The sequence below is a fragment of the Oculina patagonica genome, chromosome 6 (genome assembly GCF_052425735.1).
Source record: "Oculina patagonica isolate OP01 chromosome 6, crgOcupat, whole genome shotgun sequence".
Taxonomy (NCBI): Eukaryota; Metazoa; Cnidaria; class Anthozoa; order Scleractinia; family Oculinidae; genus Oculina; species Oculina patagonica.
Genome location: NC_135763.1, coordinates 36,387,602 through 36,672,105, shown reverse-complemented (window position 1 = coordinate 36,672,105; position 284,504 = coordinate 36,387,602). Strand labels below are relative to the sequence as shown.

At 38.5% G+C, this 284,504-nt stretch overlaps 18 protein-coding genes, 3 long non-coding RNA genes, 5 other non-coding genes and 6 pseudogenes across 32 annotated transcripts; 18 read left to right on the top strand and 14 right to left on the bottom strand.

Moving 5' to 3' along the window:
• Positions 1–1,261: 1,261 nt before the first annotated feature.
• Positions 1,262–1,426, bottom strand: LOC144659040 (U1 spliceosomal RNA). Its single transcript, XR_013571850.1, has one exon. It is a non-coding gene; the product is annotated as a U1 spliceosomal RNA (small nuclear RNA).
• A 4,297-nt stretch (positions 1,427–5,723) lies between these two features.
• LOC144659044 (U1 spliceosomal RNA) lies at positions 5,724–5,888 on the top strand. Its single transcript, XR_013571854.1, has one exon. It is a non-coding gene; the product is annotated as a U1 spliceosomal RNA (small nuclear RNA).
• Positions 5,889–8,535: 2,647 nt separating this feature from the next.
• LOC144659042 (U1 spliceosomal RNA) lies at positions 8,536–8,701 on the top strand. The gene has a single exon (XR_013571852.1). It is a non-coding gene; the product is annotated as a U1 spliceosomal RNA (small nuclear RNA).
• Positions 8,702–11,035: 2,334 nt separating this feature from the next.
• LOC144659049 (U1 spliceosomal RNA) lies at positions 11,036–11,183 on the bottom strand (annotated as a pseudogene).
• A 6,846-nt stretch (positions 11,184–18,029) lies between these two features.
• LOC144659048 (U1 spliceosomal RNA) lies at positions 18,030–18,195 on the bottom strand. Its single transcript, XR_013571857.1, has one exon. It is a non-coding gene; the product is annotated as a U1 spliceosomal RNA (small nuclear RNA).
• A 4,154-nt stretch (positions 18,196–22,349) lies between these two features.
• Positions 22,350–22,518, top strand: LOC144659051 (U1 spliceosomal RNA). The gene has a single exon (XR_013571858.1). It is a non-coding gene; the product is annotated as a U1 spliceosomal RNA (small nuclear RNA).
• Positions 22,519–24,366: 1,848 nt separating this feature from the next.
• LOC144657429 (metabotropic glutamate receptor 3-like) lies at positions 24,367–34,164 on the bottom strand. The gene is made up of 4 exons (XM_078517774.1): positions 33,533–34,164; positions 28,214–29,299; positions 27,123–27,554; positions 24,367–26,445 (listed from the first exon to the last, which is right to left on the bottom strand). Exons 1-4 carry the CDS (start codon positions 34,044–34,046, stop codon positions 25,139–25,141), a joined length of 3,339 nt encoding a protein of 1,112 aa, XP_078373900.1. The 5' UTR covers positions 34,047–34,164; the 3' UTR covers positions 24,367–25,138.
• A 3,892-nt stretch (positions 34,165–38,056) lies between these two features.
• On the bottom strand, positions 38,057–39,265 carry LOC144656968 (uncharacterized). The gene is made up of 3 exons (XR_013571426.1): positions 38,998–39,265; positions 38,727–38,824; positions 38,057–38,379 (listed from the first exon to the last, which is right to left on the bottom strand). It is a non-coding gene; the product is annotated as an uncharacterized LOC144656968 (long non-coding RNA).
• A 73-nt stretch (positions 39,266–39,338) lies between these two features.
• Positions 39,339–44,067, bottom strand: LOC144657627 (uncharacterized). Its single transcript, XR_013571587.1, has 3 exons — positions 42,839–44,067; positions 39,874–39,975; positions 39,339–39,469 (listed from the first exon to the last, which is right to left on the bottom strand). It is a non-coding gene; the product is annotated as an uncharacterized LOC144657627 (long non-coding RNA).
• Positions 44,068–49,445: 5,378 nt separating this feature from the next.
• Positions 49,446–61,195, top strand: LOC144657612 (cation-dependent mannose-6-phosphate receptor-like). The gene is made up of 7 exons (XM_078517968.1): positions 49,446–49,696; positions 52,856–53,013; positions 55,007–55,116; positions 56,594–56,745; positions 57,925–58,051; positions 58,774–58,827; positions 59,320–61,195. Exons 1-7 carry the CDS (start codon positions 49,524–49,526, stop codon positions 59,374–59,376), a joined length of 831 nt encoding a protein of 276 aa, XP_078374094.1. The 5' UTR covers positions 49,446–49,523; the 3' UTR covers positions 59,377–61,195.
• A 32-nt stretch (positions 61,196–61,227) lies between these two features.
• Positions 61,228–80,702, top strand: LOC144657598 (uncharacterized). The gene is made up of 9 exons (XM_078517951.1): positions 61,228–61,544; positions 64,372–64,544; positions 66,625–66,734; positions 68,299–68,402; positions 73,967–74,007; positions 75,620–75,726; positions 78,467–78,592; positions 79,088–79,161; positions 80,529–80,702. The coding sequence occupies exons 1-9, from the start codon at positions 61,381–61,383 to the stop codon at positions 80,695–80,697; spliced, it is 1,068 nt and encodes a 355-aa protein (XP_078374077.1). The 5' UTR covers positions 61,228–61,380; the 3' UTR covers positions 80,698–80,702.
• Positions 70,499–73,659, top strand: LOC144657623 (uncharacterized). Its single transcript, XM_078517980.1, has one exon. The coding sequence runs from the start codon at positions 72,920–72,922 to the stop codon at positions 73,277–73,279; it is 360 nt and encodes a 119-aa protein (XP_078374106.1). The 5' UTR covers positions 70,499–72,919; the 3' UTR covers positions 73,280–73,659.
• Positions 80,703–83,366: 2,664 nt separating the features above from the next.
• LOC144657615 (cation-dependent mannose-6-phosphate receptor-like) lies at positions 83,367–91,168 on the top strand. Of its 2 annotated transcripts, XM_078517971.1 has the most exons (7): positions 83,369–83,635; positions 87,116–87,273; positions 87,777–87,886; positions 89,188–89,339; positions 89,681–89,765; positions 90,238–90,279; positions 90,509–91,168. In XM_078517971.1, the coding sequence occupies exons 1-7, from the start codon at positions 83,454–83,456 to the stop codon at positions 90,572–90,574; spliced, it is 795 nt and encodes a 264-aa protein (XP_078374097.1). In that variant the 5' UTR covers positions 83,369–83,453; the 3' UTR covers positions 90,575–91,168. The 2 variants fall into 2 exon arrangements, with proteins under 2 accessions (XP_078374098.1, XP_078374097.1); XM_078517972.1 differs by lacking the exon at positions 89,681–89,765 and having other exon boundaries at positions 83,367–83,635.
• An 803-nt stretch (positions 91,169–91,971) lies between these two features.
• Positions 91,972–97,140, bottom strand: LOC144657619 (uncharacterized). The gene is made up of 6 exons (XM_078517974.1): positions 96,939–97,140; positions 96,775–96,841; positions 95,735–95,813; positions 94,761–94,909; positions 92,866–92,960; positions 91,972–92,421 (listed from the first exon to the last, which is right to left on the bottom strand). The coding sequence occupies exons 1-6, from the start codon at positions 97,107–97,109 to the stop codon at positions 92,341–92,343; spliced, it is 642 nt and encodes a 213-aa protein (XP_078374100.1). The 5' UTR covers positions 97,110–97,140; the 3' UTR covers positions 91,972–92,340.
• Positions 97,141–97,387: 247 nt separating this feature from the next.
• Positions 97,388–101,385, top strand: LOC144657603 (protein-S-isoprenylcysteine O-methyltransferase-like). Its single transcript, XM_078517957.1, has 3 exons — positions 97,388–97,636; positions 98,393–98,836; positions 99,916–101,385. The coding sequence occupies exons 1-3, from the start codon at positions 97,429–97,431 to the stop codon at positions 100,125–100,127; spliced, it is 864 nt and encodes a 287-aa protein (XP_078374083.1). The 5' UTR covers positions 97,388–97,428; the 3' UTR covers positions 100,128–101,385.
• Positions 101,386–101,387: 2 nt separating this feature from the next.
• On the bottom strand, positions 101,388–103,152 carry LOC144657626 (uncharacterized). Its single transcript, XR_013571586.1, has 3 exons — positions 103,138–103,152; positions 102,767–102,934; positions 101,388–101,820 (listed from the first exon to the last, which is right to left on the bottom strand). It is a non-coding gene; the product is annotated as an uncharacterized LOC144657626 (long non-coding RNA).
• A 16,058-nt stretch (positions 103,153–119,210) lies between these two features.
• LOC144658836 (uncharacterized) lies at positions 119,211–120,274 on the bottom strand. Its single transcript, XM_078519318.1, has 2 exons — positions 119,811–120,274; positions 119,211–119,367 (listed from the first exon to the last, which is right to left on the bottom strand). The coding sequence occupies exons 1-2, from the start codon at positions 120,021–120,023 to the stop codon at positions 119,269–119,271; spliced, it is 312 nt and encodes a 103-aa protein (XP_078375444.1). The 5' UTR covers positions 120,024–120,274; the 3' UTR covers positions 119,211–119,268.
• A 2,572-nt stretch (positions 120,275–122,846) lies between these two features.
• LOC144657575 (uncharacterized) lies at positions 122,847–135,616 on the top strand. Of its 2 annotated transcripts, none has more exons than XM_078517923.1 (12): positions 122,847–123,377; positions 124,382–124,579; positions 125,044–125,184; positions 125,725–125,959; positions 128,365–128,523; positions 128,884–128,969; positions 129,874–129,925; positions 130,670–130,762; positions 130,914–131,049; positions 131,854–133,542; positions 134,081–134,140; positions 134,723–135,616. In XM_078517923.1, the coding sequence occupies exons 1-12, from the start codon at positions 123,043–123,045 to the stop codon at positions 134,917–134,919; spliced, it is 3,381 nt and encodes a 1,126-aa protein (XP_078374049.1). In that variant the 5' UTR covers positions 122,847–123,042; the 3' UTR covers positions 134,920–135,616. The 2 variants fall into 2 exon arrangements, with proteins under 2 accessions (XP_078374049.1, XP_078374048.1); XM_078517922.1 differs by having other exon boundaries at positions 128,875–128,969.
• A 915-nt stretch (positions 135,617–136,531) lies between these two features.
• On the bottom strand, positions 136,532–140,829 carry LOC144657618 (voltage-gated hydrogen channel 1-like). The gene is made up of 8 exons (XM_078517973.1): positions 140,625–140,829; positions 139,900–140,007; positions 139,215–139,342; positions 138,409–138,479; positions 138,256–138,312; positions 138,111–138,163; positions 137,765–137,847; positions 136,532–137,062 (listed from the first exon to the last, which is right to left on the bottom strand). Exons 1-8 carry the CDS (start codon positions 140,633–140,635, stop codon positions 136,917–136,919), a joined length of 657 nt encoding a protein of 218 aa, XP_078374099.1. The 5' UTR covers positions 140,636–140,829; the 3' UTR covers positions 136,532–136,916.
• A 156-nt stretch (positions 140,830–140,985) lies between these two features.
• On the top strand, positions 140,986–143,233 carry LOC144657590 (cyclic GMP-AMP synthase-like receptor 1; annotated as a pseudogene).
• A 367-nt stretch (positions 143,234–143,600) lies between these two features.
• LOC144657588 (steroid 17-alpha-hydroxylase/17,20 lyase pseudogene) lies at positions 143,601–146,768 on the bottom strand (annotated as a pseudogene). The gene is made up of 2 exons (XR_013571581.1): positions 146,666–146,768; positions 143,601–145,438 (listed from the first exon to the last, which is right to left on the bottom strand). The product of XR_013571581.1 is annotated as a steroid 17-alpha-hydroxylase/17,20 lyase pseudogene (transcript).
• A 111-nt stretch (positions 146,769–146,879) lies between these two features.
• Positions 146,880–149,616, top strand: LOC144656822 (steroid 17-alpha-hydroxylase/17,20 lyase pseudogene; annotated as a pseudogene). The gene is made up of 2 exons (XR_013571396.1): positions 146,880–146,941; positions 148,004–149,616. The product of XR_013571396.1 is annotated as a steroid 17-alpha-hydroxylase/17,20 lyase pseudogene (transcript).
• Positions 149,617–162,944: 13,328 nt separating this feature from the next.
• Positions 162,945–168,120, top strand: LOC144657419 (steroid 17-alpha-hydroxylase/17,20 lyase pseudogene; annotated as a pseudogene). Its single transcript, XR_013571522.1, has 2 exons — positions 162,945–163,141; positions 165,434–168,120. The product of XR_013571522.1 is annotated as a steroid 17-alpha-hydroxylase/17,20 lyase pseudogene (transcript).
• A 3,999-nt stretch (positions 168,121–172,119) lies between these two features.
• LOC144657570 (uncharacterized) lies at positions 172,120–208,825 on the top strand. 2 transcript variants are annotated; one of them, XM_078517915.1, is made up of 50 exons: positions 172,120–172,500; positions 176,644–176,683; positions 177,002–177,153; positions 178,072–178,159; positions 178,693–180,112; positions 180,606–180,726; positions 180,863–180,942; positions 181,490–181,709; positions 183,439–183,524; positions 184,152–184,265; positions 185,506–185,592; positions 186,688–186,777; positions 186,977–187,033; positions 187,152–187,286; positions 187,879–187,957; positions 188,228–188,379; positions 188,937–189,071; positions 189,608–189,705; positions 190,412–190,598; positions 191,264–191,368; positions 191,521–191,609; positions 191,819–191,955; positions 192,651–192,826; positions 193,156–193,459; positions 193,913–194,191; positions 195,265–195,546; positions 196,145–196,288; positions 196,377–196,434; positions 196,948–197,092; positions 197,599–197,689; positions 197,823–197,882; positions 198,193–198,250; positions 198,845–198,989; positions 199,614–199,704; positions 199,901–200,071; positions 201,040–201,081; positions 201,664–201,703; positions 201,818–201,962; positions 202,676–202,766; positions 203,517–203,699; positions 203,813–203,872; positions 204,227–204,284; positions 204,383–204,527; positions 204,875–204,965; positions 205,236–205,418; positions 206,329–206,388; positions 206,594–206,637; positions 206,921–207,056; positions 207,505–207,615; positions 207,986–208,825. In XM_078517915.1, the coding sequence occupies exons 1-50, from the start codon at positions 172,444–172,446 to the stop codon at positions 208,097–208,099; spliced, it is 7,236 nt and encodes a 2,411-aa protein (XP_078374041.1). In that variant the 5' UTR covers positions 172,120–172,443; the 3' UTR covers positions 208,100–208,825. The 2 variants fall into 2 exon arrangements, with proteins under 2 accessions (XP_078374041.1, XP_078374042.1); XM_078517916.1 differs by lacking the exon at positions 172,120–172,500 and adding an exon at positions 174,903–175,053.
• A 259-nt stretch (positions 208,826–209,084) lies between these two features.
• LOC144657592 (potassium voltage-gated channel subfamily A member 10-like) lies at positions 209,085–212,889 on the bottom strand. Its single transcript, XM_078517940.1, has 2 exons — positions 211,565–212,889; positions 209,085–210,076 (listed from the first exon to the last, which is right to left on the bottom strand). The coding sequence occupies exons 1-2, from the start codon at positions 212,790–212,792 to the stop codon at positions 209,925–209,927; spliced, it is 1,380 nt and encodes a 459-aa protein (XP_078374066.1). The 5' UTR covers positions 212,793–212,889; the 3' UTR covers positions 209,085–209,924.
• Positions 212,890–214,847: 1,958 nt separating this feature from the next.
• Positions 214,848–224,050, top strand: LOC144657586 (uncharacterized). The gene is made up of 9 exons (XM_078517938.1): positions 214,848–215,482; positions 216,616–216,763; positions 217,367–217,565; positions 218,859–218,937; positions 219,053–219,103; positions 220,111–220,271; positions 220,704–220,776; positions 222,169–222,316; positions 222,982–224,050. The coding sequence occupies exons 1-9, from the start codon at positions 214,868–214,870 to the stop codon at positions 223,095–223,097; spliced, it is 1,590 nt and encodes a 529-aa protein (XP_078374064.1). The 5' UTR covers positions 214,848–214,867; the 3' UTR covers positions 223,098–224,050.
• A 2,465-nt stretch (positions 224,051–226,515) lies between these two features.
• On the top strand, positions 226,516–228,724 carry LOC144658530 (uncharacterized). The gene is made up of 2 exons (XM_078518955.1): positions 226,516–226,914; positions 227,763–228,724. The coding sequence occupies exons 1-2, from the start codon at positions 226,830–226,832 to the stop codon at positions 228,539–228,541; spliced, it is 864 nt and encodes a 287-aa protein (XP_078375081.1). The 5' UTR covers positions 226,516–226,829; the 3' UTR covers positions 228,542–228,724.
• Positions 228,725–232,102: 3,378 nt separating this feature from the next.
• On the top strand, positions 232,103–243,984 carry LOC144657576 (uncharacterized). Its single transcript, XM_078517924.1, has 13 exons — positions 232,103–232,577; positions 234,005–234,241; positions 235,031–236,416; positions 237,188–237,309; positions 237,576–237,681; positions 238,647–238,768; positions 239,080–239,187; positions 239,669–239,785; positions 240,145–240,216; positions 240,605–240,690; positions 240,855–240,921; positions 241,861–241,995; positions 242,601–243,984. Exons 1-13 carry the CDS (start codon positions 232,244–232,246, stop codon positions 242,697–242,699), a joined length of 2,991 nt encoding a protein of 996 aa, XP_078374050.1. The 5' UTR covers positions 232,103–232,243; the 3' UTR covers positions 242,700–243,984.
• Positions 243,985–244,033: 49 nt separating this feature from the next.
• LOC144657601 (glyceraldehyde-3-phosphate dehydrogenase-like) lies at positions 244,034–265,881 on the top strand. Its single transcript, XM_078517955.1, has 7 exons — positions 244,034–244,157; positions 244,265–244,364; positions 245,926–246,239; positions 246,841–246,979; positions 247,491–247,664; positions 263,900–264,084; positions 265,463–265,881. Exons 1-7 carry the CDS (start codon positions 244,135–244,137, stop codon positions 265,530–265,532), a joined length of 1,005 nt encoding a protein of 334 aa, XP_078374081.1. The 5' UTR covers positions 244,034–244,134; the 3' UTR covers positions 265,533–265,881.
• Positions 265,882–270,531: 4,650 nt separating this feature from the next.
• LOC144658775 (putative G-protein coupled receptor 45) lies at positions 270,532–271,860 on the bottom strand (annotated as a pseudogene).
• A 3,023-nt stretch (positions 271,861–274,883) lies between these two features.
• Positions 274,884–276,410, bottom strand: LOC144658429 (adenosine receptor A3-like). The gene has a single exon (XM_078518828.1). It carries the CDS (start codon positions 276,084–276,086, stop codon positions 275,010–275,012), a length of 1,077 nt encoding a protein of 358 aa, XP_078374954.1. The 5' UTR covers positions 276,087–276,410; the 3' UTR covers positions 274,884–275,009.
• A 2,689-nt stretch (positions 276,411–279,099) lies between these two features.
• LOC144658430 (adenosine receptor A3-like) lies at positions 279,100–280,199 on the top strand. Its single transcript, XM_078518829.1, has one exon. It carries the CDS (start codon positions 279,100–279,102, stop codon positions 280,045–280,047), a length of 948 nt encoding a protein of 315 aa, XP_078374955.1. The 3' UTR covers positions 280,048–280,199.
• The last annotated feature ends 4,305 nt before the right edge of the window (positions 280,200–284,504 follow it).

Sequence of the window (284,504 nt, the reverse complement as noted above, 5' to 3'; positions counted from 1 at the left end):
GTATATTTGTTTTTGGCAGCTACACAAAACCCCGTTGAAAAGATAATTAAAATGTTTAATGCTGCACTGTCTATATTTCACCGTGTTTGATGGTTGGCTACACGACAGGACGAGCAAAACAAAACCGAGTTGAGAATGGAAAGAAAACATTATTTACTGAGATAAAAAGCTAAATAAAAGAGGAAACTAAATGGATTTAACTTGAAGAAATCCACGAACATTTTTTCTTAGAAAAAGATTTTCTTCAAACTTTTCTCTAAACAAGATGACGAATAAAGCTCTTAGGCAAAATAAATCGTGTTTTTTTCCCTCTTAATATTTGAATAAAGGATGATATAAGATCCCCAAGGGGGGACTCTTATTTTAACTTTTGGAGGGCTTTTTCAAGGTTTCCTCAGTACAGATCAGTTTGTAGTTTTCTCAAATACGCATTTCAGAAATAGTAAAAGAGTAATTCGAACAACAGGGCTTCTGGTTAGTTCTTTAAAATGACTGTGTTAACGTATTCGACACTATGTTGCAAACGTAATTTATGCATTTCGAAAATTGTCAACTGTATCACCGAAATGGGATTCAGCTACTTCTAAATATGTCAAACTCCGAGAAGTCGCCCTAATGCATTTAAACATTTTGATCTGGGGCTTTGTATGTAAACCAGTCCTCCGCTGTGACGATTTTGTTGCGAGTTTGTATTTGCCTTCGGCGTATGAAGTCGAGTGCAATAAATATAAACTGCAGATAATTTTCTTAACTTAAGTTCCAAATCAATTATTTTCGCAAACATTTCACTTAAACATGAAGTCTCCTCAAACGGTCACCTTAAATTTCAGATTTTATTGGATATATTTGATTGCACCCTGATCTGCTGAGAGATCAGCTACGGTGCACGACAACGAATCGAATTGGAAAAGCAATTCAAATTTTGCAGTTTTCTATCGTTCTAAGTCCATACGTTTTTAATGCACTCCAGGGAATACCTACAAGCATATTAGATTTATACGGCTTATGTAAATCTAAGAAAAAGTTTCTAAGATAAGGAATGTTAACAGGGTATTGATATTAATGAAGGTTAATTGGGCCGGTCAGAAGAGAGAAAATTTTGATCAAGATATCTTTGATAAAGACAAGGTTAATGAGTCCAAAAGAATAAAGTAACTGACATCACTAACCAGGTAAACAAGAATACAAGCAAGAAAGCTGAGAGAAGAGGGAGCAAGAAAATAACAAAGTAACAAAATAGAAAGTTTTAGCTTTGAATTGAAGGGCAAACGAGCGCGAACGCAGGTTCACCCACTAACAAAAATTATGCACCGTGTACCCTCATTGGGGCTCCACGCAGAGTAAGGCCCTCTCAAAGTGCAGAAAGAAGGCCCACCCTGGGAGGACTGCCTTCTTGATCACAGTTCCTCCAGTGCATTGTTAGTATGAAGGAACGCGCTACCTTCCCGCCTTTTATACGTAGCGAGCGCTGCCAGAGAAGGCGGGAAAATCGCATTATTGCGATGACATCAGCCAATCAAAGGCTCAATTCGCGCCATAGTGCTGCGAAGCTACGCGAGATTTTTGGCCAGCTGTTTGAAGTTTACAAAGCTTGAAGAAAAAAATAAAAGAACTCTTGCAGAGACCTTGTTAACTAGGTGAGTATTAATTTTGCTAGTTAACCCAAAGAGTGAACCCTAAAAAAATTGAGAATTTCAGAGTCAGTTTTTCCAATTGTTGATAGATATGTTCACTTCTTACACATAAAAAGTGCAAAAGCGAGCAAATTAAACAACGAATTTAAAATAATCGAAGTAACTTAAGTTTTTATCTCATGATTGTTTTCACTAAATAATTAACTTGCGTTTGAAAGAAAGAATGAATGAAACACAAGGAATAATAATAGAACACAATATTTTTGAAAGCTCAGTGGGGAATGTTTTCGTTTGACGCACGTTAAAACAATCACGGCTTTGATCAGTTAATTCTCTTATTCAGTTAGAAGTCAAGTTCATTTACGGTAAATGTAAACAGTTCAAGCTACAGAAGTTTACAAGCCGTGATGTAGCTTTGTTAAACCAAAAATAGAATAAAAGATGAATCGTTGTATAAATAGTTAAAGAGCTTGGTAAATAGAATGCAGAATTTTCGCGATTGGTGTGTTTTTGCGATAAGTTAAGAAAGTCATTACATTACAATTTTCCAATTGCTCACCAGTCGCACTTCGGCCGCCTCGAATGAAATTTACATCGCAAAATTTGCTGAAATTGCGTGATTGGAGACAGATGAAAAGCCTTAAACCCCAACCAAACGCACGCAACATTTCAATGCAACATATATTACAACATTGTTGGATCTTATTCAGTGATCTTGTTATGAGATGTTGTGAGGAAGCTGGCAAAACGCACCTAATAAATTATCGTATTTGAAGCGTTTGTTCGTTAACGTCTAAGTTTCGCACGCAAAGAAACTATTTTCGCCTTTGCATCGACCACGCTAATATCATGTGTGCTCTGTTTCTTCAAAACCTTTCTCCTGTGTTTCCCTTGAGCGATACGGTTTTTTTTAAAAGTGATCCACAAGCGGGGACGCACGTGTATACTATATCTATCAAAACCGTGGTCTTCCTCTCCGTTTACTTTCTCGGTGTTTTGCCCATGTTCTGGTGCAACAATGTTGCACGCACCTAGCCAAAGAAGTGCTGCATCATCAACATCCAAAAATGTTACGGGGAAAAGCTTGATCATTTTCATTTTCAATCCAGCATCATCCGACATCTTGTTACATAAATTATTGCAACAGGTTGACCAAACGGTTGCGCTCAAGCGAGATATGTTGCAATGTGTTGCGTAGGAAAGTTGAGTGTGTTTGGTCGGTCCTTTATGACATACTCCCAAATTCTCATAGCTAACATTAAAATAAATCTAAGGGAATCAATTAGGGGAATCAATAGGGGGGTTTAGAGCTTTTGCTGTTACAAGGTTGATACTCGGACTGAAGTTCATATTGGCGAACTGCGGTTTCAAGTCTTAACGTGGATTCCCACTGTCGCGTGTGCGTTTACGTGCTCGAAACAATTTAGAGACAATGTTACGACTTGCGTACACGCTTACGCACAAGTTGGGGGGGCCCGCCCTAAACGTTCATACATCGTCTCCAAAGTTTTTCACGCACGTAAAAAAATACGCGACAGTGGAAATCCACCTTTTTGTTTAGGCGCGACGATATAAGCACGTCAACTTTTGGTCAATTTTGCTGGTAGCCGAAGGTAAGCGATCTAGTAAGATAATAACTCTAATTTTGCTCTACTTATTTTAATTTTCTACTGCAAGTTTCGAAGAACTGGGATTCCTTGTCGTTTACAAATTTTCAGTTTATTCGCAAATTACAAAATTTTCTCAGCTGAGATCGGGAGGGAAACCTCTCTAATTATAAACCTCTGACAGGAGTGACTAGCCGTGATCCCCGTCACAAAAAGTCACCCACACCACGACAACGAGACTACCGCAAAATACAGTAGAACTGTTTTATGTCTATGTCTTTTAAAGTACAAGTTAATACAGCTTTATTCACATAAATGTAAAAAAGATAGTCGTTTCGTTAATATAGAATGTATAACTGAGACTAATTTACAACTTTAATATTTATTGATGCTTGACTGAGGACTGAGAACTAATGTTTTTGGATCTTGGTGCAACAAAGCGGATTACGGTAACAACCCGCGATCAGTAGATTCTGCTGGTGGCTGTCCTTCAAGTTCAGCTCTCTGCAGCCAGCTGATGGTACTGTTTCCTTTTGCTGAGCAATCTTTGTATATTAAAGCTTTTTTCAGATGAGAAACTGTTGAAAGGCAGAAAGCAGATTTGGTGATGGGACTGGTCAGCAGACAGAAAGTCGACGTATCGCATCCTGATAGCGGTGAAGAAGGAATATTTTTTTTCGTATTTTAAAAAAAAAAAAAAAAAAAAAAAAAAAAAAAAAAACACCATTAAAAAAAAAGGGGTTTTTTACGTCCCCCCGACCATAACACTGAAGATGCAGGAGACGATAGCGGTACATACTGCACTTAAGTGAAGTAACAAACATCAGAGTGCAGTTTATGCTACCCGATAGGACAGAAAAAGATGGTCCAAGCGGTTACGTGTTCGCAAAGTCTCTGAAAATGCTCCGTTTATTTCTATCAATACTGTTCAAACCAAACAGGGTACATGAAGATTACCCAACCAGCAAAGCAGGAAAATGTTGTGAGAAGCCTTGTGGTTCAGACTGATAAGTTAAACTTTTTGTCGAAATTGCTTATATGAAAAGGAAACTAAATCACTCGTTGCAAACTGATCATGACTCGTAGACAAAAAATGTATCGTAGCCTAAGAAGCGTAATCATGCTCTCTTTGCTCGCTCAATTCTTGTACCGCTCTGAGCTGGTTCGACCTGTAAAATTCGACGAATCTTTAGACCGAAAATCAGGCGTCTCTCATGAAAAAGAGAACGCAAGCTAAGCGCGAAGAGCGCGTTAGCTACTGAACGCGTATGAGATCCATTTACTCCTCGCGTCACGCGAACATTAACAACCTTCCGTTCCAGATAAAGCCGACGAGCTTCGTTTTTACAGATCATGCATTGCGCTTACTTAGAGACTCTATCATAAATTTAAAACAAACGATTTGGAGCAGGTCTATTCTCACTCTTTCAAGCACTGCAGGGTGCAGGGATAGCACGAGACGAGGGGTGTCTGTTTTCCTTATGCTAAGTGTCTTTAAGGATATATGTCAAATTTAACTATGAATTTTTTTTTAACAGGAACGATTATTTGTTGATGTCTGCAGTGTAACCAGGGAAGATGTCAACATTAAGAAGCTGGCTCAACACAAGCGAAGAACAGTATTCGAATACGACTAGTGAGGTCAAGAGAAGATTTGCACTGTATGACTTCCGTGTAGAGTTTAACATGTTCCCATTGTTAATATGAATTTTAACTGTTGAGTTGAAGTCTGCCTTCTGAAAAACCGTCGTAAGTGCGTGTTAGTATTGTTAACATAAGGTGCAATCAAAGTGGGTTTAAAATTGATGAAAAAAGAGGCATAAAGACAGTGACTGAATGTTTTTCTAAGCCTCACAATTTCTTTTTTGACTAGAAAGAAATTCAACCTACTTGCAGTGATTTTCAATTCAATCTTGTATTAAACAAATAACAAATAAAAGAATAAGTTATAAGAAGGATTTTGTCAGATTTAAGAATAATAAAAGATGCTCTGACAGAATCAAGCGTCTTTTTTTCCTACCAACAAAAAATTCTGAATTTACACTAGCTAGAGCGACGAATCCTAAATAGGTGAACAGACCCCTCTGCAAAATACACTGATATTTCTTTGAGTTTGAAACAAAAGCTACGTATGAGAACATCTTGTTAAACTGCCTATTTAAAAGTGGAAAGTAATCTTCACGTCCCCCATGGATTGTTCTTGAGCTGTTCAAAATGCACAGCCTGTGCATGAGACTGTTGACAAAAAAATCAATTTACGCAAGATTATCTTCCCAACAAAACAACGGGTTATTATCAACAGATGGTCCCAAACACGGCGCCAGCCCGCACGCACATTAATAACTCGGGCAACAATGGGACTGCCTCGGATTGGCTTTCTTGAATGCAAAATTAGCACAATCGTTGCGCAGTGAATAAATCCCATATTACCTGGAGAGGTGGCTGAAAGGTATATAAGCAGAAGTCTGACTTCTTACTTGTCATACTTACAATGCACTGGAGTTACTGTGATCATGAAGGCAGTGCTCCCGGGGCGAGGCTCTCATTGCACAAGGAGAGCTGAACCTCGCGTGTTTCCCACGTGAGTGGGTGCACGGTGTTCAATTTTTGTTAGTCGGGCTGACCTGCGTACGCGCTTGTTGCCCTTCAAAAATAAGAGAAAAATTACGACAGTAACACCAAGAAAACATTTAACCAAACAAAAACGACATATGACCTTGCACATTCTCCATACAAGGGACATGAATTGCTTTCATTGCGGCCTTGCAATTGGTGATATGTCGAACTGAAAAAAAGGAAGAGAGCTGTAAAATGGTTATTAAGGAAAGCGAGATGGGGTTAAAACTAAAACAAGTGTCTAAATTTGATTTCACTCTTTGTTTGAAAAAAAAAAAATGTTTCATTACCCGCTAAAATGTCGGTGGACAGATTTGTATCTTGAAACTGGGCTTAGACGCCACGGCTGTGTTTTTCTTTTTTGTTTGCTTTTTATTAGAATATCCGCAGTTTAAAGTTCACTATACTAAACAAAAATAATTTTCTACATGTAGCAAAATTAAGTAGCAACAAGAGACATTAACAGAACACAATAATTTAATATGCACTTATGTTAGTAAATGACAAATATTCAGCCGTGCGCGATATTGCGCCTCTCGAAAGTTATTTTTTTTTAAATGAAGAAAACGTTCAAAAACTGTAAAACAATATTTTCATGTCAAAACGCCTTTAAGATGAGTTATAGTGCCGCTTTTTTAATTTCAGCACAGCTACAAAGGCATCCACCAGGTCCGAAAATAATATTTCCCTCCAAACACTCATAACGACAGTAACACTAAGAAAACATATAGGCAAACAAAAACGACAAATGCTTTAATTTCGGCTACGCAATTAGGCCCCAAAATAATACAAGAGAAAATTCGCCTCGAAGATTAAAACGAAAACCGGTTTCAAAGCTTCATGTACTATTTTGCAAAAAGGTGCATGGTTTAAACTGGTCTGTATAAGACGGTCCTTTCATTCTTTCTAGCCCCTGCATATATCATTGAAAAGAGTAGGTTGTTTGTTCAGAGAACAGTTATAGCTTCACGCATTCAAACCGGTTTTTGTTAAGTTGTTCGGGAGGATATTATGTAAGAATAATCGATCAAAGACCCGTATGATCACGAGCGACCTCTGCATTTTCTTTTTTTCTCCGTGTACCGTCGTCTGACCGATCCAAATTTTGGGGTTTTCCAAAAAAAGGTTGTGACATCAGAAATATCAAAGTCTTGCTATTCCAGCGGTTGCTGGACACCCGTGAATGTTCGCAGATGTCGCAAAAGAGTGTTATTCGTTCATCTGTTTTCGCTTTTCTCGGCTGAGTTTAACCATTACACCGATCTTTCCTTTCTCCATTTCCGCTACGCTGATTTTGTGACCACGTTTCGTTATTTCCAAGCTCTTAGTTCCAGCTTGTTCTTGATTTTCTATTTTATTATGTTTTTTGATCCAACCGACCGACCCAAAATTAGGAATCGCATTCGACGGTAAACGGAGAAAAAAGGGGACGGGCCTAAAAGTCATTAAATTTGTCGTATACCCACTTGAAAGCGACCGCTTGTAAATAGCCAAGCCATGAGCCAAACGCTTTTAAATCGGTTTTAAGTCGGGTTTACAAATTTGCACACGATCGAGCAATCAAATGGTCAATCTTAGTTTGATCGAAACCATTTTACATTCTAGCGCCTTTTGTATTTTAAAACCATTTTTGTTGGTTAGTTGTGTTTTTTTAAGCTAAAAATGAAACACAAACTTTAAACAATCGTGAATATTTTAACTTGACCACTCAAGATCCAACGAGGATTTTGAACTTCACCGTAATATCATAAAACAAAGAGCAAAATGACCATTTCTTGACAAAAAGTGTGAACTGATATATTTATGCAAAGTTTTCACGAGCTCACAGCAAGAGTATTTTTTGGTGAGGATATAATCTGTTGACAAAATAACATCTGCCATCTGGTATCAAACTAAAAAGACTAAAGTAAACCTAAGTAGCATTTGTGTAAAACTTCCGAGCTTAATTTCAGAAAAAAGTTACAAATACAAGTTGACTGAGTGAATTAAACTTTCCCCTATGTCATGATCAGAACATGATATTCTTGGAGTACAGAGCTGAATAGCTTTGAATTAAACGGTCAATCATTTTAGTTGATCATTATGCAGTCGCTGAATAAATGTTCAGTTAATTTTTCTTGAATCTTATAGATGTACAGAGCTTGAAATCAAAGCGTGAGGAAAACTGAAGCAATATAGAATTATGACCTCGCTCAAAATCATGTTTCTTCGGGTATATGAAAGAAAAGTAGTGTGTTTGGTTCTGTTGTACACATGCAGATGTAAAATAAAACAACAGTTAAATCAAAGTTATGTAAAATGTTAAAAAGTTAGATCTGTGACTACTTTATGTAGAAAAACCAATGCTGGATGTCATAGAAGGCATGTTATAAAAGAAAGGGGTATTTAACACTGTAAAGTTTATTGTAGATAATTTTAATCAATGCGTCCCACAAGCTACAGACCAGTTGCACTTCACAAAGTAATCACGTGACCACATAATCCCGCAGCAAAAAAGAACAACCACTGCACATGCGTACCTCATTCGCCTGCGGTGTAAACGCTAAATGGCTGTGATTTCATTGGGCATTTTACAGCAAATTGAAGAGAGTTTATTACAGCATATGGTGTCAAGCGAGCTCCCACAACATTGTAGCGTTTGCCAGGGTATAAAAGCCCGCGCAGAGCGCAGCGTTTTCATACTTACAGGGCACTGGAGCTACTGTGATCACGAAGGCAGTGCTCCCCGGTTTCGGCCTCCATTGCACTTACGGAGGCTGAATCCTGCGTGTTCCCCAGAACTTGGGTGCACGGTGTGCAATTTTTGTTAGTTGGGCAGACCTGCGTACGCGCTCGTTGGCCCTCCAATACTAAAGAAAAAGTCTCTGAGAGGTTGCGGAGCTAAACCCTTGAGGGACACCTCTGCTAACACAAAATAGGGCGCGATAATGTGCTATAACGCTAGATATCGCGAGAAAATGAACATCTTTGTGAATAAAGGTTGCATTGCCCTTGTTCAAAACACTTTCCCGTACGGCTAAACAACGACAAATAACGCAGGAATACGCAATATTTCGCGAGATGATGCAAGTAAAGCATTTGACAACGAAATCAATTTTGCGCTAGTTTTCTAGCTTGGATATCTGTCTCCTCACATTTCTAATTGCTCTCAGTGAAAATTTATTGTCTACGAATATATATAACATTTTTAAAGTTACATGGCACTATATTGTATATAGCAACCGTTAGCAAGGAACTTCCGGTATCGCTACATTACTGCTATCCGTCGCCTTTTTATTCAATATCCTTGAAAAAACAGCAATCGCATATTGTAAAGATCTCTAGACCCTAACATCTTATAGTTTACGAAAACATTGCATGTAAACGCTTCCTAAAGAAAGAAGAAATTAAAAGGTCGGTGGCACTAGGTATTTTAAATTCCACACAATAGAAGTCACCATTTGTAAACAGCTATGGGAAATACAAAGAAGAACAATAGTAGTTTATGAAATTTTCACAAAAGGTTTTTAATGAGTATGTTATAATCTAGGACACTGAGCAATGAAGCAGTTTGAAATATTGAAGGGATCAAAGTTGTCAAATGGCACCGTTTTGCAAATAATGAAGTTCTTTAGGCTCGCTTGTTTAAAAAGGTTTCTTTTTTTATCAGGTGCATTTAATGGTAAAAGAAAAGCAACTGATATGGATAAAAAATTTATTCACTATCACAGAAAAAAAGGCCGTTTTGAGCAGTTAAAGTTTTTAATGAGTCCAAGGAGGCGCACTTTTCAGTAAGTCGGTGCACAGTAATCGGTATAAAATAACGGTGAAAGACATTTACGAAGATCACAAAAATATTCAGGAAATATTTTTAACCGAGTTGAAAAGAACAAAGCTGTTCTTGGGGTCTGGTTAAACAGCAGCTGTCATTTTGACTTGTGACATTTGCCTTTTCCCGTTAAAATTGGCTTCGGTAGTAATTTAAATATCATTTCAGACCGGATGAAGTGTATGTAATTTTCTAGTTATTATTTTTCGCCATGGCTGTGTCAGTTTGAAATGTCGGTAGTCGCTTCGTTCTAAGGTAACTTAGCCTTTTGTTCGACGGTTGGTTTAGACCGAGGCATCATGCTGTCTAAAGCTTGAGAAACAAATGTATGCTGAGCACAAATTCGCTTGCAAGAGTACGTCAATGATTGTTTTTTAAAAAAAAATAACGATTCTTCACGAGTTTTTAAAAATTTCACAAACCCAAAAACCACTCTCTATTACCTGATAGACTTCAGTTTTGTCATACTTTTTTGGTTTTTCTTTATGAAATCGCATAAATTCAATTTTCCTCAAATACGTTAAAACGACCATCTGGTTCACAAAGGAGGCAAAATATTGTAAATCTAATAAAACCACAAGCTCAAGCAAGTCGTAGAACAGTTTGCAGTCTCTATTGAAAGTATACCTGCACTTGATAATTAAACTGCCAGAAAATTGCTCCGATATGTCAAATGCAGCTAAGGAAATATGAATATGGATTCATGTAGTGTTTTGAATGAACTAACTCAGACAGTCTTCCAATTTTTTTCATTTTTTTTATAAATATCGCGATTACCTGACTTCTTGTTTGATTTGCGAGTTCTCCAATAAGAAGTCAGTTACACTGAGCGTCCCAGCTCTTTGTAAACTTGAATAGGGATGCATTTAAGATCATCGTATTTTTGCAATTTTTGTCACGATTGGATCCGGCCGTTATAATACAACTAAAACCGTGACTGAAAGCGGAAAATAAAAAGAAAAATAATATGGCAAAGTTGTTTAAACACGACTAAAGTTTAACCTTTTCAGCCAGAGTTCCTCTCCTTTCAGTCCGTTCTGAGAATCAACAATATCTTCCTAATGAGAAGTAGCTGATGATAGTTTTTATTCTCATTAACCTTTTTGCTTAACAACATCCCGACATTATAAGGAGAAGTTAAATTTAGATCACTCTGAGGGCATTAAATGCAAAATATGGTCTGCGAGAAAGCTTTAATAAACATCAGTCATAGTTAGTTGTCAAAACAATATCGATGACAGCAAATTTCAGTGTCGTATTTGCCAGTTAAATGAGTTAACTATACACACAAATGTTAAAAATTTTATGGCTTTACGTTATTTCATTTCAGTTTTTCCTCTTTCCTATGAGGGGTTAACAAGCGATTTCCGCATGTCAACCCGACATCAAACAAAAATTCTGCACCCGACTCACTCGGCCTGGAGCGAACGCAAGGGTCAGTGGCCCAGAGTGCTATGCGCCACCTCGCCTTGGGAGCCCCGCCTTCTTGATCACGGTGCTCCTGTGCACTGTAAGTTTGAAGAAAAGCGAAGAACGAGCTCGCCTTTTATATCCCCGGATCACTGTCAACCTTACGGTGTACGATTCATTCAAATCTGTACTAAGCCAATAAAATTGTTTGAACTCGAGTCTGCGTTTAGTAGTTAGCTATTTTTCGCAATTTAATTATCATTGACTTTTGTTGTTTAGGGTATACAGAGCTTACATCCAATTATCAGTCAGCAGGGGATGGAAATTGATTCCTTCAACTCGTTATGACTTTCTTCTTAACCTAAAGTGTTTTAATTTCCATTAGTTTTGTCTTTCGGTGTATTTAACCAATCAACTTTTGATAAATTTATCAAATTTTCATTTTCTCTTCTCGGAAGTGATCTTGGTGGTAGGGGGTACTGAAACTCAAAAGGTCGAATTTCCACAACAATTTCCTTATTTTTTCAGGTTAACTTCTGAGTTTGTTTCAGAAGACAAAAGCTTACCTATAATAATACATTTCAGTGTTGTCCAAACGGAAATTGGTAAATTAGATTTACAGATCCGACTATGGAACATTAAACTCTAATTTAAATTTCATGCACGATCAATTATTCAGTCATAAGCTCAATGATTTTATTTCATTTTCACGATCGATGTAAGGAAGCAAAAAATAAAACCATTTTAAAGTATCATAAGTGTTTGTCACTGTCTTTAAGGGAAGATAAAATCTGCATCAATTTTTTCCTTATTAAGAGCAGAGTCTGAACGGAGAAAAAAGTAAGAAAACAGTACTGCAAGTGAAGAGATCTAGGTATAGAAAGACACAACTATTAATTTACATTCGCTTGAATCACTATTAATTTGTAATATTTAAGACTTCGCGGTAATTTGCAAGATAAAGCTTTAAACCCATCAGATTCTTCTTCAATCATCAGCCAAAATTGAAGTTAATATTACTACTGATTTTGATGCAAAAGATCGAAATATGCAGATCATGAACAGAGTTAGATTTTTCACAAGCGACTCACACCCAACACCGGCAAACATATGCACAAGCACAAGATCTCATTTAAACACGTGGAAACGCAATCTTTTGCAAAAAAAGATTTAAGAAAATTTTATATCATTGTGCTTGAGATCGCGTTTCTCGGCATTTATATGTACTCTTATATTCGCGTTTCTGCTTGCGTCCTTTTTAAGAAACGTCAAGTAACACTTGAAGACATTGACTGTGAATTTTGTCAAAAAACGAAGATAAAACAATCTAGATATAGTTATTAAACTATTTGTTTATGCTTCCTATATGAATCCAGAATTACTTGTATACAAGTATATCTTAAGCCGAGGAGTGCGGCAAACCTGGTATACTGATTTTAAGGAAAATAGTATTATAATATTAACATGTTTGCTGGCGTTTATAACATCTCATGGAACAGTCAAAATAGCCAACGTAGCATAGCGCACTATTAAATAAAGCCTGCTTTTTCTTACAGATATAAAAAACATTTTGTCCCTTGAATTTTCGAAGATCCACCTTATAAAAATATAAAAAAAATAACAGTAAATTAAATGCAGTAATACTATTAAAACTTTTTAAATTGTTTGAGAGAATAATACGTGCTAAAATTCAGGTTGTCTTGCAGAAATATATTGTCAGTCATTAATTCAGAGATCAGTCGCAATCTTCAGCGAAAAACAAAAATAAGCCAAGCTCAAAATAATTCAGTTGAAGCCCAGATGTTTTCTTCTTAAATATCTTAACTCACATATTAGCTAGTTGACATATATTCATAATTAGAAGAAAAACGATCGATGGCCTTATAACTTGGCAAGATTTCAAATTAAATTTCAGAAAATTAAGGCACAATCTATCAGGAAGTCTGTCGTGATTCTGCTTACAGAAAAAGGGAAAACTTTTATTGAAGACGAATCCATCTAAAACTGTAGACGGCCAAATTCTATAATAACCTGCAACTGAGAAAACGAAAACGCAGTTTAAGTTATTATGCGGCGACGGGAATTACAACTCAGATTATTTTACAGCTTAATGGCTTCTGGTGCTTGTTCTGCAGTATTATTTAATATAGCTAAATATCTAAATTGTTAAGAACGTTGACACTAATACTAAGAATGCAGATAAAACATTTCGAGGACGAAATTGCGTTGTATATAGGCTTAAAAGAACGTGTCTTGAATTTTGAATTCTGCAGGTGCGTCTATTGTCTTTAAAAAAATTAAAGTTGAAATTCGATTATTGAATTTCAGTTAACTTTGAATAATTTACATTTTTTAAGCAAAAGAGACAAACGTTTTCCTCCTTAAAAGTTACATACATTTCCTTGCTAAGTTGGCTTTATATTGCTTTGGGAAACAAAAAAATTAGGTAAGAATAAATGAGGCCTTTTAAAGGGATTTAAGCGAGCAATTTTGTCGACTTATGCAGCACTGAAGACCACCTTTTTAACAGCAAATCATTAAAAATTAAAAGATGACGCTAACATCGTTTGCTGGAATAATTTCTTCTCAAAATCATCAATTTCATCTTTTATTATTTAGGATTTCATCTACTGAAAACTGAGGAGAATAAAATTAATCTGCTTCTCTCAAAACGCAGTTTCAAAGTTGAAGTTGAAGATTTTTTTACACACGCAGTGCGCCTCTTTTATCGTTCAGTTTCTCGACTGTATGTTTACAGTTAACAAAAGTTAAATTAGATAAGTTTTGCCGAACGTAACTCTTAAACACATACGAAAGCTTTATGAAAGTTCCCAAGAATGGAAAAGAGATATAACGTACAGAGGAAATTCAATTTCCTTTGACAAGGGCAAGGAATATAGTTAAATATACGGTTTGTCAGTTAATTGTGTGATGGCTTTCCTAGTAAGTGCAAGTATATATCAGTGTTCACACGAGTTCAGGTAGATAAGACTGTCATTCAAGCTTACAGGTAAATAACTGATCGTGATATTTCATGAAGGAACTTGAAAGAAATTGTGACAATTGCGACATCCGTAACATTGAGGGTATGCTGGTTTCAGTCTGTAACACCCGAGTTATAGCAATGTTGTGTTTAAATTGTCATAGAGACGGCGCGTGGTTATGACGTCAGTACGAATTTTAGCTAGCCAATCACAAACTTTTAAATATCTCCATGACGACAAAGTTAAATAACATCTCGGAAACTGAATCTTTAACTCGTAACTTCGAAATCACACCCAGTACACTGATGGATATCATAGCTTTTCATATTTCCCTCGTCGATTCCTGGCCTCATGAAAATGATATGAACACTTATTTACCTGTAAGCTAACGTATTTTGTAGTATGTGTTCGGATGCTACTGTTTTTATATAAATTACACTAGAAGAAAAATGGGGAACCATGAAAAGGTTGACAAATCTCAATCCTTTTTCTTCACTTTGCTTGTAGCACATTAATTGTCATTTCGTATTGGTATATCATTTCCCTGGTTATTATAACACATGTTAACAGTTTTAAGTTGAATTCCTCCTTTTATTTCGAAAAGATTATCGAGTGGGGACTCTATAAAGTTTATGAGTTTTATATGCCGAGTGATCCGAGAAACCAATATTCAACACTGAAAGGTTTACATTACAAATTTTGCCTTGGCATTAGCTGAATGTTAAGAAGAACATTTTTGAAAAGATGAGCCATATTCACTCAGAAAAACGTATGAAAATCATGAAACAACGGCGTTTTCTCCCAGAAAACTGTTTCGGCATATAATCTTGTTAACGCTTAAATTTTTAATGATTTCCACTCACTAAGTGCCCCACAAAACTTTGCATACTAATTTCTTGGAACTTATCTTTTTTTAATTTAATGAAATCGCGTATTGAGATGGCGTATTAGTATTAGGAGGACTCATATGTTTCGTTTGCTCTAAGAGAAAACAAATTTCAACATCAATCATTTCTGGCGTTAATTGAATTATATTATTTTTTAAATAATTCAATTTCACAGTTTAAATTGCGAAGTTTGGACAATTATAGCACCTGCTGTAATTCAAAGCAGGAGGTAAAGTGATCGCGGACGGTTTCTCTTACAGTTTTTTTCTCAAAGCTTTGTTTCTTCATCTTGCCGTTGAAAGGACCTCTTCTGTGCTAAATTTTCTTTTCAGCCCTTACCATTAAAAAGATCACTATCCAATTTCCCCTTAAATCCTCATCATAAAGTCACTAGTGTAGTAAGGAAAGTGGAAGATGTTTAATTAGTATTCTCCTGCTAATACTACAAGACCTGTATAGAGACCATTTAGGAGAATCTGTATGTTGACATCACAACTCAGACTTACGGAGTGAATTCACCGCATTTAATTACTTTTCAGGGGAAACTACATCTTCGTGGCTCTTCCAAAGGTTTTGTTTTCTTAAATTTTCTGTAAGCAGGCTTAAACTTTGGACTTTTTGCTCTGATAATCAATTATAGGTTTGCATCTGTTTGCCTCCTGACGCAAGTTGGAAAGACATGTCAACTCGGACGATTTTATTGCGGAAATTTTGTTTTGCGGAAACTGTGGCGAACGATTTGAACTATACTCGTTCTGACTGATAATGAAGAACAAAGGGAGAATGGGAGATATAAACGCGTGGTAGCTCGTTCAGTGTTCGTGTTATCTAATCTTCGAGCTTATATAGTAGGATGTCCATAGCAACAACTGTACGGAACACTGCATGTGTTGTGCGACAGAGTACGGCAGTCTTTATTGATGTCTTTGTTTATATCTCGAATTAAAAAATAACCTGCGGAATTTTGACTAGAAAGAGTATGCAAAATTTAGTTATAGTGCCAAATTTAAAGGCAAACGGTTTAAAATCTGCTTCAAACTGCAATGCATTCAATAGATACAACATATAGATATACATGTGTGCGGGTATAAACGGCTGAGTGTTAAGTTTTCACAGAGGCACATGAACGCCTCGAGAGTTTAATGCATGCTTTTCAACATGAAATAACTACTCGTTCGCTTTCAACATTTTCTGCAACTTTTTTTTTAGTTCCCAAATGGCACAGACGCTATTAATTTATCTCATCTACATGCTTGCCAGACTAACTAATATGTTTGATGAATTTAATATGCGAATGATAAGTTCAAAGACTGAACACCAACGAAAAAATAGGTCATCGCCTTCAGAATACGGTTAAGTTAACAGCATACCGCCTTAAAAATATCAAGCATGGTTATAAACCTAATAAAAAGCACTAAATTTTAGCTTTATTAGTTGACTTTAGACTTTAGAAATGAAGGCAGTATCGTATTAGAGTCATTTGTTTGATATTGACAAAAATCTTTAAAAGCTCACATCTTATTGGATAACGTTAATTAACACCAATAAGGGTTTACGCGCGAATAAAACATAGATTTGATTGGTCCGCTGCAAATGTCAACGACGTCCTGCGGAGTCATGACAACACTTTTGATATATCGAGCAACGGGAGAAAACACAAGAGGCAAAATCATTTTACTTTTGAAACAAAATCGATCCATTGTACAAGTGAAGCCGTATGATGTATTCCTGTAAGACTAAACTTTAAAAAGCTCTAAAACCTGTGTATATTAACAGTTATCATGTAGTTCGTGCCTGCGCGAACGGGAAGATTTTAAGTTCCTCTTACTTTAGGGCAAAACCATTCTGTTGATAAACACCCGGCATTCTTTCTACCGCTCGTCTTTTTATAGAGAAGATGAAATTTTAACATACATTTTTATATTTCGCATATCGTGAGATCCTCGACCTAGAAAACACGAAATCTTCTGTTCCCTATTCTTCTACTTTATTCATCGACAGCAGGACATCATTAAACAATCGAAAACGTAAGACAAAGGACTACTGGGAACACTGGGTGAAAACATCTTTTTTTTTTAGAAAAAAATTCTATTGAATTTTCTGTTTTCATTTGTGATCTTCTTATTAACTGCGAAGTTTGATTCAAATACTACAAAGTAGATATTTCAGTATTTCGCATGCTTTAATTATGTTTGAATTTGCTGATAAAACCAAGAACATCAGTATGGTTAATTATGTTTATGTTAGCTGACATTAATTTTACTGTTTGCCTAACAAATGTCCCCGCACCTGAACAAAATTACCGGAATGTTAAGGGGTTGCCTTATATCATCTAGCTAATGGTGGCCATGCTACACAAACCATATTTGTTAGATATAGCTTTCATTCCTAGATTGTGTTAGCTAACTATTGTTTTTAGTTTATTTTGAAAAACAAAAACGGAAGGACTCTTAACCGTTAGTATATAAATTCATATTAATGTTTAATGAAGAAGGCGCCACTTCATAGCTGTATTAACATCTTTTAGACAAATTGCGCAGCTTTTTACAGCAGATTGAAATTCAGCTCTAATAAACGCTGTGGACATTTTATAAAAGGTGGCCAAAAGATTAGTGTTCCCGGGCTGTTGAAAAAAAATTACATTTGACTCAAAATAACTCAGTTTCGTGATTCCAGACGGCCGATACGTTAACTGCAGACAGAAGTTTTGTTTTAAGTCCTATGCTGGCTTATTTACGTGTAAACAGAGGATTTTCACAATTACTCGAAATCTTGAGGAATAGAAACGAACAAATAATTTAGCCGATTGTATTGAAGACTTTGTAAACTTACAAACCAGCAAATGCAACCAGTTCCGTTAAGCTAAGCCAAATATTATTATCTATGTTTAAATTTAAATCTTTTTCTTAAGCCTTATACATCAATCATTTTTGCGCACGAGCCTTCGATATCTCACGTTAAATGCAGTTTCGCTATCGCGCGTTATCTTTTTTAGGCCTGCCAGTGCTATCTTATCGGAAGTGTCTTTAAAGAGTCTATTCTGTTCAACAGCTGTATCAAAACTCCGTTTTTCTTTAGTATTATAGGGCAACGAGCGCGTACGCAGGTCTGCCCGACTAACAAAAATTGCACACCGTGCACCCAAATTCTGGGGAACACGCAGGATTCAGCCTCCGTGAAGTGCAGTGGAGGCCGAAACCGGGGAGCACTGCCTTCGTGATCACAGTAGCTCCAGTGCCCTGTAAGTATGAAAACGCTGCGCTCTGCGCGGGCTTTTATACCTTCTCAAACGCTACAATGTTGTGGGAGCTCGTTTGACACCATATGCTTTTGTAAAGCCTGCAATTTGCTGCAAAACGACCAATAAACTTGGCCCTGGGGTTGTTACGCTGCGTAGTGGGGTACTGCGCATGTGTACCTTGTGCGCGGGTTGTTGGGTCACGTGTTCAGTCATCCCAACTGTGTTTTGTCCAGCTGCTTGAGCGTTTTAGTATTAATTTTCTGAAAGTTATTTTTAGAAAACTTGTGCCTTTTGTGTTGAGGCATAATTTGAGTTTTTTTCCTAAATAATAGGTTCATGTGTTAATGTAAAGCAAGCTTAGGCCATCGTTATATTTACCTCTAAAGTTCACTACTCTGCAAATGCATGAAACCATTCGAATTTAGTCTCTATCAATAATTTCGGTATTTCTGTCCCCTCGAGAAGAGTTATTAAAATCAAGATAATTAAGCAGCTAGCAGAAAATGCACACAAAGAGGAATAAACAATTAAACATGTAAAAATGAAATGTTATTTTGGCAGAGTTTGTCAGGCTAAATTATAATAAAAAATGTCGGTTAACATATATTTGAAAAAGAGTACAGGAAGTCTGACCAACACTGATCTGTGAATAAAAATTTAAAGGTGATTGTACACAAGACGATTTTTAAAGCCAGTTTTTAGCTACTTCACAATTAGTTTTATATTTTTTGGTTCCCTTTAAATCGTGTGTTATACGAAATCCATCCGGACGTTTGTGTTACGCAGTGGGGATTGGGCTGGTGAAACGTGTGCAATACGCTCTTATATATATTCGCCTTCAAAACCACTTAGTAACCTAGACAGCCTGCACTGTAGACAAGACAAGTCAAAATAAGAACAAGAATAATGCAAAACTACTAAAATATTCAAATGTTTTTTTTTATTAATTATCGCTTTGCTTATTAAAGTTTAGAGACCAACAAACATGGACCATTACAAACATGGAAAGAATGTATGTGAATCAGTAAGGAGAATATCTTTAACAATCATTCTCTGTATTTGTCGCATCTCTCCTTTCAGATGGATGTGACCACTGTACATGTCTTGTCGCTTTGTTTGCTACTAGAGGGCAAAGAAGGAGAACAAAGATCAGATATCGCCATCATTCTCCACTGCTGAACTTTCAATTCCTTTGGACAGCGGTACGGCGAACAACCTCGTTTTCGGTTTTTAAAAAAGAGTGCACTGGGTCCTAGAATTTTTATCATTATAAATAATAAATAATAAAAGATTTATATAGCGCCATATCCATGGCTCATGGCGCTTTACAGTAAAATATTATTAAAAAAATAAAAACTTACTTAAAAAATTTACATCAGTGATAAAAGGAAAATACTAACAAATAAAATAGCTGAGCTGTAAAATGGAAATAAAAACTAAGAATCATTAAAATCTTTGAATGAAAAACTAACTCATTAACTAACTTAACTAATTAACTAAGTGACTAACTAACTGTCTAACTGAACTATCTACTACTAATTATTATCATCACTTAATAAGTTGTACGCTTTTGCAATTGTAACAAATGTACAGTCATGCAAATAAAGCTTGTTGTTGTTTTTGTATCCATGCAATTAGCAGGAAATGCGTCTAGGGCGGCGCCTGCGAGGAAATGCTACCGTTTAACTGTTAAAAAATGAACTTAACTTACAGCTAGTATAGAGAGTCAACTGATTCTGAACTACCGTTTCGTGGCTGTTATCTTTAGAAACGAATAACCAAACAAAGACAAAAACAAACATCATGATTACTGCTAACTTCCGCCTGACCTAACGTTATGTTTTGTAACAGAAGAGGCATTTTTGTGCCACAATTTCCTTATCTGTGTGACAAACGCAAGCCTAAAGATGGATTTCCACTGTCGCGTAAATATTTACGTACGTAAAACGTGCGTAAAAAAAGATACGTAGGCAAATTTCCACTGTCGCGTAAAAAGTAATAGAAAGCGTTTCTTTTTTACGTGCGTTGAACGAACGTAAATGCCCGCATTCCTAAATTATCACGTTGGTGAATAGAGTGTGTTAATGGCGGCCATATTGGAGGAGTGAAACAATAAATTGTTTTTCCTTTGAGAAAAAATCATTAACATTTTTATGAAAATATCTTGTTGTTTGACTCTTCCAACATGGCTGCCATGAAAACACTTTGTACCAGAGGCTAGTTAAAGAAATGCGTGAATATGACCACGAGGCACTTTATAAATACTTCCGAAAGAAATCATCAATTAAAAAAAGATTTGAGGCGACCTTCCCGGATTACCGGTTCAAAGCCTACGTGACCTGACGCCATGTGTTTTCTTTCACTACTGCGTTCGTGTAATTTGGTTCTTTAGTCAATTCTATAGAGTTATTGCTGGAAATGTTCGGACTTTCTCGATCAAAAGTGCTTCTACATCTGAATGTCTTCCCATGTAAATCGACGGCGATTTAAAATAAAATCGTTTTCCCCTGGTAAGTGGTGTCATGTGACAAAATCCAAAAGTATGATTGGCTAAATCCCCTGCGTAACCGCAGACAGTCTCGAAAAAAGTTGAACTCGGTTCAACTTTTTTGAAAACACTCGCGATCGCTACGTGCGTATACGTGAGCGTAACGTACGTAAAAACAGAGAAAAGAACGTGGCATTGGAAATATGACAACGTAAATTCGACCCACGTAATCGCGCGCGAAAAATTTCATTTTTACGTACGTTTACAATTTTTTACGTACGTTAACGTGCGTCAACAAAAACGCGACAGTGGAAATCCACCTTAAGAGGCACAAACGCAGGATAAAACCTATTCACGCTCTCTAGCCTCTCCATTGGCAACGCCTTTGCTGAGGGAAGGCTAGGAACAAACGAAAGAAGGTGAGCGAGAAAGACTAGGGACAAAAGGGCGTGAAGGAGAAAGACTAGGAACCAAAGGCGCGCAACTCCCTTTCGTTCGTTCCTAGTCTTACATCAGCAGCGGAAACCCGGCCTGTGGAGGAGGCCATGCGCTCTCGTACCTTTATATAGCTCTACGTTTCTGTACTTGATTAAGTTTCCTAAGATGCGACAGGAAAGGCAGTCTTTGAATTGTGAGCTCTATGATGACCCAGAGCAAAACATACTTTAATAAATGGGTTATTCACAATGTACGTAAATGATCTTTCTTTCTGTCAGAACCAACAGTTCTAAATCGCAATTCGATCTTCAATTGTCAAATTAAAAGCTGAGCTTCTTTACCGATTATCATGTGCCATTATTAAAACGCACAAATACGTCTGTTCTGTTTAAACAAAACGCTTTAACATTAAAATAAAAATGGTAATCTGATAACTACCGCTTCTGTGTCACAAGCTTCATTGGACTTTAAATGATCGCATGCTTAGATCGTCTCTTCGGGCTACAAGTAGATTGTAAAGATCTGTTATGGCCTCGTAGCTCCAATCGAGTCGCTCGTTCAAAGACTTATTAAAGCAATCTGAATAATAAAAAATAAATAACACAGCACGATAATATTTAAACATCTAACGTCTTTATTTGTTTATCCTGTACGCTTAATTGAAAATTGCAGTATCTAGACAGGTCTGAATTAACTATGCATATCGGTATAAAATGTACTAATGTCCTTTGATTGTACCATTGTTGAACTTGAAAGGCACGTTCTCAATTGAACAAGTCCCTCAATTTCTGTGAAAGGCAGTTTTTTGACACTGCGTAAGTGGAGGTTGTAATCTGCAAGAAGATTGTCTTCTTCGTTTTCGTTTGAAACTTGCTTTCAGATTGTCATTCAAAGGGAAAGATATAAAATGTCAAGACAGCTCGGTAGAAAAGTGCGAGGAGGAAAAAATCTTAATGATTCCCTGAGTGAAAACCTCACCGCCACTAGACAATTCGTCCTGGGGAGAAAAAATTGAAAATTATTATTTTTTTTTAAAAAAAAAAAACGCCTTTTTGGCACCGCACGCAAATCTCCTTCGATCCGATTGGGCCTGCGCAATCGGGTCTCTCTCTCCAATTGGACGACAGTCTCTCTCTCCAATTGGACGACAGGAAGTCCTTATGACAACAAGCTCGTATCCCACAATAGCGTCTCTTGGACACGGCTATAAAAGCAGGACATTTGAGGAGTTTTGCCATACTTACAATGCACTGGAGAAACTGTGATCACGAAGGCAGTTCTCCCGGAGCGAGGCCAACTCACCACGCACAAACAGGCTGAGCTTCGCGTGTTTCCCACGCGAGTGGGTGGCGCGGTGTTCAATTTTTGTTAGTCGGGCTGACCTGCGTTCGCGCTTGTGGCCCGTGAGAAAACGCAAAAATAAGGAGACAACACGAGTGAAAATGATAAACAGAAAATGCCTTAATGACGGTTTGAAACGCTTGGCTAGTGTAGTGAACATGCAGTTCAAATTCTCCGTCATTTTCCAAGCATAAACGTCTTGTAGCGAGTTTCTCTGTGCTATCAAATCGCGTTTTCTAAGAATGTAACGCGCGAATAAGGCGGTACGACTTTTCCTACGATTATCGTATGTGCCAAGCTTACGCCATGACTACGACAAGAATCGCGCCGGCCGATTAAATCAACCTACCACATCCTTACGACAGACGCGCGCACGTGTAAATGGTCCTAGCTAAGTCATGTTGTAGGCCTGTCGTAAGCTTGTCGAATGGGAGAAAGTTGTACAGTGTGACCAGCCCTGATAGATTTTTGTGCGAATTTTCAGTGTTTGCAAGAAGAATCCTCGATTCATGAAAACGTCGAAAAGACGTTTACCTTCTAGTTGCGGCGATACAGATCAGTATAAACCAAACAATTCCATTTGCAAATGACCAGACTTTTTGAATAAAAGACAAGTTCTAGAACAAGCCCGTTTTATCCCTTATTATGTGTTGGGATTTATTTTATCTCTAACTTACTTTAACGACAATCTGAATTGCACCCAATAGTTAAAAACACCGTTTTGTGAGCGAACAATACCCTAAAATCACTGTCAATGTAAACTGAAGTTCATTTTAAATTATTCCATTTTCTGTTCTTCTTTTGTTTACTAAGCCCAAATAGAAAGCAATTTAGTTTTTAAACTTTAATAAAAGCAGTACTTTTCCTCTGCCGGATTATACTCTATCTTAAAAAAAGCCAGATTAACAGCCCAGTGGGTTTTATTGGGTACTTGGTAAAGAAACAAATTAACATCACGATTTGTCCCAAACAACATAATATTCCTAACTTTAAATCGACAATGCACATATACTTTTAAAAAGTAATCATTAAAATGGAGTAAAAAAAAAAGACAGAATATGCCTTTTTTACCCTGGTGTAGAGGTCTCCAATTTCCTTTCGAGATGTGGGCTAGGTTTCTTTTTTTAGAGCATAATTTTGGAAACACCTCACATAATTATTTTGTGTAGTGCATCAGGGCTTGGGGCAATATAAACACTTTCCAAAATACTACAATTTGTTGGCTTTATTTCATAAAAGAAACAGAAAACGGTCGCTTCTTGTTTACATAGCTTTATACAAACAAAGGAAAAAGTTTAGGAGAACTCGAGCCCCGGCCAGTTCTGACAAATTTAAAAGCGCCCTTAGACGATCCCCCCCCCCCCCACCACCCCCCTCTGTCACCACCGCTACCACAACTTTCGATTCTCCCAAAGTTTCTCCTGTGTTTGCATAAGAATTTGTTAACACGCGCGCATTTTTTCTTTTTCCTAGAGGAAATGTTAAATGCGTTCGTAAAGCTTCAGAGAAAGCGTTATACTTTCCGGTCCCAGGGCTTTCTTGCTCACGAGAAAGAGAACAAGCCTGGAGAAGAAGGAAGAAAAGAGGGTACTAGGAACAAGGTTGTCTGTGGGTGTTTCTGAGATTCAAGTCTGAGATACCAACATGAAATAGCGCCATTCTCCCAGCGACCAGTTTGATAATCGGTCCCAGTTGTGCAAAAAATGATCTTTTCAGGTGCAACATATCTGTGTCGATCTGTGAAATGCAGTGAGCTTGTTTAAGGCTGGTTCTCATATAATCGCCCCGATCGTTTCTATCGCATCGATCGTTTGCAAATACTGATCTGAGACGATCGTAGGCGATCGAAACTAGCGGAAGCGATTAAGGGTCCTCATATATGATCGTGCCGATCGCCTGGTATGAGCGAAGACCTACGAAAAACAATCATTTTAGCCCTAGTACCAACACAGTGGCAGCCTTCAATAAAAGAGCAAAACTCGTGGCCTCTTTGCTTCTCAGTTATTGCAGTTTTACGGCGAAGAAGGGAAAGAGATAGCCTGCGTAGCAGGCGTCTGTGCACGTTTTTTAGCGCGTTCCCGTACGCGTGCTCGAAACTACGGCGCCTGCTACGCAGGTTAGAAAAGAGAAGCTAGAAGGATAGTAGATCACGGACGATCCAAGCGATCGTGATCGCCGCAGACGTTAGCGGTCGTCTTTGTAATGTTGTCATATAATCGCCCGATCGCAAGAAAACTTTTTGAAGTGACAGAGGCAATAGAAACGATCGGGGCGATGATATGAGAGCCAGGCTTTAGAAGGTGGTCCGTATGGAAATCGAGCCTTTTTCTGTTGAATTCATTCATCAAAAGAAAGCGGAAAATAAACGACTTTGTTTTAGTTGGCGGCGGAAATTAACTCTCCATGTAAACAGACGGAATTAAATAAAGTTAAGATTATTTTGCCGACTACGGGATATCCGAATTTGACAATAATCGAGACAGCCGGAAAAGTCAAAACAAAATTTGTGAGACATTTTATAAAGAGAGTTTATTAAAACTGTGACAAGTCATCACGGTATACATGTATGAAAACTAAGCGGAAAAAGAAAATTTAACAAGCCGTAAATGCAGTTCTTCCTTTTAAATAACGGCTTAAGATTTGATCTTAGATAACTTCTATCTATCAGTCTCGATCTCATTCTGTTACTGAAACGAGAAAACGGAAATTTTTCTTTTCCTTCCCTGCTCCGTAACACTGTTTGCTTTGACTTTATCGGGAAGACTCGTAACACATGTGCAATACGCTTGTTTATCGTTACCAGTCTCCTCATCGCAGTTGGGAACTTGATTGGGTTCTTCTCTGCTGGCGGGAAGCACGACCCTGTAGCCGTCTGGGAAATTAGCTTCGTAGTTCTTCACCTCGTCTTGAAAACGAACGAGTGAGGTTTTTTTCTTCTTTGGCCCTAAGCCATTACTAAAGTTTTCAAGATTTTCTGAGGTGTAAGTTTTCCTTAATATACCACCCTGGGTGGAACTAGACTTTCTCCTGGGAATAATCTGTTTTTCTTTGGCTTCTGCATTTTCTGCGAAAACTTCGTCTTCAAAATGTACTACAGACGTTTTCTTTTGTTGCAACTTTTTAAAGTTCTCGTGTAGTTCTGGCGAATCATTAGTTCTTGTTTCCATTTCTACACTCTCTTTCTGTTCTTCCTCACGATATTCGTTGAAGTCGTCTACACACCGAGCTTCTGACATGTTTCGAGATTCATCTTGTTCATTGGATGCCTCGTTTTCATTCACATCTCGTACAGAGTCGAAATTCGTCCAGAGACCTTCCCAGGATTCATCTTCATTCGGAGTTAATGAGTTTTGCCGACTGCGCATGTTCTGATCACTAAGGTTGCTGAGCTGTGTGCCAGTGGGCGAGGGTGTGATGACCCCAAGCGTGATAGAACTAACAGAAGGCCGCATGGGAATGTTTTTGTGTGGACGAAAAAGAATTATATAAATCTTCGGTGCGAAGATACTTGCCCAAGTTAGAGTGCCGAGAAAAATGAACATGAAACTTGAAATAACTGTACGATACCAAGCAGAAGTGCCAAGATAAGATGGGATATAAACAAGAACGGTGATGCATATCGTGGTCATGTTAAACGCTATTAACCTCGACTCGTTGTAATTCTGGGGAACTTTCCGCACGAGGAAGGCTTGGTATGTGCACACAACGACCAGCCCTGCGTTGTAAATGAGCCACAATGAGAACCCGATTTGACTTCCGCCCAGATTGCAGACGAGCGACGCGTCTTTTGAAGATTGGGAATAAATGACTTCCGGAGACACTGGGGTCGATGAACCAAACACCCATACAAATGAGAGTGCGAGCTCAGTGGTCAGCAAACATCCTAGTATGAACAGCTGCCAGTGGTTGTCAAGGCAATTAATGGCGCCTGTTTGGAGAAGCTTTTCGTTGAAAATTCTGGACACTCTGTTTGTCCTGATAAGGATGGTACCTGAAAAAGTTCAAATCGTACGATTTAAGTAATGAATGAATGAATGAACTTATGTGTTTAAAGTATCTAGCAGAAGAAGAACACTTCACAAGAGGATTTGTATTTAGCTGTTTGAATTCAGTTCCAATTTTACTTCAGTGGTGCTAATGTTTTCACAGAAAATAGACTATCGGATTTGTTGTTCCAAATTGCATTTAATATATACCTGTCCTGAACGGGGGGCCCGCCCAAAAAAAAAAAAAAAAAAAAAAAAAAAAAAGACTTACAAACTACCTTTTGCGCCGGTTAGTTTCACCTATCGAAGTTTTATTCGCGATATATGGAAGGCCAACTTTAGAAAACGTATCCTATTATGCTCAGTTGTTCTTCTTTAGACGATGCTGCATAATCTCTAGTTTTTTTTTCTTTTACGAACCTCAAATTCTACAATAGTTAGACCAAGTGAACGTATTTGACAGGAAGTAAATCTTCTGACGCTTTAACTGCTCCTACTATTTGGCTTGGACATAAAAACTATCGATACACGAAAATTTGTTTACTAGGCTCTATCTTCGACGCTAGATATGCAATGCTCTTCAATCTTGGAATTCTACTAATGTCGTCGCTCCCCTCAGTTCCATTAGTGTTGATAGATTTTTGCCCAAGCCGAGTGTCACAACAAATACGTCACAACTTACCAACCACCAACACAAAGCACAGCCCAAACATAAACGGAAGAAGTTTACACGAGAAAGCAGAAGGCTTGGAAATGTATGGAAGAGGCGTGACATAGAACATCGCAATCCCCAAAAGAAGAAAGTAGCAGAGTTGTCTGCTGGCGGCTCGTACAACTGCTGTTCCGCGAAATTTTATGAAAACCACGCCTGTACAGAGCACGAGAGCAAAGCCAAACGATGAGAAGAACACAATCACAACAGCCCAGCTGTCGTTCCACCCGAGGTAACTAGCTTCTATGGGACTGCATCCTGAGTGATCAGCGGTAGGCCATGTTCCTTGTGGGCAGTCGGTACATTTGGTCACGTGGGATGTGTTGGTGAAGGATTTCCCGCCGCACCTTGCGCAATCCCAGCAGCATTCTGGGAACTGTGATTTCGGAATCTTGTACTCGCCTAAATTAAGAAGAGCGGGCTACGTTAATATGAAGCAAGGAACATGCGCGGCAAACAAGGTTTTACATCTTAAAAAAAATTAAAAAAAAAGGGGGGGGTGTGGTGATCGGTTTTAGATCTTTTATGACGGTTCCCTTGACTGGTCGTTTAATTGCGTCTTTTAATTAAAGAAATGTATGTGTTACGTTTTTAGTAAGGAGATAATGAAATAAAATAAATAAAATAAAACACATCAACGTCAGTCTAGCTTTTCCTAAAGCTCTTCCAATCAGTCTCTCACCAAAACAAGACCGTGGGAGAGTCCGTTGGAACATTGACAGAGAAGTGTTTTGGTACTTGAAAAGGCGACTGAACGCTCCCCAGTGCGGACACAAATTGAATTTGATCAGTGAAATATTTTGATGAAGAATCTGTAAATTTACAGTTTGGACATTTAATAAATCAATTTTTCGGGAAATTATTGACAGCGGATTCACGGAACCCAAGAGAGGACGATTTTAGTCAGTCATGCCATGTTTTTCATTCATTAAAATAAATTGGCAGGTAAAAAAAAATCCGCTTGTCTATTGACACATGGTATACAGACAGCTTATCAACCATTTAGCAAACAGAACGCGTTATAGGTTATAGGAATACGTTACTTTATAAGAAAACCATACCTTTCTTGCAATTGTTACTGCAAATCGAGACTGGAAGCTTTGATATCCCGGAGGATTCGAATTTGAGAGAAGATTCGCTCCACGAACCGACATCTGTATATTTCAAACTTCCATTGCCATGTTTGCGCAGAAGATAAATATCATATTGCCCTCTTGTGCTACCCTCTTTATCAAAGAAAATACGTTGTTGCGAATACCCTGGGAAAGACACATTTTCAATGAACTTTGAAAGATCCCGGATGTCGACGTCACTCAATTTCTTTGCGCATACGCTTGCATTGCAGTTGAGCATTGCATGGAGCGCATGCGCTACTGAAAATACCGCATCAATGACATACGGGACATAACCATCGTGGTGTACTCCTGAGTAACACTGACCGACGCTTGTTTTATTGCAAATCAAACTGCTTTTGCACTCTGATGTCCATGGATTTTTGCTTTTGTTTTTCAGGAGGCTTTCCATGAAGTAGGAATCAAAAGTCGGCATTTCAATGATTGGCGGTCTCAATCCAATGATTGAATGAAAAACGTCATCGGCGCCTTGAATGACCTCTGTAGATCCGATCCAACTGTCCGACGCAATAAACATGTAATTCTTCAACGACGCCATTTCAGCTTCTTTGAAAAAATACACGGCATCTGGAAATTCGGCGTACAGAATTATCACCCTCGCCAGTGAGAACTTTTTGATCTTCCGGAAGATATTCTCCATTTCCTTTTTGCTTCCTTTCCGCGAGAACAGTTCATCGACCACGATGCATATTTGTTGTGATGTATAATTTAGTATTGTCTGTTTTAAAGCCGTTATTCCTGATCTACCATATTCGTTATCCGAAGCCAGTACAATGACCATGTGCCACTTCAAGACATGAAGAAGCTCCGTGACTGCCTGAGCTTGCAGGTTGTCCGAGGGAACTGTGCGATAGAAGTACTGGAACCGAGACCTGTCGCTAAGGAGACGGCTGGTTGAAGCGTAACTAATCACAGGCACGTGAAAGAGGCCGGTTAGGCTTGCTGTTGCCATGGTAACGCCACTGAAAGCCGCTCCAACTATGGCTGCTGTACGAGACTTTCTTGAACAACAATCTAAAGAAAATAATGTCTTCAGTTAAGGACTGCGGTAATAAAACAACTGCATAGAGAAGACAGATCATTCCATATAAAATAGGTTTCTGATTCATATTATTAAAAGTTATCAAATTTGGGCAATTAAAACAAACGAAGAAACACAATAACCCTGTCTTGTCCCCAGGCGTCCTTGCGTTTCGTCGGATAAAGCGGGAAAACTGAGTGCGCTGGGCTTAATGGTTTTCAGTCCCACAAAGCCAAGCGCACCGTGCACAACCGCACACGAGCGATTGGGAGTGACGCCTGGGGTCTAGGCAGATAACCAATAAGATCTCAAAGCAAAAACATCGTGCAACCGCCAACTTGCGCCAAGCGCGGGAAACGAAATCGAAAGTCGACGAAAAAAGAAGACTGATGAGTTCGAGGTCAGTTTCGTGCGCGACTCCCGTGTGTTTTCTTCTAAATTGTTGTAAAGGTCGAAGAGAGTTTTGCACCGTTTGCCAATCAAATGATATCAAATGCCGCATCACTTGTGCTGTGCGCTTATAACATTTGATGTCAGTTTAAGAATCATCTCATTCAACTCTCATTATTCAGCCCTCATCGACTCGCGGATTGGTCGATAAAACGGGAAGTTTGCGGATAACAAGAGATTTTGGAAGCTAGTTAAGGTAATTCCCCAGTATTGCATTGCGCATCCTGCTGCGCATAATTTCACGTGTGATAAGCGCGCGCATTGAAAAATGGCGCCTTTTTCTTTACGGCTGGATCTCGCCAGAAACTTTTAAAATCCTCATTTGCGCAAAAATGAGTACGGTGACCTATCATTTTTTCTGTTGTTTTGAATTGAGAAGTAATGTAAATAATAAGTATAAGTAGTTTTTTAACCTTAATTGTATTTTTATTAATTTTACTGCGAATTTCAATTTTATATATTTTTAGTCGTATAGTTCTTAGCTTTTAGGGGTTTTTAATCAACTTTGTAATAATTTAATTCATTTTTTTTATGCCATTATTTTTTACTCAGGACCTCCCTGAAAACCACACTAGTGAGTGGAGCCTCCTGTTAAAAGATTATTATTATTATTATTATTATTATTATTATTATTATTATTATTATTATTATTATTATTATTATTATTATTATTATAGTAACTTTCTTCTTAAAAATATGGACCGATTTCAGTGGAAAAAGCAAAATCGTCGGAAACGTCAATTAGCAGCAATCGTGACTACAATCATGGTGATATTATAAGGATTAAGGTATAAACAAGGTACTGTTGCTCCTAAACGAGCATGGGCACCCACAATATTTATTTCAAAATTTAAGTCCCTAGTGACGTAAACAATCAGTAGGCTAAGTTGACAAGAATCTCAGTGCAGGTTCTATTTCAGTAGAATAACCTTAAGGGCTCAGCAAACGCGCGCAAACGCACAATAAGCAAACAAATAGTTACTTCCAACACGCAATGGAAAACCGCTCTATAAGTTGTCATTGCAAAGGAAGTACAGTTCTGAACCTCCCGCTAACTCGAACATTTTCCGATTCCCCTCTAGGTAATTTTCATACTAATTTTGTTCTCGATAACTCAAACTCCCGATGTCTCGAACCTTTTTCCTTTTCCCTTGAAGGTTCGAGTTATCGGGATAACTGATTCCCGCACTGATATATTTCCTTGTAGTGTTTTCAAAATAAAATCGTTATTTCTGTTGCTAAGGAACCTAAACACTGTCGGTTACTATGTAGAGTTGATTCCGGCTGAAAAACTATTATCGCTTCCCAGCTAACAAACGCCTGGAACATGCTACTATTGAGACAATGAATACTGAAATAACAATATATAAATTGATACTGAATGTTTTACGACACGTTCGCCTAAAATCAGAATACCCGAGCTCATTCAATATGACAATCATTATTCTTTAATTATTTTCTTGAGCGCCAATAACAACCGGATAAAGGACTTATTTATTATTATTGTTTCTTATTGAGTTCTGAAGAAAAAGCATCCGTTAAAGCTTGAATATTCGAGCAATAAATATAATTTTCTATTGCAAAAGACGAAGCAACTGCGGAAATTTCAATTCAAGTCATAAGATTAACCGCCTTGATTGTCAATAATATATTTTAGGTTTTCACAGTTAAGAAAAACATTAAAAATAATTTTTTTTAACAGAATACATTTAACATATGATATACACATTGCAGCGATTATTAATTCCAGGTTATTATCCATTAAATACGGTTTCAAGCTTTTTTAAAGCCGTCAGTTGTCTACGAATTGAAATTAGTCATTTTCCATTTCAAAACTGAAAACAATATCCTTTTTTGCGACGACTGCTAATGGATTAAGTAAAAAAGAAAGACCACATGTCTGCTAATCATCTAATTGATGCATCTTTTAAGTAAGATTTTAATATGTCTTTCGATCGACATAAACATACAAAATACTCACTGCCATCGAGATAAATGTACAATACTCAAACTAAGGATTTATTTTTATTCGAAATTAAGCTCGACTTAAAGAAATGTGTTTAAAGAAATGTATACAAATTATTTCAGTTTTACGCTTGCATTGAAGCTTGTTTATGTTGGCCTGAAATATACACGACTCGTTTATTGCAATTTTACGGGCACTCGCTCGATACTCGCGCTTTAGATTCAGCTCGAAAACAAAGTTCCGCCTAAGGAATTTAATTGCAAATCTTTTAAAGGATATTTCGGTTTCTTTACTTAGCTATGATGAAAAAGAACAAGATCTCTGTATATTGCATGCATGATTGCTAAAGTGTTTTCAAGACACCTTGACTCCCTGTCAGTGTTTACTCAGCTTGTTGTTAGCGAAAGACTCAAGAGGAAACATATGCTTGAAAGAGCAAAAATCTGAAGATCGCTTACAAAATATAAATCTGTAACATTCAAGAGACTGCTGTTAATTTATAAATAAAAATGACCTTTCTTTCTGAAAGAAAATTATTGGGTCTAAAACCAACAGTAGAGATTTAAACAGTCATTTATTTCGGCAGAAAAGTATATTTTACTGAATATGTCTTCAGCGACCGCAATTTATATTTCTGCATGTCAGTGAGAAAATTAAATGCGCGACGCAATCATAAAGAAAGACAATTTTCACCAGTTGAGACCAACACGTCGATATTGAATTGGCGACGGAAGTATAATTTTACTCCGGGAAAGGCTTCAATTAAATTTATTCAATGACAAACCATCCCACGAAATGACAAAGAAACTCGGACAGTTTGAAAGCATTGTCATTTTCCCAGTTATCATCTGATCATATCGTAGGTTGAGTTGGCGAAGATTATTAAGGAAGTTTTAACCTTACGCAAATTTATTTAATATCTGGTCTTGTGCAGAAAATGATAACCATATCTACCTGTTCCGCTATGATGTGCGTGCGATAGATTTGATATCGCCCGCCGCTAGAAAAATATCGACTTACAAGGCAATAATATTTCCGTTTAGTGCTAGCCGGATTGATTGAAAACTAGAAAGGTGTTTTCATTGCAAAAGGCTTCATAATGGATTGTATTCTTTAGACATAATTGCAATAATAAATAGAAATATGTAGTTTTTTTTAGTCAACAGCCAAAATATAATTCTAATTTTGTATCGCCGAAGAAAACCGGCTACTCGTTGTTGGCGCATTTTTGTTTAAATGTTCATTCCGATTTTTAGCGCGGAAGAATTGGCATTAACTGAATTTGGCAGATTGTACCGTGACATTTCTAGTTCGTGAACTAAGCCAAGTGGAAAACATGTTTTGTGTACACAGGTTTTGGAAACGTTTTCTTTTTTCTGCTCGAAAAACATGTAATGGCATAAACGGCGACCGGACACTTTTAGTCGGATATTTCCAAAAAGCTGTTCTTTAGTTTGTTGTAGTTAAAACAAGTTTAGGGATTAAATAGTGGCTGAAAATAGTGCAAGCGACAAAACCTGTCATTGACGTAAATGGAAAGCAAATAGAACGAATGTTTGACATAAGTACTGCCGTTTGCCACGCTTAAGGAAAACACTGAATTCTGAAATGCAATGAAAACTGATCACAAACCTGGCCGTAGAAATTAACTAACGCCGTGTGCGACCATAATGCTTATATGAATATGATACTGAATATTTCGCTCAGAATAACTGAGTCCCGATCGATTCTTATCACAAAATACGAGCTGGACGACCGAAATTAACTCAACTCAAGCGACTTTAAGCTAATATCAATAAAACATACTTACCTGACACATTGCTATCTTCTCCCCGCGTCGAAGATTGTGAGCTCAAAGTGGGCCCGTTCTTCGTTTGAGCTTTGCGTAAAATATTCTTATCCTTGGTTGAGGTTTCCTTGCTTTCACTGCACTCTATTGATTCGGATGCGACATATGCGCTCCTAATAAAGTCAAAGCTCAAACTCTCCATAATGGCATAGTCCACACTGCCGCATGTATCTTTTATATCAACCCCGAGCGTCACATTAGGTAGCAATGTGGTATCGTTGTTTATGAGTTCCACGGCATATAACATGGCCTCCACCCCCTTGTATCCACGTAAATGGAAGTCGCCGCGACATGACGAATTCCCAGGATGGGGCGCAAAATTGGGCGAGAAATGAACAGGAATTAGTCCACCAATTATTATATCGCCCGCAGTGATAATTCCTGTTCGATGCTTCGAGCGCCTGGTAGGAGAGACGGGAAGAAATAGCAACTCTACTGCAGCGACGAGAAAAGAATATACAATACACAGCTTCATCACTGATTAGCAAAACGCATTTGCCAGAGAAAAACGAATTTGTGCAGGTTTTCAGCCCAGCTTCAAGCGCGCGCCAGCCCTGGTTCAGTAAAACTTGGCGCGTTTCGGCTTTTACTGACCGCGCGTGCAACATATGAAATTCCTGTTTATTGGAAGAGTTTGGCTTGTCAAGAAATTGACAATTTATCAAGAAATTGATGGGAGTGTCTCCTGTCACCTCGAGTCTTTGTTTGCTTATGTCATGGCACAAGAAAACCAAAAAGCAATATTAACGCTGGTGTCAATTTTTCGATTTAATTAAACCACATCACCTGTCGTGCCAAACTTTTGCGCTTGCGCAGCGGGACTGGTATGAAAGCGCACTGACCAATTTCGTCCCCAGATTCCCTCGTCACTAATTTCCGCATCCGCTTAGAAAACGTTTAGATAGAACGTCAAGAATGGGTACTAACAAGTACTAAAAACTTGTCTTTTCACTAGCTGCAAGGAGATGTAAGCTTTTGGCAAATGCTGCAAAGTTTGTTCTGTAAGAAGTGGGACTTAAGCTGAAAACGTGACATGCCACTGCTAAACAAACATAAAATTGAAAGGCGGAGCTAACATGAAAGTCTGTAAACATTATCATCTTATACCAAAAATCGACATACGATATTCGAACTCAATTAAGGAAATTTTTTACTTCCTTGTCACAGACACGGAAAGATAAAACAAGCTTGCTCCCAGTTCATTTATTCGTCTGCGCTATTAAAATCCAACCGATAAACCTGCTGAAAGTTGGGATATTTCATGGAGTTGCAATAGATGTTTGAGTGATTTCTTACATTGGCCCTGAATTGCCCCATTGAGGAGTGGCAAATACAGCAATTCCGATGTATTTGTTTAAAATTCTTACTTGGCTCCGAAGCTTGGGAAATAAAACAAAAGAAATGATTTATTCATCCCTAAAACTTCGATGTGATATCTTTGTTTTATTCTCTCAGTCTCGACCCAAGTTAGAATTTTAATATATCGGAAATGGCCTTTTAAAATATTAATATATATTTTTAATTTTACAATAATTAAAGATAGAAACTTCACGTACAGTTACTAGAGTTTCACGCACGACGCGATCATCAGGCTGTGCCGTTAGATGCGGTGAAGTACAATTTAAACTACGTTCATGGAGGACGGCTCTGCATGTATTTGCATCGAGCACTTCTACGATGTGTGAAACCTTTTACATTTTTCTTTGTTTATTTTTAATTTTAATGCATAGGACCATCTTTTTTTATTGAGGAAAAGAAAGACTTAAAATTATTGAAGAAAAGACGCACACACAAAAATAAACTTTCAATATATATTGATAATACAGAGAATAAATTATGCTTCTTCACTACATACAAGTACAAAGTTTGAAGATAATATTTTTAACAATGACACGAGCATGGGACAAAGACGACGGGAATCAAGTTCATGGTCTCCCAGATACTGGTTGGGCGCTCTAACCAACTGACCTACGAGACTAATGGTGAGTTGGGCCTTTTAGTAAATTGATGCGACACTCGTCCTGCATACTGCTACTAGGAAGGGGGGTTCCCTAAAATTTAAAAAAAAAAAAATAAAAAAAAAAAATTCCTTTTTAATATTTTTTCCCCCCCCCCAATTTTTCCCTATTTTCACCCCCCCCACCAATTTTTCCCTTTTCACCCCCCCAAAAACCCCTCCCCCCTCCTTCTACGGATCAGAATCAGTGTGCAGTTAATAATAAAGATGGTAGATTTTAAGCTCGGTGATAATATATAATGAAGACGAAATGTTCACACGAGCATAGGACCAAGAAAAATTCTGAGTCCCCGACGGGATCGAACCCGAAAGGTACAAAGTTTTTTAACAATAAATTTGTTTAAATTACAGCTTTTAACGGGAGAAAAGAAAGAGGGGAGAAAAAGGAAAAGCAGACACAGGGAAAAGGTTGGTGGCACATTGTACATGTAAACAGTTTGAGGGACTAAAGCGCAAAATATTGGCCATTCTGATATAAATTTGGAAAACGTGTAATTTTCAAAAGCGATCCTTCTTTCACAAAGGATCTCGTCTTTAAGAACAAGAAGAAAATTTCAAAGCTTCGGAGAGCTATTATCCAATCAACCAAAGGACCACCTGTTGGTTTTATGGGTATGTGCCGTGGAATAGGGTATGGTTGTCTTTTTGTTTCTTAGTATTCTTTTATCCCCTCGGCGTAATCCCTGATATAGGGTCCCTTTCGATGGTTTTATCTGAAAATTTTAGTGCGTTTAAAATGTTCAACGAATTTTATGAAAAATTGTTAGTTATTATGCTTTGTCTCTTTTTGTTTTCGTCTTTGGCCTTACGTTTTTCCAATTTCGATTTTCTGTCCAAGAATTTAAGAACTCTCTTTTTAAATTGTTGGGATTGCCCCTCCACTCCAGATTGTATGTTGCTTGGCTAGCGTGATTCAGAAACTCAAATTGCAAAATTCGATTTTCTGAGACCAACTTAACTTCTTGCAAGCACGAGATTCCAAGACACTATTTTGTGATGCCAAATTTCAAGATTCCACTTGAATTTGCCGAGACTCATTATATTTCAAGGACACTTTATTCGATCTTCTCACTTTCATTTAAAGTTTGTATCAGTCCTTTCTAACTTTCCAGGAGTATTTTGCTTCATGTTTTTCGCAGTTCTTTGTTAGAATTTATTTCTTGTTTACGTAATATTTCTATTGATGAGTGGATTGTGCGCAACAGAAAAACAGACCCAGCCGACCCCCTCTTATCGTCCCTTAAAGTATAATCCACACAAATACAAGACAGCTTTATTGCGCCTTTCAAAAACACAGGAACTCTAAAGTTAAAACCCAGCTAATGACTGAGTTTTTGCTGCTGTCAATCATAACAGCCAATGAACCTTGAAAAACAGAAACAAACAAAATGGATTCAAAAATACCAATCAAATCTCACAGACATGTCTTCAGACCTGGTTGAAGTGAACTTCGGTTTCGTGACTCGTGAGAGGTCCACTAAGATAATTAACTGACAGCAGCAAAAAGCACAAACCGTTGGTTAAGGTTTAGATTTCAGAGTTCGCATGTTTTTGAAAACCACAATAACAGTACAAATTGCGTTTATTTCGATTTGATCAATAAATTACTTTTATGTTACAGTTTCTGAGTTTTCTGAATCACAGACTAATTGGTTATAAAAACATCTTGGTACAAATCTGATTTATAAATTCCTCGATCTGAAAAAGACTGTACTTGAATTTAATATCACCACACATTCACATGATAAATACAACTGCAAGCAAGTTAAGTCTGTGACCTCTCCAATTGGTTGCCATGCAAAAGTTACATCTATGTTGACATCATGTAACCACATTTGAAAAATATACCAGATATTAAGTTCCAAACTATTTTTTTATTTATTACCGGTATTTTTTATTTATTGAGTATTTCATTTTTATTTTATTTAAAGCTTATGAAGTTATTACTTTTACCAACTTAAGAATTCAGTAAATACATTAAGGTTAAGATGAGCGACATAAGTAAATAAGGTTTCAATGAGCGATAAACCCTCAGGCACATTTACATTTGTAAAATTTTCAAATGTAAATGTATGGCATGCCATCATTGAATTGTTATGTAATTTTATTGCTCATCTTTCACTTAAAGTATTTAACACTATGTTATTACAGTTAAAAATGTTTCTATTGGTTATTATTAACAATATTGTCATTTGGAACCTGGTAAAAGTTTTACTTTCCATGCATGGTTACATCTGATGCAGAACTCCCAAATTAAAATTTAATATTGGCAACCAACTAAAGAGGTCATAGACAAAACTAGTTTCGTATAGCCACATACATTGCCTAAATGTGTGTTGAAAATTAATGCAAACAAGGACTTTCCTTATCAAGATGCTGTTTAGTTATGCTTTCTTTCGAATAAATATCAATTCTCCTTACTATTTCACATACATTTCTTTAAATGTTAGTTCCGTGTTACATCTCTAGTTGATGATTGTCTATGTTCTCATCACTTGACTGATGGTCAGTGGATTAATAATGTAAAGATAAACTAGCTGTTGATCACTTGATCTTCTTAGTCATGCTTGTCAATAACGACAGGAATCTAGGCTGGACTGAGACACAGCTATACATGCATGTTCTTTCAGTCCTCGATCTCCACTGCAAGCTTTTGATTTGCAATGTCACTGAATGTAATAGTATTTGCTGCATTAATTGCTGGCGAGTTTAGGAAACAAGTCAGCAAAGGCTCTGACTTCTTCTAAGAACTGTTTTGGACTGGCATGGGAAAATTCCTGTGAAACAGAGCCTGCAAAGACAAAAAGAAAAAAAATAACTGAAGATTTGTGAGTAAGAGATGGCTAGATGAATCTTCTAGGTGGAAATGGAGTCATTTACAGAAAAGTACAGCTACTTGAATGGGGCCACTTGGAAAAGCATTAAATAAGTGTTAAAATAATGAAAAGAGACTATCTAGCTGGGCACAGCATTCCAAAAGGCCTGCACACCCCCCCCTCCCCCAGTATCTTACGTACTTCAGTCCATATTTGGTGATAAAAAACGTTGCTATCCATTTTTCTCAGCTACATGTTGTTTTAATATGTTTCTACAGCATGTCCTCTTACGTGTAAAGATGTATATTTTAATACTAAATACCATTTTTCTAAGGTCCTCTTTCTTTGAAACAAAGCATCATCTCTGCTTCTTAACAACAGCAAGTCATTTGATTTGTGTCTGTCTTAACTGGAATCCAACTAAAAAAAAAAGTTAAATAATCAGTTAATATTAACCATTAAAAAATGTAAACTCAGGATAAATATGAGCAAGCTCTGAAATCAACATAATAAATTATGAAGACAAAAACACTGCAAAGATCATGTTACTATCCATAATTTATTTTATTTTATTTCACTATAACTTTACTAACCTACAAGAGTACTGGTGAAATATGTCCTTTCCCATACTTGGCCAACATTAGCCAACATCAGCCAACATCCATTATCCCCAGCCTGAAAGATCAAAGGAAACAACCTCGCAGTGTAACAATTTTATAAGTGTATCCAAGTTGTTTTGCTGTAACAATTATATTCTTGAGAACACTTAACCTCGAATTAAATTTTTTTTTGAAAAATTATATTTTAGGCTTATTTTTTCCTTCTTGACATAATTATTCTGTGGGGTATTTATTGTGCGCCTCCCCCTTTCTGCCCCCCCCCCCCCCCCAACCGTGACCCCGTTCTGTTCCCCAGCTCCGCTTCCTATAGCTTACCATTTTTCCCCTAGTAGCAAATTGCAAGTCCATGAAATCTTTCTATCATTAGCACTTTAACCAACTTTTCCTTTGCCAAACAGGATAAGGGTCATGTGGTAGGAAGGCTTTAACACTTCTCCGATAAACCTGAAAAGTAAATCAAATATATGAACACATTGTACATGTCATTGCTAACTCTTTGAGAATTAGCAATATCTGCCATTCCTGAACGCATTTGCTTAAGCTGGATTAGACTGCATTTATTTCTAGTCAAAATTTGTACGAATTAGCACAAGCCTTTAGTTTTTAGGCCAGGGAATAAAACACAACATGCAGACTACTAGCCTAACTGGAGCCTAGAAGCGCAGGTTTTTGGGCACATTATACCAGCCGGATACCAAAGAGGAAACTAAACATGTGTGTTTGAAAAAATTCACTGAAAGGATAAATATTCTGCCTGGTGTTTTTTTTTTTTTTTTCAAAAAAAAAAAGTGGGTTAACAAACTGTGTATGTTGATGTATAAGAAGAACATTGGAGCTCCTAACTTATCCGTCCGCCATCTTGGATATGACAGAAAAACTGCTGAATAGCTATTTTTACTGTCGGCTCAAGAGACTCTATTTCGTCCCCAGGGGTTTCTCTTCTTGGGAGTCCTGCAAGCAGACAAAAAAATAGGGCCCCAATGGGTCCATGTGTTTTGCTGCTAGAGCAAAGTCTTAGGGAACATGTTGATGAAAGACAAGTGAGTCGAGATTGAAATCCAACGTCTTTTATTGTCTGTCACTTGTGTGCAGGTTAATAATTGCACTATATTGTAGTCACTTTGTGTTAATTCAATCCTGATAATTTTACTGATCAAAATTCAGAAATTATAAATAATCGCACGCGCACCGGCGTACAACAACAGAAAGACGGCGTTGAACGTAACGCAAAGTTCATTTTGAAAGCGAAAGTTTACAAATAATTATTATCATTCGTCAGTCATCCCTTCACGCATGAACACTCGTCGGAAGATCGATAAGGACCAATTGTTGATTCTGCGAAAGTTCGTTTTCTTAAAGTTTTAGAAATTTGTGAAGTTGGAGGATTCACTGAGGACTGCGTAGCCGAAGATGCAGTGGCTCGCTGGACATCAAATTCTATTTTTCACGGCGTTTAATTAATCTTCACAAAATAAACATGTGGCGCCAGCGTGGCAGTCAAAAATTCATTTTTCAAAAAACTTTCCCTTTCCAGCTATTTTAGCGGGGCTTATACTATAGTACCTACCTGTCAGTCGTAGAAAAGCTGAAATTTAAGGATGAACTGTTTATTAAATGAAGACCGTATTATTTTTTTAATAACTAGTAAACAAACTGGTCGCCACGCATTTAAACACGAACTGACGAATGTTGCATCTGATGCAGTGAATCTGGTGAATGAGAACTTCCTTTAATATTTCTTTGTTTTCGACGGTGTGAACCACTGAATAAGTTTCTTTCCCATTGTGATGTTACTAGTATTAATTCGTTTCTAGCTGTCTTTTATATAGCTCGAATACAGCTACAATTAGCGGTGCAGCCTACCACCAGCTGTCTTTGCGTGACAAGTTACACGTTCATACATTTTATTTTAAAATATGAAGTTCAGAGTTAATACAGTACTAGTATGCTGTAGACAGTGTAGACAAGGTGAGGGTAAGTTTATTTTCAAAGCGAAAGTTTACAAACTGTGCACTAACCGGTCCTTTGGAGAAAATATTTATGACCTTCGGCGAGGTTCCAAGTCTTCGCTCTCTTCGTAAATGATGAAAACTGCAGAATAATTTTCTCATAAAACTGGAGTGGTCGCGCCACAGTTTGTTTTCTTTCCCAATGCGATATACTTTTAAATCGGTTTTCTGTTTTCCAACGTGTCCAACGTGGTTTGCGTTCGAATACTTTGGCCCGTAACTTCGAATGCGATCAGCGCTACGGTTCATTGGTTTCGATTTTGTTTGTTCATGGATTTGATTGACATCGGTAGTTCAGATTTCTCCTCTGTTACGGCACTTACACCTTACGTACCTTACGGCACAAACTTCAGCTCTCAATGTGTTTTGCTTGCAGCCATTGCGGCTGCAGCAAAACACAAAAAGTATTTATAAGAGTTTTTGTCCTGAAAAATAAGTCCGCAGTACAAACAGGACTACAGGAGTGAAAATTGTCGAAAATGACGAAGACGTTACTCCCATTGCCGAAGCTTTTTGATAGGAAAGCCGAAAGTACAACCATATCATGAGTTAGGAAGAATGAATGAGTGAATACCCGATTCCCTCTATAGCGCGCGCCTGCAGGGAATCACGGTAGTTGTATTCATCAAACCATGCGCGAGACTCAGCAACGATGCAAGCTGCTGAGTCTCGCGCATGGTTTGATGAATACAACTACCGTGATTCTCTGCAGGCGTGCGCTATAGAGGGAATCGGGTATTTCGAAGGTGTTCCCGACGTTTTTCGAACATATTCTGCGTTGTCCGAAGATTTCGGAATACGATGAATGGACGCTGCCGAAGATTGCATTCGATTGCTTTGCGCTTTGTGCCCAGTCCCACAATGCGTTTTACTAGGTTTGACGGATTCGATAATTTATGGGATTAAAGTTGAATCGAATAAACAAACTGCTGGGTTTCTGATCGAGACAGCGTATGAGAGAATATTTTTACTGATCAGCAACTGTACATGTCCGATGTGTGTCGATAAATGAACGATTTCTTCGAATTCGTAAGATTATCAGTATGACAACGAGTGAGCTCAGCCGAAAAACCGTATCCTGAAAAGGAAGAGTATTTTTTATCTACCATTGAATGGAAGAATTGATTTTATAACATGTTTTTCTTCCCTTTGAAGAGTCAAGATGATTTGTTAGTTATCACAATTCAAACAGCAACAGAAGTAGCAGTAAATTATGATAATAACAAATGGACATCTTATCTATACAAACTTTCGTTCATTAATCAGTAAAATTTTAATTAAACCTTGTAGCTTTCATAATGATCGTGTATAGATAAAGGTTGTATGTAGGTATGTATATGACGAAATTACAATTAAACTGAGAAAAAGAAAGGATACACTGAGGTTCCAGATGCCGATCTGAAAAATATCTCAAAGAAAGGAAACGAGAAGGAAACAAAGAATAAAATGCATTTACGAACACATGGTTTTAAGGTGACACAATGATTTATAAGGTGAAAATAATAACGTTTATAGTTAAGTACCATACATAGATCTATATTATCATATACATTGTGATACATGAAATATCAGATTATACATGACCATGTAATAAAATTTAATAACAATACACTTGTTACATAGTTTAATTATTAGTTCTTACATGTTCATACATAGCCCAAAGTAATCTTAATACATGTACAGATTGATACATGATCATCGTGTAGCCTTACATGATCTTACCTAGCCATACATTGTGATACATGGACCTACATAATCTTACATGACCATTAATTAGATACAGTTCTAGCCTTTCATGGCCTTACTGATAGCCATCCTTTGTCAGTAAACAAAGCCCTATATTAGCAATAATTCGTAGCCAGTCTGGCGGTCCATGGTCTTTTTCCTGTCTAATGTCAAACATAACTAACAAGTTAGTATACTTAACAATTATTCCACAAACTGTTGAATATGAGATGGCCGGCTATCATCTCATATCCAACAAGCGCGGGTGGAATAATTGTTTAACTAAAGCAGTTAAGGCTATGAAAATGTAGTATCCAATGTCACAGTTTTGAATGATGTTGTTGAATTCAATAATTACTTTCTCAAATTTCTAGGAGGTATATCACATATAATTGAAGTCCATTTCATTTGTTCTTGTGGCCCTCTAGGCCACACGACTGTTTCAGTGATCAGGACTGATTAATGTATTTTAGACATTTTAAAATGATCCTCTGGCACATCAATGAGTGAATCAACTAGGAGTCACTCACGCGCTGTTCCCATCATGGCTCTGTGGCTCAGATGGTAGAGCAGTGGACCTGTAACCCGAAGGTTGTGGGTTCGAATCCCACCTAAGCTCCTTTTTGTTGAAGTGGGCAGACTTTTTATACATGTTATAGTTTCGAATAACCCCCAGGCACGTAAATAAAGGGTATGGGTTTGAATCCCTACCTTTCTCGCATACTAGAAAGTACAACTCTTTTTCGAAACGAATTGCACATTGTAAAAAAAACACAATTTGATCTCATTTTCATACGCTATTTAACTACCGGTATACCTAGAAATTTTTTTATAATTTGGATATTTCAGTCCAACTGACATAAAGCCAGTTCGTTCTCTGACCAAATGGACACAGGCACACGCTGAGTGTATTGCAATCGTTAGCACTGGCATGGAAGCGTCTCTGGCATATGGCAGACATTCTGGCACCGGCTCTGTGCCATAAGGTCAGACGGAAGAAAAAAGTCCGCAATATTTAGAAAGGAAGCCACATCAGCCGTAGCTGGTTTTCATGTGGGTCCTCTATCCAGATCGAATTTGAATTTAAATTTCATTTTGTTTCAGTTAAAAGGGAGAAAAACCGAAGTGCCTGGAGAAAAACCCTCGGAGCAAGGCGAGAACCAACTGCAAACTCAGCCCAACTACTTATCTATTTATATAATCATACTTTACCCTACATAATAGTCCGGTTGGCATCAACGGTCTTCTTCCTGTCTAATGCGATTCATAAGTAAGAAGTTAGTATACTTAACAATTATTCCACAAACGAAAAAACCGGCAGGAACAAACCAACAACTAGCGTGAGTGGAATAATTGTTGTACATACATGTTCTTATTATGAACAATCATTTTCAAAGTTATGCAATTTCTCTTGTTTGTTGTATTTTTGGTTTGTGTTTAGTTAAGAATCATCCACACGGCCTATAAATGAGTAAAACAACTTGGAATCACTCACGCGCTGTTCCCATCATGGCTTCGTAGCTCAGATGGTAGAGCAGTAGACCTGTTACCTAAATGTTGTGGGTTTGAATCCCACCTAAGACCCTGTTTTGTTCAAGTGGACAAAATCTTAAATTTATCTTTGTTTAGAATAATCCTCAGGCACATAAATCAGTGAATCAACTGAGATTCACTCACGCGCTGTTCCCATCATGGCTCTGTAGCTTAGATGGTAGAGCAGTGGACCTGTAACCCGAATGGTAGTGGGTACGAATCCCAACTGAGCAGCTGTTTTTTTTATTTTTTTTATTTCAGTGGTCAGAATTTTCCTGCATTTTATTTTGTAGTCATTCTCAGGCATATACGGAGTGAATCAAATGGATTCACTCACGCGCTGTTCCCATCATGGCTCTGTAGCTCAGATGGTAGAGCAGTAAACCTGTAATCCGAAAGGTAGTCGGTTCGAATCCCACCTGAGCAACTGTGTTTTTTTTTTCAGCATAGTATTTTCATTTATTAGAATAATCTTCAGGCATATATATGAGTGAATCGAATGGGATTCACTCACGCGCTTTTCCCATCGTGGCTTTGTAGCTCAGATGGTAGAGCAGTAGACCTGTAACCCGAATGGTCGTGGGTTAGAATCCCACCTGGATATCATGACTTATGGCTTGCCTATCTCTTCTACTAGAAAGTACAACCCGTTCCTGAAAACCCTAGATCATTTATTTCTTTAAGATATTTGGATGCAGAAGATCTAATCCCCGCTTGAATACAGGCAGTCCTCTGGGGGTTACAGCCGGTAGGTATCTGCATGATCAGACACCTACTGAAAAATTACGTGCTTAACCACCTCTCTGCTACTCAGATCACATGACTTTCTGAGTTGACTAGTAAGGCACTCATTTTTCCTACGTGCAATGGCAGAGCCATGGAATTCCATTAGGCGCATAGCAGCTCGCCCCCTCTAACTGCAACCGGTCCTCGGGAGCGTGCAAGTAGACAAGCACCAAGTGGAACGCGCGAAACCCTCCGCCAAGCTTGGGATTACGTTCATGTAGCCAGTTTTGATTTCAAGCCGAAAGGTTTTTGAGCTTGTTTTGGTATTGATCTCGGATTTTTACGGAAAACGAGTTGTTACCTGAGCAGCAGAAATTATCCATTCAGTCGGATTGATGTCAGGATAAATCAGTTTTCCAACCAGTTTTTCTTTAAGCCTAAAATAAAGAAAAGAATCGGCATTAAATCAGTAAATTGGAAAGGGAAATGATTGGTCTTTGGTCTTGCCGTGGCTTGTCGCCATTGTTCTTAAATGATAAGTAAAATACTGTTAGGAAAAGTACAAGACAAAGTGCATGCGCGTAACACATCTATCGGGAGACGTAAAGTAATTGTCTTCCATCGAATTGAAGGTTTTTTTTTTTTTTTTTCAAGTATCAAATTAATTCGTTTGATTGATCCTTAACTGAGAAAAGATCGGATTTTAGCTGGCGCTTTTAATCACTTTTTTGTCCTTCCGTTTTTTTCGGCGCTTTAATCTTTTAATTTAAAAAAAAAAAATATTATTTTATAATAAACAAAACTCGTAAGTGCCTTTCATGACTTTTCTGCTCCACATTCTTGAACTTGGTCATTGTAGCCATAAATCTACTGAAAAAATAAATAAGATTAATGTCTATTGCCCACCAAAAATTGCCGCCTACCAATTTGGAATGGACTGATCAGTAGCTAAAATGCTGACGATCCTGAGAACCACACAAACGACCCTCTTAATAAAGGGAAGAAAAAAAGAGTTTTTGCTGGTGCTATGAATTAATGTAGAGCCCTAGATACTATTCTGAGATTAGCTTCCCCGAGTTGTCGTTTCGAGAGAAATGATCCTGTTCTTAAGTCTCAAAATAAAATGAAATCTATTTGGTCATTATACAAAACAAGAAACTCGTGCGTTACCTCCATAAGCCGGGCATTTTCCATTGCCTTTCCTATCTTGTCCGTGGCCAGATTCTTTAACTTGGTCACCGTGTCCATAAATCTTCTGAAAAAATAAATAAGAGAAATCGATATCTATTGTACACCAAAAATTGCCGGCTACCAATTTGAAATGGTTCAGTCCAGTAGCTGCATGAAGATTCTGAGGACCACACAAATCACCCCCATTTAAGGGTAGAGGACGATCGGGCTTTTGCTGGCGCTGTGAATCAATGTAGAGCTCTAGCTTCCCTAGTTATAAGTACTATTCTGAGATAAGCTTTCCCGAGTTGTCGTTTCGAGAGAAATGGTCCTGTCTTTAAGTCTCAAAATAAAGAGAAATCTATTGGTGTTTATATAAAACAAGAAACTCGTAAGTTACCTTCGTAAGCCGGGCATTTTCTATTGCCTGTCCTGTCCTCTTTTTGGCCGCATTCTTGAACTTGGTCACTGCATCCAGAAATCTATCTCCTGAAAAATAAGAGAAATCTTTATTGTCCACCAAAATTTGACGGATACCAAAAAGGAATGGAACATTTCAGTAGCTGAAATGGTAAAGATTCTGAGAACCACATGAGTATAAATGACAGAAAAAGCGCGTTTTGCGCTTTGAATTTCTGTGGAGCCCATGTTGCTATTCTGAGATTGGCTTTACCAAGTTAACGTTATTGTTTAGACACGTAAAAATGTTCAGAAATAATCCAGACCTGTTCTTAAGTCTCAAATGAAATGCAATCTTTTTTATGAATATATAAGACAAGAGGTTACCTCTTAAAGGCGGGTATTCAGTTTTTCATTGCCTTTTTCTGTCTTGTCTGTGGCCATATACCGTTGAACTTGGTGACTGTATTAATTCCGATAGACTCCAAAGATCTTCTGAAAAAAAGTAAGAGACATGTCTATTTTCCACCAAAGTTTGTCGGCTACCACTTAGGAATTGTGCAGTTCAGTAGCTGAAGAGCTGACAATTCTGAGAACTACATGTGTAAATTTATTACGCCGTTAACGAAACGTTCGCTTACCTGCCGAGCAAAGTGCCAGTTATAGCAATGAGCTCGTTCGTAAAAGCGGCGTTCTTGCTCAATTTACGAGCAGATTTAAACTCGCTGTATTCTTTAAAAGCAGATGGATTAACAAAAGATCGGCAAACTTTACCAAATTGTATGTAACTTTCTTCAAAAGTTTCAGTTGAAGCAAACTAAAAGACGGTTGCGAAATTTGAAATATTATATGAGAGGGTTAAATGCGCATGGATGAATAAAATTGCGTCATTAATTTTGAATTATAATCAAATGCGCAAAATTTCCACGTGAAGCAAAGCATTTATTATACATTATTGCAAAATACCCATATGGGGCATGTTTCGATCCTACTTATTTACCGTAACAGGTATTTCAGGTGCTGTTACACGGAGCGGCTTTGTTTTTTTATATATGCACCGGTTTTCATTTTACATTTTGGCCTCGAATTCCACTTATAAATGCAGAGGCAGCTCACTCCTTTATATTTTTATCCTTTAGTGATTTCATAAAACGAATAAACAAAATCGGTTTCTCTGATGTGTATATAATTTGATTCGATAACGATCATAATTTGTTATGTTAGTTTCTCCCTCATATACAGCCCTCAACTGCGGCTTGGTAAATTAAATGGGTTTACTGAGAGAAATTAGATGACATGACGATTTTATCAAAGTTAATAAACAGACAAAGATTGAACGTACCCCGATCTGATTTTTTTAAGCGGAGCAGGACGGCTGTACACAGGCTACAAGCTAGACGAGCTTCTTGTTTTTATGAAACAGCGTATGTAGTTTTGAGCTGAAATTTCTCATTATGGAATTCCTGCCGGGGAGAGCAGCGTTGAAACCTTTCAAAAAAGTGCTATTGTAAACGTAGTAAATGTACCCAAGTTTCCAAGAGAGTTGAAAACCGGCGCGGCCAAAGTAAACTGAAATCCACTGTTCAACTTTCTGAGAGCACATATCATTCAGTTTATTAATTTTCAAGTGTAGCGGACAGTTTTTAAGAAACTTGGCAAGACAGGGGAAGACGATGGCTTCTTTTCTGCAATGGGTTTCTGTTTCTAGCCGGAAAAACGAACGGAAAGATCGGAGGGGAAACTGAGGAGAAAAATGGAATAAATCTCACACTACTGAATTGACGTTTTCATCTTTCGATCAACCTAGTTTAAAGTTATTTAAAGTTATTTTAACTTTAAATTATTAATTGTAATAGTTGTATAATTATGATAGGTTAAAGTTGTTTTTACGTTTTTTTCTTAGTCAGATGTCCACAATTAGTAGAGGGGACTTTTCCCTTAAGCTAAACATTTTTAGACACGGAAATAAAGTTTATTATTATTATTATTATTATTATTATTATTATTATTATTATTATTATTATTATTATTATTATTATCCAAAAACCGAATTCCAATAGAAGAAAAACCCGCAAAACCGAAAACCCCAACGCCTGTGGGATAAAAGCGATAAAACGCTTTGCTTTTTCGGCGATGGGCCTCTTTAAGAGAACCTATCGTGTTTTTTTACGACTGATCTTCTATTCCTACTCGTTTTGCTTCCCGCTAGTTCAATCACAACTCGAGGAATTCGAAGGTTCATTGATTGCCTGGTCCCTAGCCCCTACCCCAGGGTCGACTTCTTTGTCTTTAAATCCAATATGACGGCCAGTTGGCAGTTGACGACGTATAAAATTTAGGTCCCCAGCAAAATAGACTGTTCACAGTCCCCTATTTTTCCGTGAAGTCGTAGAGATCGATCGTTCAGTCCGACGAGCCGCCATCTTGGTTTACAAACGCGAGCAAAAACTGGGGAGAGTGCAAAAACCCCGTGGGTGTTGCTCGCGTTCGTAAACCAAGAGGGCGGCCCGTCGGACTGAACGATCCATTTCTACGACTTCACGGAAAAAAAGGGGACTGTGAACAGTCTACCAGCTAAAGTAGTCCTGAAACGAGCAAATTTTTTAGGCTTTCGAGTTAGCGTACCCTTATGTGGGTAGAAAAGCCTGCGTTCTTTGAAACCGCTCGCTTCGCTCGCGTAAAAACCCCACTCGGGAGCCTGTTCGCAGGCTACCTTATTTTAAGTCTGTATTCCCCCTCAGCAGTAATTTCTGTGAAAATGCCGGATGACGTGTAGTCCCGTGCCATCCCGTGACAAACACATGACTTACCCATAACCACTAGAGCCTAAAATTGTCCCTTGCTTAGTAACCTGGCACGAGGAATAGCATCTTGGCACAGATAGGTGAAGTGTATTTGCAGGTTTTAGCTTTCGTTTTTTGGCGTTTTTGTAAAGCGATGAATATCTTCTGGGCCGTTTTTAAGGCGTACTTCCTGTGCTTGGGTCTTTGCACGCGTTTTCTGTTCTCTGAGGGAGCAGATCCTACTTCGGCGCCTACGATTTGTCCTCAACATCAAGGAAGCGATCCGAGCGATGTGAATGACAGAGTAAAGAAATTAGCCGGCCAAGAGTGAGTTAACACGTGCTTTCTTACGTTTAATTTATGATTTGCAGTTACTCAAGAACCCATGCAAGATGGCTTATGCATTGTTGAACAGAAAATTTCTTTTAATCGGTAATTTTGTTCACAAGTCTTGTTGCAAACAATGATCGAACTCTACCAGTCTACGTGTACGGTTCACCGTTAGTTTGATAAACGTGTGATTTTGATTTAATTGTGACGTGTATTGTGGGTAATTTTAAACTGGCATTTAATTCTCCGTTGAGGTTGGAAGGTATTCTACAAGATTTGGGAATTTATCACGCAATGAATTTGTGCCGGTGTAAAACTGAAATTCAGTTACAGTCCTCTTCTGTTGCATGTGGTATCCTTTCCTTTCGCAATTTGTCACGCAACGAATCAAACGGAAGGGGAACATCTCTCTCCCTGGCCTTGTTATGTGTACAAACTAAGCTCGTTTTATACTGTACTGAATTTGGTGACTTGAACAATCATAGATTGCGATTGTACATGTTTAAATTATTTTTAGTTGTCTTTAATTTATCTCGACCTGGTAATATCTAAACATGTTAACTTTATACTTTTGTTTGGACAGTTTTATATTTTGAGACAGAGAAAGTTTGTTTTGTTTTTCATGCACACTGTATACATGTGTGTTCAATAATTTACTGTGCCTTTCAACTCTTGCGTGAACTTAGCTTAATCAAAGTCTGAGTTGCATTTTAATTTGGCACTGTCAATTATCTTAACAGGGTTTAAAGGGGTTATGCAAGACAAGTGATTTGAGCAAAAATTAGTGTGTGACATGTGAAAACAACTCAAAATTAATCTGGTTATGATCTGTGAATAAATTTAGTGGTCTAGTGTGGGGCATGATCTGTTTATTTTATGATTCCCGATAGAAATATTTGTGCAGTGGGGAAAATAAATTACTTACTCATAAATCAATTTACTGTAGTGAGTACCATTTGACAAATAACACGAATCATAAAGCCAAAGACTGATCGCAATAAGTTGTGTGGAGAATGCCTTCTCTTGGCTTGATTTATAAGTTTTAGGTTTGTGTCGCATTGTCAACTCGTCTCAGAGGTCAATTCTTGTTACTGAACTAAACTTATCAGTTAAAGCTTAAGACGGTTTCCGCTGAAAATTTGAGCAACGAGTGCGAAAATTAAGTACCAAAAATCTACTCATAGTATGGCAACATTTTGTATACTATTTGAAAGATCTTATCGAAATTCATTTGTCTTAGTGACCCCGTAGATAAATTCTAACGCATTCTTGAAAAAATTAAAGTTAAACCTCGTAAAAATGTTTATAACACGCGCCATTTTGTTTTGAACTGGCGCGAAACGTCCATTTACACTGAAATATTGACAATTTTAAATCCATTTTTCTCTCGCGGGGTCAGCTTCAGTGCTAAATTTTTGGCAGGTTTTTGTTAGCTGTACTAAGAGGTCTTTTTGGTAACCTTATTTTTGCCTGTATTGCTCGAATGTTGGGCGAAAACCATCTTAATTTCTTCAAATAATGTTTACTAAATAATTTATGTGATTTGTGGAATGGTCCATAAAATGTATGTGATTCGTAAATTTAAGGAAAATAGGCTCGTGATTGGGAATCCTCCCCCCTTTACCACCCTGTCTAAATATATGTTGTGGTTCAATTTTATATTTGGTTTAAAATTTTTCAAACCAGCTTGATTTTTATTTTCCATTGTCTTATGTTCATTATCATAATCTGAAACAAAGGGAAATGAAAATCAAACTGGTTTCAAAAATTTTAAACCCAAGATAAAATTAAACCACAACATATACATTGTAGTTGACCTCTCAGATAGGACAACTTCACTTTTTCAAAAGGTCACATCTGAAATTTTATACTTTTTTGTGCTCCTTGAATACAACCACTTTTCGTTTGACCTGAAGAAAGGTTCTGTCTGTCTTTTTCTAATTAAATAATCTCTTTAAGGGGTCATGAATAGTCCCTCAAAATGTTGCAGTGCTCGCAATGCTCGCAAATGCTCGCAAAATTTTAGTGGGTGCTCGTTTGCTCGTGCTCGCACAATTTTACAAGTGCTTGCTTGCTCGGTTTTTAGTGAAGGTAGGTTTTTGAAAAGTGCTTGTTGCTCGCAAGGCTTATTATTGTCAATGCTCGTGCTCGCAAAGAAAAACGCTGTGTTTGCATGCTCGCAAATGCTCGCAAAGACCATTTGATACCCCTTCTTTAATGGCCTCCTCCTTATTTCGGGGGTCTTTTTATAGAATGATTGGATACAGTGGGTTTCAATTGTTCCCGTAAATGCCCGCTTCGCAATTATATGATTGTTCTCGCATTCTGATATGGTAGCACAAGGCTCAACAGTGCATAAGGTTGAAGAACTGCTTACTTTACACCTAAGGTCTTATTTTGGTCTGTTAGATGATTAAAACAGAAGATCTGATTGTCATTTAAGCAATTATTTCTAATGCAAACTTACTGAGGGTCAATCACTGAAATATTTTTTTCTGTCTACTGCAGTTCAAGTTATGGAACTTGACAAAAAAAATAAAATGGCAAAACCAAACCGGCATAATGAGAAGGAACAAAATATCGTAAAGTGTTTTCACTTTTGCTGGCTGGCTTGATGTTTATAACATGGATATCTTTTCATTGAAAACTTACTCAAAAACCTTATTTGCATGGAAAACAACTACCACAAATGGGTCATGATAAAAATCTATGTTAAGGTTTTTTCACGGCGGAATTGGTTTGAACTTTAAGGCTTTCCGGGTTTTTTTGTTAAGTCTGTGGAGGATTCAGTTGACATTCCAATTACAGCTGAGCTACATGTATGCTGATCAATGTTTTGGTGTTAAAACTAGCAGGAAAGATTTCTAATGAGATATCATTATAATTGCTTTACGTTTCCAAGCACTATGCGAAACACGATTAATATTTTTCATTCAGCAAAAGACTGAGAAATATGGGTTTCAAAGACAAGTCTTCATTGTGCATTTAGTAAATAAATTGGGAATAAATTTCAGAAACATTTCTTGAATAGGGTGTGGTTATTGATAATAAAACATAAGAAATGTACAACAAAACTGCATTGTTCTAGCTAACCAGCTTTGCCAACTGGTGCATTTTACTTACAACAAAACACTACACTGTATCTGTCTCTTTCAGTGTTTATTATGCAGAGGATGATGATTACAAATATAAAATATCAATCTGCGCGGAAAACAAGGAAGAGGATAGAGCAGTTCAACAACATGGTAAAAAGTGGCCGGACGGCAAATGGCTTACAGTTGGACAGTATAAAGATGCTCATGTTACTGGTGGAAGTAAGTAAAAACCTGCCCAAATGGTAACGTTAGTGGACACAAGTATTAGTCACAAGTTGAACTTGCATACAGTTGTGTGTTGGCTGCCCAAACGGACTGGAAAGTTTACTTGCAAACTTGGCATGCAAGTTGTCAAAAAGCCATTTCATTGCTACTGTGCGCGCTGCAATTTTCAGTACCAGAAGTGTAGAAAAACTTGCATTGACTTGCATTGGGTTGCCAAACGGTGAAAAGTTTGAGTTGACTTGCCTGCAAATTTGATCTCGACCAAAGTGAACACAAGTGACGCAAGTCCTGGCCATATGGAGACGCAAGTAGACACTTGCAACTTCTTGCATCTATGTTTGGCCAGGCCTTTTCAATATTTTACTACAGTATAATTAATCCTTGAAGCCATTTAAAACTTGGTTTCAACACACTGTAATTGTTCAGATTGTCATGTTCATCTAAGGACAGTATTTAGTGATCTGGATGATCAATTAAGCAAATTTTTGTTTTCATAAAATTTGCTTAATATAAACAAATGCGCGCTAGTCCACAAACGGATCTATGGAAACGTCCCTACCTTTTTAAGCGACTAACTTGTGTTAAATAGCCAAGCAAACAAAAGAAGCACTCGCTACGCTTATTTTAACTTGCGCTGCCCGAAATTCAGAAGGGAGACAGAAGGCGGGCGCACTTTTTCTGTTTCTGCCACCCGCCTTTGGAATGCTCTCCCTATCTCAAAAAGGCGAATCGAACAGCCGAAGCCCTTTAAAGAATCTCTCAGAGATCGGGTGTTTTCGGAGCAGCAGCTTTTACATCATTTTATTGTATAGTTTTAACTTTTTAGCTTCATATATCGTTTACTATAATGCATATTCGTATTCAATTTTCAATGTATATAGTGTTTTTATAATATTCTAGTGTAATTTTTAGGGAGGGCCACAGGTTTGTTAGCTTTGCTATTTAGTGTTACCCTCATTTTAAATAAAGTCTTTATTATTATTATTATTATTATTATTATTATTATTATTATTATTATTATTATTATTATTATTATTACCAGACTTTTTTTACTAGTCAGGCTAAAAGTGGGTTAATTGATAACATCATTAATTTTTATCAAAAATCATACATGTATAAAACAAAATGGCAGCTAAAGAAAATGTTACAGTGTATATGTACAAATCCAATTGCAGGAAAACCTGGTGCTATTTTTCTGTTGCCATTCAGATTCCATTACTCCTTTGCACCATCTGTTGCCCTTAGTTTTTATTACAGTCACATCCTGCTCTAATTTTGTTGTTGTTCCCTGTTGTGGCAAAGATTAATGTTCCTTGTTCCTTTAAAATAATCCAACCATAAAAAAACAGGCCCTCAAAAATTATATCAATTTTTTATGGTGAGATTAGTATCCCACGCAGATTCGATCAAGCAAAATTTGCTTATTTAGAAGAATATCTAACTTTATTATATAAACTGCAGTGGTATAGCGAGTGGTAGCAAATGGATAAAAATGGTATCACACATGAGTGGATAAAACGATAGACACATGTGTGATATCATTCTTGACCAATCAGCTCGCAATGCTCAATGAGCCAAAGTTTATCGATATTTAGTCGAAACATCTTCGAATCTTCCTCGGCAATCTTTGGTAACCTTCGGAAATTTTTAGAAAAGTTCAGAAAATGTTCAGAAACATTCGAACAACCTTCTGATAACATTTTGAAAATCTTCGGAAATCTTCGGAAAAAGGTTGAAATCCTTGAAAATTTGTCAAAACATCGTAATTAGTAGGTTGATATTATAATAAACAGAATAATACATGGTTACTTGGATGTATGAAATTTATCTTCTCGTGTTCAAAACCGATATCTCACTCGTTCACTGCGCTCACTCGTGGGATATCGATTTGAACACTTGAAGATAAATTTCATTAATCTCCGCTCAACCATGTATTATCTTCTATCTAATTTATAAATTAATAACGGATTGATGATTATTTTTATAGCTGACTGGCTGATGATAAAATATTTTCATGGAGATAAGTATCACACTCACTGCAATGGTTTGGAAAGAATTGCTGTTGTGTTAGTAACTTGTGATCCTGGAGAACAGAGAGTAAGTAACTTGTGTGAAATTAACTTTGAATGGTAATCAAATAGTTTATTTGCTTTTTTTTTTTAACAAATAAGCAATTCAGTTTTTTGTTCATCATCATTTTTTCTTCAGACTTATACAGGATATACAGTAACATAATGGGTAGTGTATTAAAATAAATCGACTTTGTCTAACAAGGGTTGCACGTAACCAGGGATTAGGAAGGAAAACAGGCAAATGAGCCCATGGCCCCTGTCATTGGAAAGTTATGGGCCATTTATAAAACGTTTGGGCCATCAGGGTAAATGAATGGGCCAGGGAAAAAAATCAACAAAGGTTACATAATTCTTAATTGCTTGTATTTCACACTGGTTCAAGAAAGTGAAAATGCAAAGTCACAGATCTTATATAGCTAATAAAAATTACATATTAAGTACTGTAACTTACACAATGAAATTATACAGGCTTAACGTTATTCCATCAAAAGTAACAATTTCATTGAGATAAAACTATAGATTCTGAACTGGAACTGAAATTTTCGCTCCTCAGAACTAGAATGCTTGGAAGATACACTTTGATCGTGAGTCGTTTCACCATAACTTCGTTTTCGTCATTGTTTACAGCACGATTCTGCTCAGTTGTGGCGGACTTGACGTTCGTGGTGAATAATGTCGACCATTTTTTTTAAGAGCTGTCCAATTTTAACACTTTTTTGGTAGGCATGTTGACTTAAAACAAATGAGGCTAATAAGAGATGTAAATATATTCAAAGCGGCCTATTAGAATAAGGAAACAGATGACAACACGAAAACACGGAAAGCACATGGAACTCGAAGCAAGAGCCTCGTTTGCAAGCAAGTCCGGGTTGAGGATCTGGGGACAAAAATAAAGCGACCGCGAAGCAAAGAGCGAAGGCACCGTGGTTTTTCGCTTTTTTATTCGTCATTAAACTGAAAATTTTACACATTAAAAACCTTTTCACAAAGTATTGTATATTTTACCAGCTGTTTTGCGGCTTGGGCGCATCACAGGCCCGGTAAGTACTTTTTTAATACGCCATTTCATAGCTTTATACGCCACATGCGCATGGCGCACGTCCTTCTTATCCCTGCGTAACAGTCTTGCAACTGACAAACCTGTGGCCCTCGGATTCCCAATCATATTGGAATTTAGAAGTGTTGGTTTTTATAGATGGAGGGAAATTGAAGATCCTGGAGAAAAACCCTCGGAGCAAGGACAAGAACCAACAACAAACTCAACCGACATAATTATGACGCCAGGTCAGGAAATCGAACCTGGGCCACATTGGTGGGAAGCGAGCGCTCTCACCACTGCGCTACCCCTGCTCTCCCAAATTATTGAATTACCAATCCAATGGTTGGGACTTGCAGGGCAACCATGGGCCACTGTAGGGGCCCCTTGAAGTAAATGCTCATAATGTCAAGGTTTTTTTGCTGATTGATACCTATGGTACTTGAACTATGGTCATATTTTGCAGGGCGAAATAAAAGTGATTGAGGAATACAATAATAAAACCAAGACAGACACTGCAAATCCACTTGAGTGTTACTATCTGTTTGAACTTAATCACAACGCTGCATGTACAGTAAAGCCAAAACATTTGAGTGCAGGCTCTATTATGCTGATAATGTGAGTATCATTGAACTCATCAACAAGGCTTGCATGTTTTTTGTTTGTTTGTTATTATGTCAGCTTATTGACTGGTGGGAGGGTGGGATAGGAAACCAAATACTTTCTGATTTGGCCTGACATAACCTAGCAAATACACTGTATATGTACATTATCCATCCATCCATCCATCCTCAAATTGTTGGGCCATGGGACGCATGTTGTAATGTATTTACTTTCTTATACTTAATTTTGTTGAGAAGTTGTAAGCAATTTGCCCTTAATGAATAACTTGTGGGTAAGCACCCCCCCCCCCCCCCCTGTGATAGGCCCATCTACCTGGAAACTAAAAAATACATCCGATTATAATAAGCCCTCCCCCCGGATATAAGCCCCCCTCTGCCAGATGACTGTACTGAACAGGACTAAATGTTGCTTTATTATGCGTTTGTAACTTAAAAACGTATCTCGATCAACACTACCGTGGCTCGTTTCGGAACGTTTTTTTTTATTTCGCTTGTAAGCCCTCCAGGATATAAGCCCCTCCATTTTTTAGCCCACCCAAAAACCCTTATGGAGTTGTATGAGCCCATGGCTTATAACCCGAATTTTACGGCATCTAGAGAGATGGGCACTTTGGTCCTAGGTTTTCATGCGAGTCATTTGTGGCTCTTGCTACTACACAATGGTTACTGTCAGTGTCTGCCTGCCCTGGTAACAGTCATTGCTCTCTTTAAAAAAAATGGGACACCATTTTGCTTCCCTTTTGAGTTTTCCATTGGTGATTATGACTTCAATTTTTTTGCCAACTGCCTCAAATTCAGCAAGTTAGCTTTCGTTTGAAAAGTACTTGCACAGGCTTCTGAATTACCTGGGCAAGTACAAGTGCATGTGCAACTTTCATTGCATGTTTTTCTTTTCAGTTGTGTCATTAAACATTGTGTTTTATAAGGCCAATTTACACGGTACAATTTTGTCGCATGTGACAATCTTATGACACGCCTACGACAGTCGTAAGCAAGTTGTAGGTTTGATTTACATGACACGATTCGTGTCGTACATGTAGGCCTGTTGTAAGCATGTCGCATGCGACAAAATCGTACCGTGTAAATCGGCCTTTAGGAATTTCTTTAGCAGACTGTTTATTCAGTTGCATGTGCTCAACACTAACACTTTTAAATTCCATTGCTTTGTTTGTAGACTGATTGTCGTGGGCTCTGTTTATTTAATCCTTGGCTTCTTGTACCAGAGATTCGTAGCTGGTGCTCAAGGATTAGAGCAAATCCCTAACTATGGTTTTTGGAAAGACTTTGGAAGTCTGCAAGCTGTAAGTCTTTATTTTTGCATTAAAACTACCGTAGCACATGTACAGATAATTTTATGTATCGCATAAGTTACTATAAGAGGTGCAATAAATTTGATAAAATTATCATTAAGTCCATTTCAAGGCTGTGCTCTAAGAAAAATTACAAGGAGCCCAACGGTTCCAAACTATGAGATCCAGGCTGCCCAGCATAAAGCTTGTATGAAAGAAATTAGATTATCTGGTTGCCCAAAGACAAAAGTTAGTGGCCTGAGGCACTCGGGCGCCCTTAGAGCACAGCCCTGCATTTTGCAAACTAGTAAAATGTTACAAAAACCTTAAATTGCACACCACGTAAAATGATGTGATGCATTTAATTTCACGCTTTCCAAAAGGATACACTGCGTAAAATTGTGCTCCTCGTTAAAATTGTGCATAGCGTAACATTGCACGACACCTACATGTAGTATAGGTAGAATTTCAAGCTGTGTCATTTAACATACAGTACATCACCGATTAGGATTGTTTTAGCGCTTTTTGTACAGTGAACGTACATAATTTAATGCAAGTTAGCGAGTGGTAAGTCTAAATGATTAACCCTCGATCACCAGGTAAAAAGTAAATCATTACTTCCTTTGCTGCCATTACTTCTGCCCTCTCCTGTTGCTGTAAGCTAAAGAACATTATTTAATACTAGTCAATGTTGATTGTCTGTTCTTATTGAATACAATTTTATTGTTTTGTAGGATGGATGTAACTTTATATGTCGGTGTTCAGAGTCGCGTCCAACAAGATACAAGGTGAGTTGACACAGAATCATCTCATTCCAAGCTAACGTATCTACAGAAGGAGGCTCGACTGGTCTGATGACAAGTTGAAGTACTTACTTAGTTGGGCTGTGGATCTGACTGTGTTGTGTCTTAGTACAGCTCACAGTGCGTCCCTCCACCCAGGTGGATTGATGTGTACTTGCGAACTATTTGGGCAACAGATTGGTCGTCTCTTGCCTGAAGGGTGAGGGGTGGTTCCCCTGAGCCCCTCCACCTGGTCCACAACTAAAAATTACTATAATAGTTTGTCACCTTTCCTCATCTTTTCAAAAGATGTGTAGTGTGCACCTTTTGGTAATCAACATTTTCTTGCTATAGGAAACATTTGATACTAACTCGACCCTGATCTTGTTGCGTCTCTGATTCATGACTGATATGACAAATTATTTGGGAAGAGCTTGGGTATAGCATTCTGTTGGAATTTTCTGCAGTTGTAATATTTTTGTGGTTTTTATTCCACAGACAATGGACGATGCCTTAGCAGACGACGACCGAGATGATACCTTACTTCCAATGTAGAAATTTTAAGCTCGACTAGAGATAGTTTTGTGCATACATGTTAGTTATGGCTTTGTACATTTACAGTACTGTACCAAAGTTATGCTGTGAAAAGTTCAAATCCCATCGTGCCCACCCTACTTATGTAAGGCATTTTGTCAGTTAATTTTTTTGTGAGAGTGGAGAGAGAAGGGCCATTCCCGTAGGTCCTCGGCATCTTGGGTCACATGACCTACACTGTACTCCAACTAAAATTATGGACTATGAATTAAAGAACACCAGAATGTGAGCTATATGTCGCTGAGACTACATGTACAGGTTTGTAAACCCTGCAAAAATGAGACGCATCTCTCAGAAGACGAGACGCGTCCCTCGAGAAACAAGTCGAGATCTGTAGATTATGTGACTCCCAGATGCAAAGGAACCCAATGGGATTTGAACTGTCACATTAATGCATAAAGGTATGTTTGTAATTGTTTAGTGTAGCAAGTTCGTTCTTATTCCATAATGGAGCTTTTCTAAGAAATATATAACTATATAATGTGTTGTGAATTTTACGTCGCATAAAGATGTTAAGAAAATAGCTGTTTCATTTTGTTCCAAGACACCAACTTTTTATAAAAATACAATTACGAGAGCAGTTCTTGGTACAATTTGGGTTTTAATTAAGATTTCTTTGTAGTATGATCAGGTTCTTTTATCCCCATAACTCCAGACAATACAACAAGACAATTTTGTTTCTTTGGGACAACTGGGACAATTTTACAGCAGCCGTGTCACAATATTTTAAGTCATTTTTCTGATGTACAAAAATTCTTTCAGATTGCGTGAAGGGATCATCAAAATGAAAGTATTTTTTTTTTCAAAGGAAGAAAAACACCCGAAAAAAGTCGTGGATAGTTACGGCTGAGAAAGATTCAGGGACGAAATACGAACGAAAAAACTTTAAATCATTGGAAACTATAGAACACTTCATGTTACGTGCTTTAATGTTGACTCAACGTTCGGAAACTATTTTGTTCATAAAGTTTGGATGGCATCGTATGTTATGCTGTTGATAAACGGAGATATGTTGGAAAATTTTCTTTCTCCGAGTGATGTTAGAAACGACGATAGGTTATATTATTCGTTGTATCGCAGTTGCACTGTCCCCATAAACGACAATCAATTACTCTTGACTTTGTTACATTTGTTCTGAAGGGTAGTTGCTCAGTAGAATTAGTTTTTCTGTGCGTAATTTGTTGTTGTTGAATCAAGATTAAAAAAGAGAACAGAGAATGGGACTAATGTACTGCATTTAAAGGCCCATTTTGTTAATGCCTGCTTTTGCGTCGAGGTAAAATTTTCAATTATTGTAATTTTTTTTACACAGGCGCTGGCCTGCTGAGTTAACGGATCATTTTATGTTGAGAGCAAAAAGACATATATTTTCAGAATGGGAAAACTATTTGGGCCAAGCAGATCACAAGTTGCACAATGGAGATTTTTTTGTCGGAACAAAAACAAACGGCCGTTAAGCATGCAAGATGAAAGTGGGCCTTAACTTATCTCTTTCATTCCGAAGATCAATTTAAAAGTTCACCCTACCGCTTTCCGTGCAAGGCTATAACTCTTTTTGGGAGACTGGTGCTAAATCAAGTTGTGGTTTAAGTACTTTATTCCCTCGACATTGGTATGTAGAGGTTTTAAAGTGATCACTGGTCCGTGGGAATGGAGGGTTTTTTACATTAAACTAGTATAATTAATAAAAAACGTTAACTTTACTTACACAAGATTGTAATAACTAAAATTATGAGCAAAATACTGAGCGCTCCTGTTAAATAAAGAAATCATTGCTAGACATAGTCTGTTTTGCTGGAGTTGAGTTGCAACACTTCTCCATAAAATGATAAATTGCGTGACGTACGTAAATGTTTCAAGGCCCGGAAGAAGTAAGAAAGCGACTTTATACACAAGCAGCGTAGTCAACGAAGCATGCATTGCGACCTTGAAATCATTCGATAATCGTTAAAAGCTAAGACTACAATGGTTGTTTATCTTTTCGTTTTTAAAGCGTACTTACTGTGCTCGAGTCTGTTCACACGATCGGTGTTTTCGGATGAAGAAATGGAAGCGGTTTGCCCTCAATTTTCAGGCGGGTATGATCATTACTGCGTGAATGAAAGGGTCAAGAAATTAGCAAGCCAAGGGTAAGTTAACATTTGTCTTTGTTTTGTTCTCGATTTACAAAGCGTAGAACCACACAGATGAAGGCTTTGGCGTAAAAACGTCGAAAATAATCAGTTTACAACCGGTTGGGTCTAAAGTGACCTGACGGATTTAGCGAGCCACACCGCTGAACTTCCTGAAGAGTTCGTAACGCGATGTACAGATGCAAAGCTCTGCAGCACAGTTGTGAGTTTAACTGAGAGACTCCAAGCTGAAGGCCACAAAACGCATTTAATGTTATCATTGATAAGTATTAGTGTTGTCGCCTCTTTAAGTCAAAGGTATTCTGACTTTTGTTCTATTCGTTTTGACAATTTGGATTTGAAATCTTATGACGTGCAATGTATTGAAATGACGTACGTATGAAAAACAACAACATGCAAATTGAAGCGGTGACGTATCGTGTGTAAATTAAATATTGGACTTGCTAAACCAGCTGACCCTGAATTTTCAATTTTCAAGAAGTGTTTCGCTTCTGATTATAAATACATGTTTATAACAATAAATATATATGATATATAGCCACTGATTCTAAGTAATTAAATTTCCCTGTATTTGTTGATGTGAGGAGACCGGACTCGAGAAGGCGGTGGAAATCGAGCCTAACTTTTAGTTTGACTTGGCAAAGTTCCTGCTCGCAGGCTATGGATTTTCGATAAAACCCCATTTTCTCGGATCGATTAATTAAACGCCGCTTCTTAAATAAATGCCAGGTTCCAAGGTGGAGTTGTAAATAAGTCCCTGAAGTATTATTTCAAGGTATACGCTGTAGCTGTAATGGAAAAATTTATAATGGCATGCATCATGAAACCCTTGCTTTATAATATAAGCCGTGCTCCAATAAACTGCAGGAGTCAAATATCCCACGCGTCCACTAGGCCAAGTTTGAACTAAACACCGAGGGCTTTCAATCGTGAAATATGCGTTATCGACCAAGCGTGAAGTCAAGATGACTGGATATTGCATTGGCCCAGTTCTTTTTGCGCTTTTGTGGATCGAGACGGAAGTCGAGGTCACTGAAAAACGCAAAAAGAAAGAACGAGGTCAATATCCTGGCATCTTGACCGAACAAGCTTGGTCAATGAAGAATTTATTATATGGCCAAAAAGGAACTTTTTCTTGCGATGCAGGAAATCCCGAGCGGGCAAGATAGGCCCATTTAGCTCGCTAGGGTAGCCAAGAAGAACACAGAATTCGCTCCATCTTACTCATCTTGCCTGCTCGCGGTTAAGCCATAAAATAAAACTAGTGATACCTATCGGTAGAAAGTCTAGAAATGCCAACGAGTACAACGGGACGCTTTATGATTTTGGTCGATCAATAAACATTGCGTGTTTTCTTTGAAAATCTTGAATGTTTATGGAATAAAATGCGATTTTATGAAGGCTAAATGAGGAAAAAGTTCTAAAGTACAGTTGAACCCCGGTAACTCGAACTCTGAACGGAAACGAAAAACAGTTCGAGTTAGCGGGGTTGTTCGAGTTATCCGAGTTCGAGTTACCGGGGTTCTACTGTAATACCAAAGAAGTGAAGATTTAGTGAGAAATCTTGTAAACTTCATGCTATTTGAGAGTTTCAAGCCATTGTTGTCCGATGCCGCTATTTTGGAAACGTTTCCGCTGTTTATGAGCCACTAAACACGGAAAATAAATTACGAAACAAAAAGCAAACTTTTACAAAGATTTGCCAAAACAAAGCATTTCAAACTTTCCACACTGCAGTTAAATCCATTCAGCACATAAGTATTCAAAACATTTGAGGTTTTAAAAGGTAAAAGCTTGGTCGGACAAGTTTGTGGCCAAAGATGGAACAAGTTTATTTTATTATTCCGAGAACAATTCATCAATGCGTGACTCAAATGCAACGTTGAATTGTTGTTGTTGAGACACTGCAAATTGCGTTCGGGCAACCAGCTTTTAGAAAAATTAAAGGCCCTGTTTCACGAGAAAAAAAACGCCGGACAATCCAGGAAAAAATGTATAGTATAGGGAATTTAGGGAAATAAAACTCTCTTCTGATCGATAAAATCCGTGTTGTTTACTTTAATAGCCAGACCTAATTTACATGTAATTACGCATGAAATTTGTATGACTTCGAAATTTTCGAAGCTTTGGAAACCTTGAAGCTTTGGAATGCATTTCTTGCCTTCATCTTAAATGAAATGAAATTCTAAACAAAGTTTAATTCAAGTTTCTTTCGTATTTCAATCTCTAGTTCGGGAATTTTGGCTTTTTGAAGCGAACAGATTTGAAACCTCTTTGTTATCTGAGACGCATCTTGTCTGGGAATTTTAGTTGCCAGTAAATCATGCACGTGCTGAACAAATTAGTAGCGCGCTGATTGGCCAAACTACAACAAAGTGTGCACGTGCTGAACAGATTCTGCTGAACGGATTGGCTAAAAACATCAGAAATTGTGTCGTCACGATCTACCTTACATTACATTACATTACTTACATTACTCGACATTTGGAGTGTTTCTGAGATTTTTTTCGCATATACAAATCTTCTCGCGGCTCTATTTCTCCGCCTCGTCAGGCCTTCTGGTCTTCCAGAAGGCCTGACTCGTTGGCAATAAGGTATATAACCGCTCCCTCCTCCTCCCTCCTCTGTGGGCCACAGAGGCTCCCTGGAGGAGTGGAAGTGGAAAGGGGAGAACGAGGGTTCCTTTCTCCAGCCTCTCAACTGCCACTGGTGTAGGCAGCACGAAAGAGGCCTCTGCACAGGAGGAGACATATATAAGCTAAAAAGTTGCAGCCTTATTTTTATTGCTAACCAGCTTAAAACAGAAAAATTGTGTTACTTTCAGTGAGTATTTCACAGATGATTATGATATGGATTACCGGTATGGAATTAAAATCTGTCAGGAAGCGGACACGTACAGCGACGAGGACAGAGCAGTTCGGCAGTATAATTTTTATAAGCCACCTGAGCCATGGGCTACAATAGGAAAGTTTGAAGGAGCTTATGCTACTGGTGGAAGTAAGTAACAACGTCAGCCCAGTTATAGGTTTTGTCCTGGTTTTGTGAGGAAGTACATATATCCAATCCAATCCAATCTAGTCTGATTTTAAAATGCCACTGAGCAAAATAGCAGTTTAATCAGTTTAATAACAAACTTTGATTTTGAGGCTTCTTTAATGTTAACTGAGAACAACTTTATATGCCATTCATTTTTTTTTTTTTAACCCTTAATATGCTAAGTCCGGATTATTCCGGGATTTAGGGGAATGGCCATTCAACCACTTATGACGTCACCAATTTACACGTCAGCAGATGTTTGTGACGTGCAACTTATAGAGTTTGGATAGATCTTTCCACAGGAGTGTCCATCTTGAACATTGACTGCATTCCGACAGAGCTAATCGAAAAAAACGTGATCAGTTTTTGGTGTAAAATTGGTGCTAAAACAGGCCAATATACCCGTACTTGATCATGGTCTCCTTTCCAGGGTTTTCCATTGATTAGATAAGATCAAAACTTTTCAGGCCAGTAGAAGGGGTGCACAGAGTAAAAGATAGAGAGAAGAAGAAAGCAGAGAAAAAAGAAAAGGAAAGGAGCAAGGAAATAATCGAAACGGTTCAGCAAAAAGAGTCCAAATTTTGGCTTATGCGCATGCGCAAAAGTAAAAAGTTGTACATTTTTACATGGAAATGTCATCAAAAACTTAATGCAGTGTCAGAAAGTGCATTTCTAGCAAAGTTTAGAGAAAATAAGGACCGTAGAGCCAAGAAAATCGATTAACGCGTTTTTTGGAGTCATTTCAGCATATTAAGGGTTAAGATTCGGAACAAAATAAATATTTGCGAGCCTAGGCAGGAATTTGTTTATGCAAGTGGATTAAAGAAAGGGATGACGTAAGTAAGGCCCTGTTCACACTTACCCGGGTTAACTTGAAAACGCATCCTTTTTTCTCCGGATAGGCCAACCGTCTACACTGAAACGACGTTTTCGTAAACGGAGCATTCCTAAAACGCTCTCCAAAGTAGAGAATTTTGAAAACGCAATAGAGTAGACAGCAAAAACTGAGCTTTTTGTAAACGCTGACGTCAAATAGTCATGTGATCTCTGTCAAAATAGCTTAGGAATAGATGATTTTCACTGTCACGCAGTTGTCACGCCGCAAAAAATAAACACAAAACTATTGAAAAAAAGGAATCAAGAATATTACAGGTTGTAGACAATTACTGGATTAACAACTTGTCCAGGTCTCAGATCTGTACGGTATTCCGTACTCGAGTTATACGTCAAAATGTTCCACACAAATTTAGAAAGCACAGTATGGAAACGCCATGTTGGTGCCCATAAGGAGGGAAACCAGCATGGCGGTCTGAAATCAATGAAAACACCTGGAATTCATGATCACTTCTACTACAAAACGCGGTCAGTTAACCCTCATGAACAAGTAAACATGCACATAAACACTTCTCGCAAAACCTCAACTGTTTAGATTGTTAAAAATCACAAGATGAGGCATTTTTTAAGCATACGTGACAGCCTTATGGCGGCCATCTCTGATGTCGTGAAGTGTGAAACTCCGAAATTCAAAATACTCTATCTTAAAGACGGCGGATGCTATCGAGCTAACTTCAACAAGATATATATTAAGGACGTCTAATGAAACATATCGTTTTCAAATTTATCCGGATTAATGCTTATTATGTGGACGGAAAAAAAATTATACGGAAATTTTCGCTCACTACTACAGTTCATGCAAACCGTGTGACTCATGCAAACCTCGGACTTGTGTGTTACTCGAGTGACTGCTTTTCTAAAGATTTTTATTGAGTGGCGCATTGCTTTTCTAGCCAAAAAAGTGGTGTAGCCGCCGGTTTAAAGCTGTTTTAAGGTTTCTTGTTGATTTAAATTCAGTAATCCCCTATTTCTTTCACCGTTCCTCATATGCTAAACGTCTTAAAATCATAAAAAAAATCCTTGCATGTTTCGGGGACCTTTTATTGAATGACAGTATGAATGACAGTATTAGCCTTTGGCAGGAAAACGTCAAAAAGGTAATGGGAAAAGTAGCTAACACGCGTGAAAAACACTTTTTATTTGACAGATAACTGGCTGATGATAAAGTATTTTCCTGGCGAAAACAGCACCAAATGCGCCTCTGGCGAGAGAGCTGCCGTCCGCCTGATAATAATTTGTGACCGCGGTGAACACAGGGTAAGCTAAATGAAAATAATTATGTTTAAATTCTGTACGTCTTGACGTGGGTCAAGAAAAAGTAATTTAAAAACGTTTTTTAAATGTATTTATGCTCAGCGTTCTTACAAAAAATGCAAAAATGTTTAAGGTAGAGTGGCTGTTGCTTAGGGCACAAATTTCATGCGCCAAATATATCTGACATATGTTCAATTTCAGAGGGGATTTTTCAATATAATCTATAAATGAGACCCGTACCTGCCGATCCAAAAGTATGCCTTTAAGGCTGTTTTTTTTTGTCTTAAATAGGGTATGGTTTTTATGGAAACCAAAAGAGCATATAAAATTATTTTTTGTTTGTCTCGTTGAATTTAACTCTATTCAGACCGGGCTTTTTTGGACCTTCTCAGACCGGGGGGGGGAGCCCCCCTATTTAACTTCCAGAATATTTAAGCAATCACCATGAAACTTATAGGATGTATTGTATGTCCGAAACTCTTTCTTTTGGTATACGTCACGTGGGATGGTGACGTCACATCACGTGACAATTACATCATGATGTCAAAAGAGCCGCCATCTTGGATCCGCCATCTTGGATTTCAAAATTTTTCCAAAATGCCAGAAAACCACCCAAAATCACTGCAAATTACTCAAGATCAATAAAAATGTGCTTTTAACTCGTAAAAATGTAAAAATAATTCCATTTAAGTTGATTTTTATTAACAAAAACACGCAAAGTTACAAATCTGGGAAAACATGCCTGTCAAAATGCCGTTGCCATGGTGATGTCAAGTTCCTGACACATCATCCAACCCTACCAAATTGTTGCCAGATAAATTTTAGGAAAACTCAGAAAGTTTGGCAGCGTTTGGTTAAATCTTAAAAAAGTTATAAAAGTTCAAAGTCAGCGCGGGCCTCAAGAGCCCCCCCCCCGGTCTGAATAGGGTTAAGTACCCCCTCCCCACCTCTCCCACCCCAGAGGAAAACAAGTTAACCATAGTCGACTTGAAAAATCATTTACAGAATGCATGCCGGTAACTTTGTTCTTTATGGCAATGTCATGATGTTCGTTCAGTTTCAAGTGAGTTTGTTCTTTTACTGAACATTTATTTCCATGTTAACTATATGTTCATTAAAAATTGGTTTACATGATATCGGAAAATCGGTAAGTTAAATAGTCGCTAAATCTTGCTTGAAAAAAATCGCTTAAATTAGTAGCCGCTAACAATAGTAACCTTAAGGTTACTTTCTGTAAGCCTGGTCGTGAGTGCGTTGAGCTAGCTAATGTCACGGTTATGGGAGGTGAATCTCATATTTTCGATAAGTTGTGAATTTTTGTTTGATGTTTAAGTAAACTTACATTGTTGTTAGTTATTTTCACGCAATCTGTTCAAATTCTGCTCAAAAAATGCTGCATTCGGCCGGCAGAGTGCCTGCTATACTACCGAAATTAGTGAATTATGCTGACTCGTAATTCTGCCGGCAGCGTGTTTCCAAGCCTACAGCTACAGTTGTACCTGATGTTCAATTATATTGTAAACGGCATCTATTTATGTAAAAGTAATTTCCCTTTCATGTTTTACAGGGATCTCTAAAAGTTATTGATGACCCTTCATACCAAGAGTGTTCCTATCTGTTTGAACTTAATCACGAAGCTGCATGTTTTGACTTTAAACGATCGAGCAACGTGTAAGTTATCTTTCCATTATAATGAGCGGTGCATTACATAAGTAAACTGTTAATTGGGAAATTGTAATGTCTCACGAATTTGCAATGCAATGTACTATATTGTGTAACGATAGGTCATGTGACCTCTCATTAGTTATTCATCTTAGCCCATGTGCTCAAAGGCTAGGTTACATAGCAGTTAGGGAGAGTTGAGTTGTTCACTTGGGCTATTGCATAAAAGTTTTGTTCCCGACCTGTTGAGGAACAGTAGAATTCTTTGGAGGTAAGGACAAAAAAACCTGTGGATTTCCTTAGGAGTAAGATAAGAAATACACGAATTCTTTAGGGGGAATGGGTGAAAAGCTATGGAATTCATGAGGGGTAAAACCCGAAAATCCCGTGGAATTCTTAGGGGCAAACACTTTTTTAATGGAATTCTTGAGGGCTTACAGCAACTCATTTTCAAAGAATTTCATTGGGGTTTAAGGCATTTTCAGTGGATTTTAGACGTTTTCAATGGATTTCTTAAGGGTAAGAATGAAATAACTGAAAACACCTTTCCTCGACAGGGGGGGGGGGGGGCGGATATTAAATGCAATAGCCCCTTATATTTGTTGTGTTCAATACAACTTGGGACTTCTTCAGTCAAATGTTTTGTGTCGTTTGAACTACGTCTTACAAACAAACAACTCCAAACTTAACATGGTGTCAGAAGTTATCGTCATTTGAGCGATTGAACGTCCCTGGAGCAATTTTAAAGGCCAACAGTAATTTTGAAATGCCGCCGCGGGCGGACCCTTTGCAAGCACCGCAAGCACCTCAACCAACTCCAATTTTACAAGCAACGTTTCGCCACCGCCACCTATTGAATTATCGATCGGGTAATCTTCAGCTCATTTGGAAGCAGTGGAAACAGGTTTGGAGTGCCTACGAGCTTGTTACTCGACTTAACCAGCAAAACCGATGAATTCTTGGTTTTCACATGACGTCATCAAAATTCGAAAATCCAAAATTGAGATACCCCTGTCTTTTCATCCTTCACTGGCTACTAAACGTCCTCAATATATATCTTATTGAAGGTTAACTTTTTAACTCGATAGCATCCGCCGTCTTTAAGATTTAACATTTTGAATTTCGTGGTTTCGCGCCACACGACATCAAAATGGCCGCCTGAAGGCTGTCACGTATGTTTAAAGAAAATGCCTCATCCTGTTATTTTTAACAATCTAAACATTTGAGGTTTAACGAAAAGTGTTTATGTGAATGTTTACGGGTTCATGAAGGTGAACTGGCCGCTTTTTATGGCAAAAGTAAATGCCATATGTTTTTATTGATTTCCGGCGGCCATCTTGGAGCCCTTCACATGGACTCCAGCAAGGAGTTTCTATACTGAGCTCTCTAAATTTGTGTAAAATATTTTGAGGGATAACTCAAATACGGAATACCGTACAGACCTGAGAATTGGACACGTTGACTATGTAGTTATTTTCTACAACCTGTAATATTCTTGAATTTTTTGACTCAATGGTTTTGGATTTTTTTTTTAGCAGCGAGTGACAGTAGCGTTACTGGCATGACAGTGAAAACCAGCAATACCGCGTGGCCGCGTTCATCATATACTTGCATCAGGCCAAAAGCACTGTCGATTCACAATGGTCTTCCTTTCCTAACCCCCGAAGAAGAGAAGAATATGGCGAAAATCATAATTATTGGGGGCATATATATTGCAAAGTGACAACTTTAAACAATTAAAATTCAATGTAATTAGCACTATTCGACCAGAGTTATCAGTAAAGGAATGCTCTATTTTCTGATTCAATGACGGATCGATTAAAATACAAACACCTCTACTTTGGCGACTACCATGCGAAAAAATAATGTGTCCTTCCCACTCTTTTTTCCATATAGATTCGTCACTTATTTCTGAGTACGTTTCCTGAAGGAAATGAAACGAAGCATTTTGATCTTTTAGATATGAAAAAATGCTCATCCCGGCTTTGCTTGGTCTCTAATACCACGAACATTCAACGGTACTATTTTACAGTTTTGGTTTCTTGAATTATTCATAGTAGCTACAAATGAACAAAGCTCGTAAAAAAAAAACACTTACACCAGGATCGAAAATAATAATTAAAGTAAAATAAAAAAAAAACAAAGTTAAGTTTAGAGTGTTCCTCTGTCCTTTTTCAGTAACAAATCCATCTCTATAAACTAGTTTGTTTTCACAGATATTAAATAAGTTATGTAAGTTATCTAAATCCTCCAAACAATAAATTCTTACCGGTGATCCGTCCAGCGACGTTTTAACATAAACTTTTCCATCCAGCGTCCAGACACTTTGAACCAATCCATCTTTTCTCATGTTGTTCGCTTTCTTAATTGTGCTCCGTCGATAAGAAATAAATTTTTATTTATGAAGATACGAGGCTCGCGGTCGACTGCAGCGGAGTAGCTTGCAGAAGGAAAAACATCCGAAGCCTTGACGCGCTTTAACATTACCCAGCTTTTATAAAGTTTGGACTTAACCTTGTGACTCAAAAATTTCACAATAATCCGCTTATTTCTAGGAGACTGCAGGTGGAATTAGATGAAGAAGCTAGCAGGCTCAGTACCTTCCAGGCCCGGCCGCTACCAATGGCATAGGATTCCATTTGGAATCACATCAGCCCCAGAACTCTTCCAGATGAAACTCGATCAGAACCTTGAAGGTCTCAGAGGTGTCTTCAAAATTGCTGATGACGTTTTGATCACCGGCCAAGGGGACACTGCAGTGGAAGCAGACCAAGATCATGATCGGGACTATAAAACCTTGCTGGATCGATGTCGTGAACGAAACATAAAGCTTCATTGGTCACTGCCTAACCAAAGATCGTCTGAAGCCGGAGCCAGCTTAAGTTCAAGCAATCCTAAACATGAAGAAGCCTGGAGATTTAGCTTCTGTTCAAAGGCTGATTGGCATGGTCAATACTTATCCAAAGAAGTTCTTGCTTGACCTCTCCCAGATGGTCCGTGGTCCTGAGGCAAAGAACAAATGAAGCCTTTGATAAGATCAAAAAGGCTGTCACCTCCACACCAGTCCCCAAGTATTTTGACACATCAAAGCCCACAGAAGGAAGTGGAGATGCCTCATCGAAAGGAGTTGGATTTGTGCTCACCCAAGACGATCATCCAGTCACCTATGCTAGCCGTGCTTTAACACAAGCAGAGCAGCACTACTCGCAAATAAAGGAAGAGTTTCTTGCTCAAGTGTTTGGACTGGAACATAACCACCAGTATGTTTATGGTAGAAATGTACGTTGTCCTTTACACTGTCCATTTCACGTAAACCACTGGCGTCAGCCCCCAAGCGTCTACAAAGGTTACTTCTTCGCCTTCATCAGTATGACGTAGAGATTAGATATCGCCCAGGCCGTGAAATGTACCTTGCAGATACCCTGTCAAGAGCGTATCAGAGTCCCAATGTGAAAGAGCCAGGAAGAAGCCAAGCCAGAGGAAGAAGTTGAAATCATCCATGCTAAAGAGTACTTAGTCATCTCAGAAGTACAATTGAACGAGATAAAACAGGCGAATGCAAAAGACTCTACCCTGCAACTCCTGCAGACCCTGAAGCAAATGATCCTTAAAGATTGGCCTGATAGTAAAGCCTCAGTTCCAGTTGAAATAATCCCGTACTTCAACATTAGAGAGGAACTAGCAGTTCAAGACGGCATCCTCTTCAAGGGCCCAAGATGCATCATTTCCCAGAGTTTAAGGAAGAAGCTTAAGGTTGAAGAAAAGATTCACAGAGCCCATACTGGAGTTCAAAGTTGTTTAAGAAGAGCCCAATAGGTAGTCTTCTGGCTTTCCATGAACCAGGAAATAACCGACTACGTCAAACAGTGCGTGTGACGTCTGCAACACCTTTGCAAACCAAGAGCTGCGCGAACCCCTCATTGTTCATGATGTTCCTCAGCGACCCTGGCAGAAGGTTGGTTGTGACCTGTTCACGATCGAGCAGAAAGACTACATGTGTACTGTTGGCTACTATTCAGGATATTTGAAGTTGATTGGCTGGAGAAGAAGACAGCAAGTGCAGTCATTAAAAGGTTGAAACGTCACTTCTTGAACCATGGAATACCTAACCTTTTTCAGACTGACAATGCCCCGCAGAGTTTAGAGAGTTTGCCATGACCTACGAGTTCGAGCATGTATAATCAGCTCACCAAATTACCCACAGAGCAATGGCCGTGTGGAAAATGCAGTGAAAACAGCCAAGCAGCTCATGAAGAAGTCCAAGGAAGCTGGTACTGACTGTTATCTAGCCCTATTGGACTGGAGAAACACGCCCTCAGAAGGTGTTGGATAATCTCACGTGCAGAAATTGTGTGGCAGAAGAACCAGAACACTACTGCCAACGACATCAAGCCAACTTGAACCAGCAGTCCCGACTGGCGTGAGAGACAAACTTCTTAGAAGAGGGAGGTTGAGACCCAGTACTACAACAGGCCTAGGAGGACACCCGTGAACTTCCTCCACTACACAAGGGAGATGCGGTTAGAATGCTACCAAATCCACGAGCTGGAAAGTGGTTAAAAGCTAAAGTGGAAGATCAGGTGCGCTCATATGATGTGCGCACAGAAGATGGTAGAGTGTTTCATAGAAACAGAAGACACCTTAGGAAATCCCCACAACCACCAGCACCTGTGCCACCACCCGCGGAAGAACCTGTCATCCCAAGAGATTCACTACTTCAGGCAACAGAAGTAGTCCCGGTGGAGCTACCAGCAGAACCCGCCTTGATACAAGACAAATTTACGGAAGTTTCACTCTCACATGCCTTAGTCCTGCCCACAGGAGTCAGAGCTAGTGGTCATCAGATCAAGATCCCTGCTCGTTTCAAGGACTTTGACATGTCTTAGACTTTATTTTTGACTTTGACTGTTTTAAGGACTCTGACATGTCTGACTCTATTTAGACTTTGTTTTGACCTTGTTTTGTTTTGGACAACTTTTGGGTCAACTGTTTGACCCCATTTATCAGTTATAAGACTTATGTTTATCATGAACATTCATAACATTTGCATGCTTATAGAGTTAGTCTTTTTCTTTCTTTACAAAAGGAAGGGTGTAACGATAGGTCATGTGACCTCTCATTAGTTTTTCATCTTAGCCCATGTGCTTAGAAGGCTCGGTTACACAGCCGATAACCAGAGTTGAGTTGTTCACTTGTATGTGTTGTGTTCAATACAACTTGGGAGTCAGTCAAATGTTTTGTGTCGTCTGAACTACGTCTTACAAACAACCCCAAACTTAACATATTGCACGCTCACCCGACTGATGGAAAAGAAGAGTAAAGATCGTCTCTGGCGCCGTAAATCGCGTGACCGAAAGTTGTTTGGAGTCGGGTGACTGGAAAACCGGAGCGAATAGTACGAATAGTGCATTTAGTGCGAATAGTCGCTTGGCATAGCCGCGAATAGTGACGAATAGTCGTAAATAGTCGCCGCTATTGCAATAAATACTATATATTAAACTTATATAGGCTCTACAAAATTAAGAGAGAATGGAAGTCAAAATGTAATTTTATGAATCCCTTTCTCTTCACAGATACCCGACCGACCACCAACTTTTTTCACATCTACTCTACCGTAAGCTCGTGTTTTTTATTATATTTAACAATTATTCGCCGAAGGCGAAGTGATTATTGTTGAATTGCGTCTCGGGGATTATTCAACAATAATCACTGAGCCTGAGGCGAATAATTGTTTTAGTATAATTTTCAGAGGTGAATATCAAAAACTGCAAAATAACAATAGAAAACACGAAAACAACAAACAGAAAAGCTCGCTTGCATACGTGTAAAGCAGTTTAATTCATCGAATGAAATCATAATTTATACTCAAGTTTTAGCAATAAAACGGAACAAAACAAACACTACGAAAAAGATAGATATATGGTACCTTTGTTTAATTGTTGGTGACTTCTGAGCAATTGTGTGAATCCTCTCCAAATTACTAGCAGAAGAGAAGAGAACTAAATAATGTTTTGACAGTCGATCTGACTGAGTCGATCTGGTCAGTCGATCTGAGTCGATCTGGCCAGTCGATCTGGCCGTGTGCGATTTCCAAAACCACCATGTTTACGATCAATTCTAACACCTTGAAAACCATCTCTTGAAAATATTTTCGGTCCAAAAGCCGTGGTAGTAAATTTGCAAAATTCCCAATGTTTCATATATCCAGGATTTGGAGTGATTTCTTGTAAATGAGAGAAATTTTCATTCAGCAAATGCTGCCATGTTCACTGGCCTGGATGGCAAACGTGGCATGGCTTAGTAGCCAAACCTTCAGATGCAATATTCACCGCCTAGCGCGGTGAATATTGCGACATAGTTCGAGTTTCTCGACCAATCAGAATTGAATGCACCTCTGGAAATTATACTAATGTTATGTATTAACTTTTGTGAAGCTTTATTTACTGTTCGGAAGTTCCTACACGTAAAATGTCTGGGATCATAACTACGTCTTTGTGCACCAAATGAATAACTCATGTGTGCAGTGCTGACAGTTTTTTCCACACTGGTTTACATTAACTTATTAACACATCAGCTTAACATGGTATAGACTTGCTCCAAGTCGCTCGTGTTTTCCTTGTGTCCTGAAGAGTTATTTGAATAGATCGCTTAAAAGAGCAATATGAAATCGCGCACTGTTCTTAAAACACTTTCATGAAAAGTAAACTTCGCCTTAAGACTCCTTCCATTCCCCTTAGAACACGCTGATGTTTTCTGAGCAAAGCCTTGGGGGGGGTATATTCATTTGACCTCCTTTTTTTAGACCTCGCGCACTTCGCTATTGAATAGTTGCCCAAGAGTTGCCGAGTATCTTTGGGACAGCCTAAAGAGGGGGGGGGGGGGGGTGAAGTAAAAAAATAGGAATAAAAAAAACAATTCACTTTACTCAATAAATCAATGCAATAGCACATCGGTTTGAACATGTTGAAAGCCCTTGATATGGCTTCCCATCTTTGAATTATACTAACCTTTCCTATTTGATTTAAATACAGTAATCCTCTATTTCTTTCTTCGTTCTTTATATGCATAAACGTCTGAAAATCATAAAAAAAAAAAATCTTTGCAAGTGTCGGGCACCTCTTATTGAATGACAGTATGAATGACAGTATTAGCCTTTGGCAGGAAAACGTCAAAAAGGTAATGGAAAAAGTAGCTAACACGCGTGAAAAACACTTTTAATTTGACAGAAAACTGGCTGATGATAAAGTATTTTTATGGCCCAAACAGCCCCAAATGCGCCGCTGGCGAGAGAGCTGCTGTCCTGATAATAACTTGTGACCGCGGTAAACACAGGGTAAGCTAAATGAAAATAATTATGTTTAAATTCTATAGGTCTTGACATGGGTCAAGAAAAAGTAATTTAAAACGATGTTTTTTGGAGCTTATAAATAAATGTACTTATAATTATTCTCAGCGTTCTTACAAAAAAAGCAAAAATGTTCAAGGTAGTACGGCTGTTGCTTAGGGCACAAACTTTATGCGTAGCTTCTATATAGCATTTGATGCAATTAAAGGTTCTCATTTCTGCCATATATTTATCTGAGATATGCTCAATTTCAGTGGGGATTTTCCTATATAATCTATGAGACTCGTACCTGCCGTCCCAAAAGTATGCCTTTATGGCTGTTTTTGTCTGAAATGAGGGGAGAGGAACGGTTTAGGGAGGAGGGAGAAACGGCCAAAAAAGATAGGGAGGAAGGAGAAAGGAAGCAAAAAAATAGGGAGACGGGAGAGCAAGCGTGAGAAGGGAGAAGGGAGATTTATTTTTTTAAAGTTGACATGATTGCTTAAAGCCTTGATCGCTCTTAATTCAAGGGCCTCATCGACCCACAGATAAGAGCATTTGACCAGTTTTTACTTGTAGTCTTGACAATTTCTTGCCCTCTCCTCGTTCGGTCACCATTTGAACCGTGCCCAGTCTTTGCCGAGCGCTGATGACGGCAGTCATCCGTCTCATTTTCCCAGTTTTTTGTGTCTTTTGTTTGGCGTCGGCTTTGAGAGGTGGAATACGGAATTTTTTAAGGGCTTGTTTACAAGCAGGTAGGGTAACCCTAGTGCTAGGGTTACCCTAGCAAGAGAGTTAGAAGATAGTCCGGGTTTACAAGCAAAAATTCGCAAATAGGGTAACCCTACTGCCCTGGTCTACTTACACCGGTTACGCTTCAGTTAACCTTGTAAATATAGCATGTAACAGGTAATAATCGTAGGGCCAAAACCGATTTTCCTTTTTTTGGTACGCAGTTTATCAGTTACAGTAAAATCATATTTCAATTTCTAAGGAATGGAACATGTTTAGTAGCTGTTGAAGGAAAATGCATCCCACCTCAGAATGATGTCAAAATGCAAGGAAATGGCACTTGAGAAAACCTAAATTTGGAAAATTTCCTGTGAGGCACGCCTCCAGTACCCCCCCCCCCCCCCGAAATTCTCATTAATGGGCTCCTGCCTTCATACGGTATTTAAAATAAATTTTGCAAACATCAAAGTGTTAGGCTCAAGTGACAAAACCGAAATGTAGTGCGAGAAGAACTAAGTGATAATGACATAGAAGACGTGTCTCGTAAGTTTTCCTTCTATTTAGGGACGGACCATTATTTTCTTGGAGGGGGGGGGGGGGAAAATTTTCCTCTGCTAAATTTTTGTTTTAGTTTATGCACCTCTGCAAACATTTTTTTTCGAAATTCTTTCTATTTTTGTTATACATATCGCTTTTGCAAATAATTTACCTTGTCTTTCCAGGCCCTGCAAACAATTTTTTTCAATATTTTTCATCCCCCCCTCCAAAAAAATAATGGTCCGTCCCTTAGATCTGTGGAAACGAAGTATACTGCAATGTAGTAACACATCAAATAAGGTCAAATAAGCCTCTTAGAGAACTAATCAGGGAGAACGGTGAAAAAACAGGGAGGAGGGAGAAACGGCCGGAAAAATCAGGGAGGAGGGAGAAAAATAGCGAAAACAATAGGGAGATAGGAAATTTAACTGCCCGTTCCTCTCCCCTCTGAAATAAGGACTGGTATGGTTATATAGAAACCAAAAGAGCATATAAACATTAACATCTTTATCTGCTTTATCTCCCTTCTTCGGGCTTTTTGAGATCTTTGTGACAAGTTGCGTGATTTGTTATGTGATATCTAACCACATAAGTTTCTGTTATTGTTGATGATTCAGACAATCAAATGTATTCATGCGTCATTGCACAACCGGTGCTCTCAGATTACAGGGACGTCGCAGAACGTTGTCAGACTGGACGCAATCGGCGTGTTTGATTCTAATAAATCCTCTCTTAAATACTGAAATGCTGTTTCTTACAATCTTCAAATGAAAAAAGAGAAAAAGAAGAAACCAAAACTTTCATTCTGTTAGGAAAAGCTCTATTCACTGTTTCAATACATAAACGGCCAGGTCTGAAAACCACGTTTGGTGTACGTGTGAAATAGGGTTCGTCAATCTGAAGAACTGGGCGTTTTAAACACAAGAACTAGTTGTATGTATGCCCTGCAATGCTCGTAAAATTCACGTTTTCTGCTCAAGTTCTCCTCAGAAAACGAAATTCTTCTCGAATTCTGCTCGATAGAGCTGATTAATTAGACTAGTATTCATTGCGTCTAGCAAAATTGTGGTCTAAATTTTGACTGGTGGCGCTACTTAGATTATACGTTCTGCGAGCCCGGTCGTGAGTGCGTTAAGCTAGCTTATCATAGGAGGTGAATCTCATATTTTCGATCGTGAGTGCGTTAAGCTTGTAGCTTATGTTATAGGAGGTGAATCTCATATTTTTGATTAGTTGTGAATTTTTGTTAAATGTTTAAGTAAACTAACATTGTTACGTATTTTTTCGACTGAAATCTGTTCAAATTGTCCTCGGAAAGGCTGAGTTCTGTTAGCAGAGTGCCTGCTATCGAAATTAGTGAATTATGCTGACTCGAAGTTCTGCCGGCAGCGTGTTTCGGTCAAGCCTAGTACCTGATGTTCAATTATATTATACACGGCATCTATATGTGTATGTGTAATTTCCTCTTCATGTTTCACAGGGATCTCAGAAAAATATTGATGACCCTTCATACCCAGAGTGTTCCTATCTGTTTGAACTTAATCAGGAAGCTGCATGTTTTGATTATAGACTTAACAGACTTAAGGCTAAAGAATCGGAGCAACGTGTAAGTTATCTTTCCATTATACGGAGCGGTGCATTACATAAGTAAACTGTTAATAGAGAAATTGTAATGTCTCACGAATTTGCAATGAGTGTACTATATTGAACGCTCACCCAACTGAGAGAAAAGAAGAAGAGGGAAGATCGTCTCTGACGCGGTACACGCGTGAAAGTTGTTTGGAGTTGGGTGACTGGAAAAAGCAAGTTCGAATAGTACGAATAGTGCAGTTAGTGTGAATAGTCGCTTGGCATAGCCGCGAATAGTGACGAATAGTCGTAAATAGTTGCCGCCATTGTTCATAAATGAGCTTAATGCATGCTATAAATTAAACTTTTACGGGCTCTACAAAATTCGCCACCACATGCAAAGCAATCTAGAAATCAAAGTTAATCATATCCTTACAAACCGTCGAAAGGGAGCCACTTGCTTACTTATCCGCTCACTCTAAGATAGAATGGAAGTCAAAATGTAATTTTATGAATCACTTTCTCTTTACAGAATGCCATAGATAGTCCTTTTTCTATCCATGAGAATGCCAACCGACCACAAACTTTATTTACATCTACTCTACCGTAAGCTCATGTTCTTTATTATGACATTGTTATCTATTAACTTTGTGAAGCTTTATTTAAGGCCTACAGCATACACACATCAGCTTAACATGGTATAGACTTGCTCCAAGTCGCTCGTTTTTTCCTTGTGTCCTGATAGAGTTATTTGAATAGATCGCTTGAAAAAAATATCTATATGAAATCGCGCGCTGAAAAACGCGTGGAATCTGGCGCGCGAAGCACACTGTTCACAAATGGCTCGGAACGAGCGATCTATGTCACTTGCAGGAAATCGATTCTGGCTGTCGTTTTGTGCCGCGAAACTAAATGGCATCATTTTATTTGCATTCAGTTGTTTTTTTTCATCTAACCGGACGTTAGTGTCTTGTGCCGTGTGCAATTTGACGCGCGCCGTGGCGTGTGTGAAAATTGCGACTTTCTTCCTTCATAGCTTTAACAAAACAAAATTCTCTTGACCCCATATCTACAATCTCACAAAATACACATCTATGTCGGCCTTAAAAACAGAGGCTGCGAATAAATGTACCGAAAAACTTTTCTCCTTTTTTCCAACGAAAGAGTGACAAGTCAAAAAAGTGACAATTCAAAAGAGTAGTTGGATTCCATTGGCCAATTTCTATGACATCACCGGTGACGCCACATTTCAGAATTGGCGCGCTGCAGGTAAGACACTGGAGTTCGCTCGTTCTGCGATCCACCGCCATTTTGTTTTTCAAGTCCACGGGCTCGCGCCCTCCATGTCCGTATCCAGCGGTGTCCTGCGAATGAAACAAGCCTTTTGGAACATGTCTAAACCATTGTATTAGCCGTGACATAACATTATGGTGTTATGCAGCAACAATTCATTGCGCTTTTGCAGTGGTGTTTAGGCTTCAAATTATCACTAATTGAAGCTCGCCGAAACTTCACAGCTCCTTCATTACCTGGGCAGTAGACCCTGTGTGTAAATTTCAAGGCATGGACTCTTTCAGTTTGATCATTAAATAGATTATGTAAGTTAAGAATTCTCTAGCAGACTAAAGGTCGGCACATACTAGGGGACTAGTCGCAGGGACTTGTCGCAGGGACTTGCTTCGGGGGCCAGTCCCCTAGTGTGTACTCGTATTTTGCATCGAAATTCTAGTCGCAGGGACCACATTTTTGGTCCCTGCAACTAGTCCCACGAATTAAGCTGGTTTGATTCCTGGGACTAGTCGGCAGGGACCAATAGTCCCACAAATCGGTCAATTTTTTAGTGTGTAGACACTAAGGGATAAGTCCCTGCGACTATTCCCTGCGACTAGTCCCCTAGTGTGTGCCTAGCTTAATACAGCTGCATGTGCTTGACATTGACAATTGAATTTTTTTTTTTTTTACTTTCTTTGTAGACTGATTGTTGTGGGCTCAGTTTGTTTAATCCTTGGCTTCTTGTACCAGAGATTCGTTGTTGGTGCTCAAGGACTGGAGCAAATCCCTAACTATATAGTAGTATATAGTAGCGTCCTTCGCAGACGTTCTTTGGGCTCGTCACGCGTTTCGTGGGGGAGAAACGCGTGATGAGCCCAGAGAACGTCTGCGTAGTAGGCTATAACTCTAGACACGTTAGTTTTTTAGTGGTTAGTTATTGTCTTTATCATGTAGACGAACTCCACTTAGCCTAAAGTTCATGGTTCGTTCTTATTCTAAAATGGAGCTCACAGATCTCACGTTGAACAATGGAGATTTTTTGTCGAAACAAAAACAAACGGCCTTAAAGCATGCATGATAAAAGTGGGCCATTATTTTTAAAAACGGTTTCTTACGCAAGATTGTAATAAGTAAAATTATGAGCAAAATACTTAAAGCTCCTGCTAAATAAAGAAATCCGTCTGTTTTACCATACCTGTGATATATTGCGTGAAAAAGGGGGTTTTACAGTCTTATAACTGCAATTTTATATTTTTCGTGAATTGTGAAAGGGCCGTTTTCATGAAACGTGATCTATACACCCCATCCCCGCCACCCCCCTCCCCCTTACAAACGTCAGTACCTTGGTAGAGCGGGCAGCCGGTGCGAGAAAGGTGAGAGGGTGCTAATGGGGGTACCCAATTGTCAGTTAACTGCTAATTTTAGTTATCTGTTAACTTTCCTATTCTTACAGAGAAAATTATTACGTCATAACCTGAATTTTCTTTACTTCAGCACGTCAGTGATAAAAAAACAAAAAGACAGGCATGCACGACTCTCACGCACGTGTATTACCCATTTTCATAATTTCGATCTCACGAGTATATCTTTGAAAGACTTAGTACCCCTTTTGTATAATATGAGGGAAGGTTCTTTGAATATTTTCTTGTGCAATGGTTGTTGTTCTATAAAATGCCAATTTTTTATGGGTATTTGCTTCAAGTTCGGACTGTGTTTGGTACTGCTGGTTGGTATTGCGTTACAAAAGGCAAGATTTAAGTTTTGATTGGAGGGCCTACTTCCTGATTTCAAAATTAACTTTCGCGAGAGTTCTTTAGACTAGGCTTTCTGGGTAACCTCTCTCGATAAAATGTGATTGGAAGTGCTTGATTTTTTCCAACCTCGTTGGCTTTTCTCTTGGTCGGATTTTCTCATCAAATTTTGTTTGAGAGGAATTTGTTCTAAGCAGTCTCAGGCGTCCCCATTGATAAAACCTTTACTAACTTCTGGTTGGTGACACGAGGAGTAATAAGTGTACTGAAATGTGTCAGTGGGCTTGTAATGGGTGCACATGTCAAACACTGATTAGTATGATGCGTCCGCCATTTTAGTGCCCATGGCAGATCCGTGTGTAGGCAACAACTTTAAGTCAAATGCACCGAGTCCAAACTTTTCCGCTTGTCGTTTGATTGATTTCCATGAAATCGATCAAATGTTTACAAGCTACGTCCATTGAATTGTGCTTTGCCATGTCAAGCCGTACGCAAACTCTGTTTTCGTTTGAATGTCGATCCTTCGTCATCGTCTCTATAAAAACTTAGAATAACTTTGACCACGCCCCACTTGACGCCATCACGGAGATCAACGTGTGCCTGGTACGACCCTGGTACCTTCCGCATAATTATAATGTCAGTTTATATTTATATCACCTGGTCACGCAGCGGGGCTGGTAAATGCCACGAAATAGCTTTGGTGTTAGGAAAAAAACTTGTTGTTTTTATTAACAGCAACAATCGTATTCAATATAATTAATAGAATGTCACTTAACTGTTAACGTTTCATTAGTCAGTTAACTACTAATTTTTTGGCCAAATATCAGTTAACTACTATTTTTTTGGCCAATTGTCAGTTAACTGTTAACCCCATTAGCACCCTCAGGTGATAACGGTAGTTCTTATTGGACAATTGTCTGCGTCGAAACTCTACAATTAGTTTATCTGACCCTCGGGAAAATAGTCCCTCCCCTCCCAAGGAACAAATGTCAAAGGAAAAAATTTCTTCGATTATCTTATTGTAGAAAATTAACGCTTTATGAAATTAACGCAAATTTCAAAAATTCGCGTTAATTTTAGTCGCGTTAATTTTTGTTAACGTTAATTTCCGCGCCGTTAATTAAAAGAAGCGTTAATTTCCATGACTTTAATTTCCATTATTTTGGCCCCAATTTCTTGATACAGTCCAGACGTTCTTGACTCCAAGGTAAAAGCATTATTTTAACAGGTTGGAAGTCTGCCGTATCACTGAAAATGTGCGAAGAACGCCCGAGGCGGTCAGATTCCTTCTCTTAACCCCCACGTTTAAGATTATACGCTTAGTGTTGAAATAAACTTGTTCCTGCTGTCTCAACAAGTTTTTTTTCTTTGCGTACGTCGCGTTAGTTTCCTTCATTTTCAAATATTACCCCCTCTTTCACGTTAATTTCCTTTATTGGGAAGTAATTTTTTCTTCAATTAGCGTCAATTTAAGTCGCGTTAATTTCCAATGCCTTAATTAACACAAGCGTTAATTTCCTAAAATAAGGTGTAAGCACCCTTGATATAGCTGTTTATGTCATACTTCACGCTTCGCACAAAAAAAAAAAGAAAGAAAGGGTTTTAGAAAATCACGGTTCACGGCTACTATGAAAATCACGCTTCACTAAGAAAAAAATACCATTTCACATTTCACACGTAAGGGAAATAAAAAGGGTTGTTCATGGCTCACGAAAATACCCTTTTCCACCCTCGGTGCATAGCTGCACATACTATAAAAGAAAACTGATTGCGTGACGTTAATAAAGTATATTGGCCCGGATGAGGAAAAAAGCGACCAACACAAGCAGCGTAGTCGAAGCGTTGCGTTCTTGAAATCATTCAATATCGTAAAAAATGATAATGGATGTTTTCCGTGTCGTTTCTAAAGCGTACTTTCTAGTGTGCTTGAGTCTTTGCACGCTCTTTCTTTTTTCAGCGGAAGCAGCTACTACTCGGGAGCCTACGAGTTGTCCTCAACATCAAGGCAGTGATCCGAGCGACGTGAATGAAAGAGTAAAGAAACTAGCCGGCCAAGAGTAAGTGCTCAAACGCATTTTTTTTTTGTTCACTAATAAAGATAGCGGCTTGGGTGCATTGGACCAACCGGTTGGGCCTATATACACTGTATATATGACGAATTTGGTGGTGTGTGACATTTGCAGACTGCAGACTGCAAACTTTTCAATCTAGTTAGCCTACTACGCACTCCGGTTAGCCTGAATAGCACTTCGGTTAGCCTGTTTGCGGTTAACTTTCAATAATGGTAAAGGTAGCACGATATATTCTCTTTGTCTGCAGTCTGCAAATGTCAGACACCGCGAATTTGGCGAGCCACCTTGAAGAGTTCGTAACGTGACATACAGATGCATAGCTCTTGAGTTTCAAGAGTGTCGCTTCTAGGTCGCTTTATATCATTGCATGTTAACAGTGATAGTAAGGATTAGTGTTGTCGCCTCTTGCAGTCAAAAATATTAATTTGTTTATTTGTTTGTTTGTTTCTCTTGTAATTTGGACTAAAAGAATGCAAAGTGACGCAATGTATGTGAAGGGTTTACAAAATATACGGTCGTTTCGCCTACGAGTCGTTCCACTGACAACTAGTTCCCTTACGTTTAACTCCCTAGCTAGTGTAGTAATACTTTGAGGCCTGTACACTTTATTTCATTATAATGCAGTTGATATATTAAACGTACATCAATATGAAATGTTAAGGAACTGGTGTCGTTAGCGAACCGACCGGTTACCACGAGATCTGTGAACATTCGCCTAACATCAAAACAACAATATGCAAATAGTAGCACATAATTACATATTGGACTGGGCCACTGATAATAATGGTCAAGTAATAAAATGCTTTAGTTTGTGATTATAATATATCATATTGGATATGATTATAATATATCATATTGAACGCCATTGTTTGACTCTCAATATATAGAAGTCGTAGACTAGAAGTTACAAATGTAAAAATTACACATGTTACATGTAATGTTGAATACGTTTTACAGTTTAATGCACCGAGAACCAATATCAAGCTAATTGTCTCTGGGTGGATGAAGTTCTTGAGCTCGTCGCAGGGTCCAGGGGTCCTCAGCTGAAGGCTGGTTCTCATCATCTCATCGCCTGTGTTATGTTTTCATATAATCGCCCCTATCGCAAGAAACATTTTGAAGTGACAGAGGCGATCGAAACGATCGGGGCAATTATATGATAACCAGCCTTTAGGTGTGAAAAATACGGCCGATCAGTTGGTCTCAATTTAGAGTGTTCAATACAGAACTGCTAGAGCTACATGACGCAACTGACCCGTTACGTAATGCAACACAAGGCAGCTTCTGGAAAACGAAAAAATTGTCCATCATTTGAGGCGAATTTCTGTCAAAATCTTCGGTCATTTTAAGCAGGGTATAGGTTAAGCCTCAAGCCAAGCGGCCCATACTTGCCGGAGCTTATCCCCGTTTCTGTAGCATTAAATAAAGCGGCCAGGAGTATTTCTACTCCCTCCTGGATGGGATGCTAGTCCATCGCATGGTTACCCCCCAGCATTATGTTGCCGGTACCCATTTATACACCTGGGTGGAGAGAGGCACTATGAGAGTAATATCTTGCTCAAGAACACAACACAATGACCCCAGCCATAGCTCGAACCCAGACCGCTCGATCCAGAGTCCAGTGCTCTAACCATTAGGCCACTGCGCCTTCCATTAGCAGAAAGAGGCGATATTTCTTGCTGTGACACATTTACATGAAGGAGATTTCACGTAGGCTCTCCTTCAGCAAATGACCCTGTTTCTCCACGGACAAATGACGGACACCTCCATAAGACGGACACCTGGTGATGGTCCCTGCCGTTTTTCAGTCATTTTACTGTAACCAAACTACCTATAAGACGGACACCTCTCTAAGACGGACAACGGACACTTTGAAGTCATTAACGGACACTTGAGAAGTGTTTTTTTATCATCTTTTATTAGTGAAAATACTTCCAAACTTCATATCGACCTAAAGCAAAGTTAGTCAGTGCCCTAAGGATACGTGTATACCAAGAGGGTCTCAATGGGGTGGTGGCTTTTACAGATAACGGTTAAAATTTTGGCTTTTATACGGATAACGGTTAATTTATTTCCATAACGGTTAACAGAAGTTAAAAGTTCATTGTTTTAAAAAGTTAAATTAATTTCCATTATTAAAAAACATATTTTTAGGTCTCAGGGCCATTCTGGGACGATGAAGTGAACTAGTTTGGTTTATGTATAATTGCTGACCGATTTTTTACGGTTAACATATTTTACGACTAACGGTTAAAATTTTCCAATTTTTGCGCCTAACGGCTAAATTTTTGGCCGTTTTAGGCTAACGGTTAACCCCAATGAGACCCTCTACCAAGCTTACTAACCAAAAACAATGACGCTTTAACGGATTACTTCTCTGCTTACGTGTATGGGCATTAAAGAGGTCGTTTTCTACTTACAGTATTACAGTTTGTAGAAGCTATCAACTTTTGCTTTAACAAGCAAATACGGCCCTTTTATTATTTTAGTCTTGTTGCAGTAAGCAAAGGTTTGTTGCATTGTGCAAAGGTTTAGCTTTATTATCTCAAATTTACTGGTGTCATGTTACCTCGACTCTCTACAGAGCGGACACTTTTCTAAGACGGACAGCTGCGGCCGGTCGCAAAGGTGTCCGTCTTAGAGAGAGTTGGCTGTATAACAAATTATGGCCAACAGCATGGCAAAAAGGGTCTGGATGGGATTAAGCTGATGGCTTAGAATTGGTCAAAATTTTGCAACTGTCAGTAGTAACCTGAATTTCAGACATCTTCTCTAGTGACCAGAGAAAACTATCAGCTGAAAAGTCGCGTATTTTTTAACTGATAGCCAAGATCTGAGATTCCGAAGGGGCAGGGGTACTCCCTGTAGTGAACAATACGGGGAGGCTCCACCTGGGAGGGCGCACCTCAGTTTCAGGCTGTAAGTATATCAAATGGTAGGGCTGGAAAGGGTAGGGAAAACTGTTACTTAGGTATTTAAAAGGGTCTTTCAAAATATCTCGAACAGACCAAACAGATGGTCAACTCATTTCAGTATTTAAAGAAGCTACTTTAACAGTCTAATATAATAAGGTATGAGGTGCAAGTTACGGTGTTAAAAATGTACAGTACTGTGAATATGTCTAAACAAACTGATATAAGTTTTGCGCGGATGGAATCCGATTGCATGTTCAGGCTTGGTTTCTTCTTCCCTTTAAACAATATTCAGGATATTTCATAGTTAAACAGTCCAGTCCAGTATTCCACTGCATTTCGAAAGAGAAACTTTTAAGGCCCCCGATGGCTTTAATATTTGTGATCGTTCTTCAAATGCTTGCCAATTGCTGAGATCCAGTGATCATTAATACGTAATGGTATAAATAACAGAACTGCAAGACTTGCCGGTATATTGTTATTGCTGCCTTTTAAGGATTAAAAGCTTTGCCCGCAATGCATTTACTCACTTAATAACATCTGTCCCTTTCAGTGTGTATTATGCAGAGGATGATGATTACAAATATAAAATATCAATCTGCGCGGAAAACAAGGAAGAGGATAGAGCAGTTCTGCAACATGGTAAAAAGTGGCCAGATGGCAAATGGATTACAGTTGGACAGTATAAAGATGCTCATGTTACCGGCGGAGGTAAGTACCGGCGTTTATACCAGTAACAGTTTTCGATGGGACATAGAAGACTGCATTTGAAATGTCTCCACTATTTACGCCAACGTTGTTGCTCAGAGACTTTTGGCGGGAAACAGTTTTATTGCTGGACGTCAGTGACCTCGAAAAGCCAATGAGAGAGCCGCTGTTGGGAAAAAATTCCAACTATATGTTCAGATTTGTTTAGCATGTGTCTTTGGGTTGTTACTTTTCGAGGGAGTCCTTACCTTTGGAACTTGATAATATATATGCAATAGTTTCTAATAATTTTTACATTTTTTATTTTATGTTTATTTTTCACTGACCCATTTACACATCAAATTCCCTAGAATTTCGAAATGACAACTCTAGCTAGCATTTTGCAGGAAATCTGGAAAATATAATCATGACAGATAATGCTAACACCCGTGAAAAGCGTTACCTTCACTTATAATTCCCCCTTGCATCTTACCTTTTTGCTCATTTCCATTACGTTTGTTTTATAGCTGACTGGCTGATGATAAAATATTTTCATGGAGAGAAGTATAGTCATCACTGCAATGGTTTGGAAAGAATTGGTGTTGTGTTAGTTACCTGTGATCCTGGAGAACAGAGGGTAGGCTAAGTGAAAAAATGTTTGAATTCTGGACGTCTTGAGATGGATCAAGACTGATATTAATATTAAAGCACTTTTTTACTTCAATAAACGCTTTAATTAAAAACTAGCAATGGTATATTGCAATTCCTGCGTCTTGATTGGTTAATAGGCAATGGTACATGAACTCATATATTATTGTCCACAAATATGGTAGCCAAAATGCGTCAACGAAAACAGCTGGGGAGCTCAAATATTGCAATTCTTTAGGCGTTTTTAATAAAACAATTATTCCACTCGCGCTTGTTGGATATGAGACTCGGTGCTACGCGCCTCATTGGCTATCTACCCTCTCATATCCAACGCGCGCTCGTGGAATTATTGTTAAATATACGGGTGGGGATTATTTTTGGATGGAAATGTGCGTTTTAAAAATGTTTGGGTATCTAATTGTACGGGATACTCTGACTGAAATTGTTTGGTTCCTACAAGAATACAACATAATAAAACTCTCTGAACAATATTAACGATTAATGAAACCCCCAAAAGACCTATTCAATCGCTCTTAGCATTCTCTAACAAAGTAAAATACCACACAAGCTGTACTCCTATTTAAGTCCAATTTGGCTTACCTTAAGGTTATTATTGTTAGCGGCTACTGATTTTAGCGATTTTAGCGAATTGGGCGAAAATTGCTAAATTATGACTGTACTCGCTAAAATTTGTCTCGGTAAAATTTAAACCTCGTGAAATCTAAGTAGCCCCTGTCCCCTCCCTCCCAAAAGGAAACAAAATTAAATGTAGGCGACTTAAAAAGTTCTTTACAATTTGATGGTTGCAATAACTTTGTTCTTTCTGGCAAGGCAAATGTTCAATCATTCAATTTCAAGTGAGTTGGTCCTTTTAATGAAAATTAGCTATATAATCATTAAAAACTGGTTTACACGATATCACTTTTTTAAAAATGTTCGGGAAATCGCTAAATTAAATAGTGGCTAAATCTTGCTCAGAAAAAAGCGCTAAAACTAGTAGCCGCTAACAATTGTAATTATAAGGTATATCCGCGAGAGCTTATTTTTCATGGAAGGGTTTTTGCATCTGTTTTTTTTTTTTTGGGGGGGGGGGGGAAGGGGGGGTTCGGAATTTTTCAGTAGGATCAGGATGGATAGAACCGAACACACCGAAATTGCCAAGGAGTACCATACGGGATTTAGCTTTACACTCGGTATTATATACTTGGAAGGATATGAGTTATTTCACCTTGCCGTCGCATTTCACAGGGCACGATTATTATTATTATGAACTATGGTCATATTTTGCAGGGCGAAATAAAAGTGATTGAGGAATACAGGGATGAAACCAAAGATGGCTCTACAAATCCACTTGAATGTTACTATCTGTTTGCACTTAATCACGATGCTGCATGCACAGAATCTAAGTATCAATCCAGTCCTTGGTTTATAGTGCTGATAATGTGAGTATTCAGAAATTTATCATCATACTCATCATGATATCTGATAATTAAAAACGAACGATCTAACGACGAAACAAGGAAGCGAGCGAGCGAAACGAAGGAACGAGGAAAGAACGAGCGAATAAACAAACGAACGAAACTGAGAACGACCGATAAAACAAATGAACGAACGAACGAATGAACAAACGAACGAAAAAACGACAGACAGACAGACAGACAGACAGACAGACAGACAGACAGACAGACAGACAGACAGACAGACAGACGGACGGACGGACGGACGGACGGACGGATTCTGCATCAACAACACTGATAAGGGAATTTTTTGCGCTTTTTTGCAGACTGGTTGTCTTGGAAACACTTTATATAATTCTTGGATTTATTTACCAAAGATACGTGGCTCAGGCTAAAGGATTGGAGCAATGTGTAAGTTATCTTATCACCATGCTAAATATAGAGTTACGGAGAGGTTCTTATACACTTTAACTAAATTACTGAGAGAGTTTTAGGTCAAAGTATTGTGCAGGACTGCATGTGAACCTTAACAGCCAAAGCAAATAGTCGTCGAACATTACGCGAACATTACGCGCTCAAACCACTACTAATTAGCACTTTACTCTAGTGTCTTGAAACTTTGGACACTGATTGTAAGTCTGATGGCATCTCTTGAGTGGGAGAACAATGGAGCGCACAAGAGTTTGGAGTTGTTTCTCGAATTTAATTAGTCTGATCTAGATCCTGTAATATACCAAATGATGATTAAATTATTAATATAACAGACCTGAAACAACTAACCCAAGAAGGTGAACGTAACACTGACACACAGAACACACACATTCAAGTGAAAACTGCTGAAAATTGGTTTGACTGTTTTGAATAACATTTCAATTTTCCACAGGGTGGATGCAATTTTGCAAGGTGTTGCCAAAGAAATCCTCAGGTGAGCAAGTGCACAACTCTTGGACTATTCAGCTATAGTACGAGATTATTGTTTCAAACTAGTAAAAGGTTCATTAAAAGTTGACCTATAACAATTGTAGACTACCAAAAGATCTTAACTGAGAGCCCTACTGAACTAAACTACCTCACTTATTAAAAAATTATTTCTCTTGGATTTCAGTAACGTTAATTTCTGATATGTTAATTTATGTATTTCCCTTTTAATTTAGACAGAAGATACCGTCACGAATGATGACTTCAATAACTTCGACAACGCGCTGCCAGTTTTACTATAAATCAAGTGTTCAAGTGTAACAAGCCTGGGTCGATATATGAAATGATTTTTCGTCTTCTTTTCTTTAGCGTTATTAAAGATACTGCATTTTCGAACAGTTTAAGGTGAAGGTGTATCAGTCATTTCGTGGAGAGGACTCGATTTTAAATTATTTTGGAAACCTTATGGCAGGGGAAAAACTTGAGAAGTTGTCGCGACTTTTCCAAAAAGGAGGATACGGAAAATTTAGAAAAGTTGAACATTTAAACGAAATTTCCCACACATTCGTCGGCTACAAGGGGAAAGAAAAGCGACCAAACGGATTGACTGGAAAATTTTCCGCGTTATTCAACCACAGTTTTCCATGCTCTACGCTCTTTTTAGACCATGCATTCGAATGATTCCATAAAATGTCCAAAACTTTGCAGTGAAACCACTCGCCTATAACGGCTCGTAATTCCAATTGAGTTTTGAACGTCAGTTTATGACGTCATTACTATGGTCTATTAAGGGTGAAAACCACGAAAACATGTTTTCGATTTGTTAACCTTATTGTTACCATTTCTACGTAAAGTTTAATGTAATAACTGTAAATAATAAAATTTTTGTTGTTGGTTGCTGTTGTTTTGTCGTTTTGTAACCTGTAAAGCCACTGGGGAAAAACCAGCCTCTATCCGCAAGCTGACCGCAGTATATGACAGTTTGACCGAAAAATAATTTATCCGCTGACATGAATTTTTGTTTCCAGGTACGTCAAACGCAGAACGTTGAATTGTGAAATAACCAGTATGCAAGATGATCATAGTTTAGTAGTCTCTCCCTCTACTAACTATGACAAGATGAATGAATTCAAAGAATACAGACTAGTTTGCACACCTGAGATTTTAGCTGGAGCCTGAGTTGAAGAGTTCGTCTTCACTTTATCTTGTAATGTGCGAGTTATGAAGAGGGCTGTGCATTGTGGACACCTGTCCAGCTAGCCACACCAGGCAAAGCAGGGCAGGTTGCTTCCTTGGGTGACAATTTCTACTTAGTAAATGTTTGTCAGCAAGATGAGGAAAAGTGTGAACGAATCGAAGGCATAGTATATGATTTAACATCCCCTGAATTATAAAAACGAACCTTCGAAAAATAACCTCCAAAAATACCCCATATGCAATACAAAAACAAAAATACAAACAGAAAGGACATTCATCGAAAATTTACACCCATAATACGTATACAGTATACGTCCTTACCCCAAAAAGATCCTAGGAAAAAAAAAACAATGAACCAAACTTTCTCCCAAATCCCCAATTATTATTTCATTTTGACAAAAACGACATTCTCAGTTAGTTGGAGGGAACATTATTGAGAACTGATGACGTTCATAGAATTGGAAGGGGGAGGGACCGTGTTATACATGTTAATGGTTTTTGCTAAAATTTGTCAACATTTTATTTTAATCAGATGCTATGTACAATGAATGATATACAATCTCCCAAATTTATACCATTATAATTTTGTTTTACACTGGAAACGGTCTTGATGTACCTGTTTGTAAATCTGTAACAAGCTCAACAACTTGATTCTCATTACTGTTCACCTTAGATTCTTTAAAATACAGTTCTGAGAAATCAGTATTATATCAAGACAATACTATCTCGTTGATGATTAACTTCATTTTCCTGTAACATTCCTGAGCTGCTGGACAACATTTAAATATTTATAAGAAGCAACATTACAGTTACAGGTGGCACAGGTGCTAATGGGTTATTGTCATTCTTTCTAACTCGCACACATTATTTTTTATTTCTTCTTCTCATTGTCGTCGTCACCAACTATGTGCCTTCCAGCTTTCTTGACGCATTTTTCTGCAAATCCGAAGATCTGTTGAAATCAATCAAAAACACACAAAAAAATTTTATTTGAAATCATTTCGTCATTTAACTGTTGTAATGATGCGCTTGGTCTACAGTTGAACCTCTGTGCTGTGCAACAGCCAATCTGGGCCAGAATTAATTGCTCGTTGTACAGAGGCAAAGTTGCCAAGAAGTTTTTATAAGAGTAAAGTGTAGCCACATGGTTAGGATGAAAACTCCTTATCACGGTAGAGAGCACCTAGTTTTATGTTTGTATTATAAAATTTACAACTTTGCACATGTGTTACACTTTTCTGCACTCGTGTTTCAAGAGAGCTACCCTCCTTTTTCAGCCAATGAAAACTTGAGAAATTTTTTCAAGTGTATTATTAGTACAAACAGTATACAGTACACATATGGTCTTCTTATCAATAAGCACTAATCACTATACGTACACTGTAGTTGTATTTACCTGGCCAATTTTATCAATTGGATGACAGTATGATACAAGTCTCGCTGTTGTCTCGTAGCATTTTGAACATGTGTTATAAAATCCATTCCAGACATCTAAAACAACAAGAAACAATATGTATTAACTAATATATACATTTAACCAAGCCTAAAAGCGGAGCTCCACACTTATTTTCTGGTTCTTAAATTTTGTGAAAATACTCTCATTGAAAATACTGTTATTGAAGTTATTAAATGTATGCTACTCAATAAAGATCCATAGCCGAAATAAATCCCGGGGGGGGGAGGGGTACTCCCATAAATTTCGGATAGGGGTGTGCCGCGAAGGTTCTTAAACCCTGACCCTATTTAAGGATAAAGAAAGCGAAAATTGAAATCCTTTTTAAGGCCCAAAACTGAAAAATGACACACTATTTATGGAAAGGAGAAGCGTTCTGTGACGACGCAAATAACGGCTTACCGCGCACGGCAAAACACAAATCTTTATAAAATCAAAATCGCTTTACTTACACTTGAACGGATGCCTTTTTACATTTAGCTGGACGTTTATTTTAGCCGATAGAATTTACGTACCCTATCTAAGGATCACACCGGGAACACATTGCTAAAAGGAGCAAAAATGATACCCTATATAAGGACTGAGAACCTCAAAAATCATACCCTATCGGGCGGCACATACCTATATAGAGTACCCCCCCCTCCGGGAATAAATCGTCATCTTCAATCACAGAAATTCCGCTTACAAAATCCTGTCATTACCCTGGAAAAAAAAATTAAGATTTAAGCCCCGTGACACAATGGAAAAAAGCAACTTGGTCAGCAGTCAGCTTAAAAAAAGGACATGACCTTGATCAGGTGTACATGTTCACCTGAGCACACGAGATGGTCATGTGATACTGGTCAGCGATTACCTTGTTGTGACAGCTGTCAATTGACCATAACATGGATGTCCAATATCAAACATACAGGCCGACACTTGCAGCCTCTAAAAGTTATTACCGTACACAAATTCGCAAGTAGCCAATCAGAAGCGCAATCTACTGTCCTGATATTCTTCGATATCAAGTCACTGACCTGATATGCCACCATATCACGGTCACTTCATAGTAAAGTAGTGTTACTGTACGATGAATTGAAAAGAGGTTTTGCCAATGAAACAGAACCTCGTAATTTAAATTTAGCTGGTGTTTTGTGGTCGTAAAAGGAGAAAAACTTTCCCGCCAAAACTAAACTTGAGCGCGCTCGCCAGTTGCGCAATGTTTTCCGACGAATACTAAGACATTCAGACTGAAAAAATGGAGTCGGAATTTCCAAATCTTTTGCTTAATTTTGATTTAGAAAATTTAGAAAATGAAACTCTAAGCGGCAAACAAGTGGAAAAAAAGGGAAGAAGAGGAACTTGGAAAAAGTGTTGAAGACCAAGTCCACACAATTTGCAGTACGTACCTTGCAAGCATGGTTTCAACAGAGCGATAAATATAACTGGGTTTTGGCTGAATTTGGGTACGGTAAATACCTAATCGTATCTTTTTGGTACGCTTCGGCGGCATATCAGGCTCGTTTGGTCTCGCCATGGGTATTTTGGCTCGACTGCGTCTCGCCAAAATACGAACCTTGGCTCGACCAAACTCGCCTGATATGCTACCGAAGCGTACCAAAAAGGTACGATTAGGTATAATACAGTGGAATCTAGATTTTTCAAACCTCCAAGGGAAAACCAAATTGATTCAAGAAAGCGGGAGTTAAAGAAATTGGGGTATCTCTAGTGATCGACTGATGGAAGACGAACTACTTTTGGTTCGAACTATTGGGAGGTTCGAGAAATTGACAGAATTGAGTCTTTGACAGAGTTTCACTGTATAACTGTTGTAACTGTACGTGTTTGATACTCAGTACCTGTAAGTTTGACCCCCTCGGCTTTGTAGTGTTCAACATTTTTTTCTATGTTTGTTTTCTTCATCAGCATAACATCCATTACTCTTCTTGTCAGAGAAGGTCCTTCCTCTTCTGTAGAATTTGCAACCACCTCATCATTCTTTTGGAGTCTGTCAAAACAACAAAAAATAGTCTTGAAAGATGGTTATAACTTGAAACTTAAATATAAAGATGAGATGTTCAACATGACACGAGCATGTGACAAAGAAAAATTCTGAGTCCCCAACAGGAATCGAACCCATGGCCTCCCAGATACCGGTTGGGCCCTCTAACCAACTGAGCTACGAGAGACTCGTGAGCTGGGCCATTTACTAGGTTGATATGTGACACGCGTCCTGCATACTGCTAGGATCAGCAATGTCGAAATCATCAAGTTTGTAGTAAAAAATAAAGATGGAAAATTTTAAGCTTGGTAATATGAGATGTTCAACATCACACGAGCATGGGACAAAGAAAAAGGGGAGGCCATGGGTTCGATTCCCGTCGGGGACTTAGAATTTTTTTTTGTCCCATGCTTGTGTCATGTTAAACATCTCATATTACCAAGCTTAAAATTTACCATCTTTATTATTTACTACAAACTTGAATCTTACTTGTTATACACTGGACTCCGGATCGAACTGTCCAGGCTCAAGCCCTGGTCAGGGCACTGCATTGGGTTCTCAGGCAGACCCTTTCTCTCATAGTGCCTCTCTCCACCCAGGTGTGTAAATATGTCATTGGTGAATTTAATGCTGGGGGTACCCCTGGGACGGACTAGCATCCCATCCAGGGGGAAATTGAAAAACTCCCAGTCACTTTATGCTACAGAAACCAGGATAGACTCCTACCTGATGGGCTACTAGGCGCAAATGCAGACTTAACCTATTCCTTGTTATACCTTCTTTTGTATTTAAGTTCGCCATATCTTATACTATTAGTAATGTAAGACTTACTTGTCATCATTTTCCTCTTTGTCTGACTCAAGTCTGATGTACGTGTGATCATGAGCTTTTGGAGGAGGCACTGAAATCTCTAAAATGAAAGTTTACAAACATTCATGACATAAATTTGTTTGTTAGATATTGTAGCTTACTGACAATTCAATAATATGATACCATAAACTTCCAATACCAGACACCCCCTGAAAATATTCCCCCCAAATCTCTGACACAAAATTCCTTCTGAAAGTAAGTAGGGGTGGGGGGGGGGGGCAGAGGGGGTCTGAACCTCCCATTTCCCAAACCTCTTACTCGCCCCTTTCCATAGTGGTTCCCTCCTCTTTGTCCCATTACTTTTGCAAAATACAATGATATGTTGCAAAAAAATTTCAATTTCTTCCGGTTTCTGCCACCTTCAGGGAATCCCGCTTCCTGCCCTCTCTTCTCCCACCTCCTGCCCCTTTTCTTCAGGGCTCCCACCCTCCTATCCCCTTCCACTAATAACCCCCCCTCCCCCACCTTTGCAGAGTATACAATGTAAGCACATGGGAAGTCTGAACTTCCCACTTCCTGTAACATTTACTTCTGGTTCCCAGCACTTCCTTTAGTTAGTAGCTCCTGCTTCCTTGTGTCAATTAGTATTTGCAAAATAATGATTTGCAACATTGTGAAATTTATTACCCACTATTTCTTATTCTAGTTCCCACTTCTAGGGAATCCTGTTCCCTGAACCCAAATCCAACTTATCAGTTGATTTGCTAGGCAGTGTTTAGGCAAACAGTGCAGATTTTCAAACTAATAATAAAGAACTTGGGAAAGACACAGCCCTGGGTATACCAAACATAAGATGGTTTGGTGAGGATGAAGGTGATAAAATGTTGTTCTAATTTGATTTCGTTTGATTTTATTCTCCTTTAATTACGTCATATTAATGATCATAATCTGAAACAAGGGGAAATAAAATTTAATTGGTTGATAAAATTTCAAACCAGGAAGAAATTTAAACGTGACATCGACATGTAAACTTTTTCTGATCAAACTGAACAATTTGTTACCTGTCTCGCGAATTACGATCTGGAGTCCTCTGGTTTTGCTAAGTTTCACTTTTTGAAGGTCCGTATGCTTGAATGTGCAGAGGGATAAAGATATGTTACAGTGTTGGATCAATACTGCATTTATACGTGCAATCACTTCTAATATTCATAAAAAACAATCTTACTTTGTTCAGTACGACAAAACTAATTCCATTACAGATCCTGTCCTGTTCAGCCTCAGTGGCTTGATGTCCCTTTGTACTTTTCGACCAAACACCAATGCATGTTTCTTTCCAATCTGGTGTTCCGTCGCCGCTGGAATTTGGTTTTCTAGTTCCGTCGTCATCATCCGCCATCTTGTTTCTTCATGTTTGATAAACTTGTACTCAGTCTTACTCTGTAAAATAAATGCGAACACCTGGAAACGAAAATGCTCGTGTAAGGGGGGAGGAGTGAGGGGGATGGATTTGTGCCTTTTTCGATTCTGAAGGCTATCTGTAAATTCTTCGTTACAGTTTTTTTGAAGACACCGTTTGTCACATTGAAGCTAATATCTCGCTGTTGGAATTAAAAATTAAAGATGCTCTGTGCAAAACTAAAATGCTGCAAACCCACTCCTTGAAGAGGGAGTACCCTCTCCTCCCTCCCTACTTCCCAGACCCCCTCGGAACCAAAATGTCGGCGAAATTCGCAATGATTTGGGAGGGAAAAGTAGCGATTGCGTTTTTTATTGCTTATATTCTCTTAGTTTTAACAGTATTTCAAGGTAACCGCCTCACAGAAGCATGGAGTATTGCAACAGGAAGCATAATTCTTGGTTTGAGTTTATTGGTGACATTTTTCGTCCCATATACTTCGGTTGCCAAGAGAGCCGCCATGTTAGGTAAGCAGTGTCATATTTGTACTTGTTCAGCTCTGTCGAACCTAAATTATCAGTGACAGTTTAGTGGTTACGCATAATCCGGATTGCTAATATGAATGTTAAATAAGAATTAGTCGACTGTATCTCCGCTCATTCACTTGAAATGAAACCAATAAGGCCTGGCCGTTTTCCTATTGCTCTGTTATGAATTTTACAAAGTACAAAGATTTGTATTTTGCAGTACAAAGATTTGCGTCTAGCGATGTCGAGGGAAGATATTTTCAGTCCAAATCTCGTCCTAGATTTCACTCTTGCATGGGGATCGGGGGGGATGTATAGAGTGCATGAAGAGAGTGAGGTCAGTTGTATTCTGATGATTCTGTGTAGGTTACACTGATACAGAAGATCTTTGGCATGGATCTTTGCCTTTTTTACTTATTTAAAACCTTGACATATCTTTAGTGTAAGCTCTGCATGGAATGCAGCTTGTGAAGAAAGGCTTGATTACTCTGGCAGAGTTCAGTCAGAATGGTCTATATAAAAGAGCAAGTCTTGGGAAATTTTACCTTAGTCTCAACTGATCTTGTTTTCCTAAAAGCAAAGTCTCGGAATCTCAGAACTGAGGCGTTTCTCAAAAATATTATCTTGAATTTTGAACACTTGGGTCTCAAGCTAAGGGCCTGGCCAGCCAGCACAAGATAAAAAAAGGCCATAGCTATTGCGATCATCATTGGGCAGCCACATCTAATGTCATTATTGTTTTCGTTGTTTCTGTAGGTAGTGTTTTTGGACTTGCAATCCTTCTCAGCTTTGGTGATACAAGATTTAGGTATTTTGGCTGGTACCTGGTGTCACTCTCATTCTTTCACTTCTCTGAGTATGTCATGGTCGCCAAGTATTGCCCAGACAAGTTATCTGTGGATTCATTTCTACTCAATCACAGTCCAGAGTATCAAGTTGCTGCTGTCGCAAGTTGGGTTGAGTTTGCTCTAGAGTTGTGGCTTTTCCCTCAGATGAAGAATATGTTCATATTAAGCTTTGTTGGTCTGCTGTTGATGATTGGAGGAGAAACTCTTCGCAAGCTAGCCATGATAACAGCAGAATCTAATTTCACACATATTATCCAGACCAAAAAGGACAAAGGTCACGTTTTGGTGACTCATGGAATATACAGTCTCTGTCGACATCCAGGCTATGCAGGGTGGTTTTGGTGGAGTGTAGGTAAGAAAGCAAGCTAAGGAGTTACACTCACATTATACCGGTACTTCTTACCTTAAGGTAATTCCTGGGAAATAAAACTGCTCATAGATTTTCAACCAAACTTTGCCGGTTTGGTGTTTACCTTCAGGGAAGTTAAATTTTGAAATAAAAAAAGGGGGTTACCGTATTTGCTTAGGAGCAGGAAGACTTTGTATTTACCACATAATTCCTTAATAATTCCTTTGCGAGTACTGGGAAAGTACATGTTTTTGTTGATTACCGGTATGTATTATTCTGCCATAGAAAATCAGATCTGTTTTCATTTTACAGAAAGAATTTGATCGATACTCTCACACTAAGGGAAAAAAATGATAGGTCACCTATTCGTTTACAAGAAAGCAATGATTTATCTCCCTCCCTCACGAGCCAAGCCGCATAGAAAAAGCCGCCATTTTGTTTATGTGCGTGCGCTAATTACGCGTAAAATTCTGCGCAGTTAGGATGCGCAATGCAATACTAGGGAATCACCATAATCATGTGAAGAGAAATAGAATATACTGTTTTGTGTTTGCATTCCATGATGTATATATTATGTACCGGTCAGACAAAATGCTAAGATCAATTTTAGAGAACTCACTAGTGAAAAGTGTTTTTGTAAACCTTTGCCTGTGGCTTAGTCCTGCTATCAAACTTTCATTTCTCCTGCTCATGACGCATAACTTTTTTTTGCAATCAACCTTTAAAAGCATACATCAGACGGTGAGTGTCTTTCTATTTCTTTAAAAATATAATTTACTGTTATGTGTAGTGTTGTGCAGTACTTAGTTTTAAATATATTTATTTGTTCACAAGAGCTAAACAGGAAGCTTTGGAGTACTGACTCAAAGATTTCACTGTGAGCACTTTGCTGTTCTCCCTAATTCCCTAGTTAAGAGCCTGCTTTGTGCAGTGCATGTAGCTAAATGACCCTATGCATGCATTGCATGCCTACCAAACTGCAGCTTCATAGGCATGTAATATGTGCAGAGCCTTTTGCATGCGTTTCATGTCTATAATATTGTTTAAAGGCAGCTGAAAACATTTTATTTCTTTTTGTCTAGGGACTCAGATCACACTTGCTAATCCAATTTGTCTACTGGCTTATGTGTGGGCCTCCTGGAGGTTTTTCAATGAGCGAATCCATGATGAGGAAATCACACTTATCTGTTTCTTTGGGGACGATTACCTGGCATATCAGAAAAAGGTTACGACTGCTGGAGTACCTTTCGTCAAAGGATTTGAGTTCACTCCCGAAATGGCAGATGACTCATAACTTACATTTGTGTGTTAAAGTTGCTTGATGTTGAAGTGCAAGCAGGACATTGTAGCTTACAGACACACATAACTGACAGTATTGTGTGTCAGCAAATTTATATGTTTATCTTTTTAATGGAATGGAATGTGTCATCAAATTTATATGTTTATCTTTTTAATGGAATGGAATGTCTTCACAGAACCAGTGACCTAGGATTGGATTTTTAAGGAAAAGTCTTTGACAGAAAAGGTTTTTATCAAGGTCTAGAAAAATCTTGGAATCAATTTAAGAAAATTCTACATTTCTGTTCACTTCTCACAACAGGGTAATCTTTGACGGACTAGCATTCCATCCAGGGATGGGGGTAAGTAGCAATTCCACTGGTCACTTGATGATATGAAACCTGGGACAAACTGTCCCAGTGCTGGTCAGAATGCAGGCTTGATCTTTCTGTGTCTTTCATCTAATGAATGTTTTCCCGCTGTAATTAATTTGAAAGGTGTATTTTTATCTAGTGTGTTCTTGTTTATGTATACAACTCCAGGCTTTATATTTATTAAACGATACGTTTTTATCCTTTTCTCTTGCTTACTTTGCAATATTGATAATTTCAGTTCTGACAATTTGTTCCTTGAACCAGGATGTTACAAATAAATTACTATGCGAGGAAATGCGTTACCGGTGACAGAGCCGTGTAATGCACCTACTAACAAATAAAACTTCGCTTCGTGGAGTACAAAAAAACGTGCAAAACAAGAACAAATATCTCACGATAATTGTTTATACTCCACAAGACCGGTTTAACAGGTTCCGTGTAGTCCTCTTATTCCTTGGCGCGCGAAAGATTAAAAAACGGTGGGGAGTCGATAAAATTTCCGAAAAAGAAAAATCTTTTATAAGACATTAATTTTTAGTGTGTTGTATTGTTGTATATATATCTTTAAACGTCGTCGACGTCATTTGTTTTTTGACTCGTCCTCCGGGCTCGCCAAAATACTACAGACTCGTAAAAATAAACAGCGATCCTACACATTAAATGTCTAGTAAGGTATATGCCCCAAATTTAAAGAAAACTACCACTTTTCACTGCTCCTGTAACGAAATAACTTTCCTTCAACGAAAATTACAAATGCAATCCGTTTTCGTGCGAGCGTACTTTTACAGCACTTGGCAGTACCTCTGACCGCAAAGCAAAAAGCTGACTCGTAAAACTACTCAGTCATATTACATAACTTTCCGTTTAATAACTTCTATCTATTTAATACATGAACACAGCTGTTCAATGAGAATAAAATCTGTTTTTAAATATGTTTACAAATTCAATCTTGTACATAGAATCTTCTGCTGGTTATTTTTCCCTTATTTGTCGAACAAATATGCTGGCCTATAAAAATAATATACATCTGAAACAGCTTTTCAGTTAAGGTTCATTAGTTTCGCAGTCAACGTAAAACCACAGTCTTCCTTGTTTTTCTTTGTTCTGTGCGAGCATACAATGGAACATCAGAATATAAAATCGGATTACTACATTAGGACAGTAATCTTCCTATAGTCTAGTCACATAACATTTTAAAATTCTTTATCTTCTTTGCGGCGGCAAAAAATTCCGCGGGAAACATTTCCTTAAAACAGTAGACGGTGATCCCAATTTTGGTGTTCCCATGGCTACTGTCCGTCAATCTGCGTTCCAGTGTCGCTCGGCAGCAAGTTGCTATGAAAGGAAAAAAAAGAAAATACTCTTAAATTAAATTATAGAAAACATAAGACTAACCCTCATGGAACACTCCCTTACTAGTTAATACAACCTCGTCAAGGGGCGTTGGACGTCTCTTATTTAAAAACGAAACAGTCCCGATTTCCACTAACGTCTTTGTATTTTAATTCATCTACTGTTTACAACATTTGTTGAACATTTACAGTGTCACTAAATGTCCTGACATATACTTTATTTTCTCTCATTCGTATCTTTTTTATCCGGGTTCTTTTGGTCTCTTTTCATGATATGTTTATAAGTTATTTATGCCGGACGATTACTATAATGGTAAAAAATAAAATAAATTTTAATACTATGAACGTTTAAGCGAGGTGTAAGCTCTGCTTTGTAAACTCATAAAATCATGAGCTATTAAAACAGAGTTTGTATGGGAGTAAAAACGGGGTTTCTAACAAGGTGGCCGTAAGTAGAGCTGTCCGCTTACGAGTGTCCGTTAAGAGAGCTTCGACTGTATACTTTTTTGTACTTTCTAACATGACTAACATAAATAACGAAATGTAACATTTGACTCAAATATCTCCGTAAATAAGCAATACGCAGTCTTAACCTTAGGCCAAAAAATGTCCAAAATGCTTAAAAACACATCTGTTATAGTAACAACATAAATTTCTATCACATAATAACATTTTCTCAGTTTAAAACTTGATGCAAAGATGTATAAAACAACTTTTAAAATCTGTAGAACTTCAGAACAAGCTAAGAACGTTTTCAGACTCAAGTCAAGTAAAAAAAAGAACAATCCAATTAAGCCTCAGTTTGAAAATAAGACGTAAAATGTTAAAAAAGAGTTTTTGTGCCGGTGACTACATCAACAGGGATTCCTGATCGAGGCATATGATTGATAACGAGGTTTTATTGTTAAAATTAGCAACGAAAAACTTACCAAAGTCTTTGCCAGTGCTCGCTTGCCTTTTCTACATCTTTTCGTTCTCCATCGTGTACCAACGATACAGGGGCTTCGCTTTGGGCGCGCCGTCTTTTGAACAAATAAATTGGTTCCTTTTTGCCCAGAATCGTCCCTCTCTTTTCCATCAGATAAACACGCAGTCCTCTTGAGTGATTCAAGCAGAAACACAGCGACAAAGAGATAAAGCACAAAAATCGTCTTAGTCTTCATGACAAGGGTAAATGATACAGCTCTCTTTTGGAAAATTTTGATATGTCGGGTTGTTTACTGGATGTGCTATTTATACCCGAAACGGCGTTGCATGTTTTGACTAAGCTTTTAAATAAACAGTGTATAATGTTACTTACAAAAGAAAACCCCGAAGAAAAATAATGCGTATTTCACTGAATGTTGTAAAAAGCCATATTTAGACCGTTTCAGCGCGTTTTAAGCTGTGCCGATTTTGGCGGTAACAGATAAACAGGAAGTTACGAACGACTTGCCAACGGCCCAAAAATTGTTTAAGTAAAAACACTAATATAAAAATTTTTCCATCTGCGAATCGAAAGGAGTTATCAATTTATAGCTGGATTAGTTGTGTTCGTGAGATTTTTATCGTGCGATCTACAAACAAGAGTTTCCTTATTGTCAATTTTCTGGATTTTTACATTTGGTAGAATGTAAACCGTTTTTTGAGTGTCTTGTTCTTTCTTGGTCGAGGAAGCTGAAAATCCACGCCATGTGTACATATAAGGTTGCACAATAAAGGTTACGAAAGCTCTTTTAAAAACATGCAAATATACAAAACGGAACGGAAGTCTCCAAGAACGTGAAAATACATTAACTAAGTAGGTCGTAAATTTAGGTTAAATTTTATAACAAAATCGATGCAATTATTTGTACGATTTGATATCGATTTGATATTTTCTTTATTTTTTTTTTTATCTGGTGTAAGAGGCTAAAAGGCCACTTGTTTAGTTTGGCAGTATAGCTTGAATTGCCGCAAGCTTAGCTTAGCGCACATCAGATCTTTGCCTTGTTCGCCCTCTTTCTCGCCTTGTTTTAGCGAATTTAGGGAGTTGGACGAAAATCGCTAAATTAAGTACTCGCTAATTTGTCTCGGTCAAATTTAATAGACTTTTAATACTCGTTAAATTTAGGTACACAATTTCAAGTGAGTTTGTTCTTTTACTGAACATGTATTTCCATTTTAGCCATATGATTATTAAAAACTGGAACCGGATTACACGATACCACATTTTTTTTAAAAAATGTTAGGAAAATCATTAAATTAAATAGTATAGTCGCTAAATCTTGCTCCGCAGGAAAAAACGCTAAAACTAGCAGCCGCTAACAATAGTAACCTTAAGGTAGCAAATGAAAATATGAATATAAATTATTAAGATTCAGGGAACGCACTCTTTACTAAAGATGTCAGGCTGACATGAACTAAGACAAGCAAGTGAAATTCTGCCGGAACAATATAGACTTGTCCGCATTAGAGAGATGTCCGCTTCAGGCATTGATGTTTGCTTTGAGAGAGTTGGAAATAATTATATTCTGCCAGAGATATATCTAAAACTGGTATCTGAATTTTGATTTATTTTATAATAATGCTATTTCATTTGTGATGGCAATTGCAAGTCTTGTAATGACGGAACTAAAGTGGTAAAGCATGGTTCACCACAAAATCTTCTTTTTAGACAACGCCTGGCTCAAACGTAATTGCATTAATGTTAACTTTAACTCTAAGTTGCGGCACAGTTTGATTCAAACTGCCATTCAATTTGCGGATGCACGCATATGCTCCTAACTTCAATTTTTGGCAGCCATTCAAGAGCTTTATAAGTCCAGCTTGTTGATATATCGATCTAAAATAAAGAATCTGTATACTTTCCATATTTTTGAAATATTCGACTAGAGTATAGTTGGTAATTTGTAATCGGTCATAATCTCCTCTGCCGTAACCATTCTTGTTTATTTTCGGTGGGGGGGGGGGGGGGGTACTTGGGTAAATCTTGTTGGGTATGTGCCGCTGGCCTCTCAGAACCCCTACCCCATTATAGTCTTATTCTATGGCCAATAATAGACCCCATCTTAGTCACTTTTGGGTAAATTTTATTTTTACGACCCCAACTTAGTCACTTTCTGGGAGCTGTTTGTCAAATATTGAACAACAGCAATAAATACGGTAACATTTTTTTCGGCGAATATTTCCGTTCATAAATCACAACTTGCCAGATTTTCGTACTCTCAAAATCCCGGAAAAGGAAGTGCCCCCGGGGTATTATTACTTCTCTGCTGTTAGAAAACCATATTCGGTTTCCTTCAATTTAAAAGCAAATTTCGTACATCAAATGACAAATGACTTATTATTGTTCAGGGCAAATGATTAGCGGGACGTTTCAGTCAATGTTCAAGTCGTAGCATTATCGTATTACACGAGTGGGCGGAAAGATACCGGTGCCCGGGACGATTGAACCGTACCTAATCAGATTTGTGGTGCTTTGCGTCACTGCAGCAATTGTGTCTAAAATGGGTGTAGACCGTGATCTTTTGACGTCTAACTTAGTCTTTCTTTTGTTTTGTTTTGTTTTTGACGTCTAACTTTCTTTTCTTTTGTATTGCAACGGAACACAACCTCTTTGCTTGTCTGACAAAAATAGGAGCCATTCTACGTCACTTATTGGACAATATTAATTAACTTAGTGCAGTAACTAAGTGAAACCAATGTTTCACATGTTTTTTTAAGACTGCGTACAGCCACTTTTACGTGCCTTCGCAAAAAGCGTACGAGAGAAGAATGGCTACGCAAAACCCAAAAACAAAAAAAAAATAAAATCAAAACAAAGAAATCGCTAGCAGTCTATGTTTCCTGCCTTTAAAAGGACAATTAATTACAGAAGTATTAAAGAATTAAAATGTACAGGAAATTCGCTGTTTAGTCAATCAGGAAAATCTTGATCCCTTGATAATTCCGTTCCTAGAGTCTATATACAAAACAGGTAGAATTGCTCGAGTACTATATGCAAAGCTGTCAGCTGTTTTTGAAAGCGGCTGAAAACCTTTATCCGATCGCACAAACGTCAGCAAGTGGGTCAGTTTTCTATAGAATGACGTCGTTGGAGACTTTGAGTACAAGTAAGCCGTATGACAATAACATTTGTATCGTGATGTGCCTACATGCAAAATTCTTTCCGATTCATGATCAGTGTGAATTGATCACATCCGGTCGGGGCAGGGGTAGCTTTGTTTTGGTTTTTAGTTTATTTGACTTTTTATGGTATTTTCAGTAATTTTCCTTCCTTTTTCCTATTCGGCTTGTTTTAAAGCTACTTACTTGAAAACCTTCCGTCCGACCTCCCATACGTCAGCGATTGAGACAGAATGACGCATGTGAGGCCTCGCTAGCCGTATGATCGACAATAAGGGTTATACCAATTTTTTATTTCTTTTTATTCAGCCTGAATTGAGATCTGGACTCTGACCTTTTATGGTATTGTTAATTCTCATTCTCTTTCCTGCTTCACCTGACTTCACCGACACTTCACTATCAGCAGTAGCGTTAGCTTTTAGCACAGCGATTCAGTTAAAAAAGGAACTGCATGTAGAATCATAGCAAAACCAGCAATATAGATTCGATTTTGTTGAACGCTACTCGAAAAATGACAGGAGCCCATTAGGAAGTGAGAATGACTAGCGATGGAGAGGATGGAAATGGATTAAAATATAGACGAATCGAACTAGAAAACTCAAGACTCGCCTTTCCAAGTAGAGCCAGGGTTCCCTTGAGTCCTTCACTTCGGCATTTTTTAAAGTTTCTTTTTTAAGTACAAATACGTACTCTTTTTTGGTAAAACCAAAAAAAAAAAAACACGGGGAAAGGCGCGGCGGAAGGTTTGGTTTTGTTATGGAAAAGGGAGGGTTTAAACAAAAAAGAGAAAAAACAAAAACAAAACTCACACCAAGAAAACCCTCACTATATTTCACCCTTGGTTGTAGCGCTGCTTTTTAGCTTTCACGACTTATCGCATTTCAAAAGGTATTTCTCTTTTATAATTTATTTCATCGTTTTACCTTACTTTACAAAGAACATCATTTCTAAAAGAAACACAGTAAAAAATCATTCTATTGGACAGCTCCGATGGACAATCTCTCCGCAGTCATGAGTTTTCAGTTACTCTCCCTGACATGTTCTCTGTCCCCCAGCAGTTCTTGGTCTCGCTGCTTTTAGCATGGTTTGAATCTCGCTTACAATTGAATGTTTCCAGAACTCCTAAATGTTTTTCTGTTCTTTTGAATCAATTTTCAGTAGTTTCTTGCCCTGGCGTTGGTTCCTCGGTTATCTGAAACAAAAACAAGCGAATATGTGAATAAACAACGCAGTAGCTGGTCATTCAACTAAACGCAACTTGCCGTCAGTTTCAACTAAGTGTCGCAAAACCAAAATTAAATGTACCCATACTCTCTGTCCAACCACAAAATACAGACAACCCAGGGAACCAATCAAAACTCGCAGCAAATACATGTACATAGCCGGTGCGAAGCGCGGGATTGCGGAAAAACCTGTGCAAGCGAGTCCGATTGTTTTTTGTTTTTTGTTTTTTTTTTTTCTGGCTGGATAAGACGGCTATAAGTAAGGCGTGCTTAAACCAATCACTAAGCGAAGTAATTTACATGCAAACCAAAGCAATTGCGAATTATTTCAACGCTCAATTGAAAACTTCTCTATTCTCGTTTTTTTACAAACGTTGTTTACAACGAGCACTTAGTCGTGTGGAAAGCAAACTGATATTATATCTCGCTGCCTTTCGGTTGGTTTCTTATATAAAAAAAGTCAGAGAAGGTTTCGTTTGTTCTCCTTATCCCCGCGTTTCATTCGACAAAAAACTAAGGGCCTGTTTACAAGGAGGCGGGTAACCCTAGCACATAGGGTTACCCTAGCACCTAGGGTTACCCTAGCGCTCCCACATTTCTTCTTTTTTTCATCGACGTGTTTACAGGCGCTAGGGTTGCCCTGCAGCTAGGGTCCCTGCTGGTGCTAGGGTTCCCTCTGCTAGGGTAACCCTAGCGCCTTGTTAACGCTCTGCTAGGGATAACTCGCCTACCCCGGGACAACTTTATTTTGGCTCCAAAAGCTAAATATGTTTAATACCGACAAGCGAATTGTGACAGAAACATCGTGTTTATTCACAATTTGTCGTATTTTTGCACTGGAACGGAATTATTTTCGTACAGTTTCTAACGACAAAATTTACAGGTTAACTGAAGCGTAACCGGTGTAAGTTGACCGGGTAAGTAGGGTTACCCACCTGCGAATTTTGCTTGTAAACCCGGGCTATCTTCTAACCCTCTTGCTAGGGTAACCCTAGCACCAAGGGTTACCCTACCTGCTTGTAAACAGGCCCTAAAACTCCGCGTTTATATAAAGATACACCTTTAGCCCACAGGAGCTTCTAAACATGCTGAAATTAGTATACTACGTTTGTACTATGTATGTATTAACTTTTAATACGCTGAAGAACTGGAAGAACGAGGAGCAGAGAAGAGAGCGCAGCGCGACACACGTATGCGAAGCGCGAGGCAGAGCGAGGAACGCGAGATAGGAACAACGTCGCTCTCGTTCTCGCTCTCCCATTTTGCCCTTCGCGCTCTGCCTCGTAAAAATTGCATGTTCTGTAGTCTAACTTTTAGTATTTTTTTCAGAGACAAACTATGTCTATTATTTATAATTAATTGTAACTTAGTTGTACATATTGTATGTTGGGAATCAGATTAAAAATTTGATCATAATGTTTGTTGATCGATAAGCGTTTTTCCTGAAATCAATATGGACAATATTATATAAAGGTGATGTGAATAAGATCATGATATTTATGTACGACCAATTTTTTTGTAAAAGCCAAACATTAACAATAACAGTAACATTACCCGTTAATATCATGTGAAACATCAAAAATGATAATGTAGTTTACTGACGTAGAAAAATACTAACGATGTAATAACAAAGAAAAAATCAAATTCAGTGGCTAAGATTTGGGAATATTGAAATTAACTACGAAGTCGACCTGGCACTTTTACTGACAAGAAATATAGTGAAGCTGGCAAGGATAATAATCAATTGGACACAAAAAAAAAAATCAAGCCGTGCTGTTTATAAAATGCATATACTATACCTCTTGTTCGTTCTGTACTTGAATGAAACCTCTACCCTTGCGACATCTTCGAACTCTATATCGTGTGCCAACAATACATGGAAACCGCTTCCAAGGTTGAACCAGCGAAGTCTTGACTTCTTCAGATGATAAATAACTGTCTTCCTTTCTCGAAGACGAACTTAAATTTAAAAGTAATAAAACTAGCAGAAAACATAAGAAAATAGAAATCTTAGACTGCATGGCTTCACCTAAACACTTAGAACTCCTAAATAGTTTTGTTGTTGAATGTTCAAATCATGTAAGCTTTAATTCTTTTATACTTTCAACGACCATTCTGTTTTACTGTATTATTATCTTATCTTCTAAGCTCTTTTATTTGACAAATAGGGGAAAACTACAGCAAAAAAGAATGGCATTGTCGTTTCTTTTTGAAAAAGATCTTAAATAATTTTTATACCGCCATAGAACTCTAATAACTGAAAGCCGCACTTCATATAGCAGAACAAAATACTGAATGATTTCTGTTTGCACTGATTTTAAGATGAATTGTTTTAGGGATGCGTACAATTTTCTTTTAATTTACTTCAAGAAAAATCTTCAATGTTTAAATTAAAGCCATTCAAACAAATTTGACGTCTACCGGAAAGTTCAATGTTTGGGAAGGAAAGGAGGCGGGGAAGTTGACAATTAAGGGGAGAGGAAAAAAAGTTGTTTGAAGGACCGCCTAATATATATGTCAGCCGCCAACATCTCCTTGTTTCACGAATTGTGGATGAGGATAGGAGAAGACACTGATCACAGTTCAGATTATCTTAATAAAGAGAGATTATATCATTGAGAACTAAATAGCATTGACTAATAAATTATACCAATCATGAGTCACTTTGAAAGAAAATAATAGCCGTTTCATTTGCTTTCTGAAATGAGATTCGAGTGAAGTTTCCAATTTTTGTAGACTTGACTTTCGACTGATCATGAGTTGACTCATGTGTTGGCTTCCAAGTTGGAACAAGTTCGAAATCATTTCGTTTACTAACATAACCTAACGTAACTGCAGGCATAAAGTAACAGGTCAATAGAAAGGGGGGCTAGTGTATTTTTTCAAGGAAATTAAGTCCGGAATTCTGTTGTTAAAATAAAACAACCCATTTAAGGCAGTATTTTACCTGAAGGCCGTTTTTCCAACGCTTATTATGGGCCAGTTTAATGGAGATACTCTCGTTCGCGTTTCAAGGAATCCGAAAACGCTTCATTCATCCCGACAAGCATTGACACGGCCCCACAAGTATTGTGCTTTAAACCCTATCGTGTTTAAATAAAGGTTTTGATGATGATGATCCCAAATATCTAAGTTTTGTAAATGTTTTGGGTATTTTGGGAGATTTATGGGAGGAGATACTTTCTCTCAAAGGATAAGTAAAATTTAGAGAAATAAAACATATGAGACATTTTATGTTATTTTAAAATAAGAATTCGACACTATCGTAGCCGCCAAATGCTTACCACTGTTTTCAGAATTTGTGTCTTTGTCAGGTTCTTTAAAAAAAAGACTAAAAAAAGTATGGATAAAATGCGCTATTGAAGTTCGTCCGGCTCTCTCCTTGAATGGCCAGAAAAAAGAAAATTTAAAAAGTTCGTTTACACACAGCTGGAGCTGTGCAGTGATTAGATAGCAATCAAGTCGGAAACATTAACGGGAAAATTTGGATGACATCAAGTTTCCTTTAAATTAGATTGAACAAAGCCGACACTCTTTTAAAGACAAATAAACCACCTGTTGGATTGGGAGCTCGTCGATGAGAGGTTATTCAAGACCGAGATAATCATCGTAAGATAATCTACAATGTATTCAACTGATCTGGCAAAAGGATGCTCCTAGATTACAATTAATCTGCCCCTTTGACTATTATACTTAGCAAAGAAGAAAAAGACGTTTTATAAAAGACCTAGAGTTCGGCCAGTTGTGAGAAGCTTTCTAGATCCTTGATCGAAACACCGACAGACTTCAAAAACATCAGACTTCAAAAACCTAGCTAGTTTCATCTGCCAATATAGCGCCGTTGAAAAACAATTTTATTTTGTTCATTACTTTTTTTATCGACTCATTTTTTTAAGCTTTCTAGATCAACGAGCAATTCAAGCGAAACTCCGCTTTCTTCGATCGCGACTTTGTTCGCCGTGTGTTTGATGACAGTAACGACAATATACTGAATCCACCTCCCTCTCCAAAAAGATCTATTATTAAAAAGACCGTATCAGTTAACTTTAGTTAATGCGGCAAGCATACGCAGCAATTCGAAAAGCTGAACGACGACTATATACTGTACCTCTCATGATCAGTCATACATCAAATAATAATTTTATTTTCACAATATATAACTTCTTTATCCAGTCTTAATATAAAAGACGAACTTGCGATGTTTAAAGCCGCAAGCATTTGTTTTTACACTCAGTTAAATTTCATTTCTTTCCTAAGGACTTGAACGGCTCTGTCGATTCTCATCGTTTTCGGCATTGTTCAGTTCTTCTCGCTTGCCATTCTTTCGCCAAAGCTTCTTGGTCTAAAAAAAGGAAAACATTAGGATGGCCGTTATTTTCGTTCTTCAAAGTTGGTCAAGCGTTTTGACATTGCTGGGCTGTTCATTCATATTCAAGACCAAACAAGTCTCCATATAGGGCTAGTATTGTCCTTTGTTAGTACCTATAACCCCTTGATCGGGTCCTACCGAGATTCTCTTAATTAATTTTAAAAGGACTATGTCACGGGGATTTCGCAGAATTTTGATCTAAACTGCTCTGAAATTAGTGGTAGGCAACTTAATCCTACAATAAACATTAACTATAAACTACTAAAGGAATACATAACCTTAAATTGCGGATGGAAATCAAGCTACGGCCGTAAATATTGATATTCCAAAGACGCGCGGAAACAATTTGAAAACGTTTGCCTAACTTTTTGAAATTGCAATCCTTTTCCATCCGAGCCATCCGCAGCCAAAGATGCTCGTTAACAGTTTCAGTGCTCTGATATAGCAATTTTAAATAAAATTGGACTATTATTTTTAGGTTTCCTGCGACACACATATAAATTTTGGCTGTTCAAAACTCAGTAAAAATCCGTAACATAACTGAAGAATATTGCTCTATTATAAAATATGCTTATTGCAAATATAAACTTGGTATTATACTGAACTTTTACTGATAACAATTTGATCATAAACTTTGCACTAGCTTCCGAAATTTACTTCAGCGTCCATATTATATATGCCCACATCAATTTATGATAACAGTTTTACAAGAAAGGTAAATACCTTAACTGCCTTACTGTGATGTTCTTCTAAGTCCTCGCTTTCCTTTACATCTTCTCGTTCTGTAGCGAGTTCCCACAATGCATGGAGTTCGTTCCCAAAGTTGGGCATTTAAATCTTGAGGTAAAGAACTAACAATGTTTTCGTCGTCTAAAGATACACTTTGCTTCAAAAGAAATTGTGAGACTATAAATAAACTTACTAAAATACTTATTTTTAACAACATGACTAATAAAAGGTGTCTTAGCTATATAGGAGGCTTAAGAAAAAGTGACTGAGCTTGTCTTAACACGGACGCTTATAAGCATTTCGCTTAGCTTAAGTAATCATCGACTTGCAAATTTATTAAAGCTTTGTCCGCCTCGCAAAAGCGGAAAAATTCACTGCCCTTCATCTGCCCGTTTCATTATTTACAAATGAATATGTAAGAAGTGTTATTCTTTAGAATTTCGTAACAACAAAGTAAGAACGCCGTTTAAAATCAATGTCTTTGTCAGTTTTGTAGTCATTAATGCCTCCCTACGCATTCCGGCATTTGATGAGTGTGTGGAATATTATATTTAGCAATCATTCCACGAGCGCGCGTTGGATATGAGATGGTGGATAGCCAACGTTGGCTATATCGATCTCATATCCAACAAGCGCAAGTGGAATAAATGTTTTATTTATAACGCCCAAAGAATTGCAATATTTGAGCTCCCCAGCTGTTTTCATTGACGCGTTTCGGCTACCATATTTGTGGTCAATGGTATATGAGTTCATATACCATTGCCTGTTAACCAATCAAATTCAGGAATTGCAATACACCATTGCTTGTTTTTAATAAAAGTGAATTTTACATGACGAGGTACTACATACGACTCTTTGTTGTTAATGCCACTGCTTTCAGAAAAATAGATCTGACAAATCTTAGCTTCTTGTACTATAACTAATTATAAATGAAGATCAAGAGTCATTAATTAAGAATCATTAATTGAAATGATCTTACATTGTATCTTGAAACAATATGACACGTAATCAACACAGTTTATTATTCCAGCAACCCATTTAATTACTGGTTAAATTTCCTTTTTCCCACAAGTTGACACAAGGCCGGTTCGCTTTTAGTTTGAGCCCGAGAAACAAAGTTAATGTAATTGAATGCAGAAAGCTTTACTGAATGTAAACGGAAACATTTGACTGATTTTGAATCTTTTCTTTTTGAGGTCTCAGTGAACTAAGCTATTAAAAATGGTATTAGGACTGAGTGGAGTCCAATTCGGTCTGTAATCATACGAGTGATTAACAAAATCGGATGACCGCAAAGCGGGAGTCCGATTTGTTAATCACGAGTATGATTAATAGAGTAAAAGAAGTAATCATTAGACCGCATGGCGTAAAGAAGGTTTTTCTCGCGGATATATGCATGAAGAGAAAATTTTTCTCTTGATGCATGGTTTGATGCAACACGGAGTTGAGATTTTTTGTCAATTACTAGTGTATCCATGTTTCCCAATTGAATGACTTATCTTTAACAATTATTCACCTTAGTGGAGGTGAATAGTGGTAGATTTTTACCGAAACGCGAAGCGGCGAGGTAAATATCCACCACACTCACCGACACTGTAATTAGTATATACCACACAAGTGAATGGTGCTTTTCGCGCGCGCTGATTGGTTACTCGGAGGAGATTAGCAAAGTACTATTCACCTAAACTTCGGTGAATAACTGTTAACTATAAATTGTCTCTTCAATCAGTACTGTATTACTCCGGCACATGCACAAGTTATTGAAAATTCTTTAGATGTAAAAAATCTGATAGACCGCATGGAACATTTTTCTTTATTAAAGGAGTTCTTTTTTACGTTTTTTTTAAAGTGCGACGTTTGTGTAGCGCCTATCTTTTTTCAGGTAAAACCGTTAGCATACCACAGACGTCGGCAGTTCTCTATAAGAACAAGAACATTAATTAATGAACGCAAAAATTTTCGCAGTTAACGCCATTCTTACTTATTGTGAATTGCGCACCCAGATGTCCCACTCTCAAGTGGTAATTAGTTTTGTTAATTTCGCAACTGAGTTCATCATTTGGTCGTTTTGCATTTTTTATATTCATCTGAGAAATTGACACCTGGTGAAAACACAAGTACCGCATTTACTCGAATAAGCGCCGTCCCGAAAAAGCGCCGCATTTGAGACCAAAAAGATAATAAGCGCCGTCCCCGAATAAGCGCTGCAGTCCCTTATTCGAGGAATTCCGTTTAACTAAAAACAGCACTACAAAGCAACTCTAAACAAACTTGGACATTTCTTTCTATCAAAAGCGATATTTTGCAGTTCAAAGTGATTGGTTTACCGCTCACCCATTATTTTCTATCCAACATTCTTACAATATGTATTTCATTAAATGTTATGAAGCTAAGGTCGCGAGCTTTGCCAGAACAGCTAGCGCCACTTTTCTCTTCAGCAAGGGATGAATACTGATAATCAAGAGACGCTAATTTAAATTAATGAAAAAGATTAAATTCTTTGCGGCATCCAAATTTTAAATATAACTGTCGCCCTCATATAAGCGCCGCCCTCGAATAAGCACCGCAATTGATAAGGCGCGAAAAAATTTAATTAGCGCCGCGGCACTTCTTCGAGTAAATACGGTATGTGAGCTTACGTATAAACGAAAATGTGAGGGAGTTGGGTCAGGGAAGGGGATAGGATCGAGGGGGGGGGGGTGGAGTTAGCAATTGCTATAGGGGGAAAGGGCCGGGTGTAGTGAGGAATTGGGAGCTAGAGTGGGGGATAGAGGTAAGGGTGGGGGTGGGGTGGGGGTCATTGAAAAGGCGGGGGATAAGACTTAACAATTATTCCTGTTTATCTCTTAAACTGAGATTAACGATTCAATTAATTCATTTATTTTTGCCGTACCAGTTTTTTTATTTGAGTCACTGAACGCAATTTCTGAGAACCGTAATTGCAAGGGGGGAAGGGTTGCAAGGGTTTTGGAAGTAGAGATAACTTTAAAGTTTCTAAAATAGCATCTTTTATTTCGTTGACTTGTTTGGACCGTACAAGTTGGCAGAAATCGCAACTTGCTTATCAGTGCATTGGAGCACCTTTTAGCAGTTGAGATAAATTAAAGTAGTTACTAACGACGTAACTTCCCATTTCAGTTCTTTTAAGATCGCCAAGCTACACTGAGAAGTGGAAAAAGCCCGGCGAGCTAAGCGGAAAGACGACTCCCCTCCCGAACAATTTCTGTCCATTTCTTGCTCGCTTTTTATATCTAATCTTACCTTTTTGGTTCGCTTCGGTGGCATATCAGGCTCGTTTGGTCTCGCCATGGTGTATTTTGGCTAACTACCAAACTCGCCTGATATGCCACCGAAGCGTACCAAAAAGGTACGATTAGGTATTTACCGTACCCAAATTCAGAATTTAGAGAAAAATTTCAGTCTGAATGTTCCAGTACTCGTCGGCAAACATCGCGTAATTGGCGAGCGCGCTCAAATTTAGTTTTGGTTGGAAAGTTTTTACTTCTTCTGCTAACGGTAAACACCAGCTAACTTTTAAAAATTACGAGGCTCTGTTTTATTGGTAAAAACCTCTTTTCAATTCATCGTACTGCTAAAGCACGTTTTCGGGGGATCTAGCTTCTTCTTTAAACGGCTTCAGCAATGAATCAGTAGCTTCGTTTTAACTTGTCTTTATTCTGATTACTATAGTGTTCTTTCACAATGTTTCACAATTCTCTCTGTTCTGAGCGATAATTCTTGCACGCGCGTATTTACGGGGACCAGCTTAGCTGTCAATCACTCATCCAAAATGTCAAAATTACTGATTAAATCCTATGTCATGACATGCGCAAAGCACGCCACGAGAAGGTGTCAGGACGGGAAGGTCTTCTTTCCAAAACATGAAAAGGTGCGAATTTTGATTCGGTTTTCTGAAATTTCACTAACGTGCACACCATCACTGGTCCAAATAAAACCACGCGAGCAAGGTAAAATTTACAAAGAATGATTTCACAGAATGTCGTTAACTTAAGTTACAAGGTTGTACAAAAAAATCCAAACTTAAACATGTTACTAATGTAAACAATCCAACAACAACTCTAAGGTAGATTTCGGAGAAGAAGGGGCGTTCTTCGAATTAGCATAGTTACGCCCAAATACATATTTTAATACTAAGTTGTTTACGAGTTTAGGTCCAGTTTAAGGTGTTACCAAAAGTTCCTGGTGTACAAATAAATTACAAGTTGTATTGTACTATTATACAATATTCAAGATACAATATTCAATATTCAAGATAAAAGAACCATCACTTCTGTAAATAACAATGTACAATCTTTTGAATTCAAAGATAATAAAAAGATAGGTTATTAAGTTTGTTATGGTTTGTAATGGTTTCGCTTCGGAAAAGACATACTTTGAAATAAGAGAACAGGTCCAACAGTCGAAATATCTTAAGAAACCTTTTTATACGATACTAGAGATTATTGTATTGAATAAACAACCTGTGAAAAGTAAACTAACGTGTTATCGATAAGTTCGAGAAAGAATATAATTGGTCAATTCGTAGAACAAGTTAATTGCTTTTCCAATGCGAAACCAAACGCGTCCTGATCAAAGTAAAATTCTAAAGATACCGACAACGTTACAACTCTATTTTTAAAACTGAATTTACATAAATATTTATTGATCACGTTCCACATTATTTTCGCGCGTTTTGTACTTGTATACCAAAGTTCCGATTTTTGTTCTTTAACAGTACGTTAACACTACTTTACTAGAAAGTGTCCATGATATGGTGGCATATCAGGTCAGTTACTTGATATCGTAGGATATCAGGACAGTAGATCACGATACGGTAAAAACTGAAATCAGGCAAACTTTTCTGCTCTCCATATTTCCTTCTTGTCTTGGCCAAGCGGTAACGCAAGTAGACGCAAGAAGTCGCAAGTTGAACTTGCGTACAGACTTGCGTTGGGTAGCCAAACGGACTCGCAAGTTTACTCGCTGCAAGTGCGCGAAAGCTATCTAAAAAGTCTTTTAATTCAGTACTTGCAGTAAACAGTAAGACTTGCGTTGACTTGCGTTGGGTGGCCAAACGGTAAAAAACTTTCGTTTACTTGCGTGCAAATTTGATTCCGACCAAGGCAAACGCAAGTCAACGCAAGTGCACGATGGCCGAACGGAAACGCTCGAGATCTAAGGACAATAAGTCGGTGTCAGTTGCTTTATATTCATTTGTGATCTTTCTTTTAATTCATCTCTGATTAATAGTGCCGAGACATGCCACCAACACCATTCTCGAAGTTTCAATTTTGAACACGAGGAAATTACTCTTATGTACTTATTATTTTATTGTCTTTTCTCAATCAAACAGATGGATGTTTAGACAATTTCCCCATGACAGTTTTCTGAACGGAATTATCACAATGACAATCTTTTTAATGTTAGCGCTTTATTATAATCATACATAAAAAAGAGCGAAACCTCTTTTATTAATAATAGCAGCGTATGTTCATTCATCCATTCAGATCATGTATACAAAAAGACGGAAGTATTGATAACCGGGTATAAAATGATTTCTGAATGTAACACCCAAATTTGTTACAGAAAATAATAAAAATGTTCGAAATAACAGAAGTTGATTTCCACTTTCAGTTTCTCTGATCTTTTTCTTGTTGTTCAGCTTTTCTTCTAATGACGACCAGGGAATCGATTTAATGATGCTCACAGCTGTTATAGAGCAGAGAAAGTTATTATAATGAGCTTAGTACAATAGACAATGACATCACTCAAAAATGAGACTTTTTATTTTATATTTATTCGAATGAACCACGAAAGAAACCGCGGTCACTGGGCTGATTATAAAACGATCTTAGAGAGGATTTTTCTTGGGTCTAAGTTAATTTCGAGGTAATGGGAATGTATGAATTCTAATATGAACTCAACGTCAACAATTTGATGTGCACGTTTTTCATTAATTTACGCTTATCATATTTGAGTCGGTCAGTTCTAAAACTGGTTTTACGAACAAATTTGCTTTGCACTCATAGTCTTTTAAAAGTTTTTTGCTTTGTTTCTGCCTCAATAATATACAGTTCAACGAGTATTGCAATGAGGGCTCTCTCAATTCTATAATAATCCCGAAATTAAAATTTCATCATGAAGTCGATTTGTCACAATGTTACTTTACCCACACCATAAAATTATGCTGACAGTTTTTTAATTTTATATTTTTTATAATGTAAGTAAGACGCTTAATCTCATATTACTTACGTGTGAATATAGCCTTTGAATAAAATGATTTTGTTTATATGCCTTTTACATTTTTGTTTAGCTTTTGCGCTGAACTGACTTTTAAAACTTCCCGAAAAATTTGGTTTTCATATCAAGAAGAGTCGACTGGAAATCGAAACGCCCAGTTTTCGACGCTAAGCCTCTTCACCGCCACATTTATGATTTTTTTTTTTTGCATTCCTTTTTCACTTTTCCTTTTACAGAAAAATATATTACTCGTGACAAGCAAGGAAAAGGAAGGCATAATCCAACTCACGGCCAATTTGGTTGTTGTCGATGCGTGATTGGTGGGAAAGATACCGATTCGGTCTGGTTGCGGCAACATAGTGTAGTGCACTTGATCTTTTTTCTGGCTCAGCAAAATGCTTTTCAAAGCTAATAATTAAAAAAAAACCTAAACGCAAAACTTTAATGTCTCTTGAGAGAATTTGCTCTTCTTTATCGCATACTCTGTTGATAATTTTCTCGTTTACATGTACAGGTGGCGAGCTTGCTGTTCTGAAGAACTGATTTATTGGATATACGTAACAATCTGCTTGCATGGAATTCATTCAGCAAATATAAAGAAGAATTGATACATATTATATTTTTTGTTATTCCTGATTCGTTTATTTGTTACATTATTACACAATAACATAATTTATACAGTTAAACTTGGATAAATATGCCTCTGATTTAACTCTTTATTCAAATAATGAAAAATCAATATAGTTCTTCATAAATAAATGTTTTCCTTTATTCTTAATGTAAGCTAGACATCTTCTGCGCCTAATCTTTTCTTCTCTTGCTGGAGTTCAGCATCTTGGATTGCTCTCTGGCCGTACAGATCTCCCTCTGTGAACATCTTCATCTGCCAGAGACAAAAATATAAACCGTACAATTCAGTAACTCCGTCCGATCTCTTTCTCTAACTCTTTTTGTCATTGATAATAACTTTCGATCTACAAATCTCTTCTTTACACAATTCGGTGGATGACATAACTCTAATGAAACAGTAACTTAAAAAAGCTAATTTCGTTAGCAAACAAACATCATTTTCAATGTCTTTGCCGGCTCGAATAGCGCTGCCTTTAATTTGCATTTTTTTAAAAATAGCACTTAGCTTTCCTCCCTTTCCACTGATTGAGGAAAATGAATGGGTGAGGACAAATTTAACCTGCGAAATTCTGGGCGGTTGGCAACTGCATGTAAACTGGTATATCTTCCCCACGATCCTAGACTAAGAAATCTGAAAATGCTGGCAACTCTACGGTGCTATTCTCGAAAAATAAAAGCCAATAGAGTGCAACTTACCCGTGCTTGTAGTTTTCTCTGACTTCTCTTAGCCTTCAAACACACAAGCTTATATCTTGCCCAGACCAATCGCTTTCCACATTCTCGTGCCACGAGGCTACTGCGTTTGTCGACTCCCTGGATGTCAGAGTTTTCTTCTTGTCCTTTCGTACAACAAAACACAGCGATAAGCAATGACAACAGAAACAAAATTGAGACTAACTTCGGAAGCATCTTGAAGAGTTCTTTTGTCTTTGAACACAAACGTGCGCCAGAAAGCAGTTTAAAAACTTAGGTTTTCGATTCCCTGTTTGAAACTTTATATAGTGACTTCGTGTTAATTTTATTATAATCTTAAGTGCTTCAATTGAGTGTTGTGTCAATGGCTTGATTGCTTTACAACAAGTTAACAGATTTTCACAGTTTCAATGACTGTTTACTTTAAGTAGGTAAATTAATACACAATGGAGATGTAATTTGTATTTTATTTTGTCGCGACTGGGAGGAAGTTATAGCCTGCGAATGCAGCCGCCTCTCGTCGCTTTCGCTAAGTACTACGTGCGAAACGCGAAGAAAGAGCGGCTGTATTCGCAGGCTAACTAGGAGGAAGTGCAATTGCTTTAATTTAAGGTGTAATCTCTCTAATTGATTTGAGTATGTTCAGTTCAACAATTACACTTAAAATCAATCACTTTGAAATTTTAAACAAACTTTAAAATGCTGGGCAGCTGAAAACTGATGTTATATATTTAATTTGGCCCAATATTTCGGCTGGACAAAACCAACCTTCAATAGAGCCATGCAATGCTAAGTGAGTATGGGAACAAACGGTTACGAAATTTAAATAGAAGCTAATAGAGGCTAACAATAAAAAACCGCAAACAAATAACCGTATAAAATCAGATATAGCACACAAAAATAAACGTTATAGATATCAAGTTTCATCGCGTCTATTTGATCCATGTCGTAAGTTTCAAGTGTGTTTCCTTTGGAGATCAAGAACGCTTCTCTAGCTTTGCGGACGGCTGTCTCTATGCTACTTTATGAGTTCTAGAGGGATAAATTGAAGGTTGTTCATGGGGTGCAGAAGTTACTGAAATTTTTATGTGTGCCACTACATTTTGGGGGCTAGCGTACTTGAAAATAGGTGGGTTTTATTGCTTTTTCACGGATTAGTTAGTCCATTGAAACAGAAGACCATATTGGATGAAAATATAACTTTTCAACGCGGCTTGGCACACTAGAATATCTAGGTTAGAAAGGGCGGGGGCAACACTATTAAAACAGGAATACAAACTAACTTATAGTCTCCTAATTTCTGTGGGAACTGAATTAAATCTAACCAGAAATCGTTTTATTAATCAATATTTGCATTTACATAACAGCCCAACGCGATTAAGACTAAAAAGCAAGCGGCACCCTATATTGAATGATAACACTCATTTCTAATTTGAAAGAACAGAAATTTGTAATGGGTTCACACCTTCAATGAAGACCTCCTAATACGAACGTGAACGACTTCTTGTAGGGGATTTCGGGGACATCCTCTTCAGGATATGTTTGAAAATCAATCAAGGTATAATACGCCTTTTGGTGGGTAGTAAAAGACTTTCCATCAAATACAACAGCTACAGTATATGTTTTTTTGTCATATAGTCCTGTGAGAGCAAGGAGGCAAGCGTGGCCGAGTGGTTTAGGGCGGCGCTGGTGTTGTAATCCGGAGGTCACCGGTTCGAGGCCTGCCCTTGCCACTAGCTGGATTTGTTTCTCGGTTGTCCCGAGTTCAAATCCTCGACCACGCTTTGTATATAGCCAACTGGTCTGCCTCCTGCCAGTTGGGATTTTTAACCTTGTTATGTTCATTTATAAATTATTTGTTTCCTCTGTTTCAGTGGCATGCCTGTCAACTAGCTATCTCGTTGAGATATGAAGCTAAGTGCATGACAACTATAAATACATATTTATTTTTTTTTTTATTTTTTTTTTAGAGCAATTCATGACCGCGCTCGAGAGACCGGGTCCACGGATGGACCCACACACCCACACACCTTGCGGGGCTGTTCTTTGGAATGGACTGCCACCTATTAAATTAAATTACGTAAGCCATTAACCCTTACAAGGCTTAGGAAGGGAATCAATGACTTATTTTCCTCAACGGGCACTCACGCGTCAAACACGTAAAACAGTATTTTAGCTAGATTTTTTTATCTCCTTATACTGATGGGTTTTTTTTACCGTGTTTATTAAAACAAAGTTTTGTCTATGTCTATGTCTTCACTTGCTCCTACAAGAAGGACTACATTCGAACTTATTTAAGATATAATAATAATAATAATAATATACTGTGATCTGAATTGATTATTTAAATTAAAGGTAGGTTACGAGTTTGTCCGTCGAGTGCCGTAAGCCTGAAACAACTAAGAGCGAGTGGAATTTTTTTTCTTTCGCGCATGTACATACAAAGAAACCAGATCAAGCCCAATATCAAATATTAGCTATGCAAACTAAGCAAGACTCAAGCAAGCCGACTGATGAAAGACGGTATATACATTAGATTTAATAAATTGAAATCGCCTTCAACAGCAGTTCCTTTTATGTTTCTCCAAAAACAAAAATTGCGTGAACACTACGCGCGCGCTTAGCGTGTTTAGCCTGCGTAGCTGATAAGCGTGGCGCGAGAAAAATCGCGGGCGAAGCCGCGATGGATAGCTTTCCGGGTCTTAGTTTTCTGAGTCTTAGTTTTCCGGGTCTTAGGTCTTAGGTCTTAGGTCTTAGGTCTTATATTAGGTCTTAGGTCTTAGGTTTCCGGAAATCCAAGCCGCGATCGGCGAGCGACTCGACTCCTTCCCAATTCCCTCGCCGCTTCGCAGCTCGGGTCTGCCGTTTGCCGTAAACTTAGCACTCGCACTCGGTCGCGAATCCCGCCAGCTAGGCAGGCTAAGCGTGTTAGCCCTTCAAGATTTGTGCGCGTATGTCGTAAACACTTTTTTACAAAGGTTCGTACATGGACATATCGGTCGGACACATCGTGCTTCTCAATGAGGTGAATTTTTGGTTGGCAGTAAAGTAAATGAAAGGTTAAAAAATTTTAAAACGATTTACCCAGCCTATCCCCGACAAAAATGTATTTTGTCATCATGAAACCGAGGTAGGGTTCAAAAAATGGCGCCTTCCTTTGTGGCATGCGCAGTGAACATTTCCTGACCGACATTTTGTTCCAGAAGAGAATGTTTCTTTCCGTATCCCAGACAAAATGGCTTTAAAAGAAAGTGAACTCCGCATTCTAGCCTTGCTTGGGCTAGTTATTTTAATTCTGTGGTCATTCTTTGGCTTATTTTGGAGCCTTCTTCTTGTATTCACGTTTCTGATCTACGCTTACAACTTTGGAAAGCATCGACCTGCAAAGGTTCGGTTTGTTCAAGAACGAAGAGACGATGAGCATGATTTGAGTTACCAGGAAAAACTGCACAACAATTATTACGAGCCTCCAGATTTACCCTTTACCGGGTTGCCGAGAGAAAAGTCTTCCCTCAGGTCGCCCAAGCCATTGCTGTCGGAAGTTACTAAAAGGCTAAGTTTTAACATGAGGTAAGCTTTATAAATTGCATGCTTTAGTATAAGCTTGCGTATGTTGATGCCAAAAAGAATTTGCAAACCACACACTGCCGAGTCTGGCAGGGACAAATATGTTACTATAGGCTAAAGTAAATTGATAATAAAATATGGCTGACAACATATGGCGGCTAATTCCAGCGAAACTTCTATACTGATACTGAGGCCTCGAAAAAGCTCAGATTATTTGTTCATTTAGCTTATATAAGAACTTACATGTGGTAATTTACAAAAAAACTCTGTTACATGTAAAAACAGTAGGTCTGCTAAATAACCTTGACTTTATAGCATGTACACTGTAAACATGTGTAACTGTAAACATGTGTGATTGTATAAATCTCATCAAATTATGTGTGTAATTTTGAACAGTACAGTGAATGTACATAGTTATTGTTTTGATGTTGAACCTTCACTCAGGGCATTGTCAGACCTGCAAGAACGTATTTTGAATGTTTTTGTGGGATTTTTAACAGTTCTTAATGTATTTTTTGGCCAAATCATGAAAATTAAGTCCCACGAAAAGTATACCTGTCCCATTTTTGTGAAATTAATAATAATAATAATGATAATAATAATAATAATAAACTTTATTTTCAGTAGAATGATTCATCCGATCTGAGATTATTTTCAATACTCTGATGAAGGTGGACAGAGGCCACCGAAAATTTAGTGTTTAATAATCTCAGATCGGATGAATCATTCTACTGAAATTACGTCTACCGATCGCCACAGACAAAGTGTAATAAACTTTATTTCCGTGTCTAAAAATGTTTAGCTGAAGGGAAAAGTCCCCTCTACTAATTGTGGACACCTGACTAAGAAAAAAACGTAAAAACAACTTAAACCTATCATTATACAACTATTACAATTAATAATTTAAAGTTAAAATAAGTTAAAAAAAGAACTATTTACATAATAAAAACGAGTAAAAAAGTAAATCTATTTATGTGATAAAAAAGACTATATATTATGTTTTTTAGTTCTACCATAACACCTTTACAAGCAAGAAAGTCATGGTACAACAGGGAGCGGGGACCCACTCCTTATCCATCCAGAGGAAGTGCTTTGACTCATCGCCGCAAACCAAACAACTTCAGCCTATTGAACCCTGCACTGCAGAGACCCTCTACTGTAAAGATCGCTTCACCTGACGTCACAGTTAATAGAACATTTACATTGTAAGTAATAATGAATTCATGATTGCAAATACGTGTATATTTATTTCCACAAGTGAAAGATTTGATGATTGTATTCTTACACAGGATATTTGATATAACTTTGAGTTTAAAGGCAATTGAGAATTCCTGAATTCATTTTGCTGTAACTTTCAGAATTTTAAGAGGCAGAGATGGTTACATCCACCAAAACTTAACTGGTCTTTTAGTCTAGACTTTTTGGTCTGAGGGTTGCAGAGTTTCCAACCCTTCTTGAAGGAAAATAGGGAGTATTTTTAATGCAGAAAGTGCATGCCTCTAGGGGGGTCTGGGGGCAAATCAATCAAATCGGGAGGGTTAGAATGTCTGGGGTTGCATGTTACTTGCAACCACGGTAACAAGACAGTATAGTTGTATGTTATTTAAGGGTAATGTCTGTACACAAATACATTTAACTTAGTTAACTTATGCTTTTTTATTATTTATAGATCTAACAGCCCTTTGAAAAGGACAGCAGAGGATTGGAATCCCTGCAGCCGAGTCACTGTTCTCTCTGCCCTCAAGGAAAGCAGGAAGAGAAGCTTTCTTGTTGAGGATTATGAGGATGAGTTGACGAGACCAACAAAAAGGTGTGCTTCTATCTGAAAATGCATACATGTATGCATTTTGTAGACTTTTTGAAGTCTGAGAATTGGGAGCCCCTATTTTGTATACATGTATATATGTATAAAAAAAACAACCACAAAATCAGGGTTTATACAGGTCCTGGAAAACCTGGAGAGTCCTGGAATTTTATTGTGGCACTTTCCAGGACTGGAAAGTCCTGGAAAAAGACAACTGGTCCTGGAAAGTTCTGGAAATCTGTTAAACTCAAGTAACACCAGAATTCTCAGAACTAACATTATAAGAAATGTACAGACTGTCAATAAATATTATTGAGATCTTGGGAGTGAAAGGGGTAATGGGGTTTTTGTAGTCTTGAAAAGTAGTGGAAAAGTACTGAAAAGTGTTTATGAAAAAGGGTACAAACCTTGTAAAATGTTTTGCTATCTGACTGGGATGCCTACTCGCTGAAGAATTCTAGAAACGCAGCCATTTATTCCAAATTTTTTGTGAAATGCAAGATTGTGCCTGAGTTACATTTTAAGACATCTTGCTTGTTTTTCCAGGAGGGATACCAAACCAGTGGACTCTTACCCATTCAGCAGCCCCTTGCTTGGAGGTCGAAAAAGAGTAGCCACCCTAGAAACTACTGAAACAACAGCAGATGAGAACTCCAGCAAAAAGAGCAAGGTCATTGATCATAGCACTTCTTCTGAGATTTTACACAGTCAAAAACAAACAGACCCTGTTGTACAAAAAAGAAAAGACAGGGCTGTGGAGACAGTAGCAGCAGATGTACATGTAAGTGGAATAATTTAGTCAGACTACAATGTTATTGTGGTCCATTTATTGATAACTGCAGATCTATATAAAAGTGAATTATAAAAGCATAAAATTTTACAGAACTGTACATGACCAGTTGCCTGAGTAAGGGGAAGTTTCTATTCTTGCTTTCAAGCTGCTTTAAAAATATTAGATGTACATGTATATACCTTGACAAAATGCTTTCATTGATTGTGTAAAAGGCTTCCTGGATTCATTGACTTTGATCAAAGGTTTTCAAATCCTTCGCTTGGCATATGTAAACAAGAACAACAATTGACAACAACTTTATTTACCCAGGCTTAATATTTTACAAAAAGATGATAAGTACACGTATAAATAAATAATTAGGGGTCTGGCTGCCTGAAATAACTATAGAGTTAAGGGCCCACTGACGGATTTCTCGCGCGTTGCCAAGGTGCTAAAAGAGCGTGCGCTGTATTGCGTGTACGGGTTACTCACGCTATCTGTTCGCGCCAGATGTGCAAAAAAATTTCCTTTCGAGCACTTCTTCAAACTCGCCAAATAAGATGAAACAATTAGAAACTACCGAAAAACTTCCTGACTAATAGTTAACTTCACAGCTAAGAATCAGTCAGATTAAATTGAACCAGAAAAACGAGTTTTTTTACACATGCAAATAATCTCAAAAGTGTACGGGTACAACTAGCGCGCGCACTGTTCTCTTGTCAGATGAATTACGCATGCGTTAACAAAATGATTTTTCCGGTTTGCAGAAAAATCTAAATACTTGGTGGTCTTTAATTTGATTTACTTTTTTTCGACGTTATATTTTTCCGACCTGGGTCGGGAACATAACTAAGTATACATTTGCTTAAATCATTTTTAATAAAAATTTTATGGACAAATCAATATTTTAAATCTCTCTAAAAAAATTATCTTCCATAATGAAATGAAACCCATACTTACCAAAATACAAAAACAAATAAAGATCATGACACCATGAATGATTTCCTGATAACATGCAAAACATCAAAAATTTTAGACTTTTTCTTTATTGGTCACGTGATCATGGGCATGGCCCGATGACGTCATATTTACGTTATGGACTGAGTAAAAGATTCAACCATAACTAAACAAGATAACCGGCACGCATACATGCATGCACAGGCGATAACGCTTTACAATGATCCCAGAAATTGCATTTTTCTTATTCATTTTAATTTTTATTTGCCTTGACTACAAAACGAACCTCCAATACATTACAAACCTACAGTATGATAAGATAAATACATTAAATCATTATGAACTTCGTCATTTAGCAACAGAAAGGCCCAGATTTGATTTCCACCCCTAGTCGATACTGAAGATTGTGTGAAATTTCCGTATTGAAATGGTCTGAAATGTAATGAAGTCAACACCGCTTACTAGAATCACTTACATGCATTTATGCAACTTATCAAACAAAACATTTTAGATCAGCTAAATCAGCAATAGGGTAGAAGTTCTTTCTGAGTGAACTCTGGCTTCTCGTAAAAATAGGAATACGGATACCGTCACTGTGTTATTTTTAATGGCTTGAGATAAATACCCGAATAAATATTATCAAAAGCAGTAAAAGGAAGATGGCGAGTCGCGAAGGGAAAAGTTAAATATTATCGACAACAATGCACGTCAAAGCAAACAATGATTTCAGATAGCTCACCTTTGCAATCTATAAATCAAGATACTGCTGCCATCGGTCTCCCTTTTGGAAAGGTTTCAAAAGTTATGACACTAACCGGCCTTCACTCGTCAAATTCAACATCAGTCAACTTAGTCTGCCATCACGTATGCCGACTTCGAATACACGTACAACGGTAAAAAAGTTCTTTAAGCGAGCTCACAATTATCCAGTACATCATTCTCCCCTGACCCCAAAACTCCGTTTAACTGTACGTTAGAAATCAAACGCGTTTTGCCGATGGATGCTCTTAAAGTTGATTCATACTCATTGACAATCAAAGATGGCGTACCGAAACTGAGTAAACAACAAAGTGCCTAGTTCCCAGTGCTACTCGGTTGGAGTAATCTTTCACTCCTCACACGGCCGTCCACCGGGCCATAGCATATAGGCGTTACCGCCTAAAAAATTGCTAAAACTATATAACCGTGAATGTCCCTAGCAACGGGTCCAAATATATACCTCAGTGGGCCCTTTAAAAGGGAAGGCAGCCAGTGTTACAATATGTTATACATGTACAAGTTTATGTCAGTAAACACACAAACAATGTTCACAGAACATTACAGTGATCAAAATAAAAAAAAAGACAAAAATATATTAGAAAACTTTGATCACATAACTTTGATCAAAGGAACTTAATGGTTAGTACAGATTTTGTGCATCATTTTTCCTAACTTTTCCTTCTCACTCCATGATCAAGGAGGAAAGTGCAGAGACAGAAGTAGAAGAAACCTCCAAGAAAAGGAGCAAGGTAATAGATCATAACAAATCTTCTGAGACTGTGCCGAATCAAAGACACACAGAATCTGTTGCAGTACCAAAAAGAAAAGACAGGGCTAGAGAGACAGAAACAACTAATGTAAGTACAATAATAATGGCATGGATTACTATGTATTGTACAAGTAGTTCACCTCACTTCAGTTTCCCACCATGAATTCTTAACGCTTTTCCAAGCAGTTTTTAAAGCTGTTCTTCATCTACATATTCAGTTCTGTGCAAGGTTACAAGTTTTCACAATTTTTGTCTTAGACTAGAAGTCACTACTTCGTTATTATCATTTACATACATGTATGTGCATAATGTTGATCTTCAATGAAGTTCTTTTCACTCTGTTACTATATGAACACATCACTTTTTACAATCTAAAATTATTGCTATGGTGACAGTTGTACATGAAAATGTTCTTACTTGATTTTGTTGCATAAACCAGCGTCAACAGTGTGATGTAAAGGATGATGATGAAGGAAGTAAATCAAAAAAGGCTAAGAACTTGGAGCCACAAAAAGAGGACAAGGACATTCAGAGGTGAGAAGAATTGAAAACAGTTGTTTATCAATTGGTAAAATTTAATCTAACTGTAGCTTACACATCATTAAAAGGCACAGTAAGGATAACTGACTATCTAAAGTTTGAAAGTGGCCAAAGGGCGACACCCAGGAGAGGCCAATGCTGATTGTGTATTTCAAAGCTTACTGCTTAGTGACAGCCCTGGCCATACAGCGTGTACATGTACAGGTGTACGTACATGTGTACATGTACATGTTCAATGCTGGGTTACAGCTGACATCACAGCCGCCATGCTAGTGGACAAGAACAAAGCGTTTCCCTCCACTGGGAACTAAATTCTTTTTTCATGCAAATTCTGCAAAAACATTTTTCATTGCTTTGACCACCAACATGGCCATCTTATTATGTGGTTGCAAGCAAGCAATATGTAGGTGTATTATTCTCATCTCTTGCATGTAGTAGATAATCAATCATTCAATGCAGCAACTGCTAACACTTTTTATTTCAAGAATCTAGAGAAGATAGTCTACTTCAGTCTACTGTCATAATAGAGCGGTTTTCACTTGAGTGTCGAAAGTAAATTGCGTTTGCTTTGGTTTTGCATTACTACGCTCAGTGATTGGCTTAAAAATCTCACACCACTTTCTTAGCCAATCAGAACTAAAACCAAAACCAATCGTGACTCGCTCGCGCACGTTTTCCCGCGCTTTCTGCCAGCTACATGTATTTGCTTCGAATTTTGATTGGTTCACTGGATTGTCTGTGTCCTTTGTGATTGGCCAGAGTAATTACTTTGGTTTTGGTTTTACGACACTCAATTGAAAATGCTCTAATAATTACTGTACACACCTTAAAATTGCCATTTTTTGACTGACATTGCATGAGATGCTTGTAATATTTATCTCAGACATTTCTCTTGCAGGGAAAACAGTGAGCAAGCTAAGAAAGATGACAGCTGTATACAAAAGCAAAAGGCAAGTATATCTACAGTACCTCGTTAATTCTAGAACATCATGGAAGCATAAAGCATATACATGTGCAAGTCGTGCTCGGTACACTTTTGCCATTAATTTCTGTGCCTGCTATTTTATTAGAACTATGGTTGTAACCTACAGTGTATCCTCTCCTTTCCTTTTCTCCACTGGCATTTATGAAGCTACAGGTGTGTTTTCCTGCATCATACAATAAAAAAGACAATATTTTGCAAACCCACTCATATGCAGTGTGCATTTACAAGTACATGGCATGTACCAAAACCCAAAACAACGAAAGAAAACAAGTGGAACCGCCATAATGACCAAAACAAAACTTCAGAAACAGCCAAAATGGCCAAAGTGAGCGAAACAAAACCACCAAAACAAGTCAATTTACCCATTACAATTACCGAGAGCTAACCATGAACAGTCTAACCTGAGCATTAAATTCAGGCTAACCCTTAAGTGCTATTGAGGCTAAGCGGAGTGCAAGGTGCACTCCGCTTAGCCTAAATGACACTCTGGTTAGCCTGTTTACGGTTACTGGTATATTTTTTTAGCTCTCAATAATGGTAATGTGTTTTGCTTGTTTCCGTGATTTTGTTTTGTTTTGGCCGTTTTGGAGGTTTTAGTTGTTTTGTTTAATGGGTTGTTTCATTTTGTTGTTTTGCATTTTAGTTAATGCCCAAGTACACATGTATCTATTTAGATGTTAGTTGACATTCACAAATGCTTCTGTTACAGAAACGATTCACAGTTCCAAGATTTGCTTCCAAAGAAGATTCAAGGCGAAGAGCTGTTCCAGTGTATTGTGCTTCTAATGAGGAATCTGAGATGGTGAGAATAAACTGTTCATTTTATTTATGCATGTGTAGATGTACAGATTGAGTTTTTTTTATATGTGGTGAGAACAACCCCCTTGAATCCCTCACATGGTAAAACATCATCCAGCTGGCAGTAAATTAACCTTGTTCCTTGTTATTATCAGCCTCAGAGAAGAACTGTGTCAAGAAAAATTAACCAGGAGCAGATTAAGATTGATCGCAGACTGGCATGGGAACGTGTGAAGGAGCTGCTAGATGGTGATGAAGATGACGAGGAAGAGGAGGGTGCATCCAAACCAGGTATACTGTACACTGTACATTATTTTTTTATTTATATTATGTTCAACAAAATTACTGGACTCTGATTGCACGAGAGCAGTACAATTAATCCCAAATTGTACTTCCTACGGCTGTAGTAATAGCTTTCACTTTTCTTTTTGAAACTGGAAGTCTTCCAAAGTTGACCCGAAGACTTCCGAAGATTTCCAAAGTTGACCCAAAGACTTTTTGAGTGAAACCAAAGTCTTCCGAAGATTTTCCTGATGCTGTCCATAAGACGAGAAGTTTTCTGAAAATTACCTGAAGTATGCTAAAGACGAACCAACGTGATGGAAGGCTTACTGGAAGAATCGTAATTTTGTTGAGTATACTATGAATAAAATCGCACAACCTTCTAGTACAATATTTATTTGTGATTAATAGGTACTTGTGATGTTTTGAAAGTCCTCAAATTGAACAAGCCTTTTCAAAACATCACTCGTACCCATTTATCACGAATTATACTCAAGGTCATGTTTTCCTTTTTTCTCTTCTTTATTAGAAAAAATACCGTTTAAGTTTATTGTTCTGAGCTAAATTAAGTTTACTGTTTAAAGCTATCAATTTCTTATTTTTATTACTTGTTTAAAACACTACTAATGCACATGTATTATTTTACCCTTATTATAATTTACTTCTTCGCCTACCGCCCCAAATGGCCCTGCTAATTGCGGGAAGTGAAAATTTATGTATGTAACTTGATTCTTCAAAGAAATAAAATACCGCAATATTGTTGCATGAACCTCATGTTTTACTAACTTGTGATACTTCTTTGCATTTTTCTAGGTACAACAGCAGTGTCGTCCGCAGCTGAAACTACTTCCACTTCAACGTCCTTATTCAAGATCCCTACAGCTGGTGCTGTGACGAGTACGGGGACCATAACCACAACAACTACCCAGAGTCTCATCACCCCGATCCCTGCTACTGGAGGTCCACAGGGGGCCACTGGGGCCCAGAAAGTCCCTACTACAATTACCAATGTTTTGCAATCCCAAAGTTCAACTGTGCCCTCATTGCAGTCCCAGCAAGCTTTCAATTTGTCGAGTATTCCAGGGTCGTCAACTGGTCTGCCATCAACTCTAACAGGAGTACCACAAACAGCTACTTTGCACCAAGCACAACCAGTTGTTGCTGCAAGTACCCCTGGAGGAGCAAACTTGACAAATGCTTCCACCATAGGATCACGAGCAACCGTACCACTAACAACGGCGTCTGCAAGCCAAGGAGCTACAGGGTTCCAGCTTTTGTCCTCTGCATCGTCATTTGGAAATTCACCTTTTACAAAGCCAGCAACAGCAAACCAATTAACTTCTTTATCAGATCTGACTAATAAAAATACACCTGACACGAACACCAGCTCTGCCCCAAAAACAGGTTATAGTTTTCCAGTAATCTCTTCAGGTACCTCAGGGACTTTGTCTAATGCGACCGCAGCTGGTCCAGGAGGGTTGAACTTTGCAGCTGCTAGCGGAACCCAAAGTGCTTTTAGTTTAGGTCAGAATGCAACGCAAAAGACTTCTGGAACAAGCTCTATAAATTCTCCGAGTACTTTCAATCTGGGAGCCAGTACTGCTCAGAAGCCTGTCGCATTAGCAGGTAACAGCTTAACTGCAAATACTCAGAGTCCTTTTGGATCAATTGCAAAACCTACTCAAAGCAATTCTTTGTCCAGTGCGAGTTCAACACCAAGTGTGTTTGGGCAAAGTGCAAACACAACTCAGGGTTCTCTTGGTTCAACAGCCCAGAAAAAGATTACATTTGGTGCTACTAACATGCAGCCTGTACTGGGACAACAGGGTCAAAGTCCATTTGGCAGCGCTCCAAGCAATGCCTCTGGATTTGGGGCAACGCAAAATGCTGCCTTTGGAACTACTGTCAACAAGAGTTCTACACAAAGTCCATTTTCATTTGGAGCACAAGCCAACCAAAATGCTACCCAGAGTGCAACTGGAACAAATCCTGTCCAAAATGCTTTTGGAGTGCAAAAACAAAACCAACAAGCTGCCCCAAGTGTCTTTGGGCAGACTAATAAACAGACTTCTGATAAAGGTGGATTCAGTTTTGGCTCACAGGTCAAACAAAACACCACTCCGAGTGTATTTGGAAACCAGGCGACCCAAAACATGTTTGGATCTCAACCAAATCAAAACGCTTCCCAAAGTACCTTTGGAACCAAACCTGCCCAGAATGCCTTTGGAGCTCAAGCTACCCAAAATGCTTTTGGAGCACCGGCCAACCAAAAACCAGCTTCTACGTTCTCATTTGCTGCAAATACTGCTCAAAACCCTTCAAGCTCACCTTTTGGGGGGTTTGGTAATAAAGCTGGCACCCAGAGTACCTTTGGAGCAGCGCCTTCCCAGAATGCTGCGGCGCCGTCTGGTGGATTCAATTTCGCTGCTCCTGGAAGTAATTCAACGCCTGGCGGTTTTAATTTCAACGCAGCTGCGAACAAACCGGCTGGTTTTCAGTTTGGTAAGTTGAACGTACGGTTACGGTTAACTATAGTCAATAAGTAGTGACTGAGCACTTGTGGATTCAAGGAGAAATGCATAAGGCACACGAATTGTTCTTCTTAAGGCCCGTTAACACAGGCGGTTTTTGTTGCGCAACTCAATGCAATTTTTGTCGCGCCGAAGTTGTATCAAGTTTCGAACAGGTTCGAAACTTCGGCAATATCGCGGCGATTTTTTTCGCCGCTAGTTTTCACGCGTGAAAACTAGCGGCGATTTCATGGCAATTTTATCGCCGCGACTACATGTAACTTACATAGGTTTGTTTTCTTAAGTAAAAAATCGTCTGTTACCAGCAAAACCCCCGCATACTGTGACTTTCTGCTGGCTCTTTTCCTTCCGGTTGTTTGACATTATTTTTTTCTGCTCGGAAATTTCTTGGGAAACATGATCTAATTAGAGTGTCATTTTTTGTAGCAGATAGGGACAAGACTCGGATGGAAAAATTTATTGTTTTGATTGTTTTGTCCTTCGCTAATTTGAGTGTCTTATTTCCATAGGTGCTTCAGGAGGTGGCAGTGCTTTTGGTCAATTTGGTCAAACAACAGCTCAACCTGGAGGTAAGAAGACCCTGCACATACATTTTTTAATTTTTTTCTTAGAAACGAAATGCAGCTAATGCTAACAGGCTCCCTCGTCAACAAACTACCTTTTAAGGTAGCCTCGCACGCAGTCGCTCTTTGGGACGCGTGACGAGCACAAGAAACGTCCGAGTATGAGGCATTTTGTTTACCATAAGTTGTTCTCCCCTAACCATCGTCATCATCATTATCGTCATTATCATCAATTATTAGCCACTTTAACATTGATATATAACAGAAGTACTAATTTTGGTAAGGCGAGGAGACCTCCAAGAAAGCACCAGGCTTATAGGGGAGGCCACCTCAGTTATAGAAATGTACTTGTGGAAGTGCGGCTAGGTCAATTCAGACTCAATTCAGGCTTTTTTTTCTTAAAAGTAGAAAAGCTAGTCGAGCTAGTGATCGAAATTGGAAGGGAATTCCAAATTTTAGGATCCTGGTAAATGCATTCTCAAGACTAAGGACATCATTGGTCTTAAGAATGCAATGATGTTCATTCCTATGAAATGTTACTGTATAAGAAATTGTATGGTTAATTCTTTCCTCTTTTATCTTCTACAGCTGCGCCAGCGACACCTACGCCCAGTGGTGGTTTTAACTTTGCTGCGGGATCTGGTGGCATGCCGGGAAGTCCATTTGCGTCACCTGCGGCTGCGCCAACGTTTGGCGCCGCGCCAAGCACTCCTCAAGGGGCAGGCAGCACGCTGACGAATAGAACGCGGGCTCGGATAGCGGCTAGAAGAAGAGGCAAAAAATGAGAGCAAAATGTGAAAATGATCAAGCTGTCGCCGATGTAAATAACGCTTTTTGGCGCTAATGTGCTGTTTTACTGAAATGTGGTAAACATGGTCAATGTTTGAACCTTTCTATACAATCGAACGTCTATCGACGCGTTTTAATATGCTTGGCTCTCACTGTACGAAAAGATTTCTTCCTTATGTTCAATTGCGAACAAGATTCAGGTTAGTTGCCATGGCAGCAAGCGTGACATGAACGTCGACGTTGCGAGAGTGCGGGCGCAACTTTTCCTTGGAAACTGTTAAGCTGCCAAAAGTAAATTGCGTTTGTCAAAATCTGTTTTCATTCCAGTTGCATGTAGCGGCCCAAGACTTTTGTAAGATAGCAGTTTCTTATTATTGTGTATATAAATTTCTTATAGCGAGAGGAAATCGTTTTGTATTTTATTCCAAATGTGATTTATTGCGGATTGCAGAATTGTGGTAGTTATTCAATAAGTAAATTGCGTTTGTCAAAATCTGTTTTCATTCCAGTTGCATGTAGCGGCCCAAGACTTTTGTAAGATAGCAGTTTCTAATTATTGTGTATATAAATTTCTTATAGCGAGAGGAAATCGTTTTGTATTTTATTCCAAATGTGATTTATTGCGGATTGCAGAATTGTGGTAGTTATTCAATTTTATATTTCGGTTAATAAATGAACTTTGTACATACCGTTGATTTTGTTATCTGGTCTTTTTATTTAAGTAACACCATTCAACTTAGTACAATTGCTTACATTCCACCACTCGATATGTTGTTATGTAACGACGCATAAACACAGGCATTATTTTTTGGGTTCTTATAATTTGTTAAAATTTTACAATCGGGTTAGTATTACTACCCAAACTAAGAATCTGCAATGCAATTAATGTGACCCTTTGGAAACTCGCAGTTTTTGTTAGTCCCTATTATTATGAGGAGACTAACGCTCAGTAGAGTAAGCTTCAAGAGTAACGTTCTCACCACGTTGCTGTATGGGTGTGAGTCATGGAAGGCCACAAAAGCCATTTGCCACAAACTTGACATTCCAAAATCGGTGTCTACGCCGCATTCTGAACATCTTCTGGCCTAACATCATTTCAAACGCCGAGCTACGCCGGGCAACCTCAACAAACAACATCAGCTCCGAGGTGAAGAAGAGAAGGTGGCGCTGGATCGGACACGTCCTCAGGATGGATCCATCATCATTTCCCAGAGTTGCTCTGCACTGGACTCCATCTGGGAAAAGAGCAAGGGGACGACCAAAAGAGACCTGGCGGCGGACAGTTGAAAAAGAGATGCGGAAAAGCGGACTCAGCTGGGGAGAGCTGAGAAAGAATGCAAAGAACAGGCAGCAGTGGCGGAATCTGGTAACGGCCTTATGTGCCCAAGGGCACGAAGAGGACTGAGTGAACGCTCAGTAGTATGCGAATACAGCCGCCGCTCCGTGCTCCGACCCGTTTGTTGCGTTCGAGGGGAGAGACTCCTCTCCGGGTCAGAGCGCGGAGTGGGGGCTGTATTCACAGGCTAAACGCTCAGTGAATGATTATCAAGAATATCGCGTTAATTTCATGGGCCTAAAAGTCACGGCTAATTCTGTTTCAACGTGTAGTCAGCTAAACAATGTAACAACTGCATTATCTGGTTTAATCATAAATTTTAATCTTTACATAGTTGATTTACAAGATTTCAAGTTCCTCCTCGTTCTTAGAGGAATCTTTGTACCTGTTCTGTTATTTATATCGTTTCTCTAAGTTCGAAAAAACAGATTTGAGCCATTCGCTTACATTCTCTTTGAAACGAAACCTAAAAGAATGGCGCAAATCTCTAGTTTGTTATGAAATATTGCCGCGTTCGAGTTACTTTCTTTTATCTTGGCCAATTTTGTCTTGTCATTCGTGTTTATTTATTTAATTTAAAGAGTAATTATTTCGTTTCATAGCTTGTAAAAGTGATCCCTTCCAAGAGATGAATATTCTCTTTTCGTTCTTAATAGCTTAATTAGTCTCGGCTTGTTTCTGTTTCTCTTCGCTCTTCTCCGTGTCAGTCGCTAGTGGATTCACACCGTGTTGTTCTTTCTTGGGCGGTGCATCCACGTCATCCTCGATCAGTTCGTAGAATTCCTCTTTGAAGGCGATTATATCTAAAAAAAAAAAAAAAACAATTATATAGATTGATATTTTTGCTTAAAAATCCTCTGACGGCTATTCCGTTCGAATTCTGGGATCATCTGTTTATTCCCCTGTATAGGTTACTTCTTTAGCATTAATTATTTTTTGTTAGGTTGGCCAGTACCCGCCTAGGTCGTGTTCACACTTAGTGCCCGAACACTGGTACCTAGGCACCGGCAAAAAATAGCGACGTGTTCACACACAGAAAACCGAAGTACCATTAAGTGTCCGAGTACAAGGTCTAGACGTTTTACTCGGGCACGGACACCTTTCCCGAATTATGGCGTGGGCACTTGAAAAAATAGTATGTTTACATTTATTTAGTGCCCAGCGAGAATCGTACTTGGGCACCGTTCCCAGGCACCAAGTGTGAAAACAGCCTTATACTTTGGGACTGAGAGGGAGGAACCATATCTATAAGAACGCCTCGTACAAGAAAAGAACAGAACAAACCCATCCAGGGTTTTAGTCTAGCACACTATCTCTCTATTACAAAAGGATTTAAAAACGCGGCCGACAGAATATTTTGTGTGTTTAGCAGCGGTTTGTTAACCCACCACCTCCTGAGTAGAAGGGTTTTATGTAAGGGGCGTAGAACACGACTTTTTTGAATAATTAACTTGTCAAATTCAACAAAAAGGATCGGAATATAATGAGATCTCTTAGATACTTACTGATGACAACCCGTAAAATTCTCCACAATCGAAGAACGATGATGAAAGCGAAGCCCTTCCATGCTTTTTTAGCGCGCATGACGCTGAAACAAAAACAAAAAACATATATAAATGGGAAACACCTTGCAAGCGCACTACTACAATCCAATAATAACCGACTACCGGACTTCTGACTGTTGACGCGACTCGTGTTTACCTTTATTCCCCCAAAATGAGAAGATTCTGGGCACTCTCAGAGTACGGAAGAACCCTTAAAAATCGGGGGATCTTTTCAGCGGCCACGCCTCATGCATATTGTTATTCTCTCGCACATGTAATTCAACGGTACGCCCTCCCTTTCACTCACCTTAGCACTATTTCGATTGTAAAGGCTGAAATGACCACAAAAGCATCAAACAACTGATGAAGAGAAGTATGAAATTAGTTTAAGATCGTACGAATTACTGTGCTGAGTAGGATAAGAAACTGACCAAAGCAAACATTGTCCCTACCTCCAGTTTGTCCATCAAGAAATACTCACAACCCATCGCATAGAATTTGAGAAACACCTGTGAAAATATGGTCAACGAATCAAACCACAAAAGGAAAATAAAAAGAAAAAAAGTAGAATTTTTAAAATGACCCTACCCAGCGCTGAAACTGACCTCAAAGACGAAGATAGCAAGGATTGTAATGCCAACGAAATGAAGAAGGTGTCTTGATAGATGAGTTTCATCTGAAGAAAGAAAAGTAAGACAAGACTGTTATAGCTTTTTGCTCATATTCCTGTGAAGTGAGCTAAGCCGAGTTAGATATGATTCACGCGTCGCTGAGGAGTTATAGAACCAGGTAATGATCAGAAGGGGGCTTGAACCTTTGACCTCCGGATTTCAAGTCCAGCGCCCTCCTAGTATTGTCTTCCAGCGTACGCGTGAAACCTCGTGAACCCCCCTGGAATATTCCATAGACATCATCATCAAAGATCATCATCATCATCATCTCGTGGAACCCAGTGAAACCTAGATATTTTGGGAGGGTCTCAATGGGGTTAACCGTTGGTCGTAAAACGGCTAAAAATTCATGTAGTAGGCGTAAAAGTCTGAAAACTTTAACCGTTGGTCGTAAAATATGTTAACCGTAAAAGATCCTTCAAGAATTTTAAGTAAAACGGACTAAATCAGATTTTTGTCCCAGAAAGGCCCTAAGACCAAAAGTATAATGGAATTCTTTTTTTTTTACTTTTAAAACAATAAAAAAGAAATTTTAACTTATGTTAACCGTAATGGAAATAAATTAGCCGTAAAAAGCTCAAATTTTAACCGTTAACCATAAAAGCCACCACCCCATTGAGATCCTTTCTTTTAGGACTTTTGATTTTAATGCGATAAAAATACTACCTAAAAAACACAACTGATAGCGCTGTTGATCTTTGACAACACTTATTACTTAATAACACAAACATTATCATCACCTTTAATGACATGGAATTCGATCAGCATGAGAACGAGATTGATGAGCACTTCAATTAAGACCAAGACGACGATACCGAACTGCCACGTGACTCCTGTCAACATTTTAGCCAATGAGTGACGGAGGACGCTTGGAAGGGCAAAGTAAAAATAACTTTTGTTAGCACCCAGATTTTCGATTCTTATGATTATGCAATGACTCGTAGAAAAAAACGCGTTTGTGTCCGTTTGTTTTTTTCAGGATATTTTTAAAATTGTTTGGACTCTCCCTTTGCTTTGAATGGCTAATAACATTTGTTTTCTCAAAGTGTAAGCTAAATGTACACTGTCGCGACACAATATGTCATAAAGCCATGTTACTATTCTAAAACACTCCTGCTATCTGAGACATCCTAGAAAACATTCGCCCGCAACTCGCACTTTCCGATTTTCTGAATAACGTCTTATACCCGTTTTATTTTACTGCCAACAACCTATATTTATACATGACTTCAGCCTTTCTATATATCAACTACTGAAGCTTTCAACCAATTAGTCCATTAGCTAATAAAAGAAACGCCTTTTTCTGTTTCAAACTGAGTGTACATAAGACTCTAACAAGATTGATTGTTCTTGAAACCGAACTTTTGAATGAGTCATTTACAACACACGACTAATAAAATTATTATATATTCAGTTTAATGTTACCTGCAACATTCTTTGCAGCTGCCTTCTTCATAAGTTTCGGTGAGTCGTCTCCGCCATATTTGCATGTATGTCTTCCTTCCATCTTCCTCTGATTTCGTCAGTTCGGCACTAGAACATGGTTGTGGAAAAAAATTATCTCGTATCTCAGTTACTTACAGTCTCGAAATCCTGTCGCAACCCACGCGTGTATTAAATTTTCTAACTTTACATTTTATAGTAAGCTCAAAACAGTCGACATTTAAACGTTATGAGAAATCTTGTCCCCCCCCCAAAAAAACTAACCAAAAACCTTTTGATTCAGAGTCTGAATTCGAGTGAAAGCTGTTTCAAAATATTTTAAGCTAAATTCTCAAAACTAGTTTGTCCAAAATCGATCTTATTTTCAGGCGTAGACCGCTTCCAAAATTCAAGTAAAATTATTCTATTGTTTTATTTTAGTCAGGATCGGCAGTAAGCGCAAAGATCGAAAAAATATAAATAACCTTATTTCACGAAACAGTGTTTGTCTGCTTCCTGTCAGATGATTTTGAATATCAAACAACTAACATCAAAAAAGTTTTCAGGATTTGTTTTAAATTATGCCTCACATGGAGAACTTTAAATAAACGAAATGAACAGCAAAATGCGATAAACACATCTCTTAAGTTAAAGAAAAAGTTTGTTTTATACCTTGTGCTCGTAAAGAAAATTTACTAAATGCAAATTTAACCGATTCTTCTTTTTACCTTTCATCCATTGCGACCTCAGGTGTTTTTCCACTGAATATCAACCAGCTTTCTTCACAAAGCGCTTACAATCCCTTAAACTCGCCTTTTTTGAGGACTGCGTCTCTCAATTGCGCGATTTGGCTAAAATGAAAGTCATATTCCCAAAAGAACTGTCGAGAAACCAGCGACTACCCGGAGAAATCGTAAAAAACAACCAACTTAGGAAAGAAAATAATTCAGTCCTCAAAACGCCGTCGAAACAAAGAGATCTTAAAATTAGCATACGCAAATCAAGTGTGTAAGATATGGTGGGTATAGTTCCGGATAATTAAAGAGACAATATAAGGCATATGGCTTTTTAAATGATAACAACCATATGCCCCGGTTCTTGATATCTGATGGTTTTGTTTGTAATAATTCATTGACGACATGGAAACATTAATATTGAAGCAGCACTGCAATTAATTAGTCTTCTATGAAATTACTTTTATTTTAAAATGAACTATTGATTGCAGTATATTACTCAGGGCCGGAATCGATTTCACGCTACTGAACGAATTTGCGCATCTGTTTTTCTTATGTTTTCTTCATATTGCGGCCATGTATGTTAAAGTTTTTTGATGACATTCGTAAATTAAAAGACAGCTTAAGCCACACGGTAATTGTGTATGTCCACGATCTCGGACGCAAAAATCCGTCTGGAAATAAGCTCAAGTTTTCTTTGCGCGAATATTGATCAACAATTCGCAACACACAGCGACGAACTGATTTGACTGTCGTTCTTAGAGAATACAGACGAGTAGTGCAGTTGTTTTAGAAGACACTTAAAGGATAGCCGAGTCAGAAACCTATAATAAGCCCAAACTAAACATTTTTAAGGGCAATGAATGCGCGCCTCAACTCACTTTCCCAGTGTTTACTGCGCCTGCAATAATAAGTAAACGCGGATTACGAATTAGACCCATGCCACTACGACGGCGCTGAACGGCTCTTCCAACATGGCGGTTCGGCGGAAGCAGGAAGTTGATTTACGAGACCTTTCCTTGATTTTTTTTATGTGATGCTTAATAATATGGATAATATTGTTTATCAGCTTGGATCATTTGACCTATAAACCCAGGAATAAGCCTCAAGATCTAATCGAAAACCTCGAGATTCAGATGGACGAAAACAGTATCCACCGTGTTGGGTTTGTCGACCTGTTTGTTGCTTCAGTGCTCATTGGAGCATGTTTCTTTCTTGTAATAATGTTGTACCAGCGAGCTAAAGAGCATCCATTGAACACCCTGCTGAGGAAAGCTCACAGAGTCGATGGATACATTCAAAGACAACTGGCAAGAAATCTTTACCGAGAAGACTTCGATATACTGCCCCCTGTCATGGGAGAAGGCGACGATTTGTTTTCATTAGAAAAGTGCGGAAGCGTTATGGAAGGCTATGGTTTCTTTTCAGTCGAAGTGACAGGAACTGAACAGGACATTGATATAATGGTTTCGCCCAAAGTTCTTACTGTTCAAGAGGCAGATGTCGAAGAAATTCGCACCCCTGTTGGTTTTGTTTGGGTGCGAATGCAGAACTTGGTACAGCGAAAAGGAAGCTTAAGGTCTGACCTGCTTGAAGTGTTAAAGAAAACCAATCACGATTTTGTAAGCGCAAGTGCGATATATCAGCACTTTCTTAGAATTGCTCAGTCTAGACAGTCTAGAAGCGACGATTCCGACTTCGACATCGTGCAGAATGAGCCAGCAATTACTTTCAAAGCAAAAGAAATTCACCGACAGAGGTACGGCTATATGAGTGTTATTGATATTGCAGTGGCTCTGACCTTCTCCAGTTGGCCAAACGCGGCGGTAGAATGGTTGAATCGTGATAGTAGAGACTCCCATCTTCTCAGCATTGGCACCATTCAGAAAATTGCGAGAGGTGGATGCCATTTGGTCTACAAGCCATCAGGCCTTTCCTAAGATCCTGAACTGGATTGGAGATTTTCATTCTCCAAAGCAGAGAAAACACTGCTTCAATACCACAGTGACAAACACGCGCTAAAGCTGTGTTATATCATGTTAAGATATGCATACAAGAAGCATCTCAAGCCAAGGCTGGATACCAAGAAGGTTTTAGCATCCTATTATCTGAAAACTTTGTTTCTGTGGCTTGCAGAGACGGAAACCGGCTTCGATTTCTATAATATGGATGATCGAAGATTGGGAGCTCTGTTTGAGTTCATGGTGAAGAAACTTAAAGATGCTTACCATAAACATTTGCTTCCTCACTATTTTATTCGCCACTGGAATTTGCTTAGGGACTTTTCAAAAGAAGACCTCGAACAAGTAGAAGACTTGTTGGAGGATCTTTTGCAAAATAGTAAAAACTACATCACCTACGTTCAGGATATGCGGGAGTATATTGTACCTCTAGCCAAACAAAATAACGGAACATACAAAGAACTTCTCAAGATTATTGATGAGTCTTTTGCAAGAAAGCTTCTTAATCAAGTGCTTGTTATTTCGAGTTCTACCTTTGCAACACTTGTTATTGCCAAGTGTGTACTCAATGCACTGTCCTTAGACATAGCATTGTGCTCAATGAAATTTTTAACAGAAACATTTTGATTTGAATGTGGTTGATTGCATTACAAACTTGTGGATTTTGAAATACACTTGTGAAATCTTGAAAGACAACCCTCAATCTTGGACGAGAGTAATTGAAGGAGTTCAAGATAGTGCCATACCGTGAATTGCAAGTTTTGTAGGGGGGGGGGGGATGAATAAGCTACAAAATAAAGTGGAAACGAAATTGTAAAAACTTTAGTGAAGAGTTTTGTCTAAGATTGCACACAATAACTTTCCTTTAACACTACAAAGTAGCATGCCTCATCCTCCTAAACGCTAAATACCAGGAAACTATTGGACGAGGTTATGTAGTTCGTTATTTTTAATTAAAGAGCAATCAACAAATAAAGAAATATGAATCATAAAAAAAAACATTGGGTAAATTACTTCAAATGCGAATGCTGACCTTTTGAACTTCGTCGGTAATAACAACAATACGTTTTGTATCTTTAGCATTTAAAGTTGACAAAGCATTTGATTTCCAATTGAAATCTCGGGATATTTAATTCGGCTACATCGTTAGCGCTTATAATCTTATCTACCTGGTTAAACAACTATAAAAGTGACAGTTCTCTTGGTAAAGAGATGGTCAAGCCACGTATAAAAAGTACGTATTTGAAATTCGTTAACAGTCAAGCTCAAAGCGTGATTATATATAAGAGCCAGGGAAGTAAAACACAAGTTATATTCTGTTCTTGATGCTGATTTTATAAGATCCAGGAGCAAACACAACTCCCACGTGGCCAGTGAGATCAGGCATCGGTTGGCCTGGGGCACGCTCGAACGTAAACTGATGAAGGAGCCTGGATGAAGCCAAAAACAGCTCAGTTTTGGCAAGCGACTCGCCCAGACACACACGCCGACCAGCGCTGAACGGCAGATAGCTTCGAAACCCAGTGGGACCCGAGGCTGAAAACTTTCCGTCGGCATCAAGAAAGCGCTCAGGGTTGAACACGTCCGGGTTTTCCCATTCCTTCGGGTCGTGATGGATCGCCCAAAAATTTGTGATAATCGTGGTATCCTTGGGAATGTCATAGCCCCCCAGGGTACTGTCCCGCGTCGACTTGTGGGGGATGGACAGAGGCGTAGTTGTCGCAATGCGAAGGATTTCAGCCACTGTAGATTCCAAATAAGGAAGATGACCACGGTCTTCGAGACGAGGCTTGCGATAACGACCAATTAATTTATCCATCTCTGCATGAACACGCGCTTGGGTGTCTGGGTAAGTGACCATGTACGCCAGTAACCATAGCAACGTTGCCGTTGTGGACTGAATGCCAGCGTTGAACACGTCATTCATAATCATTACCAGATGATCTTCGGTCAGCAGCTGTGAGACTTTTCCGTCTTCTTCTTGAGCTTCATAAAAAGCTTTCAAAAGCGCGTCAGTCAGGTCGTTGATTTTAATTTCCTTTTTGTCTTTTTTGTCATCAAATTTCTTCTTGTGCTGTCGGTATTTGGCGTCTAGGACAGCATCCCTTAATTCTCTTGCTTCGCGGAGGATTTTTCCTTCTTCGAGCGGCAAAAACCGCAACCAGGGCAGCATTTCTAGAATATTAAAGCCTTTGAAAAGCCGAACAAAGTGATTATTGTATTTCATAATTCGCTTAAATTCTTCATCTTCCAGCTCGTAACTCTCGCCATAGACGACAGCGCAAATTACGTTCAAAACCATGAGGTCTATGTCGTTTTCAGGGTCGATAGTCTTTCCATTGTGGGCAGAGAACCTCTCCAAAAGTTGGTCCACTTCACCGCATATCTTCTCTTCCAGGTGCTTGAGTCCACTTCCGTACATGCGCAGTGCAGAATGAGCCAGTTTCCGTTGCAGAATCATTGTCTGTGAGAAATCCGCAAAAAAGATGTCCTTGGCTTCTCGCGTGAGATAATCTCCGATAAACGTGCGTGGCCTGCCAGCGAAATCGTCCTTCTTGGTGAGCAAAGCCTCACGCACCAGGCCAATGGAATTTATTAGGATACACCGCTGACCCCCTGGTAAATACAGCGTGTAGATCTCCCCATACTCCTTTGCGAGGTCAGTCACGGCCAAATGAATCGGTTTTCCCACCAATCGGGTCAAGTTGCCGATCAGGGGATAGGGGCGGGGACCCGGTGGGAGGTTTTTCGGTGACGAGGCAAAAAACATCCGCCAGCCCAACACGAGGAGTAAAATCACAATGGCGGCCTCCAGGATCATCTCACAAAAGAATTGGGAACCTATAACTAAAGCATAATAACAATGAGTTACATATTTGTACTCTCCCTTCGTTATGTCAGTTTAGGGGCGGCCCATTATTTTCTCGAGGGTGCTAAGAAATATATAAAAAAAAACCTGTTTGCAGAGCTTGAAAAGTTGAAATAAATTATTCAAAAATATGATCAGTGTAAAATGAAATGTTGGTAAAATGGGAAAAAGTTTACACAGGTGCATAAATTTAAAACAAATGTATTTGTCAAAAAAGCATCGTTCAATTCCTCGCCCCCTCCCCCCTCTCCTTCAAAATTTTATGGGCGCCCCTTTCTGTGAAGTTGATTGCGTTGGCGAGCTTTCGATGACGTAAAAAACGTTCCGCTTCAACGGAATGAATATACTATTGTGTATACATCAATGTCAACACATTCCATCAGTTTGTACTATAATTCGCAAAATAAAATTCATTTTTTCAACTTTTGTTTTGCCCATGAAGTCAAAGCCCAAATCAAGTCGTTTTATTCACGAAATCAAAGAACTTAGTGTTGGAGTGAAGAAAAAATGTTTGCATGATATTCTTCGTCACGCGCGAGCTAATCCTGTGCATATTTTATAGACCCCGAAACAAAAAAACCCCCCCAAAAAAATTTTTTTTTTAATTTTTTTTTAACACCCCCAAAAAACCCACAATTTTTTTATTTCCCTTAGAGTTAGAGTTACCGAGGTTCTACTGTATTACTAAATTACGGTACATCGCTTTTATTTGTGCAATATTGACCTTTAGCGGGAGGAAAATAAGTAGAACTCATTTGAAATAATATTTCTCTGTCGATTCTCGAAGGTCTGCCGTTACATGCATGTAGATATTACAATAGGGGTGGTGAATGGTCCTTCAAAAACTGCGTGTCTCGCAAAATTTTAGCCAAATTTCACGGGTCTCGTCGTTGCGAATCTTTCTTTGACGCCTTCTCGCAGTCTCGATTTCTTTTGCAAGGCTAAAAGGTCTCGGGCTCGCAGAAAAGATATCAGTCTCGCCGTCTCGCAAAGTCTCGCGTTTACCATTCGACACCCCTTACAATGTAACCTGCGATTTCTATCGCGTGCGCGGAAAAATTGCAATTGGTATGTTTATGATTTCGTAGTGTCCGATCTGCTCACGGCTCACGACAGAATGAAGTGAGAAAGGGAGCGCTCAGCAGGCTATTTTTTTGGGTAGCATATGAAAGAAGGTTTTTTGTATTAAAAAATAGAAAACTCACCTTTTAACCGAGGTTTTCTTTGGCACAGGTATAAAACAAGTATTAAATGAAACGTTACGTAATAAAGTGGTGGTGCGTTACAAAGGGATGTGGTCAGAGGGGATCGAGAGGTTGGAAGGTGGAGTGTGGGACTGGGGAAGAATGATATTGGTGCTGTCGTAAATACCCGAATAACCCGAAAAGCTGTCGATTAACATCGAAAAGGTCGAAAAAGGTGTGCACCGTACCAGCCGACACGTCGCACACGTATTTCTATTAAACGTTGAGACATCCGAGGTATGTATAGTATTTGAATTAGATTTATTTCTGTCATCGATATTTGTATAATTCGTAAATTATTCCGGCCGCGTGGTCACGATCGAGAACGTTCAAATGCTGCCTGATTTCAAATAAAACGCACGAAGCGCTTTCTGAAAGACGAAACTACATGTGTATGAACTTTTTCTGCGAGTTCACGACAGTGACAACATTAAATAGCTTTTACCGTTCAACGAAACTGATCACCTAATCACGAAGGAAACCTCAAAATAATAATTTACTTTACTAACGAAGATGAACAACAAAGACGTGATTTTCAAACCCGAATGCAACATCATTAAGACTGGGGAAAATGGAGACGGGTAAGGAAAGACGAAAAGGCAACCGTGAAAAAAAAGAAGTACAAGATTGCGCCACTCGTTAAGTGTATGGGGCAGAAGTTGGGGTTCATAACACGTCACGCAACGTTTCTTCCGTGAGGACTGTAAATGGCTCATCACGCAATCGGAAGCTACTACAAAGGATCGGATTCTACAGCAACAGGATCTGACACTTCTATTTTGTTGCGGCGGTATTGCAAATTTACGCTTGTTTTTGATAATCGGCAAAGCCCAGAAAACTCGCACCTTTAAAACTTCTTCCGTTTCCCAGGCTTGGTTTCACCGCATTGATTGATTGACTGACTGACTAATTGATTGATTGATTGATTGATTGATTGATTGATTGATTGATTGATTCATTGACTGACTGACTGACTGACTGACTAACTGATTGATTGACTGATTGTTAATTGATTGATTGATTGATTGATGACTGCTGACTGACTGACTGAATGACTGATTGATTGATTGATTGATTGATTGATTGATTGATTGATTGATTGATTGATTGATTGATTGATTATGAATGACTGACGACTGACTGACTGACTGACTGTCTGGTTGATTGATTGGTTGATTGAATGATTGATTGATTTGCCGATTTTCGAGTATGAAAAAACATAATTCTTGGAATTGTAGCAACTGATAGATATACCGTGTTATTCTCAAGCTTTGTAAATTTCTGTTTACTTTCATATAGTCAGCACAGCCGCAATGTTTTGGGAAGCACTTTTCCTCTTCGCCATGTCCGGCCTTCTCTACTATCTTGTGGTACACCGCTGGACACAGGCCAGGCACCTTCCCCCAGGACCGCGTCAGTTACCTCTGATTGGCAACTTGCTGGACATGAAGAGCTTCAACCACGTGACTATGAGAGCCTTAGCGAAGCAGTATGGAGATATCTACATGATGTCGATTGTGGGACAGAAGGTTTTCGTCGTTACTGATATCGATCTAGCCTGGGATGCCTTGATTCGTAGAGGAAACATTTTTGCAGGGAGAACAAAAAGCTACGTCATCGAGACATTGTTTTCTGGAGCCGACGCTATCATATTTGGCGACTTTGGAGCGCGCTGGAAGCTGTTACGAAAGGTAACGCACTCCGCTCTTCGAATGTTTGGAAGCGGAATTCAAAATTTGGAGCAAAAAGTTCAGCGAGAGGTCGATGAGATGTGCCGACGTTTAAATGAGTCACAGGGAGCCCAGATTGATCCGCACAAACTTATCAGTCTCGGAGTCACAAACATCATCTGCTCATGCATATTCGGAACGCGTTTCGCTGAAGAAGACGATTATTTGAGAGATTTGCAGCAAGTGAGAGAGGATACAATGCGTCTGGCTGGAAGCGCCTCTTTACTGGAAGTTTTTCCATTTATGAAACTTCTTCCACTGAACATTCATAAACGCATCGCAGATTGCCGCAACCTCCAAGAAAAAGTCTTCTTGCCAAAACTTCAAGAACACCAGCAAACATACAGAGAAGGAGTCATACGGGACATCACCGATGCCCTTATAAAGGCCCTTAAAGATGCCGAAATGGATGATTCCAAAGCAAAAGGACTATTGAATGAGGCTAACTTGAAGAACACACTGTCAGATCTTGTAATCGCGGGCGCAGACACGACCACTGATTATTTGACCTGGTCGCTTCTCTACTTAGCAGCGTTCCCAGAAGTCCAAGCCAAGATACATCAGCAGCTTGACGACGTCATCGGACGTGACCGCAAACCTCGCTTGCAGGACAAGAGCAGTTTGCCATATTTGGAAGCCACCGTCACGGAGATCATGCGTCACAGTTCGTTTGTTTACGTGACCATTCCTCATCGAGTGCGAAGCGATACAACGCTAGGAGGGTACGACATTCCAGAAAATTCCCAGGTGATTTTCGACCTCAGAGCTATTCATCACGATCCGAAACACTGGCAAGACCCGGACGCCTTTGATCCAACGCGTTTTCTTGACGAAGAAGGGAGCTTCATCTGCCCAGCAACCTTCAGTTTTATTCCCTTCGGAGCCGGTCCACGGGGCTGTTTGGGGCAATCTTTGGCTAAAATTGAGATTTTCCTCTTTTTAGCTGGCCTTCTTCAGCAGTTCAGATTTAAGTTTCCCACAAGCTCTTCCCAGCCAGATTTGGAGGCGCCAGTGGATCCCATTGTGCGAGGAGTCTTGGCACCAACCCCCTACAAACTGTGTGCGACGAGGAGGGACTGATAGAAAGTATGCATCCCTCTTGTCAGGAAAACAACAAAAACTGTTGAGTTTGATTTTAAAGGACATGTATGATGGCAACTGAACCATGATTTAGTAAACTATTCTATACACCCCAACAAGATTTCCTTCACTATTTAGGCGGCCTTAAATAAATACCCACGATAAAGCCTATTAGAAAAGGAAATTGTGTGTTTATTATTCGCTAATAGAACGATCGATTTTATACAGATATATGATTTGATATCAGGCCAAGTAAAAAAAACACAGATGTTTATTGTCTGGATCTTTATAAAAAAGGGAGCGGGCGGGCGCTTTAAAATTTTGGCTTGAATTCGTATTAAAGTGCTACTATGATGAAATTCGCATCTTTCCTTTCATAGCCATTTTGAAATATTAAAAAGTTCTTTTTATGAGAAGAAAAATGCCGTTTACTGTTTTCCAATACCTCTATTCTTTCCAGAGATATTTAAGTTTTTAAATGATGCAAATTAGCAAAGCGATGACGTCATAGACTCAATCAAATTTTGATCAAATATGAAGAAGTTTCTGATTTTTGCAGTAACACTCTGCTAGTCGTGTTTTACCATGCGAACTCAACAATTTGGTTACCATAGTAACACACTAGGTTCCAGGTCCCCCGGATGTAAAGGCTTTTCTGGCCAATTCTGGCATTCGTTATTGTTATTTGTCAATAATGCTTTACATGCGTGATCTGGTAAGCACATGAATGGTGGCAGACGTCTTGTCTGGGTTTCATTTTTTCGAACTAAAAAATTCTAAAATATTAAAAATAAATTGGTGGGGACTGGAAAATAGTGAGTTGCCGTGGTAACACAATAAAATTACAACTGCTTGTTGGTCACCTGTAGAACTATTAGTCTTCATTGGTCTTTGTAGTAAAAGACCGAGAAAACTCAATTTTTGTACCTGACATAAAATTGGGTTGAGTAGATGACGTCACCAGTCCCCTAATTTGCATATTTACGATTTTTTTAAGCTTAAATATCTCCGGAACTAGAAAAGATATTTGAAAACGGAAAACGGCATTTTGAATCTTTCGTTAAATACTTTATGAAACGCTAAAAAAGCAAGGGGTTTAAATTGCCTTGTCTTACAAAATTTTCTTTGTAGTTAATTGAGGAGTAATTTAACGCCAGTTGGTTTTTGTTCGTTCCAACTTTCCCAATAACTTTACTCATAATTTAACTTGGCCTAATCAATTAATTGTTGTATGCAAAGTTTTCAGCTTCAATTCAAATTCAATAAATATCTTCTTTAGAGATCCTTTGAACTTTTAAAGCAAAAATTATATCAAAGATTTTCGCACCATTCGCTTATTCACCGATTCAGAGTGGTCTGCTCTATTCCGTCGTTTAGCATTAAATCTTGGGTCCATAGTTATTTGAGAAGCTGATGATGGTCTGTATTGCTTTAATCTCATTTAGTAAAAAAATTAAACAACGTTTTATAGTAATTCCAAGTTAGGGTTATGAACTTTCCACTAAGTATTTAAGCTTAGAAAATCCATTTTAGTACTTAGACATAATAAAGCAACGTTTTTGGTATTTTAGCTTAAGCAACAATTTCGTTCTGGTTTAGTTTGGGATTAAGGGGGTTTATACGTATTTATAGGGTTTCGAAAGGATCTTGTACTGTGGTTCAAGATTAGATACCACAAAAATTGTTATTCAATCACGCCTGTTGTCCTTTTTTACGAATGGATGGAGGAATTAAAAGTTTAGACAGGGAATTTGTTTTTTAGTACAACTGTGCAAGACTGACCCCATCTGAGTTTTAAAACTCCACTCATCACTTTGTGTTAAAACTTTAGAATTTTTAAATGGCTTAGGCGCCTGTATTTCGCAAGTAGAGGAAAAACGTATTTGACAAACGAGGCCGAAGAAAAGGAATCGAAGAGAACATCTGTGAAAGTCGCCGGACTGTGAAGTAGACCAGTTCACCAAATTGCCATCAAGCGAGATGCTTATTTTCTGGGTGAAGTAGTCAGATTTTGTAAGTGGATACCTGTTTAGATTTGTTCATTTGTTCCCGAGATAGCTTTTTGCAATTTTTAGTCCCTGTAGACCAGGAATGCTGTCCATTATTAATATTTTTCTCGCTTACATGTTACTTACTACAATAATCGCTGTAACTATGACAACTCTACTCACAGGAGTACACTGAACAACGCACGTAACGAGTACAATTATCACACGATGTTTGTAATGTAGAAAACTGATTTGACAGGTTAACAGGTTATTATAATCCTCTTAGTTCCGATAACGGCACGCTGTGCAAAACGCAGTTAGAAGTCTGGATTTCTGTAAAGGAAGCGTTGAATAAAAAATCTCTTATCAGACATTTTAGTCACGGTATAGTTTCATGTTGTTTGCATTTTGAAAAAAAAAAAAACGTGTAGCGATGCACAGTATAATGTCTAATAGGATGCGGTATACATTTGACTTAAGCCGAGCATGAGATTTTTGAGAGACATTTATTTCTCTGCGAAATTGCATTACTAGAATATAATCCTCAAGTCTATAACAAGATAAAACGGGATTTCCTGAAAGTTACTTAGCTGGTGATGTAGATAAACCCAAGACACATGGGTCATCAAGTTATGCTTATGCATAAGGATCATGCAGATCAGGGGCCACCCGTACAAACCATCATTTAGCGCCAATCCTGCATTTAGAACGGATTTTTGTTTTCAGTTTTTTAATATCAATAATCATTTCTAGGTCTCTTTGTTGTTTTTGTCCAATGTACTTAAACTTTAATTGGACAAATCAAACTGTTACATTAACAATATCAGTGAAATTTGCCTTTTAAATCTATCTCGGATTAACGTTTATCGGATTCAGTCGAAAAACCAAGCTTAGATGGTTTTGCGAGGTTAGGATCCCACAACCGTCTTTTCCCGAACTTGCGTCAACGGTTCGCACATGTACGCTATACGGACCTACCGAAACAGAAGGGATAGCGGCTAGACTGCTTAAGTTACGAGTTCTCGTCCTTTTCGCAAAATTACCTTATTATAGGAAATTAACCCTTGTGTTAATTAAGGTATTTGAAATTAACGCGACTTAAATTAACGCGAATTGATGGAAAAATTATTTCCCAATAAAGGAAATTAACGCGAAAGAGGAGGTAACATTTCAAAATGAAGGAAATTAACGCGACAAACACAAAGGAAAAAGGAACTTGTCGAGATAACAGGAACAAGTTTACTTTAACACAAAGGAAACTGAGCGCCTCGAGCGTTTTTCACAGTTTTAGTGATCCGACAGATTTCCACCCTGACGAAATAATGCCTTTTCCTAAGAGTCTAGGCGTCTGGACTGTTCGAGAAATTGGTTCCAAAATAATGGAAATCAAGGTCATGGAAATTAACGCTCCACTTAATTAACGGCGCGGAAATTAACGTTAACAAAAATTAACGCGACTTAAATTAACGCGAATTTTTAAAATTCGCGCTAATTTCATGGAGCGTTAATTTCCTACAATAAGGTACAAAGGAGAAGAAGGAGAGACAGTTATCGTCCCCTTCTTCTCTTATCGACCTTCGTCCAAAAGTAATTTAATAAAAATACGCTTCAAACGGCCCAGGAAGACGAGTCGATTAACATTTCATTTAACTTTATTGAGATGTTCAGGCCGAGATGCATTTAGATATGTACACTACATACATATATACACTATTAAACACTATTATACTTCCTTCTTTGAAAAATTCAAGTAGACCTATGCAAAATCCCATTTGGTAAACCTTACTTGAGTATAGACAACGAAGATCGCTAGTTATAGGTGGTCCCGTAGACATTAGACATTTTTATAAGGAAGATAAAACGGTCATTTGCTCTGATTGGCAACGGATTTCCGATAAGCAGGAAGAGGTCTTATGCATCATCATCACTTTTGTTTGCCCTCGGATTTGAAGAGTAGCTTATACAGCTAATATCTCCGAGCATTTCACAGTACACAGCACTATGATGCAGGGTCGTAACTAGGTATATGGGATCAGGGATCACAGCCTTGGGATCGGGATCACAGCCTCTGGATCGGGATCATGGACCCGGTCATGGGATCCGGATCGGCCAATCAGATGGGATCAGAATGGAATCAGGGATCAAATGTTGCCACGTTTTGGGGATCAGGAATCAAAATTTAGAGCTAAAATTTGGGATCAGCGATGAAAAAATATACCTGGTTACGACCCTGATGATGGGCAAAGACCAAACCACAACACCGGGTTCTCCATGCCCTACTCTTTACGATAAGTGTGTGGGTTCTTTTACGTCCCCTGCTGACCATAACACTGAAGATGCAGTAGACGGGGCCAGCGGTTTATCGTCCTTATCCAATTAAGAAGACTAGAATACCTACCATTTGCGACATTTGCCGATGTCATTGCAAAGGTAGCATATTCTCCTCAGTTATTTTAGGACCCTGCGTATTGGTCCGGTCTGGGACCCGAACCCGAGACCACCCGCACGGCAGTCCGGCGCTCTACCAACTGAGCGAACCTGTCGTAACAGACGAACTCGATATATTTTGACTAGTTCCAATTAGATTCGCCCGCCATCCGTGACTTTCTCCTTAAATATGACCTTGAACTTTGCATGGACGGAAAGTTTACGAGTAATAAACGATGTACATACAATTTCGCTATTGTTTCTATTTTAGGATTCATTCACAAAGCCGATCCGTGCATGTAATATGACATGACATGAGCCTATTGGAATACATTTCTCTATTCACTACTAGTTAAACCGAATTTAACATTATACAACAATTAAAAACAACAATAAAACTTCACGAAACTACAAAGGGGTTAGTTTAACTACAAGTCTAAGACTTACAAGTTCGCTTAAGTTTCATTCAAAGAGGCTGGTTTTTGCGGTAATATTTCAAACAACGGCAAAATAACTCAATTTGTTGTACTTCAGTGACTTCAGTGATTTTTGTCAAGTCATGCACTTGCCGCCGTGGAAGAACTAAAAATAACATACAAATCTAAAGCTATTTGTTTCATAAAACGTGCACGTCTTGTTTTTTCTGTGTGAAAAGATCTTATATTTGTTTCATGAATGTACAAATTTTGATGTTCAGTGTATAGAGTTCTCAAATCCAATTGGCCATCCGTCTCTTCAAATTCACAACGGTCTATAAATAGCGATATTATCCCTGCAGGTTATGAACCGAACGTGCAGAACTGCGTGCATTTAGTCAGTCTCTCATCTAAACGTTGCAAAACCTCCAAGAGATACCTGACATAAAGCAAGAGTTATTGTCAAATTTAACAACTCTAGGCTTAAGGTAGGTTGCTACGAAAACAAGCATGGAAAAATGGCGAATAAATTGGTTGCTTAGTTGTCCCTTAGACAATAACAAGTATTGTAATCGTATTTGTTCGACATATAGCGGATAGCTTGTGTATACATGTATGGCATACGGGCAACTCCCTCATGCGCTTAGCACCGCTCAATAAAAATTGGTCGAAGATATAGCCCTCCTTAACTTCTATAGGCAAGCACTTCAGTATTTCATGTGCTCTCTTATAGCTTGCCACACCCAGACAGTAGAAAAATCTTGCGATGTATCACCCTCCAAAACTACGATTCGTTTTAACTTCCCATGTATAGGTGTTTATAACGCTGTGTCTATTTTAACCGAGGCATTTAAGTCAATCTATCTTGGAGCCTCGCAATTTTAACTCTGGCAATGTTCGCTTCGTCGTCGTAAACCACAACCGGAAGCTAATAAAGGTCAGCTATACCACAATTGTTGATCGCTTAACGCTGTAAACTGGTTTGAACATAGTATTTTGCGCTAACGAGACGCAAATGGTTCAATCATAAAAGCTCTTTTTATCATATTGACAGTTACTCTTTAAAAAATTACAAAAGTGTATGTATGCTGTATTTTGTATAAAAGTGTGATGGGCTACATATCAGTGAATTGCGTGAAATCAATTCTACTTGGTTACGCCTTCTCGGCTCTTTGCAATGTTACATTATGTATGTATTGAACGTTTTTGCGGTTGCCAAAAGTATTTGAAGTATTTTTTTTTTAATTCTGACCTTGCCTAGTTGTGAAACAAGCAGTGACCGATAGAATTAAGTTGGTGTTTAATTCAGTCTTTGATCCGTGACTGAAAAACGCAAGATTCTAAGATTATTTATCGCTTTTCATCTGAAGGGAATCCAAAAACAGCGCAAAACTAAACAACCATTTTGCAAAGCGGCGCGAACTGTCTTTGACGTAAAACTACGCTGCCCCGCTCGGCGATCGGTCACGTGATTACTGCTGTCAATCATACCCCGCTACAACAGCCAAATGGATTCTAGTTTGAGATATTTTCACCCAATGGGACCCAATCTTCACTAGTCAGACCCAACAGTTCGCTTAAGCTTTTCTGGAAATGGAAATAGATTAAGTAAATTAGCAGCCAAATTAAACCTACAAGTAGTCTGTCTAAAATGTGAGAAAAAGGCCGAAAAAGTTGAACTTCGATGCACTCTATTGATCAAATTAAAGACATAAAGCTCATTTCTGTCAAATAGTTATGTGTCAAACGAGATCGTTTTCATGTATATTTTTCTGCTCAAAGTGGAACGTGTTCGCTGGGGTCTCATAAACATTATACACGTGCTTGCTGCGAAAAATTCAAGCCGCAAAAAACAGTTCATAACAAAATATTCTTCGTGTTGGGGATTCCAATTTCATCACGTACAAGTTAAAACAAAATCGTTACACGTTTTTCGTAAACACACTTGAAATTTTCACTGTACGTGATACAAACAACTGGATTGAAATTTTGGAATTTTTCCACGAATGTTTCGAAACGGTTTTGGAAACGGCCAGAAACATTTTTGTCACGTTGGCAAGGAACAACATCTAACCATACGCTTTTTGGCTTGATAAAATCTGGCTTGGAATCTGAAAGGGAAATTTTGGTTGAAATGCACCCATACAAGCCTCTAAGCCCCTCTAGTCGTGAAGAAGACTTTCTGTACATGTTTAGAAATACGTGCGCTGGGGTCGTACAAGCCAGAGATTTTTCTGAAAACAATAACTAGTTCTCTTTTTCAGAGAGCTATACAAACATGGCACGGTATTAGCGTTTCATAAATAAGAACACAGGGGATCGGAAATGGTAATCGGATAAAAGCCCTAAAACAAACTTGAGAGACCACCCTTATTTTTAATACTATTCATTATTTCCTTTTCTGAGAATAGATTAGACCTTTGTTTAAACATATAATAGAGTCGAAACTGACAATTTTACTATAATCTGATTGCTAGAGATATTTCGCATCCTTCTCGATGTATATAAAGGGACTTGGGTCTATTAAATAAATGGGGATTCTGATATTAAAAGCTAATCTTTTGAACCAATTTCACTGATGGCTCGATGGAGCCCTTAATTAGATGTGTTCGTAGCAACAACCGCAGTTTCCGGCCATTCGGGCGCGTGTACGCAGTTAGCTTATTTCCCTTCCTTGAGAGCAAATAACCAGACGTTAGAGGGGAAAGCAGTGGAAACCACTTAATTTTTAAAGCTAAGGGGCTTTGGTTCTGTGAGATCCTTCCAAAATCGTGATCGGTGGAAGTGTTCAAGAATACGTGTAAAAATGTAAGGAATGCTTTCTCTCTTTTCTCTTAACAACCCCCCCCCCCCTCCCCTCCTCACTCCTCTCTCTGTCCAAGGTCAGCTCTCTCTTTCTAAAGAGCTAGAAATGTCCTTTAATTCAACGTTTACTTTTTTGCCTTTAGATAGATAATGAGAATTAAGACAGAACCTCGTCAACTAAAGGATATAATGTATGGTTTAACAAACATTTCTCAATCTGAACATCGAAGTAAATAAAACACTAAAAGTGAACAAATACGCGCACTTTATGCAAATAAAATCGACGCTTCATTGGCCCTTCGTGACTTCAGCCTAGTGTAAAAATACAAACGATCCACATGAAGCTCAAGCACACTGCAATTAAACTCATTAATCTTAACGTATCAAGCCTATTTCCATTGTGGACACATTGTCCTTGCATCGATAACTATCAAACGGAGCTCACAGCGGCCAAAGTCAGATACTTGATAAAATAAATCACGGTTAGTGAATCTCAACAATTTTAATTTGTTTCTTTTTTCGTCTTATTGTTTACGAGGAATTTATCGCCAAATCGAATCTTGTAAACACTGAATGTTCAAGAAAACCTCAAGGCTCTTTTCTTTCTCTTTATTTCACTGAACGTCTAAGTGCATAATTGACTGATCTCAGTGAACGAAGTAAACGAGTAAATTCTCAAGTGCTTCTGGCGCCTTACGCATTAAAAGCTCCAAGCCGAACCTAAGTTTCTTTTGAAAAATTATTAGCTTTTTCAAGTTTAATTCTAGTGCCTGTGGGCGTTTCACACTTACTAATGCTTGCAACACTTTGCAAGTAGCAACAAACTACCTAAGTTTCTTTTGAAAAATTATTAGCTTTTTCAAGTTTAATTCTAGTGCCTGTGGGCGTATCACACTTACTAATGCTTGCAACACTTTGCGGGTAGCAACAAACTACCCAAGTTTGCTTTTGAAATTATTAGCTTTTTCAAGTTTATTCTAGTGCCGTGGGCGTTCCACTTACTATGCTTGCACACTTTGCGGATAGGAACTAACTACCCAGTTTGCGTAGACATTTCTTTGAAGTTGTTGTTAGGTGTCCACTATTTGCGGTCAGGATCCGTATATAAGTTCCTAATTTATTTCTATATCGTCAGTCTTTGAATCCCTGTGCACAGGATAGTTGCTTCACAACACGGTAAGAAATCGTTACTTGAACGTAAATAATAATTGTATGTATAGAGAGCCTCGCCGTTTTAGTGCAGTTAAAGATATAAACTGACTTTCACAAATCTCCTTTTTCCGGCGTTCCGGCAGAGGGCTTCGCAAATCAGATGTTCTACCCCTATCGCAATCACTACTAAAATTTTGGTTTTGACGGCTATCATATAGACTCAATACGTCAAACAAACTAACTCAACTGATAAGTTATTAAGCATAATACAATATCATAACAGCTTGAGGACACTGCATTGTGGTTAAATACACGAATAAACAGTGCATCAACTGAAAGAAAGAATTAATATTACTTTTCCTTTAAAAATTCCTTTAGATTCAATGTTAAAATGCATACCGAGTCCCCGGTTTGGAAAGAGGAGTAGACATAAGTTGAGATGCTGTATCGAAAAGAAATTTGTCTGAAATGATTTCACATAGGTTTCGGCATCAAAAACACAGTCGCCGTATTTCATTGTCAATAGGTAGCTCTCAAGTTTTCAAAATGGAGGAACGGCAGGTTTAATTTGGCTGAGTAGAAATCAATACTTCAAACTGAATGCAGTGGATAAATAGTAACTGCTTACACCAGCATGTTATTTCCGATAAATCCCTCTATTAGTATAACCAGGAACTTTGTTAAACTTCAATTAGCCGTAAATTTGTAGCGTCACTTAGTCATGTTGCTAATAAGGTATCCTGAAGAAATCAACTTGAATCTGTTTACATTACTAAAATGCAATAATAAAAAAAAACATTTACTCGCATGTTCAAATAAGAAACTTGCTAATCTTGTGGAATTAACTTAACACTACGTGGTTCAGTTACAAGAACTGCACTATACAAGAACGTATGCCTTCCACCCACGCGGATCTTCACATGTTGCTGAATAAGTCAATATATTGTGCTCACCATTATAAACGAGAAGGAAGTTAAGAAAGGTCCTGAGTTGGAAAGCTAGAGCTTTAAATGTAACAAAAACGGTTCGTTTTTTATATGCCAATTATGCTGACTACATACTGTATACAATTTTACAACTGAAGTGACGAGCGCGCGAAAGTTCTGCGGAGGAAAGGAGGTCTCTTTTTCCGAACATTATGCTGGGTTGTTCACTTACGTAAGCTAGCGTTTGACGTAAGCTAGATTAACCGCAAGATATTTCTTCCTGCTTGTGTGGCTGTCCGGTTTGCACAATGAATTGGGGTTTTGTCGTGGGTCTATATATGCACCATTTACGTGCTAACAGATGAAGAGTGGCCATATTTTTAACAACTTTATTCTATTGTACTGAATGGTAATATGTATATAAACACCACAGTCAATATGACAAAAGTTAATTAACTGTAAATGAACTACTCGACTAAACGGAAAATTAATGATTTTGCTATTAGGTGTATATCACTTCGGTAACAATCTAATAAATGCCAAGCTAGCAGGGTTCAATGATATTTGAAATCACTCATATCTATAGAATGGGTAAAAGAAGTCTTAACTTACAATACTTAAAATCATGTTTTCTTAAAGCTAAGCCTATTTAAAGGGTAGAAAAACGAGCGAGTACTCAAATATTGAAAGCAGATACTAAATCCAGATTTATGATATTTATTATACAAGAATAACTCGACAACATTGATATCTCCGTCATCACTTACTCTCTAAATACCTTTGCACGTGCTGCATGCCTACGTGCAACACTTTTCACGCTTTCTTGAATCAAATGGGTTCCGTTCAGTGGCGGCTGTCTGTGAATGCGGACCCAATTTTGTTTTGACTGAAATCAAGAAGGTTCGTACGTGCCTGGAAAGCAACTGCTATTAATTTTTCCTGTTAATTTGGTCGAAAATGAAAATTCTAGTCACGGCGTAATCCTCAAAGTTACAAATTTACACTAGGTTTAAAAGAAATGTGTGCCAATTTCCGGGAATGCGACAAGAAGCTTTAAGTCAAGGAAAACCTTTTGAGAAATCGATCACATTTTACGTTTCTTGTAACTTCGTGACTAATGAACGAGTCATTGATTTTTGAAGTGTACAAAGACAATAGCTAAAGATACTAGAAAGTTAATTCTTCTAATTATGTGCCAGACTGAAAAATTTGACCCCATGCTTTACATTGAAAATGAGACAGGGAAAAATGTCAAAAATGATCACGAGAAACTTCCATGGCGGTAAAACGCACACCGAATAGTTATGTCTGAGCAAAAATACTTTATATAAAGCATTTCAAAGGGAGAATGACTCTTTTCTGATTCAAAATGGATCACATTTGAGACATTTTTACAACATTCATTATAAAATTTTTAACAGTGTTCTTTTCAGCACTTTATGTCAAGAAGGTTATCTTTGTAAAGTGAGCTTAATTTGGAAACAGTCCTTTATAGGTCTTTCGACTATTTGTAGATAGTTGAGCGGGACTTAATAAGGTCAAGATGTAACATGTCGACTCGGGTCCATGCCTTCGTAGACTTAACATGCACATATGCTCCAAAATTCATGTTCTGCCAATCCCGGATTTTGAACATAAACTGTTTAAAAATTATGCAGAAACCGAAGAGGAGTTGTACGTAATTTGCCCTTTAAGCAAAATACTTTTTTTCTTGGAGTATTTCTTATAAAAATCTGTTTGGTTTATCAACAAATCTGCCCTCCAGGTAGAATCGGGTAGAAAAATTTCAGTGCTAATTGAAAGGAACAAAGAACACAAGACTGTTGACAACTTCGTGCACTTTTGGGGAGGGGATGGGGGGTGTTGCCTCGTACACTCTAGTAAATTGGTTCAAACTAGCATGACTTCACTTTTTCTTGAATCATTTGTATTTTCCTAAACACGATGACCTTCATCACTTAACCTATATCTGAAGTTGGCCCACAAAAGGATAAAACAACGAGTACATGTGCCCTCAAATTGAAGGCACTTACAAGAAATTGTTTGCCACTTTCGTACAAGAGTCACAATGAACCCGCAAAGTCACTTCAAGTCCATTATGGTCAATTATGCCTTGTATTTCACTCTGTTTCCATGAAAACTCGCTTCTCATAAATGTCGGCACGCATTCAATAAGTCTTCAACAACGGTGGGCTAAAATTTAAAAGATGTTTATTTAAAAACTAGCCCCAATACTGAACTTGCTGTATTTAATTTTAAAAAAAAAAACGTTTCTTGTCTTGAATTACACCTTATAAATGTACGTGCTGAACAGTTTTCCCAGACTGGTTAACTTAAAACAATATAACACGTATCAAAAATATTTAGCTTTGACTTGCCGAGTGCATGTCTTTCTCTATAATAATTTGAGATTGTATGTCTGCGATTTCTCAAGATTGCATTTAATTCGTGCTATATATATATTCTCGCTTTTTCTAATCTAATATTCTATACTGAATAGGTCACAAGATTTGCTTTAGAGGGGTGTTTTCTATATTGCAAAAAAAATCGCGTTTATTTTATTAACATTCACGCTCATTTACTGTGATTTTTGCGAAAAACAAGATAAGAAGGTACATATATATTAAACTGTCCTGGGTAAAAATTATCAGCGCGGTGAAACTTATATTATTGCATTCCCCAAGATAACAGATAGCTAAAGAAAGGGGCTATTTTGAAACGGTAATTCCAGAAATGCAACATTGTTTTGAACGATCAGCTCACAGCATGGATGGAATTCACTTGTCACATCAAAGATGACAAAGCATTCTTCAGCGGCCATAACAAAGCGTTTTATTTCAGCGTACGTGAGGTTGACGATGTTTTTTATTTTGTTTACGATCGCTGTCCCAGCCATCTAATGTTATGCAATTTTGCCGTTACGTGGTGATCTCGACCTTCCAACACGTGGACGCGGAAAAAAATCATTCGCGTGACTTGACCTCGAGACTGTGGTATTTAATTGACTCGTAGATTATAGTACGTATTTGTGACAAAACAGTGGTTAAATGTGCGAAACTTAGCGGTTTTTGAGGGGTAATATCCGTTGGTGATTCTACCAAGAATAACATATACCCACGATTTCTACAACATTGAGTGCAAAACGTGTTTGACTTTAATTGGCTTCTTTATAAATTGAAATGTGCCAATAAACCAGGATCGTGTCTCTGCACGCTCTGCACGCTCAAGGAAATAGAATTTGGACCTTAGAACGCGATTTCGAAATCCCTTCGTGTCCTAACATAATACAGCGTAAAAGAGCAAATATTAGCTTTTCGAGAACTACTGTTATCTCCATGGCACTACGTACCAAACAAACAGAGTTAGACAAAAATAAAATAAATCAAGACTGTCTAAGGAATATGCTGATGTGCTCCCGCTGTTATGTGAAGTGGAACAAAAACGTGACTTCTTGCCAAAAAACACTATTTACTTCAAGCTTGAATTACACGTCTTTTCAACGTGGGGAGCTATCAAAAACGATATAATTGTGCAATCTGGTGTTTTTCGAGCTTGTATATACTTCTTTACACCCTCCACTTCCATATACATTTTATGATCTTTGGTTCTCAAGCCCGCCTTCACGTGGGCGTAAAAAAGTCATTAATAATCACAGCGGTGTAATTTGTTAATTCAATGAGCTTTTCACGCCGTACGGAGATGTGTTTCTAATTTTATCTTCAATCGAGACGACCGTAAGAGACACGCGTGTAAACATGCGAAGAACGTAACTATTGTCACGTAGTCCCTGTCTATATAAGCAGCTCCAACATAGTTTCTCGTCTGTGGGCAGACGTCTCGCTAAGTGACCGAACTGGGACCACGAACTGGCGTAGAAGAGCAAAGGAAAAAACAACTTTTTCGTGCAATCAAGGTACGCTTGCTAAATTGTAGCCCAAACTTCGTAGATTAGCATACTTTTTAAAAGCGTTTTGGCGTGACTTGCAAAGTTTTTCAACTTTGTCTGTTTGACCTCAGTTGGGTTCTCGGGGTTCTCGTGGCGTTCATCGCAAATTTGTACTCCGCATCAAGCGAGGCTCTCTAGGCAGCTAACGTCTCTTTTTCTGTAATACTCTTTCGACGTTTCACGTTAACTCTGAAGTTTATTTTACAATCGTAGAGTCTACAGTTCGAAATGACAATGTTAAAGCTGTTATTTTTTGCAGTAGTTCTTGAACACCTTTCGCTGCGTTAACGCCCATCTCAAAACAACTAATTAGTACAATTTTTGCATTCGATTTGGAACCACTAGGACTAACCGGAGAATTGTAGGCTGTTGTTCTGGGCAAATTTCGTGAGATCTTTTTACGCAGCCGGTGTTGGTTTTACTCTAGCATATCATATTTTGGCTCGTGTACAAAACTAGGTGGAATTAATTGCTCAACGTCGTTGTCTCTTTGTGTTTACACATTGAAAATATTGCATTGCTGTGTTTAAATAGCTCAAAAACCTAAACCTGAAGTCATGATTAGAAGATCAAAACAGAGCAAACTTTTATTTCTTCGTGCTAATTTTTGCAGGATTCGTTTAGAATGCGTCACAAATAATATAGTTAATTATCGAACTTCAATATCCCATGTTTTCGTTTGGTTTCTTTAACAGGGAAGTGCAGACATTGTCTTGGATTTAATGTAAAGAAAAGAACAAACAGAAAGTTATGGGCCTATTAAGCTTTTAAGAGTTTTTAGAGTTTTTGCATTTTTAATAAATTTCGCGGAGTTTGAATGGTTTCCTTACAGGACTTTATCCTAGTTGTCGCGCGCAAAATATAGTGTACTTGATTTAATCTCCTCCGAGTCAGCGCCCGCCTAGCTTTTCTTGTATTTGACTACGTAGATATTCCTTTTGAAAGTTAAATGTTTGCAGACAGCATGTTTAAATTCAAATATTGAGTGTTTTGCTTGCTTTTCTACCGAGCGTTTTCTTCGAATTCGATTCCTCGACTTTGTCTACATGTACACTTTTGATAGTGAGTTAATTTTATCTGCCTTAGGCATGTTTTGAATATATAGGCTACTAAAACTCTCTGTGCGTTTCTGATGTTATTAAGGGTTGAGTTATTTCTTATATTAGATGCCTCAGTTACAAAGTGAATAAGCAAGACTTCAAAAAGATGCGTTTTCCTTGATTTTTGTTTTTGCCTTCGAGAAACGAAATTGTGTGACATGAATGCATAAACTAGTATATATACTGGGACTATGGAAAATGGAACAAATTCTCTTTGAAAGGGTGACGATAAAGGTAACTAAGCGGATTTTCCTTCGAATAGATAGCAAAACAAAGTGGATTACAGATTTTCTTTTATCCGAAATATAGATTGCGTAAGTCGAGCAATGATTGGTCTTGATAACTCGAATTTGATTGGCTAAAAACGTGTAAAACACGCGCATTTGCACGTGTATTGTACTGACGTGTCATGTTTGTGGATAAAAACTCTGAGGTCAAGAGCGTGTTGAGGATAAAAACTCACTGAAATGAAATCCTGTGACAGGTCATGAAATTTGCCCATCATATAAACTAAATAAAAGCGCGGTTTAACTTTGAAGTCTGATCTTTTTCGAGCTATATAAATAAACACATCAACTAAGCAGGTTTGGAATTCAGTATAATCTGATAAGGTGTGTATATGACATATATAGTTAACAAATATCGCCCGCGTCGAATGAAAAACAGTTTTTAAATAGTTTTAAGGTCAAGTTCGCGTTCATCTGGTCGCCCCTGTGATAAGGAGATGGCTAAATATAACTTAGTAACACTTTGTCATCGAGACTTTGATAATGCAAAAGTGTGTTTTTTTGCGCGAGTGTTTTTGACTTCTTTATAAAAAGCTCAGTACAACTGCATCTACACCTGCTCAGCACAAGCTAATTTCAAACTTTCGTGCCCAATCTGATCGGATGAAATCTGCCTGGCGAGACAAATATTATTTTAGATGAATTCTATGTTTACTAACTGGCTTTTCACGCTCTTCTATTTCAAAAAAAAGAACGCGCGCGCGCTGCGCAGAGATTGATTCATTCTCTACATTTATTTGCCGTTTTGACAATAAACGAAACAGAAAATAATGTTGTTACCCGAATTTTACCTTAGAAGGTAAACTCGAGGTGCTCAGAATATTTCATAAGTGGCAAATGAAATTAATCGAGATTTACTTATTTTTTTGCAGAATTTGTCAAAGATGATTCTGGAAATCGCCCTGGTTTGCTCTTGTGTTCTGCTGATCTTATTTCTCATCCAGCGCGCACGAGGGCAGAACGCAATCTCTCTTGCTCCTGGCCCCAGTCCCTACCCGCTGATCGGAAACATGCTTCGTCTGGCGGGAAAACCAGGTCACGTGGCCATGACTGAGCTTGCTGAGGAGTATGGGAAAATCTACACGCTCTACCTCCCCGGCGGTCAGCGGGCTGTGGTGATCAATTCAATCGATCTGGCTCGAGAGGCGCTGCTCACCAAGCGAGACGACTTTTCAGGGAGGCCTGTGACCTTCATCAGCGACTATCTGTCCCGAGGGTGCAAAGATATCATCTGCGCAGACTTCACACAAACCATGCTCTACCAGCGAAAGATCGCTCACTCGGCACTGCGCATGTACGGAAGTGGCTTGCAGCATCTGGAGGGGCTGATCTGTAGCGAAGTTGACCACATGGCGCAACGACTCTTGGCTCACCAAGGAAAACCGGTCGATCCCAAGAAAGAAATTCAACTGACAATCTTGAACGTCATTTGCGCTGTCGTTTATGGCGAGAGCTACGACATCGAAGATGAAGAATTTCTTCGCATAGTCGAGTACAACGATGATTTCATCAGGCTTTTTGGTAGCTACCACATTTTGGACCTGCTCCCGTGGCTGCGATTTTTCCCTCTGGAAGACATGAAAACTCTTCGCAAGTCAAGAGCCATCAGAGATGACGTCCTGGGCACCAAATACCGCGAACACAAACAGAGATTTGAAGAAGACAACGCCAACAACAACTTTGAGATCGAAGATTTGACTGATGCGCTGTTGAAGGCTTACTACGAAGCACAGGAAGAAGATGGAAAAGTCACACAACTGTTGACTGAAGATCATCTGGTGATGACCATGAATGATGTTTTCAACGCTGGCCTCGAGACAACGGCTACAACCCTGCGCTGGCTCTTCGCCTACATGGTCCACTACCCAGACGTCCAAGCGCGCCTCCATGCGGAGCTGGATGAGGTCATCGGCTCTGGCCGCATGCCGTGCTTGAAAGATCGCGGGAACCTTCCTCTTTTGGAGTCCACCATTGCTGAGGTCCTCCGCATCGCAGCCATCGTACCCCTGTCCCTACCCCACAAAGCAACCTGTGACACGACCCTTGGGGGCTATGACGTACCAAAAGACACCATGCTAATCACAAACGTATGGGCCATGCACCACGATAAAGACGAATGGGAGAAGCCAGAAGTGTTTAACCCCGAGAGGTTCTTGGATAAAGAAGGAAAGTATGGCAGCTCGGAAAGAAAGGTTTCTGCCGCTGGAGTTCGTAGCTATCTGCCATTCAGTGCTGGAAGGCGTGGCTGCTTGGGCGAGTCGCTGGCCAAGACCGAGCTATTTTTAGTCGCATCCAGGCTCCTACATCAATTCAAAATTGAAAATCCTCCTGGTAAACCACTTCCAGATCTAACAGGCCATGTTGGCGTTGTTCTAATGCCTGGGTCTTACGAAGTTTGCATCAAGGAGAGGATGTGATCATGAACACAGTATAACAATGAACACAGTATAAGAACACAATTTAGAAACTTTGTTCATCGAGAACTTTTTTTTATTATTTTTTTTCAGTACAAAGGACAATATATATTCGTAATTTAAATCATTTCTACCGAAACTCGATATGATAAATATAAGAAAAACTACCGTTTAATTAAACTTTTTTTGCTCATCAGGTAAACCTCAATATTTATCGCTTTTTGCATCAAATGAAAATCCTGCGGCAAAGAAGCAAATTAAGAAACAATCCCTCTGTGAGGAGTAAGTAGTATTTCACATAAGTGAATCATGGCTAATTTTTATTTTCTGTAGTAGAGTAAGAGGGTCTTAATTTTCCTTAAAATAAAATAAAAACGGCTCCAAAACGGCCAATATTATTTTGTTAGGTATATGAAGAAATTTTCGTCCATTCTCCGACAATTTCCGATTAGTTCGGACGATTTCCGAAGACTACCGAATATTCCCGAAGAGTACCGAAGATTTCCAGACTACCGAAGGTGTCCGGAGTCTACCGGAGATGTCCGAAGACTACCGAAGATTTCCGAGGAGAAATCCGAAAATTTTCTCTAAGTTCATGAGTAATTTTATCCGATTTTTGAAGAGCAGATAAGAATTTTTAATGCCAAAGTTTTTCACCAAAAAACCTCAAAAACAGTAAACACTAAAAATTATGAGCAAATAACACTAAACACCATTCAGACCCTCGAGTAGATCTTTTTACAATGATCAAGGCTTAAGTTAAAATATATTTACAAACATTTAAGCGGATTTATTTTAGTATTTAGTGCACTGTATATAAGGCATTTGTATACACTAATGTTTCAATCAAAATGCTCTCGCGAGATCGATAGCAATATCAGTAGTATTCAGTACATAATAGGTGGCTTAGTACATTCTTACTAAATTCAATATATTTTTTTAAACGGTTAAGTGCATTTTTATAAATATGTATTTTAGTCAAAATAATATGTTACAAATATTTACAATTACAGTAACACAAAATTGTTACTGAGATACCCATATTATTTTCATGTACGTATTAGCTTAGTAGTAAAATTAAAAACAAAACCGTTTCATTCTAGTAGCAGATATCAATAAAGATATTCTTTCCACATTAGTAAAAACTGTCTGCAATTTATATTTTTTTTGACCTCCGACTTACACACGGTTTTGTTTAGACTTTGGATAATTTTACCCTCTCTTCCCTCGCGCCCATTTGATAACATATCACGCAACAATAATATCTTTTTCATATTTTTCCGCATTAGTTGTCTTGTTTTTGCAAGTGCGTGCTTTCCTGCTCGAGTCAAAATCGAGGGTCCCCAGTAGGTTTTTCGGGATCCAGGACTTGGCTTATTCGAAGGCCGAGATCCGGGATTTTAGATGGAAAAGGGAGCGGGATTCGGGATCGTTTAAATTATGAAAGCCGGGACACGTCAATTGGCGATTTTATGACGCGGGATTAGGGAAATGTCACTTAAAAGAAAGAAGATCAGAAAATCCGGGTACAAAAACATAATTTACTTGTATAAAAAATCAAGTTGTTATGTTCGTGAACATTGCAAATAGCCACAGACAGCTTTTTTGTGACTTACACAAGTTACGCGTGTTTTCCACGTGCCATGCAGTTTAATACCCGGAAAGAAAGAAATCAGCTTATTGTTGGAGACCAAAGACTTCAAGACCAGTACTGGGAGGCCTTTTATCGTTGATGCAAGGAATTAAGAAGAAATACATGATCGGGATCTGGATAAGCCCATAAAATTAGCCGGGATGACAGGATCTAAAACCCTATTGGGAACCCTCACAGAGTCACAGTCCGGTCTCGCGGCGGCGCGTACTCCCGAACCGTGAAATGATAAAAAGTTTCAATTGAAGATTGTAATTTTCTTAACAATTTTCTTAACAATTTATGTGTAGTGATTTAGCGGTTGTATGTCCTGAACATAATTTTTAAATGAATTTGTTAAGGGTTTTTTTTCAACTCCCGGCTTTCCCTGATATTTTCTTACTAAATACAAATAGGTTCGTTGATTTGAATTATTTCTTATTTCTTCTTTTTGTTCAAAATTTTGAGTTTAGGAAGGTTATGAATATATTCCATAACTAATTTTCATCTTGACCTCTTTCACGGGCTAATAACTTGTTTAAGATCAAAACGCGCATGCGTACTTGTTATTGTGAGTCTTATGCTTCCCACAATGATAACAAGATCATCATTGAACGTTATATATATTGTTTTTGTGTCATTATCTTTATCGTCTCGTGATGACAGGCCTAGCGTGACTTCGCCGTTGCGCAATTCTCGCCTCATACGTGAGTTTCAGGCTGTCTGAAGCTTTTGCTTGGTTTTATCACAGGAAATTTTTTGGTGCAGTTATCGTTTAAGGGCCGAAACAGGGATCATATAGTCGATCGCAGATATCCTTCCATCTGTTGTGCTAGCGTTGCGGCAAAGGACTATTTGACTCGCTTTTCGTCTTTCAATACGCGAAAAGAAAGACAAAATCCTGCCGGACTCGAAGGAAGCGAATTACATGTACCGTATTTCGCAGAATAAACGCAATTTAGAACCAAATCGAAGTTTGCAGACTTTTTGTCACCCAGTTTCGTCATATTCCCTCGATTACTTTTCTTTTTGTCAGGACTGAAAAGCAAATTTGACTGGTTCTATCGGAACAGTATAAGGAACGGCACTCACGGCCTGAAAAATTTTCGATTAGAATCGAATAAGAACTAAATTGAATTCCAATACCCGTCTGAACCGGGCATTACAAAAGATATTCGTTTAAAACGACTTAGTTCACCCCAATTAATTTTAATCGATTTGAACACTGTTCTTAGACTTTGTTAGCCGCTTTAGAAAAAGCGTTTTGTCTGAACTTTTTTATGTTGACTAATTGGCTAAAAATGCAACAAAATGAGTTAGAACAATAACAAAAAAAATGCGCCACTCTTCTCAAAGATATTTCACTGCGCAAGTTTTGACGATATTGTTTATTTATTTTATTTTATTTATTACAATTTAATTATTTCATTATACAAATTTTCAAGCCGAAATTATAAACGATATGTAGTCTCCCTCGCAGCCGTTTTTAGTGTCGTCACGCAACATTCCTCCCCACAAACGGCTGCTCACATTCGAACAACATTCCTTTCCCTTTGTTTCTTATGTGACCAATCACAGCACAGGAGATTGTAATCAACATGTGTTTCCCGCGAACTGGGTTGTTGTAGAGAAGAACATTTGGATGCGTTTAGAAAACGTTGGCATTTTTTTCGACCGAACCAGAAAGCGTTGCAATTCATTTCTAAATATATTTTCAAAACATTGTCAACGCGTTTTGAAACATTCGAATAAAATTGACAATGCATTCGATATTCAACGAAATCACCGAGCATTTAGAATCATTCACGGGACTGTTGTGTCAGCTTTTAAAATTCTCTACGGCGTATTTTTAATTCACTTGCATGATTACAAAGACAATGTTATTTCGGTTTGAATTTGGAGCAGAAACTAATCAAATACACAGAGTAACTCCTGTAATTTTGCGGCGTTGAAATCATGCTGCATGTCTGCGTTTCAAATGACATTCGATCCCATGTATTTCGCACGCACGCAACAAGTTCTGATGATAAATAACAGTGAAATTAGTTTTATTCCGCAGCCACAACTCTCTATAACTGGTGCTGATTAAACCCTTCTGCGGTTAAGTTATGAAAAAGGGCTTCGCTTCGCAGACCGTTCCAATAAAACAGCATACAAATGAAACACGCAAACATTTATCTTTTAGCTTATTTAGCAACGGGTCAACATGCGGCGCTACATTGTCTGGCGTGTCTGCTTCGGATAAATTAGCTGTACACCGGTAACGTTCAGTTTTATCCGGTTTACAAACGCAGAAGAATTAAAAGCAAAGACCATGCGTCTCATAAAAAGTTTCAAATGCCGCCTTTGCCGCGTAAAAAGAGTTAAGTTGACTACATTAAATTTGTGTTGGGATAAACTTTAAAAATACGGTACTTATCGCCAGTTCATTATAACAAGTCATGCACGGCGAAGTATGCATTGGGGAGCGACACATATAATTATTATTTTCGTAGTCTTGTCTCTTCTTCCCGAAAGATTGCGGTTCTGGACGTCTTTATTGAAACAGAGCGAAATGTTTTGCAGTATTTTAAGTTTTGCGAAACATTCACGACAGACACTGATTCAGATCAAACGTTCGAACTGAAACATGTACTGAAGCAGCCAACGTGTATTTAAATATTTTATTCATTCCTAAAAGTTTTTACAGCGGATTAAATAACATTGCGAATTCACAGCAAAAACAGTAATTACAAAATGTAGTCGAGGAAAAGAAGGATGTTTTTGTCAACCTACCTACGGGTTTCGGTTAAGTCTCTCCTGTATCAAGTCATTGTCAAGTGGTATTGATCAGAAATTGTAAACTGATTTCGAAGCTTTCCCACGGCATGGAGCTGCCGTGGTTTCTTCATTGTCTTTCTCGACTCTTAATAAGCGTTTCGTTCTTGGAATTTCCTGATCCTTAAAGATTCCCATCAATTCAGTTTTAAGCTCTTGAAGATGATCAGAGGCCAATTAAAAGGTAAAAAGGTCTTATAAGCCGTCCAATAGCCGACTTTGCAAACTGACAACTCGCTGGTCGCTGAATAGCAGATCACATTCACGTCCAGACATGAACAAATCAGAATAATCGCCGGAAAATCGAAATGGTTCTCAACGCATTTGCATTTAAGCTCGAAATTTGAAATGTATTGCTAACAACAAAGCCTCTTCGACATTTTGAACTGAGAACTACAAGATAAAACACGCAACGCGATTGGTTGATTACTTTGGCGGGCACGGTTCCCGAGATATATGAACCGAATGGTGATTGGTTGAAATGCGGAAAGGAATTTTGTTCGAATGTGAGCAGCCGTTTGTGGGGAGGAATTTTTGTTGCGTGACGACACTAAGAACGGCTGCGAGGGAGACTAAACGATATGCTGCTCTACCTGATATCAAGACTTCATTAGTTCCACATGAGTGATCTTTTTGTTCGGAACCATAGCAACAATTTCCCGCCATTGTCTCTTTCAGCACCAACGTTTGTTTTTCCAACAAAAGACGCCATGCTTCACGCAGCGGTGGTCGCATTGTATTCTGCAATGGTCTTTTCAGGCCTTTGTGTTCGTCGTTGAAGGAAGGCATTTGCTTTGAATGGCGTAATGAATTGCATCTACTTTAAAGAAGAAGTTTTATAGCTGAGCTTTAGAGTAAATGCAACGAGCCAGAACTTAAAAAATTCGGACGACACGCGGCTTCGAAGCGAGCGCCAAAACTTGGTTCGAAATGCGACGTCATACCAAAACTGTTTGCTTCCTCGTTGTACATGCTATGCCGGACGTGATCGGCGGATATCTGCCCTAGGAAGTATTCTTCGATGGAAAACGGCTTTACTGGCTATCGAAAGAAACGGGACAGAAGATTTAATTCAAAGGTAAGCCAAGGTTATGACATACCGGCGAGAGAATGTTTTGATTTTTGCAGATGTCGTTTTCAACAAGTGGGTCTTGAAAATGTCGCGTTAAATGTGGTTGGATTGCATGAATCATTAATACTTTTTTACCCCTATCCAGGAGGCTATTCAAACGGCTTTGAATTGTTTATAAACTAACATGTAAGCTTACAGTCAACTGAACGACGATCGATCTGCTCTGATTTCAGTTAGCTGCGAAATTTTTTGTGCCCACGGATCAATATTTTTAATTTACCGTGATTATAAATTCATCGCTCGATCAAGGTAATTTTGCCTACTTCCTGTATAATTAAGCTGATTTCGTATTTCTTGGATACAGTTGGAAGTTTTTAGAATTATATACAGCCTCCAGAAATGCCATTAGCTGTATTCCAAACAGCAGGAAATTACATGTTTATCCGATGTTTATGAACAATGCACCTCGCTTGTAAACATTTTCTCTGATAAAATAATATTGTGGCTGAACTGTGCATTTTGTTTGACTAATGATTGTATTCTTAGAATATAAATAGAATCCAACTTTGCCTCAAACGTCTTGTAAATATAAACCATTCATTTCCAGGAAAAAAATTAAAATTATTTTGGTACAAGTACACTTGTGTTAGGTTTCACCACAAAAAATTAGTAAAATTTTTAGTAAATGGCTCAGTTGATTAAAAAAATTATGTAATTGTATTTTTGATGAAACACCTGCCCCGAGGCTTGAAAGTGTAAAAAAAGTAATCATCTTGTAATTTTGGATGTATAAAAAATGTCAAGTTAATTCTGTAAAAAAAAACATATTTATTTTAAAAATGTAATTACAGTGGTTTTAAGATAATAATAATTTATCATCTGGTCCACGGCAACTGGCTTTAAATCCAATAGTCAGCTTCAAACACTTGTTTTATTACATCCAGCCCTGATTACAGTTTTATAATCATGCAATTTTAATTTGGATACAGGTCATTATTTTAAATATTGGAGGATAAAAAATAGATATAAAAGAATAAACTACAGTGGAACCCTGATTTTTTGTGCCTCCAAGAGAAATAATATTGGTTCGGGAAATCAGGGGTAAAAATAACACTGTTCGACTGATTACGAGAGAAGGGGAAATGGCTTTTGGTTAAAAAAATCAAGAGGTTTGAAAAATGAAGGGTTAATAAATCGGGATTCAATTTTGAATCAATAATAAAATTTGGATTTCTAGTACATGTACATTTACCCTGGATATCAGAGGCTAATCAATAATTTTATTGGTGTTTGCTCTCAAATATGTTGTTAGGTTGCCCATGCAACCAGCTAACATTTTGCAGGTACCAATTTAGAGATGGTCAATGTAAGATCTAGCCACTAAGGCATGAACCTGTCTACTGCTTGCACTAGATCCTCAAGTACATGTGACATTAGCCAAAATATTCAAAACATTACATGTGTGGCCATTTTTCACTCTTGTTCAATTACCCCTGAAGTATAGGATCATGCTCATACATGTCTTTCTTTCTCTTAAAAAAGCCTGCCTGCTTTATTTGATTTTGTACAGTAACTCACAGATTGCCTTCCAAAAGAACTCTGGTCCGTATTACATGTATTTCTTATAACACAACAAGCAAATGTACACTGCATGTAACTTCCATTACTGTACCTCTTTCCACCTTTTTAAGTGTAAAATGTTCCATAAAAATATGCTGAAAAACTGAAAAAAAAAAATGTTTTCCTCTTTAAATTGCTTAGACTGTTAAAAATAACATTTTTATTATAATTGTGCTTCTAACAACAGTTTTGTACTGGTCATCAGGTTGGCCTATAAAGCGTACAATGTACTGGCAAAATATCAAATTTGTGTGGCATTTTTAAATTGATTTTGTTTTCTATTCATTCAAATTCTACTGATGATATGTATACCGTCCAATTCACAGTGAGTAGTTTAGTAAACTACTGCTTTATTTTGTAAATGTAGATTGTTTACTTTAAAAAGTAATCTGTAACCAAGCTACGACATAAGGCTGAGTATTGATTGGTGATTCAGGAATTTTTTTAAAAGCAAACATTGTTAATTTATACAAAACCATGTATCAACAGCTAAGAGTTTCACAATGCATGCCCTAAATTGAGAAAATTGCCCTAAATAAGATTGCTATCACAATTTCTCTAAAATAAGGAGATATTTTTTTGGTGTGCGAGTAATTCTGATTGTTGCAAGCTATACTTTACTTAAGACAGCGCAAGTTTTGCTTTATGCAGATGTGAAACGTGATAATTCTCTGTTCTTTCCAGCTTTGATGTGACAAGTTTTTACAAAGCTGTCAAAGCTGTTAATGGATAGTCAATATCAATTTTTTTGTTCTCGATAATTTGGCTTGCAAATGACTTTAAGAACACTACAATCAATAGTTTCTACTCTGATTTCAGTGATCAAGAAGATAACATTTACTCAAAATCCTCACTATCATTTCTTGTGACATCATTACCCATATATGCAGTCTAGGATCTTAATGCTTTGCCGTGATTTATTGATGGTTGGGCCAATTGGTAAGTTGGTTCTTTGTTCTGTGTACTGTAATAAGGCAGAAAGAGCATTTAGCAATGTGTACATGTTTTAAGGCCTGCTTGTAAACTCAGAAACTCATGCCATATACATGTATCACCTTCATGATATTGTTAGTATTATCTTAGAGCGTTGTTGATTGAATCTGGAGCCCCTTTCTTTTCAGTGTGTGAATGTTAAGGCTTTAAACATTACATTGTACGTACAGTAATGTTGTAAAGTCCCGATTTGCGCTTTTAGAACTCCGGTAAGTACTCAGTACTTAATTTTTTGGCTAGACTTTTAAAGATCTTGAATACATGCAACCAGGTACCAATTCACTCCTATCTTTGTAGAAACATTGCTTAGGGCGGATATTGCTACAGGTAGAAAAAAAATATTTGTAAGTAAAATATAAGAAAACTTCTAAACTTTGGATGTCAGCTGATTGTATCTGCTTGTATACAATCATATACTCATTTTTGTTGTGTTGTGTTTTTGGTTTCTCTGTTTGATGTTGCTGCAATTAAAGATGTATATAATTATTTCAAGTGCAGTGTTACTCAATACAATCAGAGTGTTTCATGAACCTTTTTTTGTCGAAAACATTTCCTTGAATTGTACAAAATTAATTTCATTGTTACTTAATTCTTTTCAATGACATCTTACTAACTACATACATGTACATGTACATGTATGTATATAAGATCTAGGACTTAAACACTTTCTATACCAAGTTAGCCAGTAAGTAGAATATAGTTTTATTTCTCGCACAATATCTGTTCATGTGAAATGCATGTAGCACGCAGCTGGCTTTTCGTAAGCAAGCATCTTGTTTACATATACGTATCCTGGGTAACAGAGTGAGTAGGACTCTCTTTGTGTCTATGATGTAATGTTTACATGTAATGTACTTCTAGTGCAATTGTTATTAATGATTTGTGTCTTAAATAGAATCAGACATTTAATATACTAAAAAACATGATATGTTTTTTAGTATATTAAATGTCTGATTCTATTTAAGATGTATGTATAATATTGACTGTCAGTTACATTACATGTACAATAGAATCCTGATTACTTGACGCTCGATATATTGAGCTTCTTGATAACTCTAACCAGAAGTTGTTACCCTTGGATTGGCTTCACAAAGTCAAACATTTCAATTTCACTCCCAATTTCTTAACCTTCCTTGTTTCTTGAGCCAATTTCTGTTACCCCTGGGGTTCAAGAAATCACAATTCCTCTGAAATTACAGCCAGCTAAATTCTCGAAGTCAGCAGCACGATATAAAATATAATTAAAATTGTATGTACAAGTCAATTAAATCTAATTTGTAATCTCTGGTAGCGTAAACAGCACAACCGAATCTTTTCCAATGTTGGAATGGACTGACTAGTGAATATCATTTTACTCTTGATCCATGCATTAATTTTACTCTAACTTATTGTTTACTCTCTTCAATGGCCACCCTCCACATGGTTAGTAAATTCTATCCCAGTCTGGACATGGCAGCGGATTCAATAACATAACTATTAATAACATTTTTGCTCCTAAACTCATGATCATATAAAACAATTTTTATCATTTTGCAGAATGGCTTTGACTCTAAGCTGGATCTGTCAAGGAAGAAAGGTACATGTAGAAATGAGAAAAATAATTATTGTGTGGATCCGGAACTCCCAGGAAATGGCCATACTCCTCCATAGAAGGAATTGGAAAATCCTGGGTTGTGGGGAGGGGGTCTCAAAGGAGTGGAGGAGTGGGGGGTCTAAGGAAAATACCGTCCATGGGGGAGGTATGGATAACTTAATATGGAACTATACACATTTTAGCACTTTTTCTTTTTCTAAAAACAAGTAAAAATTGCCCTGAGTCACTGACGTACATTTATTACATGTAAGTGATAGACATGAACATTGAGACTGACATCTCTGTTATTATCAATAACAGTAGTTGGTGATCATCAACCTGTACCCTGGCATCAAAGCTCAAAGCAGGACTTGCCAACGAGTAACAAGACCTACCAACAGCAAGCAAGCCTTGAGAGTTCAGATGAGGAATGGTCCGACTTTTCTTTTTATGATTTGCCTGATACGTTGAAGGTCAGTACCATTTGATTTTTTGCTTGAATCAGTTTGCAGTTAACTCATTGAATAGATCTATTATAAGCAGCAGGACTTTACTGTCATCAAAATGGCTTTTGATTGTTTTTATTGGCACAATTTCAGTCATAAAAAAAGTTTATTCAAAACATTTATTAATACCAAATATTAAATGGTGTATAGTGTCAAAATTGATGCAATCTACATGTCATGTAGATTGCATTTTAGATTTCGACAACTAGATGTTAATGCCAGTGTATTGTACATGTACATTGTTTTGAATTTACGACTGTGATCACTATTTTCTCGAAAGCAAAAGTTTTACAGAGGCTGAATCTACAATGCATGATTGTGTGTACTGTATCTGTAGGTACATTTAGGGTTTTAATGCCAGGGTTTGATGTAGTTTTGAGTAAATTGCAGACTTCTTTACTGTAGTACTTAGTGGATGATTGTAATCATCAGGGTTGGAAATAACACTTTAGTCCAGGATTGAACGCAGGTATTGTTTAAAGAGTACTTCATGTTTGACTGTGTTATTTATCTGGGAAATAACGGCCAGTGATCGGTAATTACTGATCAAATTTACCAGCCAAAAATTAAATAAAATTTAATAAATTTAAAAATTATATATTTACCGTAAGGCGCCCAAATGTGTGACCACTTTTCATTTATTCACATTTCGTGCAGATCCAATCCAATCCAATCAAAAGCCGTGGATAGCTTGCAGTTGACTTCTGATTGGATTAAATCTGCATGAAAGAATGTGAATAAATTAAAAGTGGTCACACATTTTGGTGCCTTGCTGTAAGTGGTCAAATCTTTATCATTATTTTGCACATTCACAAAAAATCACCTATCAATCTGTTTTTCCTTATTTCCAACCCTGAATCATTACATTACTTTGTTTTTTTGCAGGAATCTTTTCACAAATCAGTTCACCCTGCAGAATTCATCCCACCATCGCATATGGTCTCCAGACCTCCTTATCATGCTACTGCAGAAGGTACAGTACAGTAACTGTATATTAAAATTATTGTATGTAGTGTTACTTTTATTACCGGTAATAGAAGAGGTTCAGTTAGGGCTTCCTTTTCATGCATTGTGCACACAAGGCCTTGACCAAGAATCTAGATTGCCACTGGTTTTGGTCAGCTGCTCTTGTTCATGAGTATTTAATTAATTTTACATTCTTAGAGTTTGTCAGAGGCAGAAACAAAAGTTGTCAACTTCTCATTTTAGCAATTAACAACAGGCTGCAAATAATTTTTTTCACGTGAAAGGACATATGGCCTACTAAAACACCATATTGGTCAGACAAAACAAAATTGTGGTCGGACAGACTTTTATTCATTGTTGCCGAAAAATGATTTACAAATAAAAATTGTCGGGACATCATGTCCGACCACACTTGGGATTTTGTCGGACATAAGCAAATTTTGGTCAGCCAATGTCCGATGACCGACTGTTATTTGCAGCTCTGTACAAATATACACACATTTTAACAGTAATAACCATATTTGGTTTGTATTTCAATAGCTCACCGAGCTCACACCTTTCTGGACACTGAAGTATCCAATCCATTCAGCTCAGTAATGGGAGATACAAGTCATCCATCCCCAGGATGCTTGCTCTCAGGGACTACACATCTTAACAGCAATCAAACTACAGAGGGCAATGCAACTGGAAACAGTACAGCAGCTAATGAAGGAATACAGGACACAGTCATGACTTCATCCAAAGCATTTGATGGTAGCTTGTACTACAGGCAGTCCAATGTGATGCTTAACGGCAAACAGAGAAGAGGGAATGGCTTTGATGAGCCACAGCGCAATGGGCATCATGAATTTAGCTATCCTTATCCCACAAGCTCATCAAGTCATGTTCAAATTAAAGTTCCTCCTGTGATTGTTTCTTCTGAGCTATCCACGCATAAGCCTGTTATAGCAGGAAGAGGTGCAAGTGGAGTTGCTAATAGAGAAAATGCCAGTTATTTGGAAAGGCTCAAGAAAAGTTTTCCATCGAGTGGAAGCCACACAACTTCCAGTTCTCAAGAGGCGCTGGCCAATAAATTTATGCAAAGATCAAGGGAATCATTACACAAAAGAGAAAAACATAAAGATGACACTGGAGGGAAGAAGGAACATTCACCTAAATCAGTGTCATTTGCAAATTCTGTAAAGGGCATTGACAAATCAAACAGAGGAGGAGAAAAAGATTATTCTAAGAACAGCCGATTTGATAACGGGTCCAGCTGGAATGGCTCTGTTACACCCAGGGAGCACAAGATACAAAGCAATGTGGTACTGAGTGGAGGGCTAGGGCAAAGTCTTAATGGACCTGGATCCCACAGCAGTGAGTTGAAAAGGACCCTTGATCAAAAACCAAGACAACAGATAGCTGCACCAGTGGAGAGAGAAAGGCTGCTTAAAAAGGAAAATACCAAATATGGTGGCACGAGTGATGTCCCTCTTCCACCGTCCCCTCCCACTAGAGATACCAGTAGAAATCTAGATCGCTATGATTCACAGCAGAGCTCGGGTTCAGTTCAGGTTTTGTCCCTGTACGATGAGCACAGCTTGTTTGCATCAAATTTCCCCAGGAATTCAACGTCATTGCCAAGGCAATCAAATGTCCGTTTGGAATTTGATGGAAGTAGAACTTTGCATTCTAGTCTAGCATTATCAGAAAGACCTCAGAGGGATCAATTTTTGCAACAGTCGAACAGCAAAGTGGATTTGACTCTGAGTGGGAGTTTGAGGTCGAGCGGACTAAGCAGAGATGCTAGTCTCACCGTTGAGGAGTTACTGAGTAGTGGAGGCATGAATTCAAGTCCAGAAATTTCTCCACCAACAAAATTCACTCGGCCACAGTTTGACAGAAACAGCTATCACAGCAAGAGAGAACACTCACTTGATGACTATGTTGATGAAAAAGGAAACCTGCTGCAGGATTTAAGGTACATGTATGTCTTTTTTGACTTAGAGTTGTTAGTGGCTGATGTACAGTCACGTAGTGTACATATTGTACATGTACATGTACCTCTATGATGATGGTGATAATGACGACAACAACAACGACAATAGTGATGATGATGATGATGTTGATGGTATATGTACACAATACAGTATATATAAACCATATACATGTAGCCCATAGTATTGTTTCTCAAGTGGCACTTCACATAACATTTTGTGATAGTCAGATTATACCTCAGCTTGTACGGCCATGCATGTTTCTCAGGCTGCTGTTGTAAGTCCATTTTATTACCCCACCTCGTCCACCACCCTGTGATTATCATGGTAACGTTTCCGTATGTCATAAGGAAAGTAAAATTTATTCTGTACCATGTTTGTTTGTATTTTAAATATTTTATCTAATCTTGTACAGTTTATCTAAATCATAATAAATGACTGAGGTTTGTTTTTATTTGTACCTTTCGTCTGTTTTAGCTTGACAAACTCATTTTCAGTTGATACATCACAAAGAATTTCCTCTGCGCTGTGGGCCATGAAGTTACTGGAAGCCTCGCGCACATCCAGCCCAAATTCTTATCAAGACCTACTCACTAAGGTACATACATGTATAGTATTCATACTGTTTGAATACACATAATTCTTATTCAATATCAATAGATGGGTTTGAGTTGCATTGTTGAGTTTGCAGAACTGAAGTTTTAGATCTCATTTCTTCACATATTTTTCTTTAGGGTCGTATGTTTCGACGCTGGTATCAGAAAACGAGGCTAAAGAGACTTATTAAACAGGAAGATGAAGTCAAGTTGCAAAGGTATTTAATATTAAAAAAAATTATTCAAATAATTAACAGCTTTTTGTCAATGTCTTCAAATAATGAGTCAGATCAGATTTTACAAATCAATTGAATTTGATTATTGTTTTCCTTTGTTTAACAATGTAATGATTATTATTTGTATAAGACAAACTAGGTCAATAAAAAACAAACTGGTTGAAAGAATTTAAAAGTAGAAAACATACTAAAACCATAGCATGGTCTGGGTTCGAGCCTAGTGGCCCATCAGGCCAGAGCGTATCCTAGCTGGTTTCAGTAGCATGAAGCAACTGGGAGTATTTCTACTCCCCCCTGGATGGGATGCTAGTACATTGGAGGGGTACTCCGCAGCATTAAACTTGCAGGTACCCATTTATACACCTGGGTAGAGAGAGGTACTGTGAGAGTAAAGTGTCTTGCCCAAGAACACAACACAATGACTCCAGTCACAGCTTGCACCCAGACCGCTCGATCTGGAGTCCAGCAGGCTAACCATTAGGTCATCGCACCTTCCCCAAACCATAGCATAATCATGTTTTTTATACAGTGCAGTGACCTTCTGGCAAACAGAGATGCAACAGAAGTGCTTTGAAGCTTGGAGAAATTCAAGATACGCCCAGCAAGAAAAGGCAGACACACTGCGCAGAAAGCAAATGCTGCAGAAAGGGATAAGTGCGTTAAGATTCGCTGTCAATCAGCACAAGCAGTCTGTTACTGAAATGAAGACCAGGACTAGTGCAAGGATCATGGCAAAGTACTGGCTGAAGGTATGGGGAAAAAAACATAACATAGTTAAATACAATTAACTCCCAAACCCCCACAATCCACCCGCCTCCCCCCCCCCCCCCCCCCACTGCAGAAAAAAGCTGTTGATATGCAATCAAATATACATGTAGGCTCCCTACATGTAATATCAGATGTAAAAAAAAAGTCCTACTGTTAGTAAGGCCTCACAGGTTTATACATGTGCCTTCAGTTGTATGAAACTCATGTAGTACTACATGTACTTAAGGGGGCTAGGTCACGGTATTTTTGGTAATTCTATTTATTTTTGTTAATTAAGAGCTCTAAACTTTAAATTGGCAGAGCAAAGGTCTCTTACTGGAAAAAGCACAGCCACATAACAAACAAGGATAATTTTCGAGCATTGTAAATGTCACTTTCATACAAATTGCAAGAGTAATTACTTGAAAAATTTGGGGCCGACGTTTTTCAAGTTTACCCGAACGCAATCTGTTTTAATCTTCTCGAATTTTGCCCATCCATGCCTCTTTTTGGCCTTTTTGTGTTTCTGTTGAGTTCTTCTACAGTTTTAAGCCGTTGTTGTGATATTTCAGTTAATTCCTCGCGAAGCGAGGCCGAAGGCCGAGCGTAGCGGGGTGTATAATTTTGTCCCTCAAAGGGCTCAGGCGGGATGAAATCTCGTGTGGAGTTTACGGTCATATTTGTGAGCTTGATGTGTGGCGGAAATGACGTCACACAGCCGCGCGCTGGTGGCCTAAAATGGTAAGGCGTCGAACTTGAAATCAGATCTTCGGGACTAAGGGAGGGGGTTCGAACCCGGCTAGGGTTTTATTTTATTTTTTATTTTTTTTTCTCATTTTTTTTTTCTGGGTTCGAATCCTGAGCCTTTCATTTTTATCGTTTTTCTTTTCGGAATAAAATAACACTGATTTCCTCATAATACTCCATCAACGCCTATTCAGGCTATATACCTTATTATTGGAATATAACGAGGCATTTTAACAACGCGAACAAAATTTACGCGTAATAAAATTAACGCGAATTTAGGAAAAGTTCTGGTCAAATGCTTATAGTAAAAAAACTAACATACATAAAATTAACGTGAATTTTTGAAATTCGTGTTAATAACATGTATCGTTAATTTCCTATAATAAGGTAAACTGCTGGTGTCGAAAACTGTTCATTGTTGTATGAAAATTTGCCATTTCGTTCTGAACCCATTGTTGCTGATGTAAAGGCGGATCGGAATTTCTCCATCCATTGGAAAGATAATCATCTCTGTTTAGTTCCTGTTGCTGTTGCTGTAATTGTTGTTGTTGTCTACGCGTGGCACTATTTTCTCGAGCAGACTGTCATCGAATATTTCTCTCCTCCTCCGATTCTAATTGTAAGCGCGCTGCATCACTTTCCCTTGTTTAATCTATCCTGTAGCTGTTCAGTTGATTCTACTAAAAGTCTGTCTGTATAATTTTGTCTCGGTAATTGTATTCTGTCCGCGGTATTTTGTCGAAGTCTCTGTAATCGTGTAGTTCAGTTTCTGTTTGTATTATGTCTGCTGTATTTTGTCCGTTACTAGGCAACAATAACCCAGAGCTTCGCGAGGCCCTGCGAGTCACGTATTACTAGTTATTTTGGTCTGTGCCGAAATTTAAAATCTTTTGATAAGAGTGGAGGCCTCAATTCTGTACAATGTATGTATGCCTAAATGTGTGTAATATTTGAAGCAATATCATGCTTTTTTTTCTTACTCAGTGGCAGAAGGGTGTGCACATGAAGGTAACAGCTAGACTCAGAGAAGCTTTTGACAAATGGCACATGTTCAGAATGGATCAGAACAGGTCATCAGCTAAGTGACGTATTACATGAAGCCTACAATGGGCGTCAAAAGTTCTTGAGACAGTTGGATGAAATTGATACTAATTTAAAATTCCCGTTTTTTCACCTTTAATCTGCTGCCGCTTCTGAACCACTCCCCCTCCCCCCTTTTCAATGTTGTACTCAAACAAGGCAAGTCTTGCAGATAACAAATGCAACATTGTTTCGGGGGGAGGGGGTTATATTGAAGGGGTGAGGGGTAAAATTTGTCCAAGGTACTCAAAAAGTGCCGACTGTCTCAACACTTTTGGCGCTCATTGTATGTTCAGTAAAAAAACAACTCACTTGAAATTAAACAAACATTTGCATTGCCAGAAAGAACAAAGTTACCGGCGTCTTGTAATTAAAAAGAATTTTTCAAGTCGAGTATGCTTTATTTTGTTTCCCTTTGGGGTGGGAGAGGGTGTACTTAAATTTAACGAGTATTAAACTCGACCAAGACAAATTTTAGCGAGCATTAAATTTAGCGATTTTTGCCCAACTCGCTAAAACCGCTAAAATTAGTAGCCACTAACAATAGTAACCTTAAGGTACATGTATGTGTTTTTGTTCTAAATATTCATTTTCCATTTCATGTTTTGTTTCCATAGGGATGCAATGATGGAAGAGGTGGCTGACAGGCATGTTTTGTCAAGAAACTACGCAAAATGGAAAATAAAGTATGAGACAGAACAGAAGAATGGAGTGGCTTCCTTGAACTACAAGTAGGTTTTTGCATACACTTGGTGAATGGTAAATAGTTATTGTCTTTGAAAAGTGCTTTAATTTACCTTATTACATGAAATTTTCGTGACACGTTAATTTCGCGAATTTCGCGATTCCAAAAAAATCTCGAAATTAAAGTGACGCTAATAGTGTATTATGTCAATAATCAAGAAAGAATAAGTTTAGTGCCACTGTTGAAAGGATTTTTCAAATAAATGTAAGTGGATGTTGTCGTCTGTTGACTTAAGAACAATAACTCACCTACAAGCATGACCTACTTGAAGAAATTGTGAGAACTGCTCTGTTGTTGCTGTTGCCGAGATTTAGTCCCGCCCTTGTGTTTTTGTTAATTTTGACGCTATTGTGTCGTTTTATTTAATTCAAGGCCATGTTAAATAATATTGCCAAGAAATGTAAATTGTGTCTTACTCAAAAACGCAAAGTTAAAGTGATCCAGAATGCAAAATTTTTCCAAAATCGCGAAGTTTATGTGTCGCAAAATATGCGCACCTCAAAATCGCGAAATTAACATGTCGCGAAAATTTCATGTAATAACTTAAAGGTAATTTTTGCCTTGTTTACACGTGAGTTTATTTCTACGAGTAAAGAATATGAATATGTACACTGCACAATGCATGAATTGCAGAACTTTATGTTAGCGTTCATACATGTAGCAGTCAAGAAATTCATTTTCAACTACAATTTGCGAAAAAAAAACTTCAGATTTATATTATGCTACAGGTGTTTTCTACGTAATCCTTATTCATAATACATTTCTTTGCCACGTTAAATGTTTGTTCATTAACGCTTAATTAACAGCTACGAATTTCTTTGGATTCATTACAAAGATTAAAATTAATGTTTTATATCCGTTTAAGTATTAAGAATTAAGAAAGAAAGAAACTGCAACGTCAAACTGCACTTCAGCTTGTGATGGAAATTGTTTTGATTGAATGAGAATTCCTCAGTCTTTAATATAATTTTTTTTCACTCTGGGCATTTTCCCTAGTTATTCTCAATACTGAACGAAAGTAAAAAAAAAATGTACAATCACGCAGAAACTTATTTTCAACGCACAATGGACAACACCGGAATAGAAGTGTTGTCTTTAGACTGGGACGCTCGCAGTTCTCTGTCATCATTCTCGGGATCGCGTTCCAGTACATTTTCAAACGCAGCTTGTTCTCACAAGTATGATCACATCAGGTTTAATTTTCAAGGACTGTTTTTTCTGACCAGAATTGGACTGTTGACAAAGAGCTGGCACAGCTGGCGGCTGTATGCCTCACAGAGGCTGGTCAAGACAAGGTTGAAAGAAGTTGCAAGGTACGTTTTTAATTTTATCATATATTAGCCGTTTGTATACCTGGTTTTCACTAAAATCACTTACGACCTAGTGAAAATAAAAAATTAGAGCCTTAAGGTGATTGTGTCACGGCTGAGTTAAGTTAATTTAAGTTTTGCAAAATACTCGCCATGAAACTCCTATGGATCTAAATGCTCAAACCATAGTTTCATTGCAACCAAATTTGTCTCCCGGGCATTTAAATTTAAAGTTTGAAGCAAACGAGACCAACTTTGAAAACTGTTCAGCCCAACAATATTTCAATAACCCTGTCCCATATTGCAATCCGTTTCAATCTTGGTCGCTTTTTGCCATTCATACCTTCTTTTATTTTTGCTGTGTTATTTAAATGTTCTTTCACTGTTTTAAGAGGGTTTTAATATTACCGAATTTGATGGCCATTTCCAATGACTAAATTTAGCTAAACTCTGTGACACAGTTCCTTTAAGGAGAGCTATAAACTCGACGGAATTGTAGTCGAAAGAATCAGAAGGGTTCAATTTTCTTCCGATTTCGCTTTTTTTTAATTTTTTTTTATTTTTTTTATTATTATTTTTTTTATTTAATGTTTTTTTTATTGATTTAAGTTACAAGATATAAAGATTACAAAATACGAAAATTACATTCAGTGCTAGTGTAATAATAACAATGTGCTTATAGACAAGAAAAATAAGTTAAAAACAAAAAAAAGGAGAAAAAGAAAAGAAACAACAAAGAATAACAAAATACTGAAAAATTTCGCTTATAATTCCGTCGCTTATGATCCAGTGAAAACTAGATTGTCGGAGTCGCAAACAGAAGCGGAAGAAGAATCCAATCACAATGCTAGTTCTCACGCCCTTCGAGTGCTTTCTATGAGGTCTTCCTTGGGATATTTTTGGGACCGCCAGCCGGTAGTTGAATTGATTACTTGAAGATAATTCAAGAATAATTTGATAAGAAGGCGATCTTTCAGCAAAGAATTGGGAACTGCGAAAATCAACCTGATGCCTTGTTATGAAATTAGGAAAAAACCAATGGGTAGACTTTTGACTGTAACAAGTTTGTTGACTAATTCAAAGTTGTTTATCTTCTAGAGTTCATTATGAAGAGCATTTACAAGCCAGACTCTTCGCTGTTTGGAAAGAGAACACACAGAAAGCTGTTGTGGCCCACAGTTTAACCTCGTAAGTTGCATTTTGCACTTAACTTTTTTAATAAAACTTGTGTTGTAGAACAAGGAACGTCATGAAAAAAACAGTGCTTACATAAAATAACTGCGATTATTGTAATTATACTGTACGTTTTCTCGGCACGGTGGATAAATAAATAAAAAAATAAATAATCTTTGTCCTAAAAAAATGTTACAAATTTTTCATTTTTCAGGAAACGCATAGTTGTGAAAGCCTTCTGTTGCTGGAAAAACTGGACACAATATGCAAAGTAAGTCACTTGAGCTCCCTTGAATTAAACTACTTTCGTGTTTTGCGCAAAGCTTTTAACTCCAGGCTTAAGAATAACGTATTTTTAACTACTTTTGTACCATCCCGTGTAATTTCAGAATTATCCGCCTGCGGTTCCAGAGCATGTGCAAAGAGTATCATCGTCACAAGTTAGTAAAGCAGTCCTTCCATCACTGGAAAGTTCGTCTGATGGACAGACAGGCGGATAGGAGCTACAGAAGTGGTCTGCAAAAGTGAGCTGCTGCTTGAATTTTTTTTTTGGGGGGGGGGAGGGGAGGGTGTCCATACACCCTCTGCCCCCTACCCCGCCCCCACTCGCCGTTACTTCAACTACACTTTAACTAGACTGCAAAACAGTTGTTTTTTTTCTCTAAAATCGTTAAACAATCACTTATCGAAGGCCTGACGCGCCGATGGTTGAAGTGCGAAGCGCCGATCGTCTCGCGAGCCTCGCACGCCCTGAGGGCGAAAAAAACGACTCCCGGCTTCATTCCGAATCCGTCTCTCTCCAGTCCCTCTCTCAGTTTTGACATTGGCTCCAGACCTCCCGTTCGAAGACCGAGCGCATTCGCAAAAATACAACTGTTCAATTGCAGTCTACACTTTAACAGACCTATGGCGCGTTGATATTATACTAGGTTCTAACGTTTAATTGATAATGAGACTGTCCTCCTTGTGATCTGCAATTTAACTATGCAAGCCATCATTTTGACGTCTCGTTTGGTTTGAATGAAATTTTGTATAGGTTCCAAAATGACTTGAGCGTTTTCAGGTACGCTGTATTTTATTTACACTAATCTATTTTTGTTTCCTTTCCGTTTGCAGGAAGATCTTCAAGTTGTGGTTTTTGCGATACAAGAGGAAAGTCATACATCGTCATCTGTGCAAGGCCTTGGCCAAAAAGGTATCGAGACTTGGTTGAAATTAAGTTAAGCCGCTTATTATAAATTTGTCAATTTTTTGCAAACTTTCGCTTGTAAGTACTTTCAGAATGAGCCACCGAAATGTACTACTCGGTGGCTTTCATTTGAATGGTCACACATTTGGGTTTCATCCACAACCTTTAAAGTTAGAACCACGTTAGTCCACGACTAACGTTTGACGACGAGAATTTTCCCCACGCAACTGAGGCACAAAAGTTAAAACGAATTTTTAATTTTGAATCTCATTTTAGGGAAAGAAGCGTCGGTTCTTTAACAGATGGTCAACCTTCACAAAGCAACAGACGGAAAGAAGAAGAGCTTTTGTGGGTTCTTTGGAACGCACGCTTACTGGAATCATGTTGAATAACTGGAGACAACACGCGAAAATGAAGAAAGCTCTCAGGTCAGTTTGTACGTCGAGAAGATGTTGTTGGTCCGTTGCGCCGGGTTTTCGCTTGATTTCGTGGAGTTCTTAGCTCATAAACATACTCAGTTCGAAAGAGACTCAACAACAATGATTTGATTTTAGAGAACAGTGTTCGACAAAAGACGCTAGAAACGAGGATGACTAAAATCGAGTAGAAGAAAGCCCGCGTAACCAAACATTTCTATTCGGACGCTCAATTTCTCTCCCGTAAGAAAAACATCCGGGGCTCGACGCGAAATGCTATTTTGATGACGTGGTTCTACAGAGATCTGTGCAATGGTTCTGATTGGTTGTTACTTGCGCGCGAAAATTCAAAAGCGAGCGACATCCAATCACAGACACTGCACAGATTTTTGTAGAGTTACGTCATCAGTTTGGAATTTTCGGGTCGAATCTGTTTTGCGCAGGAGAAGAATAGTGAGGGCGCGAAATGAAGACGTCTGTTTGACGTGCAAGTTTGTTTTTCGTTTTTCTGGCTTCATTGATGTCGATAATCTTCAAGATGCTTATGAGTTTTGTCCTGTTGTTTACAGGACTAAAGAACAAGAGTTGATCCATAAGAAGAACCACGTCGCGTCAAGAAAGATGATGGATCGATGGTTGTTTGCCATGAAAGTTGTCAACTTTAGAAAGAAAGCAAGAACGAACTGGTCAAGACGCTGTACACGGTAACAAACAACTCTTGAAGTTTAGGGGTTTTTTTACAAGACAAATGGAGCGGCGAGCGAGGAAATTACCTTAGTTAGTTATCAGTAAAATTTTCGGCGATTTCTTAACTATCAATTAAAATTTCAGTCCACTTCTCAGCTATTAGTAAATTTTACAGATTTCAGATCACAGCTATCAGTTAAAAAAATGCGTCATTTCTCAGCTGACAAGTAAAATTTTGACTGATTCTTGGCTATCGGTAATACACCATTCAGACCCTCTACACTGTACGCTGTTGCAGAGGATCTGAGGAAAAAAAGGAAGACTACTTGAAATCTGCAGAGTACAGCTGTACTGTACTTAAAAGAATTAAAAGCAGTTTGTTTTCGCCCTAATCGATACTAAGCAATGCACGGCTTCTCTCGTGGGAGTCACTTGTTAATTCATAAACCATCTCCCAGAAACTCTATAAGACTTGGCTAGTTCAGCAGCATATTTTAGTAATCTTGTCGCTCGCTTGTTAAATTTTGTTCCACAAATAATTACATCTCAACAGGAAAGCTTGTGAAGCGTGGAAGGTTCTGTTGAAGAGGAAGTACCTAGAGCAGAGATTGATCGATAATCGGAGCATCTGGCAACTTTTGACAATGAAGAGTAAGTTTTTAGGAAAAACGGAGACGCAAATAGGCGCAAGTTTTCCGTCCACTTGCGTTTCCGTTTGGTCAGGACTTGCGTGCACGTAATTAACTAGCTTACGTTGACTTGCGATGACTCGTTCACTCGTTGGTCGAGATCAAATTTGCACACAAATCAACGCAAGTTTTTCAGCGTTTTGGCCACCCAACGTACCGTATTTTCTTAATTAAACGCCCCCTTGGCGTTTATTTCAAACTTGGCTCCGTGGATCTGGCGTTTATTTGAATGGTGCAGTTTATTAAACAAGGGTTTTAAATCATTGTTTGTGACACGAATGTAATTTGCCATCATACCTTAAGCATATTACACCTCGAATAAATGCCTGGAAGGCTTACTTACGACTCTAGCTCGGAGACCCGGCGTTTATCTGGGGCCCGGCGTTTAATCGAGAAAATACGGTATGTACGCAAGTTCAACTTGCGACTACTTGAGTCCACTTGCACATAATGCGCTCTTGATTAGCCTGCGAGCAGGCGAGCTTTCGAGACTCACTTTTCTCGCGTCTCGCCGACTTGTTCTCGAAGCTTCGCCACTCGCGCGTGTTGTTTGTTTGGTTGAGCTTCAGGGCGTCTTCTAAACACTCAAGTAGGTTTGAGCGGGTTTAGTTCACTTACTTAACACTGTTATCTTTTTTTTTGAATTGCAATTTACTTTTGTTTAACAGGAATATTCAAGAAATGGAAACAGCAAAAAAGAAAAGTAGATGCAGAGAATGAGAAAGCACTCAGAGCAAAAGCTATTTTGACACGGAACTACAAAGCTCGAGTTTTACAGGCATGGAGGGTCGTGAATCAAGAACAACAGATTATCTCACCCATGGTGGCCAGGAGAGAAAGAAAAGAAATGGCCAGGTATTTTGAAAATATTTTGCTTGTGTTACCGTATAATAACTTAGGTTAGATAGTGCAGAGATTTCACATTATCCAAGCAAACAGGCGTTGAGTTGTTAAAAGACTGGCAATTGATCAATCATTTCAAACGAAAATAGTTATCAAATCAGCTATTCAACCGATTTCAATTTTGGTTAAGGAGAACTTTTAACCAACCTTTTTTCCTATTGTATGAGAGACGAGGCGCGATCGGGTTAGCGCGCTGGAGTCCGGATCGAGCGATCCGGGTTCGAGCCCTGGCTGGGGTCACTGTCTTGTGTTTTTGGGCAATAAAACTTTACTCATAGTGCCTCTATCTACCCAGGCGTATAAATGGGTACCGGCGAACTAATGCTGGGGGTAACCCTGCGATGGACTTGCATCCCATCCAAGGGGGAGTAGAAATACTCCTAGTCGCTTCATGCTAAAGAAACCAGGATAAGCTCCGACCTGTATGGGCCACTAGACTCGACGCAGACTTTACCTTATTTCCGTTGTGTCCATATTTGTGAGCTAATGCACAACTTTATAAGACAAGAAATCGGATAACTGTGTATATGGTCGCTAGTTTATTCTTTATGTTACCTTAAGGCAGGGTTATAAGGCTGTTTAACTCACGTTAATCTTCTAACGCGATCGTCTTTCAGGGTGTTTGATGCTTGGAGATTGCATGTGCACCGTCAGAAGAACATTGTCGATCAAAACACAAGAGCTACCGAGAAAATACTCGACAAACATTTTCTGTTTTGGAGGTAAGATTTGAATAAGTTGCCATCAACACCCGCTTTTTAGTAAAGAACAGTGGCAATAGATTTTCAAACAGGCTGGGTATAATACACTATCGCTTTCTTTGACTGTTATATTTTTCTCATGTTTCTGTTTTTGTTTATAACTATCGCTGCAGAGATCAAGCTTATCTTCGTGTAAAGGAAAGACAAGCCAAGGAAGCACTGCTAGAGAGTAAATTGTCAAGAGCATTTACAGCTTGGAGAAGTAAGAAACCATTTCTAAGAGTCAAGTTAATTTTACTTGTGTAATACATTGCTTAATCACTGTACTTATGTTAAGGCGTTGGTGTGATATCCGAATGGACTTTTACCGACGTAATAAAATGTAGATGTAGATGCTTTTGTTTTTAAGTTATTTTTACTTTGAAAGGTTTTCTTGTGTTCATTGCTTCACTTTGTTTTTAAATTTAACAGCTCATGTCAAGGACCAGCGACTCAACAAGCTAAAAATACGGGCGCGAAGATTTGAGCTGATGGAAAAGTTTTACTCTTTGTGGAAAGAGAAGGTCCAGCACAGGGCCGAGGAGAAGATTGAGGAGACTGGGAAGGAGGTAAATTGTCCAATTGCTTAAAATTATACTCAGCTCCCTCGTTTAACCAAAACACACATAAAACCCGAGACTATTTTTGCTAGCAGAGGCGAAGCAACTTTTTGAAAACTGTCGTACCCTCAGCGCGCGGTGTAACTGAATTCACGTGTAGAAATTCCTCAACGGGGAACTGTGTGGCAGCTAAACAATAGTGAAGCGCGCAAGGTCTAAACATACATGTAGAATTCAAACGAATATAAACCCCACGAGCCTCAGAAAACATCAGCGTGTTCTGAGAGAAATAGAGGGAATCTAGGCGAAGTTTTCGTTTTGTGAAAGTGTTTTAGGAATACCGGCTGTTTTAGAAAGTGTTTTAGGAAAATCGTCCGCCATTTCGGTTTGTTTGTCTGAGTCTTGTCTGAGTCGTGACGTCACTCGCGCGCTTCGCTATTCCCTACAAAGGTCAATCAAAATATTTAACAAGTTGCCCGGCAATCCCCGCCAAGAGTATGGACTTGCTCCGTCGTCGGACCAAGGGTTGGAACGCATGGGTGTTGAACAAAAACCTCACTTTTAGCAGGGCTTTAGCTTACTGTATCCTGAAGAAATTCTGCTATTATCTAGAGCTAAATCCACGTTCAAACTTTCGATCATCGATAAAATTAGTTGCATTGGGGCATGCATAACTGTAACTTTTGTTTTCGTGCTATTTGTAGGCTCGTAGTCTGCTTCTGGTCAAGTGGACTTTTAAATTTTGGCGGACGTCTTCTGACCATCAGAGAGAGTCTCGCTTGAAGCAACAAGAAACCGCTGACAACTTCTACAGGAACACAATCACGAGAAAGGCCTGGGCTGTGTGGGTTAGAAGATACCGCGTGGAGGAATGGGCAAGGTGAGATGAAAAAATCGTTCATTATTTATTGTACTGAGCATTCTTTAACAACATAAAATACAAAACAATTTCTGCAATAGACGCATAATCAGAAGAAATTATATCTTTCTTTAAAACTAAATAGGAGCACATAGGCTTATATTCGTTGGGGAGGGGGGGGCTTATTAATTGTCGGAAATATTTTTCCGTTTGAAGATTTGGGGGCCTATTTTCAGGGTGGGGGGGGGGGGGGGGTGGAAGGGGGCTTAAGACCGGAATTGTACACTGTTCGAACTTGGGACTAAAACGTAGCACTTTGTCACCATTGTTTTTTTCTTTTCTCTCATCAGAGAACACGCCAAAGCAAGGAAGGAAGGTTTTCTGCGAAAGATTTTTCAAGCGTGGCACAGATTCATTAAAGACAGCCTCCAGCGTGAGATGCAGCAGTTTGCTACCTCCCTGTCTGGTCTGGATTCATCCTTCGGATCATTTTCTCCTTCTCCTTTCCGTAACGTTCTGGGCTCCACTTTGGGCTCTACCCTCGGCTCGACCCTGTCCGACGCGCTGACATCCTCGGGGTATGGAGCCTCCGGGAGGAGAGGGTCGGGCAGTGTGTTTACGTTTGGACTGCCACTAAAGGAGAGAGATGACGATGTAAGTACGGCAGCGCAAGAAATGCTAGAAACCTTGAACGGCATAATAAAAAGTAACACGTGGAAGTACTCCTCAATTGGTTTCATTTAAATGGTCACACGCTAAGGTTTCATCCAGGGAACTTTTAAGTCATCCACAGACATTAAAGTTAGTACCACCTTGAACAGCGTGGTTAACAGTACCACATGAAAGTACTGTTCAATAGCTTTCATATGAATGGTTGCACACTAGGGTTTTATCCACAGACTTTAAAGGGTGAACCACCTTGTACAGCATAATAAACGACGCCATATGAAAGTACTGCTCAATAGCTTTCATTTGAATGGTCACGCACTAGGGTTTCATCTACAGACTTGAAAGTTAGAACCACCTTGTACAGCATAACAAACAGTACCACATGAAACCACAGTTGAATGTTTTTTTTTTTAAGTATCTACTGTGTTTTTGTTTCAGGTCGCTTCGTTACCAGGAAGATTTGATCAGATAGATCATCTGCAAAGACCAGAAAGTCCCAACATGCGACCCGCCTCCCCCATATCCATCCTAAGAGACTCTCGTCCCGTCTCCCCCTTGGTGTTCAATTCAAACTTTTCCAGCCCCGCCCCCTCCCCCTACCCCAGTCCTGAGCATCACTTGCCGTCAACCCCTCCTATCAGGTTGGAAGACTTCTCTCCAGTGAAGTCAGAGGATGATACTGGGATTCACTCAGGAAGCAGCGAATCCGATCATGAGGTAAGGAGGAGGGGAAGGGGTGACATGGTGGAGATAGAAAGGGGAGGGGTGGGTGCTAATGTTACTTTTAATTAAGAAGTTCTATTGCGACCTTTGTAAAATCAAGTCCTGAATTTAAGGCCGAAAACAGAAACGCAAATTATTGATTAATGGATTAATTTTGCAAATTGTATTGTTGCTGGCAGTTGTTTAATAATGAAAGCGACTTCCAGACTTTCAGCAACTACAAGTGTTCGCAAAGAAAGGCGGAAAAAAGTTAAACCCACGACTTTTGCTATTCTGGTGCAATTAACATCTATCAGTAAGCGATTTTATAAATCTGTTTATAGCTATGGTAAAATGAATACGTTTATGCAAGAAAATTGATTATAAATATACAGTAGAACGCAGTAACTCGAACTCGGATAACTCGAACACCCCGCTAATTCGAAGTAAGTCCCATTTCCCTTGGATTTGACCCTACTTTTAAGTCATTTTTTCTCGGTTAACTCGAACTCGGATAACTTGATTTTCCCGCTAACTCGTACTACATTGCGTTTCCCTTGATGAAAATTTACCCCGATAACTCGAATTCTGGTTCTTGTAAAGCCCTGATCAAACGGCAACGCAAGTAGAAAACTTGGGTCTCCGTTTGGCCAGGACTTGAGTTGACTTGCGTACACTTCGTTCACTTTGGTCGAGATCAAATTTGCACTTAAGTAAAGACAAGTTTTTCACCGTTTGGCCACCCAACGCAAGTCAACGCATTTTTTGCAGTTTACTTCAAATACTGAATTGCAACTCGTAGCATTTTAAATGGCTCTTTGCAAACTTGCTTGCACAGCTTGCGACTAAACTTGGGTGTCTGTTTGGCCACCCAACGCAAGTCTGTACGCAAGTTCAACTTGCGACTACTTGCGTTACCGTTTGGCCGGGGCTTTAACTCGCAACTCGCCGATAACTCAAAACCCCGCGAACTCGCACTGTTTTTTCCTTCAGAGTTCGAGTTACCGGGGTTCTACTGTATATGAAATCATAATGAGTCATATATGCGTTAATAACTGAAGAGAATTTTGATTGCGCTCTGTCTTTAGGATGACCGCATGAGCACTGCCTCGTGTACCTCATTCACTGGCCGTAGCACAATGAGCGAGATGCGAGATCGCGAGCTGATAGCGACAGAGACAATTCTCCACTGGTGGAAACTGCCCCTTAGTTTGACGTTCAGAACATGGCTGAAGTTTACACGGCAAAGAAAACTTCAAAAGGAACTGCTGAATTACATTACAAACAAGAAGACAATGGAACTACTGGTCAACACTTTAGCAACGTGGAGAAGGGAGCTGCACACGAAAGTCACAGCGAGACAGCACTGGGTTTGTTGTTTTGTGATCATTGTTTTAATTTACAGTTTAAAATTGGGAAATTTCGGGTGAAAATCTAATGGAAACTTTGCGGAAATTCATTTTCCGTCAGAAGCTCCTCTTTCCCTGTTTGGAACAGAAAACTAGAATTTTCCATAAAATTTGAGGCACTTCTTTTAATTTCAGCCTTCTTTGAGGAGAATCGCGTGGTGTTTCCACTGCTAAAATGATTTATTGACTTTTGACAAATTTCTGTTGGTTTTCCAAACTTCTCAGCCAATCAAAAAGCCAACAACTGCACGTGCAACTTATCGGCCGTGACTACTTTGGAGTCTCCGCCTCCAAGACTAACTTGGTTTCTGATTGGCTAATAAGTGGAAAGCCAACAAAAAGATGCTAAAAATCAATCTAAGGTTGTGTGGAGAGGCAAGAGCGCGTTTGACGGCATCGAAACAAAACTATTTTCATGTTTGCAACTTCTGTCACCAAATGCAGCGATAAAAACAGGAAGTTCGCACGAGATGTGCAAATCACTGAGTTGTATGAGATTTCCCAAATACGAACGCCCACAAAAAATAAAGGGAAAAAATATCTTTTTTTTTTTCACCAGCTTGACACATCTCGTCTGAAATGTCTCCGAACCTGGCACGAGTACACCGTCACCAAGCGAGTTCAGGAAGAAAGGAAACTGCTGGCTGATGAACACCACAGGCTCACAAGGCTCAAAGGAGGCTTTCAGAAGTGGAAGAAACGGGTAGGTTCTCTTTGTAGTTTTGCAATGCTTTGAAAAGTTAGTTTAAGAGTTGTTGGTTGTCATCTAACGATAGTTCCTTTGTTTCTAGTGCTCTTCTAAGAAGAAGCTGCAAGAACTAATTGGACAGTGGCAAAAGAAAGCCATTGGTGAGTGTCAAACGAATATTCTTTCTCAGTTGTCTGAAGATATCTTCCTTTAAGATTGATGAAACGCTAGTCACTATCATTAGCAATCATTCTAAAGATTTTTTCTCAACCGGATGATCGCCAACGACGAACTTTATCTTTGAAGTTTGACTGATATGTCTTTAATTTCGCCTGTTTTGTCGAAGGGTTTAGGCTGCAAATTCGGCCTTTTTTCTACAGTTTCAAGTGGTTAATAAAACAACAGGATAATTTTTTTTTTAAATGCAAGCTATCCAAGGGTAGAATTGGCTTCACCGTTCCAGACTTCCAGCTTGTGGAGAAAATGTTGAAGAAAATAGAGCGTTTTTTCCACAATCTAGCAATCTGGAATGGGCTTCCAATTCCTGGAAATGTCAATCAGGAGAGCATTTTGACAGAATGTGCAAGTTTTGTTGTTAAATGTAAATTCAGAGAAAGGAGATCTTCTGAATCATGTTTTCGCAGTTAAAACAACCTTTTTACCCTTCATTGTAGTGAGCGAGAAAGACAAAAGCTCCACTCAAGTTATTCAAAAGAAGCAGAATGCCAGATTTGTGCGGCAGACCTTCCAGTACTGGGTACAGATGACGAAAAAGAGCCAAGACGCCAAACGGCTGTACACGGAAAGACTTCTACCAAAGTAAGCTGTCTTTAATTGATAGTTCACATTCAAAGTAACCCGAGTAAACAGAATTCTGTCTTATTCTTTCCCGCTCACAATACGTCTGAGTCAAAATACCAACCTCCCCCCCCCCAAAAAAAAAAACGCACCCCACCCCTATTCCACATCACTGTAGTCTCACGTATTCTTCGAGCTTAGTTTACCTCGGTCATTTTGTCCTATTTTCGCGGCCTTCCAACCCCGTCGGCAACAAGTCCTCGTTTTCGGTTAGCCTTCGGAAACACACCCGAGGTACGTCGGATTCTTGTTGGCCAATCAGCGAAATGTGCGAAAACACGCGAGCCCACCAAAAGTGTCCACGTCAGCCTCTCGTCTTCAGCACACGTCACGTTTCTTAGCAACAACGTCTTATGCGATTTCCGCGGGCTAGTTAAATTCTCGAAAACCGTATTTTGATGTAAAAAAATCTTGTTATCTCCGAGTTGTTCAGGATTTATCAGTTCTTTTCTTGTGCTTCATTTCAGGTGTTTTGCGGCGTGGCATGTTCTTGCCTCCACTCGAGTCTCCAACAGAAAGAAAATGGTGTTGTTTGAAGAGAGACGACTTCTTACAATGGTAACTAGAATTGTAAAGTGTGATTTTAGCGTTCCAACTGAAAATTAATTTAATAAGCGAACCACGCTCTTTGTAGCTTCTGCTATTCGCTGTATAATGGGTGTTAACTGACTGAATGTTTTTCCTTTTCAAGGCGTTCAGGGAGTGGAAAGAACGATTTCAGGCCATCAGCCTGGTGGATGAGTTTATCGAGGTCAGTAGAACTTAGATTCTTTGTTGATAACAAAGTTCGTCTGATGTCAGGAGGACAAAACGAAGCTGTTCCACAGCTTTCTTCCACTTTCCGCTGGAGAGTCATTCCCTGGCTGCTTTTTCAGCCCTAAGTATCTCTATCTGATCTTGACTCGTTCGTTGATCGTCTTCTCCGCTGGGAGTGCATGGAACAGCCTGTGGACAGCTTCTGCCCCGTTTGTCCTCCTGTGATGTCTGATAAAGAAACGCGATAGATGTGTAAGAAGAGATACTTTACAATATAACGGTATTATCTTGCTATTTTGTTGTAGATCAAGGAAGCTGATCGATTGTTAGAAGTTCTTCGAGTTTGGCACAGCTGGGCGAGTGGTAAGTGAATTTTTTGCGTTTTCTTTTTTTCTTTTAAACTCGAGGGAGAGAGTAGTGTATCAGTTTGCATAAAGAAAAGCGCGACCAATTAGCAGGCTTAGCAGAAAATCATGGTAAGGTTTTGTTCAGCCAGTAGAAGCAGACTTTCTCGTCGAGGATAGATTGCAGAGAATGGCTGAGGGCGAGATGGAACTGGATAGGGGAAGGCAAGGAAAAGGGTATTGCTTAAGTCCGTAAGATACTGGGCGGCGAACGCCTGGAATCAATTGCCAGACCGAGTGAGAACAATCGCAACACTACAGGCCTTTTGTAATGCTGTGCGCAGCTAGATAGCCTCTTTTAATCAATTTAATACTTATTTATTAAATTGTTTTCTTTCTATTATATATTTATGATTTATTTTCTCGGCAAATTAGCATATGTTTTGTTGGGGGCCTAGTCAGCCCCCCCCCCTCCCCTCAGCCCCGAAGGTAAACAAAATTGATTGATTGATTGATTGATCGATCGATCCCGTAAAATGACCTCCTTTGCTTGACAGAATGATTGGTCTCCTTCCGGAAGTTTACTGTATGTTTTGTTTCTTTTCTGTGTAAGGTATGAACACGAGAAGAAAGCAAGCTCGTCTGTTCCGTCGCTCCGTGGAGCTGAAAATCACAAGAGAGATTTTTACTGAGTGGCTAAGTGGAGCACAGCAGTTGCAGTTAGCCAAGAGAACGCACGAGCTTCATATAATGAAAAAGTAAGGGACTATAACACGTTTATTACACTGCAGAAAAAAGGAATGCCAATGTTTGATTATTATGCCCATGTTCTTTGGGGAGGGAATGAAGAAACTGATACATTCAAACCTTGAAAAGACACTCCAGTGTCGTGGAAGTGTTTGTATTCGTACTGTCTGGCCCTCATTGCTAAAGTAGTATACATGGCGACACATCCATAACTGAGTTTACAGTGTTACTGTTTTGTTCTTTCTCCATTTTACATGTTGGTGGAACGGTGGCTTAACGATTAGTGCGCTGGACCCTGGATCGAGCGATCCGGGTTCGAGCCCTGGCCGGGTCACTGCGTTGCGTTACTGGGCAAGACACTTAACTCTCATAGTGCCATTCTTTACCCAGGTGTATAAATGGGTACGGCGAATTTGCTGCTCGGGGTAACCCTGCGATGGACTGGCACCCTATCTAGGGGGGAGAAGAAATATTCCTAGTCGCTTCATGCTACTGGAACTGGGATAAGCTGCGGCCTGATGGGTCACTAGGCTCGTATGCAGACTTTACCTTTTTAACCTATTACACTGCATGCATGAGGTTGTCATCAGTTGAATTTCAAAGCTGAGTAGTTGTGTTCTTTGTTCTGTTTTCAGTGTGTTTGTCGGCTGGAAAGAGGTAGTTCTAGAAAGATCAAGAAACAGACGCGCAATGCATGCGTTCAGGAAAAACTCGGCCGCAAACTTGGTAAGCAAAATGATTAGTTGACTGACTGACTGACTGACTGACTGACTGACTGACTGACTGACTGACTGACTGACTGCCTGACTGACTGACTGACTGACTGCCTGACTGACTGACTGACTGACTACTGACTGACTGACTGGCTGGCTGGCGGGGCTGCTGACTGACTGACTGACTCTTGATTGTTCTGTTTTCTCAGCTTGCTCGAAGCTTCCGTTTCTGGCAACAGCTGCTAGCACATTCCGAGTTATCGCGGGTTCACAGTCAGCAGCGCGACCACAATGTATTGCGGGAATGTTTTGAAGAGTGGCGAGATTACACACTGGAAATCAGGGCTGACAAGTATTACGTCATGGCGATGCAAAAGAAGGTACGAGAAACAAAAAACTGAACTGCTTTCTTGCTTTGTGTTAGATAGTGGTAGAGTCCTTTCCAATTTATTAAAACCCAGACATATAACGGACTAATTTAAATAATGTGCTGAGGAAATGTTTTCGCAGTGTGTTCTAAAGACACAAGAATTTTTTTTATATTTTTCCCAAACATGTTTAGACCAATTTTACTGTGTGAAATTCAATATTCCACAAACTCAAAAAGTGGAGAAAATTCAATAATAATATAGTTATACAAACAGAAAATTTGTCCCCTCGATCGTAATTAATTACTAAGAATGAGTTTTTGCCAGTTTTCATTAGAATTTATGACGCGCTAAGAAAATTTAATGAATTCCTTCTAAATTTGTTTGCTCTACTTCTGTTAAGAAATGAATAGAAACGAGTTTGTCAGTTGAGACTTTCGAAGTAATATTTTTTCTTTAAAATTATATTTATCAGACATATTCATTAGTCGCAAAATTGATGGAAATTTTATTTCGGGCACATGCCTAAACTGTCAATATATCAATATTATTTTTAGCCAAATTTCGTGCGATAATTAATTTTGAAGGAACACAACTTAAAGTGAACATCGCTGTCAGCTTTTCGTGTAAATAGCTGCTGCTCTTTCCTCGGTGAATTCTCTTTCAAGAGTTCTTGGTATGTCGTTAAAGGACACTTTAAGTTTTCTTTTGGTAACGTTTAGACTGAAAATGAAAACCTTTTCTTTAAGGCTTCCGCGAGAATACAACGTAAAATAAAATGGGGTTACGAGAGATATTTCACCAAAGATTGCACCGAGTTTTAAACGTATTGGGCTAAATGAAAACTTTCTTTCCGTTGCGTTAGAAAACTGTGCTATAAAAAGACAGACTACCGTTCATTTTTTATTCAGGCAACGCTTGCAATTGAGCCATTGCTTTGTGTAAAAATGGTTAATATTTGTGCGCGTTTCATCTTTCAGATGTTTTTGTGCTGGTACGACGAATACACTTCAAGGAAAACGGTAAGTCGCAAGAGCTTCTTTCTTATGTTTGTATTTCTCTATCTGAGCAACTTAAAGATGAATTCCAGTCCGTACTGCGCAATCTAGGCTGCAATGTTTATGTGAGCCCACACGAAGGGAATGTTTACAAGCAAAACTAAAAATTCCGCGACAAACTTACCTTTTTCTTCATTATTAACGCCAGATATCCTTGCAGAACAAATAATAACGAGTAGAAGAACCTTGACGCTATTTCAAACCGACGTTTTAGCTCATCGGAACTTCTTGAACGAAACGAACTGTAATGGCGGACTAAAAAACGTCATGTATGCTGTCACCGAAGTGTAACGTTTCAACGAATTCACAACAAAAACGTAAACAAACCCCGAGTCTGCGCAGTACGGACTGGAAATCATCTTTAAATAAACTATGTTTTGAGTGGAAAGTCACCCAAGCCGGGGCTGGCTTCCAGTGGAATTTCATTCGTGTCAGATTTACCCAAATGTTGGTTTTGAGAAGGGAGGAAAAACAAATTACAAACTTGTTCCAGGGTTCGTTTTTATGGATTACGTATTTTATTCTTTTTTTCTTTTCTTGTTACAGACTCGCCGTCTGATCTATACCTGGAAGAGTATAACAGAAGGTACGGAGAAATGTTTTGATTAATTTTGCCGGTTGCTGCCATTAACTCTTCAAGTTAATACGACACAAAAGGTTCTTTTTATCTCATTTTTTCTGTGTTTGATTCTGGTTACAGAAGCGAAGGTGTTGAACACAAGAGCCATGCACATCGCCGAGGATTCCGAGAAGAAGTTACTACGCCGAATGTTTGACTACTGGGTACAGGAGGCTCACAAAGTACAGAAGGCCAAGAACTACGCTCGCGAAAACATGATGAGAAGGTAAAGAAAGGGAGACTAAAAAAAAGTAACTGAATGGCTAAGATTGCAAAGAAGGAGTAAATAAAACCCAATCTATTTAGAGCTTTCTTAGACAGATAGGCCCTGGAAAAACGAGGAAACATGTTTCCATAATTGTTTCCTCGTTTTGCCATGGTTCCATGCCGCGCGCGGAAACACGGAATGGTAACATCTACAGTCTTGCACAGTCTTCGGCCAGGCAAAATTACTTCGTTATTAGTAGGCACCGTCCTTAAGACAAAAATTGACGCTGGAAACAATGCTTTCCATGTGGTAAAACTGTGAAACATTGAGGAAACCTGCGCGCGCTACGAGTGTTTCTGGAAACATGTTTCCTCGTTTTGCCAGGCCATTGACAGTTATAGTGCCGTAGCTTTGCCGTGCCCGTGATAAATTTCTGATTGGTTGATTTTTTCATCTTTAAGTTGGCTTTCCCATTTCTTGACCAATCACAAACCAAGTTAGTCTGGGAGGCAGAAAAGTCAAATTAGACACGTGCCAATAAATTGCACGTGCAGTTGTTGGCTCTGATTAGCTGAGAAGAGAAAACCAACAGAAAGGTCGGTGTTGAGATTGTCAAAAACTAACTAAAAACTTTTGCGAGTGGCCGCAGTAAAGTGCGTTTAATCGGCATGGAAATACTTTGCTAGAGAACTGATTATTTCATTTTCTCTTTTCTTTCTGTTTTTCCACAGCACATTCCTTGGATTGCATCAGTACGTGCACTCTCGTGTAGAGAAACGTAAAGTTCTACAAGAAAAACAGCAAAACAAGGCCCAAGAACTGGTAAGTATTCAGCCGAAAGAATAGATTTACCGTGTTCGGCAAATACTCGTGGATACTCGGAACGGTTTAGGAGGGAACGAGTACTCTCCGAAGTTGTCCCCTCAGCGTGTGTGTCACTAACCAAAAGACAAAAATGTGGTTTCGTAAATACAAATGTGAAGCTCTTGTTTTGATTGATAAAGGAAAACGTAATTGTTTTGCCCGGAACTTTAAATTCACCCCTCCATGGTTTATTTTGTTTACTAAGATTTCAATGAAAAGTTAACAACTGGTCGCCTAAAAAAATTTTTGCGGTTGTGATCGTAATTTTCTCGAGAGTCATTTGATTCGTCGTGGTATACACGTTGGTTTATTGGTTTTTGTCGGTGTTGTTTAGTGCAATACAAGTTTATTAGTGCTCAATTACCGAAGAATTAGTACCGTAGCGGTTAAATAAAGAAGCGTTTCATTGGTTCTTCATCGTATAAAGACAAACATCGTATAGCAAATGTGTCAAAGAAGAGACTAATTTTCGTAGCTACAAATAAACACACAAATAATTCTCATTAATAATTTAGTGTGTTCTCGAAGTTTTTTTAGGTATCGGTTAAATCATTATTAGAAAGCGTTTTTTATTGGTTCTAAACTATATAAAGACAAACATCGCCGTTTACCAAATGTGTCAAAAATAGAAACTAATTTTCGTAGCCATAAATACACACGCAAATAAATCTCATTAATAATTAAGTGTGTTCTCAATGTTTTTTTTAGGTATCTAACTCTTTCCGAACGTGGAAAGAAAGATTCCAGCGGAACATGAGAAACCTTGAAGTCCTGGAGGAACATCTTCAAAAGAAGGATTCTGAACTGTTGCACTACTGCCTTGTGAAGTGGGTGAAGTTCATGTTGAGATGCAAAGCGGAAAAATCCTACCAGAAAAAACTTGTTCAAAAGGTAACTACTATGTTATATAAAAGAGAAAGGATTGTTCGCGGAAAATTAAGGTTTGAAAACCCTTGGCGATTCACCAAGCATTCTAAGACGATATTCCTTTTTTTCCTTCTTAGTGTTTCGGACGATGGTGGTTTGCGTTGTACACGAAGAAAGGAGCTGAGAAAATTCAAGAGGTATACATTTAAATTGTTTCACCTCTTGTAAACGTAGCATTAATAAATTAATGGCAGACGACGCATCGACAACTAGAGCTTTGCTAAACATGTACAACTGTCGTAATGAGCATGCACCGGCTTTGCACGTGCAAGATACAGCTTGCTGTCGGGTAGCAGCACTCGCAAGGTTTCACATGAATGGCTCGCTACCATTCGAGAGAACAATAGAACAAACAACAGGAACAATGCCCCTAGCTCTCAAAACAATAGCAACTGCTACACTAGAGGAGCAGTAGAATTACAAGCTTACTAGATCTGCTTACGACTGTTAGTCATGGGTTAACACAATGTTTTTACATTTAACCGTTACAGAAAATTTTGGTCAGAAGGACTCGCGAAGCCGGTCTCCATTGGAAACAGTGGACAATAAGTAAGTAAACGACATGAAGTGATCTTTGCCGTCTTCACTATACGAGCACAAAAGTTCAGTTTTGCAGTTGTAACTTAATGAAAACGTTTTGTTAACAGAGGTGAAGAAACAAGCCGTGATGGCAGACAGTCTTCAAACACAGCATGGCCGGCGTCTTGTGCATTCGTACTTTGTGCAGTGGACAGAGAAAACTCGACAAATGCAAAGAGCGAAAGAGCTGCACAATCAAACAGTTCTTAAGAGGTTAGCTATAGATCCTACTTTTAGTCGGATTTTTTTAGTTCGTCATTAAATCCTCACAACACATTTTCGTCGCTTTTTTAGAGCGTGTATAGAAACGTCACAGTAACATACCTGCCTTTGTGTCTTGACGTTGTACGCTAAATCAAACTTTTTTTCGGAGAAGAAATGCCTTTCCAGAATGAAAAAACGTTCGGTAATACTTTAGTAATCCAAAGCTATCTTTGCTACTAAGAGAGCGGTAGAGTATTACAGAGGCTAGTTACCAAGTATTTACTAAATTTTTGAGTCACTTAGGTGAGAATCTTTTGGTTTCCATATTGATCACAATACTATGTTTTATTTTGCAGATCGCTGGTTGAATGGCGGAAGGCTGCAAGGAAAAGAATTGATGAACGAAAGAAAATTAAATCTTTTCAAGACCAAGCGATGAACAAGAAGGTAGATGAGAATTAAAATTCGAAAATAATTCTAATCCTTTGCGAACGACTTGACTTTCACAGAACTGAACAACAAAAACAATTTTAAACGGCTTCGGGATCGTGTTAGAGTTTCCAAAGTTTGACGATATGCACAAGTATGTAAATCTTCCGACCAGTTTTTCCTGACCCACAAAACAATGTGAAAAATAGTTACTGTCGTTACAAACTTCTGTTCTAAAGTTTAATGTGTACAATCCCAGTCCTTGCTAATTTTGCCATTTTTTCGCAGGTTTCTCGCATGTTCTATGAATGGCGTGAGGCGCTCAAAGTCGCTCGTAAACAAAAAGAGCTGATAGACGGACAAATGGTTCATCACAACAGACGAGTGAAACAAGGCTGCATGATACAGTGGAAAAAGTTTACACTGAAAAGTCGTGCAGAGAAGCACTGTAACAAGACTATCACATCCAAGGTATGGGCGGAGCAATTTGCTAAATTGCATTCTTTACTTCCTAAAGTGCACGATCGATTTTCTTTCTATGAACCCCGGGGGGTACTCCCTATAATGGCCTATACGGGGAGGCTCCGCCCGAAAGGGGTACCTTTTTCAGGCTCCAGGTATATAAAAGGGTAGGGATTTCACAAATTTAGGTATATGGAAGGGTAGGGAAATCTACCATAATGATATTTTAAAAGGCCTTTACAATAAATATTTTGAGCAGACGCAACTTTTGGCTGTATCGTCTTAATTTATTAAGCGCTACATAAAAATGACAAGAAAACTTCCCGTTTTAGGTAAATGTGATGTCGTGTAGGTATATGAAAGGGGTGCCTTTTTGCAATAAAAGGTATACAAAAGGGGTACCTTTTCTATCAAAATGATATATAAAAGGGTAAGGGGTTGGATCTCCGGGCGGAGCCTCCCCGTACAAAACTTTTTCGAGTACCCCCCCCCCCCCCCCGGGCTGAACGCACATTACTGGAACTAGTTTTGTCAATAGATGTTTTTCACGTGATCGATCTAGTTCATTTAGAGTTTCATATCAGTAGATGTGATCTTTTTTGAACGAGAAACAAATTTTCATTAAGGTGTGGAACCTAATTTTGTTTTCGTTTTTTTGCTATGTTGGCTTACTATCAATGTATCGTATTGCCGGTTTTCTTATATCTACTAGTTGGATTATTGTATTTACCTAGCTACCATTTGTACATCGTTCGTTCGTTGTTTTTTAACGCCTCGTTCGCTCGCTTTTGTCACTCCAGCGTTTATCTCGACTGTACCAACAAAGTATATCACTGTCGTCAATAATCGTTAACTACTTGGAGTTTACATAAAGGTTGTCTTCTAGAGAGTTTAATGTTTTCTGGTTTGCTTCTCGCAGTTTTTTGCAGACTGGAAGGCAAAGACGGAACTAAAGCAGACAGAGATAGAAAAGGCAAAGGTAATCTACAATAAACTTGCGATATCTGTGCTGCACGGACGAAATACCTTTTTTTACAGCTAAACAACGTGGAGAACGATTATGAGCAAAGCGGAGCGCGCATTACACAAGCCTTATAAACTGCGCAAACGTTAGCATGATTGAACGGCTATTTTTTATATCCTCAGCTTTCAAATCTTGAAATGTGTTCTTGTTTTTCTTGCAGCAACAAGAAGAAATTGCCGATCAACATTACCATCAAACGCTGAGGTAAATTAAAGAAAATGCAATGTTCTAATTTAGTTATCACCCTATGTAATCAAAATTTCATGTTCTTGGCAAGTAAGCCAATTCCGAACGAGTACGGTTCATATACCTTTCCGTTACAACATGTTTTCCCGCCGAAACGTTTGTATAGTTTACAATGAATATCACATTAATGACTTGATAGTTAAGTTTAATAATAATTATTGTAATTTTCAGTCACTCAATCTGGGTTTTTGAAGACAAAACTAGTGCTTGGTCATTAGTAATCTATTTTTATCTATTTCAGCAAAATGTGTTTCCGTGCCTGGTTACATGACGTGAAGCTCGAGTTGTACAACAAACAGAAGGAGACGCGAATTGTGGAAAAACACTTCATCATGTGGAAGAAAAGAATCGACTTAAACTCAATCGCCACTGAAATTGTAAGAGCCAGTTTCATTCTACTCAGTCGAAGGTTCTCACAATCTTTAAATTTAGTCCATAAGAGTTTAAAGACGGAGGTTTTTAAATAAGACATAGACATACTTTATTTAACACGGACAAGTACACTCTTAGCTGTTCGCTAGTTTCCACGGTGCTCACGAATTACTTAATAAAATGATGAAAGGTCCTCCTTGAATTTTAAGGAGTGTTCTTATTTAAGTCAATGAATGTTCCGTGTTTTTTAGACAAATTTCTGAAAAAGCTTTGAATTTTAAAGAACCTCCGAAAAGTTCTTGGATTTTTAAGTCCTTGAGATGAGCCTTAGAAAGGTCTTGGATTTAAGAGAGAGTCCCACAATATTCGGAGAGAATCCTTAAAATTTCTGACATTTCTGGCCCTGAATTTGTCTTTGGTGTTTATTTTTATTTAATTTTTTACCCTGCTCAGGTTGATCGTCGTGTCTACGAAAAGTTCTGGACAAAATGGCGTCATCAGTTGATAAGGAAGAGGGTTTCTCAAATGATGTTGAAACACGAAGAGAAGAAACAGCTATCCGAGGTAAAACAAACTCTATTTTTGTTATTTTCGACATTTCAACTGAACAATTTCTGTGACTATTAATTCTGTGATTTTGGCGGGAAACGAAAGTGCCACTTGCCCCCTTTTGGCGCGCTGGCGCTGGTTCCATTTCCCGCCAAAATCTTGAGACCGGATCCCCGTGAGAAGATCTTCATGTTCTCTTTTGGTTTTCATACAAAACAAAAGAAATAATAATCGAGGCCGGAGTATTCGAAATCTCTGACCGAGCTCATCAGTAAAAACAAATTACATAGGCAGCCCGTCGAATGCGTTGCATAGACTTTTATTCTACTTTGGGTTTTGTTGTCTAACGGAGAATTAAATCCCCAATTTTCTGTTTTCTCGATAGGTTTTCATGGCGTGGTACCAACTGACTTATCGCCGTCGATTACTCGAAGAATGGCGAAGGTACAAGACCAAAAAGCTATTCAGATTATGGATGAAGAAGTACAACGAGTCCTAAACTCTTACGAAACAGCAGTATTGAAAATCTCGAAAGATAAACTTTTGGCTGTTTTAAGGTCATCAGGACGACAACTTTTGTATCGAAAAACAATAACTGAGTTTGAAGCGTTTGTAGTATCATTTTTGTTCTCAATCTTCTTTTTCACTTGACAAGTAAGCTTAGGCTTAAAGGAAATATGTCACGGCTTAAAAATAAAATTAGCCAAATTTAGTCATAGGAAATGACCGTCAAAATTCGGTGAAATATAAAAATAACCTCTTAAAACAGTAAAAGGACATTTCAATAACACAGCAAATACAAAAGAAGGCTCGGATGGCCAAAAGTGACGAAGATTAAACGGATTGCGATATGGTTTTTTGAAATATTGTTGGGTTGCATAGTTTTCAAAGTTAGTCTCGTTTGCTTGAAACTTCAAATTATAACGCCCGGGAGACTCATTTGGTTGCAATAAAGCTACGGTTTTGTCATTGATTCAGATTCATCGAAGTAATGTCTATACAAACATTAAGTTTCATAGCGAGTATTTGGCAAAAATTAATAAAATAAACTGAACTCAGCCGTGACACAGTCCCTTTACTTAAGTAGTAATTTTGCTTGTAAATTGACTGTTGAGTATTGAGCAAATTGAAGGTTTAAAAAAGTACGATAATTTTTCCAAAGCGAACTCAGCTATGTTAATTTTTGGCGCCCGGGTACAAATGTGTAAATGTGTAATCATTGAAACACTAATAGAACAAAAGAATCACTTTATTTTGTTATTTATTTTTACAGTATTTTCTATTTGCTCAAGATTGTTTATTTTACGAGATGATTTTTCAGATGGTAGATATATTTAATTAATTTAAAATTAGCTATTTATTTTATAGATCATCTTTAGGGTCAATTATCGACACGAATTAAAAATCGTCACGAGACATCCATACGCACTGGTCGCAAAATCTTCAATCAAGATATTTTTGTGGGATAGGGAAGAATTTCCATAAGTAGATTAACATGAAAATTAACAAAGGTAGTGAGTAAGAGGGACGGGAATTATTAATATTTTTAAAATACTAGACGCAATACGATTTTACTCCATGCTAAAGCGGTTTTCACATGTCTGACGAAAGCAGTTATGTTGTTTAAGATTTGTGTCCAATGAGCTCTGTGATTGGTTGAAAAAAAGATCGTGCAACTTGCTAAAACCAATCAGAACGAAGGCATTGTCTTCTCGACCAATCAGGTGCAAAATCAAAATCGCGATTTTCCCGCGCTTGCCGCGGGTTACCCAATTTGCTAAGTTCCAATTGGCTAATTGCTTTATTTACCGCAATGAATGCTTTTTGCTTTTTTCTTCACAGTAGCCATGAGAAAACCCACTTCGTAGACAATACAATTATTTTGTAACTAATTTTCAATTGATCTCAGTGTAATATAAGAAAGTCCAATAAGAGAATCAAGAAATGTTGGCTAAGGTTGTATTTGAATAAACAACTTTTTTTGTCTTAAGTTTAACGACTTGTTGAAAGCGGTCAGACTCGCTGTTCATCGGGGGCGCAAATGCACGAGCTCGCGAGTGAAGGTGTTGGAGTCTTAAGTTTGATTCGCCAGTCAGTCTCTTCCTCAGGCGCTTTGCACTTTTGCTGCAACGAGCGCAAAAGCCAGAGCGACTAGTGTCTAGCGCGATTTCGCGCGAGGAACCATCTTGTTCGGGCGCTTTGCACTTTTCCTGCGGACAAAGAACAATCATTGCAAAGCGCGGACGGCTTGTCCTTTTTTTTCAAGAAGGTTTTTAAACAAAAACCACGCACCACAGTTTGTCATGACTGCAACATGTCCCAAGTTATTTCGCCTCCTCAGTGGGCCGACACTGGGATAGTATCTTGCTGTCTTCCAGTTTTTGAAACCGGTTAAACTTGTTGAAAATGATTGGCAGAAGTGGTGTGATGAGTACAACGCCTGAAATAGAGCATGCTCCGCCAACAATCTTTCCAGCTGTGGAATGACCAAAGAAAAACAATGATTATACCCTCATATACGCAACAGTATTGAAAAGCTTATAATTGTCGTGCGAGGAGAACAAAATCATATACTTTCCCCGCGTTTCTGGCTTGGACATGTTCTGCTGGCGGAAGTTCGGGCAGAATAATAATAATTTAATATTTATGCTGTGCAAATTAGCATATGCGCAAAGGCCGTTTGAGGCAGCGGGCATTACGCCGACAGGATAAACGATTTTCGAGTAGCATTTGAGCAAAAAACCCGAAAATTTAAAACCAGATCATCGGATTAATGTTGCCACACAGTGTCAGTCGAAATAACAGAGGGTAGCAAAAGTTTTGCGTGTTGCGTTATAAGGGCAAAAAATTAGAAAGTGACGCGTGAAAGTAGCTCTAGGAACGTGATTTGTGAATTTCGTTAGAGTTGTGCGTGAAACGGGGCATCCCCTCTTTCGCCACTAACTGGTGGGTTTTCACTGGGCACAAGAGAAGCACAAGCACAAATATAGCATACTATAAGCACAAGAAGAACGAACACCATCTTCTTATGCTATCCTCACTAGGCATAAACACAAGAAGACATTTTTTTCGTTCTTCTTGTGCTTAGGCCATCCCCCCTTTTTTTTCGTTTATCGTCGTATGTGTTTTCTGATTTTGGGTCGGTCGGTCGGAATTAAAAAAAAAATTAAAAAAAAAGTGGATAAGGAGTCTGGAACTAGGAGGCCCGGTACCTCAGCATAATGTCCGTGGAGCCTGGAAACAAGAAGACATGGTTACAAAGTCAACATGGCGGCAATGGAGGAAGGAAAAATCGACGTCGTGGTTAAACTCAAACAAGAACAGCGTAAAGGATGAAACATTATTTAAAATAATGTGTCATTGCCTTCTATCCTTCTGTATAATTTTTTTTTTTTTTTGAACGCGAAAATCTGGGTCGGTCGGACGACGCTAAACAGAGAAAAAAAGGGGATGGCCTTATGCTTATAGACTGCAAAACAGCCGGGGCAGAACAGGCCATTTCTACGAGCACTGCTGGAAGGCAGAGTATATAGGCCCATTTGGCAGCAGAATTTATTCAAGCCTGACAAAGTTGCAAGTGTTTAGTTATTTAATAACCGTTATCTCAGTTTTGCAATCATGGCTTAGCCAATCAAGTGATTAGAGAGATCAAGAAAGTCAAAAAAGGCACGTGGCAATAATTAAACCTGCTGTTTATGGCCTTTTTAATTGGCTAAGAAGTTTGGAAAACAACCGTAAACATGTCAAAAAGTAATTAAAATCTTTTGTGAGCGGCGACAGCCTTCGATCATGTCGATTAATCCTTTCAAAGATAAATTTCTGTCCTTATCTCGATCTTGCAACGTGCGCGGGGTGAACTAAGCTTGGCACGCGCTAAGACGATATATGTGATATATAGCGAGGGGTGTTGTGAAGAATAAATTTAAAAGCATCAAATAATTTATGTGCTCAATTTTATACTTACCAAGAGTACTTGGGACCAAATCGCCATAGCCCAGGGTTGTAATCGTTACAACAGCCCACCAACATGCATCAGGAATGCTGTGAAACTCCGTTCCTTTGTCCCACTGCTCGCAGTAAAACACTACACTGCCGAATAAAACTGTTCCGATAAAAGTTAAGAAAACAACTGTCCAAAGATCACTCAGACATGCTTTGGCTGTTTTACCGAGCACTTTCATTGTCGATGTGTAGCGCGTGATTTTTAGCACTTGGAAAATCTTTGAGAGATGGAAGATTTTGATGACATGTATACGAACATTGTAGCTCCTAGACGCTATCAAGAAAATATAGAAAGGAAGGATCGCCGTGACGTCAACGATGTTAAGAAACTTGCAAAGGAATCTGCGCTTTTCTGGCGAAGCAACAAAGCGTGCTAGAAACTCTAACGTAAACCAAGCGATGCAAAATTGTTCAGCTCCAAAGACAAAATTTTTCAGGACATGCGAAGTGTTGTTGTGGGTAGGGTGAGTAGAGTTTTGGTTTGTAATCGAGCTTTGGTTCACGTGAGTGTTGGAGACGTCCTGTGAAGAGGTCGAATTTCGCACGCTTGGTAGAGAATCAATACATAAAAGAACAACAGCGAACACTATTACAACCAGCGAGAATAAATTGAGGACTCGTGCAACAGGGCTCGATTCAGGAAACTCGCACATTTCCCAAAACGTTTTTTGACAACTTGCCCTTGGAGTTAATACACGCTTCTTTGATAGCGCGCTTGGAATCGGTAAACTGTAATGTTTCTCTTCCGGGCTCAAATAGTCGTAAAGACCAAAGAAATACAACTCATCTGCTACGAGTTGCTGAGAAAAGCTTTTAGTAGGAAAGACCAACATTCCACTCGTTGCGTAGAAGTAATAAACACTTTCAAATGTTGTTCGATTCCTGTCAAAGAATATTTCATTGTTTTCTGCGTCATGGAAAAGTTCTCGCTTCGCGGGATCGGCGAGCAAACTTTTCGGAAAATTATGCAGTTGTTGTAAAGAGATATCATATCTTCTTCCACTGACGTTAATTCGTATCTTTTCCTCTTGGCGTAGTGTTTTCCTTCTGATATTGTTGCATTCTGATTTCGGGGTCAGCTGCTTTTCATTCCTTCCACGAAGAATCAATGTGGTAGTTGCTCTGCGTAAGTTTTTCGGTGTAGCTGGAAAGCCTTCCAAATTTGAGGGCTTCCCGTAATACGGTAGCATCTTGAATGTTGGCCCAACAGATTGAGGACGTTTTCAATTGATTTTTTCTATGTACGTCTAAGGTTTTATCATTTGCATTGTCGAAAGCTTCACTGGATGTTTTTTTGTTTGTTTATCGGCTGCAACCCTTAACCTAGTCAACGATACTCCTGTGATGCGATCTGTCAATAAGGTCAATCTGTTCCACATTTGACGCGATTAGCTATATCTAAAGTAGATGAAGGTGTTTAAAATTCTTTAAAACTGTATCGAGGATTGAAATTTATCGGTGATCGTCTCTTAATTTGGCCCTGCTATGTAAAATACTAAACAGCAACTCAGCTCGGTTTCAACTGTATCAATTATCAGTCGAATATGATATATATAATCTCTATTGCGGAATTGTCGATACACATGACTGAATAGGTCTGAATAAGATCTGCTTCTCCTGGCTAACGGCTTGTGTTTCATCTTCTGTCGATTCAATTTTTATGCCCTTTAGTTCCTTTGCCATCGGCAAACAACTGGCATAATTCTCGAGGTTTCATTGGCCGATCGCGACAGGAGCCCATGGGCTCCTGATTGCGAGAGTTATGGCAACCTCTAGGCTCGATTTCCCCCCTACCTCTTTCCCCCGCCTTCTCGAGTCCGGTCTTTGCTTTCGGGGGAAGGAGCACGGGCTCGTTTTCCTGAAAAGCGGCCTCAATTGAGCCTAGGCAACCTCATTCCCAGGGTCTCTCTCTCCCCGCCGCTGGGAACGAGTTTGGAGTTACCGTATTTACTCGAATAAGCGCCGCGGCGCTTATTAAATTTTTCGCGTCTCAAGTACGGCGCTTATTCGAGGGCGGCGCTTATTTAAATTTGGACGCCACAAAGAATCTTATCTTTTACAGTTATTGAAAAGAGCGTCTTTTGATTGTCAGTATTTGTCTCTTGCTGAGACAGAAGTGGCGCTAGCTGTCCTGGCAAAGGTTGGCGGCCTTCGCAACATTTACAGAACTACGTATTGTTAGAGTGTGAACTCAGAATTTTTTCCTGAGTTCATTCTCTCCACACATCAATCCATTATTATTATTTATTTACTCTGAGAGTACATGTACTACGTGACTGCGTGATGCAGTTAAATGTGTGTGTTCATTGACATAATGTGATTTGCGCGATGCAGTCGTTGTGTCACCCACAAATGACCACTGCTCACCATTAGAGTTCTCAGTAGCTCAGTGGTTAGAGCGTCCGACTAGTGTACGGAAGGTCGTGGGTTCGTGTCCCATCTGTGAACTCAGAATTTTTTTCTGAGTTCATTCTCTCCACACATACCAAACATCCATTATTATAATTTGTTAGAGTGTTGAATAGAAAAACTAATGGGAGAGCGAAAAAACAATCACTCATAACTGCAAAACATCGCTTTTGATGCAAAGAAATGTTCAAGCTTGTCTTAGAGTTGCTTTGTAGTGCCGTTTTAAGTTAAACGAAATTCTTCAAATAAGCGCCGCATCGAGACTGCGGCGCTTATTCGGGGGCGGCGCTTATATTAACTTTTTTGTCGTAAATGCGGCGCTTATTCGAGGGCGGCGGTTATTCGGGGGCGGCGCTTATTCGAGTAAATACGGTATTATCGATGAGGCCAGAGGACCCTGTAACCAGTAACGCAACGCAGTGAAACTTTCAGAAAAACTCAACTTTCCTCTCAAACTTTCTCCGACAGACTGTAAGAATTATCAGATTGCTTTATAGCGGGGACTTTACAACTTACCGTCACCTTACAAGATTCGTCAGCTATCCAGGATTCCAGGATGTACGCTCCCTGGATTGGGAATAAAAATTAATTATAGACCCAACCAAAGAAACGATTTTGTGCTGCTTGGCATAACTTGAGCTCGGAAAAACGAGCATAGAACATCAAATTACGACACTAATTCGGGGAAGTAAGAAACTTGACTAAGGTGTATATTCACATTTCGAAAAGGGAAGCCACCAGTCCAATCCAGTTCGTCCCAGTACTGGTTTTCTCCAGCTATTTGCCTCATTTCTATGCTCAGAACCAGGCTCTTTCGTCCAGAAAGCCACAAAGCAAACCACTTTCAAGATTTGTTATGGCTGTTCATGTTGTGATTTGCCTGTTTGTTTTGTTTATCTTGGGAATAGCTCCCACTTCTCTGAGTCATCAAGAACTTCCTCGAGGTCATGGCGAAGAACTAGGCAAGCACAGAGATTCCGAAGGCCATATAGAAATTTTACACGAGCTCCCATCGCCTCAAGAGTTTTGGGATCAATATGCAAGCGTTCGAAGACCCGTTATCTTCCGCGGAGCGGCGAAAAAATTCCCCGCCTTTCACTTATGGACCGATCAGTATTTAAAAGAAAATTACGGTGAGCTAGAAGTTAAGCTGGAAGCAAAACGAGAGAAAGATCATGTCCCGGTCGGAGAAAGAGGTCTTGGAAGGGACACGATTCAAAGTTTTCTGGATACTTATCAAGATAAAGATTCTTACACTGTTTCGCAGCTTCCTGATCCGTTATCTACAGAAGTGAGGGTTTTGCCATTTCTTATGTGCGGTACGTTTAGTGAGAGAATTTTAGAAGCGAATCTTTGGTTAAGTTCAGGTGGAACGAGAAGTATGCTTCATAAAGACGCTGACAATGCCATCAATTGTTTGCTAAACGGAACTAAAAACTGGATTTTGATTCACCCAGACAACGAGGAAAACGTAAGAATTTAAAAGCTTCTGTAAGTATTTTTTAATCTGTGTTTTCTCTAAAGCAAAGATCATAACAGTAAAATTTTAGCAACCAAAGGGATATTGTAGACATTAAAGTTAAATAATTTCTTAATGAAGCTTACTTGTTTGGTCTTGTAAAAAGCCTTTTGTCGTTTGTTTGACAAGAGTGCATTTCAATTAGATGGTAATTTGCGATTATCGCTATACAAATACTTCCTTGTTGACATTAGCATGTGAAATTAATTCAGATTCCTGAGGGTAAGAACTGTTTCCATGGATCGATCACAAAAATCACAATAATTATTGTTTATACTCAAAAATTAAAATCTAATATTTTTATATAGTTTATAAAACCTTAAGTTGTTTGAAAGATTTTGAAGTGAGTGAGAATAATGAAACTGCAGGTATTATTTGGTGGTTAGCGTATTGGTAAATATCCACCATTATTCATTTCACCTGGTTGTCAAACTGAAAGGTGTTATTTGTCGAACAATGGCGTCAATTACCAAATTCCCAGTCTTATGACATACTTGTAAAATTTTAAAAAGAAATTCAATATTAATAAGTTCAATAAACTTTGCAAAAAGGACTTTTCAAACATGTATTAAAAGATTTCTTTTTAGTGCTTGTTTGTGGAAGGTTCCTGGTCACTATCCACTGGGAAGTGATTTATCTGAGACATGTAGTGTTATCCATCCTGCGCAACTGGGCCCAATAGGGATTTATTATGATTAAATGTTGCGGCACAGTATACAGAGGAATCCCAATTTCTTGAACCCTTGATTTCTCAAACCTCTCGATAACTCGAACCGAAAGCCAATTTCCCTTTGAATTGGTATACAGTCAACTCTCGCCTTGCGGACACCCCGCTATTGCGGACGCTTGCTATTACAGACAAAGTCCAGATCCCTGGCGAAAGAGGTTTGATTGGAAATGACTCCTGCTATATTACGGACTCTCGCTATAACGGACACTAAATGACGCCCTGAGCATGTCCGCTATTATTAATTAATCTCCTATTTCTCAAACCAATTTTCAGGTCTTAGAAATCAGGATAATTCCACTGTTATCACATATTTCAATGACAAAACTTTAAAATGTGACTTATTTGTGGATTGTAGATACCAGTAGCTGATGGGGACAGAGGTTATGGAGGGTTTGCCACACTGGACGTTCAAAGTGTGAACCTTATCAAGTATCCCAAATTCAAACAAGTGAGATGGCAATATGCAAACATGACGCCAGGAGATTGCCTCTTTCTACCATACAGTAAGTGCCATTCTATTAGACATACTAGAAACATGTAAAATGTTCGGGCCATCTACAGAAATCTTTGGGTCATATTTGGAACTTTTCAGAAACCCTAACCTTTCCCGCACAGACTTTTTAAAACTCCTGGGCAAGCTCTCAACGGTTAACTTGCTGGCTTGAGAGATACATTTTTACCAAATCTGTATTAATTTTTTTTTGCACCCAATACTGTAATAATAGCCCAATTTTGATATATTAAAATTCAGCCTAAAACAATAGAGCTTAGGACGAGGCTCCGGGGACCAAACTATAGAGTTTGTGGGGTTTATTCCCCGGACCCTCGTAGTGATGTCTATTGTTTTAGGCTGAATTTTAAAATATCGAAATTGGGCCATTACCCCTTCGCTGCTTATAATTTAAAATTTTCTAACTGGAAGCAAGTTTAGTCAGACAGACCCCTTGAAGGATGAGCCTTAAATTTTGCACACCCACCTTTCACCTCAGCTAAACTCCTTCCCCAGAATTGAAATTGCACGGCTCATTTCACTCAGAAAAAGTTGGTGGGTTAATTTTAAAGACTACATGTGTAGAATGATTTATTGCCTTTGTTTTTGTTTACAGGTTATTGGCATCAGGTGCGATCTTATGGCTCAAAGAACATGGCTGTATCAGTTCTGTTTTCACGGCTGACAGAATTTGACCCAACAGGGTGTGAGAATGCCAAGTTAGAATACACGCCCTTGTCAGATGTGAACATGGTTTGGACCTATCCTGGGCATGGACCTCAAACCATGGGCAATATAGATCCTTTTGAAATGAAGTATGTAGAAATAAATTACTTTATAAACTGTAGACTTTCCTGTAAGAGGGTTGGACAAAAGCCTGTGTCGTCATGTTGAACTCTTAAGCAGGATGCTTTTCTCTTGCAGCACCTTGCTTTTTTATATAAAGTTTATATAAAGTGGCCTTACTAATTGAACACTGAAGTTTCGTAGCAAAAAAAAAAAAAAAAAAAGATCAGCCAAAGTGGCCCATACTGCCGGAGCTTATCCTGGTTTCCTTAGCATTAAGCAGCTAGGAGTATTTCTACTCCCCCCTGGATGGGATGCTAGTCCATCGCAGGGAACCCCCCAGCATTATTTTGCCGGTACCCATTTATACACCTGGGTGGAGAGAGGCACTATGAGAGTAAAGTGTCTTGCCCAAGAACACAACACAGTGACCCCGGCCAGGGCTCGAACCCGGAACGCTCGCTCCGGAGTTCGGCGCGCTAACCATTAGGCCACCGCGCCTCCCACTTTCGTAGCAAAGGTGACGGTAATACTACTGGCCAGGTAGCAGCTTTTGCAAGATCTCAAGATCTTTTAGAACAATAAGTCAGTGAGAACAATTAATAGGAACAATGCCCCTCCCCCCAAAACAATTATTAGCAGAGCTGCTACACTAGAGGACCAGAAGAATTACAAGGCTACAATAGCTGCTACACTAGAGGACCAGAAGAATTACAAGGCTACAATAGCTGCTACACTAGAGGACCAGAAGAATTACAAGGCTACAATAGCAGCTACACTAGAGGACCAGAAGAATTACAAGGCTACAATAGCTGCTACACTACTGAACTCAACTGAAACATTGGTTATTGACACTCCACATTTTTTCTTAGGTGTCTCTCTTTTGACTTTCAAGATTTAGTTTACCAGGTAGCATGTTACATGTATACCTCAAAGTACACTGATTTGGGGTAACACGGTAAAATTGCGGTTATAAGCCCTGGGCTTATACAACTTCATAAGGGTTTTTGGGTGGGCTTATAAGTGGAGGGGCTTATATCCGGAAGGGCTTATAAGCGGAATAAGAAAAACGATTCGAAACGGGCCACGGGAGTGTTGATCGAAATGCGTTTTTTAGAAAACGCAAAATAAAGCAACATTCAGCCCTTTTCAGTACTTTCATCCGGCAGAGGGGGGGGCTTATATCCGGGGGGAATTATAATCGGATGTATTTTTTGTTTCCAGGCAGATGGTCCTATAACCGGGGGAACTTATAACCGTAATTTTACAGTATATCATCATGGTACTTATTATTTACAATAAGATCAATTTTTTCGTTTTAGAGATGAGTACCTCTCTCAGTTTGAAGGTAAAGAAGACAGACGTCTTCATGTTGAGGATATCTATCGACAACTTACTGAAGTAAGGAAGACAAATAAAAGTTTATTCAATACATTGAGAATTTTTGTAAACTTGTATCTAAGCACACTGTGAGGGCATTTTGAGTGACAGTGTATTTTTATTGTTGTTGCTTCAGGGTGAAGTTATGGAGGAGTATGACGATGTGAGAAGAGACATTGCAGAAAAAGTGAGTTAGGGTTAACCATTAAATAATAGAAATTTGGGAGAATTATCTATTATGACAGTCTGGTTAGGTAATATAATTATAAAATTAATAGTTTTTGATTTGATAACTACATGTACAATGACTACTCAACAATGACTAATTTTGAAACGTTGAAAGATTATTGTACTCACTGTATAGACATCAATATATAGGTAAAGACTGCATCCGAGCCTAGTGGTCGATACCGCGTGGAGCTTATCCCGGTTTCTGAAGCATTAAGCAACTAGGAGTATTTTAACTCCCCACTAGGTGGGATGCTAGTCCATCGCAGGGTTACCCCTCAGCATTATTTCGCCAGTACTCATTTATACACCTGGGTGGAGAGAGGCACTATGAGAGTAAAGTGTTTTACCCAAGAACACAACACAGTGATCCCTGAGCCATAGCTTGAACCCTGCCCAGGGGGGGGGGGGGTACTCCCATATAAGGGCTATACGGGTATGTGCCGCTCAACAGGGTATGCTTTTTGCCTCTCTGACTCTGGAACAGGGTATAAAAATCACGCTTTTGACTCTGGAACAGGGTCGTTTTTTCCCCAGAATCCTGCTTAAACATGATCAAGTTTGGCTATGAAACTCCGCTTTTCTCATCGCTTTATCTCAGAGCCACAGAAGAATTCAAGTGAGCCAGAGTGAGCGCTTTGTGATGTATACGCTAGTGTTTTTTTTTTTTTGATATATCTATCTTCATATATTTCCATTGTGGATATTGTCTGGAACAGGGTACCTATTTTGCAATGTTTGTCTGGAACAGGGTCGCAAATTTAGCTTTTTTTCTCTGGAACAGGTCCAGAGTCTCAGATGCTCAGCGGCACACCCCCGTAGTAAATTTTAGGGAGTACCCCCCCCCCCCCCGGGGAACCCTGACCGCTTGATCCGGAGTCCAGCACGCTAACTATAAGGCCACCGCGCCTCCCACCATCAATATATAACTGGGTAATTTTGTTTTTTCTCTTTTTTTTTCTGAAGGTTTTTAAAGTAATGGATGTGGGCAACAAAGGTTATGTCACCAAACAAGATGTTGAAGCATTGACAGTTGAACAAGTGAAACAGATGGCTAATGAGGTGGATGGTGACCCTGCGAACACTGAGGAATATGAGTTTGCTCTGTTTGATCTTGATGATGTCAAGTAAGCAATAGAAATATCAATTCTCATTTGTAATATGTTACAAAAAATTTTTAATGGAGGCTGTGGTAATTCATATGGTTGGGAGGAAAATGCAGAAAGAGATGATTACCATTGGGGTGGGGTGGGGGACCTCCTGGGCATCCAGCCAGTGAGTTTCTAGTGACAGTTGTTATATAGAGCGGTCTTTATTTGAGTGTCGAAAGTAATTTGCGTTTGGTTAGGTTTTGCATTACTACGCTTAGTAATTGGTTTAAAATTCTTGCGCCACTTTCGCAGCCAATCAGAAGTAAAACCAAAACCAATCGTGTCTCGCTCGCGCACGTTTTCCCGCGCTTCGTGCCAGCTACCTGTATTTTCTTCGAGTTTTGATTGGCTCACTGGATTGTCTGTGTCCTTTGTGATTGGCCAGGTCTGTTTTCTTTCTTTCTTCAGGTCTGTTTTTGATCAGGCTCTAAACGATGGACATGGAAAACTAACTGTTGAAAACTTGATTGCGCGCTATGAGGTAAGGTACTATCAGAGCGCTCTTGTTACAACGGTCGCAAAGGTTAAGTCACAGTTTTAAGCAGAGCACTTGCTGCAAAATTAAACCAATCAGAACTTGAAGCAAAATCATATACCTTAAGTTTCAATTGTTAGCGGCTACTAATTTTACCGATTTTAGCGACTTGGGCGAAAATCGCTAAGTTTAGTACTCGCTAAAATTTGTCTCGGTCAAATTTAATACTCGTTTTACCCCCCCCCCCCCCCCCTGAAGAAAAACAAAATTAAATAAAGTCGACTTGAAAAATTCTTTTAAAAAAATGGATGCTGATAACATTGTTCTTGCTGGCAATGCAAACGTTCGTTCAATTTCAAGTGAGTTTGTTCGTTTATTGAACATTTTTTTCATCTTAGCTATATTTTCATTAAAATCTGGTTTACACGATATCGCTATTTTTTAAATGAATTTCGAAAAATCGCTCAATTAAATAGTCGCTAAATCTTGCATAGAAAAAATGGCTAAAACTAGTACAGTCGAAGCTCTCGTAAGCGGACACCCTTGGGACGTGAAAAAGTGTCCGTAACTGGAGTTGGCCGCTTACGAGAATGGTTCTCATAAGCGGCCACTAGAAGTTAAGGGGATAGATGGCCGCTTACAGGAGCTTGTCCAGCTAACAATAACCGGACGGACGTGGATGACGACAAAACAACCCCTAAAATATGATACTGTAATTACTGTAAATCATTGTGACGAATGGCAATATAAAGTTGATTGATAAAAACAAGATATCGAGGGTTTTTTTTATAGGATTTTCTTTGGGGTGTCCGCTTACGGGAGCTCAAAAACAAAGAAAAAGTCTAAGTCGTAATCTGCAAAAGTGTCCGCGGCTGCTTACGGGAATGTCCGCTTACGAGAATGTAAAAATACAAAGTTTGTATGGGAGTTTAAAAGGGGATTCAAACAAGGCGGCCGTAAGTAGAGCTGCCCGCTTACGAGAGTGTCCGTTAAGAGAGCTTCGACTGTAGTCGCTAAGAATAGTAACCTTAAGGTAATCAGTGTCAAGCGCGGAATATCCTGTAATGGAAGCGCGGGAAAACATGACGCCCGCCCAGCGCCAAACGCGGGAAAACTTATACCTTAACCCCGTGACAAACGCGGGAAAACATGAAACCGGCGCCAAGCGTAATTGGCCAACGAGACAACATTTTTGTTTTCATTGCCAATGAATTTGTTATATTAAACTTTGATACGGTGAAATTGATATATCTTATGTACATGTAATATCCATGTTTCGCCTCCTTTTGAAATATTTTCTAGGGCAACGTCTCAGATATAACGTCGTTAAAAACTCTTTGAACGAGTTTGTACTAACTTTTTGAAAATAATCAAGAGAACACCCTTTCTCTCTTGTAGGATTTTGGTGGCTCAGCCAAAGTAGCTAGGGAACTTTACAACATGTTGCAGCCAGGAAACTCTGAGTTTGTGTCCGAAGATGAAATGCGGGAACGTCTGGATGATGTACTGAGGCTATATCTGAAAAAGAAGGACGACGACAAATCAGGTATGTGGAAGAGTTCTTGATTTCTTCTTCTCTCGAACTTGGCATGTTTATTCCCTTAAGCCTTGGCCAAACGTCGGAAGAAATCGCAAGTTGAACCGCAAGACTTGCGTTGGCTTGCTTAATGGACTCACAAGTGCACGCACGTTGTCAAAAAAGCCATTTCAATGCTACTGAAGCAAACAGCAGGGCTTGCGTTGACTTGCGTTGGGTGGCCAAACGATGAAAAACTTGCATTGACTTGCATGCAAATTTGATCTTGACCAAAGTGAACGCAAGTCATCACAAGTCAACGCTAGTGCACGCAAGTTCTGGCAAAAACTTGCGTCAACTTGCGTCTTTGTTTGGCCAGGCCTTTATTGGCTGCCAACACAAAACACTCTGTCTACATGTATTTACTGGGGAACGGGGATAGCGCAGTGGTGATAGCGCTCACCTCCCAACAATGTGGCCCGGGTTTAATTCCGGCCAGGTGCCATATTTTGGTTGAGTTTGTTGTTGGTTCTCGCCTCGCTCCGCAGTTCTTTCTCCGAGTACTCGAGTTTTCCTCCCTCCTCAAAAACCAACATTTTAATTCCGCATGAAAACCAGTCAGAGCTGATGTGGCTTTCTCTCTAAATATCGTAAATTTTTAAAACTTATTTATATATTTTTAATTTCTTCTGCAGGAATTTACTATGACAAAGCGTGGGCAGAAGATAAGGAGATTATGGAAAAAACTTTGCCATCAGCCGCAGATAACTTGGACTCCATACACACAGAATCAACACATACTGAGCTGTAACTGAAATCCAAGCAACACTTCTTTCATTCTCGTCCTCAGAACCGCTTGTTTCTCTTAGCCGGCAGAGCCTGAAGTAGGCCGGTCCCGATTGTGCTCGTAAAATACAAAAAGTTTCTCAATGGAATGCCAAAAAGTTGCTAAAAAGAAGTGCTCCAAAATCCAAAAAGTTACTCGAACGTTGCTCCAAAAATCCAAAACGTTGCTTTCAAATTAGAAAATTCCCCAAATACATCCCAATTTCCCTTTAAAGGTAAATATCTTAATAACATTGCAAGGCAAAATCAAATGTGTTGAATAAAAAAATTTCTTTCACAAAGAACAATCGTGAAGATACCAATGACGTCATGTTTGCTGACGAGGCCAAGCCTGGAGCGGAGCACGAGAAACAAGCGGCTCTGGGGACACATGATTTGACTGGCTAGAATTGAACAAAGGGAGTTTCAAATCTAGCCAATCGTTTTAAACTCTCGTATAACAAAGCGATTTTAAAACGGTTCATTTGATTGGCCTTTCCTTTTGTTAAAATCCAGCCAATCAAATCATGTATCCCCAAAGCCACTTGTTTCTCGTGCACAGGTTCCACCGACTAATATGGATAAGCGTCTCTGGGGACGAGAATGCACTTCTTGGTGATAGTCGACTTTACAGAATCTCACCCCAGGATGGTTTTTCGTTTAAACGTGGCAGCGCTCGTTGCCTCGCCTTTACCACATTTTAAGGGAAAGTGCCCTGGGGACGAGTTTGGAATTCTCAGCCATTAAAATATTCGAGTCGTAACGCAATGCTTATTAGTATTCGAAAGAGAAAACATTTTCATCCAAAAATGTAGAAGAAAAAATATTTAATAGAGCAATGTAAACTAACTTATTATTAAATACTTGACCGGTATAAGATTTATTCGTGAGCAAATGAAATAAAATCAATGCAATTTACCGCTTATTGCGTTTGTGAACAAGGAACATGTGTTTGTGTTAGTAGAAACGAACGGAAACATGGCAAGCCCAGAAAAAATGGCCCAGAAAAGAAACCGGAATAAAAAATCCTGACGTGTTTAAGTCAATAGACCTCTTAAGCTACGTATGCTCTCTCCTCTGCAGAGGCCGCCTCTGTTTTCGTACGGGGTGGAAAATGAGAAGAGGCAGGAGCCCATGACCTGGAGCCTTCATCTCCCATACTTCCCGTATTAATTTATTTTTAGAACTAATCTCCCGGGATCTCTCGCGGGAGTCTTCGCACCTCTGTTAATCACTTGTCGCATGATGGGCTCTTGTCGCATTCCGCTGTGGTTACGCAAGCTGTGATATCTGAAACAAACGACGAAACGAGAAGGGAAGACTGCAGAATGTTGTTTCTTTTCGTCCTCTGAATTCAGTATTTCTTCAAAGGAAGATATCAAGTAATGCTATGACTAAAAAAAAACTGCGGAATTTTGTACAGGTCTGTCAAAAAAATAAGAATAATTATTCGAATCGAAAGACGGAGAGGCTAAGGTAAGCGTGCGGAGCCTTTTTGTTGCCTTCCCCCCCCCGCCCCTCCACTGAAGTAGCCTCTGAAGAGGAGAGAGCTACGTATGTAAATTGCCCATCGTAGATCATGTGATGCTCTGTAGAGCATTGTTCCTTTGTCTTTCCGGAAATTATTCATTTCCACATGAATGTGTTTGAATTTGAAAGAAATAATTCTCAAGGGTAACATCACGTGGTCTACAATGAGACAATGAACAGACAAACAAAGCACAACCTCACCCTCCCGTCCCGGGCCAGAGTATTCCACATGGCTGGCACCACGCGGATATTCCTGGGGACGGGGCTGGATGAGTCGGTTGTACCTGTCAGGCTACAAAAGGCGGGGGTGAATAAGTTCGCGGATTGACGGATGTTACCCTTAAAAAGGGCCCGGATTGCGGATATTTTGCGATACAATGAGCGGATTTGAGGATTTCGAAAGTAGAGCAGATCGCGGATAAGCTAAGAATTTTGGCCCGGATTTCAGACTCTTCATTCGTTCATGTCAGGAAATTTGGATTGTGGGTACTTTACGAAGTTCGGATTACTTTGGTCGGTCTTCGTCGCGGTATGTTGGGGGAAATTCACGCAAAAACAAGCAATGAAACGAAACTCCTTAAAACTTGTTATCATAAAAAACAGCAACTACCGTCCGTTGCAGTGAAACTATACCACACAAAGTTTTTGATTCGTGATTTAAAACCAGCCTTAAACTGATGAAAACGTTGGCAGTGAGAAACTTTTTTTCTACGAGCCATAATGTTTGTTTATCTTCTGCGGATTTTTAAGTCTGTTTGTCATTGTCATTCGTTTGTTTAGATTACGTACTCAAATCTTATTGTAATCTTGCTAACGGTCACTTCTGAAGATGTATGTTGTGACATACGAAACGTTAAGTTCTTAAAATCAAAGTTTTTTTCCCACATGCGTTGTCTTGTCATGTTTGTCGCCGCAGTGTGTTTTTTATTTTTGTTGAAGTTTAAATGGCCTAAGAATAGGAATGTAAACATCACACTTCTGGTTACTGGCCATTACAACTCGATCATGGCTCGGAAATTATAAACAAAAATATATTGACACGTAGCAATATTTGCAATGATTTTTATTCCATGCGACTTAACTTGCTTCAATCGCCCTTTAGTGAAACTTCAACAAGACGGGCAATGAAAATTCAAAATATTTCTATCCGTATTTCGGAATCTACTCTAAATAAAGGCTTCTTTAAGGAATATTTGGTAAAATGTCAAAACTGAGATTGACAGAGAGTTAAACGTGGCCAAGGAGGGGTGAATCAACAGACTAAACATGTTCTTAATGCCTGCGTCATTCTACAGGTACGAATAATTTTTTTTTCGTCTCTTTGTAATTTCAGAATAAGGAAAACTTCAGTTAAACGAGACGCCTAATACTTGCCGAGGTAACATTTAACATTAAACGGAAGGTAAGAACTCGGCGAATTGTTGCAAGAAATTAAATTTCATACACCTCATCAGTCAGTGACCAGGAGTTGAAAAAAAAATTCGCAAACAAATATGTTGACTCTTCACATCTCTTCAGGCGTGTTGATCGCGCGCGACGTTTGACACACACGACAGGACCTGTTACTTCATAGACTAAACATGTCTGTGTTATACAGGCTGGTTGAAAAATCCACCGAAAAACGGCTTGTGGCCTGGCGGGTTGGAAGCGGGCGAAGTCCTTTTAACTTTTCAACAATAAAAACTACATATTGGAAAATAATCATTGGAAGGGCAACAAATTGAAAGAAAAAACATCGGAAAGGGTTTTTACTGAGAAATGCTAGACTTCTCAGTCATTGAGGCATCCAGTAATTGTGAAATAATATCAATATTTTATGTAGTAGATTTCATCATCGAATGTGGTACATGTAAGATTCGTTTTCAATACTTGCCTACCTATACCATAACCTAACCATGTTTTCTATTTCAATCTTGATCTCCAGACCCCGTTTTAAATGATCGCAATCACTTTTAACATGCCAAAGTTTTCCTCGTTCATTTTTTCTTTCAGTATAAAGGACTAACTCTAAGGTTGCTTGCTGAAATGACATCATTTTTTACTTGAATGTGTCATCTAAATTGACATCTATTTGACAGCTGATTTGATAACCGTGAACAATGTGCGCTGGTTGTTCGAGCCTATTCTATTTATAAGCAGCCTTTTAGTTTATTCTTAGCAGTCTTCTCTAGCTTCCAAGCCTGGAACAATGTTCGGAGGAAAAGCTTTGGCTTTCTCTGCTGTCGCAGTTTTGGTTACTATGTCTTTCTTCGCGAGAAACGTCTCCGGAGCAGGTAGGGTATGGGTTCATTCAGCGAATAAGAAAAATTTAAAACTTCCGGGTGAGGAGTAACTGTCTAAGTGCGATAGCCGGAGGGGATGAAAATTCAGTACTAAGATAAAAATAGAAAACGTTTCTCGTTACCGCGCAAGTTCTCAACTAAATATATGATTGTCAGTGCTAAAAACTGTACGTTTGAAAGAGTCCTTAAGTCCGCCTCGAACTAGCCCCGGGGGAATACTTTTTTTACGGGACTGTGTTACGGATTTGAGTCAAATTTAGTCATAGAAAATGACCAACAAATCCGGTGAAATATAAAAATAACCTCTCAAAACAGTGAAGGAGCATTTCAACAACACAGCAAATACAAAAGAATGTACGGATGGCAAAAAGCGACGAAGATTGAAATGGATTGTGATGTGGGTTTTCGAATGTTGTTAGGCTCACCAGTTTTCAAAGTTAGTCTCGCTGCTTGAAACTTTAAATCAAAACGCCTTGGAGACACATTTGGTTGCAATGAAGCTATATAGTCAGGGACCGCGCAGCAAGTATTTGAGTGGGGGCTTAAACGTAAAACCCTAATGGTGGGCCAACTAGGGAGGTCCGGGGGCATGCTCCCCCGGACAAATGTGAATTTCAATTTGTCTTATATGTCTTATTTGGCAAAACTTAATAACATAAACCTAACTCAGCCGTGACACAGTCCTAAGAAGGCTACGCCCAAAGAGATACCTTCAAGGCTGGAAGTCAAAAAAGATAAACAATTTCATGAGTTGAAGCATAGAAAAGGGTGGTAGCTAAAACTCTTCTCATTTACCGTTTACATGTAAAGACAATGAATTTATTAAATTTTTCTTTCAGTAACTAAGGAAAAACCCAAGAACCAGGGCGATTCTGGACTTGACATCCTCCAAAAAGAAAACTCCATAGACAAGAAATCGACTTCGTCAAGCTCCTTCAGCAAACGCCTATTCAATGATCGAAACATAAACGGCAGAGACAACGCCCTCCACAAAATGACAAAATCCACCAAGTTCATCGCAGGGATAGCTTCAGGAAATCTACCCATAAATCAGTATGGTATGTACACGATGCAGAATCTTGCCTTCCTTTCCAACGCGGTCAAAGCATTTAAACATGCCGCTGAAATCATGCAGTACAAGGGGGAAACTGAATATGCTCAATCGTACCGCGCTGAGGCTCGTCTCTACGATTACAAACACTACAAGACGACGTTAAGGGACTGGCGACTAAAGGATACAGAAAGCGTGGTATTGGGCCCCGCTTTCCACGAGTATGTGGCCTTTCTGACCTATGTGGCCGAACAGCACCCCAAGTACCTTGCCGTAGCCATGTTGCCACACAACATGCTTTCGCGGTGGGTTGCTGATGACCTGTATCGTTCAGCCCGGACGAAAGACAATCTTTATTTTGGCTGGATTGAGCACAACAAGAGCAAGGAATCAGGCTACCAAAGCTCACTGGAGAAGTTTGTTGATAAGAAATTCAGCACACAAGACGAATATATTAAGGCAGCTGGCATTTTCTGCCGAGGGATGTGGTACGAGTTTAATTTTTTCCGAGAGGTTGGCCGTGAAAGTGGCAGAAGCATGCCTGATTTTTGCAAAATTATGGAATAATTTTATCGAGACGGAATAATTATAAAACTGATCATATGCCTAACACCACCAATGTGATTTGAAAATTAGACTAAATGAGCTGTTGTAGTGTGCTGCGTCCCTTACGGTGACGCATATCTTACAATTGTAACTGATGAACTAACACGAGGACAGAATGTACTTTCTTGATCATTGAATAAAGTTCAGTTTAAAAAGAGCAATGAAAGGAATCGCTTGATTCAGGACTACTCTACAGCTATCTTTATACATGTATACATCCAAACTTCCTGACATGAAGGAATGAAGAGTCTGAAATCCGGGCCAAAATTCTTAGCTTATCCGCGATCTGCTCTACTTTCGAAATCCGCAAATCTGCTCATTGTATCGCAAAATACCGGGCCCTTTTTAAGGGTAAAATCCGTCAATCCACGAACTTATTCACCCGCCCTTCTTTTGTAGCCTGACAGGTACAACCGACTCATCCAACCCCGTCCCCAGGAATATCCGCGTGGTACCCGCCATGTGGAATACTCTGGCCCGGGCATTTTTTTTTACGCCCACTTCAAGATGGCCGCCACTTACGGTCGTCGACTGGTAACTAGTACCGGTTAGCCTGCTATGCACTCCGGTTAGCCTACTATACACTCCGTTAGCCTACTAATAACTTCGGTTAGCCTACTATGCACGTTTTTAGCCTACTATTCACTTCGGTTAGCCTACTATGCACTTTGGTTAGCCTGTTTACGGTTAGCTATCGATATTTGTAAGGGAAACATGATATATAGTTAAAATTCACGAATTCTGGGAGCCAGCTCCCGGTGGCGTAGCACACTCGCTCTTCAGGCAGACGACCTGAGTTCGATTCCACACCGGGGCACATTCTATCGAACATTTTCCTTTTTCCTCTTTCATAAATTTCGAAAAAAAAAAAATAACTGTCTAAAGTGGGCGTAAAAAAAATTACCTGGCCCGGGACGGGAGGGCGAGGTTGTGCCTTGCAGGCTAATAGACTTCTTTTGCTTTGTTTGTCTGTTTGTTGTCTCATTACATACTACACTATGTTACACTTGAGAATTATTTCTTTCAAATTCAAACAATTTCACGTGGAAATGAATAATTTCCGGAAAGACAAAGGAACAATGCTCTACAGAGCATCACATGATCTGCGATGGGCAATTTACATACGTAGCTCTCACCTCTTCAGAGGCTCCTTCAGTGGAGGGGGGGGTGGGGGGGGGGGGGGGGGAAGGCAACAAAAAGGCTCCGCACGCTTACTTTAACCTCTCCGTCTTTCGATTCGAATAAGTCATAGCATTACTTGATGTCCTCCTTTGAAGAAATACAATTTCTAGACCGAAGATTTCAGAAGATTGCCCGAGTGTTTTGTTAATTTAGCACGTTATTGTTCCTTTGATGAAGTCGTTTTATATTTATGATTAGGGGCATGTTAAATAATAAAAAAAATAAAGTGATTTCAAAGTACAAAATTTTCGAAAAATCGCGAAATTTAAGTGTCGCGAAATATGCGCACCTCAAAATCGCGAAATTAACGTGTCGCGAAAATTTCATGTATAAGGTAGTATAATTCATAAGGCTTACTTTTGCCAGACTGGTCACCGTTATCACTGATTGTTGTTTTGATGTCCGGAAGACTTCAAAGAAGTAATCAAAATGCAAATAACTATTGTGTTTTGTGCACTGTCAAGACCAAATCATGCGCACTAAACAATGAACTTTGTCAAGCTATTCACTACGCCCTTAGTAACCATTCGATAGCTACTGCGCAGTCTCAGTTGCCGGGCACCGCTACTTTTAGAGTCGTGTAAGTTTAGATGACAACTCATTCAAGTAAAAAATGATGTCATATCAGTAAGCAACCTTAGAGTTAGTCCTTTATACTGAAAGAAAAAAAAAAACGAGGAAAGCTTTGGCATGTTAAAAGTGATTGCGATCATTTAAAATGGGGTCTGGAGATCAATATTGAAATAGAAAACATGGTTAGGTTATGGTATAGGTAGGCAAGTATTGAAAACGAATCTTACATGTACCACATTCGATGTTGAAATCTACTACATAAAATATTGATATTATTTCACAATTACTGTATGACTCAATAACTGAGAAGAGATCTTGATGGAAGTCTAGCATTTCCTAGTAAAAACCCTTTCCGATGTTTTTTCTTTCAATTTGTTGCCCTTGCAATGATTATTTTCCAATATGTAGTTTTTATTGTTGAAAAGTTAAAAGGACTTCTCCCGCTTCCAACCCGCCAGGCCACAAGCCGTTTTCCGGTGGATTTTTCAACCAGACTGTAAAACAAAGACATGTTTAGTCTATGAAGTAACAGGTCCTGTCGTGTGTGTCAAACGTCGCGCGCGATCAACACGCCTGAAGACATGTGAAGAGTCAACATATTTGTTTGCGAATTTTTTTACATCTTTTGGTCACTGAGGTGTATGAAATTTACTGAATTTCTCGTTTAACTGAAGTTTTTGCTTATGAAAACCTTGTTCTGAAATTACAAAGAGATGAAAAAAACATTATTCGTACCTGTAGATGACGCAGGCATTAAGAACACGTTTACCCTGTTGATTCACCCCTCATTGGCCACGTTTAACTCCCTGTCAATCTCGTTTTACCAAATATTCCTAAAGAAGCCTTTATTTAGAGTAGATTCCGAAATACGGATAGAAATATTTTGAATTTTAATTGCCCGTCTTGTTGAAGTTGAAGGGCGATTAATGCAAGGTAAGTCGCATGGAATAAAAATCATTGCAAACCTTGCTACGTGTCAATATATTTTTGTTTATAATTTCCGAGCCATGATCGAGTTGTAATTGCCAGAAGCCAGAAGTGTGATGTTTACATTCCTATTCTTAGGCCATTTTAACTTCAACAAAAATAAAAAACACACTGCGGTGACAAACACTCAAGACAACGCATGTCGAAAAAACTTTGATTTTAAGAACTTAACGTTTCGTCACAACATACATCTTCAGAAGTGACCGTTAGCAAGATTATACAATAAGATTTAAATGTGAAATAAAAGACTGGTACCTAATCTAAACAAATATGACAATGATGTTAATTAATAACAAACAGACTTAAAACTCCGCAGAAGATAAACAAACATTATGGCTCATAGAGAAAAAGTTTCTCACTGCGAACGTTTCTATTTAAGGCTGGTTTTAAATCACGAATCAACAATGTCTCTTTTATTTTTCAATGTATGTTTGATCTTCCTGTTGCTAGAATGTCAAAATGATCCCATTTGATGTTGTGCGGCGTTGATGTGATGTGATCTGCAATGGCTGATGCGTGATGCCGCTGATGCGTGATGTTTGTTTTACTATAATGGGGAGGCAAGATTGTTTGACAAGAACGTCTCCGGCCGTATGGCCTCCAACACAAACCCATTTTTGCGCTCGTCACGCGTTTCTCCTATTACACGAACGGGGAGGAACGCCAGCGTAGGCTAGTCTCCGTACTAAGCCACTGACTCTCTGCACGCGTTATATGCCTATAGGTGTACTTAGCCGCTCGTCACCTGGCACTAGTATACCCGCAAAGAAGCACGGGATCGATGGAAAGAACGACATGGCGGCGTTGTAGCTCAGAATTCTCGAACGACATTCTGCGCCGAAAAAACTTGTGGACACTCTGTAAATACAACGAGTTCGCAAGATTTTTAAAGAAATTACCTCAGTCAAATATCTTTTTCGTATGATGTCTTCAAACGCACAAAAATGGCAGCGCAAAAGACCTGCAGACTCCGGAGACATAGACCCAGATGAGGACAGCCATGAAGCTCCTGACAGACCAGAAGATTTTAAAATTAAGACACTAGATGAGATTCTACAAGAGAAACGGAGGCGAATAGAAAAGGACGATGAGCCTGGAGAGGAACGGAACGGATCATCGGAAGGGAATTCACGAGGTGTAAGCCCTGTGACTTCAGCAAGGCGTGAGTCGAGAACTTCCTCAAAACAAGGGTCTCCTGCTCAGGGCAGCGAAATCATTTACCAACTTAGCCCAGAACCACTGAGTTTGTCTCCACGTGAGTATATTTTAAAAATATACATCTTCAAGTTCGTGTCCAACGGTATTCTTTGAATTATCAAGGATGAAAGTGTTACTGTAGAAATCGTACAATGTCCATGTAGAAATCCCATGTTTCTTGATCACTGGAACCAGACCTGTTCAGAAAGCTAGCATTTGTAAGGCTATGATATCGAAAAAAACCGCTGGGTTCAAGGGCATTTTATGACTGCATTTTGAATCACTACGTGTATGATAACAGACTGAGTTATTTCTTAGTTTGCCACTTTTCATTCGTGGTATTAAGATTTAGAGGTAAAACCGTGATATCATGGAGCAGTACAACAAACTGTGATAGTTGTACAGTGTATGTGTACATTTATTATTCCACTATTGCGCCATTTTACCATATAAGGGCAAAAGAACGCACAAAATATGCCACGTTATTACACAGTAGAACGGCAAAAATACGGGCGGACAAACTTACGGAATACTGGCCCAAACAAAGTGGAAAAATTAGTGGAATAATAAATCCCTTATTCGATGGTTTAACATATAATACAAGCGGACATTTTGCTCATTGCTCATTTTGCTCATTTTGCTCATTGCTGCGCAACTTGCAAAATATCCGCGCATACATGTATTATATGTTAAACATCGAATAACATGTATTTATACCATCCCATAGAAAATACAGCCGATCAGAATACAGAAAAGCCATTGTATATTTGACGGTATTCAACTCAACCTTCCCATTGTGCCCTCATTCTCAATGAAATTTAGTAAGCATATTTTTTATGGCATGGTATAAAATAGCTAACACTTTTTTTTTCATATGCATACTGGCCTAAAGGCTGGTGTGTATACCAAGAAAATACAAGTGACTCATGGGATATTCCATAGTATACCACTTGAAAGCTTGCATAACTAGCATATAGATGTTCAAGATCACTCTTCGGATCAAAGGGCATAATTTAACCATTTGTTAACTGTAGTTCTATAGAAACATCTGTATGTAAGTAAATGTTTAATAAACTTACGCCTGTGTTGCACATGGAGGTTGGGTGCCAAGGAACCTGGGGGCTGGAGCTGCCGACCCCAAATTCGAAGTAAGCCAGAACGCCTCGAGCACTAAACTCAGTGAAGCTATGTGACTCAGTGAAACTACTAGCACGTGCACCGGTGCACGCATAAGAACGCGGCAGGTAACCGCTAACCACGAGAATGCCGGAAGTTGCCCGCAGCGCTTGACCAGAAGTAAACGCCATGCATAGGAAATTGCCAGCCCGCCAATGTACGCTAATAAACGCCAAGCCACGCCAACGCCACGCTAATGCCAAGCTAACAACAGACAACTACAAAACAGCCACAATTAGCTCCTAGTCGTTAACTACCGTAAGTTAAATAATGTAATTTAACCTCATTTAATCGAATTGTTTTTTACAGCATCATCAACCAGTGGAACACCAAAGAAGGTGAAACCTCAGTTATCTCATGATGACGGACCTGTTGGGATTAGAGTGAAGAAAGGAAGAAAAACTACAGAGGAAGAGGAAGGCGAGATTGTCAGTGATCCATCAGATTCTGAGAGCAGACGAGGCGAAAAACGAGCAAGGAGGTATTCATCAATCAGCAACCCTGATGCTGAGGAGAATCCCAAATCTATAGAGTCTAAAGAAAAAGGTATGGATATGAAACTATTGAAATCATTTTAGAAAATGCAATTGTTATAACAATGTATGAGGCCATCCTACATTTGTATAGAAAACAATTATGTTGAGCTGATGTACACTGTACATGTATGTAGGGCTGGATGAGTAGATGTGAGCCAAAATGAAAAATTCTGCTGGGCCTCATGCATACCCCCGACAACAATAATAATTATTCATGTAGCACACACCATTTATTACATTCTTCAAGACATTTTCACAACTTTACATCAAAATTGAGCTTAATCAAGGCAGTATGATAAAATATAGACCTCTTTCATAAATGGCGGGTCTAATTGTTATTCTTTTATGTGCATGTAAATAAGCCTTCGTAGCCTCGTCAACATGTATAAAAATAAAAGAATTTTTAGTCAAAAACGAGGCTAGGAAGGCTTATTTGCATGTGCACAAAAGAATAATTATTATGCTCGCCATTTATGAAAGAGGTCTATTGATTGATTGTGTTATTTTTAAGTGTTTTTAAACCAGTTTGATTTTTTTTTTTCATTGTCTGATATTCATTGTCATAAATCTGAAACAAAGGGAAATAAGAATCAAACTGGTTTGAAAAAAAATTTAAGCCAAAGATAAAATTAAACCACAAAGCCAGCTGGACTGGGAAAATAGACTTTCCTTGAGTAGGTATTGTCTTGATATACTACCAAACTCTCAAAGCCATGTAAAAGTAAATGTTTAGGATTCAGTACTGAGAAATAAACCTTTGATCTTGGGACTTAACTGGTTAATATTTTTGTTAATCCAGGTGCCGTAGCAGCAAAGAAATCAGAAGAATCAAGTGAAGAAGAGGACTCAAATGAAGATGAGAGTGAAGATGACACTGAGACAGCAACAGCTACCAAGAGGATTCGAAAAGATGGAAAGGATACAGCAGCTGTTAAACAGGAAGGCAGTGAATCTGAATCTGGGAGTGAAAGCGAGGAAAGTAGTAGTGAAGATGACGACGACGACGATGATGACGGTAGAGAGAGAGGTGCGCAAAAGGAAAGTAAAACTACAGCGAAACAGCCAAAAGAAACAGAGGTTAAAGTGAGTGGATCTAAAGAACTGCTTACGAAGAATAATAAGGATGACGAGGAGGAGGAAGAGGAGGAGGAAAGCTCCAGCGAAGAAGAAAGCAGCGAGGAGGATAGTGAGGAAGAGGAAAGTGAAAGTGACAGCTCAGAAGAAAGTGAACAAAAAGAAGACAAAAAAGGGGTGTCACAAAAAACTGAACCTGCTGTTGAAAGTACCAAAGTGGAGGAGTTTGAATCTGAGGATCTTCATAAAGAATTGCAACAATTGAAACGTCATAGATCAGCTGAGGAGAAACATAAACAGAAAATGAAGACAGAGCGACATCACCATCATGAACGAGTTCATAGAAGAAGGGATGAGAGCTCATCAGAAATCAGGAGCGATAAAGATCGTAAGACTACCGAGAAGGAGAAATCTCACTCAAAATATCAAGATCTAGTTGAGAGGAGGCACCCTGAGGGCAAAAGCAAGAGTCGATCATATGATAAGGGTAGATCTGGGGATGTACACATGGTAGATAGTAAACAAAAGGAAGGACGCGAGAAACATAAATCATATGCCAAGGAGAGTAGTACTGGTAATACAAAAACAGAGAGACCAGGTACGAGAGAGAAACATTCTGAAATGGAAATTGATAGAGAAAAGAAGAGCTCAAGAAAAGATTTAGAAAAGCGTACACCATCTACAGTTGAATCCACAAAACTTGACAGTAAAGGGAAAGACCGTAAGGGGAGTAGAAGAAAAAGTTCTGAGAAAGCTGCAATTGACAGCAGAGGTGGTGGAGAAGATACAATGCCAAGTAAATCAAAGAAAGATGAGGGGAAATCGCTGGTCCTTACTGCACGCGAGAGAAGGCAGTTCACCACTGAGGTTGTTGACATAGAAAGTGAGGGCAGTAGTGATGAAGATGATAAGAAAGCAGCACATCATTCCGATTCTGAAATGAAACTTTATGATGTTGAACAAGAGGAAGACGAGAAAGCAGTGAAAGCTAAACTTCCTGTGTACTATCCGGCTGTCCGTGGCTGTAGGAATGTTGAAGAGTTTCAGTGGTTGAATAGAATTGAAGAGGGGACTTATGGGGTCGTCTACAGAGCTAAAGACAGGAGAACAGGTGTGTGTGTGTGTGTACTCAACCTTTCAAAAATGTCTTGTTTTTTGGCAACAAATATAATGCGTGGCAGATCTACAATGTAAAGGTAATTTCCGTCTGATACAGACCGTGCAACCCCGATATAACGATATAGCAAGGGAGCAGTGAAATTATATCGTTATATCAAGGTATCGTTATATCCAGACTCCCGATATAACGATGGCCGAAACATGATCTTATTGGGTATCAAACATGGCATGTTGTCTCATGAAACATTGAAGTTTAGCAGACCGTAACGACAACTTTCACGCTCAAAATGCTCACCATAAACACTGAGAACAGGCGAAACTTTGCACCAGAAGTGATTCAAGTGAACCTGCAAATGCATATTAACACAGATTAGGATCAATTTGTCGAAGGAAGTCTTGATATCCAATCTTTCCACCATTTCGACTGTTTCGAAACCGGAATGTGTTGAAGTTTTGGCGTGAAAGTTGCCGTTATGGTCTGCTAAACTTCAAACGTTTGATGACCAATCATGCCACGTTTGATACCGAATTAGATCATGTTTCGGCGGCACATGTTCACGCTTAGATGCAAGCGATGGTAAAAGTAAATTTCAGGTTAAAATGGTTTCAAACTAAAATTGTATGAAGTTGGATTTTTATTTTACTTTGCTTAAGGATTATGGTAATAAATGCTAGCCTGCGCCGCCGACGAAACTAAATCCTGATTTATTTTTATTCATCAAATAATTAAAGAATTGAAACTGTCAATTATTTTTTTGTGCAGGTGACATAGTAGCATTAAAGAAGTTAAAAATGGAGAGGGAGAAGGAAGGATTTCCAATCACGTCTTTACGGGAGATCAACACCCTTCTAAAGGCACAGCATCCCAACATTGTAACAGTTAGGGTAGGTATACTGTGGTACATGTACATGTCCTGTACATAGAAACTGTGTGAACAGTGTATGTCACAACACTTTATGCATGTGTGTGTCTGTGTATATATGTTCATGTGCATATAATAAATACATGTAAATAATATTAAAAATAAATTTGTCAGTGATACAAGCAAAACAGCTGAGTCAGCAAATACTTGAAAGTACCTGGATGTTCGTTGTCATAGCTAACATGGAGTTTAAATTTAAGGCTTAAAGTGTGTGATTTACTTCTGCAGGAAATAGTTGTTGGCAGCAACATGGATAAGATCTACATTGTCATGGACTATGTTGAACATGATCTCAAAGTTCTGATGGAGCACATGACACAAGGATTCAGAATTGGTGAGTTAGCACACAGTGAATGCTTTAGGAGAGAGGGGAATAGTACCATTAATTGTACGATCATTAGATGTGGTTAGCCATTGCAAGGAACCATTTCCAAAAGTTTTAGACAGACACAAATTTCCATCCAAAGTTTTTTTCAATCGCAGTTCAAAACCATTTTACCGGTAGTCTTTTGCAGTGAATTGGTAATGTTCTGTACAATAAAGTACAGTGGAACCCCGATATAACGATATGCCAAGGGAGCAGTAAAATTATATCGTTATATCGAGGAATCGTTATTAATATCGAAACTCTCGATATAACGATATGGCCGTAAAACAACTGTAAATATCGTTATATCGGGGTAAACCTAGTCAGAGATACAGAGGATGAAGTTGATAAAGAGTCTTAGAACACAGTATCATTTTTGTATATAATCGTACCAAGCTGTTGACCGAAACGTAGTGTCATTATGTTATATACAATATTTTGCTTAAATTGTGACTGAGTACTGATAATATTGTTATATCGGCGAAGATTTTACGTTCGATCCGCTTAATTCTCATCATTATATCGGGAATATCGTTATATCGAAGATCGTTATATTGAGGTTCTGTCCCATACATTTGACTGTAACTTTTGCCGGGACATAGAATATTCATCGTTATATCGAGAATATCGTTATATCAAGGATCGTTATATTGGGGTTCCACTGTACATGTATCTCTTCAAACGTGTGTTTACTTTTTGTAACTTATTATATGAGATTCAAGGTCTTTCTTTACTGATCATCCTCATCCTCCTTATACCATAATAATGTGTGAATTGAAATGATAGAAGTTAAACTCATCATCAATAGATGAGCTTGGGGAAGGTAACTTTGATAATTTATGGGGCAGTCATGCAAGATTCTATCGGATGTAAAGTTTGTGTGCCGGGAAAGTAGTACATGTTACATGTTACGTCTCACATCTGTTTTACAGGTGAAATTAAAACACTGATGATTCAACTTCTAAGAGCAGTGGCTCATCTTCATGACAACTGGATCTTACACAGGGATCTGAAGGCGTCAAACCTACTCCTTAGCAACAATGGGATACTTAAGGTTGGTTCACATGGAAAAATTTCACACTGGATTGTGAAGAATAAAATGAAGTAACTTATAAAATTAATGAGGAATTAACTAGTGGAAGATCTGCAAAAGTAGTAGGACAAGGCATGTACATCTAGAACATATGATGTGCGTGGCAGTGCATTATACGCAACACGTCTAGTTCCTCTGGACTCTCGAAATTGAAAGGTTTTTATCAACTGCTCCTCCACAGCAAATGCTGTGCAGTACAAAATAAAACTTGCAATCATTAATTAATTCTTTAATATTAATATTATATTAAATAATGATTATCTTGGTCATAGGTTGGTGATTTTGGGCTTGCAAGAGAGTATGGTTCTCCACTTAAGAACTACACCCCTATTGTTGTGACGTTATGGTACAGAGCCCCTGAGCTGTTGCTAGGCACCAAGGTATGTTTGTGTGTTGTTTGGCGACTGGATAATACTGTATTATACTTTCTCAAACTCATTAATAAGTCAACAAGTTAAAACAAAGAACCGTGACAGCGGTTTGGATACTTGATCTTAATTAGCATAGATTTTTATGATTTTTTATTTCTCCATTTACTCCTTTGTTTTTGTTTTGATTGAGAAGATACATGTATATCAAACACTCAAGACAGTGTTTCATTGGTTATCCACACACCTTTTTTATCAAAAATACTCTGTTGTATGTCGTTTTTTCAACTTTCTTCTTGGTGTTTGGATATCCCGATGAAACACTGCCTCTCATGTTTGATATATTATGTGGAGACTGTTTAAAAGGTCCATTCAGTCCTGGCAGTCATCAGGAATTTTTTGGCTTCAAGTGTAAAGACTCCCTTAATATGCATGTATTGAATCAATAAAAACCTCATTTATCAAGCTGTACAATATTATGTAATTGTTTTAGGAGTACTCCACCCCTATTGATCTGTGGTCAGTCGGATGCATATTTGCTGAGCTGTTGACCATGAAGCCCCTGTTTCCTGGCAAGTCAGAAATAGACCAGATCAACAGAATATTCAAAGTAAGGCTCTTTACACTGAAATACTGTATACCGTATATGATGATGATGATGATTATATTTCTGCTGCGCAAATCATACATATTACCGGTAATATCACCAGACAAATGCGTGTCACAAAGTCAATTAGTAAAGGATTACAAATTTACACTTAACTGTACTTCATAGTGTAATAATTAGTAATGATTTAATATAATTATACTGTATAATAATTGATGCACAGTTACTCTATACAGCTGTACCTATGCCCCTTCTCTCTTGTCACACCAGTGGAAAGTTTCCCCTCCGCTTCTTTACTCCATTTGTCAAGCCCCAGACAGAGGGACAAATTATAAAAGCATTACTTTGTTTTGTTGTTTCAGGACCTTGGTACACCAAGTGACAAGATTTGGCCGGGACCTCCTTCCTATTCTGAACTACCGGCAGTTAAAAAGGTAAGACTGTCTGACCCATTAGTCAGTGTGCAAGTTTTTTTAATGTCAAGTGAACTGACTTAAGGATGCTGTGTTATTGAGGAGCAAGTACTTTAGACACACCCACTGTTCCTTCATTTCCCTGTATAATAATAAATGTTTATAGTTGTCATGGACATGGTCCTAGATCCACTGCTATTAAAAGTTGGAGCACCCTAAATTGTTGTTACAAATAAAATTGAAGGGTTTATGCTGACATGTACTACACCTGTAGTAGCTAGTGAAAATAGTTGAAGAACAATAAGGCATATAGCATGGACAACTACAGCACAAGTAGCATTCATAAGACTAAAGAAAGATGTACAGTTCTTCTGAACTCTTACATGTAGCTTGACCTCTTTTCTTTCAGATGACGTTTACTGACTATCCCTTCAACAACTTGAGGAACAAGTTTGGTGCTCATTTAACAGACAAAGGCTTTGATTTGTTAAACAGGTGAGTCTTGGACCAAATCAAGATCGTTATTATGTAATACAGTATGCAATTATTTTAGTTTATGATAAAACAAGGGTTGTCAGAAGAAGCAGGAAGGGAGCTGATTTTCCTTGCACCAATTTTAACTTTAAACTTTAACATATCTTTATCTTTTCTTTCTGCAGGTTCCTGACTTATGATCCCAGCAGAAGAATAACTGCAGATGATGCTCTGCAACATGACTATTTTGCTGTAAGTGTACTTGAAAAGCATAATCCAAAATATATTTTAAAAGAAGACCTATATTATCACATATGGTGGATTACGTGTGAGGCCCAGAATAAAAAAAATAGTAGGCTGGATTTACGCCTGTCGTTTGGGAAAAAAGGGGCCTGCCCTCCTTCCCTGAACAGGAGCAAAGACCAGGCTCAAGAGAGTGGCACAACTTGAGCCTTAAAAAATAGTACCTCAAGCCAGTGACACACTGGGCAATTTTATTCGCTGATTGCGGCAAATTTAATTGCTAGCGATCAGTGAATAAAATCGCCGATATCTGACATGCCACGATTCATGCAAGGCACTTAACTCTTGCTATGGGGTCCAACAGCACCTAAGTGAATGTCTTGCATGATTAGCCATGGGAACAATAGGATGAAGGGCACGAACAATACCCCTATCCCTTTAGAAAGACTATAAGCATTATTGTTTTAGAAGACCTTTGAAATTGGAGTTTCACATGAGGTACTGTTGTTCTGTGTTGTACTGTTGCGGTGCCTTGTTTGACAATAAAAGTAACTTGTCATGTGATGGACAAGCGTCCTATCCGGGGGAGTAGCAATACTGTCAGTCACTTCATGAATGCTACAGAAAGGTGTAACCCACTGCACCTTCTAACCTTGGGCTTGGCTTGTTGCCAAAATGTGGGGGACCAGGACACCCTTGACCAGATATGTCCAGGATTGAACGCTAATGAGATGCGCGTTCCTCATAACAGGCATCACAAAGTGTCCTCATTAATAAAAATTCACCAAAACACACCAAATTCTGTCAAATATGAAGCAATATGTAAATGTCAAATAACACAGTCAAACATGAAGTACCAATTAAACAATACTTGCGTACAATCCTGGACATAAGTGCCCTTGACTGGATCTACATGCTAATTTGTTTACCATATCGTACCCCTGTTAGGAGTCGCCTCAGCCTGTGGAGCCCTCCATGTTTCCCACATGGCCTGCCAAGAGCGAGATGGCAAAGAGACCAAAGAAAAAAGATGTGGAGCACAGTCCCCAAGCCCCAGAGGGTGGGGCTATGTTTGCTAAGCTGGTAAGTAGAATGAGAAGGGAGGGGTTTGTAAAATCCGGATCAGTTATAAATAATTATTATTATGACAGATTAAATGTTTCTGTTTGGAGAGAGTGTTTCCATCTCGGACAAAAACAAAGTTTGGAAACAGACTTTTCTAGTGATTTTGTATAAATTATACATATTTCACTTAACATAGCTTTAAAGGAATACCACTACTGCTGTCTAGAAATGCTCTGTGGCAAAGACTGTCCAGGGGTTTCATTAAGGGCCAGGCACAGGGTAAATTGACTGGCTGTGAACACAACTTTGTCCAGCTGTTTTCAACATCTGAACTGACTTCAGTGTACCAAAGAGGATTGGGCCTTGCTAATATTTTGCCTGGGTGACAACCCTGATATCTACCTGCTTGAAACCACTCCCCCAGACCGACTGTAAGAGGAGAGAGTTCATCATCATCAGATGTCATCATCATCACCATCATTTGTTAGCCACTTCAAAATTAATATTAATACAAATCTAACAGTAAGGTAGGGTAAGGAGACCTCCAAGAAACCACCAGGCCAATAGCGGAGGCCATCTAGCGACCAATCTTTCACCCATTGTGATTATTATTTTTTTTGCAGGCAGATGAGGGTGACAGTGGAAATGGAAGTCAAGGTTTCCGCATGCCAACCTCCCAGAAGGGGTCAGCAGCTGTTGTAGGATTTACCCTTAAATTTTAGTCACTGCAAAAATGTTTCTGTGTATGAAGAAAAAAGACAATCTGTGTACATTCAAATGTAAATAGCATCCTTTGTTAAAGAAAAAATAAACAATATTATTGCTGTATTTCTAGTTTCTTTGCAGTTGTTTATCCTTTCTGAAATATAATGTAGTGAAATGCAGAATTGTGTCACCAAATTGCTGAAGCAAAATACCATATTCCAGACATTCCATTAGATGAAGAGCAATGCAAATATTAAAGGTAAGGGGAAAGTAAAGGTGTTGGGGTGAAGGAGGCACATCTTGGTCAGTAAGGTGTCTTAAGCCCAGCCAAATGAGGATGAGAGATGACGAGAGTTTAAACTCGCTCTTGTTTGGTCTGAAACTCTTGTGCAATCTCATCGACTCTGGTGCACTCTTATCGACTCTCATGCGCTCTCATCGACTTTGAACATGCAAAAATTTTTCATGAGAGTGGATAAGAGTTTTCTCTTGTGGCTCAAGTTGATGATAGTCAATGAGAGTTGACAAAAACTCTCATGAGAGTCAACTCTCATAAACTCTTATCCTCGTTTGGCCCAGGCTTTAACCAAAAACCCAACATAATGACTGCAACCAGGGCTTGAACCCAGGCAGCTTGATTCAAAATCCAGTGCACTTAGCTTTTGGTGAACACACCTCCCTCCCATAACCGTGGCAGGCTCAAAAAATAAATTTAATTAAATTAAAATGAAAATACATAAACAGAGAAACCAAAATAATTAAAGAAACCAAAAACCCACAAAAAAGCCTTTTGTCTAAACGTTATCCAATTTTGGACATTTTATTAATAGAGTTAATAGGGTTGTAGGGGGATATTTAATATAAATGAATTTTTTAAAAACATTGCTTTTTCCAAGATCAAGACTTAAAGTGAAAGAGCAGGTTTGGGAAAAACTTAGAATTTTAGTGAAAAACAAAATAAGATCGCATGCGAGACAATTTTATCAAGGTTCGCCTCAGGCGGTCGGATTTTGCGCGGGTGCAAGCATCTCAAAACGCGACATCCACGCTTATCCAGCCTCGTAAAATAATTCCCCGTGTCATCGCGCGAGTGAACAACATTAGTGACGTGTTCACTTTGTTTGAACAAAAGTACAGAATTTTATTCCGTGCGGGTCTTCACGACCCTTGGTCACATGACCACACGATCTGCGTCTCGACCAATCACAAGCCAGCACCAGCTGCACTTGAGCTTACGCTCTGCAGACGGGTCTTCCCTCCTTGCATTCTGTTGGTGAACGTGGCAGCCATACTCTGTGGAAGGTAGTAGGTAAATTGTCATTTTTACAACCCTTTTTTCGCTAAAATTCACTCAGGATTGTTGCGTTTCTTGCTAAATTTAACTATCTTCGAGCTGATCCCGAATTATTTATTTTCTTCTATCAGAAAAACACGAGTGAAACCTTATTCAACATGGTCAAGATCGGGATTAATGGGTGAGCGAATTGCGAAACTGTTTTAGCCTGTCTTCGTTTTCTCAGCTTGCTGGCTTCGCCTGCTTGTCCTAAGCAGCATGAATGACTTTTCTGTGTCGCCCTTGTAGATTTGGACGTATTGGAAGACTTGTTATGCGAGCTTCGCTCGAGCACAAGGAGGTACAAGTTGTCGCTGTGAACGACCCTTTTATCGATCTCGATTACATGGTGAGCAATATAGTCAGCTAGTTTGCGTGTATTTAAACATATGCAGTGCATAATCGCTTTGTTCCAGTCGTAAATTATGCAGCTGGATAGCTTTCAAATATCGGCAAAGTCGGATCTTTGTTGCGGTTTTTTGGTAAGAGGAAATTTTATTTGTTTAAAATTCTTCGATTTATTTGGTTTGATTTCAATATCGAGCTGTCAAAGAAATAAGCGTAATTATTGCGCGATTATTACATGTCTATTTTGCAGTTAAATTGTTATAATTGAGTTTTGTCTAGCCGAGATTTCTTTGCTTATAGCCTTGGGTCCGTTTTGTCTTTTGGTTTGTGAGTAACGCAATGCACATTTTCCCATACATGTTCAGTTCTAATAATGCACCTATCAATGTTAAGCCCGAGGGGGGGGGGGGGGGGGGGGGGGGGGTCGGGCTAACCACGGGAATTTGATCGTGAGGTCAGTCCCCAGGGTAGGGATTTTGATCGTACATGATGTCCCCAGGGTAGGGATTTTGGTCATATATGATCCCCTGCAACAAGGTTTGAAGGACATCTGACCATCTTTCATTGCTCCAGAGTGGGGATTTTGACCAATTATTTTGTCCCGAGGGTGGGGAATTTGCCATTTTTTTATAGAAAATGTCAAAATCCCCACCCCATGCCCGACCCCCTCCCCCTCGGGCTTAACATTGATAGGTGAATAACCCCATTAAGAACTGAACTTTTTGGGAAAATATTTATTATTTCCTTGGAGGTTTGATTGCCATCACTAAACAGTATGGTACCAGCCATTCTTCACACCAGGCAAAGAGAAGGGCATCTCCCACGCAACATATGTACCCAAACTATTTTATTTGCCCTTGTCTCAAATCAGGAGGCGTAGTAGTGGGAGTTGGTATATTCACACAATACTCTCTGGTTCTTTACCACCTTGCTTCCAACCAACCAGACGGCTTGTTCTGATTATGGAAGCACAATAGGCCTTACAACGGTTTTCGAAGCCATCTTGCCGAGGAGGCAAAGCGTGTTGAAATCACAGTGTTTGTATGGGAATCCGAAGGCAAATATCTTTTAAAAAAATTGAATTCTGGGCAACTTATGAATTGTAAAGTTAAGATACAAGGCAAAATTTTTTATTCACCAAGTTTGAAGGATGCAGCTGGGCTAGAAAGCGTTTAGTAACGTTTATAATGTTCCATACAATTTGTTTATAATTTTTCCTGCAAATCGCATCGATGTGCAAAACTGGGATGGCCAATTTTTAGTTTGGTCAACAGGGGCAACTTTTCTTTTATAAATGTTCAGTAAAAGATGGCATAGGGGAGAAGGTATCCTTTTACCACTGGCAACTTTACTTTGTAGAATTAAGCCCTTAAACATTCTATCTCGATGCAGACAAAAAGGAAGACGAGTGATGTCAATGCATGAATTATTGCAGGTGACCTTCTTTTAGCCTAATAAAGCAGATAGTCTTTCACTACTCAAACTATTCTCCATGAAAGAAATGTCTGAACAACAAGGAAATAGATTGTATACTGACTTATTACTCTTCTTCCACCCCCCAGGTTTACATGTTCAAGTATGACTCAACCCATGGTAGATTCAAGGGAGATGTAAAATCAGAGGGTGGCAAACTGGTGATCAATGGCCACACAATCTCTGTTTATGCACAGAAAGACCCAAGCACGATCCCATGGGGTGACAATGGTGCTGATTATGTTGTTGAGTCGACTGGTGTTTTTACTACTACAGAAAAGGCTAGTGCACACATAAAGGGGGGTGCCAAGAGGGTGATAATCTCTGCCCCCTCTGCTGACGCACCTATGTTTGTGATGGGAGTTAATGAAGACAAGTACGACAAGAGCATGAAAGTTATTAGGTAATAATCATTCTTTTTATGACACATTGCTAGAATTAATTTTCTTACCCCCTAGGCCTTTACAGCTAAATGTGTTTAATGCAGTAAGCATTATTTTGTTGCTAACTATGCTAGAAACAGAGTCTGGTTCTGTTAGACTTGTTCTTAAAAGAGAAATTCTAGGTCAAGGAAAAGTTCAAACTATTTTTGCAGTATTTTGGCCAATGATAGTCTAAATTATTTCTGGTTAAAAACACAGAAGATTCAGTGAATTTTATTTTATAGTTGGTTTAGATTTTGATAATAAATAGTGTGTGAATGTCATGGGTACTGGCAGCCTACTGTCATCTAATTTGCCCCCCCCCCCCTAACCTGAAGTATCTGAAGCAGATCATCTACTTTATTAACAGTAACTAAGGGAAATAAGCCTGGAAAGGTATTCAAAGTGAATCTCTGCAAATCTAAACATAAAACAGTTTCTTTGAAAGTGGCCATACTATTGACCAAGTTGCATCATAAACACTTAACTTCATGATCAGAATAGGCCTGTGCGTGGTCTTGGAAGGTTCCACTTCTTTCCTTGAGTTATCTTGAACTTATGGATCTTTGGACTTTTTTGCAGCAATGCATCTTGTACCACCAACTGCCTTGCTCCTGTGGCTAAAGTCTTAAATGACACATTTGGAATAGAAGAAGGACTGATGACAACCATCCATGCAATAACGGCTACGCAGAAGACCGTAGATGGACCAAGTGGCAAGGTATGTCATTCTCACTTCCCATCACAAGTTACTTGCAGTAGGGAGGTTACAAGGACAATAGAGCCAGTTGGTTTGAAATGAACCTGGCTAGGCCGTGGCCAATATTGTCACTATGTTGCATGACTTTTACCACAAAGTCGAGCAAACATTTCAATCTTGCACTCAAAATTCCATTAGTTACCTTGTGCAGCATTTGAAATAAAAAGGGAAAGAAACCAAATCACAGTTCAGTCTGGGGAATCAGTGCCAGTTTTGGTAAATCTTCATTGAAGCACTCAAATAATTTCCAATTTATTTCATCCAATCAGAAACTAGCATAAGCGCTCACAAGTGCTCCAAAAGCAATCGATCCTATAAATATGTCATGTTGCTTGGCAACTTCTGGGACAAAAACTGCCGCTCAGTCACTTCTTGGAGAAGTGATGTCGCCATTAAATGACACTTGTTCCCCTAACTGAGTTAGGCGTGATTTCATTTTTTTTTTTTTTTGCCTGTCTCTCTCTCTCTTTAGAAATGGCGTGATGGCCGTGGAGCTCTCCAGAATGTGATCCCAGCCTCTACTGGAGCTGCTAAGGCTGTTGGTAAGGTCATCCCTGATCTGAATGGCAAGTTGACTGGTATGGCATTCCGTGTTCCTGTGCCTGATGTGTCTGTGGTGGACCTTACATGTCGACTCAAGAAAGCAGTAAGTTATTGATAGTTTCCTTCACCGGCCATGCTGATTCATCAATCACTTCTCTCTGCCACTGTTACTCGATAGCAACCCTGTGCCCACCTTATATAAATAAACCACTTTGTATAACAAATTATAATTAATTAAATTTTTAGTTTTCATGATTTTAGCTTTATTTAACCAATAATTATTGTAAAGCTTCATTGGACTTACGGATTTTGGCACTACAATAATATTATTAATGCCACTTTGCGTTTATTATTAACACATTACATTAATATAAATGCCACATTTAGAAAGCTGTTAGAAAATAAATAGGAATGTCGATGTTTAAATATTATGGCCATGTTCTGAGTGAAGGGAATGAAGAAACTGATACATTCAAAGCTTGAAAGACACTCTAGTGTCGTGGAAGTGTTTGTATTCGTACTGTCTGACCCTCATAATATAAATGCCACTTTGCATTTATTATTAACACATAACACATAACTGTGTTATTTCCATCGTTATCATCATTGTTATCATAATCATCACTTTCTCTTATGAGTGTTATAATGGCAAGATGTTTTGCATGGCTATTTCCTTGGTCCTTGGTCCTCTCTTATACTTACTGTATACATCACCTCTTGCCGACATTATTAAGCGTCACAACTTAGAGTACCATTTCTATGCTGACGACACACAGCTTTATGCGGCGTTTAAAACTGACAGTCTTGATAGAATGGCACAGTGTAAAACTTCGATTGAGCAGTGTGTCTGTGATATTGACAACTGGATGGCTGTCAACAAGCTCAAATTAAATCAAGAAAAGACTGAAGTTGTTCTCAGCTCAAGGTATCGCCCTAGGCCTCCTTTAGAGTCTCTTCAAATTGGCAATGTGAACGTTGTACCAACATCCTCAGCTCGAAATCTGGGCGCTATTTTTTATCAGTGTTTTAACCTTGAGGAACACATCAAATCAATCTGCAAGTCTTCTCATTACCATATAAGGAATCTAGCCAAAATTAGAAAGTACATTGATGAAGAGAGTGCCAAAACTGTTGTTCATGCCTTTATTACTTCGAAGTTGGATAACTGCAACTCACTGCTATATGGTCTTCCACAGCATCTACTTTCAAGATTACAATCCGTTCAAAATACGGCAGCTCGAATTATTACACATACTAGGAAATTCGATCATATTACCCCTGTGCTTAAGAAGCTACACTGGCTACCTGTCCGCTATCGTATAATTTACAAAATTCTCTTACTAGTCTACAAAGATCTCCATGGGGCAGCGCCTTGCTACATGCAAGAGTTACTTTACTATCACACCTCTCGGAGATTTTTAAGATCATCTACACAGCACCTTCTGGCGACCCCCAAAGCAAAATTAAAAACATATGGAGAGAGAGCGTTTGCCGTGGCAGCCCCAAGGCTGTGGAACACAATCCCACTTGAACTTAGATTAAGTCCTTCTATTGACATTTTTAAGAGACATTTAAAAACGTACCTTTTTAAACAGGCTTTTTAATTATTATTTTTTTTTTTAGGTACATTTGAACTTATATTTGTAAATATCCGTTTTTAAAATTTTTAGAGTTTTTAACTTTTTAACATCATTTTATTAATATTCTTTTATTGTAAAGCGCCATGAGCAATTAGTGGATTTTGGCGCTATAAAAATACTTTTTATTATTTTTTTATTATTATTATTTCAAATGCTCCCCTCTATCCAAACTCCACCTCCTGTGTTATTATTATTATCATTGTCATCATTATCACTTTCTCTTATGAGTGTTATAATGGCAAGATGTTTTGCATAGCTATTTCAAATGCTCCCCTCTATCCAAACTCCACCTCCTGTGTTATTATTATTATCATTGTCATCATTATCATCATCATCATCATCATCACTTTCTCTTATGAGTGTTATAATGGCAAGATGTTTTGCATAGCTATTTCAAATGCTCCCCTCTATCCAAACTCCACCTCCTGTGTTATTATTATTATCATTGTCATCATTATCATCATCATCATCATTATCACTTTCTCTTATGAGTGTTATAATGGCAAGATGTTTTGCATAGCTATTTCAAATGCTCCCATCTATCCAAACTCCACCTCCTGTGTTATTATTATTATCATTGTCATCATTATCATCATCATCATCATTATCACTTTCTCTTATGAGTGTTATAATGGCAAGATGTTTTGCATTACTATTTCAAGTGCTCCCATCTATCCAAACTCCACCTCCTGTGTTATTATTATTATCATCATCATCATCATCACTTTCTCTTATGAGTGTTATAATGGCAAGATGTTTTGCATAGCTATTTCAAATGCTCCCATCTATCCAAACTCCACCTCCTGTGTTATTATTATTATCATTGTCATCATTATCATCATCATCATCATCATCACTTTCTCTTATGAGTGTTATAATGGCAAGATGTTTTGCATGACTATTTCAAATGCTCCCCTCTATCCAAACTCCACCTCCTGTGTTATTATTATTATCATTGTCATCATTATCATCATCATCATCATCATCACTTTCTCTTATGAGTGTTATAATGGCAAGATGTTTTGCATGACTATTTCAAATGCTCCCCTCTATCCAAACTCCACCTCCTGTGTTATTATTATTATCATTGTCATCATTATCATCATCATCATCATCATCACTTTCTCTTATGAGTGTTATAATGGCAAGATGTTTTGCATTACTATTTCAAATGCTCCCCTCTATCCAAACTCCACCTCCTGTGTTATTATTATTATCATTGTCATCATTATCATCATCACCATCATCATCACTTTCTCTTATGAGTGTTATAATGGCAAGATGTTTTGCATAGCTATTTCAAATGCTCCCATCTATCCAAACTCCACCTCCTGTGTTATTATTATTATCATCATCATCATCATCACTTTCTCTTATGAGTGTTATAATTGCAAGATGTTTTGCATAGCTATTTCAAATGCTCCCCTCTATCCAAACTCCACCTCCTGTGTTATTATTATTATCATTGTCATCATTATCATCATCACCATCATCATCACTTTCTCTTATGAGTGTTATAATGGCAAGATGTTTTGCATGACTATTTCAAATGCTCCCCTCTATCCAAACTCCACCTCCTGTGTTATTATTATTATCATCATCATCATCATCACTTTCTCTTATGAGTGTTATAATGGCAAGATGTTTTGCATGACTATTTCAAATGCTCCCCTCTATCCAAACTCCACCTCCTGTGTTATTATTATTATCATTGTCATCATTGTCATCATCACCATCATCATCATCACTTTCTCTTATGAGTGTTATAATGGCAAGATGTTTTGCATAGCTATTTCAAATGCTCCCCTCTATCCAAACTCCACCTCCTGTGTTATTATTATTATCATTGTCATCATTATCATCATCATCATCATCATCACTTTCTCTTATGAGTGTTATAATGGCAAGATGTTTTGCATTACTATTTCAAATGCTCCCATCTATCCAAACTCCACCTCCTGTGTTATTATTATTATCATTGTCATCATTATCATCATCACCATCATCATCACTTTCTCTTATGAGTGTTATAATGGCAAGATGTTTTGCATAGCTATTTCAAATGCTCCCATCTATCCAAACTCCACCTCCTGTGTTATTATTATTATCATCATCATCATCATCACTTTCTCTTATGAGTGTTATAATGGCAAGATGTTTTGCATAGCTATTTCAAATGCTCCCCTCTATCCAAACTCCACCTCCTGTGTTATTATTATTATCATCATCATCATCATCACTTTCTCTTATGAGTGTTATAATGGCAAGATGTTTTGCATGACTATTTCAAATGCTCCCCTCTATCCAAACGCCACCTCCTGTGTTATTATTATTATCATTGTCATCATTGTCATCATCATCATCATCATCATCACTTTCTCTTATGAGTGTTATAATGGCAAGATGTTTTGCATAGCTATTTCAAATGCTCCCATCTATCCAAACTCCACCTCCTGTGTTATTATTATTATCATTGTCATCATTATCATCATCATCATCATCATCACTTTCTCTTATGAGTGTTATAATGGCAAGATGTTTTGCATTACTATTTCAAATGCTCCCCTCTATCCAAACTCCACCTCCTGTGTTATTATTATTATCATCATCATCATCATCATCACTTTCTCTTATGAGTGTTATAATGGCAAGATGTTTTGCATAGCTATTTCAAATGCTCCCCTCTATCCAAACTCCACCTCCTGTGTTATTATTATTATCATCATCATCATCATCACTTTCTCTTATGAGTGTTATAATGGCAAGATGTTTTGCATTACTATTTCAAATGCTCCCCTCTATCCAAACTCCACCTCCTGTGTTATTATTATTATCATTGTCATCATTATCACTTTCTCTTATGAGTGTTATAATGGCAAGATGTTTTGCATAGCTATTTCAAATGCTCCCCTCTATCCAAACTCCACCTCCTGTGTTATTATTATTATCATTGTCATCATTATCATCATCATCATCATCATCACTTTCTCTTATGAGTGTTATAATGGCAAGATGTTTTGCATAGCTATTTCAAATGCTCCCATCTATCCAAACTCCACCTCCTGTGTTATTATTATTATCATCATCATCATCACTTTCTCTTATGAGTGTTATAATGGCAAGATGTTTTGCATAGCTATTTTAAATGCTCCCATCTATCCAAACTCCACCTCCTGTGTTATTATTATTATCATCATCATCATCATCACTTTCTCTTATGAGTGTTATAATGGCAAGATGTTTTGCATAGCTATTTCAAATGCTCCCATCTATCCAAACTCCACCTCCTGTGTTATTATTATTATCATTGTCATCATTATCATCATCATCATCATCATCACTTTCTCTTATGAGTGTTATAATGGCAAGATGTTTTGCATAGCTATTTCAAATGCTCCCATCTATCCAAACTCCACCTCCTGTGTTATTATTATTATCATTGTCATCATTATCATCATCATCATCATCATCACTTTCTCTTATGAGTGTTATAATGGCAAGATGTTTTGCATGACTATTTCAAATGCTCCCCTCTATCCAAACTCCACCTCCTGTGTTATTATTATTATCATTGTCATCATTATCATCATCATCATCATTATCACTTTCTCTTATGAGTGTTATAATGGCAAGATGTTTTGCATAGCTATTTCAAATGCTCCCATCTATCCAAACTCCACCTCCTGTGTTATTATTATTATCATCATCATCATCACTTTCTCTTATGAGTGTTATAATGGCAAGATGTTTTGCATAGCTATTTCAAATGCTCCCATCTATCCAAACTCCACCTCCTGTGTTATTATTATTATCATTGTCATCATTGTCATCATCATCATCATCATCATCGTCATTAGAAGGATGGTTTTCGGACTTTGCGACTTTTTCTTAAAACACTTCTCTAAAAGCCAAATTTTAATCTTTTTAAATTCTAACTGCGTGGCTGTTAACGTAAATGAGAAGACTATCTTATGTATAAATATGACAAGAAATGAATAAAACCGGTCTTCATTAAGCCGTTTCAAAAGTCGATGGGGTCGCTTTGTCAACAAAAGTTGTGGTAAGCACTAAAATTAAGTGGTAAACTATGATTTTGACAAATTATGTGAGTTATCTAGATACCATTTAACCTTTCGGGAGCTCATCAGTTACCACAAACCTTTTTTAGTCACGTTTTTCTTCGATCTTGGCAAACGGGACGAAATGTGTTACATCGGACGATCAATGCGAAGTAAAAATTTTCGGACGAATTTGAAAAGAGCGTTTTCGAAGTCAAATGAAAATAAGAAACAGTGTATTGCTCCGTTTTCCTTCAAATTTTTACCAGAGATAAAGGTAAGTGATATCTAACTGTCTGCAAAATTAGAACTGATAACACTTTTGTTTTATATTTTTTTCGAAGCTTCGATGAACGGGACCCTCCTGTATGTACCGGTCACAAAGTCCACTTAATGCGCGGAGGTCGAAAAATGGAAATATTTGGAATAGATTTTAATAAGAATAACTAAGATTTTAATGGCATACACGCTACTCTAAAGCAGTCTTTAAGCTATTGTTTGGTGCTATTCTGTCAAAACCATTAGCCACAGAGATACATTTTAGGAGTTGCGAGGTCGTATCTTCCACACGACAACTCCTTTAGATGTGCGGAAGTCGAAAAAAAAGGAAATATCTGAAATAGCTTTTAACAAGAATAACTAAGATTTTAACGGCATAAACCCTACTTCGAAGCGGTCTTTCAGCTATTATTTGGTGCCGTTTTACCAAAACCATCAGCTACAAAGATGCATTTTAGGAGTTATGAGGTCGTATATTCCACATGAGTCTCCGTCAGATTTTCAAAAAAATAAAGTCCAAATTTCAACTCCAAGCATAAAATTGTGTCATACAATACGTTGCTGAACGATTAAAAGTATGACGCACCGAACGTTTACTCATTTGCCCTACCCAAGTTTTCGACCCGTTACAACGCCATTTCGGAGCGTCCGAATCGCAGTTAATACTGCTTTGTGTCAGATCGAGATGCTTATAATAATCAAGAATTGGGGAAAAGATATCTCGCCATATAAGCAGATCAGTGTTTAACGCTATTTCTTTTTTTCCTTCCTACCCCCTACCCCCTTTGTGAAGTATGAAGCATAACGTCCAAGAATAACTCAAAAGTCAAGTGAGATACTAGTATGTTTACGATGCCGATTCCGCACTTATCGTCAGCTTTTTATTACGCTCACATCTTAAACTATACCATGATCCATGTTAAGAGAACAAACGAGCTTCTGCTATTTTCAAATATTTTCACACAATTGAAATCCTAAAATGTTGCATCTTTTATTAAAAAAATCTAGATGCGTCCGTTCTTGGGTCTTTATCCACAGTCGATCACGGAAAAGATTCCAATCTCAGTCATCTCCTTACTTTCCCACGCACGTTAGTCGCTTCTCGACTTGCAGGCTAAAACGTATTCTAAAGTGGGGTTTTCGAATGACCTCAAAGTTGTAAAGTTTGCGAGAAAATTAAAAAAAAAATCCCACCCTCGCGTACTATGACGTTTACCCATGGTTCTTTGAGGTGGTTGCTTCGCATGTGCTCGACCCGCTCGGCAGTTGTCTTGGAAGGTAAGTCTTCTTCGTTTGTCATCTTAATACCCTTACTTTCCTTTATATGCAGTCATTCGTTATGGTACAGGTGTGGAGTAGCTAGAGAATTCGAAGAAACGCATCTGTGAAAAGTACAGAGTTGAATTCTTATCGATCTGTTTTCAAATAATTCGCTTAAGCTTATATAAACAGAATTTTGACATGTTGACACACGGCCGGTTAAAACTGAAAGTAAATCTGGAAGTTTCTCCTAGCTGCTGACTTTGTAGCTCGGTCACCTTATTACTGAGCAATGAATCCGAACAGCAGATATGAAGAGGCAAATATCCTGCTCGAACTGAAACAGGCCCGTGTGAATCTTCGACAAGCTTCCGATGAAGGACATCAAGTCAAGAAATCTCAGGTTAGTGAACATAAAGCGCTCGCTTATACTATTGTCTTATACTTGTGAAAGCAATACAAATACTTGATTGGGCTTTAATTAAAAATTATCTGTTTAAATAGGCCTCATTCCATTTGTAGTCGTTTATGATAAATACCGAGTTCAATCGAAAGAGACGAGCCGCAAATTGCCATGTTGAAATATAGTGATTTAATTCTATGCCAAATACAAAACTTAAAATTCATCGCATGTGTTTACAAATACAAAAAAATTAGAAACGAAGCGAAATCACGAAGAACCCAGCCTCTCATCACGGGTACATTTCTGAATGTGAAAAGCTTCGGAAGAGCGATGTGTAAATATCCCAATGTTGTTTATGAGTGAAATTACATCGTGTGCGGTTAATTGCCTGGGTTAAGCTGGATAAATAGTAAAAAAATATTGCTTTGTGAAATGTCATTTTCAGGTAATCAGTTACACTGTAATAATGCAAACTTTGAAAAACAGTTTTGAGAAATTGAACCTAAATTGTAAATTCGGTAAACGAAAAAATTGTTTTGTCATAAAATGATTTCGAGGAAAAATAGACAAAAAGTAAACTTATTCAACAAAATAGTAAGCCGTGCTCAAAATTCAAATATTCTTAATAATTTTATCTTTGTATTCTTTGGTAAGGAATCGAAGGGGAAAAAATATTACCTTGAGAGTTCTGGATATGGCCAACATAGTGGACCATACTCGACTTGGGTGGGGGGGGGGGGGTAGGTTGCTATGAGAAACAGGGCTTGCTACAGAGCAGTGGGGCTGGTAAGAGACAGGGTTAAGTAAAGAGTAGTGGGCTTGTATGAGATCTGCGACTTACTTAAGTAGGGTTGTTATAACAGGCAGGGCTTACTAGTAAGTATGGGGTTGGTATGAGAGGTGTGGCTTACTATGGTGGGGTTGTAATAAGAAACAGGGTTTACTACAGGGTGGGTGTTGGTATGAGAGGTGTGACTTACTAGGGTGGGATTGTAATTAGAGACAGGGTTTACTACAGGGTGGGTGTTGGTATGAGAGGTGTGACTTACTAGGGTGGGATTGTAATTAGAAACAGGGTTTACTACAGGGTGGGTGTTGGTATGAAAGGTGTGGCTTACTATGGTGGGATTGTAATTAGAGACAGGACTTACTACAGGGTGGGTGTTGGTATGAGAGGTGTGGCTTACTATGGTGGGGTTGCAATAAGAGACAGGGCTTACTACAGGGTGGGTGTTGGTATGAGAGGTCTGGCTTACTATGGTGGGGTTGTAATAAGAGACAGGGTTTACTACAGGGTGGGTGTTGGTATGAGAGGTCTGGCTTACTATGGTGGGGTTGTAATTAGAGACAGTGTTTACTACAGGGTGGGTGTTGATGTGAGAGGTATTACTTACTAGGGTGGGGTTGGTATAAGAACAGGGCTATAGATTTTTTTGGGGTGGTATGAAAAGTGTTGCATTGGTATATCAATTACTGCTGCAGACTATAGTTGTTTATGGTTTATTAAACCCCATTTTCAAATTAAAGGCAGAATGCAATTTATTATTCTGGCAGAGAATACACTGCCAACCTCTCTTACTCAAAACGTCCGACCCAGATGTACTTTTGGCTCGTCACATACATAATCTTTTATCAATAAAGATATTGAAAGACGAAGCAAAGGAACAGCTAACTCTGATTTAACCTCTTGCTCCCAAATAAGTCATAAAGAGCAGTACATCAATGATTTAGGTCTTTTTTCCAGTGCTTGGCTTCCTTTTCCCTATCTTACATCGAAGGCAGACCTCTGATCTTAAATTATTTTTAAAAAAAAATAAAGGGGCATTTGGTCATTCTTTTTCATACTCGAGTATAATAAGCTAGCATATCTGGGGAAATAATATGAAGACATATTGAATGTTTTCAACAACTGTTCAAATCGACTTCTAAAGGTCATTTGGTGGATGTGTAGTTTTACTTTTGCTTTACAGGTCATTATAGCAATATTTCTTAAGGGGTTGTTTTTGTCAAAATGTTGTTATCTTGTGTTGAGAAAAGCCCATACGAGATCTGTTGAAAACTGTCATAAGCTGTTGTGCCACACAACACTGTAAATCCAAGAAGAATATTAACTTATTATATATATTTTTTTAAGTTTCATATTAACTTCCCTTAATTTTAACTTATTATATATTTTTTTTAAGTTTCATATTAACTTCCCTTAATTTTGTCATTATCACGTCTCATTTCAAAATGGTTTTTAAACAATATTTTAATGAGGTACTATTATAAAAACTAATTGCCGCAATTTGTTTTAGGCTGAAAGACACATCTGGGCCCTAAAAGGGCTATTCAAATCTGTAACAAAAAGAGATCCTCCTGCAACAGAAAGTGACAGTTCCTTGACTGAAATGGAAAATGAAACAGAAGAAAGTAATGCAGAGGCAGCAAGAGTATTTACGAAGAAGACTAAAGAAAAAGTGCGCGAGAAGAAAGTCAAGATAGTCTTGTCAAACAAAAGAAAAGCAACATCTGCTAAATGCTATTCAAAAGAAGCAAAAGTAAGAAAAGTTGTTGGCCAAAGTGAGAAAGAAGACCAGTCCTGTAGTGCTGAGTCAGATTCCGAAAGTGGTGAGGACGAACATGAAGAGGAAGATAGCAGTCCCTCAGAATCTGGAAGTGGTGAGGATAAAGTTCAAGTTGTCAAAGAGATAAAGTCACAAGAAAGAAACAAGTTTGAATGCCCTCTTCGTTGTGGTGCAAAAGTGTATCAGCTCCCACGACATTTGAGAAGTGTCCATGGATGGAAAGCAGAACGTGCTAGAAATGCTGTTAACCGCTTTGACATGCGTCACGATCAGAGAAATTCCAAAAAATCTAAAGCCGTACGTGAAAAGCGGAAGCAGAAATACTGCAATGAATGTGGGCGCAAACAACGGTATCTCTCCAAACACTTACGGAAACAACACGGTTTTATGAAAGGGACCAAACAGTACCGGAGGGCATTAAAGGAATCTAGACCTGTTTATCTCTGGAAAGATTCGCTCAAATCGCAGGTTGTAGACGTTGAGAGTGACACTGTAAGTGAGTTTGATGAGACCGCTGTTAAGACAACTAACACGAAAGGTAAAGAGAAGAAGAGGCAAAACAGCACATCTCTTAAGACAAGCTTAGCTGGTTGGAAAGGGATTGAAATAGCAAGCATTTCCTCGGCTGAAGATGACAAAAACTCCACAATGGAAGATGTTCAAGAGTTAGAAGAAACCGAGGCTGAAGATGCAGAATATCTCGACTATGATGAAGATGAAAGTGGTGGAGCAGAGTTCAACACGACAGCTTTGGAATTGAACCAGGACAGTAGAGTAATGTTGGACAAGTTTGAGAAGTGGATTCTAAGTCCTGACGGAGGTGAAAAGGATCCCAAGCCAGCTTCACTGGTAGTACGACAAGTGCAGAAAGTACTTATCATGCTAGGAACAGAGAACATTGAAAGTCTGTTTGACAAGGCGCTAATTCGCGACAAGTTCTATCCAGAATCGAGAGCTACTGTCAAGGCTGGAACCACAATCAGTTACTTGCATTCGTTGAGGAAGTTTTATACTTTCGCCATGACTGAAGATGACGTGGGTATTTCTCAAGAATGTCGAAAAGTGGCAGATGCCCTGTACAAGAAATGTGGCGAGTGGTGCAAAAGTTTAAGCAAAGATGTGAAACGAAGATTCTGGGAAAAACAAGAGGAAGATCTCGCTCGCCTCATAACACCAGAAAAAATTCAAGAGTTCACTAAAACAGAGTTTGCAAGGAATCAAGTAAAAACGTTAGGTCAGTTGATTGACAACAGGGAGAAGCCCCCAGCACTGGGCCAACAGGAGTACTGTGATTTAAGAAACTTTCTGTTTATTCACATCTTAAGCCAGAATGGGCACAGAAGTGGTGTTTTAACGAACAGTACCCTTGCAGAGTACGAGAAAATGACCCGTGTAGATGGCACCTATATGGTTGCAGTCAAAGATCACAAGACCTTTTCACACCATGGTCAAGCCAACCTTTGTTTTGACGAAAGTCTAAAGGCATGGGTGGACATTTATGTGAAATGTGCAAGAAATCAAGTTGACGCAGGCAAAGAAAGCGATGCTCTGTTTTTAAATTGGAAAGGAGGGAAGATGTCAAGCAGTGATCTTTCACCAGCATTAACCAGTGCATGGAGAAAGTCTGGTATGATTGGGAACGACACACGCATATCTGGGACTCTTATGAGGAAGTCCTGCACAACTGCCGTTCGTAACCACAATAAAGAGGTCAAGGGGAGTGTTGCCGCTCACATGGCACACAGTGAGCGTACGGCAGACAAGCATTATCATCTACTTCAGAAGCGTACCAACTCTGCCTTTGCAGCCAAGCAGTTAACTACCATTATGCATGGTAGTTCGTCTCCTGCTGTATCATCACATGAAAGAAAAGATGATCCTGAGTCTATTGATGAGCAAGACCTAACACCTACGCCACTTACACGGCAGAGCTGGACAGAAGAAGAAGAAAAAGCAGTCCAGGAAGTTTTTGCAGACCAGATAAGCCACCAGTCAATTACTATGCGAGAAGTATTGGCACTAAAGGAGACCCATCCACTGCTCAAAAATTCCGAAAACAAAAGACTGCTTGATAAAATAAGAGGATTATATCGGTACAAGAAAACTGATGGTGAATGTCTGGAAGACAAGCAGAGAAGTGATGATGCTGTTCAGGATAGCGATGGCAACTCAATAATAGGTCCGTCTACAAATCAAAGTAAAACAAGAGTTTTTGAAGAGGAAGAGGTCACCTTGTTCAAAGAGCTTTTCAAGGACATGATTCAAAGGGGTGAGAAGATAGAGCAAAAGGTTGTGGTACAGCGATTGAAAGAGAATGGCCACGGACAAATTTATGAAAAATACACCAAGCAAAAAGTGACCGATAAAATTAGAGGTCTACGTTTGACAAACATCAGGCAATGGAGACAGTAATCATCAAGCATCGAGAAACATTCGAACAAAGACCTTTATTTTTATTTATTGTTGAATAATTACTTGATACGTTGATATTATAGTTAGTTGCGGTGGCGCGGAAACTGTGAGGTGTTTGACATTTAGGCCACTTTGACGTTCTTAAGGACCTGTTCATTTCTTTCTTGACTAGTGTATTCGATGCTTTTTTTAGGATTTCTATGCGATAGAAAAATAAGTTAAAGATGAATTTTGTTTCTAAATTCTCAAGATACTGATTTTGTAAAGTAACATTAGTACTAAGTAAATTGTCCGTAGAAAAATTTGTGAAAAGTACAGAATCGGAAAGTAACTAATACCAGTTAGTTTGACACTTATTTAGGCAGGGAAGTAGTTGTCGCCACATGGAACTCTGGGAAGCAGTTGAACCAAAAGGTTAAGTTTGCATTATTGTAGATCAGTCAATTACTTGATATATCATGTTAATATTACAGTTACGTGCGGCCACGTTTATTAAGGCCATATTAGGCTATTTTTCCAGGAACGCTTTTCCTGATGATAAAAAGGCTACGTTCAGTTATTTCTGTTGCTCAAACAAATCTGAACAAGTAACAGGCATTATCATTAACTAATTGTTTTGAAATGTTTTTTCCCTAGATGTTGTTGTTATGAAATAAAAACATAAAAATACTATGCTGAGTTTATTTCTATATATACAACTTTTGTCTAAAAGTATTGCATCAAACTTTGTCTTGAATATTCCATCGATAGAGAGCTGGAACTGCAAAGAAAGGTTGACAGAGTTCAAACATGAAAACTATTCAGGATTTGACACGGGATCAGTACGCTAAAACTAAATGCTTCAAAATCACTTGCTTAGTTGTCTTAACATCACAAAGGACAAATCTAGAGCAAACGCAGGGAATAGTTTGGTCTCCAAATCCGCAAGTCGTGAAGCCCACACAAAAGTCGTTTAGCCCACACAAAAAGTCGCTCAGTCCACATGAGGGTCGTTAAGTCAACTTGGCTGAGTCGCTCAGTCCACACAAGGGTCGTTAAGTCAACTTGGCCAAGTCGCTTAGTCAACAGAAGGTTGTTAAGTCCACATTTTTTAGTCGTCAAGTCCACAAACAAAGGCGCAAAATCCACAATCCATATAATCACTTTCTCTTATGAGTGTTATAATGGCAAGATGTTTTGCATAGCTATTTCAAATGCTCCCATCTATCCAAACTCCACCTCCTGTGTTATTATTATTATCATTGTCATCATTATCATCATCATCATCATCATCACTTTCTCTTATGAGTGTTATAATGGCAAGATGTTTTGCATGGCTATTTCAAATGCTCCCATCTATCCAAACTCCACCTCCTGTGTTATTATTATTATCATTGTCATCATTATCATCATTATCATCATCATCATCACTTTCTCTTATGAGTGTTATAATGGCAAGATGTTTTGCATTACTATTTCAAATGCTCCCCTCTATCCAAACTCCACCTCCTGTGTTATTATTATTATCATCATCATCATCATCACTTTCTCTTATGAGTGTTATAATGGCAAGATGTTTTGCATTACTATTTCAAATGCTCCCATCTATCCAAACTCCACCTCCTGTGTTATTATTATTATCATCATCATCATCACTTTCTCTTATGAGTGTTATAATGGCAAGATGTTTTGCATAGCTATTTCAAATGCTCCCATCTATCCAAACTCCACCTCCTGTGTTATTATTATTATCATCATCATCATCACTTTCTCTTATGAGTGTTATAATGGCAAGATGTTTTGCATAGCTATTTCAAATGCTCCCATCTATCCAAACTCCACCTCCTGTGTTATTATTATTATCATTGTCATCATTGTCATCATCATCATCATTATCACTTTCTCTTATGAGTGTTATAATGGCAAGATGTTTTGCATAGCTATTTCAAATGCTCCCATCTATCCAAACTCCACCTCCTGTGTTATTATTATTATCATCATCATCATCATCACTTTCTCTTATGAGTGTTATAATGGCAAGATGTTTTGCATGACTATTTCAAATGCTCCCCTCTATCCAAACTCCACCTCCTGTGTTATTATTATTATCATTGTCATCATTGTCATCATCATCATCATCATCATCACTTTCTCTTATGAGTGTTATAATGGCAAGATGTTTTGCATGGCTATTTCAAATGCTCCCATCTATCCAAACTCCACCTCCTGTGTTATTATTATTATCATTGTCATCATTGTCATCATCATCATCATCATCATCACTTTCTCTTATGAGTGTTATAATGGCAAGATGTTTTGCATTACTATTTCAAATGCTCCCATCTATCCAAACTCCACCTCCTGTGTTATTATTATTATCATCATCATCATCACTTTCTCTTATGAGTGTTATAATGGCAAGATGTTTTGCATAGCTATTTCAAATGCTCCCATCTATCCAAACTCCACCTCCTGTGTTATTATTATTATCATCATCATCATCACTTTCTCTTATGAGTGTTATAATGGCAAGATGTTTTGCATAGCTATTTCAAATGCTCCCATCTATCCAAACTCCACCTCCTGTGTTATTATTATTATTATCATCATCATCATCACTTTCTCTTATGAGTGTTATAATGGCAAGATGTTTTGCATAGCTATTTCAAATGCTCCCCTCTATCCAAACTCCACCTCCTGTGTTATTATTATTATCATTGTCATCATTGTCATCATCATCATCATCATCACTTTCTCTTATGAGTGTTATAATGGCAAGATGTTTTGCATGGCTATTTCAAATGCTCCCATCTATCCAAACTCCACCTCCTGTGTTATTATTATTATCATCATCATCATCACTTTCTCTTATGAGTGTTATAATGGCAAGATGTTTTGCATTACTATTTCAAATGCTCCCCTCTATCCAAACTCCACCTCCTGTGTTATTATTATTATCATCATCATCATCATCACTTTCTCTTATGAGTGTTATAATGGCAAGATGTTTTGCATGGCTATTTCAAATGCTCCCATCTATCCAAACTCCACCTCCTGTGTTATTATTATTATCATTGTCATCATTATCATCATTATCATCATCATCATCACTTTCTCTTATGAGTGTTATAATGGCAAGATGTTTTGCATAGCTATTTCAAATGCTCCCATCTATCTAAGCTCCACCTTGAGTTACTACAAACTACAGTAGAACCCCGGTAACTCGAAGTCTGAAGTGAAACGAAAAACAGTTCGAGTTAGCGGGTTTTCGAGTTATCGGGGTCGATTAAATATTTAATTTGCCAAGTTAATAATTGATAGTTTACTGATTTTTCAGCATTTCAGTATACAGTACAGTGCAAATTAAACTTGTATCTCGTCAGAAACTCTAACACGATCATAAATTCTTATGATAAGAATGGAAATAGGCTGTCAAATACGTGATCTGTTCGTTGCTCTAATCAATGGGCATCCGTGGCGAGTTGCAAGAACCGAAATTTGAGTTATCGCGGTAAATTTGACCCAAATTTTGATCAAGGGAAACAAAATTTACCGGTAGTTCGAGTAAGCGGGGTTTTCGAGTTATCCGAGTTCGAGTTAACCGGGTAAAAATAACTGAAAAGTGGGTTCAAAATCCAAGGGAAATTAAAGTTAGTTCGAGTTAGCGGGGTTGTTCAAGTTATCCAAGTTCGAGTTACTGGGGTTCTACTTTAATAACTAGTGATAACGTTTATTTGTAGGCAACATATGATGAAATCAAAGCTGTTATGAAGAAAACCTCTGAAGACCCTTCGCAAGGCAGGTACCTGGGATACACAGATGAACAGGTCGTGTCTAGTGACTTTATTGGAGACACGCACTCCAGCATTTTTGATGCCGCTGCTGGAATTCAACTTAGTCCTACTTTTGTCAAGATTGTTGCATGGTAAGCCCTTCAGAGTAATTTTTTTCTTGGCATGGGGAATATGAGATTAGGAGAATTATATTGTTGTCTGTGGCATTCAGATTGCTGTTAGAAAATAGGAATGCTAATGTTTGATTTTTATGGCCACGTTCTAACTGGAGGGAATGAAGAAACTGATAAATTCAAACCTTGAAAGACATTCTATTGTCGTGGAAGTGTTTGTATTCGTACTGTCTGACCCTCATTACTAAAGTTGCATGCATGGCAACACATTCATAACTGAATTTATAGTGTAGCTTTTGCAGTGTTCTCTGTTTTAAATGTGGGAGGCGCAGTGGCCTGAAGGTTGGCAATGCTAGACTCTGGCTTGAGTAATACGATTGTGAGCCCTGCCCAGGGCTACTGCATTTTGTTGTTTGGCAAGAGACTTTGCTCCCGCAGTGCCTCTCTCTTCCCAGGTGCATAAATGGGTATGGGGGATATACCGTAACCCTGCGATGGACTAGCATCCTACCCAGGGAGAAGTAAAAATATCCCTAGTCACTAAATGCTACAGAACTGGGTTAAGCTCCAGCTAGAAAGGACACAATTCGCCTGATGCAGACTTAACCTTTATTTCCATTTCACATGGATATTAAGACTTAAGTAAAACCCTCTTCGTGGACCTCTGCTTGATGTGCGTTCCCCTACATTCTCTTAAATTTCCCTACTGAACCTGGGTGTGGGACACACCCCTTAATGTCAACAATCTTCTTGTACAATCTCCTTGATATTTTGTAAATGCAGAGTTAAAATTATTTTTTACCAGCTTGTACTTTTTCCTAATACAGTGGAACCCCGATATAACGATTCTCGATATAACGATATTCCCGATATAACGATGAATATTCGATGTCCCGGCAAAAGTTACAGTGAAATGTATGGACGGAACCCCGATATAACGATCTTTGATATAACGATATTCCCGATATAACGGTGAGAATTTAGCGGACCGAACGTAAAATCCTCCCGATATAACGATATTATCAGTACACTGTCACATTTTATTTGCAAAACATCGAATTTAATGCAATAACATTATGGTAGTCGAGGCATCTCTGACGTTTCTAAAAACAGCTTTGCACGATGATATACGAAAATGATACTGTGTTCTAAGCCTTCTTATCAAAATTAATCTCTTTATCCTCCTCTTAGGTTTACCCCGATATAACGATATTTTTGGTTATTTTACGGCCATATCGTTATATCGGGGGTTTCGATATAACGATTCTTCGATATAAAGATATTATTTTACTGCTCCGTTGGCATATCGTTATATCGGAGTTCCACTGTAATATCAACACATAGATAAGCATGCAGTTAATGAGTATTTGTTTACATTTCCCAATCTGTTTTTCAGGTATGATAATGAGTATGGCTACAGTCACCGAGTTGTGGACTTGATCAAGTACATCGCTTCCAAGGAATAAAAACACTGTGAACTGGGACCTGTAGCAGCATCGTCATTTACTATCAGGCTAAAACAGCCAGCAGAAACATAAACACCTCTATTTCTGGAAAACATGGATTGATTTTAGCTTGGTGGCAATGCAATGCTTGCCTGCAGTAGGCCTTTTCGTAGTAGAGAAACTTATTGTCTGTGGTGTTTGTGCGTCTAACGTCGTTGATAAAATTATTAGGAACAAAAACTAGAACATTTTCTGAAGTCAGAGCTGTGATGTAGCGTTTAAATTCTGTGTCAAACTGCGAAGTACAATTGTATTGGTTGCCGGAGATATATCCAAGATATAACTGCATTAAACTCTTCTGTCTTCTTGATTTGTGCACTTTTGTTTTTCTCTTATTGTATGGTTGTATCAAAGGGGCTATGTCACGCAATTTGAGGCAGTTTCGGCACTGACCAACTGGTCATAGAATTAACTGAAATATCACAATAACGGCGCAAAACTGTAGAAGAACTCAAAAGAAACACCGAAAAGGCAAAAAGGGGCATGGATGAGCAAAATCCGATAGGATTAAAACGGATTGCGTTCAGGTAAACTTGAAAAATGGCGGCCCGACTTTTTTCAAATTTATATCTATTTGTATGAAAGTGTCATTTACACTGCTCGAAAATCATCCTTTGTTATGTGGCCGTGATTTAGTCCAGTCAACTTAGTATTACACCCAAAACAAATTGCAACAAAAATTAAACATGCCTTATTCGACTTTATTATATGGCTACAATAGTACGCACGCTCTGATTGGCTGCTGAGTGGGCATTATTTTCTTGTAATGACCGGGCATTATGAAAATTTTCTCGGCTCGGCGGTTTTTACATGGTTTCAAACCATGTAAAAGAGTTGTGAGTAAAAGCTACTAGCGCAATTGCGAGAACGACAATAAATACCGACAAAATGTAACTATCTTTTCAACAACTGAAAGAAAAATATTACCATACCGATACTTCTTTAGTATGAGCGACGAAGAGAGCCACAGAGAGCGAGAGCGAGTTTCACCTCGGTGTTTTTTTAGATATTTCAGTTTAGAATAGCGCTAAAAGGCCATATAATAAATAACTTATTAACCTCGTACGTTCGGTCATTACAGGGCAATCTCAGACCTCGGCCTTGATGTATTGACCTCGCTATCGCTCGGTCAATACATCAAGGCCTCGGTCTGAGATTCCCCTGTAATGACCTCACTCTCGGTTAATAAGTAGTATTTAAATATTTAGGAATAACATACTAAAAGTCACCGTGAATCGGAGTATTGGAACCTCGTCTTTTTTGCGATATTTGAACTACAATGAAAGATGAGAAATTTAATTTATGCATAAATAATGTGATTTTTACAAGTAACATTGAAGGGTCCTTATCGACAGAAATAATCAAGCTAGCAAAACCAAACAACGACAAGCCAACAAATCAGTTTACAAAAAATGTAGCAGTTATTACTTATCCTATTTATTGCGTGAAATGACATTACTATTCTGCCCTTTTTGGTACCTTAGAGAACGTACTACCAGCGGCCGGATTCTGGCATAGATGCAAGTATAGTAACTGAACAACGTTCGCTAATCGGATATTTCATTAAAAAAGCTGAGATTTCTTCAAACATTAAAGATACTGAAAACTGATAAAGTATAATTATACCTTTTTGATGAAAGAATAAACGCTGGTCAAAAATGTTACCGTCTGATAACTAGAATTGCGGCAAACACTTATGGCGGGAGTCTTGGATGAAACCCTTACCATAATCTGTCAGAAAACGAAATGCGTAAATTTGCTGCCCCAAAACCCTTTCTGCTTATTGGAAGGTGCCTATAATTACAAGAATCAACACTGATTGATCTTTGCAAAAGTCCCCCGAGTGACTGAGCCGTCACAGACGCCGGGAACACAACCCCGGCGTAACTATGGGCACGCCTCCATCTCTGCACTTAATTCTTTTACAAAAGGATGAACAAATTCTTTCAGGAGTAGCAGAATGATTTTGGACAAAAGAAAAAGGGTTAAAAATGTGGAAAAATTTTGGTAACAACCTGCAAATGACTTGAAATTATTTATAAACATGAATTCAAAATTGATTTAAACCACAGTGACAAGTTTGGTATCACTCTATATCCACTCTACATTAGGATTTAAGGTCCAATATTATCGAAATGTTCTGAACAGACAAAACCGCCCGCCCTAACGCTGTTGCAGTGGCTTTTACGGAAAAGATCATTTCTTAATTAACAAATACATAAGCTGAAATGAGCTCGAACTTTCACGTCTCACAGATCCTCAGTGCAACTTTCTACAACAACACCTGGGCAAAGTAAGCTAATACACTGCACCCGTTTTGCTTTTAACAAGTACGCTTTAAGTGACTTCGTGTTCAACTGCACAGGAACCATGCTTTCTATATTATTCCTCAATATATGCAAAGTCGAATAAGGCATGTTTAATTTTTGTTGCAATTTGTTTTGGGTTGGACAACGAAATGGCTTATATTGACTGGACTAATTTTGCCAAAAAAAGACTTGCTCTGCCAATTCAGTGAAGTTAAGATAAATAAAATTATCTAAAATACCGTGACCTTGCCCTTTTGTCTACAACTTACAGAACCCAATTTCTTTCCTTCCCAAAGTAGATGAACAGGTTCCCCTCGCTACATACGTAAGTTTTAACTTACGCTTTAAAAAAGCGTATATACACTTTAAAAAGTGTATATTTTTCCGGCCATTTTTGCCTATTTATCAGGATTCTTTGATCGGCCTTTTTTCGGAGGCCAGGGGCTTGTTAAACATGCACACTAGAAGATATTTTTTGTATTCTCTGGTAAAAAGTTTGTTGAATTCCTGTCGAACATATGCATCCACGTGTGTTACAGAGGGCTGTTATAAAGGAGGGCGTAACGAGAGATGGCGATCGCTACCAAAAAATGAAATAAACATATCTGCAAAATGATGAAACTTGCTAACAGTAGCCCGTGAACAGCCTCCGGCTTTAATTAAGGGACGCTAATGAACTGGCTGCTAGTGAACGGAGGTTTGACGTTTTTCAAAATTTAAAGGAAAAAAAAAAAAAAAAATGTAAAAATAAATAGACACCTCGAGGTTACCACGCTTCCCGGAACATGAACTGGAGATGGGGGTGGTATGGTTCTTAATTTTTAGAACATTATACTTGTAATTTTATATTTTTACCTTTTTAACTTGATTTTCAACCTTGTAATTAGTTTTATTTGAGGACCTCCCTGAAAACCACTTCATGTGACGGGAGCCTCCTCTTGTAAAATTATTCATTTTTTATTTCAGTATTATGGTCAAGGACCATCTCCGCCACATTCATTCCCGCCCCGCCCTTCACTCTAGCTTCTTTTACTTCTCGCTTTCTTTTTGCCCCAAACTCGCAACAGAACCTGCTTACAGGTTATGCTCACAAAGACGTCTTAATCAGTTGGGATTTGTGTTATAAGTCTTATCATAAGTTGTTTGGTTTGTTTTCCGATAATTGGCTGCCAGAAACGGCTTTTCACGACCCTCAAATATTTGAATTTTTGAAAATCCACATACCTTTTCATTTGAGCGTTGACTGTTAATGTCGCGCATATTCAGTTCCTATTTTTCATTTCTAGTCAGAAACTAAAAGTGTTTTTAATCGCTTTTTTCTACAATATGATGTTAGTCTTAGCAATCTAAACTACGGCGTATTATAAGTTTCCTGTCGGTCTAAAGTGGAGCTTCATTTAATCTCCCTTGTGTGACAAACAATTAAACTGACTGACGAGCTTTTTAGCCTTTTTTACAGGGTTGTTTTTATCAGGTGCCTTTGTTTATAATTTGGTTTTAATATAGTTTGGTTTGGCAATCTTAAAACAGTGGTTTCCGCTTTGCATACCTCAAACGATTTTTCTTTTACAAATTCAATTTTCCGAATTCTACGCAGATAAAGGAAGGTTTCCTTAGAAGCGAAGCCTCAACTGAAGTTTTTGATTTTATATCGAAAATCCGACATGATAAATGATAAAAGGTAGATTTTTCAACATAAATTAAACTCCACATAATTAAAGGCGGAAACTCCACCTGTCTGTCAATATTAATTTTGGGTAATGGGCTCTTGTTTTGGTATGCTATTAATTAATGACATTTTACCCTCGCTGTTGCATAATTTAAGGTGATTACCTAGTATTGCATTGCACATCCTTTATACTGTATATTCTGCGCTGAATTTTACGCGTAATTAGTGCGCGCACATAAACAAAATGACGGCTTTTTTTTTACGGCTTGGCTTGCGAGAGAGGAATTATCGTTTTCTCGTAAACGAGTTCGGTGACCTATTATTTTTTTTCTCTTGGTTCGAAAGAAGCGATCAAATTCTTTCTATAAAATGAATACAGATCAATTTCTATGGCAGAATAATACATTATCACCGAAAACGTGTACTTTGCCAGTACTCGCAAAGGAAATCTAAGGAAGTATATGGTAAATACAAGGTCTTCCTGCTCCTAAGCGAATACGGTGACCCCCCCCCCCTTTTTTTATTTCAAAATCCCTTAAGGTGAACTACCAACTGGCAAAGTTTAGTTAGAAATTGATCTATGAGCCGTTCTATTTTAAGGGAATTACCTTAACATGCACCCCCTTGGCAAAAAGATTTTTGAAAATTTTGACTAATGTTCCAAAAAAAAATTAGTCACCTTTTCTCTATTTAAAACCTTGATCAAAACCAAGGAATTTTTTATTTTCTTGTCAGAATTGCTCACTTTATATATCTCCACCCAACTATAAGAACTCCCGTCTTCCTGACTGACTCAATTGATCGTTATGCAGTCCGCGTGGACAAGAATTCGAAAGAATTGACACTGATAAACGCCATTTTTCATCTCTTTATTTGAACATACATGCCTACAATTTAAAACAAATTTTTATTACTACTGCTACAGCTGACAGCATTGGGTAAATCTCCTTATATAACCGTTAACAAAATTAGTCGACAAGAGTTAACTGGATGAACAACAAAGTACTTGTCTAATTGTGACCTTCACTGCTTGTCTCACTTCGGCTATCTTCCAACAGTAAAGAATTGGGTTTAATGACGAGTTTAAGTAAACAAAAGTGTATGTGAAACGACTAGCGAGAAAAACAGATTTAGATAGTTCCTTATCAGCCGACAAAGCCAACGCTATGCTACCTGGTAAATAACAAGCGACTAATGTCAGTTGCAACCACAATGCACTGGACACTGCCTTTCTGTATCGCGCTATGTTCAGTTGATTTGTTTGGTTTGGTTCGATTTGGTTGTTGCAGGTCTTGCACTTGATTTTGATGGTGACGGAGGTTGAGAAAAATCTTCGTGTAAGAGAAGGTCGAGGTTGCTAGACACAGTAATAAAAGTAAAATGTTATACGACATATTTATTAGGAAATTCCAAAAGTACATTGCTGAAAACGCAGTGGACACAACCCAAAAGGTAACAACGATTACGTAGGTTCGCTTCAAAGTTACAACGTTAACTTGTCTGTATCTCAGCCCCAACAACAGGGCGAGAAGTCTGTCCACGCTTATTGCGCTCACGGTCAACAGAGAAACTCCACATAAAGTAGGGTCTATTATAAAACGTGCTGTTAATACGTAGCGACATATATTCCAATGTTCCTTCACTATAGACATCAAATAAGTAATTGCGAAAGGCTCTGAAATAAGACCAACACAGAGATCAGTTGTTGCAAGGCTACGAAGCAACAGCTTGGACGGCGGATGAAGTGAAGACTCCTTGCGAAGCGCAGCTAGGATCAGAGCATTCCCAAGAAATGCAGTAATGGACAGGAAAATGTTTAAAACTGAAAAAATTGTCAACTGGCCTTGTATTCTAGTAGTTAAACCCGGCGAGCACACCAGTTGTACATATCTTTGCTGCTTTCCATCCCCAGTAAAGTTTGCTGTCGCCATTACTCTGCAATATGATCGACTTTCCGCGGTAGCGAGTTTAAATGCGGCAAGCTGGAAAGTTTTGATCAAAATACATCATTCACTGTCACTGACACTTCTAGCAGCTCCGCAATAACAATCTAAGCGTATTTGCAATGCTTTATATTGCGTCAAACATATCAGTCCATGTAAAATTAATTTGGAAAACATTTTAGCACGACAGATGGCTTAGTTCCCAAAGTATGGCTTTATTTTTTACCCAAGGAAAAAATTTTGGACCTTTTTTTCATTTGACACTGAATAAACGTCGAAATAAATACAAAACTGCAAATTCTACAAATTCAAAAACTACAAATTCATATCTTGTTGGTATATTGGAGTGCCCTTGGCTGAAAGATTGTCCTCAAAATTTCACAGTTGCCCTCGACCGAAGCTTCGCTTCTTGGCCAACTGTTCATTTTTCGGACAATCTTTCAGCCTCGGGCATTATCCTCCAATATACCAGTCGCCTGAAGGGTTTTATTTACTAATTAATTTACTCCTCAACACAAAAAGTGATATTTGTTTATTGAGGAAGATGATGTTTAACTGAGCAAATAGTGTTAGTGGTAATAAACATTTCGATAACAGATCAGCCAGTGTGAAGTAAATTTGCATTTTTTTAATTTCCTTAAAATCTTCGTGAAGGAAAGGCATACTGTATTTCGAGGACTAGACTGGACTGGACTAGTAAAACGCGAACTTGTAAAGTCCTCGTTTTCAGTCCGCGTTTTCAAGTCCGCGTTTTACTAGTCGACGTTTTACAAGTCCTCGTTTTGCTAGTCCGCGTTTTACAAGTCTTTTACAAGTCAGCGTTATACAAGTCCTCGTTTTACAAGTCCGCGTTTTGCGGCCTCGTTTTACAAGTCCGCGATTTACAAGTCCACGTTTTACAAGTCCCTCGTTTGTTTTACAAGTCAGCGTTATACAAGTCCGCGTTTTACTAGTCCGCGTTTTACAATTTCTCGTTTTGCTAGTCCGTGTTTTACAAGTCCGCGTTTTACTAGTCCGCGTTTTACAAGTCCACGTTTTGCAAGTCCGCGTTTTAACAAGTCCGCGTTTTACAAGTCCAGTCCAGTCATCGAATTACAGTTTGCCTGAAGGAAATGTGTCAACAGTTGCTTCATACTACTGAAACCGGAAAACGATAGCTAGACTGATGGACCACTATACTAGGCTTGAATGCAGACTTTACCTTGCTGTCGAGGCCTACATACGGCTAAGATCACTTTTCCTCTTTCTGGGTTCCGCGAGGGAAAATAGATCTGAAGTTATTAACAATTCGAGAAAAAAAAGATCTCGTGACAGTCGACATATGGGTTTTTTTGGGGGGGGAGAAAAAATTTGTTTTTTTTTTTTTTTATAAAACCCACAATATATATATATTTTTTTTTTTATCCTTTCGTTTTGAGGAATCAAGGCTAGTTAATCTCTTGAGCAGAAAAGAACGAGTTTTTAACACTTTATCATTAACAAGAAACAAAATGCAGTTTTAGATTTTTGAACGGGAGAATGTTTTAAAATTATCTTTGTTTCGTGGACTTTCTTCCGGTGAAGGAAATATCCATGTTACTAACAGTGACATTGGGAGACGGAACGTAAACATTGCGTTCAGGTGGAACATTAATTTAAAATTTATTATTTACTCAGACAAACTGCAGATGGTTGAAATGGTCTACACGACTAAGAATACTAATGAGGATTATATTGCTTTTATAAATTTGCAAATATTTCTTGAATTCTGTATTTAACGCGCCCAAAAGAAAGGAAAAGAGGTGGCGGCGTTCTTGACCGTAATTTAACGTTAGGAGGGAGCCCGTTTCTATAAAGCTGTTGAGTGGAAACATGAATTGTCATTCAGTTTATAAAAATATAGGTTTTAATTTTTGAGCACGAATTTTTTTTTTTTTTAATTTCTCTTTGCATCTTTCAACCAAGCACATTATCTGAATCGAACGACAACTTGTAGACGGAAATTTGCGTCTGGGCGGAATACTTTAAACTATATAAATCGCCTAGACAACTGAAAGAGCCAAAATTTGGGGAATTTTCAATGTGTCGAAGTGTTAATTATAAAAATTGGAACCCCGTTAATACGGACACCAAGGGACAGGCCAAATTGTCCGTATTAACGGGTTGTCCGTATTAAGCGGGGTCTCAGAAAAAAAGTCACGGATACATGTTTTTCCGCCCGTGATGTAGCTATATAGAATGACTTCAGATCTATTTTATTTGATATAAAACAGAACAATTTATAAAGACAAAAATACAAATTTAAGGTCGAACTGTTGGTTTCAAAGCCCATGTTTTCGTTTAAATTTGATGAAAATTTATTAATTCATAAATACGCCACAATGAACGAAGATTGTCATGAGATCTCACTGGTCTCCCGAAAGAGCGAGGATCAGAAAGAGGTCAAAGAGCTGGAACACATTTTCTCCCTTCTTTTGGCATCGCTTTGTCGCTCACTGTTGACTTCCGCAGTCTCGAGGCTTCCCGCCCACAAACATCTTTTGGAAAATAGAAAGAAAGAAGCAGTCTTCTTGCAATTGCACGTATATTGGAATTAAAAGTTACCACTGATTAGAACTTACACTTTAAAACACGTGAAGAAGAGTTGAAATAAGTCACTGATAAGTTGCAGTGTTTTTTAAGTAATTAATTGAAAATTCTGACAAATCTAGCTACAAGACGAATGTTTCAGTTTCTATTGCACTCGTAGAAACATGTTGGACATCATGATGATTTTGTTAATGGACTCGATGATGTGAAAAAGGATGAACGTTTTACATTTTCCTCTGCGTTAATTTTTAAAATAATTTTGCTTTGATAGAAATAGGAATGATACCTGTTTCCGCCAAACATCCATTTTGAGTTATGCTATTCATGACGTGATGGGACTGATTTTTAAAAACGGCGCACAAATCTCACGTAATTTAACATTGAAATTTCCAAAATCGAAATGATCAGCCAGAGCAGATGATGTATAGCTCGTATAAGTTTTCTGCAAAACGGCAGCCACAATTTCTGCCGCGAATGACGTCATTTTTTTTTTCCAAATTACACAAGGCCATCAAATCTCTTTGATCACGGAGGTGAATCGAAATCTTGGGAATTTTCTTATTTTCTTGTTGACCAGAATTGCTTACCGCTCTGTGTGGTTGGCTGTGTTTTGAACCAAGGAATGAAATGTTACTTTAATAGCGCGTGAGCTGCTCATTGCCAATATATATAGGCAAAACGATCGTGTCTAAACAATGCAATCCTCGATAAGAACTGAGCTAGACATGGAGAAAATGCAACTTTTTCATATCTTTATTTAAAAATACAACAAGAATTGAAAACAAGTTTTTAATATTAACATTTATAAACCTTTTACTGCTACATAAACATGTCATAACAAATAAATTGGAAAAGCAACGTGTGAAGACGACTTTGGAAAATCTTGTTAACTGGTCTATCGTAACGTTTTATCTTTCATTCAGTAGGGGACGATGTAAGTCGACAAGAACTAACTCGATGAACAGCAAAGTACTTGTCTCATTGTGTCCTTCACTGCTTGTCTAACTTCGTCTATCTTCCAACAATAAAGAATCGGGTTTAATGACGAGTTTAAGAAAATTAAAGTGACTGTAAAGCCCCAAGCGAGATATAGAGTAGAAGATAGTCCGTCGACAGCCACCAAAGTCGCCGCTATACCATTGGGTAGATAACAAGCGACTAACGTCAGCTGCAACCACAGTGCACTGGACACTGCCTTTCTGTATCGCGCTATGTTCAGTTGATATGTTTGGTTTGGTTGTTGCATGCCTTGTACTTGACTTTGAAGATGACGGAGTTTGAGAAAAATCTTTGTGAAGGAGAAGATCGAGGTTACTAGACACAGCGATATAATTATAGTTCCAAAACACATAGTTATAAGGAAATTCCAAAAATGCATTGTTGCAAAAGCAGCGCACACAGCCCAAAAAGTAATAACGATCACGTAGGTTCGCTTCAAAGTTACAACTTGTCTGTATCTCAGCCCCAGCAACAGCGCGAGAAGTCTGTCCACGCTTATTGCAGTCACTGTCAACAGAGACACTCCACACAAAACATTGCCTATTGTAAAAGCTGCGACGAATGTATAGTTACAAATATTCCAATGTTGATTGACCACTGACATCAAAAAGATAACGTAGACAGGCTCTAAAATAAGACCAACACAGAGATCAGTTGTTACAAGGCTACGAAGCAGGAGCTTGGACGGCAGATGAAGTGAAGACTTCTTGCGAAGTGCAACTAGGATCAGCGCATTTCCAAGAAATGCAGTAATGGACAGAGAAATGTTTAAAACTGCAAAAAATGTCAACTGATCGTGTATTCCAGCATTTAAACCTGCCGAGCACATCATTTGTAGAAATGTTTTCTGCTTTCCACCTTCAGTGAAGTTTACTGTTGCCATTTCTCTGTAATATTCGTAGTTCAACCAGAAATTGGAATGTTTTGAACAAAATTTATTAACTTCCGCCAAATCTTCTAACAGCTTCGCAATAACGAACAATTTGAACACCTTTTTAAAAATACTGCTTTTTATTTCAATAAGCATATGTCAAAAGAACGCATTTTTAATTTGGAAAAACAACTTAACTAACCGAGCAGGTGGTTTAACAAACAAGGACAGAATGTTGTTTTTTTCCTTCTATACCCTCTACAAAGAAGACATACGTGTACTTGTTTTCTTTTGATGTACACAAAGATACAATTTTTTATGCGAACCATTGGTTTCGAAGCTTGCATCTGCGACAATTTCAGGACTTATTAGTTTCATAAATTCGTAAATTACCCGTTATCCATGATTATTTAATTCATCAACACAAGGTAAACTGTCACTTTTTGAAAGAAGATGTTTAAACAAATAGTGATGATGATAACAAATTAAACATTTCAAAAACGGAACAGTTAGAGCTAGTTTGAAGTTAATTTTTTTTCTGCAAGTATTTTCATTGTTAATATTTGCGTGAATATAAATGTCGCTGAAGTACTGAATGTCGCTGAAGCCGGAGATAAGACCACTAGGCTTAAACACAGACGTACCTCAGGCCCACAGGCCCACATACCGCTCAGCTCAATTTTCCTGTTCTTTACACGGAAAATTTGATGTCCTCTTGTTGAAACCCTACAAACTCTACTCTTTTCTTTTATCTTTTGGTTTTGGAGATTTGGTTTTTGCGTAATAGCATATTCATGGCATTTTCTCTATTTTTTCGCGTTCTTCTTAATTAAATTAAAAAGAGTATAAGTTAAATAATTAAAAATAAAAGAGTGTCATTCTTCAAGGCGTCTCAAATCAACTCGTTGGGTAGAAAGGAGAGTGGTCTTTTTTTCTATTCCACACATTTAGTAGTCGTTAACATTGAAAGGACAAAATAAAGTTTTAAACTTTTAAACGGGAAAACGACTCAAAATTTTATTTTCTTCGCCCCAAATTCGTTTCTCCTGCCAAAAAAATATTACTGACAATGACAACTGGCAGACGGAAAAGTTAGATTAGGTGGAGTATTAATTTTTTTGCATACATAAACCTTTTATTCGAATTCATAAAAACATGAAAGTCTAGAGGTTCTCCCTACATATTAAAAAAGACTCCCTCTAAAAAAAATACCACACTGAAATCGTTAATAGCCTATAACTGATGATATTTTGAGACAAAAGGCAGGCGGTTCAATTAGTGAGATTTTTTTTCGTGTTACGCTGCACCACCACTTTGTATGTAGACTCTCACAAGATGTCTTTTCCCGCTTTCTTGTTTCTTTGTTATCACTGACAACTTTCCTTTCCTTACATTAAGGCTGAGAAACAGATCCTCTTTATGAATATATACCCAACATTAGTGCAAAACAAACAAACACACAAACATAAGTGAGCATCTGCTTGACATTCGGGGGCAGTTAAAATTTGCTAAAAAAAAGAAATTTTCTTCTTATGTGCTAACATCGAAAACTTGTTGTTGTCTTTATTTGATAGACTTTATCTTAGCCTTAAAACTTTGCATCTTTGAACCAAGCACATTTTTGCTAAGAACGACAACTTGTAGACGGAAATTTGAGTCTGGGCCGAATGCTTTAAACTATATAAATCACCTAGACAACTGGAAGAGCCAAAATTTGGAAAATTTTCAATGTGTCGCAGTGTTTCTGAATAAAAATTAGGTATCCGAATTTTCCGTGTTAGGCTTCACCCAACACAATGTATGTAGACTGTCATGAAATTTTTTTCCCGTAATGTAGAATGACTTCAGATCTATTTATTTTATATAAAACATAACAATTTATAACTAAAAAATACAAATTGAAGGTCGAACTGTTGGTTTCAAAGCCTATGTTTTTGGTAAAAAAAATTGATGTACATTTATTCATTCATAAATACGCCACAATGAACGTAGATTGTCAGTCACCCTACTATTGACACTGTCAGTTCGCACTTGGACTTGAAGCAGTCGCCGGGGATATATTCCTGAAATCCTCTGAAATTCTCGCAAGTATTTGCCCACCAGAGTATCATAAACGGCACGCAATGCATGCAGAAGCGATGACGAACAAATTCCGCCGACCGCCTAATGATATAAGGCGATGGACTGACATCATCGCCTTAAAATGATTAAACTTCCTTTAGATGCATGTTACTTTTCAAGTTTTTAGCAAGCCTGTAGGCAGGATTTTAAACGACGGTTCTTCAGAGCGCCAAAGATCTGAAAGATGCCATCGTTTGAACGCCGAAGGTGTAAGCCACTGGGGGTCCAGGGGCATGCCTCCCCGGAAAATTTTGAAAGATTGGACGGACCGAGGTCACATTTCGTGTCTCCGTTAATAAACCCACAATATGTATACTGTCACGAGATCATTTTTCTTGAATTGTTAATAACTGACTTCAGATCTATTTTTCCCTCGCGGAACCCAGAAAGAGGAACTCTGATCTAAGCGCTATGTTGAGCTCGTAAAAAGCTAGGTAAAGTCTGCATTCAAGCCTAGTGCCCTATCAGTCCGGCTATCTTTTTCCGGTTTCATGAGCATGAAGCAACTGTAGATACATTTCCTTTTGCGCAGATTTTAAGAAAATTAAAAAGTGCAAATTTACTTCACACTGGCTGATCTGTTCTCGAAATGTTTATTACCACTAACACTATTTGCTCAGTTAAAAATCATCTTCCTAAAGAAAATGACATTTAACTTTGTGCTGAGGAGTAACTTAATTAAGGATAAACAATAGATTCCGGAAATTATGAAACATTGCCTGAAATTGAAAACATAAGCCCAGCTCGGACCCAAAAGTTGGAGTATGAATTTGTAGTTTTGCCCTTATTTTGATATTTATTGTCAAATGAGAAAAGTACAGACTTCTCTTTTGGAAAAAAAAATACAGCCATACTTTGGAAACAGAACCATCTGCCGTGCTATATTGTTTTTCCAAATTAGCAATTCATGGCTTGACATGTTTGACGCATTATATAAAAGGCGATTAAATTGTTCGTTATTGGGAAGCCGCTGGAAGTGTCAGTGACAGTGAATGAATTTTGATCCAGTTTGCGGTTAAACTACAGATAGTCGATCATATTGAAGAGAATGGCGACAACAAACTTTACTGGAGATGGAAAGCAGCAAACATATGTACAACTGATTTGCTCGCCAGGTTTAACTACTGGAATACACGGCAAGTTGACATTTATTGCAGTTTTAAATATTTTCCTGTCCATTACTGCATTTCTTGGAAATGCTCTAATCCTAGCCGCTCTTCGCAAGGAGTCTACACTTCATCCAACGTCCAAGCTCCTGCTTCGTAGCCTTGCAACAACTGATCTCTGTGTTGGTCTTATTTCAGAGCCTCTCGCAATTACCTATTTGATGTCTGCAGTGAACGAACATTGGAATATCTGTCGCTACGTATTAACAGCACGTTATATAACAGACCCTATTTTGTGTGGAGTGTCTCTGTTGACACTGACTGCAATAAGCGTGGACAGACTTCTCGCCTTGTTGTTGGGGCTGAGATACAGACAAGTTGTAACTCTGAAGCGAACCTACGTGATCGTTATTACCTTTTGGGTCGTGTCCGCTGTTTTTTCAGCAATGTATTTTTGGAATGTCCGAATAACTATGTTGTATAGCATTTTACTTATATTACTGTGTCTAGTAACCTCGGTCTTCTCTTACACAAAAATTTTTTATACTCTCCGTCATCATCAAAGTCAAGTACAAGATCTGCAACAACCGAACCAAACAAATCAATTGAACATAGCGCGATACAGAAAGGCAGTGTCCAGTACACTGTGGCTGCAACTGACATTAGTCGCTTGTTACCTACCCCGTGGTCTAGTGTCAGCTTTTTTGAGCCAAAGTGAACTTTCTATACATGTTTATCTCACTGCCCAATATTCATCAACTTTACTTTTTTTCAACTCATCATTAAACCCGATTCTTTACTGTTGGAAGATAGCCGAAGTGAGACAAGCAGTGAAGGATACAATCAGACAAGTACTTTGCTGTTCTTTGAGTCAGCTCTTGTCGACGTAAATATGTACTTTTGGATTTCTAATAAGCGTCTCACGGCCGCAGCTTGTGTACATCACACAAGTTAATGCAAAGATTCGCACACACCTTTGGACAAAGTACATAAAAAAGTCTCAAGTAAGAGCTTTAGTTAGCATTAAAGTTATGTCTCTTATTATTAAAAACAAGCAATGGTATGGCCTAGTGGCCCCTCGGGCCGGCATTTATCTCCGGCTTCACTAAATAGCATGAAGCGACTATAGATAAATTTTCATTCACGCACATTTTCCGTTAACAAAATCAGTACTTGCAGAATACAAATTAGTTTCAAACTAGGTGTTCCGTTTTTGAAATGTTTGTTTAGTCACTAATTGTCATTTTTCAAAAAAGTGACAGTGCAGTGTCTGCAATTCAATAGCACACGTAGCACTGCTTGAGACAGCACTGACAGCAGAGTCAACTACTTCGTACCTGAACTTGCCAATCTTAGACTTGAAGGTCTGGGTCGAGCACAGAGAGAAGGAGGTTCAAGGATCAAACCAGATGGTGTCTGTGATGATGTATGAATTCCACACAAAAGAAATAGCGTCTAAAGCATTGGTTAACGCAAGATCCGCCATGTCTGCGAGCGTGAAGAGAACAGTGCTGTCTCAAGCAGTGCTATGTGTGCTATTGAATTGCAGTCCGCTTCTGCCTTGGGCGAATGTAGTGGAGAAAGTAGTGGAGATGGTTCTTCGAATGCAGTATTCGGGATACAACCAGAAGTTCAGGTACGAAGTAGTTGACTCTGCTATCAAGGCTTACAGAGCAAGGCAGGAGGCCGAACTGAAAGGAGAGAGACCAATACATCGACCAAAAGGATGGAGGAGAAACGAGAGAGAAACAGAGAAATCAAAAAAGAGAGAGGACTGGTACAAGAAAGGTGGAAACGAAGCGGTTATATTCGTGCCTGCGAGACCTGGATCGCAGCTGCAGAAGGAGTACCAGAGAGAAATCAGAGACCAGGGTTATAGGATAAAGGTGGTAGAAAAGACAGGTACGACACTGAAGGGAGTTCTACAGAAGTCCGACCCGTTCAAACGGCAAAGGTGTGGGAGAGAAGACTGCCTGGTTTGCAAACAAGCTGGGAAAGGCCCATGTAATGCACACGGCGTAACGTACGAGATTGAATGTCAGGGATGCAAAGATAAGTACATTGGTGAGACAGCCAGAAATGCCTATACAAGAGGCATAGAGCACACAGGGGGTTTAGAGAACCAAGACGAGAAATCAGCATTATGGAGACATTGCGTAGAAAAACATGAGAAGGAACGCCAAGAATTCAAAATGTCCGTGACTGGGTTGTATGGTAATGATGCCATGTTAAGACAAATCGCAGAGAGCGTGAAAATCAACCGAGCGGAAAAGGGATCCCTCATCAACACGAAGAAGGAGTGGAATTATGTAAAACTCCCCAGAGTAGTGCTTGACGAAGGAGAATTGTGATGTGGCACTCTGTGTGAGGTCTTACATGAAGTCGGTGGACTGTCCAAGACACTTGGTGTATCATACACTGAGTACCAAAACATCTAGAATCCAAGATGGCGGAACATGCCTGACGAGGCTGAGATTTCAGCGAAATTTATAGCAGTAAACAAAGATATTTTTAATATTTAAATTCCAAAATCGTGCGTTCAAAGAATAGCAAAGACAGAGAATGTCAAGAAACTACCGAGGTTTATCTAATTCTTTTATCGCTTTGACGAAAGAACTTTCTGAAGCACAATTTTTAGACGTTTTCCCGTTTAAAAATTTAGAACTTCATTTTGTCCTTTCACTGTCAACGACGTTTTAATGTGTCGAATAAAAAAATATCGACCTCTTTCTTTTCTATCCAACAAGTTGAATTGAGAAGCCCTATAGAATGACACTCTTCTATTTTAAATTCATGCTCTATTTAATTAACTTAGGAAAAACGGGAGAAAATAGAGAAAATGCCATAAATATGTTATCATGTAAAAACCATATCTCCAAAACCAAAAGATAAAAGAAAAAGAGTAGAGTTTGTGGAGTTTCTAACAACAAGAGGACATTGAATTTTCCGTGTCAAGAGGAGGAAAATTGAGCTGAGCGATACGTGAGCCTCGTAAACAACTAAGTTACGTCTGTGTTTGAGTCTAGTGGCCTTATCTCTGGATTCAGCGACATTCAGCGCTTCAGCGACATTTATATTCACGCAGATATTAACAATGAAAATACTTCCTGAATACAAATTAACTTCAAACTAGCTTTTCCGTTTTTAAAAGTTTTATTTGTTATCACCATCACAATTTGTTTAAACATCGTCTTTCAAAAAAGTGACAGTTTACCTTATGCTAGCCTAGCTTTTTGCTGATGAATAAAATAACCATAGATAACGGGTAATTCACGAATTTATGAAACTAATATTTCCTGAAATTGTCGAAGACGCAAGCTTCCAAACCAATGATTCGCTTAATAAATTGTATCTTTTTTTAATATGAAAAGAAAAAATACAGATATGTCTTCTCTGTAGAAGGTAAAGAAGGAAAAACAACATTCCGTCCTTAGTAGTTAAATCACCTGCTCGGTTAATTAAATTGTTTTTCCAAATAAATGATTCGTGCTTTTGACGTGCTTGATAAAATAAATAGCAGTATTTCAGTTAAAAAAAGGTGTTTAAACAGTTCGTTATTGCGAACTTGTTAGAAGCTTCCGCAAAGGTTAATTAATTTTCATCAAAACATTCCAATTTCAATTCTTGTTTGTATTTTTAAATGAAGATACGAAAAAATTGTAATTATTTTAATTTCTGGCTTCTCCGCGAGGATATACCTACACTGGCAATGAGCAGGTTATGTTATTAATGGTGATATTTCGGGTTTTTTTTTGTCAAAACACAGGCAACCATGAACCCAAAAGATCTCATATTTAGGTGTAGAACGGTAAGCAATTCTGGTCAACACGAAAAAAAAAAAAACCATTAGGCTTCTCTTCCGTGATCAAAGAGTAGATTTAATGGCCTTGTGTAATTCGGAAAAAATGACAGTCGACGCGGCAGAAATTGCGACTCGCTTTTTGTAGAAAACTAATACAAACTATAAATCATCTGCTGTGACTGATATCACTTCGATTTTGGAAATTTCAGTGTTAAATTACGTGAGATTGAAAAGTCAGTCCTAGCATGTTATGAAATATCACTGAAAATGAATGTTTGGCGGAAACAGTATTTATTCCTATTTCTGTCAAAGCGAAATTGTTTATTTTAAAGAGAAAATGTAAAACGTTCATCCCTTAAGTTCACATCATCGAGTCCAAAAACAACAACATGTTTCTACGAGTACAATAGAAACTGAAACATCAATTTTCGTTTTGTAGATTTGTCAGAATGTCCAATAAACTAGATTAAAACACTGCAACTTATTTCAACTCTTCTTCATGTGTTTTGATGTGTAAAACAACTTACTTCTTCTAATCAGTGGTAACTTAAGACTGCTTCTTTCTTTCTTTTTTCTAAAGATGTTTGTGGGCGGGAAGTCTCGAGACTGCGGAAGTCAACAGTGAGCGACAAAGCGCTGCTAAAATGAGAAGGGAGAAAATGTGTTCCAGCTCTTTGACCTCTTTCCGATCCTCGCTCTAAGCAAAGATATATTGTCACGATTCGAGAGACCAGTGAGATCTCTTGACAATCTACGTTCATTGTGGCGTATTTATGATTTATTAAATTTGCATCAATTTTTTTGCCGAAAACATAGGCTTTGAAACCAACAGTTCAACCTTAAATTTGTATTTTGGTCTTTATAAATTGTTATGTTTAATATGAAATGAAATAGATCTGAAGTCATTCTACATTTCGGGAATAAATCTCATGACAGGGGGATGAAGCCTAACACGGAAAATTCGGATACGTAATTTTTATTCGGAAACACTGCGACACATTGAAAATTCCCCACATTTTCTCTCTCTTTGTCTGGGCGATTATATTCCGCCCAGACGCAAATTTCCGTCTACAATTGCAAGTTCTCTGCAAAAAAGTGCTTGGTTCAAAAACAAGTTCTTGCTCAAAAATTTAAAACTGTATTTTGTATAAACTGAATGACAATTTTCGTTTCCACTCACGGCTTTACAGAAACGGGCTCACTTCGAACTTTAAATTACGGTCAGGAACGCCACCGGCCACCTCTTTTCCTTTCCTTAGAACGCGTTAAATAACAAAATTCAATAAATATTTGCAAATTTGTAAAATAAATAATCCTAAGTAGTATTCTTATTCGTGGATTAAAATTTAAAAAGAGAGTCTTGTCGACCATTTTAACCATCTACGTTTTGTTTAGGTAAGTAATAAATTATAAATTAATATTCCACATGAACACAATATTTACGTTCCGTCTCCCAATGCCATTGATAGTAACAAGGATATTTACTTCACCGGAAGAAACGTCCACGAAACAAAGAAAATTTTAAGACGTTTTCCCGTTCAAAAA

What these genes read in the sequence shown, in the direction of transcription:
- LOC144658430 (XM_078518829.1), top strand. Translation starts at nt 279,100, where the DNA reads ATGGCGACAACAAACTTTACTGGAGATGGAAAGCAGCAAACATATGTA.
- LOC144657429 (XM_078517774.1), bottom strand. Translation starts at nt 34,046, where the DNA reads ATGAAGCTGTGTATTGTATATTCTTTTCTCGTCGCTGCAGTAGAGTTG. An exon ending in AGAAGATAGCAATGTGTCAG is followed by an intron (nt 29,300 to 33,532) that starts GTAAGTATGTTT and finishes TATTTTCTTTAG; the next exon opens with ATTGTTGTTCAAGAAAGTCT. An exon ending in CAGTAACAATTGCAAGAAAG is followed by an intron (nt 27,555 to 28,213) that starts GTATGGTTTTCT and finishes TTCTTAATTTAG; the next exon opens with GCGAGTACAAGATTCCGAAA.
- LOC144658530 (XM_078518955.1), top strand. Translation starts at nt 226,830, where the DNA reads ATGTTCGGAGGAAAAGCTTTGGCTTTCTCTGCTGTCGCAGTTTTGGTT. An exon ending in GAGAAACGTCTCCGGAGCAG is followed by an intron (nt 226,915 to 227,762) that starts GTAGGGTATGGG and finishes TTTTTCTTTCAG; the next exon opens with TAACTAAGGAAAAACCCAAG.
- LOC144657603 (XM_078517957.1), top strand. Translation starts at nt 97,429, where the DNA reads ATGTCGGCGAAATTCGCAATGATTTGGGAGGGAAAAGTAGCGATTGCG. An exon ending in CAAGAGAGCCGCCATGTTAG is followed by an intron (nt 97,637 to 98,392) that starts GTAAGCAGTGTC and finishes TTGTTTCTGTAG; the next exon opens with GTAGTGTTTTTGGACTTGCA. An exon ending in GTGGTTTTGGTGGAGTGTAG is followed by an intron (nt 98,837 to 99,915) that starts GTAAGAAAGCAA and finishes CTTTTTGTCTAG; the next exon opens with GGACTCAGATCACACTTGCT.
- LOC144657601 (XM_078517955.1), top strand. Translation starts at nt 244,135, where the DNA reads ATGGTCAAGATCGGGATTAATGG. An exon ending in CATGTCGACTCAAGAAAGCA is followed by an intron (nt 247,665 to 263,899) that starts GTAAGTTATTGA and finishes GTTTATTTGTAG; the next exon opens with GCAACATATGATGAAATCAA. An exon ending in TTTGTCAAGATTGTTGCATG is followed by an intron (nt 264,085 to 265,462) that starts GTAAGCCCTTCA and finishes TCTGTTTTTCAG; the next exon opens with GTATGATAATGAGTATGGCT.
- LOC144657612 (XM_078517968.1), top strand. Translation starts at nt 49,524, where the DNA reads ATGAATATCTTCTGGGCCGTTTTTAAGGCGTACTTCCTGTGCTTGGGT. An exon ending in AAGAAATTAGCCGGCCAAGA is followed by an intron (nt 49,697 to 52,855) that starts GTGAGTTAACAC and finishes TGTCTCTTTCAG; the next exon opens with TGTTTATTATGCAGAGGATG. An exon ending in GGCTCTATTATGCTGATAAT is followed by an intron (nt 56,746 to 57,924) that starts GTGAGTATCATT and finishes CTTTGTTTGTAG; the next exon opens with ACTGATTGTCGTGGGCTCTG.
- LOC144657619 (XM_078517974.1), bottom strand. Translation starts at nt 97,109, where the DNA reads ATGGCGGATGATGACGACGGAACTAGAAAACCAAATTCCAGCGGCGAC. An exon ending in GTTTTGTCGTACTGAACAAA is followed by an intron (nt 96,842 to 96,938) that starts GTAAGATTGTTT and finishes TGCACATTCAAG; the next exon opens with CATACGGACCTTCAAAAAGT. An exon ending in GATCGTAATTCGCGAGACAG is followed by an intron (nt 95,814 to 96,774) that starts GTAACAAATTGT and finishes CTTTCATTTTAG; the next exon opens with AGATTTCAGTGCCTCCTCCA.
- LOC144658429 (XM_078518828.1), bottom strand. Translation starts at nt 276,086, where the DNA reads ATGCTTATTGAAATAAAAAGCAGTATTTTTAAAAAGGTGTTCAAATTG.
- LOC144657586 (XM_078517938.1), top strand. Translation starts at nt 214,868, where the DNA reads ATGGCTGTTCATGTTGTGATTTGCCTGTTTGTTTTGTTTATCTTGGGA. An exon ending in TTGCCTCTTTCTACCATACA is followed by an intron (nt 216,764 to 217,366) that starts GTAAGTGCCATT and finishes TTTTGTTTACAG; the next exon opens with GTTATTGGCATCAGGTGCGA. An exon ending in TCTATCGACAACTTACTGAA is followed by an intron (nt 218,938 to 219,052) that starts GTAAGGAAGACA and finishes TTGTTGCTTCAG; the next exon opens with GGTGAAGTTATGGAGGAGTA.
- LOC144657615 (XM_078517971.1), top strand. Translation starts at nt 83,454, where the DNA reads ATGATAATGGATGTTTTCCGTGTCGTTTCTAAAGCGTACTTTCTAGTG. An exon ending in CTAAAGGATTGGAGCAATGT is followed by an intron (nt 89,766 to 90,237) that starts GTAAGTTATCTT and finishes AATTTTCCACAG; the next exon opens with GGTGGATGCAATTTTGCAAG. An exon ending in GTTGCCAAAGAAATCCTCAG is followed by an intron (nt 90,280 to 90,508) that starts GTGAGCAAGTGC and finishes CTTTTAATTTAG; the next exon opens with ACAGAAGATACCGTCACGAA.
- LOC144657598 (XM_078517951.1), top strand. Translation starts at nt 61,381, where the DNA reads ATGGTTGTTTATCTTTTCGTTTTTAAAGCGTACTTACTGTGCTCGAGT. An exon ending in TTTTTCACATCTACTCTACC is followed by an intron (nt 74,008 to 75,619) that starts GTAAGCTCGTGT and finishes TTAATTTGACAG; the next exon opens with AAAACTGGCTGATGATAAAG. An exon ending in CTAAAGAATCGGAGCAACGT is followed by an intron (nt 78,593 to 79,087) that starts GTAAGTTATCTT and finishes TTCTCTTTACAG; the next exon opens with AATGCCATAGATAGTCCTTT.
- LOC144657623 (XM_078517980.1), top strand. Translation starts at nt 72,920, where the DNA reads ATGCTACCAAATCCACGAGCTGGAAAGTGGTTAAAAGCTAAAGTGGAA.
- LOC144657618 (XM_078517973.1), bottom strand. An exon ending in CGAATTCCATGTCATTAAAG is followed by an intron (nt 138,480 to 139,214) that starts GTGATGATAATG and finishes TTCTTTCTTCAG; the next exon opens with ATGAAACTCATCTATCAAGA. An exon ending in AATTTTACGGGTTGTCATCA is followed by an intron (nt 137,063 to 137,764) that starts GTAAGTATCTAA and finishes TTTTTTTTTTAG; the next exon opens with ATATAATCGCCTTCAAAGAG.
- LOC144657592 (XM_078517940.1), bottom strand. Translation starts at nt 212,792, where the DNA reads ATGCTACCGTATTACGGGAAGCCCTCAAATTTGGAAGGCTTTCCAGCT. An exon ending in TTTGGTCCCAAGTACTCTTG is followed by an intron (nt 210,077 to 211,564) that starts GTAAGTATAAAA and finishes GTCATTCCACAG; the next exon opens with CTGGAAAGATTGTTGGCGGA.
- LOC144657570 (XM_078517915.1), top strand. Translation starts at nt 172,444, where the DNA reads ATGGAAAACGGCTTTACTGGCTATCGAAAGAAACGGGACAGAAGATTT. An exon ending in AGGTTGAAAGAAGTTGCAAG is followed by an intron (nt 185,593 to 186,687) that starts GTACGTTTTTAA and finishes TTTATCTTCTAG; the next exon opens with AGTTCATTATGAAGAGCATT. An exon ending in CGCGAAAACATGATGAGAAG is followed by an intron (nt 201,963 to 202,675) that starts GTAAAGAAAGGG and finishes GTTTTTCCACAG; the next exon opens with CACATTCCTTGGATTGCATC.
- LOC144657575 (XM_078517922.1), top strand. Translation starts at nt 123,043, where the DNA reads ATGGCTTTAAAAGAAAGTGAACTCCGCATTCTAGCCTTGCTTGGGCTA. An exon ending in GCTGTATACAAAAGCAAAAG is followed by an intron (nt 129,926 to 130,669) that starts GCAAGTATATCT and finishes CTTCTGTTACAG; the next exon opens with AAACGATTCACAGTTCCAAG. An exon ending in GGAGGGTGCATCCAAACCAG is followed by an intron (nt 131,050 to 131,853) that starts GTATACTGTACA and finishes GCATTTTTCTAG; the next exon opens with GTACAACAGCAGTGTCGTCC.
- LOC144658836 (XM_078519318.1), bottom strand. Translation starts at nt 120,023, where the DNA reads ATGCTTCCGAAGTTAGTCTCAATTTTGTTTCTGTTGTCATTGCTTATC. An exon ending in AGAGAAAACTACAAGCACGG is followed by an intron (nt 119,368 to 119,810) that starts GTAAGTTGCACT and finishes TGTCTCTGGCAG; the next exon opens with ATGAAGATGTTCACAGAGGG.
- LOC144657576 (XM_078517924.1), top strand. Translation starts at nt 232,244, where the DNA reads ATGATGTCTTCAAACGCACAAAAATGGCAGCGCAAAAGACCTGCAGAC. An exon ending in AGCTAAAGACAGGAGAACAG is followed by an intron (nt 236,417 to 237,187) that starts GTGTGTGTGTGT and finishes TTTTTTGTGCAG; the next exon opens with GTGACATAGTAGCATTAAAG. An exon ending in GACACAAGGATTCAGAATTG is followed by an intron (nt 237,682 to 238,646) that starts GTGAGTTAGCAC and finishes TCTGTTTTACAG; the next exon opens with GTGAAATTAAAACACTGATG.